Genomic DNA, 288,358 nt, shown 5'->3' on the forward strand with positions numbered 1-288,358 from the left:
AGCTATGGGACAGGCATGAGCATCAATTGCACATTCTGCAGTTAACACACTGGCCAAGCTATTCCACCATGGGAGGCATTGCACACCAGATCATGGCGACACACTGGCCAGGCTATTCCACCATGGGAGGCAGTGCACACAAGATCACGGCGACACACTGTACTTAGAGGCCGTCCTTTCTCTTGCAGGCCAAGCTGGCGAATAATCGCAAGAGCCGGACTGCGACCGGGGGAGGACGACCCCATATCCAGCCACTCACCGACCTGCAACATCACGTGGAGTGCCTCATGGGTGGCCGGGCGATTGGGCCCGTTGCATGTGGAGATGCCGACCCTGTTCTGGGCAGCAATGGTAAGGACATCACCTTTTGCACCTCTCTCGTCCCACTTGCGCATCAGATCTACATCCTTTGCCACTGTCCGACCAATGCGCTGAATGCCACCACTCATGCATCCCGCACTGACGCCCTCTCCTCACTCTAAAGCTACTCTTGTGCCTTCCTGCTTTCAGATGGTCAAGAGGAGGTCCCTCAACTTGCCAGTGACAGACCCTCCGAGGAGGAGCAGGAGGAGGAGCAAGAGGAAGGCGGCCCATCAGGGGAACCCTCAGCCACGGCCACCCAGGCCAATGTAGGGGACACGTCTTCCCTGGAGGGCAGCGTGGCGGAAGTGTCGAAGGGGAGGGGAGCTCCTGGGACCTGCGTGCTGCAGAAAGGCGGGAGGGGGGGTGGAAGCTCGGCGGCCTTCTCCCCAGAGGGGGGATGCGTCGGAGGGGGGTCCAATTGCTGGGCCCAGCGGCCTCCAGCAACGCAGGAAGGGTCGGCCAGCTCGGCGGCCTTCTCCCCAGAGGGAGAGTCCGGCCTCCAGTCAGGAGATGCTCTTCGCCGAGGAGATGGAACGCCTCGAAGACTTGTCCGCGGACTCGGAGCGCCGGCACACGGACCTCATGGCGGCAGTAGCACGGTTGCCTGAGTCCATCGATTCCCTCTCTCGGAGTGTGGCCGAGTTCGGGCCCTTAGAGGCCACCAGTCGGGCGGAATACCGGGCAGATCTGTCAGCGACTGGCCAGGTGATCAGTGGTGCCGTCCAGTCACTGGCTGCTCTGCTGCGGTCAGTGAACAGGTCAACACGGGCACTCACTGCTGCCACACTCGCTGTGTCAGCCAGGCATCACCAGGGCACCCGGCGCGCTGCAGCAGCACAGCGGTCTGTCCCTCGGCAGATTGGTGCGCATGCTGCAGTGCTGGCCCGGGCGAGTGCCAGTGTCTCAGGCGAACAGCGAGCACCTGCCATCTGCCAGCTTGCCGCCATTCCTCCAGCCGCCACTGCCACTCCCCCAGTGGAGCTGCCAGGAGCTGCTGCAGCGACTGATGCTGGCCAGCCACAGCTGCAGCAATCAACAGCCGCCCGCTCGATGGCCAGACCTCGACTAGGCCGACCCCCAAGGGCATCTGCCGTCACGACATGTGCCCCTCAGGAGCCTGCCCCCAGCCTTGCAGCAGCCAATGGCCTTACTTTGAGGCGGAGCAGCAGGGCGGGCAGGGGCCACCCAAAGATGGCCAAGGCATCGCCCTAGCGGGCCAAATAGTCGAATGTGTGGCCATTTGTCTTTGTTCCTTGAGGCCGAGAATTGGATGTTTGTTTTTTGAAGGCCGATGATGTGATGTTTGTTTTTGACGAAGGCCGAGAATGACGGCCATTTTAGTTGCCCTATTTTGTTAATCCTCTCCAGGTTGTGGGAGCGAGTAATGTGTTTGAGTGTTTTTTGGGGGTTTCGTCTGTTTTTGGTTTTCATGTGGGAAGGGCCCAGGGTTTGTACAATAAAGCATTTTATTTATTCACATTGTCCATGTTTGATCTTTGAAGTGTTTGTTGCCTTAACCGGCTGAGGGCTTGCGGAGCGGCTGCAATCATGTTCTATCATTGGCACAAGCCATTCCCTGACAGGGGGCCTAGAAGTGACGTTCAATAAGCCGCTGACGGGCGGCCCTTGGACCTTGTGTGTCCCTCCTGGGCTGGTACTCCTCGTCCTCGTCGTCCTCATGCTCCTCCTGCTCCTCCTCCTGAGGTGGTGGTCCAACGTGAGGTGGCAGTGCCTGAGTCCTGCGGATAGCCAGGTTGTGCAGCATGCAGCAAACGACGACGAATTGGGAGACTCGATCCTGCGAATACTGGAGGGCTCCCCCGGAGCGATCGAGACAGCGGAACCGTTGCTTGAGCACACCGATTGTTTGTTCTATGAGGTTCCTCGTTGCTTGATGGCTCTCGTTGTATGCCTCTTCAGCAGGGGTCATGGGCGCGCGGAGCGGGGTCATGAGCCAGGTACACAAAGGATAGCCTTTGTCCCCGATAAGCCATCCTCTTGGGGGAGGCTGTGCCTGGAACATGTCAGCCACAGTTGTCTGTCGCAGGATAAAGGCATCGTGGCTGCTGCCTGGAAAGCGGGCATTGACAGCTAGGATGCGCTGCCTGTGGTCACACACCAGCTGTACATTGAGGGAATGGTAGCCCTTCCGGTTGCGGTACTCCTCGGCATGCTCAAGAGGTGCCCGCAAAGCCACATCCGTGCAGTCAATGGCGCCCTGCACCATGGGGAAGCCCGCTATTCTTGCAAACCCCACTGCATGCTGCTGCTGCTTGTCCAGGGTCATGGGGAAGGAGATGAATTGATGTCTCCTTCTGAAAAGGGCTTTGGTCACCTGGCGGATGCAGCAATGCACGGCGAACTGGGAGATGTTAGCGATGTCCCCAGTAGCGGATTGGAAGGAGCCGGAGGCATAGAAGTTGAGAGCAACCGTCACCTTCACTGCCACCGACAGAGACGTCCTGCGCATCAGCTGTGGCTGCAGATCTCTCTGAAGCAGCCGGCAGATGTCTGCAACCACCTCCCTTCGGAATCGCAGCCTCCTAACACACATCGCGGCAGATATGGTCAGATAGGAGGTCTGCTGGCGGTATACCCTGCGTGGGTAAGGCCTCAGTTGGCGACGCCTGTTGCCCCCTCTGCGTCTAGCCAGGGCTGCCACTCTCTCACGGCGTCTGTAAGCCCTTCTGGCATAAGGCTGAAATTCTGCGTTGCCACCCAATGCAGCCCCCATTATATGCTGGCAAACACTGAGCTCTGAATGAAGGCAAAGATAATTGGTAAGCTCTGGCCTGAGCCAAAAATACCTGTCCAAGTGTTGGTCCAAACCAGTAAACTCTCCTCCTTGGTCTCTGTCCAAAAAACCGTTGCTCAAGAGTGAATGCTGCAAAATGGCTGGCCTTTATACTGCTGGGTAAGTGCCCTTTAATTTGCGCTCCCCGCGGCCCGGCTGGCCTGTGTACCGTTCCACTTCACAGTCGCTCGGGCCGCCCAGCGCACAATGGGCCGGCGCGAGTGAAGTTCCGGTTTGGGGCGCAGAAAGGGCGTTGCACTATTAAATGACGTCATGATCTGCGCGCGCAGCAGGGCGCGCGCTAAGACTTTGCGCCGGCACTAAATGTGTCCTGAAGTTGGGGAGAGGCGCAGATCGCGCTGCGCCCGGGCGATAAGCGCCTAGTGCTCGAGATCTACTCCCCCTAAGGCGCTAACGGCTGGCGCGCCCAACTGAATTTCTAGGCCGATGTATTTGCCTGGTGTGTAGATCAGTTCAAAGTCATATCTTTGCAGCTTCATCATGAGTCGTTGAATCCTTGGAGACATCGCATTCAGGTTTTTTTTTATGATGGCAACCAGAGGGCTGTGTTCTGTCTCAACTGTGAAGGTGGGAAGTCCATATATGTAGCCATGAAACTTTTCTAGTCCAACTACAAAGCCTAGACATTCCTTTTCAATCTGGGCGTATCGACACTCAGTATCAGTCATAGACCTGGAGGCATAGGCAACAGGCTTCCAATCTTCACCATCTGCTTGTAGCAAGACCACACCTAGGCCATCTTTTGATGCATCCGTTGACACTTTGATTCTTTTGGTTGGGTCAAAGAAGGTGAATACAGGTGTGGTTGTCAGCACTGTTTTGAGGTTTATCCACTCTTGTTCATGTCTTTCTGTCCATGTGAACTCATTTGTTTTATGTAGCAGGTCTCGCAGACAGGCTGTCTTGGCTGACAAGTTAGGAATGAACTTTCCAATGAAGTTTATCATCCCCATGATGCGTAGCACTCCTTTTTTGTCAGTGGGTCGGGGCATTTTGAGTATGGCGTTTACTTTTTCCATATCTGGCTCTATTCCTTTACCAGATAGATTATCTCCTAGGAAAGTGACTTCCTGGACGCCAAACTGACACTTGGCTTTGTTGAGCTTCAGTCCATTCCGGCGTATGCTCTGTAGCACTTTAGTCAGTCTCTCATTGTGTTCTTTCAGTGTGGAGCCCCAGATGATGATGTCATCAACACAGACCCAAACTCCTTCCAGACCTTCAATTATGTGTTCCATCGCTCTATGAAAGATTTCAGATGCAGATATTATCCCGAAAGGCATTCTGAGGAAACAATACCTGCCAAACGGTGTGTTGAAGGTACAGTATTTGGTGCTCTCTTCATCCAGTTTTAGTTGCCAAAATCCTTGTGAGGCATCGAGCTTTGTAAAGTATCTGGCACCTGACATTTCACTGGTGATTTCTTCTCGCTTGGGAATCTGGTAGTGTTCACGTTTTATGTTTGCATTTAAGTCCTTTGGATCCATGCATATTCTTAGATCATTGTTCTTTTTCTTTACACATACCATGGAGTGAACCCAGTCTGTTGGCTCTTCGACTTTCCTGATGACTCCCAGTGTGGTCATTCTGTCCAGTTCATTCTTGAGCCGGTCACGCAGGGGTGCTGGAACTCTTCGTGGAGCATGTACCACTGGCTGAGCATCCTGCTTTAGCTGGATCTTGTAAGTGAATGGTAGAACTCCAAATCCTTTGAACACATCATGGAAATTATTCACTACAGAATCCACCGAGTCATCTGGTCTGCTTATGGTACAGTTTATACGGTAGACTCTTTTGACCAGTTCTAAGTCCTCACAAGCTTTGTCACCCAGTAGTGAATCAAGTCTTTCAGCCACAACAGAAAACATGAGATGATGCACTTTGTCTTTGACTGTCACTTTGAGTCTGCATACACCTAAGCTATCTATTTTCTGTCCATTATAGTCCTTCAGTAGTACTGACTTTTTCTGTATTTTGGGCTTTTCTTTCATATTGTTAATGTCACTCATACTGATTAAGTTTGCTTTTGCCCCAGTGTCCAGTCTCAATGTAACTAATGCTCCATTTATCTGCAGTGGGATCATCCATTTGTCCTCTTTTACTGCATTCACTTTATGTTCAGCATTGTCTATTTCAGAGGGCTGCACATTTTCTGTATCCTTTTTGATATCGTCACATGACACCATTCCTACAAAAAATTTCTCACTTAAATCAGTGTCCTCAATCACATTAACTCGTTGCCCTTTCGTCGTTTTTACTTTTGAAAAGCATTGTTTGGCAAAGTGATTCTTTCCATTACACTTTGTGCACATTTTTCCAAACGCTGGGCATTGTCTTAACTGGTGTTTGTAACCACAGTGTTTACAATTAAAAACTTCATCCTCCGATTGCTTTTCATTTCTGTTCTGCCCACGTTTCTTCCCCTTGTAGGACACAGCACCGACAGCAGCATTATCACTCATTACATTCGCATCATTATTGATTTCACTGAAAGTCTTCGCGTGATTTCGAGCTAGCTCGCTGGCTTTGCATATTTTCACTGCATTTTCCAAATTTAGTTCGGTTTCTCTCAACAGACGTTCCCTGACTTTTTTATCATGAATACCAAACACAATCTGGTCATGAATCATGGATGCTTTGAGCTCAGAGAAATTACTTGTCTGTGCTTTCAGTTTCAGATCAGTTATAAAGCTAACAAAAGTCTCATTTTGTTGCTGTGTCCGAGAACGGAAGATGTATCTTTCATACGTCTCATTCTTTTTGGGAGAGCAATGTGCATCAAATTTTTTTAGCACATCTTCTAATTTTTCTCTGTTCTCTGCTGGATTAAATACAAATGTATTAAATACCTCTATCGCCTGTGGGCCTGCAACCGTAAGCAGCAATGCTATCTTCCTTGCGTCTGGCTTCGTACCAAATCCGATGGCTGCAATGTAGAGTTTGAATTGCTGTTTAAAAATCCGCCAATTGTAGTCGACATTTCCCTCGAGATTCAAACCTCCTGGTGGCTTCAAATTCTCCATGTCGCTTTTCACAATTTTCAGCAGATCTTCACCACCCTGGTACCATGTTATGTTCATTAATAACTAGACATTCTTATTATGAACACAGCTAGCTTCTAGCTAGTTATTTATTCAGTACACGTTCTCTAGGTACAGTATCTGTAGAGGCTTCCATGTGTGCTCCTGTGTGCAGGCTGCCATCTTGACTGTTGCCTTCTGGGTAGCCTAGTGCCTCATGGGTAATGTAGTCTTAAACATACAGCTCTACACAGCTCCACCTAGTGTCCACTATAGAATGACATGCTATTGATCACTACAGAAACCTGAGCAGGGGGACAGAGGAAAGGAAAACAAGGATAAAAACAAAAGGTAGGAAGGAGAAAAACAAAAGTGGCAGTCAGAGAAATCAACAGTTTAAATCAAACATGGCCACAGTAAATAATAATTCTAACAGGTCTAACAGCGTTAAAAAACAAGCCTGAAGGCTTTGGCCTAGAAATTGAGTGGGGTTAGCGACAATTTTGAGGCGCTAGAGGGCCTAGCGCCGCAAGTACAGCCGATTGAGAAATTCACTTGGGCGCTGCCATCAGCGTTAGCCGGTTGCGCTGCGCCGGCACCGATGACGTCATCGGTGTGCGCAGTGTCCCGGTTGCCGTGGCAACGCGCCCGAACGCCGAAATTGAGTTGCGGCCGCCTCGCCCGTGGCAGCCGCAACCAACGATTTTTCAAAAGTTCGCTACGGGTCTTAGCGCCGGCGCATTAAGGTCGCGCGGCGGCCGGCCGCTTTCCCGGCGGCCGCCTGCCCGCACCTCCCTCCCCGGACTCCTCCAACAACCCCCGCGGCACTGATGCGTGTGGGCCGCGAGCCCGGCACTTCTCCGAGGTGCCGGGCTCATTTTTCTCCACAGATCAACGGCCAGCGGTCGGGTGCAGGCAGCTCCTCCTTAACGGGAGGAGGAGGCCTGCACTTCCCCAGCCTGCCGCACCGCATCGGGTGCCGCAGCGGCGGATTAGCACCGCAATGCGGCAGTCAGCGCCCATTGCGAGGCGCTGACACCCTCCAGTACCGCCGGCAGCCGTCTGGGCGTGGCGCTACTGAATTTTTGGCGCGCGCAGGGGGACTTAGCGCCGGCGCTAAATTTCCGGCGCTAAAGCCCTGGCGTGGCGCCAACTCAATTTCTAGGCCTTTGTGTCTTAATGCGAGGAGCATTCGTAATAAGGTGGATGAATTAGTTGCGCAAATAGAGGTAAACGAATATGATTTGATTGGGATTATGGAAACGTGGCTCCAGGGTGGCCAAGGCTGGGAACTCAACATCCAGGGATATTCAATATTCAGGAAAGATAGGCAAAAGGGAAAGGGAGGTGGGGTAGCATTGCTGGTTAAAGAGGGGATTAACACAATTGTAAGGAAGGATATTAGCTCTGATGATGTGGAATCTGTATGGGTAGAACTGAGAAATACCAAGGGGCAGAAAACATTAGTGGGAGTGGTATATAGACCCCCAAACAGTAATGCGGAGGTTGGGGATGGCATTAAAAGGGAAATTAGAGAAGCATGCAATAAGGGCACAGCAGCCATCATGGGTGACTTTAATCTACATATAAATTGGGCTAACCAAATTAGTAACAATACTGTGGAGGAGGAATTCCTGGAGTGTCTACGGGATGGTTTCCTGGAATAATATGTCGAGGAACCAACCAGAGATCAGGCCATCTTAGACTGGGTATTATGTAACGAGAAAGGATTAATTAGCAATCTTGTTGTATGAGGCCCCTTGCGTCGGAGCGATCATAATATGATAGAATTCTTCATTAAGATGGAGAATGAAGTAGTTGACTCAGAGACTAGGGTCCTGAATTTAAATAAAGGAAACTACGATGGTCTGAGGCGCGAGTTGGGTAGGATTGATTGGGGAATGTCACTCAAAGGGTTGATGGTGGATAGGCAATGGTAAACATTCAAAGACTGCATGGATGAACTACAGAATTTGTTCATCCCAGTTTGGCATAAAAATAAAACAAAAAAGGTGACTCAACCGTGGCTAACAAGGGAAATTAGTGATAGCATAAGATCCAAGGAGAGGGCATATAAATTGGCCAGAAAAAGCAGTAAACCTGAGGATTGGGAGCAGTTTAGGATTCAACAAAGGAGGACAAAGGGATTAATTAAGAAGGGGAAAATAGAATATGAGAGTAAGCCTTCAGGGAACATAAAAACTGACTATAAAAGCTTTTATAGATATGTGAAGAGAAAAAGATTGGTGAAGTCAAGCGTAGGTCCCTTGCAGTCAGAATCAGGGGAATTTATAATGGGAAACAAAGAAATGGCAGACCAATTAAATACATATTTTGGTTCTGTCTTCACAAAGGAGGACACAAATAACCCCCGAGAGATGTCAGGGAACATAGGGACTGATGAAAGGGAGGAACTGAAAGAAATCAGTATTTGTAGGGAAATGGTGTTAGGGAAATTGATGGGATTGAAGGCCGATAAATCCCCAGGGCCTGAAAATCTACATAAGAACATAAGAAGTAGGAGCAGGAGTAGTTCATGCGGCCCCTCGGGCCTGCTCCGCCATTCAATAGGATCATGGCTGATCTGAACCTAGACTCACGTCCACTTCCCTGCCCGCTCCCCATAACCCTTAATTCCCTTATCAGCTAGGAAACTGTCTATCTCCGTTTTAAATTTATTTAATGTCACGATCCTAGAGTACTTAAGGAAGTGGCCCAAGAAATAGTAGAGGCATTGCTGATCATCTTCAAACATTCGATGGAATCTGGAACAGTACCCCTGGATTGGAGGGTAGCTAATGTTACGCCACTATACAAAAAAGGTGGTAGAGAGAAAACGGGGAATTACAGGCCGGTAAGCCTGACATCGGTAGTGGGGAAAATGCTCGAGTCCATTATAAAAGATGTAATAGCAGAGCACTTGGAAAACAGTGACAGGATCGGACAAAGTCAACAGGGATTTACAAAAGGTAAATCATGCTTGACTAATCTACTGGAATTTTTTGAGGATGTAACTGGTAAAATAGATAAGGGAGAACCAGTGGATGTGGTGTATTTGGACTTTCAGAAGTCTTTCGATAAGGTCCCGCATAAGAGATTAGCGTGTAATGTTAAGGCACATGGGATTGGGGGCAAGGTATTGACTTGGATAGAGAACTGGTTGGCAGACAGAAAGCAAAGAGTTGGAATAAATGGGTCTCTTTCCGAGTGGCAGGCAGTGACTGGTGGGGTACTGCAGGGATCGGACCTTGGACCCCAGCTATTCACAATATATATTAATGATCTAGACAAGGGAACTAGATGTAATATCTCCAAATTTGCAGATGACACAAAGCTGAGTGGGCGTGTGTGCTGTGAGGAGGATGCCAAGAAACTCCAGGATGATTTGGACAGGTTGGGTGATTGGGCAGAAGCATGGCAGATGCAATATAATGTGGATAAATGTGAGGTTATCCACTTTGGTGGCAAAAACAGGAAGGCAGATTATTATCTGAATGGCAATAGATTGGGAGAAGGGGAAGTGCAACGAGACCTGGGTGTCCTTGTGTACCAGTCGCTGAAGGTAAGCATGCAGGTGCAGCAGGCGGTTATGAAGGCAAATGGTATGTTGGCCTTCGTAGCGAGAGGGTTTGAGTACAGGAACAAGGATGTCTTGCTCCAGTTGTACAGGGCCTTGGTGAGACCACATCTTGACTATTGTGTGCAGTTTTGGTTGCCTTAACTGAGGAAGGATGGTCTTGCCATGGAAGGAGTTCAGCGAAGATTCACCAGGCTGATACCTGGGATGGCAGGAATGACGTATGAGGAGAGATTGGGTCGATTGGGCTTGTACTCACTGGAGTTTAGAAGAATGAGAGGGGATCTCATTGAAACTTATAAAATTCTGACAGGACTGGACAGACTAGATGCAGGAAGGGTGTTCCCGATGGTCAGGGAGTCCAGAACCAGGGGTCACAGTCTAAGGATAAGGGGTAGGCCATTTAGGACAGAAATGAGGAGGACTTTCTTCACCCAGAGAGTGGTGAACCTGTGGAATTCTCCACCACAGAAGGCAGTAGAGGCCAATTCATTAAATATATTCAAGAAGGAGTTGGATATATTTCTTAAGGCTAAAGGAATCTAGGGGTATGGGGAGAATGCAGGGACCGGGTACTGAATTTGGATGATCAGCCATGATCGCATTGAATGGCGGAGCAGGCTCGAGGGGCCGAATGGCCTACTCCTGCTCCTATCTTCTATGTTTCTATGTTTACGGACTGAATGGAGGTGTTCCACAAAGCGGTCACCCAATCTGCATTTGGTCTCCCCAATGTAGAGGAGACCGCATCATGAGCAGCGAATACAGTATAATAAATTGCAAGAAGTACAAGTAAATCACTGTTTCACCTGGAAGGGGTGTTTGGGGCCCTGGACAGTGGGAAGTGGGGAGGTATATGGGCATGTGTTGCATCTCCTGCATTTGCACGGGAAGATGCCATGGGAAGGGGAAGGGGTGTTGAGGGTGATAGAGGAGTGGACCAGGGTGTCGCGGAGGGAGCGGTCCCTTCAGAATGCTGAAAGGGGAGGTGAGGGGAAGATGTGTTTGGTGGTGGGATCACGCTGGAGCTGGCGGAAATGGCGGAGGATGATCCGTTGAATGTGGAGGCTGGTGGGGTGAAAGTTGAGGACAAGGGGAACTCTATCGTGGTTCAGGGAGGGAGGGGCAGGGGTGAGGGCAGAGGTGCGGGAGATAGAACGGACACGGTCAAGGGCCGTGTCAACCACGGTAGAGGGGAATCCTCGGTTGAGGAAAAAGGAAGACATGTCGGAAGCACTGGTGTGGAAGGTGGCATCGTCAGAGCAGATGCGGCGGAGACGGAGAAACTGGGAGAATGGAATAGAGTCCTTACAGGAAGCGGGGTGGGAGGAAGTGTAGTCCAGGTAGCTGTGGGCATCAGTGGGCTTGTAGTGAATGTTTGTCAATAACCTATCCGCAGAGATGGAGATGGAGAAATCGAGGAAGGGAAGGGAAGAGTCGGAGATGGACCATCTGAAGGTGGTGGAAGGGTGGGAATTAAAAGGAAGCAAAGTGAGATAGATTAAGGACATATCTAGTAGCCCATAACTGGACTTCCATGAGGCATGGTGGACCATCAGCAGCAGCAGAATTGTAACATTGGGCCATATTTTCCAATCGGAGGCCTCCTGCAAGCGGAGGCCTCCGATCTGGAAAAATCTACGAACTTACCTGAGGCTCCCGAGGTGCATATAGTTCCGATGCTGGGCCTCTCCAAACTCCAAGTCCGCAGGGCCCACGTATCCCAGAGCTGCAGGCAGTTCGCAGCATCTCTGGGATCACGTGGGCCATGGGGAGCCAATAGAAGAAGGGAATCTCCCTTTATACACTTGACAGATAGACCTGTCAAATATATGAATGGAGATCACCCCCAAAAACATAGTAAAACTTTAAATAAATTAAAGAAAAACCATCAACTTTTGAAAATTAGTCGAAATTACAATAAATTAAATATTTTAAACAAAAATTAAATTTAAAAAATAATTAATGTTTTTTACGGGGCTAAAAATAAACTTACCTTTTTTTAAAGTATTTTTAAATGATAAATGAGTGATTTTTAAAAAACTTTTTTTCAACTCTTATCCTGGTAAAAGCAGGCCTTATGCCTGCTTTTACCAGCCATAAGATTTGTAAGGGTTTTCTGCGGGCGGAGGGTCTCCAGAAAGCGGAACTATCTGCCCGCAGAGGCCCTTCTCCAGGGCAGGCGCCCGATCTGTCAAGAGCATTCTTGACAGATCAGAAATGGCGGTTTTCAGTGTGCATGCCTGAAACTGGCATTTCCAATGTCCCCGCGGGTGGGTACACAGCCCGTACACATCCGTAGGGATCGGAATATACGGCCCAATATGTAACCTCATGGTTCAGCACAGTCCTCCCTCATTGATCACTATCAAGCCAGGAGACGTACCCTGATTCTATGCGAAGTGTAGGAGGGCGTGACAGGAGAAGTACCAGGCATACCTTAGAATGAAGTACAAACCTAATGAAGCTACTACACAGGGCCACCTTCATGTTAAACACCAAAAGTAGCAGGCTATAGACAGAGCTAAGTGGTCCCACACCAATGATCAGAGCGAAGCTCTGTAACTTTACCACATCTAGTGGAGAGTGGTGGTGAACAACTAGGCAACTAACAGGATGAGGAGGCTTTTTGAACATCCCTATTCTGAACCATAGTGGAACCCAACATGTGAATGTAAGGATGAAGTGTTTGCAAGTATCTTCAGCTGAAAGTGCCCAGTGGATGATCCTATTCAACCTCCACCTGAGGACCCCACCATTATAGATACTAGTGTCCAATTTGGTTCACTCCACATGACATTAAGAAGCAGCTAAGTACACGGGACACAGCTAAGACTATTTGCCATGACAATATCCTGGTCGTGTTGAAGACTTGTGCACCAGAGCTAGCCATTCCCCTAGCCAAGCAATTCCAAAACAGCGATGACACTGGCATCTACCTGAAAATGTGAAAGATTTCTCAGGTGTGTCCTATCCACAAAAATAAAATAAATCTAATCTTGCCAATTACACCTTCGCAGCCTCCTCCCATTCATCGGTAAAATGTTGGAAAGAATCATCAGTAGTGCATTCACTACTCACTAATGACTTGCTCACCGGCATTCAGTTCAGGTTCTGCCAGAACTACTTGGCTTCAGTCTGAAGTCAATGGAAAAGAAAATTGGGCAGGGTGTCAAACAGGCTGCCACGTCACTATCGGTGAAGTCGCATTTCACCCACTTTAAGAAATGCTTTTTAAAAATTGCATTAGTTTCAAATCCTAAAACGCTTTTCTAAGCGCATCATGTTGAATGCTAATTACTCCAAATAGTTTGCATAAATTACAACAGCTTCATATGTAGCAAAAAAAAAGATTTGTGACTTAACTGTATAGAAAGCATTAAACCTTATTTCTAGGAATTAGTAGTTGAATTTAGTTAGTGAGCAATATTCCAACACAACTGGGTTTAATTCAAAAAGGGAATTGGCAGTACCTCCAAAGTTACCACAGGGGTGATATTGGCCTTGGGCAGCAGCCTGTTTTACAACCACCTGATCATCTCATCATTGACTTCATAATATGCTGGCAGAGAGACAAACTTGGAGCTGTTGTCTCTGTGCCAGGAATGAGAGTCTAAGATGCTGTAGTTTACACTCATAAATTTATGACAGGAATTGACACTCACAGACAACACACACAGATGCTAGATTGGTTATTGATTCTAGATTGATGCACTTTTGGCAGCTGTACTAACACATTCTTTTCCCAACACAGAGACTGTGTTTTTGAGTTGAGCTAGGAAACCCACTGGAGTGGGCTCGAGCTTACACGTTCTATATTTTTGTAACAGCGCATAAACAGAAATTGTATCCATTGCATCAAGCATCTCTATTGGTTTGTGTATTTTACCTACTGTGGATTCAAATCAAACTTCGCCCCAACCAGTGTCAACTCGGTCCATCCTCAGAAAGATTGAAGAAGTAACATGTTGAAAACCTAAAAATCCTGTCCAAATCATAAAAATGAAAGACTTGCATTTATATAGCACCTTTCATGACTACCGGACCTACCAAAGCACTTTACAGCCAATTAAATACTTTTTGAAGTGTAATCATAAGGCAGTTCCATTGTTATACTCCTGTGTCCTGCTACTGCACAAGTAGAAATAGGGCAGAGGGAGTCAACTCCCATAAAAAGTGGCTCAGGCAACTTAAAGGAGCAACTGCCATCACTAAAATCAAGAAGTCCTGAATTTTAAAACAATGGCCTGGATTTTCTGGGGCCTATGACCGTATATGCTGTGCATACGCGCTCGTGAGTGCCCCGCAAGTTCTGGGTTTCCGCATGCGTGACAACCCGGAACTTGCAATCTGTCACGTTTCAGCTTGAATCCGAAGGAAATGGACATTCGCTGGCGGAGAGTTGGGCTATTTGACCAGCTACCACCCAGTGAATACCCACAGAACTCTTACGCCTGGTAAAAGCAGGTGTAATGTCTTCTTTTACCAGTGTAAGGGTTTAAATAAATATTAAAATAACATTTTTTAAATCATTTAAACATTCAAAAACTTATAAAATTAGTTTAGGTTATTTTTGGCCTCTTTAAAAATGTTTAAATTTATTTTTCAAAAAAAATACATTTTTGTTTTAAATATTTAATTAAATTGTATTTGAATTAATTTCTAAACGTGGTGATTTATTTTACTTAGGTTGTGTGAAGATGTATTTTTATGTGATTCCTACTATGCTTATGGGGATTCCATACGTAAGTGGAAATCCCATAAGCACAACAGGAACCTCCCTTTGTGATTGGTTGGGTCAGCCCATGCGATCACAGGGACGCTTACGAACTGCAGGCGCCCCTGGGATATGTGGGTCTGTACGCAGGCGTATGCCTGCAGGCCCAGGAGTGCGAGTCTTCGTAGGTCTGGGGCCATCAGGTAAGTACGGAATTTACTTGCGGTTCGGAGGCATTCGCCCACGGGAAGCCTCCGGCCGCAATTTCAGGTCCAATATATTTTAAAGGGGTTAACATGTAGTGCCATTCTACATACAGAATAAAGCCAGCCTTTATTTTTAATGAGTTAGCAACTGTATCAAATTAAGTATTCTTATTCCAGTTTCTTAAATATGACAGTATGTTTTGGTAGAAGCACAGCAAATATATTACAGGCTTCACTAGGTGGAATTATTCCTTTTGCTCATTGGTATTCACTATCAGACCAGCCCAGCCTGTCATTTTAAAACTAAATTACAAAGAAAACCTGTTATATCTGTGGTAAGGTCCAATAACTGATATAAGTGAGACTTCAGAACCCAAAACTTAACTTTTTAATTACACAGTTTAGGAGAGAACAGAGCTCTTACAGCTACAGGCATGCACTTCTATTTCTTACTGCACGATGCAAAAATGGAGGATCCTCTGAGTCATTCCCATAATGCAATGTTACCTTAATACTAGTAAATATAATCCCTTAGCATTTGTCTCCCTCTGGTGGATAACTTAAGCATTGCATTCGAGATTACTATATCCCCCCCCCTCTTAAGTTACAATAATTCTTAACAACATTCTTAAAAAGTCCATAAGGAAACTCCTTTAACGATAGTCCATCCTGAACGAATCTAGCAGGTCGTGATCAATCTCTCTGGTGGCTTGTGAGACCTTGTTGAACGTCTTACAGTCAAGTCCCTGCTTGGTTGTGGTAGAGCCACCTGCTGCTCCTGAGCAGTACTCAGAGTATCTGACTCTGCTACGATGGTTTCCTCTTGATTAAGGGGTCCAGGTATAACTGTCTCTGTTCGTGGTGTTGGTACCACCAAGGCATTTGGATAACTGGGGACCAACTTGTCCTCCAACATTTCCTCTGGAACCTTCAGTTCGATTTCCCTTTGTCTGGTCAGTATCTTTGTCAGTTGACAACTTGCGAGCTCGTTTATCAGAACCCTGTTGTCCCAGAAATTTGACAGTTGGATTATTTTCAACTTCCCACAGTCCTTCGTTGAAACCCTTCCTTTTGTTGGGCTTCCCGTACTTCTCCTTGTTTTCTTCATATGGATAAATGTCTCGTGGACCCAAATAGGCGGTCTCATGAGTTCCAAAGAAGAAAATGGGATATTTATTTGTTGAAGATTTTACTGCTCCATCAGCAAAATCATCAATCCTGGCAGGCCAGTGAGGATAACCCTTCATCTTGGCGAAAATCAACTCCCCGGCTTTATACTCAGTCACATTTGTAGGATCTGGGGTCTCCTGCAGTGCTTTCACCTTCTCCTTGATTGGATGGAGCCCTGTGGCGTCCACTCTGTGTCCCAGGAACACGGCCTCATTCCCCAGGAAAGTACACTTAGTCCTCTTGAGCCGTAACCCAGCCTTATCCAATCTTTGAAGTACCTCTCTCAGAGTGCTCAGATGCTCCTGGTCGGTTCTTCCCGTCACCAGAATATCATCCAGATAGATTGAAACATGTGGAATCCCTTGCAGTACACCCTCGATAGTCCTCTGGAAGATAGCTGGACTAGACGAGACACCAAATGGTAAGCGGTTATGGGTAAACAAACCCTTGTGTGTATTTATGGTTACATACTTCTTGGATTCCTCATCTAGTGTAATCTGCAAGTAAGCATGACTCATATCTAGCTTCGTGAATTTCTTCCCTCCAGCCAGGTTTGCAAAAGGATCCTCAGTTTTAGGAATAGGATACTGTTCAAGTTTAGACACACTATTTACTGTCAATTTATAATCTCCACAGATTCTTACTGAATTGTCTGGTTTTAAAACAGGTACAATGGGAGCTGCCCATTCTGAACATTTCACGGGTTCCAGAATGTTCTCTCTCAAAAGAAGGTCAAGCTCAGCCTCTACCTTCGGTTTCATGGCATAAGGCACAGGTCGTTGTTTAAAAAATCTTGGCAGTGCCTCCTTGTCAACATAAATCTTAGCTGGGGGGCCATTAAATGTTCCAAGTTCTTCCTTGAACATGTTCTCATGTTCAATCAACCCTTCTTGCAAAGACAACTGTTTGCCTCCCTCTAATTGATTTACTGCTCCCCAATCTAATTTAAGTTCTCGTATCCAGCCCCGACCTAACAAGTTTGGTCCAGAACCCGATACTACAACTACAGGTAGCTGTTCCACGGTGTCCCTGTGTTTCAGTTACAATAGCTGTACCCAATGTTGCCACTCGTTCACCAGTATAGGTTTTAAGCTTCATAGAGCAAGACTTTAACTCTGGAACTTTTGTACGGTTCCACAATTTTGAATATTCCTCCCTGTTCATTATGGTTACGCCACATCCCGTATCCACCTCAAAGTTGACAGTAGCATCATTTACTATCAGTTGCAAAGTGATAGGATCCACTTTAGGAATGTCCTCTACCATACTATGCATTATGAACACGTCATCTTCTTTCTCAGCTTCTCCACTGATGTGATGTGCTCCCTGTTTTTTCACTTCTCTTACTAGGTTTTGCTTCTCTCCCCCTTTAGGTTTGTATACCTCCAGGGTAGCTTTTGCTCTACATGCATGTTTTATATGTCCTTTTTTCCCACACTTGTGGCGCTTTTCCTCCAGAAACCTGCATTCCCTTGCCAGGTGATCACCATTGCATCTATAACATGCCTTTAAATGTGCACGTTGTGGTTTCCTACACATATTTAACTTTTGCAACACCATCTGACCTGCAACTTGCTTCGTAGTAGACCAGCCTGAACCTTGTATTTCTTGTACATCACGGTTAGCTGTCTCTATTAATTGAGCAAGTTCCAACGCTTTTTCATACGTAAGCCCAGTCTCGGACAATAATCTCCTCTGCATTCGAGCCTCCATTATTCCGTAAACCAGCCTATCTCTCAGCATGTCTTTCAAACTGTTCCCGTAATTGCAATCATGTGCCAGTTTTCTCAACACCGCTACATAATCCAATACAGACTCTCCCGGTTTCCTGTTCCATGAATTAAATTTGAAACGCTGTACAATCTCACTCAGCCTGGGATTGAAATGATCCTTTAGCAAGGCCACTAAGTTAGCAAATGTTACGTCTCCAGGCTTTTCAGGACTGCATAAGTTTCTCAGTAAACTATACGTCTGACTTCCCACGGAAGTGAGCAAAATAGCTTTTTCCCACATCAACAATATCATTTGCCACAAAGAAATGCTCCAGCAACTTACAGTATTTGATCCATGTTTGTTTTTGAACATCAAAAGCAGAAATCTCTCCTACTCGAGTAGCCATGATTCAGATGCAGTGATCTTGTATTTTCCCTTCTTCAAGTTGAGATCTGTTAACCCTCATCGCCAAATGTGATATCCGAGTGGTAAGGTCCAATAACTGCTTTAAGCCAGACTTCAGGAACCCAAAACTTAACTTTTTAATTACACAGTTTAGGAGAGAACATAGCTCTTACAGCTACAGGCATGCACTTCTATTTCTTACTGCATGATGCAAAAATGGAGGATCCTCTGAGTCATTCCCATAATGCAATGTTACCTTAATACTAGTAAATATAATCCCTTAGCATTTGTCTCCCTCTGGTGGATAACTTAAGCATTGCATTCGAGATTACTATAAAACCTTTGCTGCATTCAACCAAGGTGTCAGCCTTCGGTCAATGGTACCACTCTTGTCTCTGAGTCAAAACGTTGTGGGTTCAAGCCCCACTCCAGAGACTTGGGACCATAATCCAGCCTGCACTGTTGGAGGTGCCTTCATTCAGATGAAAAGTTAAACCAGATGAGAGTCTGCCCTCTCAGGTGGATGTAAAAGATATCATGGCGGGTCATTTATTTAATTGCTGTTTGTTGGCTGCCATGTTTCCTACATTAAAACAGTGTCTACACTTCCAAAGTACTTCATTGGCTGTAAAGAGATTTAGGATGTCCTGATGTCATGAAAGGTGCTATATAAATGCCAGTTCTTTCTTTACTTGCTCTACATTGAAAGTTTTATGGTTAATTTCAATTTGCAAGATTGAGGAAGTTATAGAATCATAGAATCATAGAAATTTACAGCACAGAAGGAGGCCATTTGGCCCATTGTGACTGTGTCGGCCAAAAAAGAGCTATCCAGCCTAATCCCACTTTCCATTGCCCACAAGATCCTTGTAGGTTGCAGTGCTTCGTGTGCATATCCAAATACTTTTCAAATGCGATAAGGGTCTCTGCCTCTACCACCCTTTCAGGCAGTGAGTTCCAGACACCCAACACCCTCTGGGTGAAAAATGTTCTCCGCAACTCCCCTCTAATCCTTCTACCAATTACTTTAAATCTATGCCCCTGGTTATTGACTTCTCTGCTAAAAGAAATAGGTTCTTCCTATCCGCTCTATTTAGGTCCCTCATAATTTTATACACCTCAATTAAGTCTCCCCTCAGCCTCCTCTGTTCCAAAGAAAATAACCCCAGCCTATCCAATCTTCCCTCATAGCTAGAATTCACCAGTCCTGGCAACATCTCATAAATCTCCTCTGTATCTTCTCTAGTGCAATAACATCTTTCCTGTAATGTGGTGTCCAGAACTGTACACAGTACTCTATTTGTGGCCTAACTAGTGTTTTATACAGTTCAAGCTAACCTGCCTGCTCTTATATTCAGTGCCCCGGCTAATAAAGGAAAGTATCCCATATGCCTTCTTAACCACCTTATCTACCTGTCCTGCTACCTTCAGGGATCTGTGGACATGCACTCCAAAGTTCATCTGTTCCTCTGCACTTCTCAGTATCCTACCATTTATTGTGTTAGCCCTCCCCAAAATGCATTGGGGTAGACTTTCATAAAGCTGTCAGGAAGGAGGCGGGACTTCAAATTTTGGGTTTTAGTCCCGCCTACATCGACGTTCGGCCAATCCACACAATTTTCCCTTGATTGACCTTGTTAAGCCCGCCCAGCGGGCTCAGCAGGCCAATTAAGGGCCACTCAGCAACAGGTGACGTCACAGACTGAAATTTCATCTGTCAAGAGTTCTTGACAGATGAAATATCAGTGTTTCACAGCTGTTAGAAGCTGTCAAACACTGACAGTTTGACTTCTAACCTGAGTCCTTCTACACAGACTCAGTTAGAAGTCTCACTGGCAATGAAAGCTGAATGCTGTCACTTTTGACAGCTCGCAGCCATTTTGCTTTCAGTGCCGGCTGAGTGATGGACTCCCGAAACCTAGAGGAGGAAAGGCTGTTAAGGTAAGTACAGGTAATTTAAACTTCTTTACACACTTTAGACACACCAAACACACTTACCTTTGCACTCATGCACCCATCACTCACCTGAACACCGACAAGTCCTTCAACCCGATGGCCCGCCTGCTCTAACCGGGCGTAGTTTGGAGCTGTCGGGAATCCCACACAACACCCCTCAAAATAGGGATTAGGCTAAAAGCTGCCTGTTAACTACCTGTTAACAGGCAGTTAATTGGCACTAATCCCTTCCCGCCTCGGGTTGGCGGGTCCCAGTGCGGGGCGGGTACCCGCCTCCCCTGAAACTTACATGGAGGCAGGTTTTGGGCGGGATGGTGTTGGGACCCCCGAAATTGGGATTTTTTCCCCCCCCCCACATGCCTGAAACCCCGCCTGACGGCTCCAGGAAAATCAACCCCATTACCTCACACTTCTCTGGATTGAATTCCATTTGCCACTTTTCTGCCCACCTGACCAGTCCTTTGATATCATCCTGCAGTCTGCAGCTTTCTTTCTAACTATCAACCACACAGCCAAGTTTTTTTACCATCTGCAAACTTCTTAATCATACCCCCTACATTGAAGGCTAAGGGGCTGGATTTTAACTCAAGTACGGGATGGTGTGTTATCCGAATTTTGTGTTTCCCACATGAATCTAAATGGATGTGGGAGATTGATGCAATTTTAACTTAATTGGCCAATTGATTTCCAATGTGTGGGAAGCCTTTGCAAATGGGTTTTTCATGACTGAAAGTCCCCTCCGATGACATCATCATTGCTGCTGCATTTAAGGTCCACAGCAAGCCTTGCTTCTTCTGCAGACTGCCAAGCTTCTTGACTGTGCAGTGTGAGGGAGCTGCAGCAAATATGACAAGCGGGAGGGCCAGATCAGCTCCTCGCTTTGACGAGGTGGCACTGCAGGCATTAGTGGATGGGGCTAGGGCCAACAGGGAGGTGCTCTTCCCTTCATCAGGGAGGAAGAGGCCTCCCACTCAGACCAAGGCAGTGTGGATGCAGGTGGCTGAGGAGGTCAACTCCTTGGGAGTCACCCGCAGAACATGTGCAGGAAAAGATTTCATGACCTTCAGCGCACTGGAAAAGTGAGTATGAATTTCCCATCACCCTCAATCTGATCCCCATTGCCTTTCCTCACCAGCACTCAGCTTTAGCAATCTCTTCCTCCACATCCCACTTGACACTGACATCCATGCACCCTTACCCATTCCCTCGCTCTCTATGCTCACATTCACGTAACTATTTGACCATGCAGCCCTCACACTCCCTATCACTCTGATGCTTTGAACACAACTGACAACACACAGGGTCTTGGTCTTGCAATCTCACTCCATCTTTGTCTCCTTCTAAGTATCTATGCTATGCAATCTCTACACTCACTCCTTCATTCTCACTCAACCTCCAATTGTCTCCCTCATTGCAGGAAAAGAGAGCTCACAACAAAAGAGAGTGAGCCAGGACAGGAGGAGGGACAGCCTCAATAGCCCACCTGACCCCTGGGAGGAGGCCATCCTGGAAATTATGGGAATAGAGGATGATTCGCGCATGGGGGATGGACAGATGGGTGTAACACAGCAAGCTGGTGACAGAAAAGTTTCCCATCTCTCTCTTTGACATTGCATGAGTCGCTGATAATGATTGTGAAGCTGTAACAGATGGACTTATGAGCATCTGCAAAAAGCTCTGTGCATGTAGCCGTTGCATCACATCTCTGACTCTTTCCTTTACTCCCCCACAGGACCATCATAAGCATCCATCCCCCCTAGCCAGGAAGAAGAGGCTGAGCAGCCAGACTCCTCAGAGGAAGCTGCAACCTCTGAGGGCGCAGCGTCAGCAGAATTCAGCGCACCCAGCACCAGTGCAGACACTCACACCTCGGTGGGACTTTTGGGACATAGAGTAGTGTTGTTATCTGGTGTATCACAGCTCACAAGTGAGCATCAGCAGATTGTGGCGACAGGGACAGCAGTGGAGAGTCCTAGTTGGAGGGTGCAGGACTCTGCCAGCTCTGCTCAGCAGCATGTTGACCCTCTGCCTCTGGGTCCATCCAAAAGATCAGAGGTGATGGAACTCCAGGCACAGGTGCAGGAGTCTCTGGCAGGTTTTGTCTCTAGGGTCGCTGCGAGTGTGGAGCGAATGGAGGAGTCCATAGCGACCATGAGCAAAGCCTTTGTGGAGTCATTGGCATATGAACGCATCACCACAGAAAGGATGGCTGCCTCCGTGGAAAGGATTGCAACCTCCATGGTAAGGCTGGCTACCATAGAGGAGAGGATGGCTATGGTAGAGGAGAGGATGGCTAGGACCATGGAGGAGCTTAGTCGCCAGGGTATGGAAAATATGGTCATTGTTCAGAATAGAATGACATCTCTTGAGGAGCGATTGGCATCTATTGAACAGAGAAACTAGACCTTCATGGAAATCCTTCTGAGTAGGACTGCCATTGCAGATACAGGTCCCCATGGCCCCCCTGATGTGCAGCAAGGTGCTCTCCAGCCACTTGCAGATGCTGAGGGGGACCTGACCCATGAGAGGGAGGTTGGTGGCAGACCTCAAGGAAGTGGGGGCTCCTCTCCAAGCGCTCATATTTCCATGCCACTGCAGAACCCTCGGTCAGAGCCCCACCGGAGTCCACACCCAAGTGAGATAAACGTCTCAACCCCTGCACAGCCACAGGAGCAGCAGGCTGTTGATGAGCCCTCACCGGCTCGCAACCCCAGAGGATGCCCGCCAAAGGTGTCGAGACAGGAGCAGCAGGAAAGTGAGCAAGGGGCCTCCACATCTGCTGAAGCCACAGGGGAGGCACCACTTAAGAGCAAGCATAAGAGGAAAATTCTGCACAAATAGTCACAAGGGTAGTCACTTTGGTGCAATTTTGTGTTTATTGTAAAAATGCCATCACGTCGTTATTGAACATAAAAATTCTGATGGCAAATGTTGCAGTTGTGGCGTCTGTCATTTCGCTATTGGGACTTCCACATTGAGGCCTTAGGAATACTTGCAACTGTCAGTATGGTGGTCAGAGTGCTAGGAATCCTCTGGTTCTTGGCCATTGTCAAAGCTTTGGTAAGAAGCAGTGAGGCAAAAGTGTTTGATTGACTAGGCTAAGCAAATCTGGCCAGGATGAGTGCGTTCCTTGCATCCCGGGCAGCAATGTTTTCACGTAATGCTGCCGCTGGTTGGTGGGCCTCTGCAGGATGTTCGTTTTTGCACTCCTCCTCCTCCTCTTGCTCCTCCTCCTCATCTGAGGAGGATATGTGATATGCCAACTGGTCCTCAGGAATCTGCAAGCCATGACGCTGTGCCATGTTGTGAAGTGCACAGCAAACCACAATGATTCTGGAGACCCTGGCTGCTGAGTACTGCAGGGCTCCACCTGATCTATCCAGGCATCTCAAGCGCATCTTCAGCAAACCAATGGTTTGCTCCATAATAGATCTGGTGGAAATGTGGCTGGAGTTGTAGCACTCCTCTGCTTCGTTGGCTGGCCTCCTCAATGGCGTCATTAGCCACGTCCTCAGGGGATAGCCCTTGTCTCCAAGTAGCCATCCATTAAGTTGGTCTGGCGGACTGAATAGCGGAGGCACACTAGACTGGCGCAGTATGAAGGAGTCATGGCAACTGCCAGGGTACATGGCACAAACATGCAAAATTTCCTTCTTGTGGTCACACACCAGCTGAACGTTGAGGGAGTGGAAGCCCTTGTGGTTGACAAAAATACCTGGATTGCGATGGGGTGCCCTAAGGGCCACATGTGTGCAGTCAATGACGCCCTGCACCCTTGGAAAGCCTGCCAGATTAGCTAATCCAACCGCTCGTGCCGTGACACTTGCTCGATCCTTGGTGAAATGGATGTGATTGTGCGCGAGGGCAGAGGGCATCGGTTACCTGCGTGATGCAAGTGTGTGTGGCCGCCTGGGAGATGTCTGCTGCTTATCCCTGGAATGAGCCTGAGGCAAAAAAGTTGAGTGCGGTGGTGACTTTGATGGCCAGTGGTAATGCTTGTCCACCTGGTCCTCTGTGCAACAGGTCTTGCTGTAGCATTGCGCAGATGTCAGTCACTACCTCTTGCGAAGTCAGAGCCACCTTTGGCACTGCTGCTCAGACATGTTGAGGTAGCTGACCCAGCATCTGTAGACCCTGTTTAGGGGGTATCTTCTGCGCCGACGGGCTTCCAGGCGCTGGCCCCTTCTGGCCTGTGCAGCTTCAGGTGGGTGAGCAGCAGCCTGGCGCTCCTGCTGCTGTTGCTGGTGCTGCTGTTGTTCCTGGTTCTGCTGCTGCCGCGGCTGGTGCTCGAGCTCCGCTAATGCCCAGATGGGAAGGAAATAAATGGCTCCCATGCTTCTGGTATATATCTCCATTGAGGAAGTGCTGAGGGAAGGTGGCGAGAGGGGTTTCCCAGGAGGTCACACTGGAGATGAGTGTGAGGCTCCAACATTCCACAGGAGTGGTTAAGCCTTCTAAAAGTTGCCCCAGACCTGAGACCACTAAGTCCTGCCACCTGCAAATCCTGGCTGATCAAATCTCCTCTTTAATGGTTGACCTGCAGTAGATAGTCAGCAATCCAATAGTGCTCCTGCCAGGTTTCACATTCGTGTTTCCCACCAGGCGTGTTTCACGTGGGAAAAGGGTTAAATTCGCAAGGGCCTTTCAAAATAGGATTATAGAGGCCATTTAGTGGTTGTTAAGGGCCTTAACGGCCAGTCCCGCCTGTTGGATGCGGGACGGAGTCGGGACCATCAGACACGACTGAGTTAAAATTGCTCAGAGTCGGGAACCAGGCCGGGGGGGGGTCCCCACCCACCAGTTTTTTGCGATTTTAACCCCCCGCATGCCTCCAAGACCGCCTCCACGGCTCAATGAAAATTGAGGCCTAAGTCATTGATGTATACCACAAACAGCAAGGAAGTTGGTACTGAGCCCTGTGGAACCCCACTGGAAACAGCCTTCCAGTCACAAAAACATCCGTCGACCATTACCCTTTGCTTCCTGCCACTGAGCCAATTTTGGATCCAACTTGCCACTGTCCCTTGGATACCATGGGCTTTTACTTTTCTGACCAGTCTGCCATGTGGGACCTTGTCAAAAGCCTTGCTAAAATCCATGCAGACTACGTCAAATGTACTACCCTCATCAAGTTAGTCAGACACGACCTTCCCTTAACAAATCAATGCTGACTGTCCTTGATTAATCTATGCCTTTCTAAATGATGATTAATACTGTCCCTCAGAATTTTTTCCAACAATTTGCCCATCACCGAGATTAGGCTGACTGGCCTATAATTACTTGGTCTAAACCCTTTCTCCCTTTTAAAACAATGGTACAATGTTAGCAGTCCTCCAGCCCTCTGGCACCATACCTGTAGCCAGAGAGAATTGGAAAATGATGGTCAGAGCCTCCGCTATTTCCTCCCTTACTTCTCTTAGTAGCCTGGGATACATTTCTTTGGGCATGGCGATTTATCTATATTCAAAGATGCTAATCCCCATAATATTTCCTCTCTCACTATGTTTATCTCATCGAATATTTCACGATCCTCCTCCTTAACTACAAAGTCTGCATTGTCCCTCTCTTTTGTGAAAACAAATGCAAAGTATTCATTAAGAACCATGCCCACAACTTCTGCCTCCACACATAGGTTACCTTTTTGGTTTCTAATAGGCCCTACTCTTTCTTTAGTTATCCTCTTGCTCTTTATGTATTTATAAAACATCTTTGTGTTTTCCTTGATTTTACTTGCTAATATTTTTTCATGCCCTCTCTTTGCTTTCTTAATTTCTTTTTTAATTTCACCCATGCACTTTCTCTATTCCTCTAGGCTTTCTGCAGTATTTAGCTCTTGGTCTCTGACATAAGCTTCCCTTTTATGCCTTATCCTACTCTGTATTCCCTTTGACATCCACAGGGCTCTAAATTAGGGATTCCGACCCTTTTTTTTTGTGGGGACATATTTGCTCTGAACCTTCACTATACAACCCCTCACTATACACCCCTCCTTGAATGCCTTCTACTACTCTGACACTGATTTACCCTCAAGTAGCTTTTTCCAGTCCACTTTTGTGAAATCACATTTCAGCTTAGTAAAATTGGCCTTTTCCCAATTAAGAACATTTACTCCTGGTCTATCTTTGTCCTTTTCTATAACTACGCTAAATCTAACTGAATTATGATCACTACCACAAAAATGCTCTTCCACTGATACTCCTTCCACCTGCCCAGCTTCATTCCCTAAAACTAAGTCCAGAACCTTCCCCTCTCTTGTTGGGCTTGCTACATATTGGCTAAAAAAGTTCTCCTGAATGCATTTTAAGAATTCTGCGCCCTTTATACAGGAAACTCTTTATTATCCGGCACCAACAGGACCTGCGTGGTGCCGGTTTATCAAGAAGTCCGGATTACAGGGAGATATAGTTAAAAGGTTCGAGAGCTCCGTACACAGCAACAAATCCAGGCTTCCCTGTTGCTTAGCAACATGTGCAGGAACTCCGGCCACAGACCAAGCATCCCTGTTGTTTAGCAACAAGTGCATGAACCCCAGTTACACAGCCACAGATCCAGGAACTGCCACTAATATGAAGTAAAATTTACCTGAACTTACTCCTGAATTTTGCCGGTTAACAGAGATTTCCGGTTATTTAGGTGCCGGTAGTTCCCTGTTTTCTCTCGCCCTCCTTTTTTGAATAGCGGTGTTACATTTGTGACATTCCAATTTGCTGGGGCCGTTCTAGAATCGAGGGGATTTTGGAAGATCAAAACTAATGCATCCACTATCTCTTCAGCCACCTCTTTTAGAACCCTAGGATGTAGGCCGTCAGGTCCTGGGATTTGTCGGCTTTTAGTCCCATTAGTTTCTCTAGTTCTTTTTCTCTACTTATATTAATTACATTAAGTCCCTCACCCTCATTAGACCCTTGTTTCCCCACCATTTTTGGTATGATTTTTGTGTCTTCTGCCGTGAAGACAGATACAAAATATTTGTTTAACGTTTCTGCCATTTCCTTATTCCCGATAATAATTTCTCCTGTCTCAGCCTCTAAGGGACCAACGCTTACTTTTGCTACTCTCTTCCATTTTACATACTTGTCGAAGCTTTTAGAATCTGCTTTTATATTTCTTGCTTGTTTTCTCTCATATACTATTTTTTCCCCTTTTTTCAATTTTTTGGTCAACCTTTGCTGGTTTCTGAAGCTCTCCAAATCCTCAGACTTACTACTATTCTTTGCAACATTATAAGCTTCTTCTTTCACTCTAATGCTATCTTTAACTTCTTTAGTTAGCCACGGTTGGATCACTTTTCCCATGGAGCTTTTGTTTCTCAATGGAATGTATTTTTGTTGAGAATTATGAAGTATTTCTTTAAATGCTCGCCACTGCTTATCTGCCGCCATGCCTTTTAATCTATTTTTCCAATATACCTTGGCCAACTTGCCCCTCATACCTATGTAATTGCCTTTATTTAAGTTTAAGACTCTAGTTTTGGACTTAGGCAAGTCACTCTCAAATTGAATGTGAAATTCTACCATATTATAATCACTCTGCCCCAGAGGATCCTTTACTATGAGATTGCTAATTAACCCTGTCTCATTACAAGATCTAAAACAACCTGTTTCCTAGTTGATTCCATGATGTATTGTTCTAGGAAACTGTCCCGAATGCATTCCATGAACTCGTCCTCCAGACTAGCTTTGCCAACTTGACTTGTCCAGTCTATATGAAGATTAAAGTCCCCCATGATTATTGCAATACATTTGTTATAAGCTCCTACTATTTCTTGATTAATATTCTGTCCGTAGCTACTGTTAGGAGGCCTCTATACTACTCCCACCAATGTTTTCTGCCCCTTGTTATTCCTTATCTCCACACATACTGATTCTACTTCCTGATCTTCCGAGCCAAGATCCTTTCTCTCTACTGTCCTTTTGTCATCCTTTATTATCAGGGCTACTCCCCCTCCTTTTCCATTCTGCCTGTCTTTTTGAAATGTCAAGTACCCTGGAACATTTAGTTCCCAACCTTGGTCACCTTGCAACCATGTCTCCTTAATGGATATTAGATCAAACCCATTTATCTCTATTTGTGCCATTAGTTCATCTATCTTGTTACGAATGCTTCATGCATTTAGATAAAGAACCTTTAATTTAATTTTTTTTACCATTATTCCCTGTTTTGACTTTATTCTCTGCTGCACTGCTACCGTTAAACTCTCTGTCCTTTCTTGTCACAGTCTGCTTATTTTTACCCAAATTGCTACACTGCTCTATTGCCTTGACCTTTCTCTTTAGATTTCTAAATTTCGCCTCACCTGAACCCTTCCCCCCACTTTTTTAGTTTAAAGCCCTATCTACAATCCTAGTTATTCGATTCACTAGGACACTGGTCCCAGCCTGGTTTAAGTGGAGCCCATCCTGACGGAACAGCTCCCTCTTTTCCCAGTACCGGTGCCAGTGCCCCATGAATTGAAACCCCTTTGTCCTACACCATCTTTGAGCCATGCATTTAACTCTCTGATTTGCTTGACCCTATGCCAATTTGCACATGGCACAGGTAGTAATCCAGAAATTATTACCCTTTAGACCCTAGCTACTCAAACTCCCTCAGCAGAACCTCATTCTTAGTTCTACCTATGTCATTGGTTCCTACATGGATCACAACAACTGGATCCTCCCCCTCCCACTCCAAGTTCTTCTCCAGCTGCGAGAAGATATCCTTAACCCTGGCACCGGGCAGGCAACACAGCCTTTTGCGGCTGCAGAGAACAGTATCTATCCCCTTGACTATACTGTCCCCTACTACTACCACATTCCTTCCTTCTCCCCCCTCTTGGATGGCCCCATACATTTACTTCCCTCCTGCTCCATCTCTCCAGCCACGCATTCATCTGCTCTATCCTCCTATTCCTGTACTCACTCGCGCATGGCACTGGGAGTAATCTGAAGATTACTACCTTTGATGTCCTGCTTATTAATCTCTTTCTAGCTCCCTAAAGTCTGCCTGCATTCCTCTTTCTACCTATGTCATTGGTACCGATATGGACCACGACCTCTGGCTGTTCACCCTCCCCCCTCAGAATATCCTGCAGTCATTCAGTTGGCAACTAAATTCTTCCCAGAATTTTTCCCAGCTCCATTAGCAATTAAATATATCTCTCTCACTTTAAAGAGGGTTAATAACTATCATAAGTGGGAAAAAAGCATTAAGCAGTCTGGCACTGCTCAGCTGCTAAATTGAGACCCACCTCACAGATGTGGAACATTTGAACACGATGTTGGAACAGGGTGAGTCAATCTTTCTTCCCATACTCCTTGAAGAGTAGGGAGCAACAACATTTATATACATATATAAATCTTTTCCATTCACTCTGTCTTGTTAACTGTCTGTCTCTAATAATGCAGAGTACTGGTCAGTGTATGCCAACAAAAAAGCATTCTTCATATGTGTGTACAATACCACACAGCATAGATATGCTGTAATTCGTTTTTATTGCTTAGCCAACACCCAAGGGACCTGGTTACTGGAGGTGGTGACATCAATTGTACCCTCAGCCCTGGGCTAGATTGGTCGCCAGGGGATGGAATAGTGCGGCTGCACACAAAATCACACATCTGTGTCATTCAGTCTGTTTGATGTATGTCTGCCATGCACAGTACCCACAGGACAGGAATTAAACCCTTTTACCTCACCCTTACGAGCTTCATTTTTGGATTGATGGATTGGAAATAGTTTACTTCCTGACCACATGTTGGTGATCCCAATCAAAGCTATGACTGTCCTCCAGATCCAGAAAATGTAGACTGAATCAGAACAATTACCGTCTCACTACTACCCCATTTTTCAGCATGAATGGGGCGGTATTGAGATGAATATGTTTTTCAAAAACTTACTGCTCACATGCTGCCCAATGCTCACCTGATGCAGTTGTTGAGCAGACCTCAATTTGGGCAGCCAGCACACCTGCCCGAAACAGATGGGAGCTCAATTAAAATATTTAAATGCGTTTAGGACCCCATAAAATTTGGATCTTCCACTGGGCGGAGCTTGCAATGCACCTGCTCTACCCGGTGGAACTGAACGTAGAGCAGCCTAACCTGCAGTCTTTAAAGGGACTGCTGGAAGCATGAATGCTCCTCTGGGCCCCACAACAATCTCCCTCCCTACTGCTGGTTCCTCCAGGCCCCTACCCCGCTATCGCCTGTCTCCCTCCCTCCCCCCCCCGTCCAAAGTGTCCCTGTCAGCTTGGCTCCTTGGAGGAGTCGAGGCAGACAGTGGCTTACACATTTGTGAAGAAGGCTAATACAGCTAATAAGGTTGTATTTGAAAATAAAATACCTCACTGGTGCTAGAACACAACAGAATGACTAGAAAGGATCAGCTTGATGATTTTTCCTGGCCCTTTGGCAGGTTCGAGCTTTCTATTCTCCAATAGTAAGAGAATCTACCCTGTGAGATAAATGTTTTACAGCTACGGGAACAGCTTGAGCAACTCCTTCATTGGTATTCCAATAAAATGTCAGTGTTATTACCTGAATTAAAAACAAATGTCAGGAAGCAAAATTACAAACCAAAAGCAACTCAGAGTTTGCCTGTTTCTATAAACAAATAGATTACAAACAGGTAATAGTCAGATTATTCACAGGGTGTGCTAAAAAGTCAAATGCCCGAGGAAAGCCTATCTTACAGGATGATATTGCCTTTATAGCAAAAAATGGGAGAATTCATGTTTTTCTCCATAATTAGTGACTCACTCATAAAGTTGCATTCTCAGAATCAAATGTTTCAAAGCTGCACATTTCTGCATTATTTTAAATGGGTTACTTGGTAAGCATTTTTACATTTTTTGTTGTGAGGAACATTGGGCCCTGATTATATTCAAAGGATTGACAGAAAGAACTTGGATTCTCCAGTAAAAGTTATGTGGGTCATAGAAACATAGAAACAGAAGATAGGAGCCATTCGGCCCCTCGAGCCTGCTCCGCCATTTAATGAGATCATGGCTGATCATCCAAATTCAGTACCCTGTCCCTGCTTTCTCCCCATAGCCCTTGATCCCTTTAGCCTTAAGAAATATATCTAACTCCTTCTTGAATATATTTAATGAATTGGCCTCAACTGCCTTTTGTGGTAGAGAATTCCACAGGTTCACCACTCTCTGGGTGAAGAAATTCCTCCACATCTCAGTCCTAAATGGCTTACCCTTTATCTTTAGAATGTGACCAATGGTTCTGGACTCCCCTGCCATCGGGAACATCCTTCCTGCATCTAGTCTGTCTAGTCCTGTTAGAATTTTATAAGTTTCAATGAGATCCCCTCTCATTCTTCTAAACTCCAGTGAATATAAGCCCAATTGACCCATTCTCTCCTCATACGTCATTCCTGCCATCCCAGGTATCAGTCTGGTGAATCTTCGCTGCACTCCCTCCATGGCAACAACATCCTTCCTCAGATAAGGCGACCAAAACTGCACACAATCCTCAAGGTGTGGTCTCACCAAGGTCCTGTACAACTGCAGCAAGACATCCTTGCTCCTGTACTCGAATCCTCTCGCTATGAAGGCCAACATACCATTTGCCTTCTTAACCGCCTGCTGCACCTGCATGCTTACCTTCAGCGACTGGTGCACAAGGACACCCAGGTCTCGTTGCACTTCCCCTTCTCCCAATCTATTGCCATTCAGATAATAATCTGCCTTCCTGTTTTTGCCACCAAAGTGGATAACCTCACATTTATCCACATTATACTGCATTTGCCAGGCATCTGCCCAATCACCCAACCTGTCCAAATCACACTGGAGTTTCTCGGCATCCTCCTCACAGCACACACGCCCACCCAGCTCTGCAAACTTGGAGATATTACATCTACTTCCCTCATCTGGACCATTAATATAAATTGTGAATAGCTGGGGTCCTAGCACAATCCCTGTGGTACCCCACTCGTCACTGCCTGCCACTCAGAAAAAGATCCATTTATTCCAACTCTTTGCTTCCTGTCTGCCAACCAGTTCTCTATCCAAGTCAGTACCTTACCCCCAATCCCATGTGCTTTAACTTTACACGCTAATCTCTTATGCGGGACCTTATCGAAAGCCTTCTGAAAGTCCAAACACACCACTAGTTCTCCTTATCTATACTACCAGTTACATCCTGAAAAAATTCCAGTAGATTAGTCATGCACAATTTACCTTTTGTAAATCCATGTTGACTTTGTCCGATCCTGTCACTGTTTCCCAAGAGCTCTGCTATTACATCTTTTATAATGGACTCTAGCATTTTACCCACTACCGATGTCAGGCTTACCAGTCTATAATTCCCCATTTTCTCTCTACCACCTTTTTTAAATAGTGGGGTTACATTAGCTACCCTCCAATCCATAGGAACTGTGCCAGAGTCCATAGAATTTTGGAAGATGACCAGCAATGCATCTACTATTTCTAGGGCCACTTCCTTAAGTACCCTAGGATGTAGATTATCAGGCCCTGGGGATTTATCGGCCTTCAATCCCGTCAATTTCCCTAACACCATTTCCCTACAAATACTGATTTCATTCAATTCCTCCCTCTCATTAGACCCTATGTTCCCCGACATCTCTGGGAGGTTATTTGTGTCCTCCTTTGTGAAGACAGGTCATTACAGTTATTTAGGCCATGTTGATTAGTAAGGATCAGATGTCCAACAGTCTCCTATAGGTTCTACGTAAAAAGCTGATCAGTTTCTTTGCCACCACAACAGTCAACCTGCAGTATGTTATTGTTTGAATGCATCAATGTCATTACATTTCCCAAAATGTTTTGTCGGATTTATCATGTGAGGTAGTGGTAATAGTTTCCAATTTGGAAATGTACTACCCACCAGCTGATTTCTCTGCTGATGTGTTGCTTGAAGCAATATTGCCCAAGATTGCCAAAATGGCTAAACTGGCTTATGTATCTTTTGCAGATTACATACTTAAATAATTCAATAAACTTAAGGAAAAACATTACCTTTGACAACCTTGATGTATACTGATATTTCTAAGTACAAATTTTGCCTTGCATTAATAAAAAATAATATGCGCACACAGAAACTTCTTTCTTATTATTCCATTATAGTATTAGCAAAAAACTATTCTCTGAGTCATACAGATTAGTCATGCACATGTGCAAGTTTGATACATTCTTGATTAACAATATCTCGGAAGGAGGACTTAAGTAAAGTAGTGGCAGATAAAGAGAGGGAGGACATGTGAGAGATGATCCATTCAGTCTACGGTGTAAAAGAAATGCAGCTCAAAATTGTGAATTGTAGCTATTATCTCTTTGCAACAATTCATTACAATTTTATAGCTCTTTGTGGATTATATCTCATATTGTGCCTCCGCTTTCTTTGATAATCAATTGAATTATGTCATCAAGTTTCATCCATACTTACTCTATAGAATCCACCTCAAGCATTCAGGACTGACTTTTGCCCAGGAGACAGGCAGTTTAGTACAGCAAGCATGAATCAGAAGCCACCGTAGCAATTTATTGAGGCCAGTGATGGAACTACTTTATTTGCTTTGATTAAGTAGACTGTAAATATAAGTACAGTGTAATTTATATTCCACTGTCAATCTGCAGTACATTATTGCTTGAATGCATCAATGTCATTACAGCCTCCATAAAATGTTATTAAAAAATTCTCAAAACGTGACAGATTTGTTTAATATTGCAGAAGTTGCCTATTACACATTGCTTGATGCAGTCCATGAAGTGCAATAAATGTATTTTACAGCATGGACTGAAGGAACAGAATGTTGACAGAGCAGTCAGGAAGCTGTTTCATGCCTGTGGGTTCAACTGCTGCTAGAGGTTGATATTGTACCAGTGTGTGAATAAGGCAGTGCTCTCTCTTAAATAAATGATTGAAGTATTGTGAAAATTATTGCAGAAAGCCTGATAGTCGATTCTCACCCTTGTTCTAAACTGTCCTGCAGACAAAATCCTCAAAGTTCCATTGAATCAAAAGCCAGTTCTGCCTGCATCATACTGTATCTTACTTCACTGGCAACTCTGGTTAGATTGGTTGTGAAATGTACTGAAATCTGACCTTTGCCTCATCGTGGAAAACCTTTCAGCCAAATTTCATGCACTGAGCAATTGAACTAATTTTTGTATATCTCCAAGACCTCACTGCAGTTTGCTTCTTGGGATCAGTTTATAATATTACATAGGATTACATAGGATATACGGCACAGAAACAGGCCATTCGGCTCAACCAGTCCATGCCGGCGTTTATACTCCACTCGAGCCTCCTTCCATCTTTCCTTATCTAAATCTATCAGCATAACCCTCTATTCCCTTTTCCCTCATATGCTTGTCTAGTCTCCCCTTAAATGCATCTATACTATTCGCTTCAACCATTCCCTGTGGTAGTGAGTTCCATATTCTTACCACTCTTTGGGTAAAGACGTTTCTTCTGAATTCCCTATTGGATTTCTTGGTGACTATCTTATATTGATGGCCTCTAGTTATGCTCTTCCCCACAAGTGGAAATATTGGCCGCAATTTTGCCGGCGCTCAGAGTGCAGGTTTGGAGGCGCGTCAGCTGTTAACTTCGAAATGATTGACGGCGGGTTGGGAACCCACTGCAAACCCGCCTCCATGTAAGTTTCCAAAGTGTCGCGTCTGCGATTTCAGAACAGACCCGACACCAAGCGGCGGGTGAGGTATTTAAGATAGTTAAATGCTTGTTAAGTGCTTGTTCACTACTATTTTGCCAGACTTTTTCTATTTCCCCACATTTTTAACGGGGTTCCCAGTGTTCGGAGATCACGCCGGGTAAGTAGGTCGAATTCTCTATGTCTCCCCATTGCTGTGAATAGATGACAGCTGCAAAAGTGGTATGAAAGCTACCATTTCACAGCTGGTCACTGTCCAATGTCAGAAGCTTGAGACTTCAGGTCTTGGAAGACACTTTTGAGCTGAATGCAGTTTGGAAGTGTTTGGAGTAAACTCTCTATCCACTGTCACCTCCTTGGAGCAAGCTCTCTCACAATTGGCAGATTGCTTCTGTCATCTCAACTTCAGCTGCCATCTATTCCATCAACATCGGTGCCCTTGAAAAATCTCACCTTGGTGCTCTGAATCCCTCCATGATCAGCCGCAACATCAACATCACCAGGCACACCAACATCATCAACAACAACACCAACCTTCTCTGCAATCACCTGATGCTGCACAGGACACAGGGCATCAGCACCCGACAACATTGCTGCCAGGGAGGCCAGGGCTGGCATTACCATGGCCAGATTTACTTCACTTGACGCTGTACATCCTGATGCACCAGGTTAACACCACCCCACACCAGCACCATAAAGCATTCCTACAATGACCAAGCCATTCCTTTCACACTCATCACCATTGCGGGGGATACCGTTATGTCTCACCATTCACTGCAACTCGCTAAGACACTTCCAAAGGTCAGCACAGATCTGTACAATAAGGCAAAGTGTTGAAAATAAAGATTTCAATGTTTGACAACACATTAACAGAAAATTTACATGAACATTGCATAAGACACCCAAGTGCCTACCCTTATGTGTTGTTAGTTGGTATGATTTGACTAGGATGAGGGTGAGTGTGAGGTGTGGCTAGTGAGATAGGGAAGTGATAATGTAGATAGAGAGGGATTGGTGGAGGTGCAAGGTAAGTTGGTGTGAGTAAGGATGTGCAGGAGTAGGGTAGGGAAGGCAGAGTGATGGGGATGTGATGAGAGGCACAGCAGGATGAGGTTTGCAGTAACATTTCATGATCTACTGAGATCATTGAAAGGCTGGTCCCACTGCAGCCAGGAACCCCTGACAACATCCCTGCTTGTGTCCTCCTGTGCAATGTGCAACCAGGCTGCATTGATGTCCTGGGGAGGTCTCTTCCATGGGAAGGGAAGAGAACTTCCCTGCGTGCTGTCATGCAAGAGCCTGGGTGCAGCTGTTCACCTTTGTGCAGTGCTTGTCAGTATTTGCAGCACCTCAATGCTGCAGAACACTGACAGCAGAACTGTCAAAATGAATGTCGTCCCTTTAAGGAAACCGGCTGATGACGCATCATCAAATGACATCATCAGACCTGCTTCCTATTAATTGGCCGGGAATCCCGCAGGGCGGGCTTAACAAGCCCTATTAATGGAAAATCTTTTTGACAGAGTGGCTGCAGCCGGGAGCGGGACCGGAACCAAACAATCAGCTCTCCCGGCGTGATCTTGTCTCCGTTGGGAAAAGCCAGCCCATTCTCTCTGTATCCATGCTATCAAAATTTTTCAAAATTTTAAAGACCTCTATTAAGTCACCCCTCAGCCTTCTTTTTTCAAGAGAAAAGAAACCCAGCCTGTTCACCCTTTCCTGATATGTATACCCTCGCATTTCTGGCATCATCCTTGTAAATCTTCTCTGCACCCTCTCCAGTACCTCTATATCCTTTTTATAATATGGCGACTAGAACTGTACGCAGTGCTCTAAGTGTGGTCTAACCAAAGTTCGATACAGGTTTAGTATAACTTCCCTACTTTTCAGTTCTATACCTCTAGAAATAAACCCTAGTGCTTGGTTTGCTTTTTTTATGGCCTTGCTAACCTGTGTCGCAACTTTTAGTGATTTGTGTATTTGTACTCCAAGATCCCTTTGTTCCTCTACCCCATCTAGACTTGCACCCTCCAAGTAATAAGTGACCTCTCTATTCTTCCTACCAAAATGTAATACCTCACATTTATCTGTGTTGAACTTCATTTGCCAATTATATGCTCATTCTGCAAGTTTATTAATGTCCTCCTGTAATTTGTTGCAGTTCTCCTCAGTATTGACTATCCCCCCAATTTGGTGTCATCCACAAATTTAGAAATTGTGTTTTTGATTCCTAAGTCTAAATCGTTAATATAAATTGTGAACAGCAGTGGTCCCAGCACAGATCCTTGTGGAACACCACTACCCACCTTCTGCCACTGTGATTAGCTACCCTTTTCTCCTACTCTCTGCTTTCTGTCCTGAAGCCAGCCAGCAATGCATTCTGCTACTTGTCCCCTGACTCCTCATTCTCTGACCTTGTTCATCAGTCTATTATGGGGGTACCTTATCGAAGGCCTTTTGAAAATCCAGATAAATTACATCTACTGCATTACCATTGTCTACTCTCTCTGTTACCTCTTCAAAAAATTCAATGAGGATGGTCAAGCAAGACCTTTTGAAATCCATGCTGACTATTCATTATTATATTTTGGGTTTCTAGATGTTCTTCTATTTTCTCCTTTAGTAGGGATTGCATTATTTTTCCTACCACCGATGTTAAGCTAACTGGTCTATAATTCCCTGGAAATGTTCTATCCCCCTTCTTAAATATCGATATTATGTTAGCTATCTACCAGTCCTCTGGCACTTCACCTTTTTCGAATGAATTATTAAATATGCATAGTAATGCCTCTGCATATCTCTTCCCTCGATTCTTTTAAAATGCGTGGATACAATCCATCCAGACCAGGGGTTTTATCCTCTTTGAGTTTGATTAGTTTATTTAATATAGCCCCTTTTTTATTTTAGATGCATTATTTCCTTGGTAAATACTGAAGCAAAATAATTATTTAATCTATCGTTACCTGTGGTATTATACTGTCTATCCCTTGTGTATTATCCCCTGGGATATGCAAGCACTGCGCGCTGGCAGTTGGAGCAGACCCAGGATCGTAATTCCACGGGGGCCCACAGCTCAATGGCCGGCGCGCAAGCTAAGTGCAGGTCGGGGGCTTACACCCACGGGAAGCCTCCGACCCGAATTTCTGGGCCAATATATTGGTTTGCACTCAATCCTGTTTATGAGAAACGCGAATCTCTACAACATACAACAACAAATGTTACTTTTGAGAAACTGCACACCAATTTGCAACACCACTAACTTCATCACTAGAAATGATTCCACAATATAATAGTGTCATTATTTTCTAATCCAATTTCCCATTTAATCCTCTCCTACCTGCTTCTGCCTGTCTTTTAACTCTCCCTAGAGGTCTTCTTCTAGCTCCAAAGTCTTTCATACCCACATTGTTACTTTTCACCATGTTCCCATTTACAAACTGAAATCTAACTAAACAATGATGACTAAAAGTGTTTGCCCACTTCCAGCTAATTAATCAATTCAGACAGATTGCCAAACACTAATCTGATCACAAAAGACTGCTAAGGATTTCTCTAAAGCAGTAAATAACTACCCTGAGTAAGTGGAAAACATTCACTTTTAATAAAAAGAAAAAACAGCAAATCTGGAATAAAAACTGAAAATGCTGGAAATACGCAGCAGCTCAGCACTTCAAAAAACAAATCACAGGTAAATATAACAGCCAATAATGTTAAGCATTTGAATCATCCCAGTGGTTTAGGCGATGTGGCCTCATAGTAACTGGCACTGATGCTGCCTCAGTACCTAATGTGCACATCACCCCAAAATGCGACAGTCTAGGGCTTTGATCACGTTGAGCCTGCATACTCACTGTGCTCAAAGCTGATCACGCACCTGATTCTATTCAAATTAGGGATCATCATTCTTATAATTCAGCAAAAATGCTTCAGGAAGACCTCCTTGGTGGCCCTCTCCTTCCACTGGAGCCTCCCCTGGTTGCTGTCCCTACCTTTGTTTGGCCTGCAAAGCAAATTCTTGAAAGGGATCTTTGGTCCCCACAATATTCTCCTGGCCTAAAATAAAAGTGCAGCTGTCCTTTAATAGCTGCAGGTGCCTGATAATGAAGATCTCAAACTCCGCGGCACTCACAGCATATCATAAGCTAAGTAACAGGAGTGCCACAAAAATGTTTAATTAAACTGACCTTGTCTTATCAGGTAAGGTCAGCTGTACGGGGCACAGGTGCAAGCAACACCTGAGGTGCAACTGTCCCAGCCGCACTGCACTAGGACTGTACAATGAAACTTTACTTGTCTTTTTACATTTGCTTTTGTATTGGCATTTCCCATACAGATAAAATGATATTGGAGAAATATGCTGTGTACAAAATATGTTAAGTGGCTTTGGAGTTGGAGTTAGGAGTTCTGTTTTAAGTTTTTTTACATTTCTCCACAGTAAGCCACCTTAACTGGTAATCATTTTAAGGTATCAGCCTGCATTACTGGGTCAGAATTCATATGTGATGACTGCTGAAATTGTATTTTGCTGCTACCTATATATTATTTTCTGCCCTCTTTAATGCTTAACATATTACTCACGTTCCACATGAAAAATTGTGGTCTCAGTACTTTTATTGAAAGATAATTTATTACAAGTTGATTTTTGTTGCATGCTCATCCAACACTCTGCTGCCCCTATCCTAGCGTATACCAAATCCCACTCATCTATCACTCCTGTGCTCGCCAATCTACATTGGCTCCTGGTCCAGCAACCCTTCGATTTTAAAGTTATCAACCTTGCGTTCAAGTCCCTCCATGGCTTCACACCTCCCTATCTCTGTAACCTCCTCCAGCCCTATGACTCTCCAAGAACTCTACATTCCCACAATTTTGGCCTCTTCTATATCCCCGATTTCCTTCAACCCCATCATTGGCGGCTGTACCTTCAGTTGTTTAGGCCCTAATCTCTGGAATTCCCTCCATAAACCTCTCCACCTCTCCAAATCTCTCTCCTCCTTTAAGACGCTCCTTAAAACCGACCTCTTTGGCCAAGCTTTGGTCACCTGTCCTAATATCTCCTTATGTGGCTTGGTATTAAATTTTGTCTGATAATCGTTCCTGTGAAGCGCCTTTTGAAATGTTAAAGGTGCTAAATAAATGCTGGTTGTTGTTGTTGCATTGCATTGCATAGACTCTTCAGGGCAGCATTCCAGCAGGACAGGACTTCCATCGACTCCTGTCCCTGTGTCGAGGGTTATTATTGATGGATGGCGAGCTGCCAAAGAAATTCATGCCAGGAATTTTGAGCCCAGCCAATGCTTGGCTGCGACATCGTGCACAGTGCCACAATTAAAGGGGAAGAAGAGTCCTAAAGATCAGGGAATCAGCAGCTGTGTAAGCCTTTGCAGAGACTAAGGCCTACACAGGAAGGTAAGTGATGGGTGTGATCGTAGGGAAAGGCAGCTACTACTGTGATATATGTGGGTAGAACAAATGAAGGACTGAGACATGATGAGTTGCTAGTTCATGTGCTTACTTTATTAGGTCAGAGCGAACTGAGCATGCTCATACCAAACCATGTGATAAACCATGTGACAAACCATGTGATAATACATTACACTGCTTTCTCCCTTAAAAAAAATGTATGTATTCCCCTCTCAAATACAACAAAACTATGGTCCCAACTTTCCCAGCATTACATGTACCACATAACAACAACTCTTGGCTTTTTTACTTTTAAATGAACTACAATCCAGTTTAATAACAGGTTTGCGGAGCCTTCCTGATCTTACAGAAGGTGTTGGTGTTGAACCAATTTTTAGGCTCTTTTGTTTTGATTCAAAACTCAAAGATGATCCTGTTTCTATTTCAGACTTGTTTGAACCTGGTACTTCAGTTACTGAAGTCTGAACTGAGTCAAATTCATGTATGTGCTCATGATCAAGTGGTTCAAGATCACTGTCCAATCCAGGCCAGTAAACAAAGCTTCTTGCAATTGATTTCATACTGATGATTTCTGGATGTTCAGTATGAAGTTCGGCCAGAATTCTATCTCTCAAAGAAGTAGGTACCACCACTCTGTTTCCCCACTTGATACAACCTTGCTCACAAGACAGTTCAGTACGACGGTTATGAAATGGTTTCAATTCTGTGTCCATACACTGATCAGTCCATCCATTCAAGATGTTTCCATACACTCTCTTTAGTACTGAGTCCTTTTGAGTCTCATCTGCAAACTCAGTTGCATTCACAGGAAAGTCTTTGTCAACTGCACCGAGCGTGAAGATAGCACCTTCATTCTCAACATACGAGTCCTCATATGGCAACCTGGACAAGGCATCTGCCATTGCGTTTTGCTTTGAAGTGTGATATTCAATCGTGTAGTCATATTGCGACAATAACACTGCCCAACCAACGTTGATGCCCAACCATTCTTGATGTAGCCATTGCAGGGATGTCAGATTTGGGCCCCAATATTGCTAGGAGTGGTTTGTGATCGGTTATCAGGGTAACTTACTGCCAATCAGGAACTGTTGGAATTTCTTGATTCCAAACACTATGGCGAGTGCTTCCTTTTCAATTTGCGCATAGTTTCTTTTGCTCTTTGTTAAGTATGTGTATTGTATTGAACAATTAACACAAAGACTTAAACGTATAACTCAAACAGGTCTTTACTGGTTGGAGGTAGGGACTATTCGTAGGTCTTTACTTCATGCCCACAGGCGGGAACTGAGGGGAGATCAGTACCCACAGTACTATTTATACCCCTATGGCCAGGAGTGGTACTGCGTATCATTACGCCCTACAAGTAGTGCAGTCCTGTCCATAGGTTCAAAGTAGCACACATATTACATACACAACATTCCTCCCTTCCCAGCTTTACAGTCATCTCCCCATTTAACATAACGTAATAACATATATACATATATAACTTCAGGTTTACATAACAGAATAACATAGATACATAGATAACTTCATGTCAAAACAGATCACAGATTCAGTCTCTGCGGAAAACAGTTCACAGATTCAATCTCTGTGGTGTAGTCGGTTCACGTTGCTGGAGTGACTCATTCAATAGTCCTTCCATGGATTTAACAGTTTGAACTTCCGAACTGAATTGGCTCCGTTCGGAGGGACCACGTGTGTGATCTGGTAGAGGTAATAATGGTTCAGATGGGTCATCTTCTGTTTCGACTTTTCCTTTTCTGCTTCTTGGAGACTCTCTGGGCTCCACTGTCAGCTGCCAGCTGCATGCGCAGTTCCTCCTTCTCTTCCTCCTTTTTCCGTAGTAGAGCCACCTTCTCCCGATGTTCCGTAGACTTTCGGTGCTCCTCCATGATTTCTGTATGGTGGGAGTCGAAGTTACAAGTTGGGCAGGACAGGACATAGTAATATTCGGTGTCGTCCTGATCTAGGCCAGCGAGAGGGTCTTCTATTTCCTCCATACCCAGCTGGGCGTTAGCCAGCTTTTGTTCCAAGTCCAGACATCTTTCCTGAAGAGACTTCTTCATGCGTACCTCTTCATCCAGCTTTTTCTGGGCTTTCAGCAAGTCGTTTACTAATGACCTCATTTGAGATTTTACTACTTCAACTTCTTTTGGAGATTGATTGATCGGACTATCCAATCCCTCTACCGGAGCAGCTGTTTCAGCGGTCTGTTGTTCTACGTTGACGTGAGTCAGCGTACTTTTGGCATCCAAGGGCTGCTCTGTTGCAGTCATCTCAGTCTGTGTTGCCACCTCAGCTCTTCCAATAACCTTTGAGAGCTCCGAACCCCTCTCGTTTGAATATTGAAGTTCGTGTTCAAGTTTTTTCCATTTCAGAGTCCTGTCCTTCAGCATATGCAGGAGTTGGCTGACCGTTAACTCCTCTGACATCAGACGTTTTGTGTGCTCCTGCTCCATCAGCTGCTTCTGTTGTCTTTCCAGATTCTCCAACTCTATATCAAAGAACTCTTTCATTGCATTCAACTCTTGCTCAAAACGGCGAAGCATTTGTTCTAATTGCTGTTGTAGTTTGAAATGGAGTTGAGTTCGAGCCCGGTGTCCCTCAGAAATGGGCACATCAGTAGACTTGCCAGACTCAGAATCCACAGTTAAACTATGTTGTTGTTGCTCAGTGGAATTCTGTGCTGCAACGTTGTCTTTTGCACCTGAGTTGGGCTTACCATCATCCGTTCCAGAGTCTGGGCCGACTATCTTCACCGAGTTCTCACTCGTTATTGTTTGTAGGAAATGCCAGTCCATATTCATTTTCCTAATCCACTCCCGTCCTAGTAGTGGAGAACCTCCTTCAGATATCACATATAAGTCCATTATTTGACTGTCTTCGCCCTTGTGGACCACTGCAACCTCTATTTTCCCGATGGGGTACACTCTTTGCCCCGTGTATGTTTTCAATGTAATCCCCATATCCTGTAGGGGAATATGTTGGAATAACTTTCCGTAATCTTTCTTATTTATGACCGTCAATGCCGATCCAGTGTCCAATTCCAGTTTTACTTGGACTCCTTCTATCTGAAGAGTGACCCAAATTGTCTGGAGGTCTGCACCCTTACCAGCGTTGAGTACTCTTAAGCTAGCCAGTTCATTACAGCTTAAGCTAGCCAGTTCATTACTGCTAGCATCTGAATCGGACTCCTGTTCGGTCACCTTGTGTACCTTTGCGTATTTTCCTTGCGGTGACTTCTTGTTGCTGGTCTTCTTCCCTGACCTGCATACTCTAGCTATATGTCCAAGCCTACCACAAGTTCTACATTCTTGGTTTTTAAACCAACACTGGTTCTGATCATGCGTTGTCTTTCCACAACGATAACATTTGCCAGAACTCACACCCAATTTGTGTGCACTGAGCTCCGGTGACCGTAGCTGCATTACTGCCGTGCCTCTCGCTGCGGCTTCGTGTGCTGCTGCCATAGTGACCGCCTTCTCAAGCGTCAGCTCATTCTCCTCGAGCAGTCGCTTTTGTGTATCCTGTTTAAATAAACCACACACAAATTTGTCTCGTAGTGCATCTGTCAGTCCCGTTCCAAACTGGCAATATTTCGCTAATTTACGCAATTCCAGCAAATATTCAGCATTGCTTTCATGCTGTAGCTGCCTTCTGTCGTAAAATTTAAATCGTTCCGCTAGCATCAGCAGCGTGGGGTTTAGATGATCTTTCAGGACAGTAACAATCTCATCGAACGTCTTATCCGCCGGTTCATCTGGTGATAACAGGTGTTTCAATTGCCCGTATGTCTTCGCACCCATTAAATTTAATAATGTTAGAGCTTTATCTTGGTCACGAATTTTATTGGCCTTACAATAATTTTTTACTCTTTCAACATATATGGCCCAATCTTCGAGGTCACTATCAAAGGTGCTAATATTCCCGTGTTTAGGCATTGTAGATTTGCAATTTCTCAGATTTTATTTTGTTTACTTGTTATCAAAGATGGCGGCTTCCCGCTCTTGCCGTCGTCCTCCACCCACAAAATGGCGGTTTTCCCGCGCTTGGCGGTCTTCACCCGTCCCCCGACGCCGTCTCCCTTCAGCCCCCGAGTGCGGCCCTTATCTTCGCCGCGATCGATAGCCCGCGCTGTGCACCACGGCTCTCGCACCTTGAGCTTCTGCAGCCGCCGCGCCTTCCAGTCCGAGTGCGGCCCTTATCTTTGGTTCCGATCGCTGGCCCGCGCTGCGCCTCGCACTTGAAGCGGCTCCCGGACTCTGGCTCACCTGCTCGCGCGGCTCTTGCTCGCTCCCTCCCGGGCTCTGGCTTACCCGCTCGCGCGTTTCACCGCGGCTCTTATCAGGGATTGCGATCGACCTTATCTTCTCCAACTTCCCCAGCCCTGTCTTTGCAGCCAACGCTGCACGGCTTACCCCACCACCTAGGTTGAACAAGGAAACTGCAGAAAGACTTCTGTCAGTCGCTGGAAGCTGTCAGGATGGCTGCTGCATTCCAGTGCTCAGTCGCTGATGGAGGCTTCAGAGTCCTAAAGCCTGTCGCTTCTAGTGGGGTGGTGATGTTTGAAACCTCTCTTCAACTGCCGCAGGGTAAGAACCTGACTCGTCGCCAGTGTTAAGTATGTGTATTGTATTGAACAATTAACACAAAGACTTAAACGTATAACTCAAACAGGTCTTTACTGGTTGGAGGTAGGGACTATTCGTAGGTCTTTACTTCATGCCCACAGGCGGGAACTGAGGGGAGATCAGTACCCACAGTACTATTTATACCCCTATGGCCAGGAGTGGTACTGCGTATCACTACGCCCTACAAGTAGTGCAGTCCTGTCCATAGGTTCAAAGTAGCACACATATTACATACACAACACTCTTTGTGAGGGTTCGCGATGCAAACGCGATTGGTTTCTCTTGGCCGTCATCCATTACGTGGCTTATGACAGCTCCCACACTATAGCTGGAAGCATCACATGCTAACTTAAGCTCACGTTCTGTGTCGCAGTGCACAAGTAGAGCATCGCTAGAGAGACTTCTCTTACAAGCATCGTAAGCTTCCTGTTGCGCTTTCGTCCACCTCCACTGGACAGCCTTCTTGAGGAGCTCATGCAGTGGAGCGAACATGGTCGTTAACTCAGGTAAGAAACGTGTTTAGTACTGGAAAGATCTAAACTCAGACATGTTCTGTGGCTTTGGAGCATTGATGACAGAATCAACTTTTCCTTCACTGGTTGCAAGCCATTTGAACAACTTTCAGACCAAGGTACACAACCTCAGGCTGCACAAAAGCACATTTGCTCCTTTTCAATTTGACATGGTGGGCATTCAACCTTTGAAGCACTGTATCTAACACGTCTAGATTTTCTTCCTCGTTGTTTGTTGCGATCAGCACATCGTCTTGATTGCATAAGCAATTTGGAACTCCTTGCAAAATCTTATCCATCATAGCCTGGAAGATTTTGGGGGAGGATTTTATACCCATACGGCAGTTTGGTGTATGAGTACTGTCCCTTGCATGTGTTGACAATGACAGACTCTCTTTGTCAACATTCAGCTGAGCATAAACATGCGACAGGTCAAGCTTGGAGAAAACCTTTGACCCAGAGAGTGCTACATACAAATCTTGCGATGTAGGTAACGGGTACTGCTCATCGTCAACCGTTTGGTTGATAGTAACTTTGTAGTCACTGCACAAGTGCACAGTTTTGTCTGCTTTGGGCACTGCCACAATCTGGGTAGCCCATTCACTTTTGTCAGATTTTACTAACACTCCATTCTCTTTGAGCTTCGCTAGCTCTTCCTTCACCTGACTTTTCAACGATTGGGGGACCAGCCTTGCCTTACGATAGACAGGCTTTGCGTTGGACGCAGTGATGCCCTCATAACTGTCTGTGAACATGCTTTCGTACTTGTTCAGCATTGTGTCAAGTCGCTTCTTTGAAGCATCTACACTGAAGACATTTTTCCAGTCTAGTTTTAACTTTCTCAACCAGTCTTTGTCCATGAGGGTTGGCCTGTTGTTGTAGCTCACTACAATAATTGGCAACTTTACTGCCTGGCCATTGTGTTGAACTGTACATTCCATTTGTCCACAAATCTCTAGGATTTCTCTGGAGTAGGTTTTTATCTCTACGGTACTCTTTGTAAGTGGTACTTGATTAAACTTACTCTCATATGTGTCCTTCCATGAGCCCTAAAAATGGCTTTGGGATCCCATCCTCATCGCCAAAATGTAATATATGTGGGTAGAACAAATGAAGGTCAGAGACACGATGGGCAGGATTTTCATTGGGCCGTGGAGTCAGGATTGGAGGCGTGCGGGAGATTAAAAACCCGAAATCAGGGGTCCCAACCCCATCCCACACCCAAACCCGCCTCCATGCCAGTTTCAAAGGAGGCGGGTACCCGTCCCGCACTGGGACCCGCCTACCCAAGGCGGGAAGGTATTAGTACCAATTAACTGCCTGTTAACAGGTAGTTAACAGGCAGTTTTTAGCCTAATCCCTATTTTTAAGGTTGAAGTGTGGGATTCCCGACGGCTCCAAACCACGCCAGGTTAGAGGAGGTGGGCCGTCGGGTTGAAGGACTTGGAGGGGTCGAGATGTCGGTGTTCAGGTGAGTGATGGGTGCATGAGTGCAAAGGTAAGTGTGTGTGGTGTGTCTAAAGTGATTAAATAAGTTTTACATACCTTTTCTTACCTTTTCAGCCTTCCTTCCTTTAGGTCTCGGGCATCCCTCAACTCACCGGCACAGAAAGCAGTAAGACTGTCAGTGTTTGACAGCGTCAAACAGCTGTGAAACGCTGATATTTCATCTGTCAGAAGCTCTTGACAGATGAAATTTCAGTCTGTGACATCACCTGTTGCTGGGTGGCCCTTAATTGGCCTGCTGAGCCCGCTGGGCAGGCTCAACAAGCTCAATCAAGTTAAAATCGCGTGGATTGGCTGCATCTCGATGAAAGTTGTAGTCCCGCCTCCAACCCGACTCATGAATGAAAATCTTGCCCGATGAGTTGCTCGTCCATGTGCTTGCTTTATTAGGCCAGAGCGAACTGAGCATGCTCATACCAAACCATGTGATAATACATTACAACTACAAAGAGTCTCTTTGTCAAAGACCTCCCCTTTCATTGAATTACTTTTGAAATGCAGCCACTGCTGTTATGCAGGTAAATGTGGCAGCTAATTTGTACACAGCAAGGTCCTACACACAGCAAATTAATGTTTGGCCAAATAAGGTGCTGAGGAAGGAATATTGGTCAGGACACAGAGAGATCTCTCAGCTCATTTTCTGAGTGTCGTGTGACCCACCTGAGCACAGAAAGGCTGGGCAAAAGGCTACGATGTCTACATGGGGTGAGAAAGCTGGCTACGAAACAGCGATTGGTATGTGCCAATCATACAACCAATAACTTGAAGTCATACAGTGCTACAATATTTGTCTCTTTCCTGACATTTGTGACTTGTGTTCACAGCAAAACGGCAGTTCTGTGTGCTGCAAACAGGATAGCGTGCCACGGGACTAACAGTTGTTGTTTGATATTTGTTAAAATAAACCAGAGATCATGTGAGATTCTAACATGCTGTTCTGTCTAATCTAAAAGGCAGCAAGTATTACCCTGCCAGACCATTACCTTCAGGCTAAAACAAATAGTTAAAGTCATTTACAATGAAGATAATTTCAGAGAAAAAAACACAGCAGGGTGCTAGTGATACAATTATTTACAAATATTTACAAAACAATCAGGCTGAATCAGTCTACAAGTGTTTGAATATCTCTTATTTCTTACACAGACATTTGAAGGGCATGATGCTTGTAGAATTCCTGCTGTGACATTTGTATATAGGTGAGAACTCTTCATTGAGCAATCCCTGCCTATTGTACAGAGTTGGAGTGGCCATAGCAGAATATAAAATGGATTTAAAGGCCAAATTCTAAATTTGAACTGAGGATGAATAGTAATGGCAGTACAATTAATTGCTAAATACAAGTAAACACACTGATGAGAAAAATCATCCATGATAGACAACTCCTTTTGAAGTTGAACACTTAGAAGAGTTTTGTGCAATGGCTACACTTTTGATATAAGGTCAAAAGAACACTTTTAAGGATACAGATATCCAAAGACAATTTTTTAAATAAATTTCTATTAAAAATACCTTTGGCCTGCAGGCCAACCAAATCACTAATACAAAAGCAAAATATTTCGGATGCTGGAAATCTGAAATAAAAACAGAAAATGCTGGAAATACTCAGCAAGTCAGGCAGCATCTGTGGAGAGAGAAACAGAGTTAACGCTTCAGGCCAAGGTCATGACGAAAGGTTCTGATGAAAGGTCACTGACCTGAGATGTTAACTCTGTTTTTCTCTCCACAGATGCTGCCTGACCTGCTGAGTATTTCCAGCATTTTCTGTTTTTATTTCAACCAAATCACTATGTGCATAATGAAGGGATGGATCATGGAGCATGAACCAATCAGATCACTAGAAGTGATGACGTGAACAAATGAATAAGATGGCTAGATGACAACCCAAACTCAACATTTTTACTAATATATAAAACTAGAGAGTAATTAATAAAAGTATGAATGTGAAAAAAGTGATAATTAATTCAGCAGAAAGTGTTCACATTTATAATTCAAAAGGATGGCTTGCATTCCTCTTAATGTATACACTCTGGATTGCTGTATTTTTTCTAGTTTAAAAGGCTAAGGGCTAGATTTTCAGTATAGGCAGTTTTGGGGCGCTAACCTTAGCGCCCGCCCGAAGTTAGCGCCCGCCCCAAAGTAGCGCCCCGTTGCCGGGAATTCAGTGGCTTCGCCCTAAGAGGTTGGTGGAGCGCTAAAAGAGGCGTTCCACTACTCTCTTTAGGCGCTAAGCCGGCGGTCCAGAGGGATAGCGCCCAGGCGGGGCGCAGCACGGGTGCGGTCATTTTTGCACTGACAGCAGACCCTGTGGTGCCGACCAGCTCTTAAAGGGGGAAGGGACGAATTGGTCTGCTGCCACGCCCTGCACACTGCAGCCTTGCAAAGAGGCCTCAACACTACTGCTCAGCCCCAGGGAGTCATGGCAACGCCAGAGAAGGCCCGTCAGCGTGCCCTGCGCTTCTCAGAGGGTGATCCGGACATAATGGTCACAGCTCTGGAGGTGAGGCGCAAGATCTTGTTTCCAGACAGTGGGAGGAATCCAACCCACCACGACTACACCAAAGCCTGGAAGCAGATCGCCCAGAGGGTGACGTTCACCGGCGAGGCCCCCAGGACCCACACACAATGCCGTAAGAAATACAACGATCTGACCAGGATTGTGAGGGTGAGTAGCCTTTCCAGTCTCCTCCTCATTCTTGCATGAACACCTGACATGATGGGCAAAGGGACCTGAAAGTCCTTTTGGCCAGCCCTCAGCCAGCAGCATTGGGACAGTCATGAGCATCAAATGGCCATTCGGCACTCTACACTTTGGCCAAGCTATTCCACCATGGGAGGCAGTGGACAGTACATCAGGGCTTCACTCTGTCCAAGCTATTCCACCATGGGAGGCAGTGCACACTACATCAGGGCTTCACTCTGTCCAAGCTATTCCACCATGGGAGGCAGTGCACACTACATCAGGGCTTCACTCTGTCCAAGCTATTCCACCATGGGAGGCAGTGCACACTACATCAGGGCTTCACTCTGTCCAAGCTATTCCACCATGGGAGGCAGTGCACACTACATCAGGGCTTCACTGCGCACTTACAGCCCGTCCTTTCTCTTGCAGGCTAAAGTAGCGTTTAATCGCCAGGCCCGTGCCAGGGGTGGCCGCGCCAAGCTGCAGAAGCTCACTCGGCTGGAGGAGCGCGTGTGTGTGCTCATGGGAGCACGTGTGATTGTCCCCACAGCGTGCGGTGTATCCGACCCTCCACTGCCCGGCAATGGTAAGGACCTCGCCTTTTGGCCCTCTCGCATCGCACTGGCCCATCCGAGCTACCTCCTTTGCCACTGTCCCACCAATGCGCTGAATCCCACCAGTCCTAACTCCCTCGCTGACGCCGTCTCCTCACTCTGAAGCTACTCTTGTGCATTCCTGCTTTCAGCTGGTGACGACCAGGACCCTGAGGCTGCCAGTGACAGCACCTCCAACCAGGAGGAGGAGGAGGAGCAAGCCGGACCTTCGGGGGAACAGTCACGTCCCGCAGGAGAGGAGGAAATGCTCGACACCTCCTCACTGGACGAGTGCCTGGAGGAACTGTCGCAGGGCAATGCAGCTTCTGGGACCAGTGGCGTCCAGCCACCCAGCAGCCGTGCGCGTGGCCCGCGGCCTTCCCCCCAAAGGGGGGAAGGATCAGAGGGGAGTGCTGCTGCTCGGCACACTCGCCGTCACCAACGCGGCAAGGGTCCCCTAGTTCGGCCCCCTCCTCCCCAGTGGGAGAGTCGCGACTCCAGTCCGGACACCTTCACTTCGGAGGAGGTGCGGAAGCTCGATCAGATGGCCGACGACTCGGACCAGCGCCACACGGAGCTCATGAGCGTGGTGGGGCGCATGCCTGAGGCCATCGAGTCGCTGGCGACCAGTGTGCGCGAGTTCGGGGCAGCAACTGCCGCGACTGGCCGCATGCTAACTGATGCCGTCAAGACCCTGGCGGATGTGATGCGCGCGCACACCAGGACCACAGGGCCACTCACTGCTGCCACACGCGCTGTCTCAGGCAGGCATCGCCAGGGCAGGCGCCGCGCTGGACCATCCCAGCAAGCCGGCCGTCGGCTGATTGCTGCGGATCCTGCAGTGCGGGCCCGGCCGAGTGCCACCGCGCCACAGCACCAGCCAGCACATCCCAGATGCCAGCTGGCCCACATTGCGCCATCCGTCGCCGCCATTCCCCCTCTGGGGCGTCAAGGGCAAGCGGCTGCAGCTGATGGTGGCCAGGCTCAGGTGCGCCACTCAGGAGACGGCCCCTCGAGGCCCAAACGCCGTGTAGGCCGCCCCCCAGCGGCATCTGGCGGAAGGGCATCTGAGCCTCAGGCGCCTTCCCCCAGCCTCGCAGCAGCCACTGGGCAGAGCTTGCGAAGGAGCAGCAGGCAGGGCAGGGGAGGCAAAATGCTGGCCAAGGTCTCGCCCTCGCGGGCCACTCAGTAGAGGGTGTGGCCAGCTTTCCTTTAATATGGCGGTGGACATCTTTATTTTGCCCATGGTTGTGCTTTTGGAGGGCTTTTTTTTTGCGTTAGGCCGACGTTGAGGCCCGGTTTCAATAAAGGTGGAGTGGCTCCTCCCCAGTTTGTGGGAGTGAGTCGTTTGTTGGGCTTTTTGTGGGGCCCGTTTATTGTTTTTGGGGATTCATGTGGGAAGGGCTTTTCATTTTTGTTTAATAAAAAATTATCTTTATTCATGCAGTCTCCATGGTTGTTCTTCTTAGTGTTTGTTGGCTTCGCCGGCTGAGGGCTTGCGGAGCGGCTGCATTCATCTTCCCTCATGGCCCCTGGCCATTCCCTGACAGGGGGCTTAGAAGTACCGTGTAATAAGGTGGCGTCGTGCGGCCCTTGGCCCTGGTCGCTCCCTCCTGGGAACGTACTCCTGCTCCTCCTCCTCCTCCTCCTCCTCCTCCTCATGCTCCTCCTGCTCCTCCTCCTGAGGTGCTGGTCCAACGTCAGGTGGCAGTGCCTGAGTCCTGCGGATAGCCAGGTTGTGTAGCATGCAGCAAACCACCACAAATTGGGAGACCCGGTCCGGCGAATACTGGAGAGCTCCTCCGGAGCGATCAAGGCAGCGGAACCGCTGCTTGAGGACCCCAATAGTTAGCTCGATGATGTTGCGGGTGGTTTGATGGCTCTCGTTGTAGGCCTCTTCAGCAGCGGTCCTGGGCGCGCGGAGCGGGGTCATGAGCCAGGTGCACAAAGGATAGCCTTTGTCCCCGAGTAGCCATCCTCTTGGGGGAGGCTGTGCCTGGAACATGTCATGCACAGTACTCTGCCGCAGGATAAAGGCATCGTGGCTGCTGCCTGGGAAGCTGGCATTGACTGCCATGATGCGCTGCTTGTGGTCACAGACCAGCTGCACATTCAGAGAATGGTAGCCCTTCCTGTTGCGATACTGCTCGCCATGCTCCAGAGGGGCCCGCAAAGCCACATGCGTACAGTCAATGGCGCCCTGCACCAAGGGGAATTCCCCGAGTCTGGAAAATCCCAATGCGCGCTGATGCTGGCTCTCCAGGGCCATGGGGAAGGAGATGAATTGGCTTCTCCTTCTGAACAGTGCTTCGGTCACCTGGCGGATGCAGCGATGCGCGCCGTACTGGGAGATGTTTGCTATGTCCCCAGCAGCGTATTGGAAGGAGCCGGTGGCATAGAAGTTCAATGCCACCGTCACCTTCACTTCCACCGACAGAGACGTCCTGCACCTGAGCTTTGGCCGCAGATCTCGGCGAAGCAGGTGGCAGATCTCTGCAATCACCCCCTTTCGGAATCGGAGCCTTTTAACACATCGCGCGGCACTCATGTTTAGGTAGGAGCGCTGCTGGCGGTATAGCCTGACTGGGTAAGGCCTACGTGGCCGACGCCTGTAGCCCCCTCTGCCTCTAGCCAGGGCTGCCCCTCTCACAATGCGTCTGCGAGCCCTACGGACATGGAGCTGCAGCTCCGCGTTGGCACCCCATGCAACCCCCATCAAATCCTGGCAAACAGTCTAATTTCCAAATGGCCACTTGCAGCGCTATTGCCTGAGTCCAAAAATACCTGGCTCTTGCTGCTTGAAACCAGTTAGCTATCCTCCTTGTTGTGTCTCCAGAAATGCGTTGCACAAGACTGTTTTCTGAAAAAAGGATGGCCTTTATACTGGAGAGGACGTTCCCTTTAATTAGCGCCCCCCGGGGCCCGCGCTGGTTGTGTTGCGTTCCTTTTTCCAAACGCTCCGGCCGCCCGCCGCACAATGGGGCGGTCCGACTGAAGTTTGCAATCGGGGCGGCCAAAGGGCGTTGCACGAGGATGTGACGTCATTTTCTGCGCGCGCATCCGGGCGGGCGCTAAACTTTGCGCCGGCGCTAACGGGCAACTTAATTTGGGGCGGGGCGCAAACTGCGCTGCGCCCGGGCGCTACACGCATAGCGCCCGGAAATCACTTCTCTTAAGGCGCTAACTGCTGGCGCAAGCAACTGAAAATCTAGCCCTAAAGATATAAATGTGTCGCTTGCTACTAAACCATAAATCAAAGTTTTAAGATTGGAAGTTTAAAAATAATCCAAGTTCATTATTTGCATTGAAGAGCCAGAAATTCTGCAGAGTCTTGAGTGGTGGTCCTCTGAGAAAAACTTGTGCAAAATGATAATCATAAGAAGTAGATGAAAGTTGCACCAAAGCACCCCAGCACACCAGAGAGCTTGATGCCAGATGGTCTTTAATAAGGAAGTCTCAACGAAAGACCACTGCATTCAGTTCAGTAATTAGGCCAGAGAATGCTCCACTTTAAATTACCTGCATGCCAGTGTGCATGTGTTGTGTAGATTAATTTATCACAAGTTTGAAGTAACGCGAGCTTCAAGAGCAAAAGTAAAATGAATGCTGCTGTTTGCAAAGGCAAAAGAAAATTTGGTGCAGAAAATGTTGGCATTTGTGTATTAATGTTATACAGAGCTCCCTATTACTTTGCTTTTCAAAATATATAGGAGATTATCTATTTTCACACAAAAGTATTAGTAAAAAAATCAATCATTTTGGGACATCGCAAAAGTCATTGTGGATATTTTTGTGTGTCTCTTTCGAGCACTTTGAGTTGTTCAGTGGGGGATGTATGTGGATGATTGCTCTTCCAATGTACTATATTGTGGAATGGCAAATAAAATGAGGTAGCATTATACAGAAAGTATGACAGTGTTATGAGGTTAGATTTATTTAGTCTAATGCTGGGGTTTTTATTTATGTATATATTGTAGGAACGGAGGTTCCTATCAAAAAGACTGAGTTCGACTCAGGCAATTAAAACAATGAACTTTAATGAAACGAAACAAGTTTAAACTGGAAACTGCTAGAACACATCAATTACAGGTCTACTCTCCTTGAGGGCTCCATGAGGACTGATCCTCTGGTCCGAAGACTGACGTCATGACATCATCACGTTCTTCCCGCCACTGGGGCATCACGTGACTAACGGCATGACATCATCACGTTGAAACCACGCTGTAAAGGTAACTAGACATTGTACAGTCAAACAGTGTAATTAAAGGTACAGGCACAGACAGTAACTACATTGCTGTTAAAGGAATTATGTACAACCGCTCTGAGTCCTTTGGTGGCTCCGCCACATGCGCCCCCCCAGAATTGTCTTTAACAGAAAAAGTGAGGCGAGGAGGAGGCCTGACAAGCCTGTCCGATCGACTTCAATACCCTGGTAGAGGAAGTTGATGACCGGTGGTCGAGTTGGCAGTCAGTTGTGGTTGAGCAGGCGCGGCGAGCGCGGTCGAGTTGGCAGGCGGCTTTGGTTGACCTGGTGCGGCGGCTGCGGGCGGTCGGCCCCGTTTGGGTGGTTGGGCGACTACGACAGGGTGGTCCAGGTCCAGGTGAGCCGGCTTCAAGCGGTCCACCGAGATGTGATCCGGCTTCCCTCCGACGTCGACCGAAAAGGATTTGTCTCCTGGTTCGATGACGCGGAAAGGACCAGTGTAAGGGGGCTTGAGCGGATCCTGGTGAGCGTCGTGGCGGATGAATACATACTCCGCATTCTTCAGTCCCGGTGGCACGTAGGAGTTCTGCAAACCGTGATTGGACGTAGGTATCGGAGCGAAGCATCTGGCTGCTTCCTGGTGGCGAACGAGTTGCTGGGAGGCAGACCATGGCTCCATGGGAGAAGGGAGGAAATCCCCTGGTACACGGAGCGGCTGACCATAGATGAGTTCAGCTGAAGATGATTGTAGGTCATCTTTGGGCGCTGTACGAAGACCCAAAAGGACCCATGGAAGTCTGTCCACCCATCCTGCACCTTGAAGACTGGCCTGAAGAGAGGCTTTAAGCGACCTGTGGAATCGCTCGCAAAGGCTGTTCACCTGTGGATGATAGGCGGTGGTGCGATGAAGTTTGGTGCCGAGCCCCTGAGCCACAGCGTTCCAAAGTTCCGAAAAAAATTGCGGCCCGCGCTCAGAAGAGATGTCCGCTGGTACCCCGAAACGGGCAACCCAGCAGGAGATGAAAGCTCTAGCGACGTCTGCCAAAGTGGTGGAAACCAAAGGAATTGCCTCTGGCCACCTAGTGGTGCGGTCCACTATGGTGAGGAGATGAGTATAACCCTGAGAAGGCGGAAGCGGCCCCACGAGGTCCACATGCACATGGTCGAAACGACGCTCCGGAACAGTGAACGCAGCCACTGGAGCCTTGACATGACGCTGGACTTTGGCCTTCTGGCATACGACGCAGTCACGGACATCGATGTGCATACCTTTCCAGATGAACTTAGCCGACATAAGCCATTGCGAAGCCTTCATCCCAGGGTGCAACAACCCGTGTATGGCATCAAAAACCTTCTGGCACGATAGGTCGAAGAAATCCCATGGAGACGTCGCGAAGGAGCGTGGCGCCTGTGGCCTGGAAGATGACGTCGGTCGCTTGGAAGCTAGAGGGAACGGTTCTATATGATTGGACCTCCGAGTCCGAGGCCTGATCTGCAGCCATGAGGGCGTAGTCGATCCCCAGGTGCACCGCGTGGACCGTCGCACGGGAGAGGCAATCTGCCACCAGGTTGTCCTTACCAGACACATGCTGAATGTCCGTGGTAAATTCGGAAATGAACGTCAAGTGACGTTGTTGATGAGCGGACCACGGTTCGGCGGTCTTGGCCATGGCGAACGTAAGGGGTTTGTGGTCGACAAAAGCCATGAAGGGACGCCCCTCCAATAAAAACCGAAAATGGCGAATGGCAAGGAAAAGGGCCAGTAGCTCCCGATCGAAGGTGCTGTACTTTTTTTCATTCTTCCGTAGTTGACGGCTGAAAAACGCCAGCGGTTGCCACGTGCCGTTGACCCACTGTTCTTGCACTGCACCAATGACGTAGTCTGACGCGTCGGTGGTAAGGGCGATGGTAGCACCTGGAAGTGTGTGCGCCAGCATGGTTGCGTTGGCCAAAGCATTCTTGGTGTCGCCGAATGCCTGGACCATCTCGGCTGTCCAGCTGATTGGATCTTTACCGGACTTGCCCTTGAGGGCCCCAAACAAAGGTTGCATGAGTTGAGCCGCCTTGGGGACAAAACGGTGGTAGAAGTTGACCATCCCCAGGAACTCCTGCAAGGCCCTGACTGTCGACGGCCGCGGGAAAGAGGTAACCGCTTCAACCTTCGTCGACAAAGGGACGGTGCCGTCCGATGTTATGCGATGTCCCAGGAAATCGATCTGTTGCAGGCCGAACTGGCACTTGGCTGGGTTGATGATTAAACAGTGTTGGCTGAGGTGCGTAAAGAGGGAACGCAAATGGGAGATGTGTTCCTCCTTGCTGGCACTGGCGATGAGAATGTCGTCAAGGTAGACAAAGATGAAACGCAGGTCTCGAAGAACGGAGTCCATTAAACGCTGGAACGCCTGTGCTGCATTCTTTAAGCCAAACAGCATCCGCAGGAACTCAAAGAGGCCAAAAGGGGTGATGACTGCAGTTTTCGGGATGTCTTGTGGGTGCACTGGAACCTGGTGATATCCACGGATGAGGTCGACTTTAGAGAAGATAGAATTTCCTGCCAAATGTGCCAAGAAATCCTGGATATGCGGGATCGGGTACCGATCCGGGGTGGTGGTGTCGTTGAGGCGTCGGTAGTCACCGCATGGCCGCCAGCCGTCGCCTGGTTTCGGCACAATGTGGAGAGGCGAGGACCAGGGACTCTTGGATCGCCGAATGATCCCGAGCCACTCCATCGTGTCGTACTCTGCCTTCGCAGCTGCGAGCTTGCCGGGTTCGAGCCTTCTAGCCCGCGCATAAACCGGGGAGCCAGTAGTGGTGATGTGATGTTCAACACCATGTTTCATCACCAAAGAGGAGAAGGTGGGCCTTGTCAGCTCCGTAAACTCCCCGAGGAGCCGCGTGAAGTCATCCAGAGGAGGGAAAGCACAGGCAATGGAGCGCGACACGGAGGTACTGTGGTAGCACGGAATCGAGTGGAAGGTGGCCGCGTTGATCAGCCGGCGGTGCCGGACATCGACAAGTAGACTGTTGGCACACAGAAAATCTGCCCCTAGGATAGCCTGTGAGACTGTGGCCGTGACGAATTCCCAAAAGAAGCGCTGACCGCCGAAACAGACTTCGACCCGCCGCTTTCGGAACGTTCGAATTGCTGCGCCATTAGCCGCTACGAGGGAAAAATCGAGGTTCCCAGTCTGCATGTCGAGCTTCGACGCAGGTAGAATGTTACACTGCGCCCCGGTGTCGCAAAGAAAACGGCAGCCCGAGAGGGAATCGGTGATATAGAGGAGTTTCCCCATAGAACCGACGGCCATCGCCACCGCGGAACGCCCGTTAGACTTGGTCATCCATTGCCAGGGACGCCGCCTGCGCTTTCTTGTTTTTTTATTGGGTGAAAAACTGCAGGGGGAATGGCAGCATCGTGCTATCGCGCCAAAACGGGTGTGGTAGGAGCACCAGCCCGCTGTAGGAGAAGTTGGAACTGCGTCTGTGGGGGATGGGCGCCTCGTGGCCACGCAGCACTGCTGGGTAACCGTGAATATCTTATCGGCTTCGGCCGCAAGCTCAGCGCAGTCTGTAATGTCGGATCTGGCTAGAGCAGCCTGAACCTGTTCAGGCATTTGATAGAGGAAAAGCTCCCGGAAGAGGAAACATTCCGGTTCAGCACCCAAGAGCGTGAGCATTTGGCTCATGAGCTCGGACGGTTTGGAGTCCCCGAGGCCGGGCAGCGTGAAGAGCCGGCGAGCGCGCTCCGACTTTGAGAGCCCGAAAACCTGAAGCAACTGCGCCTTAATTGCATCATACTTGCTGTCAGTAGGAGGACTACCGAGGAGGCTGATGATCCGTGATGCGGTTGCGCTGTCGAGGGCGGAGACCACGTAATAATAACGGGTCTGATCCACGACGATGTTCCTAATGGCAAACTGGGCTTCAGCCTGGATAAACCAGGCGTCTGGTTGTTGCTCCCAGAACTGTGGCAGTTTCAGCGTGATGGCATTCGTGTCCATGTCGAATCTTCCACGAAAATCATTCGTAGAAGTCGGGGTCACCAATGTAGGAACGGAGTTTCCTATCAAAAAAACTGAGTTCGACTCAGGCAATTAAAACAATGAACTTTAATGAAACAAAACAAGTTTAAACTGGAAACTGCTAGAACACATCAATTACAGGTCTACTCTCCTTGAGGGCTCCATGAGGACTGATCCTCTGGTCCGAAGACTGACGTCATGACGTCATCACGTTCTTCCCGCCATTGGGACATCACGTGACTAACGGCATGACGTCATCACGTTGAAACTGCGCTGTAAAGGTAACTAGACATTGTACAGTCAAACAGTGTAATTAAAGGTACAGGCACAGACAGTAACTACATTGCTGTTAAAGGAATTATGTACAACCGCTCTGAGTCTTTTGGTGGCTCCGCCACAATATACTACTAATATCTTCCTTCGTCTCCTGTTGGAGTCTTGTCATCGTTAGCAGAGAAGCCCTAAGAGATTTGATATATCGGTATATGCTATACTAAAGCAAGCAGATAGCAGGAGTTTTAATTAAGCTGTGCAGTTAACTCTTTAGTGGTGTCGAGGGCATGCTTGCTACCATGTGCTAGTAAGTGCAATTCACAATTAGCACCTGCTGCACATTTTCAAACTATTTTCTTGATATGAATGCAGAGAAAGATTACAGAAAATAAACAACTATTGTGACTAGTAATTATACATGAGAATAATGTCACTGTTATTTAATATTGCTAATCATTCAGTCTTGTCCATTGATGCTTAAATGCACTTTGTAACTGTAAGCACTATTGCCTCAGGAGCCCATTACTGGGTGCTGTACTTATCACTTGCGACTGGAAGCCGGAAAAAGAAAAAACCGCAGATGTTCGAAATCAGAAACAGAAAACTCTGGAAATACACAGCAACTCAGTCAGCATCAGTGCAGAGAACTGATATGTTTACATTTCAGGTGCAGACCCTTCTTCAGACTGGAATCTAGGCCCCAAAAATCCAGGGTGTTCTGAAGTCGTCTGGAAGAATCCCCAGGAAAATTGCAGGGACCCAGTTGCTCCGCATCTCCACCAATTTCAGGAGATCTGGGCAGCCTTGTAAGGGGAAAAACCTTTCCCTACCCTTTACAAGGCAAATCACATTAAGAAGGCAGAGCTAGAAACAGAGACTCCCTATCCGTGAGTTCCCACCTCCCTGGCTCTGGTGGGACCTGTATTGATTTCTATGTGGGTTCAATGACGACACATTCATTGAAAGAGAATGTCTTTTAATCTAAAGTATGTTCAACTCTGTTAACAGCATTACAGGAGACACCATCTTAGAGATCCATCTAAAACGAAACTAAAACTAAACTGCTTGTCTCTCACACACCCTCTGCTGGTCAGGCATAAATAATCAATCAGGCAAATATGCTGGTAAGGCATAAATAATCAAACAGGCAAATACCATCACTATTTGCTGATATCATTACATCTCCCTTTCTTAAAACAAAAGTATTTTACTTTTATCTAACAACATGTTTTCTTTGTATTACTCTGCATTTTAACTGTAACACTTAATGAACTTACATTATCATTATCATGATCAAGGTTTTTTAACCTTGTTTTGTGTGTTCACATGAAATATGTAAATACACTAGAACTTGAAGACAGAATAAGGTAACATTGCTTCCTTCTATAACAAGAGTCCTTAAACTTGCTCAATGAGTCTCTCAGGAGGCTTCACGTGTCTTGAGGATTTTCTGATTGATTGTCCTTGAATCTGAGTTGTTGCCTCAGATGATGATTTCTCAGCTGTGTGATCAGGTTGTTCAACAGTATCAGTCTTTTGACCTGCTGTGTGATCAGGTTGTTCAACAGTATCAGTCTTTTGACTTGCTGTGGCTGGTCTCATGAGAAGATCCCGACGATTTCTTCGCAGAACAGCACCCTCATCTGTCTGAATGGTGTATGATCTTGGTTGAACTTCACTCAGGACAGTTCCCTTCTGAGTCCATATGTTTGTTTTGTCTTTGAACCTTACTTGGTCACCAGTGTGGAGTTCAGGTAGGTTTTGTGTTCCTCTGTCATAGTAGTACTTTTGCTTTTCTTTCTGTTGTTCTTTGAACTTCCTCACTTTCTCCCCCTCTTTTGTTTTCAGGAGGTTCTCCGGGATGGGTAGGTTTGACCTTAGCCGACGTCCCATAAGGAGTTGGGCTGGTGACATACCACACTCGAGCGGCGTTGTGCGGTATACAAGCAAGCTCTGGTAGAAGTCAGTTCCACTGTCTTTTGCCTTGTACATCAGTCTTTTCACTGTCTGGACCGATTTTTCCACTAGTCCATTGGACTGTGGAAAGTGAGGACTTGACGTTGTGTGGACAAAGTCCCACTCTTTGTCAAAGTGTCGGAAACTTGCATTGTAAAACTGGGGTCCGTTGTCTGTGAAGACCTCGCTTGCCACGCCATGTCTGGAGAATATGGCTTTCGTACATGTTATCACAGCATCTGCAGTGGTGGTGTACAGTCTACAAACCTCTGGATACAGGGAGTAATAGTCTGTGACTACAAGATAGTCCTTCCCTTGACATACGAATAGGTCAGCACCTACCTTCTGGTAAGGTCTGTCTGGCGCTGGGTGTGGCTTTAGTGGTTCTACCGGATTGCTTGCTCGATATTTCAGGCATATTGTGCAGTTTGACACCTCATTTGTCACATCTTGGTTGATTCGTGGCCAGTACATCACCTCTCGTGCTCTTTTCTTACACTTTTCGATTCCCAGATGTCCTCCATGGATCCTTTTTAGCATCTCTTTTCTCAGACTCTTTGGGATAACTATTTTACTTCCTTTGTAGATGATGTCTTCTACCACTGATAGTTCCGCCCTGCAGTTCCAGTACTCTGCCATGTCAGGTGAGCAGTCTTGCTTCATGTTGGGTCATCCATCCAAGATGCTTTTTCTCAGTCGTCTCATTGTTTCATCTTTGTTTGTCTCAGTCTTTATGAGCTCCATTTTTGCATCTGCTATGGGCAGTGCACTTGTGATCATGTCCACGTAGGCGTTCACTTTTTCATCCATTTTGGTGTTTGCGGGCTCACTTGGGTCTACAGCTCTGGACAACGTGTCTGCTGTATACATCAGCTTACCCGGTGTGTACGCAACATTCAGTGTATAGCGTTGCAGCCTGATCATCATTCTTTGTATTCTAAGCGGACAGCTATTTAGTGGCTTTTGGAACAATGCAATCAAGGGCTTATGGTCAGTCTCTACACTGATTGCTTGTCCTGCCACAAACTGGTGAAATCTTTCACAGGCGTATGTGATGCTGAGCAGCTCCTTTTCTATTTGAGCATATCGCGTCTCCGCGTCTGTCATCGAGCGCGATGCATATGCAATAGGTTGCCAGTAGTCATATTTTTGCAGAAGAACGGCACCGAGCCCACTCTGTGATGCATCTGATGATATCTTGATGGGTCTCGCTGGGTCATAAAACCTCAGAACTGGTTCCTCTGTGAACAGTTTCTTTAGATCGCTCCATGACTTCTCATGCTCATGATTCCATTCCCATTCTATGTTCTTTTCAGTTAGTTGTCTCAGTGGCGCCATCTTTTCTGAGAGGTTGGATATGAATTTACCCATGTAGTTGATCATTCCATTAAACCTCTGCACATCCTTTTTGCATTGTGGCTTTGGCATATTCTCAATGGCGGACACCTTTCTGGGATCTGGTCTGATGCCCTCACTGCTAAGGATATCTCCCACGAATGTCAGTTCTGTCACCCTGAGCTGGCATTTCTCTCTATTCAGCTTCAGGTTTGTTTTCCTTGTTGCTTCCAGCACTTTTTTCAGTCTCTCGTCATGCTCAGTTCTCGTGGTTCCCCATACTATGATGTCATCCATTGATGTATCAACTCCCTCCAGATGCTCATAGATCATATGGATAGTTTTGTGATACACTTCAGGAGCTGAGGCAATGCCAAATGGTAACCTTAGGAATCTGTATCTGCCAAATGGACTGTTGAACGTGCACAGTCTTGAACTTGCCTCGCCCAGTTTCATCTGCCAAAATCCTGATGATGCATCTAACTTGCTGAAATACTTTGCATTTGCAAACTGTGACATGATTTCCTCACGTGTAGGAAGCTTGAAGTGCTCTCTCTTTATTGCTCTGTTTAGATCTCTTGGATCCAGGCAAATTCTGAGCTTTCCATTCTTTTTGTCCACAACGACGAGGGAACTCACCCACTCTGTTGGCTCATCTATCTTCTGAATCACGTTCAGGCTTTCCATCCTGTCCATCTCTGCCTTCAGTTGCTTTTGAAGAGCAAACGGAACTTTTCTGCATGGATGTATGACCGTTGGCATACTTTTATCTACTCTGATCGTGTGTTCTCCTGGAAGGCAGCCTAGACCCTTAAATAGGTCGTTGTACTCTTTCATGAGTTCATCATAGACTGTCTCTCCTTTGCTTTCCACAACGAGGACTCTCTTTACTAGGTTCAGTCTCTCACAGGCTATTAAACCTAGTATGGCTTGCACATCCTTTAGCACCACGATTAATGCTAGCGTGTGCTCTCTGTCTTTGTGTGTCACTTTGACAATGTATCTTCCTTTCACTGGTATATTAGTACCTGAGTATCCTGTCACTTTCACTTTTATTCCATGTATCTTTGGTCTGGGTCTAATTTTCTTAAAATCAGTCTCTGATATCACATTAACTTGTGCTCCAGCATCCAATTTAAATGGAATGTGTATGTCATTCACTTTTAGTGTCAACATCCAGTCTCTTTTTTCTTTTTTGTTTTCAGACACAACATCTACATAGAACTCCTCTATCTCGCTTTCATCTACTGCATGGACCTTGCTTTGTTGCGCTTGGTTCTTGCAGCAACGGGCATAATGGTTGTTTTTGTTGCAACTATTGCATTTTTTACCATATGCTGGACACTTTTTTGGTGTATGCTGTGTACCGCATCGACTACATGACTTTTGATTGCCCCTTTCATTTTTGTTCGCTGGCCACGCCTCTTTTTTCACATTGGCGCTCTTTTTGTTAAACGGTTTGTGTCCGTTCTTTCTCACTGCATCCACGTTGCAGCTATTGTCACTGAACAGCTCCTTTGCCTGCGACTTCACAGTCTCTGTAGCCCTATACAGTGCTATGGCTTTTCCCAGGTCTAGATCTTGCTCTCTTAGCAGTCTTTCCCTTCGACCATTATCTGGAATACCACACACCAGTCTGTCTTTTATCAGCGAGTCTGTCAGTCCCCCAAATTCACATGTTTTGCTTCGGTTTCTCAGTTCAGTCACATACTGATCAATAGTCTCACCCGTTTTCTGTACACATGTGAAAAATCTGTGCCTCTCAAACGTCACATTATGTTTAGGTATGCAGTAGGCCTCAAACTGTTCCATTATTTTATCCAGCTTCATTTGTCTCCATCAGCAGCGAATGTGAAGTTATTATACACCTCCAGCGCTTCATCACCCACGACATGTAAGAACACTGATGCTTTCATTTTATCACTTTTCTCGTCAGCTCCGATTGCCGCTAAATACAACTCCAAACGTTGTTTGAATCTCCTCCAATTTTCAGCCACATTACCTGTCAACTGAAGCTTCGCCGGTGGGTGTAATCCTACCATTTTTTCACTTCGTTAGCTATTCTCCAACGGTAAGTAACAATGTTCTCTTTTGGCTTGCTAATATGTGGAGAGCTGATTTAACTTCAGATTTTTCCTCTTCATCTCTTTCAATCACTTCTGACACCATGTATTGATTTGTATGTGGGTTCAATGACGACACATTCATTGAAAGAGAATGGCCTAGAAATTCAGTAAGGCCCCGCCAGGTCTTTAGCGCCCGAAATTTCGCGCTCGCCCGGATTCCCGTAGCGCCCGCCTGAAATTCAGTTGCGACGGGCCAAGACGGAGGCGGGCGCTATTGCAAGGTTTGGCCGCCTCGCTTGGGGCGATGAAAGTCTATTTCAGGCGTCCAGCTGCCGCTGCGCCACCCGATGCGGTGCGGCAGGCTGGGGTACTGCAGGCCTCCTCCTTCTCTTAAGGAGGAGCTGCCTGCAGCCGTGAGATTGCCGCTGGATTCCCCCGGCAAATGAGCCCGGCACCACGGAGAAGTGCCGGGCTCGCGGGAGTCAGACAGCAATGCCGCGGGGGGGTGGTGCAGGAGTCCGGGGAGGGAGGTGCGGCCATGCGGCCGCCGGGAAAGCGGCCGGCCGCCCCTCCACCTTTATGCGCCGGCCTCTCGGAGCTGCAAGGCCCCGTTTTTCAAACGTTGTTTGCGGCCGCTGCGGGCGAGGCGGCCGCAACTGAATTTGGCCTTCGGCACGGAATCGCGTTGGAACCGGGGCGCTGCGCACACCGATGACATCATCGGTGCCGGCGCAGCGCTACCGGTTAATGCCGCTGTTAGGGACCAACTTAATTTCGGGCACTAAAAAACTTCCGGCGCAACCCACTCTTTCGCCCCTAAGTGGGCGCAAATGCGACTGAATTTCTAGGCCAATGTCTTTTAATCCAAAGTATGTTCAACTCTGTTAACAGCATTACAGGAGACACCATCTTAGAGATCCATCTAAAATGAAACTAAAACTAAACTGCTTGTCTCTCACATGCCCTCTGCTGGTCAGGCATAAATAATCAATCAGGCAAATATGCTGGTAAGGCATAAATAATCAAACAGGCAAATACCATCACTATTTGCTGATATCATTACAGGACCCAGCATTGGACTGGAGCCTGATACACCAAGTGAGATGAAGCACACTGGCCTCCAGGTAGGAAATGGCCTGGACACCCCAATTTTTTTTTTAATGTCAAATTGAGATTGCCCCCAGCCCCCAAACATGGCGAACACCAGACTTAGCTAATGGTACAGGTGCCACAGGCCCCATGCTAAATAGATGCCCCCTCACTGACTCCACAAATTCTGGTGGGGTCAGCGCTGGAGGGCAGCAGTAGGAGCTTTCCCAGTATAAGTGTCGGGATTGCATCCTGTGGATATTCTGAACCATGGTACATAATTGACCTTCTGATTACTGTCTCTACTGTTGAGTTGATCTCTGGCCTGGTTTATTGAGGCCTGCAGTGACATAAGGCACTTTCTGTTTGCGCTTGTGTAGTTGGTACTGATAACAATCTTAATGGTTTACCTACTTAGATCACATTTCAGAGAATACTGACTTTAAAACTATGAACTATTGTTTTAGTTGTTGACTTACTCTGATACATTTATAGGCTGGTATATCCGTGTATAATTGAGACACGGACCGCAGGAGTTGATTATAACAAGTCTTTACTGAATGGAGACAACCTGGAAACAGGAACTACAGAAGCCTGCTAGGGCCTTTTGTGGTAAACCACTGTTGTTGTTGTTGTTGTTGTTGTTACACACTGTTGTACCTATGCATGCCTCAACATGTCTCGGCTGGCTCCACCCACACAGGCCCAGGTATAAAGGTGATTGACCTGCAGCCCCCTGCCTTCTTGGAACCCAGTCAACCACGAGAGGCATGCTCTGTTCTTTGCTAATAAAAGCCTTTAGTTACTCTCTTAACTCTCAGTCTTTTATGAGTAATTGATAGCGCATCACCTTTTATAAAGGGGTGGTCACTGCCGGTACTGCAGTCTGAGACCAGTTATTCCCTTAAAGGTACATACACAACAATTCCTCCCCTTTTAGATAAACAGTACATAACATTCATTTAACAACTAAATAATAACGAATTACAATTACAATTACGGTTGCTAGATACATTGGTTGAAGTTAAGCAATTATAAGTTCAGTCTTTGAGGAGGCTTCCTGATTCTGTCTGGATAACGCCTCTTTGGGATATCAGGTTCTTCTGGCAAGGTTGAGTCAGGATCAATGTCGTTGTTTGGTTTGTCTGCTTCCAATATCACTGATTCTGCGGTAGATGCAATTGGTACTTTGGTTTCATCGCCAGGTGTATCAGATCGTGGTGTGGAGTTGACGTTTTCCAGCGACTCTAGAATCTGGTCAGCATGGCATTTTACAATGCTCTCTCCAACGTCCACGGTATACATTAGAGGTCCTTGCCGTGTACAGATCGTTCCTGGCTGCCATTTCTCTGTGCGGTAGTCCCGGGCCAAAACTGGTTGACCTATCTTAAAACTCCTGGTCGGCCTTTCATTCATATTCTGAAACTGCCTGTTCTCCACATCTCTTCGGACGTTTGGCTTAACCAAATCCAAGCGGCATCGTAGTCTTCGATTGAAGAACATCATGGCTGGAGTTTGGTTGGTAACCGCATGTGTCGCATTCCGGTAGGCAAACAAGAAGTTATCCACCTTGTGTTGTAGGGGTATATCTTCATTACATATTGCCTTGATAGCCTTCTTGAATGTTTGAACAAACCTCTCGGCCAATCCATTAGTGGCTGGATGATATGGGGCAGATGTGTAATGCTTAACACCATTGTTCTTTAAGAACCTCCGGAACTCTTCAGACACAAACTGTGGTCCATTGTCAGAGCAAATCTGTTCAGGCAGCCCATTCCTGGCGAATGTGGTTTGTAAGACTGTGATAGTTTTTTCTGTGGTGGTTGAGGACATTTTTATTACCTCTGGCCACTTTGAATGTGCATCCACCGCAATTAAAAACATCGAGTCCATAAAGGGACTCTTTGCCATGGAGATGAGGGCCACTCCCATGGATGTAGAGGGGCTTGTGGTGGGGCGTTTTGGACCTTCTGGCATCCAGTAGAGCTCTTGGTCATCTCTTCGATTTCTCTATCGATTCCCGGCCACCACACAAACGCTCTGGCTAAGTTCTTCATTTTTACCCCTCCCAGATGACCATCATGAAGCTCATTGAGCACTCTATCCTTCAATTTGGGTGGAATTACTACTCTGGATCCACACATCAAGGTTCCTCTGCACACTGACAGCTGTTCTCTTCTCGGCGAGAATGCTGGCAGCAGTGGTTCGCCATGTGCTGGCCATCCCTTCACCGTTAAATCATAGACCCAGGAGAGTGTCGGGTCATTTCGTGTTTCCTTTTCTATGTTTGCATTCGTCACAGCGAGACATTCGACTATAGTCGAGTGGAATAACTCCACTGGATCCACTGCCAGTTCCTCTTCCACCGTTGGCAACGGTAGGCGCGACAATCCATCAGCATTCCCATGCTGTTTAGTTCCTTTGTACTCGATGTCATATTGGTGTGCCCCTAGGAACAGGGACCACCTCTGTAGCCGTTGTGCCGTCATTATCGGTACGCCCTTCTGAGGGTTGAAAATGGAGATGAGAGGTTGATGATCAGTTAGTAGAGTAAATTTCTGACCGTGCAGGTAGTGATTGAACTTCTTCACCCCCCACACCAGGCTGAGGGCCTCTCTGTCAATCTGGGCGTAGTTACGCTCGGCTGAAGTTAACGAGCGTGACGCAAAAGCTATCGGCCTCTCTGAACCATCAAGGAATTTATGTGACAGTACCGCCCCAATGCCGTAGGGAGACGCATCACACGCCAGTCTTATCGGTAGTGATGGGTTGTAGTGAGCCAATACTTCTCTTGAAGTGATTAGGTCCTTACTCTTCTGAAAGGCCCGCTTACATTCATCGTTCCATTTCCATGCTACTCCCGTTCGTAGTAGGGCGTTCAGTGGATGCAGAATAGTGGACAAATTCGGCAAAAACTTATGGTAGTAATTAGCAATCCGAGGAATTACCTCAGTTGCGACACATTTTTAGGCGCTGGAGCCTTAACTACCGCTTCAATTTTGTCAGGGGACTTATGCAACCCCTCTTCATCAATCATGTGGCCACAATACGATATGTGTTTCTTAAAAAACTCGCACTTGGGGCGATTGGCTCGTAGCCCATGTTCACATAGTCTAGTGAGCACCTGCTCTAGGTTGGCAAGGTGTTCACTGTCATCTTCACCTGTCACTAGGATGTCGTCCAAGTAACACTGAGTCCTCGGATTCCCTTGCAGGACTTGTTCCATCGCTCTTTGCCATATCGCCGGAGCTGATGCTACTCCGAATACCAGTCGATTATACTGGTAAAGGCCTTTGTGAGTGTTTATCGTGAGATACTTCCGAGAGGATTCTTCAACCTCCATCTGCAAATATGCTTGTGCTAGGTCAATTTTTGTAAAACGCTTCCCTCCAGATAGTGAGGCGAAGATATCTTCTATCCTTGGAAGAGGATATTGTACTGTGTGAAGGACTGGGTTCACCGTCACCTTGAAGTCCCCACAGATGCGAACCTTCCTTGGCTCCTCAGACTTATTGTTTAACGTTTTCTTCATGACAGGAACGATGGGTGTCGCCCACTCGCTCCAGTCTACCTTAGATAACATGCCTGCATTCTTCAGATTCTCCAGCTCTGTCTCGACGGCCGGGCGAATTGCATATGGTACCGGTCTTGCTTTGAAAAACTTGGGAATTGCATTCTCCTCTATTTTTATCGAGGCGGTTACGCCTTTAAGAGTGCCCAGTTCTTGTTGAAATACCTCTTTGGCGTCAGCTAAGATTGTTGACAATCGTCCAGGAGTGACGTCGTCATCCTTTTTACCAGCCACCGTCAGTGCCTGAATGCAGTGCCAGTCTAAACTTATCTTTCTGATCCATTCACGTCCCAATAACGGTGGTCCACCATCTTGCAGAATGTAGACATACAATTTCCGTATTTTCTCGCCGTTGTATTCGACAGGCACCCTTATTTTTCCTCTGGGGTATACTTTTTGCCCCGTATACGTCCTCAAGACAATGGATGTCTCTCTCAAGGGTATGTGTGAGAATAGCCGCTCGTAGTCTCGTCGATTCATGATGGTTAGAGCTGATCCTGTATCCAATTCCATTTTGACTTGGAACCCTGCTATCGTGAGGGTGACCCAAATTGTTCGGTGATCCTCTTTTGCTATTACGTTGTGAAGTTTGAGACAGCTTAGTCTCTTGTTCCTGGATTCACTATCGCTCATCTGGTCTTCGGAACTACTGTCCGTCATCTTTTGTACTTTCCTGTACGGTTCCTTAGTAGCCTTTTTGTTGTCATTGGTCTTCTTCCCAGACCTGCAAACTCGTGCAATGTGTCCCATCTTTCCGCATTGCCTGCATATTTTGTCCTTGGACCAGCAGTCCTTCTGGTCATGGTTTGTTCTGCCGCAGCGATAACATTTTGCAAATCCCCGTGTCATTTCGTGGGTGCCGTATTCCTGTGGCTTTTGTTGTATTTCCACAGCTCCCCTTGCTGCTGCTTCATACGATACTGCCACGCTGAAAGCCTTATCTAGCGTCAGCTCTTTCTCTGAGAGTAACCTCTTCTGGGTTCCTTCACTCAGGAGTCCACAGACAAATTTGTCCCGTAAGGTATCTGCCAGTCCTGCTCCAAACTGGCAGTGCTTTGATAGCTTGCGTAGTTCCGTAAGGTAATCAGCATTGCTCTCATTTTTATGCTGACTTCTCCTGCGGAATTTAAATCTTTCTGCTATCAGCAGCGGTGTAGGATTTAGGTGTTCCTGTAGGATAGCAACAATTTCGTTAAAACTCTTCGCCTTCGGTTTGGCTGGAGTAATCAGGTCCCGCAATAGGCCGTACGTTCTTGCGCCCATTAAATTTAGCAATACCGATGCCTTTTTCTCATCGGCTATTTCGTTTGCCTCGCAATATTCCTCGACTCTTTCCACATACGTGGTCCAGTCTTCTATTGCATTATCAAAGGCAGTGATATCGCCAGTCTTTGGCATCTTGAAAATCTAAGATGGCACCTCCCGTGCTTTGCCTTCGTCCCTGATGGATCAAAATGGCGCCTCCTGCGCTTTTCCTTCTTCCCCGCCAAGTTAAGATGGCGCCTCCTGCGCTTTCCCGCCGCTGCCGCTGCTGCCAACGCTGTTGCTGGTGATTATATTTATTTTACTATCCTGTAATGGCGACGCCCTATGGTCTTCGCGCCTCCCCGATCGCTGCTGCCAACGCCGCTCTCCGCAGTATTTTTATTTTTCTATCGCGCTTCAATATTTGCTCCGTTAATTGAAGAACCGTTCCCGTCGTGGAGCGGACCCTCTGGGACACTTCCCTCCCTCTTCTTAGGTCCGAACGCTGCCCGGCTTTGAAGCACCGGCCGCGCCCTGTGTGCTCCACCCTCTCTCTCTCTCTTTGCTTCCCGACTCGCTGCCCAGCCCCATTGCAGAGCCACCCGATCGAGCTCTAGCCCGCCGCAGCCCAGGAAGGATCAGTGCACTACCTGCCACCAGCCCGATTAGCTGGGAAACCACAGACTGGAGAACAAAGCCTGGCTCTCGACAGTCTCTCCTGCACTTTTCAATTCGATGATTTGGAGGGCGGTTGCCCATGGTCGACGCCCGTTTCTCGAGTTTCTTTGGATTTTTTTTTTTCTTTCTTCTGGCTTCAACCTTCAATAGCGTCGTCTAAGGTGCTGCCAAGTTGCAGGTAAGTTCGTTTCTCACTCGTCGCCAGTATTATGTCCGTGTATAATTGAGACACGGACTGCAGGAGTTGATTATAACAAGTCTTTACTGAATGGAGACAACCTGGAAACTGAAACTACAGAAGCCTGCTAGGGCCTTTTATACAGGGGTGGTCACTGCCGGTACTGCAGTCTGAGACCAGTTATGCCCTTAAAGGTACATACACAACACTGGTCAACGATTTTCACCTCTTTCCTTCTCTAACAAATTAAATGAATGCTCTATCTAGAATGACGAATATTAGTGCTCATCAAGGTGAGGAATCAAGTGCCAGAAATGAAAATATTTTGAATTGTTGTATCCAGTGTTACAAGCAGGCTCCCCTAGCTTAGATATAGCACAGGATGGATTGCAAGGCAAAATTCCATCTATACTGTCCCAGTAATAGGATGACAATTCTTCATGTCAATAATTTTACCTAAGAAATTTTACATGAGCACCACACAGGAAATCTGATATCCTCATGTTGATTTTTTGGGTAAAATTATTGATGGAAGTAATTCCATCTCAAATGTCACTTAATCAGGAGCTCAGGTGGACTCCCTTCTGCTCCAGTATAATATTTCTATTACTCAAACTGCCCTCCCTGTGAGATTGTACTTACACCACTGGGTTGAGGTCCCAGTCATTTTATTTAGGACTCTTACAGCCACCAGACAGAGGAGACTTTAATACAATAGCAAAATACTGCGAATGCTGGAAATCTGAAATAACAACAGAAAGTGCTGGAAACACTCAGCAGGTCAGGCAGCATCGAGGAGAGGAGAAACATTCTCTTCTCGATACTGCCTGATCTGCTGAATGTTTCCAGCACTTTCTGTTGTTATTTGAAGAGACTTCTATCCTGTTAATCTAGATGGATACAAAATCAAGTCCAAGAGATGAGATGACTATGGCCTGATTTTATACTTTGTTTATGGCATGTAATGTGGTACTAGTACTGCATTGCCTTATTGCTACTGAAACAGTTATGTGAAGTTATAGCATTATACAAAATTTTGATCTCAAACAAGCGTGCTAAGCTTGAATAAAGGAGACTATGAAGGTATGAGAGCGGAATTGAGTAGAGTGGATTGGGAAAATAGATTAAAGGGTAAGACGATACATGATCAGTGGTGTACATTCAAGGAGTTACTTTACAACTTCCAAAAAAAATATATTCCACTGAGAAGAAAAGGGTGTAAAAGAAAAGACAGCCATCCGTGGCTAAGTAAAGAAATTAAGGATAGTATTCGACTAAAAACAAGGGCATATAAGGTAGCCAAATCTAGTGGGAGGATAGAGGATTGGGAAAACTTTAAAAGACAGCAAAAAATAACAAAAAGATTGATTAAGAAAGGGAAGATAGATTATGAAAGTAAATTAGCAAAAAATATAAAAACAGATAGTAAGAGTTTTTATAGTTATATAAAAAGAAAAAGGGCGGCTAAAGTAAATGTTGGTCCCTTAGAGGATGAGACCGGGAAATTAATGGTGGGAAATATGGAGATGGCAAAAACACTGAATGAATATTTTACATCAGTCTTTACAGTAGAAGACACTAAGAATATCCCAACACTGGACAAACAGGGGGCTAAAGGGGGGGAGGAGCTAAACATGATCAAAATCACTAAGGAAGTGGTACTCGGTAAAATAAAGGGACTCAAGGTGGATAAATCACCTGGACCTGATGGCTTACATCCTAGGGTCTTGAGGGAAGTGGCGGTAGGGATTGTGGATGCATTGGTAATAATTTTCCAAAACTCCCTGGACTCGGCAAAGGTCCCGGCAGACTGGAAAACTGCTAATGTAACACCCTTATTTAAAAAGGGCAGTAGACAGAAGGCTGGAAACTATAGACCAGTTAGCCTAACATCTGTGGTAGGTAAAATTTTGGAGTCCATTATTAAGGAGACAGTAACAGGACATTTGGATAATCATAATTTAATAGGGCAAAGTCAGCATGGTTTTATGAAGGGGAAGTCATGTTTGACAAATTTGCTGGAGTTCTTTGAGGAAGTAACATATAGGGTGGATAAAGGGGAACCAGTGGACGTAGTGTATTTAGACTTCCAAAAGGCATTTGACAAGGTGCCACACAAAAGATTATTGCTTAAGATAAAAAATCACGGGATTGGGGGTAATATTCTGGCATGGATAGAGGATTGGCTATCTAACAGAAGGCAGAGAGTTGGGATAAATGGTTCATTCTCAGACTGGCAATCAGTAACTAGTGGTGTTCCGCAGGGGTCAGTGCTGGGTCCCCAACTCTTTACAATCTATATTAACGATTTGGAGGAGGGGACCGAGTGTAACATATCAGAGTTTGCAGATGATACTAAGATGGGAGGGAAAGTAGTGAGTGAGGAGGACATAAAAAACCTGCAAGGGGACATCGACAGGCTAAGTAAGTGGGCAGAGATGTGGCAGATGGAATACAATACTGGAAAGTGTGAGGTTTTGCACTTTGGCAGGAAAAATCGTAGAGCATGTTATTATCTTAATGGCAAGAAACTGGAAAGTACTGAAGTACAAAGGGATCTGGGGGTCCTGGTGCACGAAACTCAAAAGGTTAGTATGCAGGTGCAGCAAGTGATTAAGAAGGCCAATGGAATGTTGGCTTTCATTGCTAGGGGGATAGAATATAAAAATAGGGAGGTATTGCTTCAGTTGTACAAGGTATTGGTGAGGCCGCACCTGGAATACTGCGTACAGTTTTGGTGTCCATACTTAAGAAAGGACATACTTGCTCTCGAGTCAGTACAAAGAAGGTTCACTTGGTTAATCCCGGGGATGAGGGGATGGACATATGAGGAGAGGTTGAGTAGATTGGGACTCTACTCATTGGAGTTCAGAAGAATGAGAGGCGATCTTATTGAAACATATAAGATTGTGAAGGGGTTGGATCGGGTGGATGCGGGGAAGATGTTCCCGATGATGGGTGAAACTAGAACTAGGGGGCATAGTCTTAGAATAAGGGGCTGCTCTTTCAAAACTGAGATGAGGAGGAACTACTTCACTCAGAGGGTGGTAGGTCCATGGAATATGCTGCCCCAAAAAGCTGTAGAAGCTACATCATTACATAAATTTAAAACAGAAATAGACAGTTTCCTAGAAGTAAAGGGAATTAAGGGTTACAGGGAACGGGCAGGAATTTGGACATGAGTCTAGGTTCGGATCGGTCATGGCCCTGTGGGTAGCGGAGCGGGCCCAGGGGCCGTGTAGCCTGATCCTGCTCCTATTTCGTGTGTCTAATTCTGTTAGATTCAGGAGATGGTTCTGTGATAGTGGATTGGCGGTTAGGATCAGATCAGCCATGATCTTATTGAATGGCGGAGCAGGCTCGAGGGGCCGATTGGCCTACTCCTGCTCCTATTTCTTATGTTCTTATGTTCTTATGAAAGCAGATACCTTGAAGGCAGCGTAATCATAAAAAGACTAATGTAGCTCTGAGCAATTACAATCACAAACTAATTTTGTACTTCTCTGACTGTCATCGTGACTTTGGTGTGACAGCAAAAATAGAGTAATTTCTGTCTGAATAATATAAAAACACATCGATGGGGGAGAAATTGGGTTGAGCCGCAAACGGGGCACCAAGCTTGCCTGGGCGGCAGATTTTGCGCTGCGATCGGAGCAGCAGCGATCGTCGGAAATTCAGCTTGAGCGCCCCAAGAGGGACACGGGGCGAGGCTCGAGGCGCTCCACGTCCCTCTTAGGGCGCTGAAACTGAATATCGCAGCGCAACGTGCCACAGCGCCACACGCTGCGGCACGGCGCGCTGCGGTACTGCAGGCCTTCCTCCCATTTGTAAGGGGGAGGGGCCTGCACCAGCGCGATGAGCGATCGCGAATGCTGGCAAAAGAGCCCGGCACCGAGGAGAAGTGCCGGGCTCTCTGAAAACATCCGGCAATGCCACGGGGGGAGAACAGGAGGCCGGGGACGTAGGTGCTGGCAGGCGGCCGCCGAAAAAAACGGCCGCCCCGCACCTCCACCTTAATTTGCGCCACTGCCGCCACAGGTAGGCCCCGTGAACTGGGCGCGATTAGCGAGCGGCGCTACAGTGGCGGTCGCTGCCAAATATCGCGATCGGGGCGGTAGGGGGGCACTGCGCACACCAATGACGTCATCGGTGGCGGCGCAGCGCAACAGGCTAACGCTGCCATTAGCGCCCCAGCTAAATATCGCGGGAGGCGTGGCCAGCGGCGCGAAAGCCACTGAGTGCCCTCTTTAGGCGCTAACTGGTGGCGCAGCCCACTGAATTTCTCCCCCATCCTCTTTTTGCTGCAGTTTTCCCCTCTGTATAGCCTGATGGCCAAATCATGACAAAACCATGGAGTAGAGGGTACACTATGCAACTACTCACAAATTTGTCATTTTGCTTGGTATGTCTTTGCATCCAAAAGCCATTGACAAATACACCAACAAATGGATTCAAATGTGGGTCATATTATAACAGCATGTAGCACATAGCTTTTGACATCTTAGAGCGGATGAAATAGATTATAAATTGAAGCCCATTTAGTGACATAGAAGACATAATAGAAGGGACTAAAAGCCAACAAATCTACTAGATCTGATGGTCTACATCCTAGGATTTTAAAAGAGGTGGCTACATAGATAGAGGATGCATTGGTTTTGATCTTTCAGAATTCCCTAGGTTCTAGAACGGTCCCCGTGGATTGGAAAGTAGCAAATGTAACCCCGCTATTCAAGAAAGGAGGGAGAGAGAAAACGGGGAACTACAGGTGAGTTAGCCTGACATCAGTAGTAGGGAAAATACTAGAATCTATTATTAGGGATGTGGTAACAGGGCACTTAGAAAACCATAATATGATTCGGCAGAGTCAACACTACTTTATCAGTGTTTTTTTGAGGGTGTAACTGACAGGCGGAACCAGTGGATGTGGTTTGTTTGGATTTTCAGAAGACATTCGATAAGGTGCCACACAAGAAGTTGTTACACAAGATTAAGATCATGGGATTAGGGGTAATATATTAGCATGGATTGAGGATTGGTTAATGGACAGAAAACAGAGAGAAGGAATGAACGGGTAATTTTGGGGTTGGCAGGCTGTAACTAGTGGGGTATCACAAGGATCAGTGCTTGGGCCTCAGCTATTTACAATCTATATCAATGACTTAGATGAGGAGACTGTTAAGTATGTGTATTGTATTGAACAATTAACACAAAGACTTAAACGTATAACTCAAACAGGTCTTTACTGGTTGGAGGTAGGGACTATACATAGGTCTTTACTTCATGCCCACAGGCGGGAACTGAGGGGGATCAGTACCCACAGTACTATTTATACCCCTATGGCCAGGAGTGGTACTGCGTATCACTACGCCCAACAAGTAGTGCAGTCCTGTCCATAGGTTCAAAGTAGCACACATATTACATACACAACATTCCTCCCTTCCTAGCTTTACAGTCATCTCCCCATTTAACATAACGTAATAACATATATACATATATAACTTCAGGTTTACATAACAGAATAACATAGATACATAGATAACTTCATGTCAAAACAGATCACAGATTCAGTCTCTGCGGAAAACAGTTCACAGATTCAATCTCTGTGGTGTAGTCGGTTCACGTTGCTGGAGTGACTCATTCAATAGTCCTTCCATGGATTTAACAGTTTGAACTTCCGAACTGAATTGGCTCCGTTCGGAGGGACCACGTGTGTGATCTGGTAGAGGTGATAATGGTTCAGATGGGTCATCTTCTGTTTTTACTTTTCCTTTTCTGCTTCTTGGAGACTCTCTGGGCTCCATTGTCAGCTGCCACAGCTGCCAGCTGCATGCGCAGTTCCTCCTTCTCTTCCTCCTTTTTCCGTAGTAGAGCCACCTTCTCCCGATGTTCCGTAGACTTTCGGTGCTCCTCCATGATTTCTGTATGGTGGGAGTCGAAGTTACAAGTTGGGCAGGACAGGACATAGTAATATTCGGTGTCGTCCTGATCTAGGCCAGCGAGAGGGTCTTCTATTTCCTCCATACCCAGCTGGGCGTTAGCCAGCTTTTGTTCCAAGTCCAGGCATCTTTCCTGAAGAGACTTCTTCATGCGTACCTCTTCATCCAGCTTTTTCTGGGCTTTCAGCAAGTCGTTTACTAATGACCTCATTTGAGATTTTACTACTTCAACTTCTTTTGGAGATTGATTGATCGGACTATTCAATCCCTCTACCGGAGCAGCTGTTTCAGCGGTCTGTTGTTCTACGTTGACGTGAGTCAGCGTACTTTTGGCATCCAAGGGCTGCTCTGTTGCAGTCATCTCAGTCTGTGTTGCCACCTCAGCTCTTCCAATAACCTTTGAGAGCTCTGAACCCCTTTCGTTTGAATATTGAAGTTCGTGTTCAAGTTTTTCCCATTTCAGAGTCCTGTCCTTCAGCATATGCAGGAGTTGGCTGACCGTTAACTCCTCTGACATCAGACGTTTTGTGTGCTCCTGCTCCATTTTCTCCATCAGCTGCTTCTGTTGTCTTTCCAGATTCTCCAACTCTATATCAAAGAACTCTTTCGTTGCATTCAACTCTTGCTCACAACGGCGAAGCATTTGTTCTAATTGCTGTTGTAGTTTGAAATGGAGTTGAGTTCGAGCCCGGTGTCCCTCAGAAATGGGCACATCAGTAGACTTGCCAGACTCAGAATCCACAGTTAAACTATGTTGTTGTTGCTCAGTGGAATTCTGTGCTGAAACTTTGTCTTTTGCACCTGAGTTGGGCTTACCATCATCCGTTCCAGAGTCTGGGCCGACTATCTTCACCGAGTTCTCACTCGTTATTGTTTGTAGGAAATGCCAGTCCATATTCATTTTCCTAATCCACTCCCGTCCTAGTAGTGGAGAACCTCCTTCAGATATCACATATAAGTCCATTATTTGGCTGTCTTCGCCCTTGTGGACCACTGCAACCTCTATTTTCCCAATGGGGTACACTCTTTGCCCCGTGTATGTTTTCAATATAATCCCCGTATCCTGTAGGGGAATATGTTGGAATAACTTTCCGTAATCTTTCTTATTTATGACCGTCAATGCCGATCCAGTGTCCAATTCCAGTTTTACTTGGACTCCTTCTATCTGAAGAGTGACCCAAATTGTCTGGAGGTCTGCACCCTTACCAGCGTTGAGTACTCTTAAGCTAGCCAGTTCATTACAGCTTAAGCTAGCCAGTTCATTACTGCTAGCGTCTGAATCGGACTCCTGTTCAGTCACCTTGTGTACCTTTGCGTATTTTCCTTGCGGTGACTTCTTGTTGCTGGTCTTCTTCCCTGACCTGCATACTCTAGCTATATGTCCAAGCCTACCACAAGTTCTACATTCTTGGTTTTTAAACCAACACTGGTTCTGATCATGCGTTGTCTTTCCACAACGATAACATTTGCCAGAACTCACACCCAATTTGTGTGCACTGAGCTCCGGTGACCGTAGCTGCATTACTGCCATGCCTCTCGCTGCGGCTTCGTGTGCTGCTGCCATAGTGACCGCCTTCTCAAGCGTCAGCTCATTCTCCTCGAGCAGTCGCTTTTGTGTATCCTGTTTAAATAAACCACACACAAATTTGTCTCGAAGTGCCTCTGTCAGTCCCGTTCCAAACTGGCAATATTTCGCTAATTTACGCAATTCCAGCAAATAATCAGCATTGCTTTCATGCTGTAGCTGCCTTCTGTCGTAAAATTTAAATCGTTCCGCTAGCATCAGCGGCGTGGGGTTTAGATGATCTTTCAGGACAGTAACAATCTCATCGAACGTCTTATCCGCCGGTTCATCTGGTGATAACAGGTGTTTCAATTGCCCGTATGTCTTCGCACCCATTAAATTTAATAATGTTAGTGCTTTATCAGCCTCACGAATTTTATTGGCCTTACAATAATTTTTTACTCTTTCAACATATATGGCCCAATCTTCGATGTCACTATCAAAGTTGCTAATATTCCCGTGTTTAGGCATTGTAGTACTTTATCAGATTTGCAATTTCTCAGATTTTTTTTTTTACTGTTATCCAAGATGGCGGCTTCCCGCTCTTGCCGTCGTCCTCCGCCCACAAAATGGCGGTTTTCCCGCTTCTGCCTTCTTCCCCAGCGGTTTTCCCGTGAAAAATGGCGGCTTTCCCGCGCTTCTCGCTCTCCCCGCCCACTTCAATGGCGGTTTTCCCGCGCTTCTCATCGCTGACTTTCAGCCCGACTGCGGCTCTTATCTCCTGTGCGATCGCTGGTGCGCCGCCCGCCCGAAACGGTTCTCAGCCCTTATCACCGGTGCGATCGCTGGCCCGCTAAGCGCCTCCCGCTTGAAGCGGCTCCCGGCCTCTGGCTCACCCGCTCGGCGGCTCTTGCTCGCTCCCTCCCGGGCTCTGGCTTACCCACTCGCGCCCTCCCAGGCTCTGGCTTACCCACGAGGTTATGGAGGCTTCAGGGTCCTAATGCCTGTCGCTTCCAGTCGCTGGAAGCTGTCAGGATTTCTGCTGCCCTTCAGTTTTCAGTGGGGTGTTGAGGATTGGAACCTCTCTTCAACGTCCTGTCTTTGGACGAAGCCGCTGTGGAATAACTGCCGCAGGGTTCGAACCGACTCGTCGCCAGTGTTAAGTATGTGTATTGTATTGAACAATTAACACAAAGACTTAAACGTATAACTCAAACAGGTCTTTACTGGTTGGAGGTAGGGACTATACATAGGTCTTTACTTCATGCCCACAGGCGGGAACTGAGGGGGATCAGTACCCACAGTACTATTTATACCCCTATGGCCAGGAGTGGTACTGCGTATCACTACGCCCAACAAGTAGTGCAGTCCTGTCCATAGGTTCAAAGTAGCACACATATTACATACACAACAGAGACCAAATGTAATATATCCAAGTTTGCTGACAATATAAAGTTAGGTGGGAAAGTAAGCTGTAAGGAGGATCCAAAGAAGCTGCAAAGGGAGATAGGTAGGGTAAATGAGTGGGCAAGAATGTGGTAGATGGAGTATAATGTGGGGAAGTGTGAAATTATCCACTTAAGTAGGAAGAATGGAAAAGCAGAATATTTTTTAAAAGGTGAGAGACTAGTAAATGTTGGTATTCAGCAGGATTTGGGGGTCCTTGTACACGACTCACAGAAAGTTAACATGCAGGTACAGCAAGCAATTAAGAAGACAAATGGTATGTTGGCCTTTATTGCAAGGGTTTGGAGTACAAAAGTAAGGAAGTCTTGCTACAATTGTACAGGGCTTTGGTGAGATCATACCTGGAGTATTGTGTACAGTTTTGGTCTCCTTAGCTAAGGAAGGATAAACTTGTCTTGTGGGGGGGGGGGCGGTGCAACGAAGGTTCACTAGATTGATTCCTGGTATGAGACGGTTGTCCTATGAGGAGAGATTGAATAGAATGGGCCTATACTCTCTGGAGTTCAGAAGAATGAGAGGTGATCTCATTGAAACATATAAAATTCTTAGGGGCTTGACAGGGTAGATGCTGAGAGGTTGTTTCCCCTAGCTGGAGTGTCTAGAACTAGGGCTCATAGTCTCAGAATAAGGGATCGGGCATTTAGGACTGAGATGAGGAGAAATTTCTTCACTCAGAGGGTTGCGAATCTTTGAAATTCTCTACCCCAGAGGGCTGTGGATGCTGAATGATTGAGTATATTTAAGAATGAGATCGATAGATATTTGAGTACGAAGGGAATCAAGGGATATGGGGATAGGACAAAAAGTGGATATGACATAGGAAGTCAGCCATGATCTTACTGAATGGTGGAGCAGGCTTGAGGGGCTGTATGGCCTACTCCTGCTCCTACTTCTTATGTTCTTATAATCCGACTCAATGGGGTCAATATTAATTCCCCCATGATGGGCAGGAGAGGGTCGGGGGTCGGGGGAGTGAAACATGAACCCAACCTGCCACATATCTGCCTGCCGCTAATTTTACAGCGGGTTATGTGGCCTGTCTATGTCCCATCTGGGACACTTCATTATAATATTTAAATCAGGTTCCCACAGTGCAGTTAGAAGTCTGATTTATGGTTCGGGAAACCCAGCAGCTAAATGGAGATGGGAGTAGCTGGCTGCAGAAGGTAAGTGCTTTTTAGAGCACAGCTTGTGAGCCAGAGACAAGAAAGGATCCCCCGGCCCCTCAAGCAAACTTTATGCTGATTACAGCTGATCCCGCCCCCCCACAATCTGATGAAGAGTGTTGGTGCGATGACACAGCCTTGCTTGACCCCGGTTCGTACGTGGATTGGGTCTGTGGTGGAACCGTTGGTCAGGATCACAGCTTGCATGTTGTCGTGAAGTAGACGGAGGATGGTGACAAACTTTTGAGGGCAGCCGAATTTGAGGAGGACACTCCATAATCCCTCACAGTTGACAGTGTCGAAGGCCTTTGTGAGATCAAAGAAGGCCATGTACAGCGGTTGGTGCTGTTCCCTGCATTTCTCTTGTAATTGACGTGCGGTGAAGACCATGTCCATTGTGCCCCTTAGTGGGCGGAATCCGCATTGCGACTCTGGGAGGAGCTCTTCAGCCACTGGGAGAAGGCGATTGAGGCGGATTCTTGCGATGACTTTCCTTGTGGCAGACAGCAGGGAAACTCCTCTGTAATTACCGCAATCGGACTTGTCACCTTTTTTGAAGATGGTCACAATTACGGCATCTCTGAGAGACATGGACTCAACCACCATCTGCCCCACCTGTGACAGAGACTGTAGGTCCCGCATTGGACTCATCAGTCACCTGAGAACCCATTTTTAATGTGGAAGCAAGTCATCCTCGGTTCCCGAGGGACTGCCTAAGACTGGAGAGACAATCTGATGATCCCCCCGCCCCGCCCCGCCCCGAGATGATGACCCCCCCATCCCACGATCTGACGCCTCACTGCCCCGCGATCTGACGACTTACCACTCCGCGATCTGACGCCTCACCGCCCCGCGATCTGACGCCTCGCCGCCCCGCGATCTGACGCCTCACCGCCCCGCGATCTGACACCTCACTGCCGCGCGATCTGACGCCTCACCGCCGCGCGATCTGACGCCTCACCGTCCTGCGATCTGATGCCTCACCGCCCCGTGATCTGATGCCTTACCACCCCGCGATCTGACGCCTCACCGCCCCGCGATCTGACGCCTCACTGCCGCGCGATCTGACGCCTCACCGCCGCGCGATCTGATGCCTCACCATCCCGCGATCTGACGCCTCACCGCCCCGCGATCTGACGCATTACCACCCCGCGATCTGACGCCTCACCACCCCGCGATCTGACGCCTCACCACCCCGCGATCTGACGCCTCGCCGCCCCGCGATCTGACGCATTACCACCCCGCGATCTGACGCCTCACCACCCCGCGATCTGACGCCTCACCACCCCGCGATCTGACGCCTCGCCGCCCCGCGATCTGACGCCTCACCGCCCCGCGATCTGATGCCTCGCTGCCGCGTGATCTGACGCCTCACCGCCGCGCGATCTGACGCCTCACCGTCCCGCGATCTGACGCCTCACCGCCCCGCGATCTAACGCCTCACTGTCCCGCGATCTGACGCCTCACCGCCCCGTGATCTGACGATAATTTGGCATAAATTGTGAATCACATACAGAGGAGACATAAAATGGCTGGTACTGGGTTTGCGGGGGTCCTCTGAGATTGGGATTAAAGGAGATTGTTGGGAAACTGTAGAGGGAACATTACTCTGTAATTGACTTTGCTATGCCTGACCTGGGAATGCTTAACGTCTCTGAGTGCCCCACACCTTAGCGAGCATAACAAATCACCAAAATAATGAAATGATCTATCTCTATGAGTGATCTAAAAATCATAAACTTACAGTCTTAACAAAATTTCTGTATAGATAAACTAATCCCATCATAAACTATTGCAAGAGGTTTAAGATAAGACTATGGAGTATAATGTGGGAAAATGCGAGGTTATCTACTTTGGTAGGAAAAATAAAAAAGCAAATTATTATTTAAATGGGGAGAGATTACAAAATGCTGAGGTACAGAGGGATCTGGGGGTCCTTGTACATGAATCACAAAAAGTTAGCATGCAGGTACAGCAAGTAATTAGAAAGATAAATGGAGTTGTAAGCATCAGCGCAGGCCCCAAGGATTTTTTTTTGTATTGGACATTTTGCATGATTGTTACTGCTGATTGACCAGCAGCCTGTTTGGAGAAGATGGGAGGGGCCCAGGTGTTCGTGATGGACAGGTGATTTTTTTTTTATTCACTGATGGGATGTGGGCGTCGCTGGCTAGGCCTGCATTTAGTGCCCATCCCTAATTGCCCTTGAGAAGATGGTGGTGAGCCGCCTTCTTGAACCGCTGCAGTCCATATGGTGTAGGTACACCCACAATGCTGTTAGGAAGGGAGTTCCAGGATTTTGGCCCAGCGACAGTGAAGGAACGGCGATACAGGTCCAAGTCAGGATGGTGTGTGGCTTGGAGGGGAACTTGTAGGTGGTGATGCTCCCATGCGTCTGCTGCCCTTGTCCTTCTAAGTGGTAGAGGTCGCGGGTTTGGAAGGTGCTGTTGAAGGAGCTTTGGCGAGTTGCTGCAGTGCATCTTGTAGATGGTACACACTGCAGCCAGTGCGCCGGTGGTGGAGGGAGTGAATGTTGAAGGTGGTGGATGGAGTGCCAATCAAGCGGGCTGCTTTATCCTGAATGGTGTCGAGCTTCTTGAGTGTTGTTGGAGCTGCACTCATCCAGGCAAGTGGAGAGTATTCCATCACACTCCTGACTTGTGCCTTGTAGATGGTGGAAAGCCTTTGGGGAGTCAGGAGGTAAGACACTCGCCGCAGAATTCCCAGCCTCTGGCCTGCTCTTGTAGCCACAGTATTTATATGGCTGGTCCAGTTCAGTTTCTGATCAATGGTAACCCCCAGGATGTTGATAGTGGGGGATTCAGCGATGGTAATGCCATTGAATGTCAAGGGGAGATGGTTAGAGTCTCGCTTGTTGGAGATGGTCATTGCCTGGCACTTGTGTGGTGCGAATGTTACTTGCCACTTGTCAGCCCAAGTCTGAATGTTGTCCAGGTCTTGCTGCATATGGAGACGGACTGCGTCAGTATCTGACGAGTCTCGAATGGTGCTGAACAGTGTGCAATCATCAGCAAACATCCCCACTTCTGACCTTATGATGGAGGGAAGGTCATTGATGAAACAGCTGAAGATGGTTGGGCCTAGGACACTGCCCTGAGGAACTCCTGCAGTGATGTCATGTGATTGAGATGAATGACCTCCAACAACCAAAGCCAACTTCCTTTGTGCTAGGTATGATTCCAACCAATGGAGAGTTTTCCCCTTGATTCCAGCCAGGCCGACAAACTGATTATGGGAGAATGTCTGAGCAGACAGAGTTCTCTGGGAAACAATGGGAAGAAGATGGAGGGCCATTGTAAATTAATGGGAAACCACTTAACCCAGGATCGGGTGAGAAGTGCGGCCCATCATCTGTCAATAACACCAGCACCGAGATGGGATAGCCCCGAAAGGCGGGAAACCAGACAAAGAAGGGTGATTAAAAAGACATCACTGCAATACACAGACCTTAATGAACTTTTAGGGTATAAGAGAGAGCAGCTTTGGCCATTCTCGCTCTCTCTCGCTTGCTCTTGCCTTCGTGTGCCCTTATCTCTGAACCAAGAACCGAGGCAAAGAGAAGAAACCACCATGAGTGACAAGAGCCTCGCCTTGCTCTTCGACTGTAGGAACGAACCTCGAAACTGGGACTTGGATACTGCATTGGCGATACGGAACCAGGAGACACGCTCTACACAGGGAAGCAGCGAGCAAGGAAATGGACAATCGGGGTGAGCATTGTCCAAGCCCACGCATCCTTAAGACCACTGGTACTGTGTGAGGGGGTGTTGTGTGTCCCAACCAATCCAGAGGGGCTTAGTGGGGCGGTTCTGTGTGTATATTATATAGTGTATGTCCCGGGGTTTGTGGGACAAGTCCATGTTATACTCTGTATAGAAACACAGTGTGATTTTAGGCATCTTAATATGAGACAGGGGCCTGTTCGATGGGCCAAGTTGTATTGTTGTACTGTTTGTTTTACGCCACCAGGCATTTTACGTACTGGAGGCGGGTGTGTACAGTTGAGTCCGAAAAGCTTGTCTGTGTTCCAATCCTGTTCAGCATAATTCCTGTTGTCTAGAACTAAGTAGGAGAGGTGATTCGAACCACCAAGGCAAACCACCTACAAGTGTTGGCCTTTATTGCAAAAGGAATGGATTATAAAAGTAGGGAAGTCCTGTTAGAAACTAGAAACATAGAAAAATAGGAGCAGGAGTAGGCCATTCAGCCCTTCAAGCCTGCTCCGCCATTCAATATGATCATGGCTGATCCTCTATCTCAATACCATATTCCTGCGCTCTCCCCATACCCCTTGATGCCTTTTGTGTTTAGAAATCTACCTATCTCCTTCTTAAATATATTCAGTGACTTGGCCTCCACAGCTGTCTGTGGTAGAGAATGCCACAGGTTCACCATCCTCTGAGTGAAGAAATTTCTCCTCATCTCAGTCCCAAATGTCTTACTCCATATCCTGAGACTGTGACCCCTCGTTCTAAACCCCCCAGCCAGGGGAAAAATCCTCCCTACATCCAGTCTGTCTAGCCCTGTCAGAGTTTTATACGTTTCCACGAGATCCCCTCTCATTCTTTTAAACTCTAGTGAATACAGGCCTAGTTGATCCAATCTCTCCTCATTCGACAGTCCTGCCATCCCAGGAATCAGTCTGGTGAACCTTCACTGCACTTCCTCTAAGACAAGTATATCCTTTCTTAGGTAAGGAAACCAAAACTGCACACAGTGCTCCAGGTGTGGTCTCACCAAGGCCCTGAACAACTGTAGCAAGACATCCTTACTCCTGTACTCAAATCCTTTTGCAATGAAGGCCAATCAGACATCAGTGTTTTGGGAGCCTGGTCAGCAGGCCAACATTTGCTGCCACAAATCAGAGTAGTTGGGCCCACTCTGTCCCACTCATCCTGAGCCTAGTGGCTATTGCACCAGACAGATCCTGCTCCATTCTGTGCACTTTCAGCACAATGGCTCAGATTGCCACCTTTGTATTGCGTAGGCCAAAACTTGTGTGAGAACAGAAGTTCTCATCTCCTGTATGCAGAGGTGCCAATCTGGGCCATTGGTGCTGGGAGCAAAGAGGAGTGGGAACTATCTGGTGGATTAGCCAATGGACTCAGCTAGATGCAGGATAGGAGTGGGAAATGGATACCAAGGGGATGTGAGAGGAGATAAGAGAATGCACGGGAAGGGAAGGGGAGGGTGGAGAATTCATATCAAAGGAGGCCAAGACATATGGCAAAGGTAGGGGAGGTGGCAAGATGCATGGAAGGGGAAGAGAATGGAAAGGAGTGGAAGGGAGAAGAATACCTCTCTTCCATTATCTAGCTTGGCTCTACTGTTACTTTTCTGGTCATAACCAGAGCATCTCTATCAATGATTTCTCTCCCCACCCCTGTACCATCACTTCAGGAGATCCCCAAGGATCTCCCTCATCTATATGCTGCCCTTGGTGACATCATCTGCAGACATGGGGTCAACTTCCACATGTACACCAATGATACTAAACTCTACCTCTCCGTCACCTCTTTAGACCCCTCTACTGCATCTGTGATGTTAGAATGGTTGTCCAACATCTAGTCTTGGATGAGCTGTAAGCTCCTCCAGCTAAACATTGGGAAGATCAAAGTTATTGTCTTTGGCCCCTGCCACAAATTCTGTACCCTTGTCACTGATTCCATCCCCCTCCCTGGTCACTGTCTCAAGCTGAACCAGACCGTTCACAACCTCCGTGCCCTAATTGACCCCGAACTGAGTTCCAACCCCCTATCCTCTTCATCACAAAGATTGTAACATTGCCCTCCTCCTGCCCTACCTCAGCCCATCTGCTGCTGAAACTTTGATTTAAGCCTTTGTCACCTCCAAGCTTGACTATTCCAATGCTCACCTATCTGGCCTCTTATCCTCCACTCTCCTTAAACTTCAGCTGATCCAATTTTTCTCCCTGTGTCCTATCTGGCACCATCCTGCTTGCCCAGCACCTACATCCTCACTGATCTACACTGGCTTCTGGTTCCCTAAAGTTTCAACTTTAAATTCTCATCTTCACGTTTAAATCTGTTCATGGCCTCATACCTCCCTATCTTTATGACCTTCTCCAGTGCTGCCCTGACCTCTTCATTTCTCTGACTCTGGCGTCTTATGCATTTGCTCATCCCTTCAGCTGCTTACTTTCCATTTTCTGGGATTCTCTTCTAACTCCACCTCCCTCATCTCCTTTAAGACTCTCTTTAAAATCCACTTTTCCAACCAAGCTTTTGTCACCCCTCCTAATATCTTTCCTTTTGGCTTGGTGCTCATTTTTTCCATTCTGCCTCTGTGAGGCACCCTGGATATTTTTCTATGTTAAAGGCACTATATTAATGCAAGTACTGTAGCTCCTATTGTTGTTGTTAAGGAGGCAGAGTGCATGGGCAGGGAAAGGGATTGGGAAGATTGCAAGGTGAGGGCAAGAGTCCAAATGCTTGGCAAGGGGATGGGGGGTTGAAGAATGCTTGGCAAGGGAAGGGCAAATACTGGCAAGGAGAGGTGGCAGCACGTATGGTGAAGGAAGGGTGCATAATGTATAGCAAGGGGGAACTGGATAGGGAGGGGAGTGGATTGCAGTGAACAGGGAAAAGTGGATGGAAATGGAGAGGGAAATTGATGACAATGAAGAGGGAGGTAAAAGGATGGCAATACAGAGAAGGAGGAAATGGTAGGTAATTAAGGGGAGAGTGCCAGCAGAAACTGAGAGAGATTGGAGAGGCTAAGTGCATGAACTGGATGGGAGATGAAGAGTGCCAAGAAGAACTCTGAGAAGGGAGTGAATAGTACTATCTCAAATGAAAGAGAGTGGAAGAAAAGTACTACCTTAATTAGGTTGGAGGGGGAGAAGAGTTCCAGATTCAAACATCAAGGGAGAAGGAGAAGAGTGTGTCTCTCTGAAAGGGTGAAGAGTTGGATGGGGTGTATGGTATTTATGAACTGGGTCATATGAAGGTAGAATGTCTTTGTGAACTGAGGAGGTATGGTGGGTTGGATATGGGAGAATTATTATTGAGTAAGATATTTTAGTTGGTCTACTGAAAATCCAAATGTCACATCTTTAAAAAATCTAAAATGCATCAATTGTGAGGTATTAAATTGATCAAAATCAACTAGAATGCATCATTTTTAATAGAAATATGTTTCTAGGGAGCATGCTCCCAGAACCTCTAAACATGCACCATCAATGTTGTGCCTCCAACATTTGGATTTCCACTTTCTCGATTCTGTTTATTTCCCCCTACTAGACAAGTGAAGGAATATTGGCTTTGAAAATTGACGAGGGGCGGGTTCTGGTGCACATAGCCATAGCTTGCACCACTGACCTGCTGGCGTTAGAGTTGGGGCAATGCAAATGATGGGCCTTCAATAACCACAAAACTAGAAGTTATAGACTTAAACAAGTTGGCTTTTAATCACTAAGATCAGAGCTAACATCTCAACACGCCGACTGGTTCACAGGAATGAGTCATACAGATCCTGGGATCTTTATGTAAGAGAAGTCAGGGGCAGAGCCAAGATCCAAGACCTGGAACCTCCCAGGTTAGTCGGGAAAGAGGAAGTGAAACTATACACAGTGGGGGAGGGTAATATACATGAGTGCAAAATGAATGCAGGATCAAGACAAACAGATTTCATTACATTCACCCCTTCTATAGATTTAGTCCATCGGGGTGATGTTTCTTAAAAGTTGGTATAAGTGAGTCTGTCAGGAGGTTTTGCAGTTCTCAGTGATCGGCGCAAAGCCAGTTGGGGTGCCTCTAGGGGAGTGGATTCTGGTTCCTCCGCTGTCCGGGCCTCCGCAGTGTCTTCCAGGTTATCTGCAGTGTCCTCCAGGTTAAAGTTGGGTATTGATACCTCTGGGCGTCCTGTCTCTTTGTAGTGTAGGTCTTCATCGGGTAGTCTCCCATCGTTCTCTCCGCTCCCCGAGGGAGCGAGGTCTTTTATGGAAACAGTGTCCTCTCGCCCGTCAGAGTATTCGATATAGGCGTACTGAGGGTTTGCATGGAGGAGCTGTACCTTTTCCACAAGGGGGTCCGTTTTATGGCCTCTCACGTGCTTCCGCAATAGTACTGTCCCCGGAGACGTCAGCCACACGGGTAGAGATATGCCTGAGGTGGATTTCCGGGGGAAAACTAACATCTTTTCGTGAGGGGTAGCGTTAGTGGCAGTACATAACAGAGACCTTATGGAGTGGAGCACGTCTGGGAGGACTTCCTGCCAGCGGGAGGTCGGAAGGCCTTTTGACTTTAAGGCTAACGTGACAGCCTTCCAAACAGTAGCATTCTCCCTTTCCACTTGCCCATTACCCCAGGGGTTGTAGCTAGTGGTTCTGCTAGTGGCTATCCCCTTCGAGAGCAAGAACTGGCGCAGCTCGTCACTCATGAATGACGTCCCCCTATCGCTGTGTATGTAGTTCGGCATGCCAAACATGCAGAATAGATTACAGAGACACTTGATGACCGTGGCACTGGTCATGTCTGGGCAGAGAATGGCAAAGGGGAAGCGGGAATATTCATCAATTATATTGAGGAAGTATACGTTACGGTCGGCAGAGGAAAGGGGTCCCTTGAAGTCCAGACTTAGGCGCTCGAATGGCCGTGTGGCTTTGATGAGGTGTGCATGGTCAGGCCTGTAGAAATGAGGCTTGCATTCCGCACAGATGCGGCAGGCTCTGGTCATTGCCCTGACCTCCTCGATGGAGTGGGGCAGATTGCGGGACTTTATAAAATGGTATAGTCGGGTGACCCCTGGGTGACAGAGGTCGTTGTGGAGACCCTGTAATTTGTCCGTATGAGTGCTGGCACACATTCCCCGCGATAGGGCGTCTGGGGGTTCATTAAGGGCTCCCGGCCTGTACATAATATCATAGTTGAACGTGGATAGTTCGATCCTCCACCTGAGTATTTTGTCATTCTTGATTTTCCCCCTTTGTTTGTTATTAAACATGAAAGCCATCGACCGCTGGGCGGTGAGCAGGGTGAAACGTTTGCCGGCTAGGTAGTGTCTCCAGTGCCGCACTGCCTCCACTATAGCCTGTGCCTCCTTCTCGACAGAAGAGTGCCTGATTTCAGGTCCCTGAAGGGTTCAGGAGAAGGCGGCCACAGGTCTCCCAGCCTGATTGAGGGTCGCAGCTAAGGCAAAGTCTGACGCATCGCTTTCGACTTGAAAGGGAAGGCATTCGTCCACTGCACACACTGCAGCCCTTTCAATGCCCTGTTTAATACTGGTGAAAGCCTCCCGAGCTTCAGCTGATAGTGGGAAGGACGTCGATTTAATGAGGGGTCGGGCCTTATCAGAGTAATTGGGCACCCATTGGGCATAATACGAAAAAAATCCCAGGCACCTTTTTAAAGCTTTGGGATTGTGTGGCAGGGGCAGTTCCTTTAGGGGGCGTAATCGGTCAGGGTCCGATCCAATTACCCCATCTTCCACCACACAGCCGAGGATACAGAGATGGGTTGTGTTGAAGACACATTTGTCTTCGTTGTAGGTTAGATTCAGCTTTAGGGCAGTTTTTAAAAATCTCGCAAGATTTAGATCGTGGTCTTGCTGGTTGTGCCCGCAGATAGTGACATTGTCCAGATAGGGGTAGGTAGCTTGTAGTTTATTTTCGTCAACCATGCGGTCCATCTCACATTGGAAGACCGAGACCCCATTTGTTACCCCGAAGGGCACTCTGAGAAAATGGTAGAGGCGCCCGTTCGCCTCGAAGGCGGTGTATGGGCGGTCCTCCGTTCTAATGGGGAGCTGGTGATACGCGGATTTGAGGTAGATAGTCGAGAAGACTCGGTATTGCGCAATCTGGTTGACCATTTCTGATATGCGGGGTAAAGGGTAGGCGTCCAGCTGGATATAAATATTAACAGTCTGGCTGTAGTCAATTACCATCCGTTTCTTTTCGCTATTTTTAACTATGACTACTTGGGCACGCCACGGGCTGGTACTGCATTCAATAATGCCTTCCCGCAGGAGTCTGTCCACTTCCGCCTTGATAAAGTGTCTGTCTTCCAGACTGTACCGTCTACTTTTGGTCGCTATGGGCCTACAGTTCGGAGCGAGATTAGCGAATAAAGAGGGCGGGCTGATTTTTAAGGTTGATAGGCCACAGACTGTGAGTGGCGGCTGGGACCCGCCATATGCTAGCGTGACACTTTCGTGGTGGCACTGGAAGTCCAGGCCCAAGATTACATTAACACAGAGTTCTGGCATCACGAGGAGTTTAAAATCCTTGTAGTCCGTGCCTTTTACAGTCAGTGTTACCACACAGTAGCCCAAAATGTCCGAAGTGTGGGGCTTAGCAGCCATAGCAATTCTGCTCCGTGTAGGGGTTACCGTTAATGAGTGCCGCCGTACCAGGCTAGGGTGGATAAAACTCTCGGTACTCCCACAGTCAATTAAACATTTCATTAAATTCCCGTTTACCTGTATGTCCATCATGGATTTTGTCAACGGGTGTGGCCTGGATTGATCCACCGTGATCGAAGCCACTGTTGGGCCCTGGGCGGCCGTTGAGTCGGGAAAAGATGGCGGGTCCCAAGATGGCGGCCCGCACAGCACGCACGAGGCGGTGACGGAGTTGGAAATCGGATTCCCCCTGCAGACTTTGCTAAAATGCCCCTTTTTCTTACATTTGAAGCATGTAGCGTCCTTCGCTGGGCATCGTTGTCTGGGGTGCTTGGCCTGGCCGCAGAAGTAGCATTTCGGGCCTCGAGACATTGCCGCTGTAGTTGGACTCCTGGGTGAACTTCTGTGTGGGGACTCCGGCGGCGTAGAGCTGGTCTGAGACCTGGATGGGGAAGATGGCTGATTCGAAGATGGCGGCCCCCTCGGCGCGCACGAGGCGGTGAGGGCCGCATGGCCGGAAGAATAAGAGTCAGAGTTTCTCTGGGCCACGTCCAGCGATCGCGCAGTGGCCACTGCCTTTTTTAAGTCCAGGACCTCCTTCTCCAGCAGTCTCTGCCGGATATAATTCAATTTGAGGCCCGTGATGAAGGAATCGCGGACCAATTCGTCAGAGTACGCATTGGCCATCACGGCCTTGCAGTTACAGTCCCGGACCAGGTCCTTTAGGCCCTGTAAGAAATCGTCCATTGATTCCTCTGGTCGCTGCCTGCGTGTAGCCAGCAGATGTCTGGCGTACACTTCGTTTACCAGCCTCTGGTATTGGGCCTTCAGGATAGTGATGGCCTCCGTGTAAGAGGTGGCATCCCGGATGAACGAATAAATCCGATGACTTACGCGAGTAGTCAGTCGACTCAGTTTATCTACCTCGCTAGCGGATGAGGCCCCCGCGAAGAGTTCGAAGCATTTGAGCCAGTGTCCAAATTGATTTGATGTTTCAGCAGAATGTGGATCCAAGTCCAGACGCTCTGGTTTTAGGAGTCGATCCATCCTAGTATTCTTTAGTGATTAAAATTGATGGGCCTTCAATAACCACAAAACTAGAAGTTATAGACTTAAACAAGTTGGCTTTTAATCACTAAGATCAGAGCTAACATCTCAACACGCTGACTGGTTCACAGGAATGAGTCATACAGATCCTGGGATCTTTATGTAAGAGAAGTCAGGGGCGGAGCCAAGAGCCAAGACCTGGAACCTCCCAGGTTAGTCGGGAAAGAGGAAGTGAAACTATACACAGTGGGGGAGGGTAATATACATGAGTGCAAAACGAATACAGGATCAAGACAAACAGATTTCATTACAGCAAAAATCTCACTTTGACAGTGTCACCCATATCCTGAAAACAAATAATAATTAAAAAATCTACTTACATTCTCCCCCCCCAAAAAAAATGATAGACACTCATTGATCACATGTGGGATGCATGGATTTCAACAACATCAACTTGCATTTATATAAAAGACTTGCATTTATATAGCACCTTTCACGACCACTGGACATCCCAAAGCACTTTATAGTCAATTAAGTACTTTTTGAAGTGTAGTCAGTGTTGTAATGTAGGAAATGTGGCAGCCAATTTGCACACAGCAAGCTCCCACAAAAAGCAATGTGATAATGACCAATGGTGTGGAGATGCCGGTGTTGGACTGGGGTGGACAAATGTAAGAAGTCACACACCAGGTTATAGTCCAACAGTTTTATTTGAAATCACAAGCTTTCGGAGCGCTGGTCCTTCGTCAGGTGAAGTGGAGCGATGCATAAAAACACAGCTTATATAGTCAGAGAATAATGCCAGATGATTACAGGTAATCTTTCTAACTGCCATTTATCACACCTCGGCAGAGAGATAATCACAGCAATCAAAGGTGTGAATGGTGTCCAAACAGGTTAGTCAGGAAAACATTACATCAAAGAACAATGAGGTGGGGTCACAAGGGGTCAAATGTTGCAGATGCTGGGGTCTGTATGAAAAACAAAACACAGACAAAAAAACATTTTTTTTGCTGGAAATCACAGCAGGTCCGGCCGCATCTGTGTAGAGAGAACAAGCCAACGACGACTCAAGTCTGGATGACCCTACATCAGGTGGGGTTACATGTACCGTGACATGAACCCAAGATCCCGGTTGAGGCCGTCCTCATGAGTGCGGAACTTGGCTATCAGTTTCTGCTCTACGATTTTGCGTTGTCGTGTGTCACGAAGGCCGCCTTGGAGAATGCTTACCCAAAGATCGGAGGCTGAATGTCCTTGACTGCTGAAGTGTTCCCCGACTGGGACGGAGCACTCCTGCCTGGCGATTGTTGCACAGTGTCCGTTCATCCGTTGTCGCAGTGTCTGCATGGTCTCGCCGATGTACCATGCTCCGGGGCATCCTTTCCTGCAATGTATGAGGTAGACAACGTTGGCCGAGTCACATGAGTATGTACCATGTACCTGGTGGGTGGTGTCCTCACGTGTGATGATGGTATCTGTGTTGATGATCTGGCGTGTCTTGCAGAGGTTGCCGTGTCAGGGTTGTGTGGTGTCGTGGTCGCTGTTCTCCTGAAAGCTGGGTAATTTGCTGCGAACGATGGTCTGTTTGAGGTTAGGCGGCTGTTTGAAGGCGAGTAGTGGAGGCGTGGGGACGTCCTTAGTGAGGTGTTCATCATCATCGATGACATGTTGAAGGCTGCGAAGAACATGGCGTAGTTTCTCCGCTCCGGGGAAGTACTGGACGACGAAGGGTACTCTGTTGGTTGTGTCCCGTGTTTGTCTTCTGAGGAGGTCTATGCGAATTTTTGCTGTGGCCCGTCAGAACTGTCGATCGACGAGTCGAGCATCATATCCTGTTCTTACAAGGGCGTCTTTCAGTGTCTGTAGGTGTCCATCGCGTTCCTCCTCGTCTGAGCAGATCCTGTGTATTCACAGGGCTTGTCCATAGGGGATGGCTTCTTTAACGTGGTTAGGGTGGAAGCTGGAGAAGTGGAGCATCCTGAGGTTGTCTGTGGGTTTGCGGTAGAGTGAAGTGCTGAGGTGTCCGTCTTTGATGGAGATTCGTGTGTCTAAGAATGAAACCGATTCTGAGGAATAGTCCATGGTGAGTTTGATGCTGGGATGGAACTTGTTGATGTCATCGTGTAGTCTTTTCAGTGATTCTTCGCCGTGGGTCCATAGGAAGAAAATGTCGTCGATGTATCTGGTGTATAGCATTGGTTGGAGGTCCTGTGCAGCGAAGAAGTCTTGCTTGAACTTGTGCATGAAGATGTTGGCGTATTGGGGTGCGAATTTGGTCCCCATGGCTGTTCCGTGTGTTTGGGTAAAGAACTGGTTGTCGAAGGTGAAGACATTGTGGTCAAGGATGAAGCGGATGAGTTGTAGGATGGTGTCTGGAGATTGGCTGTTGTTGGTGTTGAGTACTGAGGCTGTCGCAGCGATGCCGTCATTGTGGGGGATACTGGTGTAGTGTGCCGAAACGTCCATCGTGGCGAGGAGTGTTCCTGGTTCAACTGGTCCGTGGGTACTGGGTTTCTGTAAGAAGTCTGTAGTGTTGCGACAGAAGCTGGGGGTTCCCTGTACAATGGGTTTAAGGATGCCCTCGACGTATCCAGAGAGGTTCTCACACAGGGTTCCATTGCCTGATATGATAGGATGTCCAGGTGTGTTGGCTTTGTGTATCTTTGGGAGGCAGTAGAAGTCTCCCACACGGGGAGTACGTGGGATGAGAGCGCGTCGGATGCTTTGAAGGTCTGGATCGAAGGTCTTGATCAGTCTGTTGAGTTGGCAGGTGTGTTCTTTGGTCGGATCTATGGGTAACTGTCTGTAGTGTTCCTGGTTGTCCAGTTGTCGGTATGCTTCTTTGCAATAGTCCGTTCTGTTCTGTATGACGATGGCTCCTCCTTTGTCTGCTGGTTTGATGACGATGTTGCGGTTGGTCTTGAGAGCGTGGATGGCGTTGCGTTGTGCTCGGGTGACATTCTGGACTGTCTTGTGAGTGCGGTTGATGAATCTGACGTTGATGCATCTCCTGACAGCTTGAGCATACATGTCAAGCTTAGGGCAGCGACCCTCCAGAGGGGTCCAATTTGACTCTTTCTTCTTCGGTTGCTGCACTGCGGATCCCTCTGTCTGCTGTTCTGGATCATTGGTTGTCTCATTGGGTTCGCTGCTGACATCTTGGGATTTGGGGAAGAATTCCCGGAGCCTCATTCTCCTGATGAATTTCTCTGTGTCTGCTGCGAGACCGATGGGGTCCATTTTGGTGGTGGGGCAGAAATTGAGCCCTCGGCTGAGAACTTCAATTTTGTCTGGTTGAAGGGTGTGGTCGGACAAGTTGATGATGGACTTCCCTGTGGTTTCAACCATGGTACCGGGGGAGTCTTGGTTGCTGCTGGTGGTGATGCTGTGTTTCTCAAGCTTCCTGTTCTTGGTGTGCATGTAGGCAGTGTAGTTCCGTTGCCTCGTCTGTTTGGCGGTGTCTCGTAGCTGGTCTGCTGTGTCCTGAGCACAGGCTGAGAACATGGACTCTATCTCGGTTTTGAGGTTGCGGCGTCTGCTGAAGAGCTGGTGTACGAGATGGTTGAGGAGTGTGCGAGAGGTACGACGGCAGAGTCTCTCAGCATAGTCTGTGTTGTAGGTCAATTTGAGTGGTTCGTGATCTGTAGTCCTTTCGGGATCTTGTCTGCTTTCTTGCATCTCTGTAGAAACTTGATGTCTGTGTCGATATGCGCGATCTTCTTGGAGATCCTCTCTACTTTGAGCTGGCAGTTTGTGCTGTCGATAGTAGCCATGGTGTGGAGATGCCAGTGTTGGACTGGGGTGGACAAATGTAAGAAGTCACACAACACCAGGTTATAGTCCAACAGTTTTATTTGAATGTGGTGTCGATAGTAGCCATGGTGTGGAGATGCCAGTGTTGGACTGGGGTGGACAAATGTAAGAAGTCACACAACACCAGGTTATAGTCCAACAGTTTTATTTGAATGTGGTGTCGATAGTAGCCATGGTGTGGAGATGCCGGTGTTGGACTGGGGTGGACTCATGAGGACGGCCTCAACCGGGATCTTGGGTTCATGTCACGGTACATGTAACCCCACCTGATGTAGGGTCATCCAGACTTCAGTCGTCATTGGCTTGTTCTCTCTACACAGATGCGGCCGGACCTGCTGTGATTTCCAGCAAAAAAAATGTTTTTTTGTCTGTTTTTTGTTTTTCATACAGACCCCAGCATCTGCAACATTTGACCCCTTGTGACCCCACCTCATTGTTCTTTGATGTAATGTTTCCCTGACTGACCTGTTTGGACACCATTCACACCTTTGATTGCTGTGATTATCTCTCTGCCGAGGTGTGATCAATGGCAGTTAGAAAGATTACCTGTAATCATCTGGCATTATTCTCTGACTATATAAGTTGTGTCTTTATGCATCTCTCCACTTCACCTGACGAAGGACCAGCGCTCCGAAAGCTTGTGATTTCAAATAAAACTGTTGGACTATAACCTGGTGTTGTGTGACTTCTTACATAATGACCAATGTTTTAGTGATGTTGATTGAGGGATAAATGTTGATTGAGGGATAAATATTGACTAGGACACTGGGGATAACTCCCCTGCTCTTCTTCAAAGTAATGCCATCGGATATTTTTACATTCACCCGAGAGGGCAGATGGGGCCTTGTTTAAAGTCTCATCTGAAAGACGGCACCTCCAACAGGACAGCTTTCCCTCAGTACTGTACTGGAATATCAGCCTAGATTTTTTTTTGTGCTCAAGTCCCTGGAGTCAGACTTGAACCCACAACCTTCTGACTCAGAGGCGAGGGTGCTACCAACTGAGCCACAGCTGACACCTCACCTTTATAGCACCTTTAACGTAGTAAAATGTTCCAAGGTACTTCACAGGAGTGATTTTTCAAACAAAATTTGACACCAAGCCACATAAGGAGATATATGGGTAGACGACCAAAAGCTTGATCAAATATGTAGGTCTTAAGGAGCGTCTTAAAGAAGGAGAGAGAGGTAGAGAGACAGAGAGGTTTAGGGGCAGAATTCCAGAGCTTAGGACCTCGGTCGCTGAATGCACAGCCACCAATGGTGGAGTGATGAAATTGGGGATGCGTAAGAGGCCAGAATTGGAGGAGTGCAGAGATCTCGGAGGGCCCGAGGAGGTCACAGAGCTAGGGAGGAGTAAGGCCATGGAGGGATTTGAAAACTAGAATGAGAATATTAAAATCATGGCGTAGCCGGACCGGGAGCCAATGTAGGTCAGTGAGCACAGGGATGATGGGTGAATGGGACTTGATGTGAGTTACGATACTGGCAGCAGAGATTTGGATACGTTTAAGTTTATGGAGGCTGTAAGGTGGGAGACCGGCCAGGTGAGCATTGGAATAGTTGAGTCTATAGGTAACAAAGGTATGTATGAGGGTTTCAGCAGCAGATAAGCTGAGGCAGGCACAGAGATGGGTGATGTTGCGAAGGTGGAAGTAAGCAGTCTTGTTGATGGAGATTATATGGGGTCGGAAGCTCAACTCAGCGTCAAATAGGAGACCAAGGTTGCAAATGGTCTGGTTCAGCCTTAGACAGTGGCCAAGAAGAAGGGTAGAGTCGGTGGCTAGGGAATGGAGTTTGTGGTGGGGTTTGAAGACAATGGCTTCTATCTTCCCAATATTTAGTTGGAGGAAATTTCTGCTTATGTCGAACGAACAGAGTGACAAGTCAGAGGCCGTAGAGGGGGTCAAGAGAGGTGGTAGTGAGGTAGAGCTGGGTGCCATCAGCGTCCATGTGGAATCTGACATCGGATGATGTCACCAGTTGTCATTAGCTGGACATCAGGTACCAGGAGCTCCCTATTAGTGAGCAACACAACTCACCAAAAATATGTGAGTCCAGTGCCACCATCCTTCTGATCACAGAATGGACACATACAATACCTCATTGAATAGTGTTATCACCAGTTGGAGGTGTGGAGGTTCAGCAGCAAGTGCTTCTCTTATTGCTTTGCAATCCTCCCTAGGTACCAATATGAATCAACAACTGGAACAGCTGCCCTTTTTATCTCCCAATCAATATTTTGAGTTCCCCTCTAGGGCTCTGCAAGACCATAATACTGTACTGAGGGGAGCCTTCCACCACATTTCACTGGTTAGCCCATTGTTCAATATGGTGTGTATAGTGCACTAGATTCTCAGCTGAGTCCGTGAGTAACACAATACTATCTGTGGAATGGAGCATAACAATACTTTCAGAAATGCCTGGAACAGATACTCCATAGGTCTCCAGAGCTATTTGCTGCCCTCACAAGAGGCAACTCTAAGGTGAGTCAGCAGTTCCTGGCTCTGTTCTCCAAGATCAATGTCATTAGTCAATAGGATTTTGTTCAAGCCAGATACAGCCTTGGTACTCCAGAGTGCAGCTGTATTTTCTATCGACAAGAAGAGGATCCTAGTAAATTTGAAAACTGTTGAGAAATCTTGCTGCTATCAGTGGCTGTTAAGGTGGTTCTTTGGGCTGTTGTGCCATATGTATCAGATGTTCTGGAGGCCCATGGAGTATCTGTTCCAGGCATTTCTGAAAGTACTGTCTTCTCAAACTCTCCTACAGCTGCTTTTAGGAAATCAGCATGAATACCACCATCAGCTAGTAATTACTACGTACTCCCCTCTAACAGGTTCATTAAGACATTCCATCTGTGCAGCACACTACACCAGCTTTTCAGCCCTGCATGTGGATGGATGCTTACAACAGCCTGTTGGATCAGGCAGCAATTTAGTATAATGCTCTTTCCAGACCGAGGCTGCTTTCATGGAGAGCACCTGACTTGCTAGCTCAGATGAACTCTTTTGATAATGATAAACAGATGTCAACCGACAGAAAAAACAATTTAGGGTTATTTTCATGTTATTGTGCATCCTTGCGGATGTTCGCAACACTTTGACCCTGCTTAATTTCCTTAAGGGCACTCTGACCTCACAATGCACTGCACTGTAATATCTTGCAGCAGCCATTGATTGCATTGAAGAGTCTGCAAGTACTAGATTAAAGGTACTCAGCTTTTGCATAACAGCTTTCCTTCCCTTTATAGTTGCCTTAACTGAATGCTGTTAAGTGGATGAGCAGCTAGCAGGATTAATTTTAGTTTGCCTGAAATTTCAGCTGCAGAGGCATGGAAATTATTGACCACATCATTGCCGTCAAGTCCACCCTATTGGCACTCACACAGACCTTGCCCCAAGCTTTGTAGTTGGCAATAGAAAGTGAAAATCCACAGTGTAATCAGACTCATTAATTGCAATAGTGGAATATGAAATATTTGTTCAGTTAATAGTCTGACTGTGGCCACATGGACTGCGCAATCTAGTTATTTTATCCAGTGTGAATTTGTCCGATTTAACAAAGTCTTGTAGTCTTATGACCAGAGCTTCGGCAGATCTCGTGTGAAATTCCCAGTCGTTAGTCAGCTACATAGCTGGTGTTACCAAGCAGTAAAAATGTAAAATAAAAACAGAAAATGCTGGAAAATACTCAGCAGGTCAGGCAGCATCTCTGGAGAGAGAAACAAAGTTAACTTTTCAGGTTGATGACCTTTCATCAGAACTGTAAAAAGTTAGAGATGTAACAGGATTTAAGCAAGTGCAGAGGCAGGGAAAGGGGGGAGGGGAGGAAAGAACAAAAGGGAAGGTCTGTGATAGGGTGGAGAGCAGGCGAGATTAAATAACAAAAGGGTTGATGGTGCAAGGCAAAAGGGAGTGGTAATGGGACAAGTAAAGAAACAAAGGATGGGTCTAGAGGAGGTGTAAATGGCAATAGCAGAACATAAGAACTTAAGAAATAGGAGCAGGAGTAGGCCATTCAGTCCCTTGAGCCTGCTCCGCCATTCAATAAGATCATAGCTGAGCTTCGACCTCAACTCCACTTACCTGCACTATCCCCATATCCCTTGATTCCCTTAATATCCAAAAATCTATCGATCTCTGTCTTGAATATACTCAACGACTGAGCCTCCACAGCCCTCTGGGGTAGAGAATTCCAAAGATTCACCACCCTCTGAGTGAAGAAATTTCTCCTCATCTCAGTCCTAAATAGCTGACCCCTTATTCTTTTTTTTTATTCATTGATGGGATGTGGGCGTCGCTGGCTGGCTAAGCCTGCATTTAGTGCCCATCCCTAATTGCCCTTGAGAAGATAGTGATGAGCCGCCTTCTTGAACCGCTGCAGTCCATATGGTGTAGGTACACCCACAATGCTGTTAGGAAGGGAGTTCCAGGATTTTGGCCCAGCGACAGTGAAGGAACGGCGATACAGGTCCAAGTCAGGATGGTGTGTGGCTTGGAGGGGGAGCTTGTAGGTGGTGATGTTCCCATGTGTCTGCTGCCCTAGTCCTTCTAAGTGGTTGAGGTCGCGGGTTTGGAAGGTGCTGTTCAAGGAGCTTTGGCGAGTTGCTGCAGTGTTTCTTGTAGATGGTACACACTGCAGCCACAGTGCGCCGGTGGTGGAGGGAGTTGTTGTGTATGTACCTTTAAGGGAATAACTGGTCTCAGACTGCAGTACCGGCAGTGACCACCCCTGTATAAAAGGCCCTAGCAGGCTTCTGTAGTTTCAGTTTCCAGGTTGTCTCCATTCAGTAAAGACTTGTTATAATCAACTCCTGCAGTCCGTGTCTCAATTATACACGGACATAATACTGGCGACGAGTAAGAAACAAACTTACCTGCAACCCGGCAGCACCTCAGACGACGTTATTGAAGGTCAAAGCCAGAAGAAAAAAAATAAAATAAAATAATCCAAAGGAACTCGAGAAACGGGCGTCAACCGTGGGCAACCGCCCTCCAAATCATCGAATTGAAAAGTGCAGGAGAGACTGTCGAGAGCCAGGCTTTGTTCTCCAGTCTGTGGTTTCCCAGCTAATCGGGCTGGTGGCAGGTAGTGCACTGATCCTTCCTGGGCTGCGGTGAGCTAGAGCTCGATCGGGTGGCTCTGCAACGGGGCCGGGCAGCGAGTCAGGAAGCAAAGAGAGAGAGGGTGGAGCACACAGGGCGCGGCCGGTGCTTCGAAGCCGGGCAGTGTTCGGACCTAAGAAGAGGGAGGGAAGTGTCCCAGAGGTTCCGCTCCACGACGGGAATGGTTCTTCAATTAACGGAGCAAAAATTGAAGCGCGAGAGGAAAATAAAAATACCGCGGAGAGCGGCGTTGGTAGCAGCGATCGGGGAGGCGCGAAGACCATAGGGCTTTGCCATTACAGGATAGTAAAATAAATATAATCGCCAGCAACAGCGTTGGCAGCAGCGGCAGCGGCGGGAAAGCGCGGGAGGTGCCATCTTAACTCGGCGGGGAAGAAGGAAAAGCGCGGGAGGCACCATTTTGATCCATCGGGGACGAAGGCAAAGCACGGGAGGCGCCATCTTAGATTTTCAAGATGCCAAAGACTGGCGATATCACTGCCTTCGATAATGCAATAGAAGACTGGACCACGTATGTTGAAAGAGTCGAGGTATATTGCGAGGCAAACGAAATAGCCGATGAGAAAAAGGCATCGGTATTGCTAAATTTAATGGGCGCAAGAACGTATGGCCTATTGCGGGACCTGATTAATCCAGCCAAACTGAAGGCGAAGAGTTTTAACAAAATTGTTGCTATCCTACAGGAACACCTAAATCCTACACCGCTGCTGATAGCAGAAAGATTTAAATTCCACAGGAGAAATCAGCATAAAAATGAGAGCAATGCTGATTTCCTTACGGAACTACGCAAGCTATCAAAGCACTGCCAGTTCGGAGCAGGACTGGCAGATACCTTATGGGACAAATTTGTCTGTGGACTCCTGAGTGAAGGAACACAGAAGAGGTTACTCTCAGAGAAAGAGCTGACGCTAGATAAGGCTTTCAGCGTGGCAGTATCGTATGAAGCAGCAGCAAGGGGAGCTGCGGAAATACAACAAAAGCCACAGGAATACGGCACCCACGAAATGACACGGGGATTTGCAAAATGTTATCGCTGCGGCAGAACAGACCATGGCCAGAAGGACTGCTGGTCCAAGGACAAAATATGCAGGCAATGCGGAAAGATGGGACACATTGCACGAGTTTGCAGGTCTGAGAAGAAGACCAACGACAATAAAAAGGCTACTAAGGAACCGTACAGGAAAGTACAAAAGATGACGGACAGTAGTTCCGAAGACCAGATGAGCGATAGTGAATCCGGGAACAAGAGACTAAGCTGTCTCAAACTTCACAACGTAATCGCAAAAGAGGATCACCGAACCATTTGGGTCACCCTCACGATATCAGGGTCTCAAGTCAAAATGGAATTGGATACAGGATCAGCTGTAACCGTCATGAATCGACGAGACTACGAGCGGCTATTCTCACACATACCCTTGAGAGAGACATCCATTGTCTTGAGGACGTATACGGGGCAAAAAGTATACCCCAGAGGAAAAATAAGGGTGCCTGTTGAATACAACGGCAAGAAAATACGGAAATTGTATCTCTACATTCTGCAAGATGGTGGACCACCGTTATTGGGACGTGAATGGATCAGAAAGATAAGTTTAGACTGGCACTCCATTCAGGCACTGACGGTGGCTCGTAAAAAGGATGACGACGTCACTCCTGGACGATTGTCAACAATCTTAGCTGACGCCAAAGAGGTATTTCAACAGAACTGGGCACTCTTAAAGGCGTAACCGCCTCGATAAAAATAGAGGAGAATGCAATTCCCAAGTTTTTCGAAGCAAGACCAGATGCAATTCGCCCAGCCGTCGAGGCAGAGCTGGAGAATCTGGAGAATGCAGGCGTGTTATCTAAGGTAGACTGGAGCGAGTGGGCAACACCCATCATTCCTGTCATGAAGAAAACGTTAAACAATAAGTCTGAGGAGCCAAGGAAGGTTCGCATTTGTGGGGACTTCAAGGTGATGGTGAACCCAGTCCTTCACACAGTACAATATCCTCTTCCAAGGATAGAAGATATCTTCGCCTCACTGTCTGGAGGGAAGCGTTTTACAAAAATTGACCTAGCACAAGCATATTTGCAGATGGAGGTTGAAGAATCCTCTAGGAAGTATCTCACGATAAACACTCACAAAGCTCTTTACCAGTATAATCGACTGGTATTCGGAGTAGCATCAGCTCCGGTGATATGGCAAAGAGCGATGGAACAAGTCCTGCAAGGGAATCCGAGGACTCAGTGTTACTTGGACGACATCCTAGTGACAGGTGAAGATGACAGTGAACACCTTGCCAACCTAGAGCAGGTGCTCACTAGACTACGTGAACATGGGCTACGAGTCAATCGCCCCAAGTGCGAGTTTTTTAAGAAACAGATATCGTATTCACAGAATCACAGAAACCCCACAGTGCAGATAGAGGCCATTTCGGCCCATCGAGCCTGCACCGACACATATCCCACCCGATCCCTGTAACCCCTACACCAACACATATCCCACCCTATCCCCGTAACCCCACGTATTTAATCCCCCTAACACTAAGGGTCAATTTATCATAGCCAATCAACCTAACTCGCACATCTTTGGACTGTGGGAGGAAACCGGAGCACCCGGAGAAAACCCACGCAAACACGGGGAGAATGTGCAAACTCCACACAGACAGTCACCTGAGGCCGGATTCGAACCCGGGTCCCTGGCGCTGTGAGGCAACAGTGCTAACCACTATGCCACCGTGCTGCCCCACATGATTGATGAAGAGGGTTTGCATAAGACCCCTGACAAAATTGAAGCGGTAGTTAAGGCTCCAGCGCCTGAAAATGTGTCGCAACTGAGGTAATTCCTCGGATTGGTGAATTACTACCATAAATTTTTGCCGAATTTGTCCACAATTCTGCATCCACTGAACGCCCTACTATGAACGGGAGTAGCATGGAAATGGAGCGATGAATGTAAGCGGGCCTTTCAGAAGAGTAAGGACCTAATCACTTCAAGAGAAGTATTGGCTCACTACAACCCATCACTACCGATACGACTGGCATGTGATGCGTCTCCCTACGGCATTGGGGCGGTACTGTCACATAAATTCCTTGATGGTTCAGAGAGGCCGATAGCTTTTGCGTCACACTCATTAACTTCAGCCGAGCGTAACTACACCCAGATTGACAGAGAGGCCCTCAGCCTGGTGTGGGGGGTGAAGAAGTTCAATCACTACCTGCACGGTCAGAAATTTACTCTACTAACTGATCATCAACCTCTCGTCTCCATTTTTAACTCTCAGAAGGGCGTACCGATAATGACAGCACAACGGCTACAGAGGTGGTCCCTGTTCCTAGGGACACGCCAATATTACATCGAGTACAAAGGAACTAAACAGCATGGGAATGCTGATGGATTGTCGCGCCTACCGTTGCCGACGGTGGAAGAAGAACTGGCAGTGGATCCAGTGGAGTTATTCCACTCGACTATAGTCAAATGTCTCCCTGTGACGAATGCAAACATAGAAAAGGAAACACGAAATGACCCGACACTCTCCTGGGTCTATGGTTTAATGGTGAAGGGATGGCCAGCACATGGCGAACCACTGCTGCCAGCATTCTCGCTGAGAAGAGAACAGCTGTCAGTGTGCAGAGGAACCTTGATGTGTGGATCCAGAGTAGTAATTCCACCCAAATTGAAGGATAGAGTGCTCAATGAGCTTCATGAGGGTCATCTGGGAGGGGTAAAAATGAAGAACTTAGCCAGAGCATTTGTGTGGTGGCCGGGAATCGATAGAGAAATCGAAGAGATGACCAAGAGCTCTACTGGATGCCAGAAGGTCCAAAACACCCCACCACAAGCCCCTCTACATCCATGGGAGTGGCCCTCATCTCCATGGCAAAGGGTGCACATTGATTTTGCTGCTCCCTTTATGGACTCGATGTTTTTAATTGGGGTGGATGCACATTCAAAGTGGCCAGAGGTAATAAAAATGTCCTCAACCACCACAGAAAAAACTATCACAGTCTTACGAACCATATTCGCCAGGAATGGACTGCCTGAACAGATTTGCTCTGACAATGGACCACAGTTTGTGTCTGAAGAGTTCCGGAGGTTCTTAAAGAACAATGGTGTTAAGCATTACACATCCGCCCCATATCATCCAGCCACTAATGGATTGGCCGAGAGGTTTGTTCAAACATTCAAGAAGGCTATCAAGGCAATGTGTAATGAAGATATACCCCTACAACACAATGTGGATAACTTTTTGTTTGCCTACCGGAATGCGACACATGCGGTTACCAACCAAACTCCAGCCATGATGTTCTTCAATCGAAGACTACGATGCCGCTTGGATTTGGTTAAGCCAAACGTCAGAAGAGATGTGGAGAACAGGCAGTTTCAGAATATGAATGAAAGGCCGACCAGGAGTTTTAAGATAGGTGAACCAGTTTTGGCCCGGGACTACCGCACAGAGAAATGGCAGCCAGGAACGATCTGTACACGGCAACGACCTCTAATGTATACCGTGGACGTTGGAGAGAGCATTGTAAGATGCCATGCTGACCAGATTTTAGAGTCACTGGAAAACGTCAACTCCACACCACGATCTGATACACCTGGCGATGAAACCAAAGTACCAATTGCATCTACCGCAGAATGGGTGATATTGGAAGCAGACGAACCAAACAACGACATTGATCCCGACTCAACCTTGCCAGAAGAACCTGATATCCCAAAGAGGCGCTATCCAGACAGAATCAGGAAGCCTCCTCAAAGACTGAACTTATAATTGCTTAACTTCAACCAATGTATCTAGCAACTGTAATTGTAATTGTAATTAGTTATTATTTAGTTGTTAAATGAATGTTATGTGCTGTTTATCTAAAAGGGGAGGAATTGTTGTGTATGTACCTTTAAGGGAATAACTGGTCTCAGACTGCAGTACCGGCAGTGACCACCCCTGTATAAAAGGCCCTAGCAGGCTTCTGTAGTTTCAGTTTCCAGATTGTCTCCATTCAGTAAAGACTTGTTATAATCAACTCCTGCAGTCCGTGTCTCAATTATACACGGACATAATAGGAGTGAATATTAAAGGTGGTGGATGGAGTGCCAATCAAGCGGGCTGCTTTATCCTGAATGGTGTCGAGCTTCTTGAGTGTTGTTGGAGCTGAGACTTTGACCCCTGGTTTTAGACTCACCAGCCAGGAGAAACATCCTCCCTGCATCTACCCTGTCAATCCCTGTAAGAATGTTGCATGTTTCAATGAGATCACCTCTCATTCTTCTAAACTCGAGAGAATATAGGCCTAGTCTACTCAATCTCTCCTTATAGGTCAACCCCCCCATCCCAGGAATCAGTCTGGTGAACCTTTGTTGCACTCCCTCTATGGCAAGTATATCCTTCCTTAGGTATGGGAACCAAACTGTACACAATACTCCAGGTGTGGTCTCACCAGGGCCCTATATAATTGCAGTAAGATGTCTTTACTCTTATACTCAAATGCTCATGTAATAAAGGCCAACACACTATTTGCTTTCCTAATTGCTTGCTGTACCTGCATGTTAACTTTCAGTGATTTGTGTGCAAGGACACTCAGGTCCCTCTGAAAACCAACATTTCCCAATCTCTCACCATTTAAAAAATACTCTGCTTTTCTATTTTTCTTACCAAAGTGAATAACTTCACATTTCTCCACATTATATTCCATTTGCCACATTTTTGCCCACTCACTTAGCAGAATCATTATCAACAGCTGCTGTCCAAAAAAATGGGAGCGGTGGTCATGATCTGAAATTGTTGAATTCAATAGTGAGTCCGGAAGGCTGTAAAAACATAAACATGACTGAAAGTAGCTGCATCCGTCACATGGGTCGCAGAGGATGGCTATTCATGCTTTGAACTGATTTCATTGTTTTGTCTAGCTGTCATACACGCTGAGTCACTACCTTTCTTCAGTTATTGGGGTGACCAGATTCTCATGGTAACTATGGGAAGCACACACAGGCAATAGCAGGTTAGGAGCAGCATTCTGACAAGCATTTGATTACTCATATGCAGAGCTCTGCCTTACTGAACTCAGAACAATGGAAGCAAGCATTTAAAACATGGCTCTCATCTGCATCACAGTGAAAATTGAGTAGACACTGACTTCGGTGCAGTATAATACTGGCATTCATACATTCCTTATATATCTTTCTTTGCTTTCTGTTCCTTTTTTCTCTTTGCAGCCTTTCTGGCTGTGGGATTTGTAGCTATTTTTTCTTCCAGCTCTAATAAAACTATAGACTCAGTTAATTTAATAGAACTGTTTCATTGGTGCTATGGATGCTGGGATGGTCCACAACATTTCCTATTTCTCTCATTCTTCAGCAACACTGCAATCTCAATCATGCATAAAGGCACATTGATAAATGATAGCATTGTGATGGATGTGATATTAATTTGTTGAACACATTCGGTTTTCTGTACTGGTATTGGTAAAAGTGTGTTCAAATCTTAACCCACTCAAGCAGGAAATGGGTTCTGCCTTTTCTTACTTAATGTATTGTCAACACCTAAACATACAAGATTTCTAAATAGAATGGTGAGATCATACATCAAGGCATACTAGATCCTTGGCTTTATAAATAGAGTACAAAAGCAAGGAAGTTATGCTAAAGCTTTATAAAACACTGGTTAGGCTCCAGCTGGAGTATTGTGTCCAATTCTGGGCAGCAAACTTTAGGAAGGATGTCAAAGCCTTAGAGAGGATGCAGAGTCAATTTACTAGAATGGTACCCGGGATGAAAGACTTCAGTTATGTGGAGAGACTAGAGAAACTGGGGTTGTTCTCCTTAGAGCAGAGAAGGTTAAGGGGAGATTTGATAGAAGTGTTCAAAATCAAGAATGGTTTTGATAGAGTAAATAGGAGAAACTGTTTCCAGTGGCAGAAGGGTCGGTAACCGGAGGACACAGATTTAAGGTAATTGGCAAAAGAACCAGAGCCGACATGAGGAAAATGAATATGCAGTAAGTTGTTAGGATCTGGAATGTATTGCCTGAAAGGGTGGTGAAAGCAGATTTAATAATAACTTTCAAATGTGATTTGGATAAATAGTTGAAGTGGAAAAATTTGCAGGGCTATGGGGAAACAGCAGGGGAGTGGAATCCTCCCTTTAATTTTTTTTGGGTGCATGGCACCTTTAAGGGGCTGCACAGCCCATTCAAAATGCCGTGCATGCCTGGTTTTTCCTATTTAAAAGCCGTGAGCCGGCTGTGCGGGAGCTGCAGAGCACTGCATGGCCGCGCAGCTTAAAAGGAACACTGAGTGAGATTAATTGGATAGTTCTTACAAAGAGCCAGCACAGGCATGATAGGCCAAATGGCCTCCTTCTGTGCTGTACCATTCTGTGTTCATGTTATGCTTTGATATAATTTTATACTGCTGAATTTGGTAATCATCCACCTCTTCCCCCACACCCCCCCGCTCACCCCCACCAGACTCAAAATGATAGCAAAATACTGCGGATGCTGGAAATCCGAAATAACAACAGAAAACGCTGGAAAAACTCAGCAGGCCAGGCAACATCCATGGAGAGAGAAACAGAGTTAACATTTCAGGTCAAAGACCTTACGTCAGAACTGGAAAAAAACAGGAAAGGGGATAGATTTTAAAGCAAGTAGGGGCTGGGAAAAGGTGGAGGGAATGAAAGACCAAAAGGGAAGGTCAGCGACAGGATAGAAAGCAGGAAAAATGATATTGTTGTAATATCTATCCTCTGCATATAAAACAGAACCTTTGTGGGTTTGTACATGGATTTTCATTCCATAGGCTAGGTGTCCATTTTTTGTCTCACCAGAGGGATTTGTTTCTCTGTATCTACCCTATAAAATGCCTTTATTGTTTAAAAGACCTTTATTAGATTACCGCTTAATCTTCTAAACTTAAAGTAATACAAACTAACTTTATGCAACCTGCCCTCCTAATTTAAACCATTAAGCCCTGGTATCATTCTGGTGAATCTCCTCTATACCCACTCCAAGACAATATATCTTTCCTGTGGTTGGATGCCGAAAACTGAATGCAGTACTTCAGATCCAGGCTCTGTTCAACTGAAGCATCAGTTCCTCCCCTTTGTATTCCAACTCCCTTGAGATAAAGGCCAACATTTCATTATCCTTTTTAATTACTTTTTGTAACTGTACACTAGCTTTTAGTGATTTGTGTACATGGACATCTAAATCCCTTTGCTCCTTCACAGCTCCTAGTCTCTCACCATTAAGATAATATTCCAATTAGTCTTTCTCGGATGACCTCACTGTTTCCCACATTAAACTCCATAGCCTAGAAATTCGATTATCGGTAAGAACCTGCTGGTGCCACCGCGGGCTGGTGATAACGGCCGCCGAAAATGATGGCGCTGGCAGGACCGGTAAATTGGTGCTGGGGACTAATTAACATTAGCCCAGCGCTAAACTCACTGTGCAACGCCATTCTGCTGGCATTAGTCCTGGCAGGAGGCCCCAATGTAGCATGGTCATGTCGTCACTGCAGCAAGAACGGCCTTCGCTTAAAGCAAGGCTGTAATTTCAGAAAGCATTTCAGTCCCTTAAAAGGGAACTGCCTTCTGAAATGAAAAAAAAATCATATAAAAATAGGCAGTTTTTAGCCCTTACAGCTCAAATGCCTTCTGAAAAAAAAAATTAACATTAAAAAGAATTCCCAAATGGGAGTCTTCAGCTCTTTAAACTGAATTGCCTTGCGCACCTAAAAAAAATGCTAAAAGTGTTTCAGCACTAACACAAATGGCTCAGCAAGCCAGGGAAGGAGCACCCAGGGTCTTGCATGCAGCAGTTTTGTGCAGGGGTCAAATACTGGAAGAGAGATCCTCTACCCACAGGGGCCAGGAGGTCTTCAAGAAAGAACGATGTGGGACCAGATCACCGAGGCTGTCACGGTCAGCAGTGTTCCCCCCCCATGACCTGGCTCCACTGCCCAAAGCAGCTTCATGACCTTAGACAAGTGGCCAAGGTCAGAGAATGCATCTTCAAAAGCCGTCTCCTACCAACTGCACTGCACCACTAGCCTCACACACTTCTCAATGCATGACTCCACCCCATCCCCACCCACCCCCAGTCACTCACCTACCAACAATCTGTACCAAACAGGAGGCACACCTTCCATTCCTAGCTTCACCTCACACCCTTGGAGGAGACGGTGCTGGCCATTTTGGCAGGGGCATGGCTGAGCTCTTGTCCAGCGGTGGGGCTGAAAGGATACAAGATGCTGGTATCCTCATACGTTATCCCGCTTCTCGCATGCAGCTCTTGCTTTCCCGCCCTTCCCTCACCACAACTCCACCCTTGTGCCTTCCTCATTTCACACATCCAAGAAATGTAGCCTGCTCAGCCAGTGCTTGACCAAGAAGAGGGAGAGGAGCGTGAAGAAGAAGAAACACCATCACTCGATTCGACACTCCCAGCCAGCAGCTCAAGGTCGACCAGCAAGGCCATGTGCAGTGTCCTCCACTGAAAGTCAGCAGCCTTCCACCAATCATGCTGCAGCCACTGGGATAGCACTGCATGACATCAGTAGGCTAGGCAAAGGCACACACAAGACAATCACTAAGGGAATGCATAAGGGTGATTAGTTGATTTCTTGATGTCATATTGGATGGATAAATGTATAAAGTTGGATTGAAAAGATTGCTTTGTGTTGGCTTTTATTTCAGCATTGTGGCCAAGGGAATGCTGTGATGGTCAGTAACAGAAGGAAGGTAAGGTGTGGGACTAATGTAAAAGGGGAATTGGGGTTGTGGTCACTGGTACCGCAGACGGATGATTCCATCCCGGATATCCCGGCCAGAAAGGGGCTGCCTGGGTTGCATCCTTCCTTCTGCTTATTTCTCTTCTGCATCTTCCTCTTCCCTCTGTGAGTGGATGCTGTAAATCTGAAATAAAAGTAGAAAATGCTGGAAATACTCAGCAGGTCAAGCAGCATCTCGACCTGAGACGTGAACTTTGTTTCTCTCTCCATGGATGTTGCCTGACCTGCTGAGTATTTCCAGCATTTGCTGTCTTCTCAGAGGCCTTCCTTTACCACCTGAGGCCTTGCAAGCATGCTGCAGCACTCCCTGCACACTTAATAAAATTTTTAACATCTATCGCACCAAGCCACTACTTTAATACATTTTTAAAAAATCCAGTCCAAAAGCTTAAATGCAAAGTTAGCTGAAAGATGTGTGTGTCCCTTTCAGAAGTGCTAACAGGTGCTCTGTCAGTTTGCTGCATGCTCGCTTTTCAGATCGAGCTTAGGACCCAATGCTAAACTCAGCGCTAAGGTCGAAGTATGCAGAGCGTGACGTTAAGTTGGTGTGATGTCACGGTCTCCCCATTTGCATCTCCAGGGCCAGCGCTGCTATTGGCAGCGCTAAGGCACTTACCAAAATGGCGGCCGCTGAGCCCCACGCCAGAGAAGGGAGTTAGAGTGGCGGCCGCCATTTTTCGCCAGGATTCCAGTGCTCACGGGTGGTAGTAAGTAGCCCAATTTCTGGGTCCATATGTCATCGTTTTGCCTACTTAGTCTATGTCCCGTTGTGACTTCCTACTCCCATCCACACAACTTACTGAGCCTCGCAACTTAATATGATCTGCAAACTTGGATATACAACTCCCTATTCCTTCATCCAAGTCATTAATATATATGGTGAAAAGCTGAGGCTCCAGTACAGATCCCTGTGGAACACCACCTTGCCACATCCCGACAATCAGTGAATCACTGTCTCTTACCTCCCAACCAATTACCGACCCATGTCACAAGATTACCTCCAATTCCATGTGCTTTCATTTTTGCTAATAATCCCTTGTGCAAAACTTTATCAAAAGCTTCCAGAAGTCCATGTAGACAATGTCCATAGATACTCCCCATCCACCGTGCTGGTGACCTTATCAAAAAATTCAACTGGATTTGTCAGACATGATCAATCCTTCACAAATCCTTTCACCAGAAAAATACCCATGAAAACATCCAGATTGTTGTAAATACCCAACTAATGTCCTCAGGGAAGGAAACCTACCACTCCTACCTGGACTGGCCTACATGCGACTCCAGTCCCACACTATGTGGATGGTTCTTAATTTCCCCTGAAGTTGCCGAGCAACCCACTCTGTTATAAAGAAGGCAGCTCAAAACTGCCTTCTCAGGGAAACTATGGATGGGCAATAAATGCAAGATTGCCAATGTCATCTAAATTTTAACAAATAATAAATATGAAAAATTGTCTTTTCAAAAGCTTGGGGCTTTCACAAAACCTTCAGTAGAAACTCCAACAGACCAAGCTGACAGCTTGTTAGTGCATTTATCAGTGAACTTTACTGACCTTTTTTATGAATAACCTGGAGTCTGAACCATTTAGATTGCACTATTATAAAGATAGCTATGGTCACTTTACTTCATCTAGTAAGAAAAATGCAGTTTATTTCATTTGTCAGTTGTCATGATCCAAGAACTGATCTTGAGAGCGAGTGAACATTTCCCATCATGGCATCTAGAAAGGGCTAAAACAAATACATATTTGTGTTATAGTTGCACTGTTGAATCTTTTACTAAACAACTTGGGCTGGATTTTACTCAGCGAGACACGTTGGGGGTGGGACTACTGCCTTCCGGGTTCTAGTCCCGCCCCCAGCAACATCTGATGCACAGATGCTATTTTCCCCCGATTGGCCTTGTTAAGCCCACCCTGCAGGCTTGCTGGCCAATTAAGTTGATGACGCTTCATCTGCCGGTTTTCTTAAAGGCACATGAACCATAAATTTTTGACATATGATTTGACAGCGTTTGACAGCATTGAGGTGCTGTCAAACACTGACAATCACTGTACACAGGTGAGCCCTTGCATCCAGGCTCTCCAGTGACTCTCTCCTTAGGATGAAACAGATGGCAGCTGCAGGTGAGGGTACAGAAGTGATCTGTCACTTCTCCCATTGAGGTGAGGCCACACAAACACTTCAAAGCTTGTCACCTACAGAAAAATCTAAACACATTAAAAATGACTTTCCCAACATTTCCTTACCTCTGATACTCACCAGTGTCCCATTGTATCCTTCACACCACTTCTGCAGCTGTCATCTATACACCAACAAAACAACAGACCCACAGCACGCCTCACTTACCCTGGCGGTGTTCCCCAACATCAGGAAGCCCGCAGCAGAAGTCTAAAGATTGGAAAAAGCCTCTTAACTGCCTGTTAACTACCTGTTAATAGGCAGTTATGTGGCTATAATCCACTTCCCGCTGCTAGGCGTCGGGTCCCTGCGCAAATCGGGGACTCGACTCCCCGGAAGATTGGTTGGAGGCGGGTTGGGAGCGGGTTCAGGACCCACTCCCATTCTTTTTGACTTTCCCAGCAGTTCTGCCTCCAAACCTGCCTCCTCGGGGCTGGTAAAATCCAGCCCCTTATCTCTGCAAGAACAAAACAGAGTTTAACACTTATTTTTACACAATCATCAAAGAGATGGGGTAGATCTTGACTTTGTCGAGTTGGCAGCCCATTTTACATCTCCTGATTTTTATTTCTATTCGCACCAAATCCCGCTCACTCATTATCCCCCTTGTCCTCGCTGATCTACATTGGTTCCTGGTCCCCTAATGGCTTAAATTTAAAATTCTCATCCTTGTGTTGAAATTCCTTCAAGGTCTCACTCTTCCCTATCTCTGTATCTTTATCCAGCCTTATAACCCCCGCCCAAACTCTCTGTTCTGCTGACTCTGACTTTTTGTACAATGCCCATCCCGTCATCCCACCACTAGTAGCTGTGCCTTCAGCTGCCTAGGCTCCATGCTCTGGAATTCCCTCCCTAAACCCCTCCACGTCTATCTTTAAGATCCTCCTGAAATCAACTTCTTGCACCAAACGTGGTCATTCCTCCTAATATCTGCTTCTTTGGCTTGGTGTACAATTTTTGATTGCGCCTCTCTGAACCACTTTGGAGTGTTTTTTATGTTAAAGATGCTATATGAATACAAGTTGTTGGTTAATTTGCCACTGACATTTCAGGGATTCAATTATCAAAAAGAGAACATGTTTTGTTCTACCTGCTATTCATTACTTCAAAATCCATCAATTCATTTTTGCTCATTGGCTAATGCTGCCTTTTTCCCCCATTAAGGCCTGAATTTGCCTCTTTAATATGGACCTTCTTTTTTAAGGTGGTACCGAAGGGAAAATGAAGCGGACAAAACTTCACTTCTGAAAATGGCTGTCAGAACTTTCCTATGCCACCTCCTCCTCTTGTAGGTGAAGCTTGCTGCTCACCTTGCTGCATGGAAATGTTGCTCAGTGGGTGGGGCTTAGGTCTCCATGGCATTTCCCTCCCTTTCCTCTGAAGTTCCACCTCCTGGGAGGACCAACTGTATTCAAGAGGCACTTAGTCTTTTGGTGGTGGGAGTCGAGCATTAGGAAAGTTGAAGGCACTTAAGATGTTCTTTTTGGCTGGGGTCTTCTACTTCCAGCCTCCGCCCATCACGATTTTTTGTAGCATCAGAGCAGACTACTTAATTTTCTCTAGCTGTTGGCCTGTCCCTTACAGCAGCTATAGGGAATGAAACATTGCAGCAGCACTTGACTTCCCTTCCACTCAGAGATGGACTCTCAATAAAAAGCACCATTAACATTGGGAGGCTGCCCTGAAAGCATAATTAGCTTCACTCCAGTAAAATGGATGGGATCACTATGGATTTGGACCAGTGGCTGGAAGTCCCATTCTGCCCCATTTTTAGCAGGAACCTTAAGGATAAGGAAAATCCAGGCTTGAATGGCTCCATAAAGGAGTAGAATAGTATGTATTTTGTTAAAAAATGGCCTAAACAAGATTATTCAGAGAAATTATTGGACAAATGGCAATAATCTCACAAAAGTGTTCACATGATATTTTTTCAGTCAATTGAATTTAGAGGACATTACTACCATTTGTTTTGTTCTTGGGAATTGTGAAGATGCTACGGCCAGTTTTATTTATTGGTGTGCTTTTTCTGGTGTCAAAGTGTCACGGTGAACATTATCAGAATGTTCTATAAAGTTGAAGTAGAATGATGATTGTGTTGAATGATTAATAAATCTGACAATCACTGCAAATTTATTATTTAGTTAATTACTGGGAAACAAGAAGTAAACAGTGTGTAATTAATGTGTTTTTACTATCAGTTTTATTTTTCTTTAGGGGTGAGTTACAATTCACAAGCAACAGTTGTTCTGTCAGACATTAAGTAAGCCACTGTAATATTTATAATGTACTGATTTTAGATGAATTTTTACAAAATGCTTTTTGATCAATGCTTTTACTGTGAATCTCCTACTTACATCCACATGCTATTCTCCTCCAGTCAGATGGACAGGACAGCCTGGGCAGTAGGATTCTCCACAACTGTTACCTTTACCATTCCATAATGGTTTTATAAATATGCTTTTAGTGGGTGAAAGGACCTTCCCCTTTTTCTCATAATGAAATGCCCTGCATTGAAAGTATTCCATCTAGGGGTACAGATTATGAGAGTTAGCAGTACTCACAAATGGTAGTGACCCATCTTTAAGTGATAGTATGGACTAACTCAGCCCAAGTTCAGACTGACTCAGCCCAATTTCTTAAGTAGTTTTTCTTTTTTTTTAAATTGATCTTCAAGGTATCATAAACTTCCATACTTCTTGAGCTATGGTGTCCTAGGCAGAATTTTGCTTGAATTATTTTTTTTAAATCAAATCGTAATTTGGTAAAATTATCTAATTTACAATTTCATAATAAAGGGCAATGCAATGTTCAAGGTAAAACATCTCCAGTATTTCCTGTTTTTATGAAAGATCAAATACTAAATCTGTGACCATGTTTTTCTTCTGTACCTATGGGAGTTTTGACTTTAAGCTACAAGTACTATAATTATATTACAAATATAATAATAAGCATTATAATCACTACTCATCAACACTTACAATTATGCAAACATCAAATTCATGTTTCACTAAGCTTAGGTCATTTTTTCATCCATGTTTGTACTTATAATTGTGACAGAACTTGGTACTTAACATTTTAATTTATGTTTAAATGTAACCTTTATTGCATGAAGAGGTTTAATGACAAATGAGAGCTTGAATATTATGATTAATGATGTACAATTGAAATTCTAGACAATTTAGGATTAGACTAGCATGGAACAGTAAATTCTCTTCCTGAAGGATATGATTAAAAAAAGTAAAACATATCTACTTGAAACATTCATTTTTTCTACTTAAAATGGCTATGATCTTATTACTGCTCAAAAGTCTGGTGTCATGTTGGACCATTTCCCAATCAATGAGAATCATTACTGGAAGCACTGCATACCAACAGGTGTAAGGTGGCTGAACTAAGTGGGGTCGGGTTTCCATTTGTAATACAGGGTATAAGCGCAAATTGGGTAGAATCGGCCTAACCAGCGCAAAAGATCTGGGAATTTAAAATGTTGGTGAGTCACGCTCAAAACCACTTAGGCTCGCGTTTTCCGCAATCTTTTATCTTGGTTCAAGATTCAATTCGCCCAAATCAGGCCCCGCCCAGAAAAATGGCCATGGTCACAGGTCAAAATTGCGAGATTCTGCTGATCACGCTAGTTCAGGAAGACTCTTCAAATTGCACTTATTTTCTTAGACACACAAGCACTAGTAGGCACGTTTTTGAAGTTTTTTCACAGCAAAAATATTTAATTTATTAAGAAGCTGACTAGTATATACCAATTAAACTACTAAATGATTCAGTATAGTTTTAAAAAAGTCATTTTAAATCAGGTTACTCACAGGTGGAGGACTGGACACCCTTATTAAAAATGCTTATTTTTGCTGATAACTGCAGGATTACATAGGATATATGGCAAAGAAACAGGCCATTCAGCCCAGTCCATGCCGGCTTTTATGCTCCACACAAGCCTCCTCCCATCTTTCATCTAAATCGATCAGCATAACACTCTATTCCCTTTTCCCTCATATGCTTGTCTAGCCTCCCCTTAAATGTATCTATACTATTCGCTTCAACCACTCCCTGTGGTAGCGAGTTCCACATTCTCACCACTCTTTGGGTAAAGAAGTTTCTTCTGAATTCTCTATTGGATTTCTTGGTGATTATCTTGTATTGATGTCCTCTAGTTATGCTCTTCCCCACAAGTGGAAACATTCTCTCTGTATCCACTCCATCAAAATTTTTCATAAAATAAAACTGCACCAGGTTACCATTCTTACATACATCAAGGAATACCTTTTAATGGAAAAAAAACCTATTACATTCTATTACGCTGCCTGATTGCGCTGATTCATGGAAGATTTTCCATTTGTGCTTATGCAAATGAATTTTAGCAGCACCTTGAACAGTAACCTAACCAGCACAATTTCAAGTGCATCTGAAAGTGGAAACTCTACTCCAGTATATTTTAGCAGCTAGTGTTCAACTTTAAACAGTAGTTATTTTTCAAATTATTGTTGATTTGAATTTAATTTACACACCACAAAAAACAAGATATAAAACTTTAGAAGCTTGAATTCTGAAGTAAAGGCAAAAGTGCAAAAGAACCCAACTCAAAACAATAACCTATCTTTTTCTTTCAGATGTTGACTTTACTGCTACACATTGGCATTTCCTGTTTTTGCAACAGAATGAATGGTTACCCATAATGACTGCAATTGAATTACTTCAATGACAGTAATTTTCCAGTAGTCAACTATAGATTATCACTTTATAAGCTAGCAGTGATTATGTCACAATCATTCATGCCTCAAGGTATTTTCAACAGTTGATGTAGCATCTGCAAAATCAGGGCATACTTGATTTTTAAATAGAGGTACAAGAGATATTAATTTAGCATAGTAGCATTTGTATACCAAAGCCAGACAACAAATGTTCATAAATTTTTGATTTATTAACCAAAAATGTTCAGTTTAGTCTATTTCTCCAAATAGGCTATATACAGCATTAACAATTTGCAGAAACAATAGTTTTGTAGATAGCACAAAACAAAAACTAAATGCATTTTTAATGCTGCGAGAGAAGTTCTTTACCGAGATCACTGGTGCAACAATCTATTGACAGTGTTAAAATTCATGGTAACATAAAGATGGGTAACCGTTACATCAGGTTGGTAATGTAAGAATTGAAGTAATGTTAATCTACTGCTAACATTTTCATTCGTTAATTGTATTCTTACAGCAGTAATAATGAAAAATATATGTTGTCATTGTTTTAATTGAGAAAATAAACCCTCTGCTTCATGTGAATGATGCTGGGGCAAAGTTCAACCTATTTTTAACAATCAGCTGAATAAAAGAAAAACTATGAATCCAATAGATTTGTTGTAATTCTTTCAAGATGAATCGAATTCCTACCTTCATGTTCAACTAGGATAAGCCCAGGCTATAAATTGGAAGAATATATTTGTGCATCTGTGAAACCATATTATGGTGCTCATTTTGTCACTTCCAGTGCTTTATGAAAGGCGGGCCCTTCCTTGGTATTCTAATTCCCAAAAGTACAGCAGTGAACATGGTAAAATGTTTAAACAGTACTAACAATAAACCAAACATTTAGGACTTGGGCATCTTCATGATGCACTGAAGAGGTCTTCTATGCGAAAGATAAATTACCAGCCTTGTATAGCTATGCTTTGTTTTTCAAACGGATAGAATCAATTTCCTATCGCTGAGCTTATTAAATAACAGGAGTGGGGACCCTTCAGGCAACTCCTAACACCTTTATTAAGAATGCATTTATAAAGGAGAAGGCATTCTAAATAAGTGAAATTTAAACAACACTTACTAACTCTATTAGGATTGCTCCATGTGATAGTCTCGCTTGGCTGAAACCAAAGATCAAAGAAAGCATTCTAGACAGACCAAGAGTAAAGACTGCTCCATCATAGTGGTGCAGTAGAACGTGGTGAGCACAGGTTTAGTCTCCCCCATATCTCAGCCAAATCACTGTGGGTAGGAGAGAAGAGTCAGAAGATGAGTCGTCCCAAGCCAGTGTATAGGTTAGTAGCAAGTTGATGCAGGTTCTAGCGCTAGATCTAAACTATTTATTTGAAGATCGCACGGCCCCAGTAGAATGAGGATACTTGTGGAAATATACTGTACCAGTGGATTTATTTTGAGTTTCTCTGAACTTGTACCAAGTGGTTAGGCTGGCTTTCACTTTTAAGCAGCCGCCTTTCCAAGCTCTTGGTCCATAGACATAACAAATTTCACATGCGGCTATATCATGCGTCCAAAAGAAGCAGGATTAGAACTGGTCTTGAAGCTGGAAAATCTCTCATTTAAGAGAAAGTGAAGACAAGTTTTTAAAAAATTAAAATAAATTCAAACACAACTCATATTAGTAACCTGGACTTGTCCTAATGGAATGTGGAGGTTGTAAATAAAAGCCACCCCCTTCATTTTACAAAGAGTCAAAGTATGTGTTAGCATTCTATTAAAAATTAGCAGTAGTACAAACATAATAATGCTCCATCTTATTTTACTCAGACATTTTTTGAAATAGTGCTATTACTCAAATATAATTTTAATTTAGCTTAAAGGCCAGTCATTTGCCAAAAAAATCTTAAGCAAATTATTACAGAAATGTAATTGAAAGGCATTGATCAACATTAGATAAACATTCTTTCAAAGTTCTCAAATTCCTATTCTGCTTTTCAAAATAGGAAAAAATATTCAAACAGATCATCACAGGAATCTCTCAGTTTGTAAACACTTCTAGTTTCTTCACATCAGTGTATATTCTGTACAAAATGTCTGAAAATGTTGAATCTTTATACAATGCACTGACATGCAATACAATATCAACACTGCAGTAAAATCTTTTTAAACAGATTTCTGTAAAATATCAAGAATTCGTTTTACAAGCTACAGTAATGATTAATATTGCTCTGGAGATGTTAAAGTCTTACTACCGGTTGGGTCCTACATTAGTCACCAATTTTTTTTTTTTAATTTCTGTTACTGGACCATTGTTATTCTAGGACTCTGATTCTAACTTTAAAAAGGGGCCAAAGTTTGACTCAGAAAATACAGATCTCTGATTTTTTAAGCAGAAATTCTAACTCCCATATTGTTTCAGTCCAGACTTAGATTAAATGTTTAGATGTACAAAAGAACTGGGAAAATTTCATCTTGCTTTTTCACAGACTTAAAAAAGACTATATAATTCTCAGTATTAACAGAAAGAATAAAAAAAAATTCTCCATTTTCATTTACACCTATAATCAGAAACATATTTACCTTATTAAAATAGTGCATTTTTAATTAAGATAGTAGAGCTACAAAACTACTGTACAGTAACTTACAGTACATACAGCTATACACAATACAGATTTAGAGTTCATTCTGGTATAGCAAGATGCAAGTAGTTTCTTGATATTGCTGTGTAGTTTTGGTTTTCTTGCAGGATATACTAAGATTCGCTGCATCTACCTGTAATTTAATAAAAAAAGGTAATTTTTTTGCCTCATTGTTTTAAGTGCAGATGTGAATGAGCACTTTATTATGTAAATAATGTGATGTGCTTATATAAATAGGTAAGGACCTACAGACCAGTTGCCAATGAAGGAATACTTGATTCTGACACTGGGTACTGAAAGTAGAAAACCCCAATGAAAGCAGAAATTAGAAAGTAAATTTAAGACAGTCATAAAACGGCAACCATATTTGCCAGTTGAAGATTGCAGTATCACATCTGTATCAAGATTATATATATATATTTTAAATCATTGTTAAGATAATTCCAAGAAAATGTGTACATTTTTCTAATTCTATAGAGTAACGAGCAGGTATTGTCGAAATAAAAAACCCATTTGGAAAACTGATGAGATCTGCCAAAGAACATCTACAACATTTGTGTTGATTTCCATTTTTTGTTGTTGAATTACTGTAAGGAAACTGGTAATTCTTTATATTAACTTGTTTTTAAGCGAGTTCCTATTAGCAATGTTCGGTTAGCAAAAGGGATTCCAGTCAGACAGTGTTTTAGCTGCTAAGGAGAGGCCACAGAACTATCTCTGTTAACTCTAGCCTTGAAAAGGTACCTGCCACTGATCTGGAAAATTTGGGAGTGAGTCAAGTTATGGGGATTTATTCTGGTTAAGACTGCAGTCCGGCTAATAGGATGAGGTAATACTTTAAACATGCGGGTCCTCACGTAGCTAAATTGAAAGAAAGGTATAAAAAGAGTGGTGTTAGAATAGATACTTCAGAACTCAACAAGTTTTGGCCAGCCAGTCCCCTCGAACTCAAAACTAGTGATGCTGTGTATTATCTGGTACATGGTACCATAAGTGTTTCAAGCCATTCTTATCTATCTAATCGTAACCAGAGAATGACCTGCAATGGCTTCTCTTCCCGCTCCCGCATCGTTACCTCTGGTGTCCCCCAAGGATCTATCCTTGGCCCCCTATTTCTCGGCTATATGTTGCCCCTTGGCGACATCATCCGAAAACACAGCGTCAGTTTCCACATGTATGGTGATGACACCCAGCTCTACCTCACTACTTCTTCTCGCAACCCCTCCACGGTATCTAAATTGTCAGACTGCTTGTCCGACGTAATTCTGGATGAGCAAAAATTTTCTCCAATTAAATATTGGGAAAACAGAAGCCATTGTTTTCCGTCCCCGCCACAAACTCCGTTCCCTAGCCAATGACTCTATCCCTCTCCCTAACATCTGTCTGAGGCTGAACCACAATGTTCGCAACCTTGGTGTCATATTTGACCCTGAAATGAGCTTCCAACCAGCAGCATAACAAAGACTGCCTCCACCCAACTCTAACATCGCCCGTGCCTCAGCTTATCCGCTGCTGAAACCTTCATCCATGCCTTTGTTACCGCTAGACTTGACTATTCCAATGCACTCCTACCTGGCATCCCACATTCCACTGTACGTAAACTTCAGGTCATCCAAAACTTGACTGCCCGTGTCCTAACTCGCACCAAGTCCCGTTCGCCCATCTCCCCTGTACTCGCTGACTGGCATTGGCTCCGGGTTAAGCAGCGCCTCAATTTCAAATCCCTCCATGGCCTCACCCCTTCCTATCTCTGTAGTCTCCTTCAGCCCCACAACCCCACCCAGAGATATCTGCGCTCCTCTAATTCTGCCCTCTTGAGCATCCCAGATTATAATCACGCAACCTTTGGTGGCCGTGCCTTCTGTTGCCTAGGCCCTAAGCCTTGGACTTCCCTGCCTAAACCGCTCCGCCTCGCTACCTCTCTTTCCTCCTTTAAGATGCTCCTTAAAACCTACCGCTTTGACCAAGCTTTTGGTCACCTGCCCTAATTTATCCTTATGTGGCTCGGTGTCAAATTTTTTGTCTTAAAATACTTCTGTGCAACGCCTTGGGACGTTTTACTACGTTAAAGGCGCTATATAAATACAAGTTGTTGTATATGTGTAATTATTAGTAGTACAGGTTGACTATCCCTTATCCGAAAACCTTGGGACCAGCTGTGTTTCGGTTTTCGGATTTCAGAAGGTATTATTTCAGACTGGGAAACTCCTAGCATTCTTTTCACAGGCAGGCTCCGGAAAGCGTCTCTGTAGCTTAGCAACAGCTTCAGAGACGCTTCCAAGCCACGGGCCAAGTGTTTACAAGCTGTTGCTGAGCAAGTGTTTGTTGTCAGATACGGAGATGAAAACCTTCGTATCTGACAACATTAGCGCTGGTCGATCCGGAAGTTTGGATAGAACGGCAGCATATCGGACGGGCCGCTGCAGCTATCGGACGGGCCGCTGTATTGTTGGGTTCACTCTCCCGGTACCTCCTTCACACTGCCCGGCTCGGCCTGCAATCTCCTACCCAGGAGGGAACTCTGTGACCCTCTGCCCTGCTCACAGGGAAAGGCAGAGCTCCCTCAGTCACACTTGACATCGAGAGCGAAGGCCGGCGTGTTGACAATCTGCAGGAATTCTTGTTCTGGGCCCCGGAGGACCACTCCTGTCATGTTTTGTGCCACTCGGGTCATGTCGTGCGCATGACTTACGCTGAACGAAAAAACTTTCGGTTTTCAGAGGTTTTCGGAAGTTCGGATAAAGGATAGTCTACCTGTAATGGTTATCATTGTATGTGTAATTGTTGGTAATGATGGCTATCACTGTATGCTTATAATTCCTATAAAAGCCAAAAAATGCCTTTGAACCCTATTATCTTGTGGAATATTTATAAGAATTTCCACTGCCAATATTATTGTAAATAGGCAGGCAGAGGATGCAGTTCATCAAAGTAAAATGTGAATGAATACATTTTGAAAATAATGGCCCAGAAATTTGGGTCTCCACGGGGTACTCACCCGTAGGCCCAATGGAAGTGCCGGTTTTGTGCATGCACTGCGCATGCGTGGGAAACCGGCACTTCCGTTCCCCTGAAAGAAGGGGTTCAGAGGTGGAACGCGTGCGCCGGAGAGGCAGTGCGTGCGCATTGAACTTACGTTTTTTTTTCCAGGTTTTCCCGGGAGGGTAAGTCTCCAGGAGTTACACACATAAAAAGCAGGCGCAAGGCCTGCTTTTAACAAGGTAAGTGGTGAATTAATTAAAATTAAAACATTTTTTTTTCCCCACAGGTTTATTATTTTTAAATACTTTAAAGAAAGGTAAGTTTATTTTTCGCCCCATTAGAAAATGTAATTAATTTTTTCAAAAATTTAATTTAAAATAGTTATTTTAAATAATTTATAGTTATTTTAAAAATGTGGTTTAAAAAAAAATGTTTAAGTTTGGTGATTTTTGGGGCTTATAGTATTTATGGTTTTGACAGTTCTTCCTGTCAATTTTATGAATGGGCATTCCCTGCTACCATTGGCTCTCCATGGCCCACATGATCCCAGGGGATGCATCGAACTAACTGCGCCCCGGGATACGCAAGCACTGCGCGCTGGCAGTTGGAGCAGGCCCAGGATCGGAATCCCATGCGGGCCCACAGCTCAACGGCCGGCGCGCAAGGTAAGTGCAGGTCAGGGGCTTGCACCCGCGGGAAGCCCCCGACCCGAATTTCTGGGGCAATAGGAAAAAGAGATGCATCTTAAATAGAGTAGACATGTAAAGGGATCTTGGTGTACAAATACACAAATCATAGGTACCAATCCATGTAAATAAAACCACAAAAAAGGAAAATGGAATTCTTGGTATTATATCTAGAGTCACAGCATACAAAACACAAGGAGATAATATTGTACTTTTACAAAACATTGCTTAGGTCACGACTGGAATACTGTGCAAGTTTGGGCACCTTGTTATAGGAAGGATATATAGGCAATGCAAGAACTACAACATAGATTCACTTTTATTTATACCAGGGATGAGGGGGGTTACAGTTATGAAGTGAGACTGAAGAAGTTGGATTTCTTTTCATTGGAGTTGACAAGGTTAAGGGGTAATCTGAAAGAGGTAAAGATTATGAAGGGTTATGAAAGATTATGAAGGAAACTGTGATAGGCTACTTCCATTGGTAAGTAAGACATTAACAAGAGGGCACAAATTTAAGAATGGCAAAAAGAATTAAAGTGGAAGTTAGAGATCTGTTGCTGAAGCCTTAAGTTTTTTAGTGTGGAATTTGATAGTTACATTAAACAGATGAGTATTAAAGGCTACGCGGAGCAAACAGGAGAGTAAGATTAGACTAGGAGGCTCATGGAGAAAAACAGAGTGGAGAGGAGATGGGCCAAATAGTCAGTTTCCCTGTTGTAGCACTCTAATAGCTGTTATTCTTCTGGTCCTGTTGAATACAGAAACCATGTGAATTGGCAGCACATGAATAAAAATTCAAAACACAGCTGTTCAGAAGCAACCTGGAAGTTTGGATAAGGATATCTGGTATCCGGCTACTTATTAAAGTCAAACAAGGACAAAGTGGATGCTAGGCCCAATTGCTGACTATCCCTACAAAATGCTGATGGTTAGCATGTACACCCTTGTGGAACTATACCCCAACTTGATTCACTGATTTTCGCTAAACTTTAGGATACAAAACATGTAAAAACTTGCTGTAAATGTTATTTCATATTTTAAAATGTGCGGTTACCATTTTATAGATGAATAATTTCTACATCTAATAACTTGCTGAACCCATCATATTCACATTTTGAAATCAAGACATTTCTCTACTTTAAAAGGCAATAATACAAGGTAGGAATTTATACACAATAGTTGAAGCAATGGCACAGATGAATGCACTTTCTGCAAGCGCCAGTAGCAGGGCTCCTAACTCATCAATCTTTTTCTACCCGTGTCAAAGTTAGTTGTCATGAGGATATCTCACTCAACAATCTCAGTTGTGATCACAACAGGGACCCGATACTTGCTACATAAATCATTCTTTGTGATAGAAACACACCAAAGGGAGTGGAGAAAAAATAATTCCAACATGCAGCAACATTATAGGCTTCAGAAACGCCAGTTGTAAGGGTGTGCAGACATTGTTGCTCTCACATTTATGGCCACAGAGAAAAACCGATTGTATTGGACCAGTTTAGTGACATGACTGCAACTCTCATCAAATCAATATCTAATTAATATATAAAGATGAAGCTTCTACCCAAGCTTTTCAGTTACAAATCTAATTAACTTATTCTGAAAATAATCTATGTTCTGATACTTTTGACTTCCTTAACGCCTCCAGAAGATGGTTCTGGTTCAGTTATGATAACTTTATTTGGAAACTCATCAAATTTAATAAGATGCATTTATAAATTACATGGGCTATTCGATAGTTTATATAAATCATTGAGGAAATTGGATTACTTTTTTCAGTCAAACTAAATGGATTTATACCAGTTAGTTGAACAAAGAATGTTTTATTTACTACAATACCTAACATTGACAAAATATCAAAAGTTTTGACAATAAAATAACATTTCTCTACCACCATGAGATTGTTGTTAGAGATGCAGTGCGTATTTATTAAAATTATTACATAGTTTAAATATTTTATAGGGCATTTGTTTTAATTTACAGTTAGAAAAGTGACTGCATAAATTTTATTGCCTGGGCGACTAGCTCCAGAAAGGGATCTGTGCTTGCATTTTCTTCTTTTACAGCTGAAGTTGCTCAGCGTGTAGCACAAGTTTTAAAAAAAACAGCTGAAAAGAAAGTAATTCTTGGGATAATATTTTCCTCAGGGGAGTAGTCTTCAATTTTATTTACTAAAATATTCTTAGAAAACAAATATAAATTTGCTTAGCTGCGGAGAGGCACATGATTTTGGGCATCCCTCCCTTGCTAGGTTGCTCAGTGACAATATTTACAATGAGTGTGTCTGCATTTTGGAACATCTTCACAGAAAACTGGGGCCATCTGGCTCCCGACCTCAGACAGAGCGCCAATCCGGAACAGTAGGACCCGCATGGTAGAGTTGCAGAGTACCCATCACGGTTTTATGGAACAATGGAATACTTTCAAATAAGGCTCCAATTTACTTATTTCAATTTCTTGAAGATGTTAAATTGTGAGTAAAGAAGATAATGACACACATGTCCAAGTATTTTTACAACACCAAGGGATCTCAGGGTGCAGATTCATAAATTAAGAATAGCAACGCAGGTTAACAAAGCCATAAAAAGCATATACAAAACACTGGGGTTCATTTCTAGAGGAATAGAATTCAAAAAACAGAGAAGTTATGTTAAACTTGTACAAAACCTTGGTTAGACCACACAGAGCACTGTGCATAGTTCTGGTTTCCATATTACAAAAGGATAGAGAAGCACTGGAGAAAGTGCAAAAAAGATTTACAAGAATGATAGCAGAACTGAGAGGTACAACTATCAGGAAAGACTGAGCAGGCTGGACTCTTTTCTATGGAAAAGAGAAGACTGAGAGGTGACCTGAAAGAGGTCTTTAAAATTATGAAGGGGTTTGATAGGGTAGATATAGAGATAGAGAAGATGTTTCCACTTGTGAGGGGGGGGGGGGGGGGGGGGGAAGTCCATAAAGCTGGTCACTAATAAAACCAATGAGGAATTCAGGAGAAACTTCTTTACACAGAGACAAATGAGAATTTGGAATTCGCTACTACAAGGAGCAGTTGAGGCGAATAGCATAGATGCATTTAAGGAGAGGCTAGATAAGTGCATAAGGGAGAAAGGAATAGAAGGATATGTTGATAGGGTGAGATGAAGTAGAGAGTGGGAGGAGGCATGTGTGGAGCATAAACACAGAATGGCCTGTTTCTGTGCTGTAAAATTCTATGCAATTTTTGTACAGTATACTTGTATTAGACGAATACTATACTGTAACAAAATGTTCTTCTGGTTCAACTTGTGTTTGTAGTGTTTGGCTTTTTGAAATAAAATACGGAAAAAAGGGAGAAGCTTTAAAAATCATGGAATTTGCTACTTTGTACTTTCACTGAATGGGGAAAATCCAGTTAATGTAATAAATATGAAGGCTATTAAGTCTCATCATGCGCCACCGTGTTGATTGCTCCCAGCAGCAGAAGTGAACTTTCACATTCTTCTAAAAGAGTTTGTGGGAAATGCAAACTACACAACTATATGCTAATTAATGTTGTGTAAGAGTATTATCACCATCACAGTGAATATGCAACCACTTAATTTGCATGTTTTTGCAGAAATTAAAAAGTTAGAATAGAATAGTACAGCACAGGAGGCGACAATTCGGCCCATTGACTCTGCGCCGGCTCTTTCGAAGACCAAACCAGTTAGTCCCACTTCCCCGCTCTTTCCCCATATCCCTGCAATTTTTTCTCCTTCAAGCATTTATCCAATTCCCTTTTGAAGGCTACTATAGAATCTGTATCCACCACCCTCATCAGGCAGGGCACTCCAAATCCTAACCACTCGTTGCGTAAAAATGTTTTTCCTCATGTCGCCTCTGGTTCTTTTGCCAATCACCTTAAATCTGTGCCCTCTCGTTATCGACCCTTTAGCCATTGGAAACAGTTTCTCTATTTAAACCCTTCATGATTTTAAACACCTCTATCAAATCTCCTCTTAGCCTTCTCTGCTCCAAGAACAGCCCCAACTTCTCCAGTCCATCCACGTAACTGTAATCCCTCATCCCTGGAACCATTCTAGTAAATCTCTTCTGTACCCTCTCCAAAGCCTTCATGTCCTTCCTAAAGTGTGGTGCCCAGAATTGGACACAATACTCCAGCTGGGGCTGAACTAGTGTGTTATACAGGTTTAGCATAACTTCTTGGCTTTTGTACTCTATGCCTCTATTTATAAAGCCCAGGATCCCATATGCTTTATTAACTGTTTTGTTAATCTGTCCTGTCACCTTCAAAGGTTTGTAGATTTGTGCACAAGCACCCCCAGGTCTCTCTGTTCTTGCGCCCCCATTTAGTGTGTATGGTCTCCCCTCATTCTTCCTACCAAAATGTATCATCTCGCACTTCTCTGCGTTGAATTTCATCTGTCATGTGTCCACCCATTCCACCAGACTGTCTGTTTTCTTGAAGTCTAGCACTATCTTCCTCACTGTTTACTACACTTCTAAGTTGTTATCTTTGTAACAACACCTAATGCTTTAATGTTAAAGTATTACTAATTGAACACATTTTAAACACTGGTACTATTGTGTATGTTGATTTAATTCACTAGTTTTGCGTCATTCAGGCCAGTAGCAGGGCTCTCAGCTTCTGATTATTTTTCCAACATGTTCCTGCAGCGTCATATTGCGTACAGCTAAAAACTAAACAACCTAAAATGTGCAGTGACATTATAACTGTGGTGCTATTTTATTAAACACATTTCACAGGTAGTTAATTCACAATATATACTGAACAAACAACATTATTATAGGCATAGGCAACCTGTTATTCCAGAGTATGAGTTGGAGTGATCTGCTCCGCTGAGAGTGAAGCAGCTTTTTTTTTTGTTCCAAGGATATGGGGACAGTTTAGCCCCAATGTAGAACAAATAATAACCAAGGTGTTTGAAACATTTAAATTTTGTTTGGATATAGGTACTACATTTAATAAATGTTGTTGCATCATTTTCAAGCCCATAAATTGAGTACTAGTTAGATGGCGTTGATAGTTTATTGGTTTTCAGCATTACTTGTGGCAATTTGGCTCAGCTGCTAGCACTCTCAGCCGAGTCAGGAGTTTCTGAGCTCAAGCCTCATTATGGACTTGCAAAGATGCAACCCCTGTCCTAACTTGCACCAAGTTCCACTCACCCATAACCCCTGTGCACACTGACCTACATTGGCTCCAGGTCCACCAATTTAAAAATACTTATCCTTGTGTTCAAATCCCTCCATGGCCTCATTCGTCCATATCTCTAACCTCCTCAAACCCTCGGAGCTCTGCGTTCCTCCAACTCTGGTCTATTATGCATCCCACTCCCTTCGCCCCACCATTGGCAGTCATGCCTTCAGTCGTTTAGGCCCCAAGCTCTGGAATTACCTCTCTGCCTCTCCATGACCCTCCTTAAAACCTCTCTCTTTGACCAAGCTGTTAGTCACCCCTCCGAATATATCCTTCTTTAGCTCGATGTCAATATTACACTCCTGTGAAGCAGCTTGGGACATTTTCATACGTTTAAAGGGTGCTCTATAAATGTAAGTTGTTGTTAACTATTAAAAAACAGGCAGAATTCTAAGTGTGCCCAAGAAAGATGATATAGAAAAATGTTAAACCATTTAAACAAAAACCTTTGCTTGTAGAACCACTTCCACTTGGGTTTATTTTGCTGAAACCACAGATCTCTACATGTGTCCTTTATGCAACTAATGAATCCCTTTTAAGGGCCTTCTCCCACCTGGTAAACAGCTACCCTATAATGATGACGTACTGAAAATGGTGGAACCAGCTGATTCAACATCCGGAACTGAAGCATGTGCAGGGCAGGCTAGATGTTTTTTTAGTTCCACATTTTTAATCGGTTTTTTTTCTTCTAACAACACAGTAGGTGTCACAATGCAGCAAGAGTTTATGTTGAATTAGAGATTGATTTTCAATACTTGGAATACATTGACGAAGAAATGGTTGGGTAGAAAAGTGAATATAGGCAACAATATTGGTATTCAACTTTACAAATCAGCATTTTCAGAATAAAATATTGCGCAGATATCTTTTCAACTTATTGCCTGCTTAGAATACTGCAATTAGCATTAAACAGTCAGATCCACTTTACACAAACTTGATGAGAACTCCTGGAAAACATCCAGAGCAGAAGTAAACCCTTTCCAAGTTCAATTCATTCCTGAGTTAGTTAGTCAATAATAGAGTATCGTGCATGGCAGATTATACCATTATATGAATTATGTTTATAACAGTGATTTATCTTTGTTGGGATGGAACTTGAAATCAATTGCAGAAATTATTCTGCAAGGTTACTGGCCACATCACAGCCTTCTCCTGGCCGCTAACTCTTAAAGTTACTTAATTCTCGTGTATCTATGTTCATTTCTGTATTTCAGCACTCTCTCTGCTCCATTTTTCTTTTATATTGAGTGATGATGCTCACTATTCCTGCCATCTGCCTAGCAAGGGCTTAAAACTGCACTGGTCAGTTGTCTAATGACTATTCTCCTATATACTTTCAGCTTTGTTCTGAGCTTGATCCATGCTGGTTCCAGGCATGCTTTTAGAGCAGCGAGCACATAAGGATCATAAGTGATCCTACATTGTACTTGTTACACAGTGTCAATTAAAAGTAATCCCATGAAAGGACCATAATCATGGCCCAAAAGATATTCTTTACAGATACAAAGTAAGAAATATAGGCTCGAATTTTGCGGTCAGCAGTGAAGGAACGGCGCTTGCCATTCACCTCACTGACAGCTGCTCACAAAGATTTGACCGGCTTTACAGCAGAGACCAAGGGCTCGATTTTATAGCTGCGAGGAGGCGGGTCAGCTACGAAAATCGGAAAAAATGGCTTCAGACACCCAACCCGCCCCCACGCAATTTTCGTGAGTGTTGGGTCAGCCGCTCCCAAACTGACCTGACTCCAACCGGTGGGGCAGGTGGTGAAGGCAGTTACGAGCCTGTTAACTGCCTTGATAATCCTATTTTGATAGAGGTTTCCCATTTCCGGGCCTCTGGCTCCTGTTTCCCATCTTGTCAGAAACAGTCCAGCTGCAAGGAGACGAGTTGGTGAAGGACATGATCTGTAGTCATTATTGGTGCAGAACTTTAAAAGCACTCCTGTAACATGGCTGGCATTCAAATGCAACAACTTTGTTGTTGGAGGTTTGGGATAAGATTTTGCAAATCTACTGACCTTGTGACTGGTCAAGCTGACACACATCTGCTGTTTGAACTGATTGGAATAATTTCAGGCCACTTTGAGTGTGCGCTTGCAAGCTTCTTGCCTCAACTGAAATCTATAACAATGGGATGGGAACCATTTACATCCTCTCATCCTGGTCGTCAGGTTCGGAGGAAGAGCAGCGCGGCTTAGTGCTGCCGGATTAACAAGTGGCTCAGCACACTGCCTCCTTGGAGGAAGATGAAGAGGACGAGGAGGAGGACGGGGAGTGATGCCTTGTGGGGCTGGATGTGCCCAATCCAGTAGCAGGCGACCACATTGATGGCCGTTAGGCAAGTGATGCACTCATCCATGCCAGAGTCGTGTAAGCTAACGCTTCAACCACAGGTGGCTCGCACATGGAGATGAATATAAGTCCGACAGTCTCAAACCCCAGGCATCATCTGTCCAATAAATGGTGGTTTGCGCTCAGTGTCACCACCATCATTCTACATGGAAATCGCCCTGAGCCCTCACTCTAACTTCCATGTCCTAGAACACAGGGGCATTTCCCAGACACTTTAGGTGATCTCAACAGATCATTAAACCTTTTTTGACACTAACCCATGTGCGTCTGCACACAGACATCGAGTTCAGCTCCTCAGCAATTTGTAGCCAAGCTGCCTTGGTTTGCTGAGGAGGCCTCCTCCTTCCATTTCCAGGGAAAAGGAGCTCCTGACATCCTCTAACTCCCTCAACAAGTACATGGAGAGAGCCCTCATTGAACCTGGGTGCAGTCTTAGTTTCTGGGGCTGCCGTTCCTGCAGCTCCCAGCACCTTTAAGAGAAAAAAGCATTAATATTACTAAGCCAATGATTGGAAAAAATCTGGCATCTTTTTCATTTCATAGTCAGATAAATAATATCAAAAAATCATGAATCTCTTTCTAGAATATGACCAGCAATATCATTCATTAAATTTTGCTCAGAACAGACGCTGTCAACTCCCCTTTCAAAATAATACAGCACCAAGCCATCCCAATGACATTTGTACGCAAAGAGGACATGGCTCCTTTAAATTTTCAAACAAACAACACGTCACCAGACGCGAGAAACTGATATTCTGCAAGCAATTGCCTGGTGGGACCTGCATGTCGGCCGTAGCAAAGCCAATGAAGCCAAAATCGGAAGTGCTGGGAGGCGGCAGCACACTGCCAAGCAGCGGGCCTGCCCTCAACCCGCATCCGTTATTAAAATCGAGCCCTTACTGTCACTGGACGTCAGTTTCAGCGTGGCGCCCTCTACAGGGGATCTGTGGCACCTGTGAGCAGGTAAAGAAACTAAGGGCTAAAAATTGGATTTCCCCCAAAAACAGGCGGGGGATCACGATGCACGATCACCCTGCACCCGCTGAAAGGAAAGCAAGCAGCATGTGACCTTCCTGCTGTCTGCTAGTTATAATTATTGTAGCGTTCAGCCCAGTGCTGAACGTGCTGCCGAGTGGCTGAATGCTCAGTAGGGGGCCCAAGTTTGTGTGAGGCTAGCACCAATGAAAGCTAGCCTCTACTTCTTAAAGACAACCTGCAGCTCTTAAAGGGGAGGTGCATTCTGCCTGCTGCAGCTCATTCAACTGGCTGGGGGAAGATAGTGCAAAACAACTTTTTTTAAAATTCATTGATGGGATGTGGGCGTCGCTGGCTGGCTAGGCCTGCATTTAGTGCCCATCCCTAATTGCCCTCGAGAAGATGGTGGTGAGCCGCCTTCTTGAACTGCTGCAGTCCATATGGTGTAGGTACACCCACAATGCTGTTAGGAAGGGAGTTCCAAGATTTTGGCCCAACGACAGTGAAGGAACGGCGATACAGGTCCAAGTCAGGATGGTGTGTGGCTTGGAGGGGAACTTGTAGGTGGTGTTGTTCCCATGTATCTGCTGCCCTTGTCCTTCTAAGTGGTAGAGGTCGCGGGTTTGGAAGGTGCTGTTGAAGGAGCTTTGGCGAGTTGCTGCAGTGCATCTTGCAGATGGTACACACTGCAGCCACAGTGCACCGGTGGTGGAGGGAGTGAATGTTGAAGGTGGTGGATGGAGTGCCAATCAAGCGGGCTGCTTTATCCTGAATGGTGTCGAGCTTCTTGTGTTGTTGGAGCTGCACTCATCCAGGCAAGTGGAGAGTATTCCATCACACTCCTGACTTGTGCCTTGTAGATGGTGGAAAGGCTTTGGGGAGTCAGGAGGTGAGACACTCGCCGCAGAATTCCCAGCCTCTGGCCTGCTCTTGTAGCCACAGTATTTATATGGCTGGTCCAGTTCAGTTTCTGATCAATGGTAACCCCCAGGATGTTGATAGTGGGGGATTCAGCGATGGTAATGCCATTGAATGTCAAGGGGAGATGGTTAGAGCCTTGCTTGTTGGAGATGGTCATTGCCTGGCACTTGTGTGGTGCGAATGTTACTTGCCACTTGTCAGCCCAAGTCTGAATGTTGTCCAGGTCTTGCTGCATATGGAGACGGACTGCGTCAGTATCTGACGAGTCTCGAATGGTGCTGAACAGTGTGCAATCATCAGCAAACATCCCCACTTCTGACCTTATGCTGGAGGGAAGGTCATTGATGAAACAGCTGAAGATGGTTGGGCCTAGGACACTGCCCTGAGGAACTCCTGCAGTGATGTCATGTGATTGAGATGAATGACCTCTAACAACCACAGCCAACTTCCTTTGTGCTAGGTATGATTCCAACCAATGGAGAGTTTCCCCCTTGATTCCCATTGACTTCAGTTTTGCTAGGGCTCCTTGATGCCACACTCGGTCAAATGTTGCCTTGATGTCAAGGGCAGTCACTCTCACCTCACGAGTTCAGCTCTTTTGTCCATGTTGTCACAACAGGGGAGAGTGTGAACCAAGGTTCTCTGATGTAGCACTGAAGGCCTTGGTGCAGGAGGTGGAAAGGAGGAGAGAGGTCCTATTTCTACAGGGGGCCAGGAGGTCCTCCAGGCAAAATCAAAAACGCCAATGGCAGCAGCTAGCCATAGCTGTCAATGCCAGCAGTGTCGCCCAAGAACCTGGCTGTAGTGCAGGAAGAAGTTGAATGATATAACACAAGTGGTCAAGGTCAGTGAATGCATCTTCTAATGCCATATCCCACCATCTGCACCACTAGCCTCACACTGCTCATGGCACCACACCCCCATCACCCACTTACCGACAATCTCTACCAAACACGACTCATATCTCACATTCATGGCTTCACCTCAACTTCACACACTTACCCCTGCTACAAGACTCACACCCACATTTCAGTTTGCACACACTGCCAGCTATTCACCAATGACAGGCACATCACCCAAACACTGACACTTCTCACTCTTGCAGAACAAAGTGGCTCACAATCAGAGCCAGCAGGGGCAACCCAACGAGGCACAGGCACACCTGCATAATCTCACCCCCTGGAGGAGACAGTGCTGGCCATTCTTGGAAGGGCAGTCGCTGAGCCCGTGGCCAGCAACGGGGCTGAAGCAATCCAAGATGTTGGTATCCTCATACCTAATTCTCCTTCTCATTCCACGTCTCCTCATCCCACTATCTCTTCTGACTTACAAGGTGCAGATGGTGTAAACATGCACCTCTAACCCCCCCCCCCCCACCTCCCTTCACCACAACCTTACCCTTGTGTCTTTCTCCTTTCAGATAACCAAGAACTGCCACCTGTTGGCACTGGTGGAGGAGCAGGAAGACAATGATCACGAAGATACAGCGTCACTTGGTTTCATACTCCCAGCCACCAGCTCAGATACTGACATTCCACGTACTTTAGAGGATAGGCAAGATGCGGGATTTGTACGTGGTGAGACACCGGGCACGAGTGGCTTATGGCCAGGGCAGAGGAAACTGTAGTGCAGGTGCCAGCTCCCCGGAGGTTGAGGTTGAATATGAGTTCTGCTGCAGAGGACTCAGATTGGGGGGGGGGGGGGGCCTACAGAAGATGGCTGATGGGTATGCACAATGAAATGCTTGGTGCATTGGCAAGCCTGCCAGAAAGCTTGAGTGTAATGTCAAGGACTACGGAGGAGTCCAGCACCAACACGGAAGACAGTCACTAAGGGATTGCACAAGGGTGATTAGTTGACTTTTTTATGCAACATTGGATGGATTGATGTCAAAATTTGAATTGGAATATTTGTTTTGTGGTGACTTTCATTTCAGCATTGTGGCCAAGAAGACATTGTGATGTTCTGTGTCAGAGGGATGGGAAGGTGTGGGACTATTGATGAATGTGGAATTGGGGCTGCGTTCACTGGCACCGCAGTCGATGAGTCGATCACGGACAGCAGAAAGGGGCTGTCTATTTTGCCTCCTCCTTTCTGCTTCCTCCTCCTCAGTTGGTCGCCGTATGTCTGGTGGCAAGGGCTGTGCCCTCATGATGGCGAGGTTGTGGAGCATGCAGCCGACCATGACGGATCTTGAGACGCACTCTGGTGAGTACTGCAGGGCTCCTCTAGAGCGGTTCAGGCAGCGGAACTGTTGCTTCAGCGCCCCAATGGTCTGCTCTATGATTTTTCGTGTGGCTGTATGGCTCTCATTGTACGCATGCTGGACAAGTGTGGTTGGGATGCGGAGCAGAGTCATGAGCCAGGTGGTCAAGGGACAGCCCTAGTCGCCCAGTAGCCAGCTTCCGGTTTGGGGTGGTGGCTCAAAGACGGAGGGAACAGTGGACTGGTGCAGAATGAAAGCATCATGATTGCTGCCAGGATACCGAGCATTCACCATCATGATATGCTGAGGTTGGTGGCACACCAACTGCACATTCAACGAGTGAAAACCTTTGCGGCTGCGGTACATCTCAGCATTTTGTGGTGCCCGCAAACCCACGTGCCTGCAGTTGATGGAGCCCTGCACCATGGGGAATCCTGCTATTCTGGCAAAGCCACGTGCACGCTTCACCTGCTTCTCTCTGTTCAGAGAGAAGATAATAAAGTACAGGAAACTCTTTGGTATCCAGCACCTACAGGACCGGGATGGTGCCGGTTGATTAAAAATTCCGGATTAACGGAGGGGTATACCTACCAAGGTACGAGAGCCTCGTTACACAGCACACTGGTTACACGGCCACAGATTCAGGAGTCTCTGTTACACGACCACAGGTGCAGGAACCCCGGTTACATGGCCACAGATCCAGGAGTCCCTGTTACACAGCCACATGTGCAGGAACCCCGGTTACACAGCTACTAATATACAGTAAAACTTACCTGAACCTACTCCTGAATGTTGCCGGTTAATAGAGATTTCCGGATATTTAGGTGCCGTTTAAACGAGAGTTTCCTGTACCCATCTCCTGGCATAAAGAGCATCTGTCACCTCTCTTATTCAGCAGTGGACGGCGAACTGCGAGATGTCACAGATGTCGCCTGCTCCAGCCTGAAGGATCCCGACGTGAAGAAATTCAGGGCCACAGTCACCTTCACAGTCACTGGCAGCGCTGTCCTTGCCCTGTTGTGAGGCCGCAGGTCTGGTCGCAAGAGGTGGCAGAGTTCTGTGAGCACCTCCTTCGTAAAGCGCAGGCGCCGGACACTGCTCCTGGCTCAAGTTGAAGTAAGAGAATTGCTCTCGGAAGACCCTAGGTTGGTAAGGTCTCCTGTGGAAATCCCTTATCCTCCTCCTCCCTCAGAGCAGCTTGTCCTCCTCTTTGCTGCCTCTGCTCCATCTCCCTGTCATGCTGCAGGCCAAGGGAGTTGACAACTAGAGCACTCATGTTAGGGAGCAAGTGGTCTGACCAGAACCCTTGAAGTCAGAAGCAAGGCCTTCTCCACTTGCAGCACCACTCCCAGTCACCTCACCATTAATTAACTCTAAAAAGCTCCAGTTTCACAAACTTACGCAGAGCCAGTAGAAATCATTCAGCAACATAGTTTCGAGTGGTTGCTGAGCCCATTAAATTACACTGGTGGGGGTTCCTTGCTCATGCTGAATGCATATTCAGCTGTGCAAGGTTAAGACAGGGCATCAGAACATAACATAAGAAATAGGAGCAGGAGTCGGCCATTTGGCCCTTCGAGCCTGCTCCAACATTTAATAAGATCATGGCTGATCTTCGACCTCATCTCCACTTTCCTGCACTATGCCCATATCCCTTGATTCCCTTAATATTCAAAAATCTATCGATCTCTATCTTGAATATACTCAATGACTGAGCCTCCACCCTCTGGGGTAGAGAATTCCAAAGATTCACCACCCTCTGAGTGAAGAGATCTCCCCTCATCTCAGTCCCAAATGGCCGACCCCTTATTCTGAGACTGTGACCCCTGGTTCTAGACTGTCCAGCCAGGGGAAAACATCCTCCCTACATCTACCCTGTCAAGCCCTGTATGAATTTTGTATGTTTCAATGAGATCACCTCTCATTCTTCTAAACTCGAGAGAATATAGGCCGAGTCTACTCAATCTCTCCTCATAGGACAATCACCCCATCCCAGGAACCAGTCTGGTGAACCTACGTTGCACTCCCTCTATGGCAAGTATATCCTTCCTTAGGTAAGGAGACCAAAACTGTACACAATACTCCAGGTGTGGTCTCACCAGGGCCCTATATAATTGCAGTAAGACGTCTTTACTCTTATACTTAAATCTTCTTGTAATAAAGACCAACATACCATTTGCTTTCCTAATTGCTTGCTGTACCTGCATGTTAACTTTCAGTGATTCGTGTACAAGGACACCCAGGTCCCTCTGAACACCAACATTTCCCAATCTCTCACCATTTAAAAAATATTCTGCTTTTCTATTTTTCCTACCAAAGTGGATAACTTCACATTTCTCCACATTATATTCCATTTACCATGTCCTTGTCCACTTATTTAGCCTGTCTATATCCCCTTGAAGCTTCCTTGCATCCTCCTCACAACTTACATTCCCACCTAGCTTTATATCATCAGCAAACTTGGATATATTACATTTGGTCCCCTCATCTAAATCATTGATGTAGATTGTGAATAGCTGATGCCCAAGAACTGATCCTTGCAGTACCCCACTAGTTACAGCCTGCCAACCCAAAAATTACCCATTTATTCCTACTCTGTTTTTTGTCCATTGACCAATCCTCAATATTACCCCCAATCCCTTGAGCCCTAATTTTGTTTAATAACCTCTTGTGTGGCACCTTATCGAATGCCTTCTAAAAATCCAAATACACCACATCCACTGGTTCCCCCTTATCTAGTCTGCTAGTTACAAACTCAAAAAACTAAGATTCGTCAAACACAATTTCCCTTTCATAAATCCACGTTGACTCTGCCCAATCCTATTATTACTTTCTAAGTGCCCTGTTACCACGTCCTTAATAATAGATTCTAACATTTTCCCTACTGCTGATGTCAGCCTAACTGGTCTGTAGTTCCCAGTTTTCTCTCTCCCTCCTTTCTTAAATAGTGGGGTTACATTTGCTACCTTCCAATCCACGGGAACCGTTCTAGAATCTATGGAATTTTGGAAAATGACAACCAATGCATCCACTATCTCTATAGCCAACTCTTTCAAAACCCTAGGATGTAGGCCATCAGGTCCAGGCGATTTATCGGCTTTCAGTCCCATTAATTTCTCTAGTACTACCTTTTTACTAATACTAATTTCTCAGTTCCTCATTCTCGCTAGACCCTTGTGTTTCGCCACTATTTCCGGGAAGTTTTTTGAGTCTTCTTCCGTGGAGACAGACACAACGTATTTGTTTAATTTCTCTGCCATTTCCTTATTCCCCATTATAATTTCTCCTGTCTCAGCCTGTAAGGGACCCATATTTACTTTTGCTAATCTTTTCCTTTTTACATACCTACAGAAGCTTTTACAGTCTCTTTTTATGTCTCTCGCTAGTTTACTCTCATTCTATTTTCCCTTTCTTTATCAATTTCTTGGTCCTCCTTTGCTGAATTCTAAAATTTTCCCAATCGTCAGGCTTACTATTCTTTTTGGCAGCATAAGCCTTTTCCTTTGATCTAATACTACCTTTAACTTCTCGTTAGCCACGGTTGAACCACCTTTCCTGTGGGGGTTTTTGTGCCTTAAAGGAATGTATATTTGTTGTAAATTATGTACTAATTCTTTAAATGCTAGCCATTGCTCGTCCACTGTCATACCTTTTAACGTAGCTTCCCAATCTACCATAGCCAACTCGCCCCTCATACCTACGTGGTTTGCTTTGTTTAGATTTAAGGCCCTAGTTTTGGATTTAACAAAGTCACTTTCAAACTCAATATAAAATTCTATCATATTATGGTCACTCTTCCCTAAAGGCCCCTTTACTACAAGGTTATTAATGAACCCTTTCTCGTTGCACAATACTAGATCTAAATTAACTCCAGCATTGACGAAGAAAATGGCACGCTGACTGATGTCACAAACTGCGCACTCTGTATATTTCCAGGGCACGCACCTAATGCCAGCCCTAACCAAGATGGCATCTGGCGTGGCATGCACTATGGAGCTGAATTTTTCGCCCAGAGTCCAAACCAGGAAGTATAAAGCAGGAAATACAAGTTAAATTTAAATGATGTACAGAAAGCAAAATATAGATTGGGAAATACAGATGGGATTATGGGTGATATCCAGAATCAGACAGAAAAAGTAATTAAAAAAATAATTTAAAAAAAAATCTGAAACACTAATTTTCTTCTGAGGGAATGAGACTTCACACTTGTAAAATTTAATTTTCAGAGCCAGAGAGGGTTGTTCAGCAGTAATTATCAGTTATCACGCCGTTTAAAATCTCACTTACTCCTGACTGCACCAGCCCCAACTTTTTCAGCCATCTTTAGTGGGGAACTAGTGGGCAAGTACACACCATTGGTCATTTCAGGCCAAGTCTATCGGAAAGGACTGCAATGGCGCACCTCTTGGGAGGAGCAGGGTATCTCTGACAGCAACTTCTGGATTTCCGCGTTTAACTGCCAATGTGCGGACGCCGGAAATTGCTGTCTATTAACCTCATAATAACGGCACGAGACGATAGCCTCACCATTATCACAGCAAAATCCAGGCCATTATTTTCTTCAAGTTTGAAAGGGTATTTAAAATCCAAAAGTGTTTGGTTCAGCAAAGAAAAAACAACTTTTTTTTGCAATCCTAATATCCCTTTTAAAACATGCTTTTAAATGGATATTCATTATCTTATCACAACACCTAGACAGAAGCAAAATTAAACTATGGTCAGAAAAAATGCTGCATCGTCAACGCTAAAAAGACCAAGTTAGCAACTCTTGAGAAAGACTGATCCAACTCTACTCTATAAGGTTGTAATCTCTATTCAGAACCTTGCCTTGGGGGATATTTAAAAAAAACTTAACTCACCAGACAGGAAACTCATGAAATCAGGTGGAATGCCAGGTTTACACCCACCCCCCCCGAAATATCGCTCTCTGTTGGCTTCAATGAGGAAAATCAGGTGGGGTGTAAAACCAGAGTCACGCCCAATCCAGTCAGCTCCCCGACGGGCAGGTTAGGTTAAAATTACTCAGTTGGTATTCACATCTGATCTAAGCTGATGTCAACAAATGACAAAAGGTGCCTGTAACAGTTGGCAAGACACTGGGAATTCTCAAGGAAATTCAGCTCTACTTGTCACCATCAGCAAGTTCAACATTCTACAGAATCTCTTATTAACCATCTGATGGAATATCGTAGCCTGTTGGCAGGCTATGGAGAAGATCTTGCTCTTGCCCTTGGATGTAATACAATGCAATCAAGTTCAAAACTATACAGACCAGTGGATTTGATGAAGGGGATTCACTGCATTCAAGAGTCTACCCTCTACCTACCAGAATGCAATGAATTCCCTCTGCAACTAGGATCTACCCTTCAATTCCACAGGACACTACCTTATCTTGTAACCGATTGTGAGGTACCTTGTGAAAAGCTTTTTGAAAGTCCATATAGACAATGTCTACCTGACTACTGATATGCCTATCAATTAGTCCAATAAAAGGCGACGAGTTAAGAACGTAACTGAAGGTTTTTATTGGCTAAATAACAGAGCCCACCCTCGTGGGTGATCCGATCCAACAGGGAGGAATACTAGCCAGTCAGCTACCTTTATACCTGGGCAGGTAATGGGCGGAGTCGGAGGTGGTCAGCCCAGGTATAACAGTGCGACAAGAGGCGACCTCGTGTAGTGATGTGACAGTGAGAACAGTGAGAACAATATACAGTGATAACTATAACAGTGGTTTACCACATTCACCCCTTGTTTAGATTAGAGTCCGGCGGGGTGAAGTGTATTACCAGCTCTGGTATGTCAGTCTGTCCGGAGGCTTCGTTAGCCTCTCCGATCGTCGCAGCGGCGGTGTTACATTATCCGGTGTTAAAGCTGGTGTCTGCGTAGTCGGCAAAGGCTCGTGGGGTTCCGGCATGCCGTCTACCTCGGCTGGACTCGGGGGGTTGGGAGGGGGGGGTGAGGGTGCGAGGTCTCGTAAGGAGACAGTGTCCTCCCGTCCGTCTGGGTAAGCCACATAGGCGTACTGGGGGTTGGCGTGCAGGAGGTTCACCTTCTCGACCAGGGGGTCCGTTTTATGGGCCCTCACGTGCTTTCGCAGCAAGACGGGTCCCGGAGAGGTCAGCCAGGTTGGTAGGGTGGTTCCCGTAGTCGACTTCCTGGGGAAGACAAACATTCGGGCATGGGGGGTGGTGTTAATGGCAGTGCAAAGTAGTGACCGGATGGAGTGCAGCGCAATCGGGAGGACCTCTTGCCAGCGGGAGGTTGGGAGGCCCTTAGACTTTAAGGCTAAGAGGGTGGCCTTCCATACCGTCACGTTCTCTCTTTCCACCTGGCCGTTCCCTCGGGGGTTGTAGCTGGTGGTCCTGCTTGCTGCAATACCCCTCTCCAATAGGAACTGATGGAGTTCCTCGCTCATGAAGGAGGCGCCCCGGTCACTATGTATATAGTTCGGGAACCCGAACAAGGCGAAGAGTTTGTTCAGGCATTTAATGACCGTGTTACTGGTCATGTCTGGGCAGGGGAAGGCAAAGGGGAAACGGGAGTACTCATCAACGATGTTGAGGAAGTACACATTACGGTCGGATGACGGTAGGGGCCCCTTGAAGTCGATGCTCAGACGCTCGAAGGGGCGGGTGGCCTTGATCAGGCTTGCTCTGTCCGGCTTATAGAAGTGCGGTTTGCACTCAGCACAGATCTGGCAGTTCCTGGTCATGGTCCTGACCTCCTCGATGGAGTATGGCAGGTTGCGGGCCTTAATGAAATGGTAGAGTCTGGTGACTCCGGGGTGGCAGAGGTCATTGTGGAGGGTCTGAAGTCTATCACTTTGCGCGCTGGCGCATGTAATGCGTGAAAGAGCATCAGGGGGGTCGTTCAGTTTACCGGGCCGGTACAAGATCTCATAATCATAGGTGGAAAGCTCGATTCTCCACCTCAAGATTTTGTCGTTCTTGATCTTGCCCCTCAGCTTGTTATTAAACATGAAGGCAACCGAGCGTTGGTCGGTGAGGAGGGTAAATCGTTTGCCTGCCAAGTAGTGCCTCCAGCGCCGTACTGCCTCCACAATTGCCTGGGCTTCCTTCTCGACCGACGAGTGTCGGGTCTCGGGGCCCTGTAGGGTCCTTGAGAAGAAGGCTACCGGCCTACCCTCCTGGTTAAGGGTAGCGGCTAGGGCGAAGTCGGATGCATCGCTCTCCACTTGGAAGGGGATTGACTCATCCACTGCGTGCATTGTGGCCTTGGCTATGTCTCCCTTAATGAGGGAGAAGGCCGCGCACGCCTCTTCCGTGAGGGGGAAGGATGTGGTTTTCAGGAGGGGTCTGGCTTTGTCCGCATAATTGGGTACCCATTGGGCATAGTAGGCGAAAAGCCCCAGGGTTCTCCTAAGTGCTTTTGGACAGTGGGGGAGGGGTAGCTCCATGAGGGGGCGCATTCTTTCGGGGTCGGGGCCGATGACTCCGTTCTCTACTACACAGCCAAGGATGGCAAGGCGCGCTGTGTTAAACACGCATTTCTCCTTATTGTAGGTGAGGTTCAGCCGTTGGGCCGTACGGAGGAATTTCTCCAGATTCACGTCATGGTCCTGCCGGTTGCGGCCGCAGATGGTGACGTTATCGAGATAGGGGAAAGTGGCCTGTAGTCCGTTCTGGTCAACCATCCGGTCCATCTCCCGTTGGAAAACCGAGACCCCGTTGGTGACACCAAAGGGGACCCTAAGGAATTGGTAGAGGCGGCCATTCGCCTCGAAGGCGGTGTACTGGCTGTCCTCCGGGCTGATGGGGAGTTGGTGGTAGGCCGACTTGAGGTCGATGGTCGAGAATACGCGGTATTGTGCAATCTCATTGACCATGTCCGATATGCGGGGGAGGGGGTATGCGTCCAGCTGGGTGTATCTGTTTATGGTCTGGCTGTAGTCGATAACCAGGCGATTTTTGTCGCCGGTCTTGACTACCACCACCTGGGCACGCCAGGGGCTGCTGCTCCCCTCAATAATGCCCTCTTTCAGGAGTCGCTGCACCTCAGAGCTAATGAAGGCTCTGTCCCCAGCGCTGTACCGCCTGCTCTTAGTAGCGACAGGTTTGCAGTCGGGGGTGAGGTTAGCGAACAGGGAAGGTGGCGGTACCTTGAGGGTGGATAGGCTGCAGGTGTTACGCGGTGGGCGGTTTAACTTTCGCTGGTTGTCGACTGTGAGTGGGGGGAGGGGTCCACCGTATGCTAGGGTTACACTTTGGAGGTGGGATTGGAAGTCCAGCCCTAGTATGACGGCAGCGCACAGCTGGGGGAGTACGAGGAGTTTAAAATTTTTATACTCTGTCCCTTTAACCGACAATGTCACGACACAGTAGCCGCTGATGTCTGTGGCGTGCGACCTCGATGCCATCGAGATGCGGCTGCGCGTTGGCAGGACGGGGAGGGAGTAGTGGCTCACCGTGTCTGGGTGGATGAAGCTCTCCGTGCTTCCGCTGTCGAACAGGCAGGTCGTGGCGTGGCCGTTGACTTTGATGTCCATCATTGAGCTGGCCAGGTGGTGCGGGCGGGCTTGATCCAGGGTCACGGAAGCTAGGGTGTAGATGAGCGCGTCGTTGTCATGACAAGATGGCGGCGAAGATGGCGGCCCCCGTAGTTCACATGAGGCTCTGTTTAAATCGTTTGCCCCGCACAAAGATGGCCGCCCCTGCTGTTCCCATGAGGCTCTGCAGGCTTCGGCTGCCCCGCACAAAGATGGCCGCCCCTGGTTTTCCCATGAGGCTCTGCAGGCTTCGGCTGCCCCGCACAAAGATGGCCGCCCCCAGGGTTCGCATGAGGCACTGCTGGCTTCTGAGGATTTGCTTCTGCAGGCCTTGGAGAAGTGGCCTTTCTTGAGGCAGGTTTTGCAGGTCGAGTTTTTGGCTGGGCAGCGCGACCTCGGATGCTTCTCCTGGCCGCAAAAGAAGCAGCCAGCGGCCCGATCGGGGTTGCCTGATGTCGGGGCCGGTACCGGGGCTAGCGGGCCCGGTCGGATCCGTGATGCAGACGCTGAGGTAGGTCCCGGGGGCAGCGCTGTGAAGGGTGGTGGGGTGGGGGTCGGGCCCGAGTCCCAGGGTCGCGAATAGTACCTGGCAAACGCTTCCTGGTCTTGCTGGGTGGCCTCTAGGGTGAGGGCGAGGGCGAGGGCTTCGGCCTTGTCCAGGTCTATGTCCTTAGCTTCAAGCAGTCTTTGCCGTGTGTAGTCGGAACGTAGGCCTCTCACCAAGGCGTCGCGGACATTGTCTTCCATGTTCGCAGTAGCCGTCACCGCTTTAAAGTCACAGTTCCTGCCGAGTTGTCTCAGCGCTCGTGAAAATTCAGCTATCGATTCTCCTGGCTGTTGCTGGCGAGATCTTAAGAGATGCCTAGTGTACATGTAGTTTACCGGGCTCCGGTACTGCTGTTTCAGTAGGTTGATGGCGTCGTCGTACGTAGTCATGTCCTGGATGAGTGTATATACTCTCGGGCTCGCTTGGGCTTTCAGGACTCTTAGTTTGGATCTCTGAGGGACGACGGCTTCCTCCAGGTACGATTCGAAGCAGTCCAGCCAGTGTTTGAAGTCGTTGGCTGAGTTTGGTGCCTGTGGGTTTAGATCCAGGTATGGTGGTTTCAAGGCTTGCAGCCAAGCCGGCTGGTGTGGCCCGTTGTCTGGAGGCTGCTGTTGCTGTGCTGCTGGGTGAGCTCCTTGCTGTTGCTGTTCATTATCAGACATCTTTAAAATTTAGTCAATAAAATTGATATGCCTATCAATTAGTCCAATAAAAGGCGACGAGTTAAGAACGTAACTGAAGGTTTTTATTGGCTAAATAACAGAGCCCACCCTCGTGGGTGATCCGATCCAACAGGGAGGAATACTAGCCAGTCAGCTACCTTTATACCTGGGCAGGTAATGGGCGGAGTCGGAGGTGGTCAGCCCAGGTATAACAGTGCGACAAGAGGCGACCTCGTGTAGTGATGTGACAGTGAGAACAGTGAGAACAATATACAGTGATAACTATAACAGTGGTTTACCACAACTACCATTATCCATCAACCTTGTAACTTATTTTCCAGAGAAGCTATGTTGCATTCCCCGAATAACTACTTTTCTGTCAAGGTGGTCATACAGAGCAGCCAAATGATCCCTGCTACCAACTTTTCTACAACGGACGTCAAGCTAATGGCTCAATAATTTCCTAGTTCCAACTTGTGTTTTTTGAATATTGGTACGACATTAGTCTCTCTCCAGTCATCTGGATGATCCCAGACTTCAGCTATCTATTGAATTTATGAGCAAGGGGCTCACTTAGCACAGCTCCTCCTTTTTTTAATTTTTTTAAAAGCAACCTTGGGTATACGACATCTGGACAAGCAGCGCGATCTGACTGGACACCATTTATTCTCTCCAGGATTAGTTCTACACCTATTTTAACATTTACAGTATTAGCGTTAATTACACAATAATGGTAACTGAACACAGTCTACAGGAGTAAAGACGGTTGCAAAGTAGCCATTTAAAATGTCTGCCATGTCCTGGAGTCCACCTAAATCTGCCCTTAGGAATCCTTTAACAGGCCTATGGAACCTTTTATCATCTTCAGTCTCTAAACACAACTAAAAAAGATTTGACTATTGCTACCATAATTATCCACAATATTCTTTGCCACTTTTTGGCTGCTCCGATAGTAGCTTTTGTCACCATAAACGGAGCATGATATCTATCCCTATTCTCCAGAGAGTTATTTTCCTTTAATTTCAAAGCATTTCTGCTCAAGTCTGATTAGTCCTTGCACATGACAACTTCAAACAATGTGGTCAGATTGTCAATCTGCTACACGTTTGAGGCGAGAACAGTACCCCAATAGCTGGTAGGATGCAAGTCAACACTAATGCCAAGAACACATTAGCTGCTTCAGAATATTTAGCTACAACGATGTACGTTTATATAGTGACTTTAACGGGAAAAAAAGTCCGAAGGCACTTCACAGAAGTGCAGACAAAAATGGATGCCGAGCCAAAGAGATAATGCAGCAAATCTTCATACGTTGCTTCTCCTGTCTGCGGAGTTATCTTCAAAACAGCATCTAAAGGGTCCCTTGTATAGGAGAAATTCAACTGAAGATAAATTTATTTGCTGAATCAAAGATGCTTGGCAGGGATAATTAGTTATGGGATGTCTGTCACTTGCCTGTTGATAACCCAATAGAGTTTCTTGAAGTCTTGACGTTCGCAACCACTACCAAGGTCAAATCTATGAGACATCAGTCCTCTTTAAATTTGTGCCTGGCTCACTCCATTGTTATGCAATTTAATGTACTTCACAAAATAAAACACCGAATAACAAATGGAAGACATGAGATATTCATTTGAAAATTCCTAAATTTAGCTCAATTTGAAGCCTCAATTTTAATTTTGCACTTTAAACATATATCTTCAACTTTATCGGTGGTGATGTCCATCACTGTCAGCTTTGAACCTTCAACTTGTTTTTTCTAATAAAAGATAAACTGAAAATGGTTTATATGGACTTTTTTGTTGACATTCAACAAGCTGAAGAATACTAATGCTGGCATATTTTCCCAATTTAAGTATGCAGTGTTAAACACTTCCAGATCAGGTATATCATGCGTATAAGCATGGGCAAGATGTAGAGTAACTCTGCCGCAACAATGAGCTTTACTTCATTTCCCTATTGCACCAGCGTGACATTTCCTTTGCCTATACCTCAATCTATGTGGCCTCTCAGTAAGATCGTCAATTTAGTGCCGATCAATGGCATGTTATGAGCAGTTCTGTGCTGAGGGCACATGCCACTAGCCATTGGGTTGAGGCTGATCAAACCCATTTTACATGAGACTAATACAGCCAGCAAACTTACCAGTCTGTACTGGCTCAAACCCACATTCCAGGAGGTGAAAGGACAGTGTGCTAACACAGTTCCCCTAGTGGTGGATTATTTTTGAAAAAGCACTTATTCTACCCACTGAAAATAGCAGGATGCAGCTGCGCGCACACATAAAAACCATCAACCTTTTAAAATGTTCTTCCCTTTTGCCATTTTCCAGTAATTAACGGATCTATTTTACAATGTAAATTTCGTGACTATTCAGCTTAAAAAGTCTGCATTTCTGCTAACCCTACCATCCTACTGAACTCATCAACTGTTGTGATTAATTACATGAGCAGTTATCTGTATCATACGACTTGCAGCAGTTTTCCACAATCATAATTCCTATATATAAAAATAAAGTCATTAAAGGAGAAAAAAGTAATATGAATTCAAATACTCAAGTGTGAAATCTAAAGAAGTTACATAAAGACCCAGTTATATGGAAAAAAAACAAATAAATCAGCACTGTATTATTTGCTCACCTTTCAGGCTACCTAATTATAGCCCAATATCACACGATAGTTTGTTTTCCAGTGAGCTGGAATGTTTCCACTAGTGGTGAGTCCAAAACTAGAGGTCATAAATAGAAGATTGTAAATCCAATAGGGAATTCAGGAGAAACTTATTTACCCAAAGAGTGGTAAGATTGTGGAACGCGCTACCACAAGGAGTAGTTGAGGCAAATAGCATAGATACATTTAAGGGGAAGCTAGATAAGCACATGAAGGGAGAAAGGAATAGAACAATATGCTGATAGGCTTAGATGAAAAGGGATGGGAGGAGGCTCGTGTGGAGCATAAACACAGGCATAGACCAATTGGGCCGAATGAACTGCTTCTGTGCTCTAGACTCAATGTACAGGAAACTTTCGATCAACCGACCCCTAAATAACCGGAACGCTCTATCCACCGGCAAAATTCAGGAGTCGGTTCAGGTAACTTTTTTTTGCTTTTAGTTACTTTTAAAAAGAAAATTGATTTGTTGCTGTGCAAGGGTGTAGCTGAAGCTGTTGCTAAGCTACAGAGACGCTTGCAACTTGTGCCGATTGTTTTGAAGCTGTTACAGGGTTTGTTGCTTTATACGGAGCTCTGAGCTCCGTATCTTTTACTATAGCGTTCGGTTATCCGGAACTGTTGATGAACCGGCAACACGTCGGTCCCGTCCGTGCCGGATACCAGAAAGTTTCCTGTACATGTTCAACTCTTTCAATGATTACTTTGTTCTGTACAACCTTTTAAAGAAAGTCACTGTATATATCCATAATGTGAGCAGTAGATATGCAATCTGCTCTCCCAGATGTTGCAATAACAATTAGATAAAGTAAAAAGCCCTGTACATTTTAAGAAACATAAGACATTTTTTGTGATTCACTTTCAAAATTATTACATCAGCAAATGTGGGACCTAAAGCACAATTTAGTAACAAAGGGTTCTACAATAGTAATGCTTCTGGGACAGAAAGATAAACCACACAGCCATCAACTACATAATTTGACTGATCTACACAACAGTAGAATACGAATGAATTAGATTATCTGTATTTCACTTTTCTGCAGACAGATATATTGCTTCTGGTGAGCTTTTTTTCCCCCAGTGAAAATCCTTAGAGTTTCTACAGCTGGAACTGTGGACTGGTTTTCTCATCTGCACTAGATAATTACAGTCTCATCCTGTTAAGTCAAAATCACTTAATTCAAATTACTGAATAATTCAAATTTTTTCAGCACTAAAGATTTCCTGTGCTGTATTATTTCAATTGCTTAATTCTAATGATTGGATAATTTGGCTTTTTTTTTAAAAAAAAAGCACAAAAAAACTTTAAATTAACAGGGGTAGACTGTAGATACAAAACAAGTGTAGTTAATGGAATTAAACGTATAAAATACATGTAGCCTCTAAAGTCCGAAAACAGTACAAAGCTCAAATCACGAACTCTACTTCAGAGCTAATTTTGTAATTTAAAACATACTTGTATCAATATCTAGTGGCGCCCTTGTTACTCTAGGTACAAATGTTGATGTCCTGTTGCATCTCTTTTCTTACTAATCAGCAAACATTTCAGGAAAGAAAAAAGAACTTTGAACCCAATTTTTCCCCAGATTAAGATACATTAACAATGCACAAATCTCTTGATTGAGGGGAAATATGAAGGCCTCCTGCATCGCATAATCATCTTCTCGCTTAATGCTAGAAAGGGAAGTACTGCTGTATCTTCAATTAAAATTAATTTTTAAAACCATCACACGACTTGCAATTTTAAAAATCATTTTAGCATAACAAAAATGTAAATTGCACTTATTTACAAACCTCAACTTCGGTTTGGGATTTTTCACTGAATCACACCTCAGTATTTTATTTAATAATTAACTGTGCAAAGTCCTTGCAAATCCATGGACCAGAGGGACCCTGTGCAATTTATCAATGCCCCCATAATGTGTTCTGTAGATTTATAATATTCATTTCAGGGGATTTGCCCAACTTCAGCAACTCTGCTTAAAAAAGCAGACTATAGAAATTTACAGGACAGGAGGTAGTCATTCGGTCCATTGTGTCAGTACCAACTCTGTCAGAGCAATCTAAAACTAATCTCAGCGCTCCATTAACTTCCCATAGCTCTGGTACCTTTCTCTATTTCAAATATTTATGTACTTTCCCATTAAAAGATGCAATTGTCTCTGCTTCAATACTTTTTTTTGGCACAACAATCCATGTTCTGAAGAAGTTTCTCCTAGCTGTCACTGTCAATTTAGGTAGGTCCCAGATTCAAATCCTGGTATGTTCTCAGTTGACCAGTGGCAGGTGAGGACAATGATGGTGGAGAAAGGAAGAAGAACTATAGACAATATCCAAACATCCTTTCTGTAAGTGTCTCTCTGTGGACATTGACAAGTTAGAGCAGATAAAAGCACATACAGTTCAATAAAGATAAATGTGAAATTCTGGGTTTTATATGTAGAAACAGTGAGCACAAAAGCAAGAGATGAAAAAAAGAATCTGTACAAGACTTGAGCACATAATCTAGGCTGACACTAGTGCAGTACAGGAAACTTTGGTTTATCCGGAGGTTGTATGTCCAGAATACTCGATCTAACGGCAAAAATCAGGAGCCGTTTTCTATAAGTTTTTTTAGTTCTCGTTCTTTTTTTTCCCCCCAGTCAGGCACTGCAAGGTCTGTAGCTATAGCAACAGCTTCAGCTAGAGACGCTTGCAGCTGCAGCCGACTCTTTCGAAGCTGTTGCTAAGCAACAGTGTTTGTTGTCAGATACGGAGATGAAAACCTCCGTATGCTTCAACATTAACTTTGTATGTCCGGCAGTTTTGATAGATCGGCAACACGCCGGTCCTATCGGTGCCGGATATCACAAAGTTTCCTGTACTGAGGGAATGCTACACTGTTGGCGGTGCGCCTTTTGGATGAAATGTTAAACCAAGGCCCCACCAGCTCTCTTAGATGGGTGTAAAAGATCCCATGGCAATTTTCAAAGAAGAGCAGCGGAGTGCTCCTGGTGTCCTTGCCAATATTTATTGCTCAACCAACATTGCTAAAAACAGATTATCCAGTCATTCATCTCAATACCATAGTCACATTCTCCCTCCCACCCTGGAACTGTAGATCACTTGAACCGTGAGCGCACAAGAACATTCTTGATCACTGGACTGTGTGCACATAGGACTCTTATACCACAACATTAACTTCTAACTTATATAACTTATAACTCATTTGTACATTGCACACTGCATTTTAACTTACACTTATAAATATATATATTATACTTATACTACCATATACTTATATCATATTACATTACTATTACTTCCAGTGGTAACAGAGGCTTTTTGCACTATTCATCATATCCTACAACTTGGACTGTCATTATACAGGTAGACTACCCTTTATCCGGACTTCCGAAAACCGAAACCCTCTAAAAACCGAAGGTTTTTTCGGTCAGCATAAGTCCAGCGTAAGTCGTGCGCACGACCCCCCGCCGGCCCCCCCGCGGACCCCGACCCCCGCCGACTTACGCTGAGCGTCAGCGTAAGTCGTGCGCACGGCCCCCCGCCCACCCCGACCGTAAGTCGGCGGGTGTCGGGGCCGGCGGGGGTCCGCGTGGGGGGGGGGGGGGGGGGGGGCGGTCAGCGTCGTCGGGGGGTCGTGCGCACGACCCCCCCGCCGACCCCCCTTCCAAAATCCGAAACACGGCTGGTCCCGAGGTTTTCGGATAAAGGATAGTCTACCTGTACTTATTTGCTTATTGTTTTTATACTTATATTGTGGGAGTGAGTGGGGAGTAAGCATTCCATTGTACCAGTTACATATGGCAATAAAATAATCTTGAATCTTTCAAAGCGCAAATTGGTGGCAACTTTTACTGCAATGCAACAGTAACTACACTTCAAAAGTACTTAAAAGGAATGGAGTATAAAAGTAGGGAAGTCCTGTTACAACTGTACAGGGCGTTGGTGAGGCCACACCTGGAGCGCTGCGTACAGTTTTGGTCTCCTTATTTAAGGAAGGATATACTTGCATTGGAGGCAGTTCAGAGAAGGTTCACAAGGTTGATTCCGGAGATGAAGAGGTTGTCTTATGAAGAAAAGGTTGAGCAGGTTGGGCCAATACTCATTGGAGTTCAGAAGAATGAGAGGGGATCTTATCGAAACATAGAAGATTCTGAAGGGGCTTGACAAAGTAGATGCAGAGAGGATGTTTCTCCTCGTGGGGGAATCTAGAACTAGGGGGCATAATTTCAGAATAAGGGGGCACCATTTTAAATCGGAAATGAGGAGGAATTTCTTCTTTCAAAGGGTCGTGAATCTTTGGAATTCTCTTCCGCAGAGAGCTGTGGAGGCTGGGTCATTTAAGGTGGAGATAGACAGATTTTTGAAAGGTAAGGGAATCAAGCGTTATGGGGAGCGGGCAGGGAAGTGGAGTTGAGGCCAAGATCAGATCAGCCATGATCTTATTAAATGGCGGAGCAAGCTCGAGGGGCCAAATGACATACACCAGCTCCTACGTCTTATGTTCTTAATTGGCTGTAAAGTACCTTGGGATGTCTTGAGGTTGTGAAAGGCACAATACAACTGCAAGTTCTGTCTTTATTTGGACCATTGTCAGAGTACTTCAACATTGAATCAGTAATATGGTAACATACATTTAGAATTAGAGCTAGAAGTACAAGTTGGAAATTCTTAGAATTTTTTCAAAGGGTTATTAGCATATGGGAGTCTCGTATCGGGCATGTGGACGATGTGGCCTGTCCATCGGAGCTAATCGAGCGTGGTCAAAGCTTCGATGCTGGGGATGTTGTCCTGAGCAAGAACACAGACGTTGGTGCGCCTATCCTGCCAATGGATTTGCAGGATCTTGCGGAGGCTGCGTTGGTGGTACCTCTCCAGTGCTTTGAGGTGCCTGCTGTACGTGGTCCATGTCTCTGAAGCATACAGGAGGGCGGGAATCACTACTGCTCTGTAGGCTCCTGAGGTATGGAAAGTGCAAAGTGGTCCACATTGTCCAAGGCCTCATCGTGGATTTTGATAATCGGGGGGGCAGTAGTGTGTGGCGGGGGCAGGTTGGTAGAGGACCTTTGTCTTACGGATGTTTAGCATAAGGCCTATGCTCTCATATGCTTCGGTGAAGGTGTTGATGATAGTTTGGAGTTCGACCTCAGTGTGCGCAGACGCAAGCGTCATCTGCATACTGTAATTTGATGACAGAGGGTGGACGACCTTGGATCTGGACTGGAGGCGTTGGAGGTTGACCAGTTTCCCAATTGTTCTGTAGATTAGCTCCACTCCAGCGGGGAGCTTACTGAGGGTGAGATGGAGCATTGCAGCAAGGAAGATCGAGAAGAGCGTACGGTGCGATGACACAGCCTTGCTCGACTCCGGTCCGTACGTGAATTGGGTCTGTGGTGGATCCATTGGTCAGGATCACGGCTTGCATGTCATCATGAAGCAGGCAGAAGATGGCGACAAACTTTTGAGGGCAGCCGAATTGCAGGAGGACACTCCATAATCCCTCACGGTTGACAGCGTCAAGGCCTTTGAGGTCAAAGGCGGCCATGTACAGCAGTTGGTGCTGTTCCCTGCATTTCTCTTGTATGGGCAGGGGAAGGCCAGCTCAAGGAGCAAGGCAGTGGTTACACCTTCTTCTGGAAAGACAAACTTGAAGAACGCCGCCTCCATGGGGTAGGCTTCGCCATAAAAAATGAACTGGTTGGGCGTCTCAGAGACCCCCCTAGCAGTATAAACGAGTGCCTGATGACTCTTCGGCTCACCCTAGCCCGGAACCAGTGCGCACGCCCCAACATTGGAAGCCACAGACGAGACCAACGAGGAATTCTACTCCAGCCTCAAACAATCCCTGTCCAGAGTCCCAACGGGCGACAAGCTGATCCTCCTTGGCGACTTTAACGTCAGAGTTGGAAAGGACACAGACCTCTGGGGAGGTGTGATCGGCAGAGAGGGGGTAGGGAAAGCCAACTCCAACGGTACCCTCCTCCTGTCGAAGTGCTTAGAACATGGCCTTGTCATAACCAACCCTGTTCCATCAGAGACAAGTACAAGGCTTCATGGCAGCACCCTCGCTCCAAGCACTGGCATCTGCTGGACGTCATTGTCCGAGCGAGGGACCGCAAGGACGTCCACATCACCCGCGCCATGACAGGAGCTGATGACTGCTTAACAGACCACCGCCTAATCCGCCCCGTCGTCTCCACCAACGTAGCCCCAAAACAGCGGCGGCAACAGAAACAATGCCGCAGGAAAATTAACGCTGGAGCACTCAAAGACCCCGCTAAGAAAGCCCTATTCAGCCTGCACCTCACAAACAACCTGACGACTCCCAGTGATGCAGAGACAGAGTGCCCACAGCGTCTGGTCTGCACTCAAGGCCTCCATAATCAGCACCTGTGAAGAGACGCTCGGTCACTAGACCAGGAAACACCAAGACTAGTTCGACAAGAATGACCAGGAGATCCAGGAGCTAATAAGCCGCAAGCGCAAGGTATTCCTGATCTGGAAACAGCAACAGAACTCGAGAGCAAGAAAGCAGCTCTACAGAAGCCTGAAAGCCGAGGTCCAACAAAAAACTCGCGACCTAAAGAACAGATGGTGGGTGGAGAAAGTGCAGGAGATCCAGCAGCTAGCCGACAACCACGACGTGCGTGGATTCTTCAGTGCAGTCAAGACCGCCTACGGCCCAAGCACCCAAGGCCCTAACCCACTGCGGGCCAAGAACGGAGAGGTACTCATCAAGGACAGAGAGGCAGTCAGTGCCCGCTGGAAGGAGCACTTCGAAGATCTCAACCACGACTCTGTCTTTGACAGAGTGTCCTCAACTCCATCCCACAGCATGCTACCCGCCACCATCTCAGCACAACCCCAGATTGAAAAGGCCATCCGACAACTGAAGAACAACAAGGGCTCAGATGATGGAATCACTGACGAGGCACTAAAGCATGGCGGAGAAGCATTACTGGTGCGAATTCATGAACTCATTTCTCTTATTTGGAAGGAGAGCATGCCAGGGGATCTCAGACGCCGTAATTGTGACCATCTTCTAGGAAGGTGACAAGTCCGATTGCGGTAATTACAGAGGAGTTTCCCTGCTGTCTGCCACAGGGAAAGTCATTGCAAGAATCCTCCTCAATCGCCTTCTCCCAGTGGCCGAAGAGCTCCTCCCAGAGTCGCAATGCGGATTCCGCCCACTAAGGGGCGCAATGGACATGGTCTTCACCGCACGTCAATTACAAGAGAAATGCAGGGAACAGCACCAACCGCTGTACATGGCTTTCTTTGATCTCACAAAAGGCCTTCGACACTGTCAACCGTGAGGGATTATGGAGTGTCCTCCTCAAATTCGGCTGCCTTCAAAGGTTTGTCACCATCCTTCGCCTGCTTCACGACGACATGCAAGCCGTGATCTTGATCAACGGTTCCACCACAGACCCAATTCACGTACGAACTGGGGTCAAGCAAGGCTGTCATATCGCACCAATGCTCTTCTCGATCTTCCTTGCTGCAATGCTCCATCTCACCCTCAGTAAGCTCCCCGCTGGAGTGGAGCTAATTTACAGAACAAATGGGAAACTGTTCAACCTCCGTCGCCTCCAGTCCAGATCCAAGGTCATCCCATCCTCTGTCGTCGAATCACAGTATGCAGACGACGCTTGCGTCTGCGCTCACTCGGAGGTCGAACTGCAAACCAGCGTCAATACCTTCACCGAAGCGTACGAGAGCATGGGCCTTACACTAAACATCCGTAAGACAAAGGTCCTCTACCAACCTGACCCCGCCACAAAGTACTGCCCATCGATTATCAAAATCCACGACAAGGCCTTGGACAACGTAGACCACTTTCCATACCTCGGGAGCCTACTGTCAACAAGGGCAGACGTCGACGACGAAGTCCAACACCGCCTTCAGTGTGCCAGTGCAGCCTTCGGTCGCCTGAGGAAGAGTGTTTGAAGACCAGGACCTCAAACCCGGCACCAAGCTCATGGTCTACAGAGCAGCAGTGATACCCGCCCTGCTGCATGCCTCAGACATGGACCATGTATAGCAGGCACCTCAAAGCACTGGAGAGGTACCACCAACGCTACCTCCGCAAGATCCTGCAAATCCATTGGCAGGATAGGCGCACCGACGTCAGTGTTCTTGCTCAGGTCAACATCCCCAGCATCGAAGCTTTGACCACGCTCAATCAGCTCCGATGGACGGGTCATATTGCCTGCATGCCCGATACGAGACTCCCAAAACAAGCGCTCTACTCGGAACTCCGACATGGCAAGAGAGCCCCAGGTGGGCAGAGGAAACGCTTCAAGGACACCCTCAAAGCCACCTTGAAAAAGTGTAACATCCCCACCGACACCTCCTTCGCCCAAGACCACACAAAGTGGAGGGGAAGCATCCGGGAAGGCGCCGAACACCTCGAGTCTCTTCGCCGGGAGCAAGCAGAAGCCAAGCGCAGGCAGCGCACGTCAACCCAAGCACCCCACCAACGCGCCCCTTCAACCACCGTCTGCCCCACCTGTGACAGAGACTGTAGGTCCCGCATTAGACTCATCAGTCACCTGCAAACTCATTTTTAATGTGGAAGCAAGTCATCCTCGGTTCCGAGGGACTGCCTAAGAAGAAGAAGAAGAAGGATAGAGTGCCAATCAAGCGGATTGCTTTGTCCTGGATGGTGTTGAGCTTCTGGAGTGCTGTTGGAGCTGCACTCATCCAGACAAGTGGAGAGCATTCCATCACACTCCTGACTTGTGCCTTGTAGATGGTGGAAAGGCTTTGTGGAGTCAGGAGGTGAGACACTCGCCGTAGAATACTCAGCCTCTGACCTGCTCTTGTAGCCATAGTATTTATGCGGCTGGTCCAGTTAAGTTTCTGGTCAATGGTGACCCCCAGGATGTTGATGGTGGGGGATACGGCGATGCCGTTCAATATCAAGGGGCCATAGACTCTATAATGTTGGAGATAGTAATTGCCTGGCACTTCTGTGGTGTAAATGTTCCTTGCTACTTAACAGCCCAGGTCTGAATGTCGTCCAGGTCTTGCTGCATGCGGGCAGATTGCTTCATTATCTGAGGAGTTGCGAATAGAACTGAACACTGCAATCATCAGCGAACATCCCCACTTCTGACCCCATGATGGAGGGAAGGTCATTGATGAAGCAGCTGAAGATGGTTGGGCCGAAGACACTGCCCTGAGGAACTCCTGCAGCGATGTCCTGGGGCTGAGATGATTGGCCTCCAATAACCACAACCATCTTCCTTTGTGCTCGGTCTGACTCCAGCCAGTGGAGAATCCCCGCCGCCCCCCCCCACCGATTCCTATTGACTTCAATTTTACTAGGGCTCCTTGATGCCACACTCGGTCAAATGCTGCCTTGATGTCGAAGGCAGTCACTCACCTCACCTCTGGAACTCCGCTCTTTTGTCCATGTTTGGACCAAGGCTGTAATGAGGTCTGGAGCTGAGTGGTCCTGGCAGAACCCAAACTGAGCAGTGAGCCAGTTATTGGTGAGTAAGTGGTGCTTTATAGCACTGTCAACAACACCTTCTATCACTTTGCTGATTGTGGAGAGTAGACTGATGGGCGGTAATTGGCCAGATTGGATTCGTCCTGCTTTTTGTGGACAGGACATACCTGGGCGATTTTCCACATTGCCAGAAAGGTGCCAAATGTTGTGCTGGAACAGCTTGGCTAGAGGCGCAGCTAGTTCTGGAGCACGACAGCCAAGATGTTGTCGGGGCCCATAGCCTTTGCTGTATTCAGTGCGGTCAACCGTTTGGTATCTCGGAGTGAATCAAATTGGCTGAAGACTGGCTTCTGTGATGCTGGGGACCTCAGGAGGAGGTCGAGATGGATCATCCACTCGGCACTTCTGGCTGAAGATGGTTGCAAACGCTTCAGCCTCATCTTTTGCACTCACGTATGCGACTCCACCATCATGGAGGATGAGGATGTTCATGGAGCCTCCTCCTCCCGTTAGTTGTTTAATTGTCCACCACCATTAACAACTGGATGTGGCAGGACTGCAGATCTTTGATCTGATCCATTGGTTGTGGGAATCACTTAACTCTGTCTATAGCATGCTTCTTCTGCTGATTAGCATGCATATAGTCCTGTGTTGTAACTTCACCAGGTTGGGACCTCATTTTTAGAGACACCTGGTGCTGCTCCTGGCATGCTCTTCTACACTCCTCATTGAATCAGGGTTGATCCCCTGGCTTGACGGTAATGGTAGAGTGAGGGATATGCTGGACCATGAGGTTGCAGAATGTGGCATACAATTCTGCTGCTGCTGATGGCCCATAGCGCCCCTTGGATACCCAGTTTTGCACTGCTACATCTGTTCTGAACCTGTCCCATTTAGCACAGTGGTAGTTAAACAGGTTTTTCCCCTCGTGTTGGTTCTCTCAGTCTGGCAGCTATGTCCTTCAGGACTTGGTCAGTAGTGGTGCTACCGAACCGCTCTTGGTAATGAACATTGAAGTTCCCCACCCAGAGTACGTTCTGTGCCCTTGCTACCCTCAGTGCTTCTGAAGTGGTGTTCAACATGGAAGAGTACTGCTTCATCAGCTGAAGGAGGGAGGGAGATGGTAATCAGCAGGAGGTTTTGTTGCCCATGTTTGACCTGATTCCATTATTCTGCAAACTTATTTTTAAGAAGATATTATGCAAAGTATTGTAGTCAGAGCACCATCACTAAATTAACTGGGTTTAGTTTGATTTGCTTATAGATTAGTATCAGGCATAAGGAGATTGATGTGGTTTAAAAAGGTCATTGCTAGCACAAGTTGTACAGCATTTAACAGGTTGAAGGTAATCATATTGGTTGCAGCAGAGTCTGCACACATTTTAAGTGAACAGAAATAACATTTTATGGAAACTACCAAATGAAGAAAAAAAACAAGGTCTCCAGTATACTTCAGGGGTTGCAGTAGAAATTGTAGTGCAAACTGTACTTTTTTGAAAACTACAAGGAGCATTCTACTTATATAAATATGAATGGATTGCACACCCTGCAGAAATTATCTATTAGTAAGAAAGATGAACATTTCCAAAGAAGTTCGCATACTCAACTAAGTACATTCAGAGGATTGATCGCTAGAGAAAGGAGGAAATGACCTTTTAATACAAGTACTATCTTATGCAGATTAGACTGAAGAAATAATTTTAAAAATCCATTTCCTGAAAAATATTGCTGTTTTAAAAAGTGTTCGTTTTACAGCCTGTGGAGACTGTTCATTTAAAGTTCCCCAATCACCAGGGAGTTCCTCTCTTCACTTCAGCAGATATCTCCATGAGCCTTCGACCACCCCATCCCCAATCATGGCTCCGATCTTGCTGGCTAACCCCGCCCCCACCCACTGCAGCCCCAACCTTGCTGACTCCCTCCCACCAGCCCCCCGATCATGATGAAGAGCTTGCTGCCCCCCCACCACTCCCGATCACGGTCCAGAGCCTTCCTCCACTACTGACTTCCGGGAACTGTCCCCATGCGTCCCTGGCTGCAGCCTCCAACAGATAATATCTGCTCCCGCCCACTGGCAGGGCCTCCATGTTCTTAATTTTTTTTTTAAGAGACATAAAAAAGGAAGTACTTGGCAGTTCCACAATGCTAGAGTGCCAGAATTGAGTTTTCTACTGAATAGATGTTAGTATTGGCACTTGATTACGCCATATATTACATATATGCGCTGAAGCATTTTTTAATTAGTTAAAGTACAATTTTATGTACACCTATTGAATTAGAAAAACAATGATAAGTGACCAGTTTGTTTCTTTTTTCATTAAATAACATCTTTCATATTTATCATGATTTTCAACACTCTAAACTAAGAGATCTAACTCAGTTACTAACTTCATAGGGTGGGATATGTGTCGGTGCAGGCTCGATGGGCCGAAATGGCCTCTATCTGCACTGTGGGGATTCTGTGATTCTGCGATTTAGATTTTTTAAATTAAAAAGAGCATCTACTAGTTTAGGTACTCACCTCCTTGAATGATGCACATCAAATAATGTATCATCCTCATCATCATCTTCCTGATCTAAAGGTCTCATTTCCATATTTTCTAGATTTGTATTCAGTATACCATACTTTCGATTTTTTCTGTTAATTCTCCTCATCCTAGATTGAAATCAGAAGTTATTATAACATCTCATACAGATCACAAAATAGCAGCATTCATCTGCATTCACTTGTATCTACACTCTGCTAGCTTCAAATGGATGTCACAATACAGGATATTCACCAGTAATAATTAAGAAATTATAGAAATAGATTTTAGTGGGTAAATAACTCAAAACCTAACACAAATACAATTTGAAAGTCACAGAATGGTAACTCTCATCAAAACCGTAGTCTCCTTCTAGCCATAAAAATCAATAGCTCAAGAAAGGTCATGATCACAAAAGCACAAATTGAACAAGCAGGTGTAAAGGGCTACACAGTCTTTTCCTACTCCATACTTCAGGTTCTAACTAAAAGCATTGACCACAGTGGACTACAAAAGTCAAACTACCATTAAAATATGATCTGGTTGCTAATCAGTTAGAGGAAGCCAGATCTTTTAACTCTGCACAACATTTTGGATATTTGACCACCCTATGACATCGCCAACATCTTGGCAGAAAGGGCACAGAATGTACTCTAGGTGGGAGAGTTCAAAGTCCATCACCAAGAGTGGCCCGGTAGCACCACTACTGACCGACCCTCGAAGGACACAGCTGCCAGACTGGGCCTGCGGCAGGTGATGCGAGAACCAACATGAGGGAAAAATCTGCTCGACCTCATCCTCACCAATCTACCCGTCACAGATGCCTCTAGCCATGGCAGTATTGGTAGGAATGGCCACCACACAGTGGAGATGAAGTCCCGACTTTACACTGACAACACCCTCCATCGAGTTGTATGGCTCGACCAGCGTGCTAAATGGGATAGATTCAGAACAGATCTAGCAGCTCAAAACTGGGCATCCATGAGGCGCTATGGGCCATCAGCAGCAGCAGAATTATATACCACCACATTCAGTAACCTCATGGCCCAGCATATCCCTCACTCCACTATTACTATCAAGCCAGGGGACCAAGCCTGGTTCAATGAGGAATGCAGAAGAACATGCAGGAGTAGCACCAGGTGTACCTAAAAATGAGGTGCCCACTTGGTGAAGCTACAACACATGACTACATGCATGCTAAACAGCAAAAGCAGCATGCTATAGACAGAGCCAAGTGATCCCACACCCAATGGATCAGATCAAAGATCTGCAGGCCTGCCACATCCAGTTGTGAATTACCGCCCCATCAGCCTACTCTCAATCATCAAAGTGGTGCAAGGGGTCACCGACAGTGCTATCAATTACCAATACACTCACCAATGCTCAGTTTGGGTTCTGCCAGGACCACTCGGCTCATTACAGCCTAAGTCCAAACATGGACAAAAGAGCTGAATTCCAGAGGTGACGCAAGAGTGACTGCCCTTGACATCAAGGCAGTATTTGACCGACTGTGGCATCAAGGAGCCCTAGTAAAATTGAAGTCAATGGGAATCAGGGGAAAAGTCCATTGATTGGGTTCATACCTAGCACAAAAGGAAGATGGTTGTGGTTGTTGGAGGCCAATCATCTCAGCCCCAGGGCAGCGCTGCAGGAGTTCCTCAGGACAGTGTCCTAGGTCCAACCATTTCAGCTGCTTCATCAATGTTAATGAAGATAATGAAGCAGTCTGTGCTCGCATGTAGCAAGACTTGGATAAAATTCAGGAGTGGACTGATAAGTGGCAAGTAACATTCGAGCCACACAAATGCCAGGCAATGACCATCTCCAACAAGGGAATCCAACCGCCTCCCTTTGACATTCAATGGCATTACCATCGTTGAATCCCCTACCGTCAACATCCTGGAGGTCATCATTGACCAGAAACTTAATTGGACCAGCCACATATATACTGTAGAGGTCAGAGGCTGGGTATTCTGTGGCAAATGACTTACCTCATGACTCCCCAAAGCCTTTCCACCATCTACAAGGCATAAGTCAGGAGTGTGATGGAATACCCGCCACTTGCCTGGATGAGTGTAGCTCCAACAACACAAGAAGCTCGACACCATCCAGGACAAAGCAGCCCACTTGATTGGCACCCCATCCACCACCGTAAACATTCACTTTCTCCACCACCGGTGCACCGTGGCTGCATCGTGTACCGTCTACAAGATACACTGCAGCAACTCACCAAGGCTTCTTAGACAGCACCTCCCATACCCGCGACCTCTACCACCTAGGACAAGGGCAGCAGGCACATAGGACACCACCGCCTCCAAGCTCCCCGCCAAATCACACACCATCCTGACTTAGAAATATATCACCGTTCCTTCATCGTAGCAGGGTCAAAATCCTGGAACTCCCTACTAAACAGCACTGCAGCAGTATGTTCATCTCACGGACTGCAGTGGTTCAAGAAGGCAGCTCACCACCACCACCACCTTGTCAAGTGCAATTAGGGATGGGCAATAAATGCTAGCCTTGCCACCAATGCCCACATCCCATGAATGAATTAAAAAAAACCAAGGTCTAATGGCCAGAGGAGAGCGAGAAGACTTTCCAGAAGAAACAGTGTGCTAATCATTTAAGGGTCAACTTACATAGCAGTCAGTTTTTCCACAGTACAGGTTCCAGCCAGGCAGAACCCTGTTGATATTGCTTGGCTCACACCAGGCTGGAACTGGAACTGTCCTGTTTAGGAGACAGCTCTGTGCATGCTTGGAGATATATATATATTTGAACTCTCTTCCAATAGATGTATTTTAGAAACATTAGCGAGGGTAGAATCCTCACTCACTAAACATTTAAACAGAAGGTAGGAAGTGATCACTTTGCAAACCAGATTTGAAATGTCACTGGATTTACACTCTATACAAAGTCAAATCAAATCAGTGAGACTACTGCTTCCAGACAATCTTACTCCACTTTACTCCAGTCAGGTTGGGCCCAGACTCAGGATTAACATTCCAAGTTTAGTTCCAGTATGGAACTTAAATTGCTTTACAACAATGTTAAAGCTCTAGTTACGAACGTATGCCAAAATTTGCTGGAAAAATAATTAGAATATGCCACAGCAAACATAGCGTCGAAAAGGAAGCAGCGAAGCTCATGGTCAATTTGAATAAGAACATAAGAAATAGGAGCAGGAGTAGGCCAATCGGCCCCTCGAGCCTGCTCCGCCATTCAATAAGATCATGGCTGATCTGATCCTAACCGCCAATCCACTATCACAGAACCATCTCCTGAATCTAACAGAATTAGACACACGAAATAGGAGCAGGATCAGGCTACACGGCCCCTGGGCCCGCTCCGCTACCCACAGGGCCATGACCGATCCGAACCTAGACGCATGTCCAAATTCCTGCCCGCTCCCTGTAACCCTTAATTCCCTTTACTTCTAGGAAACTGTCTATTTCTGTTTTAAATTTATGTAATGATGTAGCTTCTACAGCTTTTTGGGGCAGCATATTCCATGGACCTACCACCCTCTGAGTGGAGTAGTTCCTCCTCATCTCAGTTTTGAAAGAGCAGCCCCTTATTCTAAGACTATGCCCCCTAGTTCTAGTTTCACCCATCATCGGGAACATCTTCCCCGCATCCACCCGATCCGGCCCCTTCACAATCTTATATGTTTCAATAAGATCGCCTCTCATTCTTCTGAACTCCAATGAGTAGAGCCCCAATCTACTCAACCTCTCCTCATATGTCCATCCCCTCATCCCCGGGGTTAACCGAGTGAACCTTCTTTGTACTGACTCGAGAGCAAGTATGTCCTTTCCCAAGTATGGACACCAAAACTGTACGCAGTATTCCAGGTGCGGTCTTACCAATACCTTGTACAACTGAAGCAATACCTCCCTATTTTTATATTCTATCCCCCTAGCAATGAAAGCCAACATTCCATTGGCCTTCTTAATCACTTGCTGTACCTGCATACTAACCTTTTGAGTTTCGTGCACCAGGACCCCCAGATCCCTTTGTACTTCAATACTTTCCAGTTTTTTGCCATTAAGATAATAACTTGCTCTACGATTTTTCCTGCCAAAGTGCATAACCTCACACTTTCCAGTATTGTATTCCATCTGCCAAATCTCAGCCCACTTACTTAGCCTGTCTATGTCCCCTTGCAGGTTTTTTATGTCCTCCTCACTCACAACTTTCCCTCCCGTCTTAGTATCATCTGCAAACTTTGATATGTTACACTTGGTTCCCTCCTCCAAATCGTTAACATAGATTGTAAAGAGTTGGGGACCCAGCACTGACCCCTGCGGAACACCACTAGTTACTGATTGCCAGTCTGAGAATGAACCATTTATCCCAACTCTCTGCCTTCTGTTAGATAGCCAATCCTCTATCCATGCCAGAATATTACCCCCAATCCTGTGATTTTTTTTATCTTAAGCAATAATCTTTTGTGTGGCACCTTGTCAAATGCCTTTTGGAAGTCTAAATACACTACGTCCACTGGTTCCCCTTTATCCACCCTATACGTTACTTCCTCAAAGAACTGAAGCAAATTTGTCAAACATGACTTCCCCTTCATAAAACCATGCTGACTTTGTCCTATTAAATTATGATTATCCAAATGTCCTGTTACTGTCTCCTTAATAATGGACTCCAAAATTTTACCTACCACAGATGTTAGGCTAACCGGTCTATAGTTTCCAGCCTTCTGTCTACTGCCCTTTTTAAATAAGGGTGTTACATTTGCAGTTTTCCAGTCTGCCGGGACCTTTGCCGAGTCTAGGGAGTTTTGGAAAATTATTACCAATGCATCCACAATCCCTACCGCCACTTCCCTCAAGGCCCTAGGATGTAAGTCATCAGGTCCAGGTGATTTATCCGCCTTGAGTCCCATTATTTTACCGAGTATCACTTCCTTAGTGATTTTGATCGTGTTTAGCTCCTCCCCCCCTTTAGCCCCCTGTTTGTCCAGTGTTGGGATATTCTTAGTGTCTTCTACTGTAAAGACTGATGTAAAATATTCAGTGTTTTTGCCATCTCCATATATCCCACCATTAATTTCCCGGTCTCATCCTCTAAGGGACCAACATTTACTTTAGCCACCCTTTTTCTTTTTATATAACTATAAAAGCTCTTACTATCTGTTTTTATATTTTTTGCTAATTTACTTTCATAATCTATCTTCCCTTTCTTAATCAATCTTTTTGTTATTTTTTGCTGTCTTCTAAAGTTTTCCCAATCCTCTATCCTCCCACTAGATTTGGCTACCTTATATGCCCTTGTTTTTAGTCGAATACTATCCTTAATTTCTTTACTTAGCCACGGATGGCTGTCTTTTCTTTTACACCCTTTTCTTCTCAGTGGAATATATATTTTTTGGAAGTTGTAAAATAACTCCTTAAATGTACACCACTGATCATGTATCGTCTTACCCTTTAATCTATTTTCCCAATCCACTCTACTCCATTCCACTCTCGTACCTTCATAGTCTCCTTTATTCAAGCTTAGCACGCTTGTTTGAGATCCAACCTTCTCACCCTCTAATTGAATATGGAATTCAACCAGGTTATGATCACTCATTCCAAGGGGATCCTTTACTAGGGCATTTTTAATTAATCCCGTCTCGTTACACAGGACCAGATCTAAGGTTGCTTGCCCCCTGATCGGTTCAGTTACATACTGCTCAAGAAACCCATCCCTAATACACTCAATGAACTCATCCTCAAGGCAGCCCTGCCCAATTTGATTTGTCCAATTAATATGATAGTTAAAATCCCCCATAATTATACAGGTTCCCTTATTACAAGCCTCAACTATTTCCTGATTGATACTCAATCCAACAGAGTTGCCACTGTTCGGAGGCCTATAGACTACGCCCACTAGTGTTTTTTTCCCCTTATTATTCCTTACCTCCACCCAAACTGTTTCATTATCCAGATCTTTTGACCCAATATCATTTCTCTGTATTACAGTGATTCCTTCCTTTATTAACATAGCCAACCCACCTCCCCTTCCTTCCTGCCTGTCCTTCCTGATCGTTAAATAACCTGGTATGTTTAATTCCCAGGCATTGTCACCCTGCAGCCATGTTTCTGTAATGGCCACAAGGTCATACCCATATGTAGTTATTTGTGCCATTAACTCGTCTATTTTGTTACGAATGCTACGTGCATTCAGATAGAGAACTTTCAAAGATGTTTTGTGACACTTAGTTCCTGCTTTTGCCCTTTTTATTACTTTACCTTTTACTCCATACCTTCTGCCCCTTCCTGACATGCTCTGGTTTTTAATTTCCCCACTGCTACCTAAGTCTATGACCTTCTCTGTTGTCATTTTTATTATTTGCTCTCTAGGAACCTTCCCCCCACTAGTTAGTTTAAAGCCCTCTCTACAGCCCTAGTTATATGATCCGCCAGGACTCTAGTCCCAGCACTGGCCAAGTGAAGCCCGTCCCGACGGAACAGCTCCCTCCTGCCATATTACTCCCAGAAGTGCGGAGGGCATTTGTACTGCAGATTTTCTCCCTCCCCAATGTTCCAACTTAGATTTTAAATTGTCCATTAAAATTTACGATCCTTTCAATAGATTGCATAAGGGTGAATTCCTTATCGCTGAGTACTTGCATGCAGCAGATATAACTTAAGTGCCATGTTGCCCTGACCCCAGCCCAATGCATCTGCCTGTTTCCCGGCACATCAATGTCTCTCAATTATTCTTCTGATCTTTAATCCGTAACAAAGTGGATAACCTCATCTCTATTAAAATTAAGATTCTGCCCAAATGTTCAGCTCGCTTGCAGGACCCAGGCTTAGAGACAGGACCAAGTCGGCGATGTAGTCCAACAAATAGCAAAAAAAAAGCGATCTAGAACAGCAGCATTTAAAAAAATTATCCTGACCCTACCTAGAAACAAATCATTACCCTCATATTGTAAACAAATCATTCCTTTCGCGAATTTTTTTTTATTGCCTTGTAAACCATTGCACTTTCATTGTTGGTCAGTTATGATGTGTGTCTCTTTCATTATTTTTAACAAGATCATTGAGATAGTGTTACAGGTCTGCCCAGTTACAAGTAGTCTTTGTTTGTTTACATTTATAACAACATACCCAAGATACTTTCACTGCAACTTACAGACAATTTAGAGAGGTACGTGTAAATTGATCTGATGAACCCTTTAAATCCATAAATCACACCATGGTCAGGTCACCAGTGCCATTATTCTTGAGTCTCAGTGGCAGCAGTGTGAAAACTGGCCCCTCAACCAACATCACTAAAAATTATCTGGTCATTATCAGATTGCTTTTTGTAGGACCTTGCTGTGAGCAAATTGGCTGCCATGTTTCCTACAACAGCAACTACACTTCCAAAGTATTTCACTGACTAAAATGCTTTGGGATGTCCTAAGGTCATGAAAGGCGCTATATAAATGTCTAGATAAGAAATGCTTGAGGCTGAGGAAGCTAGCTGAAGAGTTATTTGGATGCTAGTATTAGAACATATATCAAGGGTTTGGTACTTACCATAACTGGATTGTAGAAAGGCAAGCAGCTGCTGCTGAATCTCTGTATCTCTAACTGTGGAACCATCACTTAAGTGAGTATAGTGTGTCCCCATGTTGTGGTCAGGATGGCAGCAACACATTCATACATTTTATGTAAGTGATGTTGCTCACCGTGCTGCTTCAGGGAGTCTGCTAGTCTGCTGTCCACTTAACAAAAGCTCAAACTCATCAGTTACCTAATGGCCAATTAGTGGCTATCCTTCTCTTTGGCAGACTCGATGATCAGATATCAGAGACAGGTAGGCCCAAATACTCCAGGGCACGTTTATTGATTGACCACCCAGCTGCTTTAGTAGAACAAGAATGGCTAGGCCTAAAATTGGGGGCTAGGATTTCTTCTCCTCGACTCTAGATAATGCTACAAGTTAAATAAAGGCTTGTATTTATACAGCGCCTTTCATGAATTCAGGGGCATATGGGCAGCACGGTGGCATAGTGGTTAGCACTGTTGCCTCACAGCGCCAGGGACCCGGGTTCAAATCCGGCCTCGGGTGACTGTCTGTGTGGAGTTTGCACATTCTCCCCGTGTTTGCGTGGGTTTCCTCCGGGTGCTCCGGTTTCCTCCCACAGTCCAAAGATGTGCGGGTTAGGTTGATTGGCCATGATAAAAAATAAAAAAAATTGACCCTTAGTGTTAGGGGGGATTAAATACGTGGGGTTACAGGGTTAGGGCTTGGGTGGGATGGCTGTCGGTGTAGGGACCGGGTGCTAGGGTTTGGATGATCAGCCATGATCTCGTTGAATGGCGGAGCAGGCTCGAATGGCCTACTCCTGCTCCTATCTTCTATGTTTAGGACATCCCAAAGCGCTTTACAGCCAGTGTAGTCACTGTTGTAATGTAGCATAGGCGGCAGCCAATTTGTGCAGAACGAAGTCCCACAAACAGCAATGTGATAATGACCAAATAATCTGTTTTTTATTAATGTTGATTGAGGGATAAATATTAGTCATGACACCAGGGATAACTCTCCTGCTCTTCTTCAAAATAGTGCCCTGGGATCTTATGTCCACCAGAGAGAACAGATGGGGCCTTGGTTTAACATCTCATCTGAAAGACGGCGCCTCTGACAGTGTAGCACTCCCTCAGTACTGCACTGGCGTGTCAGCCTGGATTTTTGTGCTCAAGTCTCTGGAGTCAGACTTGAACCCACACCCCATGGGTCTTAATTGGTAAAGTGGTACAAGCTGAATAAGCAGGAGGCTTTCCAGTGTTTTGGTCTAATAAGAGCACTATTTCTGTACACACTTGGGGTGTCCCAAAACACTGACTTTTGCAAACCTGCACCTAAGCTCTCTTAGGCTTAGGTAAGAAAGGTATGTCCCTAAGGGGTGAGTGTGTGCAAACAGAAACTCTTGTATAGATTTCTCAAAAGCTTGGTTTGGAGATTCTCAAGCATGGTAATAGGTTGCAGTGTTCATCCAGTTGACTAAAAGTTATAGCTATGGGAGGTTCCCAGATATGAGCTTCTATCCATAAGGCAATGCAAACTCTTCAGTTGCTTAGGTGAGTATGTGGCAATTACATTAAAACAAAATTGTCTTTGGTTGCATTTTGCCTGCCTTTGTTTTAAAAACTGTCCCAATTCTTGTTCATTTCTTCCCTAGATCTTGAAAGTGAAGTGGGACAGAACTGAATCAATAAACAGAAAGAGAAATAATAGTGAAGTAAAAATGTAGACTGATGGAGAAAAAAAGACTTGCATTTTCATGACCACCGGATGTCCCAAAGTGCTTTACAGCCAATTAAGTACTTTTTGAAGTGTAGTCACTGTTGTAATGTAGGAAAAAAACATTTGTGCTTTAAATAGTGTGAATATTGACATTCTTCAAGTCTTTGCAGGGTTTGCAATTGACTTTAATTAAATCACTTGGTATTTCCATTACAATGTTGTGTATACATGTTACGGTTCAGGCTGGTGAGGGCAAATTAGTTACTTTTTCATTAAGGAAACCAAGACTGAAGAAATTAAAGGTGAAATGTGCAATCTCTCAATCAAGACAGGCACAAAAGCAAGAAGTGTAGACAAACACATTACTATATAGAAAAAGCAATGTAAAAATGTAACTAAATTTGACTTTAAAAAAAAATACTTTTAGGCAATTTGATAGCCCTGTGAATGCATTGTCCACAGTATCTCAACCATCTAAACATTAGTACATTTATTTACAAGATTGTGGCCCAGAATTTGCAGTCAGCTGCGAAGCAAAGGCGTTCGCCGCTGCCCCCGAAGAAAGCTGCCCACAAAGATCTTGCGATCTCTGTAGAGAGAAGTGAGAAGTTTGCCTTTTTCGACACGCAAGTGATTCCAGTGTAATATAATGGGGACTCTCTAGAGCGCTCTGCTGTGACATCAACAAGCCGTCTAAGCAGCCAATCACAATGCAGAATTCAGAGAGCCAGTGAAGCAAGAAATGAAAAGCTGCTTTTATCCCAACTTTAAAATGTTAGAGAAAGCTAAACAAAGATTGGGGCTCTCACATGGAGACAAGGTAAACCTGAAATAACTAAAAAAAAACATTTTTTTAAAAAGTTTGTTCAAAGTTTCTTAAAATTTATTAATTTTTATAATGGAGAAATTTACACCCCACAAAATAAAAAATTTTCACGCCCATAACATTTGTTTAGCAGTCAATATGCTGTTAAAACCCCAGTTACACCTAATCCAATAAGGCCCAACATTTAATGGGGCATTTAACAGCGATATTACCACCAAAAAGCCCAAGTTTTCATCAGTTTCACGGATTGCCAGCTATTAGGAGGGGAGGGGCGGGGTGGGTGCACAGTGCAGCCAGTGTCGGAGCAGTGAATGACTAACCCTAACTTCAGGATTTCTGTGTTTGAATGTGCATGCACTACATCCTGAAGTTGTGGTCAGTTTCGCAGGGGCAATAACGGCGAATGCTATTAGTTCGCCGTTATTACTCACTGCAAATTCCGGCCCTTAGGGATTTGAAATATTTAAGCACAATGTGGTTTTCGTGACTTAAACTTAAGATGTTTTCAGATTTTTGTTGGCCATTTTTAGAAGAAATAAAGAGGGCATATTGAGGCAATATTGAAACTTCACTTAATGATGTACAATGTATCATAGCTTTACAAAGATAAAAACAGTGTCATTAGACAACTAAAACACAGTGCATTAAAGCATGTACTGCTGGTACAAGGGATCTGATTTTTTAATCTGTGTACGTAGACTTCAAATTACTGACCTACCAGAAAAGTTATAAATCTAGCCTCTCACACATCTACCATTGTGTGGAGATGCCGGTGTTGGACTGGGGTGGACAAATGTAAGAAGTCACACAACACCAGGTTATAGTCCAACAGCTTTATCTGAAATCACAAGCTTTCGGAGCGCTGCTCCTTCGTCAGGTGAAGTGGAGAGATGCATAAAAACACAGCTTATATAGTCAGAGAATAATGTCAGATGTTTACAGGTAATCTTTCTAACTGCCATTTATCACACCTCGGCAGAGAGATAATCACAGCAATCAAAGGTGTAAATGGTGTCCAAACAGGTTAGTCAGGAAAACATTACATCAAAGAACAATGAGGTGGGGTCAAAAGGGGTCAAAAGTTGCAGATGCTGGGGTCTGTATGAAAAACAAAAAAAGACCAAAAACATTTTTTTTGCTGGAAATCACAGCAGGTCCGGCCGCATCTGTGTGGAGAGAACAAGCCAACGACGACTCGAGTCTGGATGACCCTACGTCAGGTGGGGTTACATGTAGCGTGACATGAACCCAAGATCCCGGTTCAGGCCGTCCTCATGGGTGTATTAGTGTAAAATGCTATCCCTGATGTTTGTGTAGCTTTGTTGATCTTGATACTGTTTTTCCCCAGCATGTCCATGCACAAAGTGAAACTTACAAAACCAATCAACCCAATGACCAGGGCTTTCCCTGAATCTGCTAGCAGTTTAAAGGTTAAATTGTCACATTTTACTTGCTGAGGCATATATTAATTTTGTTATATAATGGGGGCGTAGGAGAAATTAAAAGGCAGTAACCTCATCAAGGTATTGAAATGACGTACAACATGAGAGCAAAGCTTAAACACCTATAACTTCACTGAATCCCTTTCATGCATAAGTGACGTCAATCTAATTTTGATAAATCACAATTACTGTGTTTCTTGTGGAGAGAAAGGATGTTGAACATGTTGTTTAGCACGGAGACCAAAAACATGGTATATTTGCATTCAGGATTAACTTCAATTTGGTATGGATACCATGCTCAACAGAGTGAGTGGTTGTATTTTATTTGTAGAATTGAACTGTTTCTTTGTGCAACATTTTTTGTCTATTTAATTTTTTTTGTGTTTGTGCTTTCATTTCTTCCCAAATCTTGGTATGGTATAGGAATAGGAGGATAGAACAGATGAATGCGTGGCTAAAGGGATGGTGCAGGAGGGAGGGCTTTAGTTTCCTGGATCACTGGGTCTGCTTCTGGGACAGGTGGGACTTGTACAAGTCGGACGGTTTACACCTGAACCAGAGGGGAACCAATATCCTTGCGGGGAGGTTTGCTAGCACTGCTGGGGGGGGTTTAAACTAATTCGGCAGGGGGATGGGATACAGAGTGGAGCTATAGTAGGGGGTGATGTACAGCCAAATAAGGAGGAAAAAACAAGTCAGCAGGGAAGGCAGAGCAAAGATGTGAAGGCAAAAGGGAATATGGCAGGGCTGGAAGGCATTTATTTTAATGCAAGGAGTCTTGCAAATAAGGTGGATGAACTGAAGTTGTTGTTGAACACATGGGAGTATGATATTGTTGCTATCACGGAGACATGGTTGAGGGAGGGTCAGGACTGGCAGCTAAATATTCCGGGGTATAGAATCTTCAGGCGAGACAGAGGGGGGTGTAAAAGGGGAGGGGGTGTTGCAATATTAATTAAGGAGTCTATTACTGCTGTAAGGAGGGATGATATATTAGCGGGTTCCTCTAATGAGGCCATATGGGTAGAACTTAAAAACAAAAAGGGGTCAAGCACCTTGCTGGGAGTGTACTATAGGCCCCCAAACAGTCAGGGGGAGATAGAGGAACAGATATGCAGGCAGATATCAGAAAAGTGTGAAAATAATAGGGTAGTAATAGTGGGGGATTTCAACTTCCCCAATATAAATTGGGATAGTCAGAGTGTGAAAGGCTTGGAGGGAGCAGAATTCTTAAAGTGCATCCAGGAAAGCTTTTTGAGCCAACATGTAGAAAGTCCTACAAGAGAGGGGGCGGTACTGGACCTAATTCTAGGGAATGTAGCCGGGCAGGTGGTGGAAGTGTCTGTAGGAGAGCATTTTGGCGATAGTGACCACAATTCGGTGAGATTTAAGGTGGTCATGGAAAAAGACAAAGACGGCCCGGAAATCAGGGTTCTAAATTGGGGGAAGGCCGATTTTAATAAGATACATAGATACATAGAAGATAGGAGCAGGAGTAGGCCATTCGGCCCTTCGTGCCTGCTCCGCCATTCGATGAGATCATGGCTGATCCTTTAATTCAGTATCCCGTCCCCGCCTTCTCTCCGTAACCCTTAACCCCTTTTGCCCGTAGAAATATATCTAATTCCCTCTTAAATATATTTAATGAGCTGGCGTACACTGCCCTCTGTGGCAATGAGTTCCACAGGTTCACCACTCTCTGAGTGAAGAAATTCCCCCTCATCTCTGTCCTAAATGGTTTAGCCCTTATCCTTAAATTATGTCCTCTAGTTCTGTTCTCACCCGCCAAGGGAAACATTCCTTCTGCATCCAGTCTGTCTAGACCTGTCAGAATTTTATACACTTCTATGAGGTCCCCTCTCAATCTTCTAAACTCCAGTGTGTACATCCCTAAACTACATAGTCTCTCCTCATAGGTCATTCCCGCCATTCCTGGTATCAGCCTGGTGAATCGCCGCTGCACCCCCTCCATGGCAAGAACATCCTTCCTCAGATGAGGCGACCAAAACTGTACACAGTACTCGAGGTGTGGTCTCACCAGTGCCCTGTACAGCTGCAGCAAGGTATCCCTGTTCCTGTATTCTAACCCTTTTGCTATGAAGGCCAGCATACCGTTTGCCTTCTTGACCGCCTGTTGCACCTGCATGCTCGCCTTCAGTGACTGGTGTACAAGAACACCCAGGTCTCTCTGTACTTCCCCCTCTCCCAATCTATTGCCATTTAAATAATAATTTGCCCTCCCGTTCCTGCACCCAAGGTGGATAACTTCGCACTTGTCCACATTATAGTGCATCTGCCATTTATCCGCCCAATCGCCCAGTCTGTCCAAATCGCTCTGGAGCTTCCTGGTCTCTTCCTCTGAGCCCACCCCCCCTCCTAGTTTAGTGTCGTCTGCAAATTTGGAAATGCTGCATCCGACTCCCTGATCCAGGTCATTAATGTAAATTGTGAACAGCTGGGGGCCCAGGACAGATCCCTGTGGTACCCCACAGATAAGACAGGATCTGGCAAAAGTGGACTGGGAGCAGCTACTTATAGGAAAATCCACATCAAAACAGTGGGAGGCTTTCAGAAGGGAAATAGAGAGAGTACAACACCAACATGTTCCTGTAAAGGTCAAGGGTGGGACCAACAAGCAAAGGGAACCTTGGATGACAAAGGATATACAAAAATGCATTAGGAAAAAAAGGGGGGCTTTTGGCAGTTACAAAAGACAAAAGACGGTGGAAGCCCTAGAGGAGTATAAGAGGTGCAGGGGCATACTTAAAAAGGAAATTAGGAGGGCGAGGAGGGACCATGAAATAACACTGGCGAGCAAAATAAAGGAAAATCCTAAGATGTTTTATAAGTATATTAAGGGCAAGAGGATAACCAGGGAAAGGGTAGGGCCCATTAGGGACCAAAGTGGCAAGCTGTGTGTAGAGCCAGATGAAGTAGGTGGGGTTTTAAATGAATTTTTTGCCTCAGTGTTCACTATGGAGAAAGACGATGTAGACATAGAAGTCGGGCAAGGGGACTGTGACATACTTGAACATATTAGCATCGAGAGGGAGGAGGTACTAGCGGTTTTAGCAGGCCAAAAAGTGGATAAATCCTCAGGCCCGGACGAGATGTATCCCAGGCTGTTGTGTGAGGCAAAGGAGGAGATTGCAGGGGCTCTGACACAAATTTTTAGAACCTCTCTGGCCACAGGGGATGTACCAGAGGACTGGAGAACAGCTAACGTAGTACCATTATTCAAGAAGGGTAGCAGGGATAAACCAGGGAATTACAGGCCAGTGAGCCTAACACCTGTGGTAGGGAAATTATTGGAAAAAATTCTGAGGGACAAAATTAGTCTCCACTTGGAGAGGCAAGGATTAATCGGGGATAGTCAGCATGGCTTTGTCAAGGGTAAATCATGTCTGACCAATCTGATTGAATTTTTCGAGGGGGTGACTAGGTGTGTGGATGAGGGAAATGCTGTGGATGTGGTTTACATGGACTTCAGTAAAGCTTTTGACAAGGTCCCGCATAGGAGACTGGTCAAGAAGGTAAGAGCCCATGGGATCCAGGGGGCCTTGGCGCGTTGGATCCTAAACTGGCTGAGTGGCAGGAGGCAGAGGGTGATGGTCGAAGGTTGCTTTTGTGACTGGAAGCCTGTGTCCAGTGGGGTACCTCAGGGATCGGTGCTGGGTCCCTTGCTGTTTGTGATCTACATTAATGATTTGGATGAGAATGTAAAGGGTATGATCAGTAAGTTCGCGGATGACACGAAAATTGGTGGGGTGGTAAATTGCGAGGAGGAAAGCCTCAGGCTACAGGACGATATTAACGGGTTGGTCAGATGGGCGGAAAAGTGGCAAATGGAATTTAACCCGGAAAAGTGCGAGGTGATGCATTTTGGACGGACAAATAAGGCAAGGGAATACACAATGAGTGGTAGGACCCTAGGAAGTACAGAGGGTCAGAGGGACCTTGGTGTACATGTACATAGATCCCTGAAGGCAGCGGAACAGGTAGATAAGGTGGTTAAAAAGGCTTATGGGATACTTGCCTTCATTAGCAGAGGCATAGAATATAAGAGCAGGGAGGTTATGATGGAGCTGTACAAAACGCTGGTGAGGCCACAGCTGGAGTACTGTGTGCAGTTCTGGTCGCCTCACTATAGGAAGGATGTGATTGCTTTGGAGAGGGTGCAGAGAAGATTCACCAGGATGTTACCTGGGATGGAGCGCCTCAGCTATGAAGAAAGACTCAACAGGCTGGGGTTGTTTTCCTTGGAGCAAAGGAGGCCGAGGGGGGACCTGATTGAGGTGTACAAAATGATGAGGGGCATAGATAGGGTAGATAAAGGGGAACTTTTCCCCTTAGTAGGGGGGTCAATAACAAGGGGGCACAGATTCAGGGTAAGGGGCAGGAGATTTAGGGGGGATTTGAGGAGGAACTTTTTCACGCAGAGGGTGGTTGGAACCTGGAACTCACTGCCTGAAAGGGTGGTGGAGGCAGGAACCCTCACAACATTCAAGAAGCATTTGGATGAGCACTTGAAATGCCATTGCATACAAGGCTATGGACCAAATGCTGGAAAATGGGATTAGACTGGACAGGGAGGGATGGGCGGCGCAGACACGATGGGCCGAAGGGCCTCTTTCTGTGCTGTAAAACTCTGACTCTATCACATCTCCAGTAATGATGTAACACACCTCTGCCTTGCTCCTCTTCATGCTTGATGGCCTAAGTGTGGTTTGTTGTATGAGTCAACGGTCTGCTCTGCCTCACTTGCCCATTTGGGGGAATCCCTGTCGAATGTTGTGGTTGCTTCTTTACTTCTGTAATGCTCATAGAGGTTGAATTCTCTAATCTGATCATATCAAGAAATTCCATGCCTGGATATGGGATCATAATGTGGCCTTATTAGGAACAGTAAGCTGGTATCTGTAATGCTGGGAAGGGACTTGCCCACCTGGGAAAAATTCTTTACTTGGGGAATGGAGGAAGTTCCTAACTTGGGGGACAAGTGATGGGGGTTTTGTAGATTACACTGGGGGAAGAGTGTGATAAAGTGAGGTGCTGAAAGAGGGGGGCAGGGGTGGGGGTGGCTTTGGTCATGCAAGAATCTTGGAGATGTAGCCAGGATCCAAACAAACTTGAAGATAACAGGAGTGCATAGAACATTTGATTTTTGAGATGGTGCCTCGTTTCAGCTGCCTCTCGTCTCCTGGTGCCAGTTGGCTCCTCACGCCTGTTGCCTCATTGCAGTTTGTGTGCAGATGACAGGCACTGAATGGATACGTCATGTGAGATTTGCACTACTATAGGTTATCTTTCAGTTGGCCTCAGCCTGAATTTCATTGTTGTATATCTGTCGATCCAGGTGGATCCTGCTTGTGTTCGTTGTGGTAGGCTGCTTTCCGTTGACAAAATGGTGTCTTGCCACTGGGATTGTTAAAACCAGGGGTTTGTTATAAGCAGGGTTTGTTATCGTGAAGCTACACTGCACTCTGTTTATCTGCTTCCAGTTGTGTGGAGCTCAGCAATTCCATCATGACTAGTGCCAGAGCCCCACAAATTTCCTCCCTGGCCCTTTTCTGCACTTCAGAAAAATTTATAAATAAGAAGCATTAAATTCAGTTTTTATTTCAGATTTTAAAAATCTGTTTCCCCCCCACCCCATTTTTATGCTTAGCCTAAAATTGAAAGAAAATTGTGTCGGGGTGGGGGGCGATTTGAAGCCCAAAACCCCAGCATAAAGTGAGAGAAAATCAGTAAATATCTTTTTTTTGGAACATCAGTGAAGCTCAAGAAAGTAAGCAAGGGACTAAGAAAGACACAGTTAAACTAAATGGCAACCCCCAATTATTTACATAGTTTATGGACAACAATTCTATGGACCTCAATGCCAGTTGCAAAGGTTATATGTTTGCAGTAGTTGCATTATACTCTTTGGAAAAATAGACACAAAATATTAACTTTATCAACCTTTTGAGGCCTTCCTGACAAAAGTTATTTACATAGGTAAAGATATTACATAGGTATGATGTTTAGTGTAATATTGCTAATAAAAGAACAAAGCACCAGACATTGAGATTGAGCCCAAACTGAGATGAGTTACGTGTGTGAATTGGCCAGTGGAGCCAAATTGAGATTGTATAAATCACGGTGTCTGTATCTGAATACATTGAGAACACTGCCCTGGCACATTATGTAGTGCAGAGTTGTATCTTACCTGTCCCTAAAGCTAATGGCAAGAATTCAGTGTGATAGCTATTATGTTTGCTGATATTTTTTTTTACGTTATTCTGATTTAGTTACACAAGTATATGCTAGTGTATTAGCAATCCAAAGGTCTGCAGTCCAAATCCCAGAATGGCAACTTATAGAATCAAATTCAATAAATCTGGTAAATTGTGAACTGCCACCAGGAAAAAAAGTGACCACTTTGCCAGATTGCTGTAAAAACCCAACTGGTTCACTAATAACAATCAGGAAAAGATTTGGACTACATGTGATTTGATTCCTTTGATGGTTGACTCTTCATGCTCTCAGGGCAGCTGTGAATAGGCAATAAATGCTGCTTTGCCTGTTTCACCCAGCCAAGTAAAAAAAGCATGTACCCCTGTGCAACGTTCCTGCGAAGCTGCGCCACGCAGCAGTCTGGAGGTCCCGCGGTGTCCGCTCACCGGCTTTTAAATGAAAGAAACTGCACATGTGCGAAAATTTGAATGGGCCGTGCAGCCAGTTAAAGGGACAGTGCACAAAAAAAAATTAGAGGGAACATTGTTCCTGTGGCTTTTTTCTTGAGCATAAATTACTTGCACTTGCAAGGTGCCTGATGATATCACTAATGTGATGCACATGCATCTTGGGACCCATAAGGACCAGAGAAAGTTCAACGTATTTAAGGTCAGAATTAGGTGGAAATAATTTTTACCAATCTACCAACCCAGATGAGATCACTACCACTAAGTCAAACTGACACTTTGAACAGAAAGTACTAATTGAAGTATTCCTTCACTTTGAAAATCCTGCCCTAAGGTTTTTTTTTATTCAGGAGTCGGGTTGGAGGCGGGACTACAACTTTTGGGGTTGTAGTCCCGCCTCCATCAAGATGCAGCCAATCCATGCGATTTTAACTTGATTGACTTTGTTGAGCCCACCCAGCGGGCTCAGCAGGCCAATTAAGGGTCACCCGGCAACAGGTGACGTCACAGACTGAAATTTCATCTGTCAAGAGGTTTTGACAGATGAAATATCAGCGTTTCACAGCTGTTTGAAGCTGTCAAACACTGACAGTCTTACTTCTAACCTGAGTCCTTCTGCACAGACTCAGTTAGAAATCTCTCCTGCACAGAAAGCTGCAGGCTGTCACTTTTGACAGTTCGCAGCCATTCTGCTTTCTGTGCCGGTGAGATGAGGGACTCCCAAGACCTAAAGGAAGGAAGGCTGAAAAGGTAAGAAAATGTATGTAAAACTTATTTAATCACTTTAGACACACCAAACACACTTACCTTTGCACTCATGCACCCATCACTCACCTGAACACCGACATTTCGACCCCTCCAAGTCCTTCAACCCGACGGCCCGCCTCCTCTAACTTGGCGTGGTTTGGAGCCATCGGGAATCCCACACTTCAACCTTAAAAAATAGGGACTAGGCTAAAAACTGCCTGTTAACTACCTGTTAACAGGCAGTTAAATGGCACTAATCCCTTCCCGCCTCGGTTACACCTAATCCAATAAGGCCCAACATTTAATGGGGCATTTAACAGCGATAGTACCACCAAAAAACCCAAGTTTTCATCAGTTTCACGGATTGCCAGCTATTAGGAGGGGAGGGGCGGGGTGGGTGCACAGTGCAGCCAGTGTCGCAGCAGTGAATGACTAACCCTAACTTCAGGATTTCTGTGTTTGAATGTGCATGCACGACATCCTGAAGTTGTGGTCAGTTTCGCAGGGGCAATAACGGCGAATGCTATTAGTTCGCCGTTATTACTCACTGCAAATTCCGGCCCTTAGGGATTTGAAATATTTAAGCACAATGTGGTTTTCGTGACTTAAACTTAAGATGTTTTCAGATTTTTGGTGGCCATTTTTAGAAGAAATAAAGAAATGGGGCATATTGAGGCAATATTGAAACTTCACTTAATGATGTACAATGTATCATAGCTTTACAAAGATAAAAACAGTGTCATTAGACAACTAAAACACAGTGCATTAAAGCATGTACTGCTGGTACAAGGGATCTGATTTTTTAATCTGTGTACGTAGACTTCAAATTACTGACCTACCAGAAAAGTTATAAATCTAGCCTCTCACACATCTACCATTGTGTGGAGATGCCGGTGTTGGACTGGGGTGGACAAATGTAAGAAGTCACACAACACCAGGTTATAGTCCAACAGCTTTATCTGAAATCACAAGCTTTTGGAGCGCTGCTCCTTTGTCAGGTGAAGTGGAGAGATGCATAAAAACACAGCTTATATAGTCAGAGAATAATGTCAGATGTTTACAGGTAATCTTTCTAACTGCCATTTATCACACCTCGGCAGAGAGATAATCACAGCAATCAAAGGTGTAAATGGTGTCCAAACAGGTTAGTCAGGAAAACATTACATCAAAGAACAATGAGGTGGGGTCACAAGGGGTCAAATGTTGCAGATGCTGGAAATCACAGCAGGTCCGGCCGCATCTATGTGGAGAGAGCAAGCCAACGACGACTCGAGTCTGGATGACCCTACGTCAGGTGGGGTTACATGTAGCGTGACATGAACCCAAGATCCTGGTGCAGGCCGTCCTCTACACCAGTATACCCCACGATGACGGCATCGCTGCAACAGCCTCATTACTCAACACCAACAACAGCCAATCTCCAGACGCCATCCTACAACTCATCCGCTTCATCCTTGACCACAATGTCTTCACCTTCGACAACCAGTTCTTTACCCAAACACACGTCGTTGTTCTTTGATGTAATGTTTTCCTGACTAACCTGTTTTGACACCATTTACACCCTTGATTGCTGTGATTATCTCTCTGCCAAGGTGTGATAAATGGCAGTTAGAAAGATTACCTGTAAACATCTGACATTATTCTCTGACTATATAAGCTGTGTTTTTATGCATCTCTCCACTTCACCTGACAAAGGAGCAGCGCTCCAAAAACTTGTGATTTCAAATAAAGCTGTTGGACTATAACCTGGTGTTGTGTGACTTCTTACATTTGTCCACCCCAGTCCAACACCGGCATCTCCACACAATGGTAGATGTGTGAGAGGCTAGATTTATAACTTTTCTGGTAGGTCAGTAATTTGAAGTCTACGTACACAGATTAAAAAATCAGATCCCTTGTACCAGCAGTACATGCTTTAATGCACTGTGTTTTAGTTGTCTAATGACACTGTTTTTATCTTTGTAAAGCTATGATACATTGTACATCATTAAGTGAAGTTTCAATATTGCCTCAATATGCCCCATTTCTTTATTTCTTCTAAAAATGGCCACCAAAAATCTGAAAACATCTTAAGTTTAAGTCACGAAAACCACATTGTGCTTAAATATTTCAAATCCCTAAGGGCCGGAATTTGCAGTGAGTAATAACGGCGAACTAACAGCATTCGCCGTTATTGCCCCTGCGAAACTGACCACAACTTCAGGATGTCGTGCATGCACATTCAAACACAGAAATCCTGAAGTTAGGGTTAGTCATTCACTGCTGCGACACTGGCTGCACTGTGCACCCACCCCGCCCCTCCCCTCCTAATAGCTGGCAATCCGTGAAACTGATGAAAACTTGGGTTTTTTGGTGGTACTATCGCTGTTAAATGCCCCATTAAATGTTGGGCCTTATTGGATTAGGTGTAACCGAGGCGGGAAGGGATTAGTGCCATTTAACTGCCTGTTAACAGGTAGTTAACAGGCAGTTTTTAGCCTAGTCCCTATTTTTTAAGGTTGAAGTGTGGGATTCCCGATGGCTCCAAACCACGCCAAGTTAGAGGAGGCGGGCCGTCGGGTTGAAGGACTTGGAGGGGTCGAAATGTCGGTGTTCAGGTGAGTGATGGGTGCATGAGTGCAAAGGTAAGTGTGTTTGGTGTGTCTAAAGTGATTAAATAAGTTTTACATACATTTTCTTACCTTTTCAGCCTTCCTTCCTTTAGGTCTTGGGAGTCCCTCATCTCACCGGCACAGAAAGCAGAATGGCTGCGAACTGTCAAAAGTGACAGCCTGCAGCTTTCTGTGCAGGAGAGATTTCTAACTGAGTCTGTGGAGAAGGACTCAGGTTAGAAGTAAGACTGTCAGTGTTTGACAGCTTCAAACAGCTGTGAAACGCTGATATTTCATCTGTCAAAACCTCTTGACAGATGAAATTTCAGTCTGTGACGTCACCTGTTGCCGGGTGACCCTTAATTGGCCTGCTGAGCCCGCTGGGTGGGCTCAACAAAGTCAATCAAGTTAAAATCGCATGGATTGGCTGCATCTTGATGGAGGCGGGACTACAACCCCAAAAGTTGTAGTCCCGCCTCCAACCCGACTCCTGAATAAAAAAAAAAACCTTAGGGCAGGATTTTCAAAGTGAAGGAATACTTCAATTAGTACTTTCTGTTCAAAGTGTCAGTTTGACTTAGTGGTAGTGATCTCATCTGGGTTGGTAGATTGGTAAAAATTATTTCCACCTAATTCTGACCTTAAATACGTTGAACTTTCTCTGGTCCTTATGGGTCCCAAGATGCATGTGCATCACATTAGTGATATCATCAGGCACCTTGCAAGTGCAAGTAATTTATGCTCAAGAAAAAAGCCACAGGAACAATGTTCCCTCTAATTTTTTTTTGTGCACTGTCCCTTTAACTGGCTGCACGGCCCATTCAAATTTTCGCACATGTGCAGTTTCTTTCATTTAAAAGCCGGTGAGCGGACACCGCGGGACCTCCAGACTGCTGCGTGGCGCAGCTTCGCAGGAACGTTGCACAGGGGTACATGCTTTTTTTACTTGGCTGGGTGAAACAGGCAAAGCAGCATTTATTGCCTATTCACAGCTGCCCTGAGAGCATGAAGAGTCAACCATCAAAGGAATCAAATCACATGTAGTCCAAATCTTTTCCTGATTGTTATTAGTGAACCAGTTGGGTTTTTACAGCAATCTGGCAAAGTGGTCACTTTTTTTCCTGGTGGCAGTTCACAATTTACCAGATTTATTGAATTTGATTCTATAAGTTGCCATTCTGGGATTTGGACTGCAGACCTTTGGATTGCTAATACACTAGCATATACTTGTGTAACTAAATCAGAATAACTTAAAAAAAAATATCAGCAAACATAATAGCTATCACACTGAATTCTTGCCATTAGCTTTAGGGACAGGTAAGATACAACTCTGCACTACATAATGTGCCAGGGCAGTGTTCTCACTGTATTCAGATACAGACACCGTGATTTATACAATCTCAATTTGGCTCCACTGGCCAATTCACACACGTAACTCATCTCAGTTTGGGCTCAATCTCAATGTCTGGTGCTTTGTTCTTTTATTAGCAATATTACACTAAACATCATACCTATGTAATATCTTTACCTATGTAAATAACTTTTGTCAGGAAGGCCTCAAAAGGTTGATAAAGTTAATATTTTGTGTCTATTTTTCAAAGAGTATAATGCAACTACTGCAAACATATAACCTTTGCAACTGGCATTGAGGTCCATAGAATTGTTGTCCATAAACTATGTAAATAATTGGGGGTTGCCATTTAGTTTAACTGTGTCTTTCTTAGTCCCTTGCTTACTTTCTTGAGCTTCACTGATGTTCCAAAAAAAAGATATTTACTGATTTTTCTCTCACTTTATGCTGGGGTTTTGGGCTTCAAATCGCCCCCCCCCCCCTGCCTCGACACAATTTTCTTTCAATTTTAGGCCAAGCATAAAAATGGGGTGGGGGGGAAACAGATTTTTAAAATCTGAAATAAAAACTGAATTTAATGCTTATTTATAAATTTTTCTGAAGTGCAGAAAAGGGCCAGGGAGGAAATTTGTGGGGCTCTGGCACTAGTCATGATGGAATTGCTGAGCTCCACACAACTGGAAGCAGATAAACAGAGTGCAGTGTAGCTTCACGATAACAAACCCTGCTTATAACAAACCCCTGGTTTTAACAATCCCAGCGGTAAGACACGATTTTGTCAACGGAAAGCAGCCTACCACAACGAACACAAGCAGGATCCACCTGGATCGACAGATATACAACAATGAAATTCAGGCTGAGGCCAACTGAAAGATAACCTATAGTAGTGCAAATCTCACATGACGTATCCATTCAGTGCCTGTCATCTGCACACAAACTGCAATGAGGCAACGGGCGTGAGGAGCCAACTGGCACCAGGAGACGAGAGGCAGCTGAAACGAGGCACCATCTCAAAAATCAAATGTTCTATGCACTCCTGTTATCTTCAAGTTTGTTTGGATCCTGGCTACATCTCCAAGATTCTTGCATGACCAAAGCCACCCCCACCCCTGCCCCCCTCTTTCAGCACCTCACTTTATCACACTCTTCCCCCAGTGTAATCTACAAAACCCCCATCACTTGTCCCCCAAGTTAGGAACTTCCTCCATTCCCCAAGTAAAGAATTTTTCCCAGGTGGGCAAGTCCCTTCCCAGCATTACAGATACCAGCTTACTGTTCCTAATAAGGCCACATTATGATCCCATATCCAGGCATGGAATTTCTTGATATGATCAGATTAGAGAATTCAACCTCTATGAGCATTACAGAAGTAAAGAAGCAACCACAACATTCAACAGGGATTCCCCCAAATGGGCAAGTGAGGCAGAGCAGACCGTTGACTCATACAACAAACCACACTTAGGCCATCAAGCATGAAGAGGAGCAAGGCAGAGATGTGTTACATCATTACTGGAGATGTCATAGAGTCATAGAGTTTTACAGCACAGAAAGAGGCCCTTCGGCCCATCGTGTCTGCGCCGCCCATCCCTCCCTGTCCAGTCTAATCCCATTTTCCAGCATTTGGTCCATAGCCTTGTATGCAATGGCATTTCAAGTGCTCATCCAAATGCTTCTTGAATGTTGTGAGGGTTCCTGCCTCTACCACCCTTTCAGGCAGTGAGTTCCAGCTTCCAACCACCCTCTGCGTGAAAAAGTTCCTCCTCAAATCCCCCCTAAATCTCCTGCCCCTTACCCTGAATCTGTGCCCCCTTGTTATTGACCCCCCTACTAAGGGGAAAAGTTCCTCTTTATCTACCCTATCTATGCCCCTCATCATTTTGTACACCTCAATCAGGTCCCCCCTCAGCCTCCTTTGCTCCAAGGAAAACAACCCCAGCCTGTTGAGTCTTTCTTCATAGCTGAGGCGCTCCATCCCAGGTAACATCCTGGTGAATCTTCTCTGCACCCTCTCCAAAGCAATCACATCCTTCCTATAGTGAGGCGACCAGAACTGCACACAGTACTCCAGCTGTGGCCTCACCAGCGTTTTGTACAGCTCCATCATAACCTCCCTGCTCTTATATTCTATGCCTCTGCTAATGAAGGCAAGTATCCCATAAGCCTTTTTAACCACCTTATCTACCTGTTCCGCTGCCTTCAGGGATCTATGTACATGTACACCAAGGTCCCTCTGACCCTCTGTACTTCCTAGGGTCCTACCACTCATTGTGTATTCCCTTGCCTTATTTGTCCGTCCAAAATGCATCACCTCGCACTTTTCCGGGTTAAATTCCATTTGCCACTTTTCCGCCCATCTGACCAACCCGTTAATATCGTCCTGTAGCCTGAGGCTTTCCTCCTCGCAATTTACCACCCCACCAATTTTCGTGTCATCCGCGAACTTACTGATCATACCCTTTACATTCTCATCCAAATCATTAATGTAGATCACAAACAGCAAGGGGCCCAGCACCGATCCCTGAGGTGCCCCACTGGACACAGGCTTCCAGTCACAAAAGCAACCTTCGACCATCACCCTCTGCCTCCTGCCACTCAGCCAGTTTAGGATCCAACGCGCCAAGGCCCCCTGGATCCCATGGGCTCTTACCTTCTTGACCAGTCTCCTATGCGGGACCTTGTCAAAAGCTTTACTGAAGTCCATGTAAACCACATCCACAGCATTTCCCTCATCCACACACCTAGTCACCCCCTCGAAAAATTCAATCAGATTGGTCAGACATGATTTACCCTTGACAAAGCCATGCTGACTATCCCCGATTAATCCTTGCCTCTCCAAGTGGAGACTAATTTTGTCCCTCAGAATTTTTTCCAATAATTTCCCTACCACAGGTGTTAGGCTCACTGGCCTGTAATTCCCTGGTTTATCCCTGCTACCCTTCTTGAATAATGGTACTACGTTAGCTGTTCTCCAGTCCTCTGGTACATCCCCTGTGGCCAGAGAGGTTCTAAAAATTTGTGTCAGAGCCCCTGCAATCTCCTCCTTTGCCTCACACAACAGCCTGGGATACATCTCGTCCGGGCCTGGGGATTTATCCACTTTTTGGCCTGCTAAAACCGCTAGTACCTCCTCCCTCTCGATGCTAATATGTTCAAATATGTCACAGTCCCCTTGCCCGACTTCTATGTCTACATTGTCTTTCTCCATAGTGAACACTGAGGCAAAAAATTCATTTAAAACCCCACCTACTTCATCTGGCTCTACACACAGCTTGCCACTTTGGTCCCTAATGGGCCCTACCCTTTCCCTGGTTATCCTCTTGCCCTTAATATACTTATAAAACATCTTAGGATTTTCCTTTATTTTGCTCGCCAGTGTTATTTCATGGCCCCTCCTTGCCCTCCTAATTTCCTTTTTAATTATGCCCCTGCACCTCTTATACTCCTCTAGGGCTTCCACCGTCTTTTGTCTTTTGTAACTGCCAAAAGCCCCCCTTTTTTTCCTAATGCATTTTTGTATATCCTTTGTCATCCAAGGTTCCCTTTGCTTGTTGGTCCCACCCTTGACCTTTACAGGAACATGTTGGTGTTGTACTCTCTCTATTTCCCTTCTGAAAGCCTCCCACTGTTTTGATGTGGATTTTCCTATAAGTAGCTGCTCCCAGTCAACTTTTGCCAGATCCTGTCTTATCTTATTAAAATCGGCCTTCCCCCAATTTAGAACCCCGATTTCCAGGCCGTCTTTGTCTTTTTCCATGACCACCTTAAATCTCACCGAATTGTGGTCACTATCGCCAAAATGCTCTCCTACAGACACTTCCACCACCTGCCCGGCTACATTCCCTAGAATTAGGTCCAGTACCGCCCTCTCTCTTGTAGGACTTTCTACATGTTGGCTCAAAAAGCTTTCCTGGATGCACTTTAAGAATTCTGCTCCCTCCAAGCCTTTCACACTCTGACTATCCCAATTTATATTGGGGAAGTTGAAATCCCCCACTATTACTACCCTATTATTTTCACACTTTTCTGATATCTGCCTGCATATCTGTTCCTCTATCTCCCCCTGACTGTTTGGGGGCCTATAGTACACTCCCAGCAAGGTGCTTGACCCCTTTTTGTTTTTAAGTTCTACCCATATGGCCTCATTAGAGGAACCCGCTAATATATCATCCCTCCTTACAGCAGTAATAGACTCCTTAATTAATATTGCAACACCCCCTCCCCTTTTACACCCCCCTCTGTCTCGCCTGAAGATTCTATACCCCGGAATATTTAGCTGCCAGTCCTGACCCTCCCTCAACCATGTCTCCGTGATAGCAACAATATCATACTCCCATGTGTTCAACAACAACTTCAGTTCATCCACCTTATTTGCAAGACTCCTTGCATTAAAATAAATGCCTTCCAGCCCTGCCATATTCCCTTTTGCCTTCACATCTTTGCTCTGCCTTCCCTGCGGACTTGTTTTTTCCTCCTTATTTGGCTGTACATCACCCCCTACTATAGCTCCACTCTGTATCCCATCCCCCTGCCGAATTAGTTTAAACCCCCCCCAGCAGTGCTAGCAAACCTCCCCGCAAGGGTATTGGTTCCCCTCTGGTTCAGGTGTAAACCGTCCGACTTGTACAAGTCCCACCTGTCCCAGAAGCAGACCCAGTGATCCAGGAAACTAAAGCCCTCCCTCCTGCACCATCCCTTTAGCCACGCATTCATCTGTTCTATCCTCCTATTCCTATACCATACCAAGATTTGGGAAGAAATGAAAGCACAAACACAAAAAAAATTAAATAGACAAAAAATGTTGCACAAAGAAACAGTTCAATTCTACAAATAAAATACAACCACTCACTCTGTTGAGCATGGTATCCATACCAAATTGAAGTTAATCCTGAATGCAAATATACCATGTTTTTGGTCTCCGTGCTAAACAACATGTTCAACATCCTTTCTCTCCACAAGAAACACAGTAATTGTGATTTATCAAAATTAGATTGACGTCACTTATGCATGAAAGGGATTCAGTGAAGTTATAGGTGTTTAAGCTTTGCTCTCATGTTGTACGTCATTTCAATACCTTGATGAGGTTACTGCCTTTTAATTTCTCCTACGCCCCCATTATATAACAAAATTAATATATGCCTCAGCAAGTAAAATGTGACAATTTAACCTTTAAACTGCTAGCAGATTCAGGGAAAGCCCTGGTCATTGGGTTGATTGGTTTTGTAAGTTTCACTTTGTGCATGGACATGCTGGGGAAAAACAGTATCAAGATCAACAAAGCTACACAAACATCAGGGATAGCATTTTACAGTAATACACTCAAAATATAAATAGTAAAAACAATGGCCCAGATTTTGCTGGAGCGGGCATCTCAGTGTGCCATCAGTTAAACGTAGGTTTTCAAAAATTTTGCCCACAAAGTTGAAGTGCGAGCCGATAACGGCACAGCGAGGGCAACAGGGCATCTGGGACCTTGATGAACAATGGGACAAACAATGGGCTGGAAATTGCGGTCGGAGGCTTCCCGCGGGCGAATGCCTCCAAACCGCAAGAAAAGTACGTACCTACCTGGTGCCCCCGTATCTTCGAAGACTCGCACTCCTGGGCCTGCGTAAAGGCCCACATATCCCAGGGGCGCATGTGGTTTGCAAGTGTCCCTGGGATCACATGGGCCGGCCCAACCAACCACAAAGGGGGATTTCCCATTGTGCTTATGGGGATTCCATTTACGTCCAGAATCCCCATAAGCATTCATTAGGAATTCCCTAGAGAATACATTTCAGAGCACTTAAATAAAAATAAATCATCACAGGTTCAAAATTAAATTAAAATACAATTTAATTAAACATTTAAAACAAAAATTAAATTTTTTGAAAAATAAATGTAAACATTTTTCAAGGGGCCAAAAATAACCTATTTTTAAAATGGTGTTTGTATGGTTAAATCATTTAAAAACATTTATTTTAATATTTATTTAAACCCTTACGCTGGTAAAAAGGCCTTACGCCTGCTTTTACCAGCCGCCTCAAGCTGAAACCTAACAGATCGCAAGTTCCGGGTTATCGCGCATGCGCATCGCAAGCAGAAACCTGGAACTTGCGGGGCACTTACGACCGTGTATGCTGTGCGTATGCGGTCATAGGCCCTTGAAAATCCGAGCCATTGTATCACCTTAACCAATGTGATTAAAGGATTGTGAATAAACAAGAGAAGGACTGAGAAGGAGGGTGAATTAGAGTAGGTGAATTCAACGTCAAATCAGACGCAAATTGGCTGCTGCGTTTCCTACAACAGTGGCTGCACTTCAAAAAGTACTTCATTGGCTGTAAAGCGCTGCGGGACATTAGGTGATTGTGAAAGGGGCTATATAAATGCAAGTCTTTTTTTCTTTCTTTCGGTGAAGTCCTCAGAATTTCCAGAATAAATGTTGATAGAGTGTTGGTGAAGTCTTGACAAAGTGTCCCAGAAAGTGTGTCTATATATATATATCCCTTAACGGCCATTCCTTGCGCACACTTCAACTCCTTTACCAAGATGACGTCTTGTACTAAACGCTGGCTTTTCAGCTCAAGATCCCAGCTTGGCCACCTCGGAGGCTCTTAGTGCCTGAAGGAGCCGTCAAAAATCGCCCCCTGTAGTTTCAAACTCCACTCCATGGAAGAGTACATATCTAGGCTGACACTTCACTGCACCACCCGTCAGGTGAGATGTTAAACTGAGGTCTTACCTCACCTGCCTGGTTTAGATGGGTATTAAACATTCCCATGGGAGTATAGGGAATTCTGCTGGTGCCTCAGCTAACATTCTTTCCTCAATCAACATCACAAAAATAATTATTCATTCATTGCCATTTGTAGGACTTTGGCTGTGAATAAAATGGCTACCGCGTTTGCCTAAATAAGTCACTTTCACTGCATTTCAAGTAACTTACTGTATATAAAGCTTTTCACAGATGTTTATGAAGTTACAAGATTTTTCTCTACTTATCATTTTACTTGTGCTAACTTTTGTTATATTAACTTTTTTTAAATAATTGCATCCTATTCTAGCCTTCTCCACAGTTTTAACTGTTTTGCCCCCTTCTGCCTACCTGTATTAACTTTTAACCTTAAAAATGATTGTTTTAATAAATGGGAAACTGACTTCAAAAGATCATATTTTTCCACTTCATAGACACAAGCCCAAGCTTTGACCTGTTATCCAGCGGACCTGGGCAGAACCGGAGAAGCAGCGGGAGCAGAATAAAAAACGCAGCGAGAGGAGGCCTGAGAGCAGAGCCAGTGGCGGAGGAGCAGCGAGGCTCCAATTCAGTAACAAAAAAATCAAAGTGTGACATCACAGGTAAGCAGGTAGGTGATTGGTGGTGAGTATTTATTTTCTCCTAGGACTGAGGGCTAGGTTACAGTAAAGACCTATAGCATATAACTAAACTTATTTTAATAAATTAAATAAATTAAACAAGGCTATTACAGGAAACTTTGGTTTATCCGGAGGTTAACTGTCCGGAATGCTCGATCCACCAGGTTTTTTTTCTTCTCGTTGCTTTTTTTTTCCACCAGTCAGGCTCTGCAAGGTCTCGCTGAAGCTGTTGCTAAGCTACAGAGACGCTTGCAAGGTACGGCCGACTGTTTAGAAGCTGTTGGGGGTTTGTTGCCAGATACGGAGTATGTTTCAACATTAGCGCTGGTTTGTCCGGCAGTTTTGATGGGACGGCAACAGCTCGGTCCCGTCGGTGCCGGATATCACAAAGTTTCCTGTAACTAGTTTACCTACATTAAAAATTATAAATAGACAATTGATTGATATTTACGTAATTAATTAAATAAAATACAATGGAGATGACAGGGCAGGTGATGTGTTGCAGCTGTAGCATGTGGGAGCTGGTGGACACCAGTGTGATCCAGGGTGACCACATCTGCAGTAAGTGCCTGCAGCTCAAGGAACTTCGGCTCAGAGTTGATGGGCTGGAGTCCAAGCTGCAGACATTGCGATACATCAGGGAGGGAGGAAGTTACCTGGACACTTTGTTCCAGGAGGCAGTCACACCACTTAAGTTAAAAACTTCAGATTTGGCCCGCGGTCAGGGACAGGAGTGTGTGACTGCGAGTAACAGTTACGAGGTTCTTGCAACCTGTGTGGACGAGAGCAGGGACTGCAGGGAGGATGAGCAAACTGACCACGATACCCCTGGTACAGGGGGCCATTCAAGTGGGGGGTGAAAAAAGGAATGTCGTAGTGGTAGGAGACAGTATAGTTAGGGGGATAGATACTGTTCTCTGCAGCCGAGTGTGAGAGTCCCGAAGGCTGTGTTGCCTGCCAGGGTTAAGGACATCTCCTCGGGGCTGGAAGGGATCTTGGATTGGGAGGGGAAGGATCCAGTTGTTGTGGTCCACGTAGGAACCAATGACATAGGTAAGACTAAGAAAGAGGTTCTGATGAGGGAGTATGAGTAGCTTGGGTCTAAATTAAAAAGCAGAACCACAAAGGTAATAATCTCTGGATTACTACTTGAGCCACGAGCAAATTGGCACAGAGTCAATAAGATCAGAGAGTTGAATGCGTGGCTCAAGGATTGGTGTGGGAGAAATGGGTTTCGATTCATGGGGCACTGGCACCAGTACCGAGGAAAGAGGGAGCTGTTCTGTTGGGACGGCTTCACTTGAACCATGCTGGGACCAGTGTCTTGGCAAATCAAATAACTAGAGCTGTAGATAGAGCTTTAAACTAAATAGTGGGGGGGCGGAAGGGTTCAAGCGAGGGGAAATTTAGAAAGTTAAAGCGAAAGGACGGGGCAATAGTGCAGGGTAGCGATATGGGCAATGAAAACCAGAGTGTGGCAGGAATGGACAGAGCGTACAAACGTAACAGTGCACCAGCAAATAAGGTCAGAGTGGGGAAAATGATAGAGACAAAATTAAAGGCTCTTTATCTGAATGCATGCAGCATTCGTAACTAGATAGATGAATTGACGGCACAAATAGAAATAAATGGGTATGATCTAATAGCCATCAGAGAGACGTAGTTGCAATGTGACCAAGGCTGGGAACTGAATATTCAGGGGTATTTGACATTTCGGAAGGATAGACAGAATGGAAAAGGAGGTGGGATAGCTCTGTTAATAAAGGATGAGGTCAGTACAATAGTGAGAAATGATCTTGGCTCGGAAGTTCCAGATGTAGAATCAATTTGGGTGGAGGTAAGAAATAGTAAGGGAAAGAAGGCACTGGTGGGAGTAGTCCACAGGTCCCCTACTGTAGCTACACTATAGGACATACTATAAATCAAGAAATAATGGGGGCTTGTAAAAAAAGGTACTGCAATAATCGTGGGTGATTTTAATCTTCATATAGATTGGACAAATCAAATTGGCAAAAGCAGCCTTGAGGACGAGTTCATAGAGTGTATTCGGGACAGTTTCTTGGAACAATACATTGTGGAACTGACCAGGGAACAGGCTATTTTAGATCTGCTAATGTGTAATGAAACAGGATTAATTAATGATCTCATAGTAAAGGATCCTCTAGGGAAGAATGATCATAACATGATGAATTCTACATTCAGTTTGAAGATCAGAAACTTGGGTCTGAAACAAAGGTATAAGAGAGTTGGCTAAAGTGGACTGGGAAAATAGATTAGAAGGTAAGACAGTAGAAAAGCAGTGGCAGACATTTAAAGAGATATTTCATGACTCTCAACAAAGATATATTTCGGTGAGAAAGAAAGACTCGAAGAGAAGGATGAACCAACCATGGCTAGCCAAAGTAGTTAAGGATGGTATCAAATTGAAATTAAAGGCATACAATGTTGCAAAGATTAGTGGTAGGCCAGAAGAATGGGAACATTTTAGAAACCAGCAAAGGATGACTTAAGCGGGAGAAAATAGATTATGAAAGTAAACTGGCAAAAAATATAAAAACAGACTGTAAGAGCTTCTACAAGTATATAAAAAGGAAGAGAGTAGCTAAAATAAATGTTGGTCCCTTAGAGGACGAGACTGGGGAAATAATAATGGGAAACAAGGAAGTGGCAGAGGCATTGAACAAATATTTTGGGGTCGATTTTGTCGAACTTGCCGGGAAGAAGGCGGGACTTCCCCTTTCGGGCTTCTGACCCGCCTACTTCGACGTCCGGCCAATCCGCGCAATTTCCCCTTGATTAACCTTGTTGAGCCCGCCCAGCGGGCTCAGCAGGCCAATTAAGGGCCACCCGGCAACAGGTGAAGTCACAGACTGAAATTTCATCTGTCAAGATTTCTGACAGATGAAATATCAGTGTTTTACAGCTGTTTGAAGCTGTCAAACACTGACAGTCTGATTTCTAAGATGAGTCCTTCTGCGCAGACTCATTTAGAAATCTCAGCAGCATTCAAAGCTGAAGGCTGTCACTTTTGACAGATCACAGCCGTTCAGCTTTCAGTTCCGGCTGAGTGCTGCACTCCCGACGGCTACAGGAAGAAAGGCTGTTAAAGTAAGTAAAAGTTCTTTACACACTTTAGACACACCAAACACACTTACCTTTACACTCATGCACCCATCACTCACCTGAGCACCGACATCGCGACCCCTCCAACTCATTCAACCCGCTGCTCTAACCTGGCGTGGTTTGGAGCCGTCGGGAAACCCACACGAAACCCCTCAAAATGGGGATTAGGCTAAAAACTAACTGTTACCAGGCAGTTAATTGGCACTAATCCCTTCCCGCCTGGTTTCGGCGGGTCCCAGTGCGGGGCAGGTACCCGCCGCCCCTGAAACTTACGGGGTTTTGGGCGGGATGGTGTCTGGACCCCCAAAGTCGGGATTTCCCCCCACACACACCTGAAACCCCGCCTGACGGCTCCCCGAAAATCTAGCCCTTTGTATCTGTCTTCACAGTAGAGGACACTAAAAACATCCCAGTAATAATAGAAAATCAAGGGGCAAAAGGGAGGGAGAAACTTAAAACAATCACCATCACTGGAGAAAAAGTGCTAGGCAAACTTATGGGTCTAAAGGCTGACAAGTCCCCTGGACCGGATGACCTACATCCTAGAGTCTTAAAGGAAGTGGCTACAGAGATAGTGGATGCATTGATTGTAATCTTCCAAAATTCCCTCGACTCTGGAAAAAGTCCCTGCAGATTGGAAAACTGCAAATGGAGCACCCTTATTCAAAAATGGAGAGAGACAGAAAGCAAGAAACTGTAGGCCAGTTAGCCTAACATCTGTCATTGGCAAAATGCTCGAATCCATTATTAAGGAAGTCAAGATGGTTTTATGAAGGGAAATTGTGTTTGACAAATCTATTAGCGTTCTTTGAGGAGGTAATGAGCTGGGTGCATAAAGGGGAATCAGTAGATGTGGTGTATTTGGATTTCCAAAAGACATTCGACAAGGTGTCACATAAAAGGTTACTGCATAAGATAAGAGCTCATGGTGTAGGGGGTAATATATTAGATTGGATAGAGGATTGGCTAACTAACAGAAAACAGGGAGTCGGGATAAATGGGTCATTTTCAGGGTGGCAATCTGTAACTAGTGGGGTGCCACAGGGATCAGTGCAGGGGCCTCAACTATTTTCAATCTATATTAATGACTTGGATGAAGGAAGCAAGTGTATTGTAGCCAAATTTGTAGACGATACAAAAAGATAGGTGGGAAAGCAAGTTGTGAGGAGGACATAGAGAGTCTGTTAAGGGATATAAATAGGTTAAGTGAGTGGGCAAGAATTTGGCAGATGGAGTATAATGTGGGAAAATGTGAAGTTATCCACTTTGGTAGGAAGAATAGAAAAGAAAAATATTTAAATGGAGAAAGACTAGAGAATGGGTTGGTACAGAGGGATTTGGCTGTCCTCGTACATGAAACACAAAAAGTTAACATGCAGGTGCAGCAAGTAATTAGGAAGGCAAATGGAACATTGGCCTTTATTTCAAGGGGGATAGAGTATAAAAGTAAGTAAGTCTTGCTACAACTGTATAGGGCGCTGGTGATACCACGCCTAGAGTACTGCGTAGTTTTGGTCCCCTTATTTAAGGAGGGATATACTTGCATTGGAGACAGTTCAGAGAAGGTTCACTAGGTTGATTTCTGGGATGGAAGGGTTGTCTTATGAAGAAAGGTTGAGCCTATACTCATTGGGGTTTAGAAGAATGAGCAGTGATCTTATTGAAACATACAAGATTCTGAGGGGGTCAGACAGGATAGATGCTAAGAGGATGTTTCCCCTCGTCAGGGAATCTAGAACAAGGGGGCATAATCTCAGAATAAGGGGACGCCCATTTAAGACAGATGAGGAATTTCTTCTCTCAAGAGGGTCATGAATCTTTGGAATTCTTTACCCCAGGGAGCTGAGATAGCTGAGTCATTGAATATATTCAAGGCTGAGATAGATAGATTTTTGAGCAACAGGTGAGTCAAGGGTTAGGGGAATGGCAGGAAAGTGGAGTCGAGGCCAAAATCGGATCAGCCATGATCTCATTAAAAGGCAGAGCAGGCTCGAGGGGCTGAATGGCCTGCTCCTATTTCTTATGTTCTTATGATATTTTGCAAACAGGAAGAGTATGCTATTGTCAGAGTACAATTGTCAGTCATCCCAGAAAAAGGAGCCCAGATCCATTCTTTTGATTAAATTTAACCCGTTTAGCCTCAATATAATTCTGGTGAATCTGCACTGCCCACCCTCCAATGCCAATATATCCTTCCTGAAGTGCAGTGCCCAGAACTGAATGCAGTTCTCTCAATGGGGTCTAACCAGAACTTTATACAACTAACATAACTTCCACCCTTTTATATTCCAGCCCCTTGAGATAAAGGCCAACATTCCAGTAGCCTTTTTAATTATTTTTTGTAACTGTGCACTAGCTGTTAGTGATTTCTGTACTTGAACCCCAAAATCTCTGATCCTCCCCATTTTCTACCTTCTCACCATTTAGAACATACTTTGATCTATCTTTTTAGGTCCAAAATGTTATGTTCATAAATAAATAGACGTTTTCATTATGAACAGCTAGCTTGAGCTAGTCATTTACTCAGCCATGTGGACTAGTGTACAGGCATCCATCTTAACTACTGCCTTGTGGGTAGCCCACTACTAAACATACAGCTCCACCTAGTGTACCATTCTAGAATGACATGTTACTGATCATTACATCCCCCTTCCTTAGAGGTTAAACAAAATCAATATCAATCAATCATAACGACATAAACATCTTCACAGTCAACACATTTTCAAAGCTTTACTTTATGAACTCTAAGCTTTTCATTCTTTTATTATAGTTTTCTTTGTACTCAAAGATTAAGTTTATCAGGCTTTTTTACTTCACGTGTGGATCTTCTCAGCACAGGTAAGTCTGATGTGTTTGCATGAGAGCCTGTATGTGTGTTTGTGTTAGATTGTTCTGGTGGTGAATGACAAGTTTCAGTTGTGTCATCGATTTGCTCTTGGATAGTTTCTTGTGTTTTCAGGAGGGAACGGCGGTTCCTCCTGAGAATCTGTCCTTCCTCAGTTCTAACAGTGTATGACCTTGGTCCTACTTCCTCAAGAACTGTAGCTTTCCTGTTCCATGCATCTGGATCCTCAATCCTGACAACATCGTCCCTTGTCAATGGTTTCAGAGTTTTGGATGACTTGTCATAGTGTGATTTCTGTTTCAGCTTTAACAGTTGAAGTCTCTGTCTCAGTTCCTTACTCTGCTTTTCTTTTGCACAGCAGGGTAGCATGGTGCGCAACTTGCGACCCATTAGGAGTTCAGCAGGTGAAGAACCACAGTCTAAAGGGGAGGCTCGGTAGCTCAGCAGGGCGAGATAAGGATCAGACTTGCTTTCTGTTGCTTTCTTCAGTAGCTGTTTGAGAACTTGAACACCTTTCTCTGCCTTACCATTCGACTGAGCATAGAGGGGACTGGATGTGATGTGTTGAAAGTCATAATGTGCTGCAAACTGTTGCCACTCCTTACTGTTGAAGCACGGACCATTGTCGCTAACGGTAATCCTGGGAATTCCATGTCTGGCAAAGATGGATTTAACATGCATTATGACACTGCTTGCTGATGTGCTTGAGAGCAGCACCATCTCAGGATAGTTAGAATAGTAGTCAATCACTATTAGATAGTCTTTACCATTCAAATGAAAGGTCCATTCCAACCTTTTGCCATGGTGCTGTTGGTAAGTCAGCTACTATCATTGGTTCCTTTGCTTGTTTGTTTTGGTGTTTCTGACATGTCTCACATATGACTATCATGTTCTCAATGTCCTTATTTATGCCAGGCCAATAAACAGTGTCTTTTGCTCTCCTTTTGCATTTTTCAATTCCGAGGTGTCCCTCATGAATCCTTTTGAGCATGTCTTGACGTAGATCCTGTGGAATGACTATTCTGTTCTGTTTTAATAATAGTCCACTTGTGACACTCAATTCTGACCTTGTGATAGTACTTTGGACAGGAACCTTTTGGCCAACCATGATGAATGTTCTCTATTACTGTTTGTAACACTGTATCTTTTACTGTTTCTTCTGCTATTTGCTTTGATTTTGTGTCTGACACAGGCAGCGCAGCAGTGACCATACTCACATTAACATCCACGTCTTCCTCAGTAGAGCTCACATGACTCATTGTGGGTGCTCGGGATAGTGCATCTGCTAACACTATGTGTTTGCCTGGTGTGTAGATCAGTTCAGTCATATCTTTGCAGCTTCATCATGAGTCGTTGAATCCTTGGAGACATCTCATTCAGATTTTTTTTTAATGATGGCAACCAGTGGGCAGTGGTCTGTCAACTGTGAAGGTGGGAAGTCCATATATGTAGCCATGGAACTTCTCTAGTCCAACTACCAAGCCTAGACATTCCTTTTCAATCTGGGCGTATCGACACTCAGAATCAGTCATAGACCTGGAGGCATAGGCAACAGGCTTCCAATCTTCACCCTCTGCTTGTAGCAAGACCGCGCCTAGGCCATCTTTTGATGCATCCGTTGACACTTTGATTCTCTTTGTTGGGTCAAAGAAGGTGAGTACAGGTGTGGTTGTCAGCACTGTTTTGAGGTTCATGTCTTTCTGTCCATGTGAACTCATTTGTTTTATGTAGCAGATCTCGCAGACAGGCTGTCTTGGCTGACAAGTTAGGAATGAACTTTCCAATGAAGTTTATCATCCCCATGATGTGTAGCACTCCTTTTTTGTCAGTGGGTCGGGGCATGTTGAGTATGGCGTTTACTTTTTCCATATCTGGCTCTATTCCTTTACCAGATAGATTATCTCCTAGGAAAGTGACTTCCTGGACGCCAAACTGACACTTGGCTTTGTTGAGCTTCAGTCCATTCCGGCGTATGCTCTGTAGCACTTTAGTCAGTCTCTCATTGTGTTCTTTCAGTGTGGAGCCCCAGATGATGATGTCATCAACACAGACCCAAACTCCTTCCAGACCTTCAATTATGTGTTCCATCGCTCGATGAAAGATTTCAGATGCAGATATTATCCCGAAAGGCATTCTGAGGAAACAATACCTACCAAATGGTGTGTTGAAGGTACAGTATTGTATTTGGTGCTCTCTTCATCCAGTTTTAGTTGCCAAAATCCTTGAGGCATCGAGCTTTGTGAAGTATCTGGCACCTGACATTTCACTGGTGATTTCTTCTCGCTTGGGAATCTGGTAGTGTTCACGTTTTATGTTTGCATTTAAGTCCTTTGGATCCATGCATATTCTTAGATCATTGTTCTTTTTCTTTACACATATCATGGAGTTAACCCAGTCTGTTGGCTCTTCGACTTTCCTGATGACTCCTAGTGTGGTCATTCTGTCCAGTTCTTTCTTGAGCCGGTCACGCAGGGGTGCTGGAACTCTCCGTGGAGCATGTACCACTGGCTGAGCATCCTCATTTAGCTGGATCTTGTAAGTGAATGGTAGAACTCCAAATCCTTTGAACACATCCTGGAAATTACTCACTACACAATCCACTGAGTCATCTGGTCTGCTTATGGCACAGTTTATACGGTAGACTCTCTTGACCAGTTCCAAGTCCTCACAAGCTTTGTCACCTAGTAGTGAATCAAGTCCTTCAGCCACAACAGAAAACATGAGATGATGCACTTTGTCTTTGACTGTCACTTTAAGTGTGCATACACCTAAGCTATCTATTTTCTGTCCATTATAGTTCTTCAGTAGTACTGACTTTTCCTGTATTTTGGGCTTTTCTTTCATATTTTTAATGTCAGTATGAGTGACTGTACTGATCTATGGTTGTATGTGCAAAAAATAATTAAAAAGCTAATGGAATGTTAGCCTTTATCTCAAGGGGGTTGGAATACAAAGGGGTGGAAGTGATGCTACAGTTGTATGAAGCTCTGGTTAGACTGTGTCCCCAGGGCCTGATAATCTGCATCCCAGAGTACTAAAAGAGGTAGCCCCGTACACCGCCCCCGCCCCCCTCACCCAAGTCCAAGTCATTAATGTATATCAAAAAAACAGCAGTGGTCCTAGTACTGAACCTTGGGGAACACCACTGTATAGCTCCCTCTAGTCCGAAAAACAGCCATTCACCACAACTCTGTTTTCTATCCCTTAGCCAATTTTGTATCCATGCTGTTACTGCTCCGTTTATCCCACGGGTTTCAATTTTGTTAATAAGCCTAGTATGTGGTACTTGATCAAACGCCTTTTGAAAGTCCGTATACACAACATCGACTGCACGGCCCTCATCCACCCTCTCTGTTACCACATCAAAAACTTAATTAAGTTAGTCAAACACAATTTGCCTTTAACAAATCGATGCTGGCTCTCCTTTATTAGTCCATGCTTGTACAAGTGGCTGTTAATTTTCTCCCAGATTATTGTTTCTAAAAGATTCCCCACCACCGACATTGAACTGACTGGCTTGTAATTGCCAGGTTTATCCTTCTCCCCTTTTTTGAAAAAGGGCGATTTGCAATCCTCCAGTCCTTTGGCACCATCCCTGTATCCAAGGAGGATTGGAACATTGTGGCCAGCACCTCTGCAATTTCTACCCTTACTTCCTAGGATGCATCCCATGTGGAACAGGTGACTTATCCACTTTAATTACCGCCAGCCTTTCTAGTACCTCTATCTTATCCAATTAGGGATGGGCACTAAATGCAGGCCTAGCCAGCCAGCGATGCCCACATCCCATCAATGAATAAAAAAGTATCCTAGCCACCTCCTTGTTTACCATAGCTTTGGCAAAGCCCACTTCCTTGGTAAACACCGATGCAAAGTACACATATAGTACCTCAACCATGCGTTCTGCCTCCACCAATAGTTCTCCATTTTGGTCCCTAATCGTCCCCACCGCTCCTCTGATAACCCTTTTACTGTTAATATGCCTATAGAAGACCTTTGGATTCCTTTTTATGTTAGCCTCCAATCTAGTCTCATACTATCTCTTTGCCCCTCATTTCCTTTTTCACTTCTCCTCTGTACTTTTTAAATTCAGCCTGATTCTCCCTTGTATTATCAAGTGGACGTTTGTCATACACCCGCTTTTTGTTCTTCATCCTACTCTCTAACTTCTTAGTCATCCAGGGAGCTCTGGCTTTGGTTGCCCTCTCCCACTTGTAGAAATGTAACTAGACTGTACCCCAATCATCTCTTTAAAGGCCACCCATTGCATTTCTGTCTGCCAGTCTTTGACTCCAATTTGCCCAGGCCAGATCCCTCCTCAATTTGCTGAAATTAGCCCTCCTCCATTTAAAGTATTTTTATTCTAGATTGCTCCTTGTCCTTCTCCATAACTAATCTAAACCATACAATACTATGATCACTATTCTCAAGATGCTTTCTAACTGTGACATTCTCCACTTGACCCACTTCATTCCCCAGGACTAGATCCAGCAATGCCGCCTTCCTCGTTGGGCAGGAAACATACTGATCAAGAAAATTCTCCTGAACACACTTCAGAATTTCCTCCCCTTCCCTGCCCTGAACACAATCACTGGCCTTTTCAATATTAGGGTAGTTAAAGTCTCCCATTATCACTACGCTATAGTTCTTGCACCTTTCAGTAATTTATTTGCAAATCTGCTCCCCAATCTCCTTCCCACTATTTGCTGACCTTTCAAATACACCCAAGTAGCGTAATAGCTCCTTTATTGTTTCTCAACTCCAACCAAATAGATTCTTTGATCCCTCAAGGACATTCTCACTTTCGAGCACTGTAACATTTTCCTTAATCAAACCTGCTACCTCACCTTTTGTTTTCCTTCCCTAACTTTCCTGAATACCTGTCCACTAGCTTTTAGTGATTGTTGTATATTGACCCCAACTCGCTCTGCTCCTCCAGTTCCTAGCTTCATTTGGGAAATACCCTGATCCATCTTTCTTGGGTCCCAAGTGGATGACCTCACACTTCACCACATCGAGCTCCATCTGCTATAGCTTTACCCACTCACTTAATCTATCAATGTCTCTTTGCAACTTTCTGCTCCCATCTACACTATTTACTGTGCCACCTAATTTGGTGTTGTCAACAAATTTGGATATATGGCTCTCGACTCCTTCATTTAAGTCGTTTATAAAACATACTGAATATCTGAGACCCCAGTACAGAGCCCTGGGGGTCACAACAACAAACTGCCTTTAATGTAGTAAAATATCCCAAGGTGCTTCACAGGAGCGTTAGCAAACAAAATTTAACAACAAGCCACAGAAGGAGATATTAGGACAGATGACCAAAAGCTTGGTCAAAGAGTTAGGCTTTAAGGAGCACCTTAAAGGAGAGGAATAAGGAGCACCTTAAAGGAGAGGTAGAGGTGTTTAGGAAGGGAAATCCAGAGATTAAGGCCTAAGCAGCTGAAGGCATAGCCGCCAATGGTGGAGCGATTAAAATCAAGAGGCCAGAATTGGCAGAACATTGAGATCCGAGAGTTGTAGGGCTGGAGGAGATTACAGAGATAGCGAGGGCAAGGCCATGGAGGGATTTGAAAACAAGGATGTGAATTTTAACACTGAGGCGTTGCCAGACCAGGAGCCAATGTAGATCAGTGAGCACAGGGGTGATGGGTGAACAGGATTCAGTGCGAGTTAGGATACTGACAGCAGAGTCTTGGATGAGCTCAAGTTTACGGAGGGTAGAAGATGGGAGGCCAACCAGGAGTGCATTGGAATAGTCCAGTCTAGAGGTAACAAAGGCATGGAGGAGGGTTTCAGCATCAGATGAGCGGAGGCGGGGGTGGAGTCAGGCGATGTTACTGAGGTGGAAGTAGGGGGTGTTGGTGATTAAACGCATGTGGTCAGAGGCTCATTTTGGGGTCAAATACTAAACAGTCTAGTTCAGCCTCAAACAGTTGCCAAGGAGAGGGGTGGAGTCGATGCTAGGGAACGGAGTTTGTGGTGGAGACCAAAGACAATGGCTTTGATCTTCCCAATATTTAGTTGGAGGAAATTTCTGGTCATCCAGTACTGGATGTCAGATAAGTAGTGACACAAATCAAAGACAGTGCAGGGGTCGAGTGAGGTGGCGGTAAGGTAGAGTTGGGTGTCGTCAGCATACATGTGAAACTGGAAGAGTTTTCGGATATGTCGCCAAGGGGCAGTATGTAGATGAGAAATAGGAGAGGCCAAGAATAGATCCTTGGGGGACTCTAGTGGTAACGGTGCATGAGCAGGAAGAGAAGCCATTGCAGGTGATTCTCTGGCTATGACTGAATAGAGAAGAATGGAACCAGACGAGGGCAGACCCACCCAGCTGGACAACGGAGGAGAGGCGTTGGAGTAGGATGGTCTGGTCAACCATATCAAAGGCTGCAGATAGGTCGAGGGATGAGGAGGGACAGTTTATCACGGTCAGAGTCACATAGGATGTCAATTGTGACCTTGAAAAAGGCCGTTTTCAGTACTGTGGCGGGGTGGAAACCTGATTGGAGGGATTCAAACATGATTGGAGGGATTCAAACATGGAGTTGGGGGAAAGATGGGCATGTATTTGAAAGGCGGCAACCCGTTCAGGGAATTGAAAGGATCTGGAGGTTGGAGATAGGGTGGTAGTATGCAAGGAGAGGGGTCAAAGGTGGTTCTTTTGAGGAGGGGGTGATGACAGCATATTTGAAGGGGAGGGGAGGGGAGGGAACCATGAATATCAGTTAACATGGGGCCAGGAAGGAAAGTTGGGTGGCCAGCAGTTTTGTGGGAATAGGGTTGAGGGAACAGGAGTCAGGGCTCATGGACAATTGAGCTCAGAGAGGGGAGATCGGAGAGAAACTAGAAAAAGATGTGAGTTCAGAGCTAGGGTGGGGGAACCTTAAGAGAAAATTTGGCCTGGTGGACTAGGGGAAGGGAGGGAAGTGCCAGAGGCAGCTGAACGGATGGTCTCAATCTTAGTGACAATGAAGTCCACAAGCTCCTCGCACTTATACAATAACAAAATACTGCGGATGCTGGAAATCCGAAATAACAACAGAAAATGCTGGAAAAACTCAGCAGGCCGGGCAATATCTGTGGAGAGAGAAACAGAGTCAACGTTTCGGATCGAAACCCTTCTACAGAACTGAGAGAAAAGGCAGGAAATGAAACAAAAGGCAGTTTGGGGGGGGCTGGGAAATGGGGGAGGAGATGAAAGAGACATTAAGAGATATTCAAGGTGAGACGAGATAGTAATAATAGGACAGGTAAAGAAACAGACAATGGCTCTAGATGAAGCGTGAAATGCGCTGGCAGAGTGAGAGACAGCTGCCGTGTGGGAGAGAGAGAAAAAGGAAAAGGCACAAACCAAAAGTGTGGATAAAAAATATAAAAATATAATAGGGGCCGAGGTGATGATCTGAAGTTGTTGAACTCGATATCGAGTCCAGAAGGCTGTAAAGTGCCTAATCGGAAGATGAGGTGCTGTTCCTCGAGTTTACGGTGAGCTTCCATGGAACAATGCAAGAGGCCAAGGACGGTGAGGTCTGAGTGGGAATGGAGCAGTGAATTAAAATGACAGGCGACCGGAAGCTCGGGGTCACCCTTACGGACTGAACGGAGGTTTTCCACAAAGCGGTCACCCAATCTGCGTTTGGTCTCCCCAATGTAGAGACCACATTGTGAGCAGCAAATACAGTATACTAGATTGCAAGAAGTACAAGTAAATCGCTGTTTCACCTGGAAGGGGTGTTTGGGGCCCTGGACAGTGGGAAGGCAGGCGGGGGGGTGGGTATATGGGCAGGTGTTGCATCTCCTGCGCTTGCACGGGAAGGTGCCGGGCGAAGGGGTGCTGGGGGGGTGATAGAGGAGTGGACTAGGGTGTCTCGGAGGGAGTGGTCCCTACGGAATGCTGAAAGGGGAGGGGAGGGGGAAGATGTGTTTGGTGGTGGGATCATGTTGGAGGTGGCGGAAAATGATCCGTTGAATGTGGAGGTTGATGGGGTGAATGGTGAGGACAAGGGGAACCCTATCGTGGTTCCGGGAGGGAGGGGCAGGGGTGAGGGCAGAAGTGCGGGAGATAGAACAGACACTGTCGAGGGCCGTGTCAACCACGATAGAGGGGAATCCTCGGTTGAGGAAAAAGGAAGACATGTCGGAAGCACTGGTGTGGAAGATGGCATCATCGGAGCAGATGCGCCAGAGACGGAGAAACTGGGAGAATGGAATAGAGTCCTTACAGGAGGCGGGGTGGGAGGAAGTGTAGTCCAGGTAGCTGTGGGAATCAGTGGGCTTGTAGTGAATGTTGGTCAATAACCTATCCCCAGAGATGGAGTCGGAGAAGTCGATGAAGGGAAGGGAAGAGTCGGAGATGGGCCATGTGAAGGTGAGGGAAGGGTGGAAATTGGAGGCAAAGTGAATGAAATTGTCTAGTTCAGGGCGAGAGCAGGAAACAGCACCAATACAGTCATCAATGTACCGGAAAAAGAGGAGAGGGAGGGGATCCGAGTAGGACTGGAACAAAGAGTGTTCCACATATCCCACGAAAAGGCAGGCATAGCTAGGACCCATGCGGGTACCCATAGCGACACCTTTGATTTGGAGGAAATGAGTGGAGTCAAAGGAGAAGTTGTTCAATGTGAGAACAAGTTCAGCCAGGCGGAGGAGGGTGGTGGTGGATGGGGACTGGTCGGGCCAAGTTCAAGGAAGAAGCGGAGCGCCCTCAGGCCATCCTGGTGGGGGATGGAGGTGTAGAGGGATTGTACGTCCATGGTGAGGAGGAGGCAGTTGGGGCCAGGAAACTGGAAACTGTTAAAGTGGCGGAGGGCGTCAGAAGAGTCACGGATGTAGCTGGGAAGAGACTGGATAAGGGGAGCAAAGATAAGAGTCGAGCTAGGAAGAGATAAGTTCCGTGGGGCAAGAACAGGCTGAAACGATGGGTTTACCAGGGTCTTAGCTAGGCCTGCCTTTTCGTGGGATATGTGGAACACTCTTTGTTCCAGTCCTACTCGGGTCCCCTCCCTCACCTCTTTTGACTGTATCGGTGCCGTTTCCTGCTCTCACCCTGAACGAGACAATTTCATTCACTTTGCCTCCAATTTCCACCCTTCTCTCACCTTCACATGGTCCATCTCCGACTCTTCCCTTCCCTTCCTCAACTTCTCCATCTCTGGGGATACGTTATTGACCAACATTCACTACAAGCCACAGCAACCTGGACTACACTTCCTCCCACCCCGCCTCCTGTAAGGACTCTATTCCATTCTCCCAGTTCCTCCGTCTCCGCCGCATCTGCTCTGACGATGCCACCTTCCACACCAGTGCTTCTGACATGTCTTCCTTTTTCCTCAACCGAGGATTCCCCTCTACCGTGGTTGATATGGCCCTTCCCCGGGTCCGTTCTATCTCCCGCACTTCAGCCCTCACCCCTGCCCCTCCCTCCCGGAACCACGATAGGGCTCCCCTTGTCCTCACCATTCACCCCACCAGCCTCCACATTCAACGGATCATCCTCCACCATTTCCGCCACCTCCAAAGTGATCCCACCACCAAACGCATCTTCCCCTCCCCTTTCAGCATGCTGTAGGGACCGCTCCCTCCGAGACACCTCTATCACCCCCAGCACCCCTTCCCCTAGCACCTTCCCGTGCAAGCGCAGGAGATGCAACACCTGCCCATATACCTCCCCCCTGCCCACTGTCCAGGGCCCCAAACACCCCTTCCAGGTGAAACAGTGATTTACTTGTACTTCTTGCAATCTAGTATACTGTATTCGCTGCTCACAATGTGGTCTCCTCTACATTGGGGAGACCAACCGCAGATTGGGTGACCGCTTTGCGGAACACCTCCATTCAGTCCGTAAGGGGGACCCCGAGCTTCTGGTCGCCTGTCACTTTAATTCACCGCTCCATTCCCACTCAGACCTCACCGTCCGCGGCCTCTTGTATTGATCCACGGAAGCTCACCGTAAACTCGAGGAACAGCACCTCATCTTCCGATTAGGCACTTTACAGCCTTCCGGACTCAACATCGAGTTCAACAACTTCAGATCATAACCTCAGCCCCTATTACATTTTTATATTTTTTCCTCGGCCCCGATTATATTTTTAATATTTTTTATCCACACTTTTGGTTTGTGACTTTTTCTCTCTCTCCCACACGGCAGCTGTCTCTCACTCTGCCAGCGCATTTCACACTTCTAGAGCCATTGTCTGTTTCTTTACCTGTCCTATTACTATCTCGTCTCACCTTGAATATCTTTTAATGTCTCTTCTTTCATCCCCTCCCCCATTTCCCAGCCCCCCAAACTGCCTTTTGTTTCATTTCCTGCCTTTTCTCTCAGTTTCGACCCAAAACGTTGACTCTATTTCTCTCTCCACGGATGTTGCCTGGCCTGCTGAGTTTTTCCAGCATTTTCTGTTGTTAGCTCCTCGCACTTGTTGTTGGAGACCAGTCACATCACGCCAATTGGAACACATACCCATTATCCCTACTCTCCGACGTCTACCTCCTAACCGATTCCCTGCCTATGTCAATAGGTTGCCTCCAATTTCATGCGCTTTCATGTTTGCTAACAGTCTCTTGTATGGAACCTTATTGAATGCCTCTTAGAGTCCACATAAATAACACCCATAGACAAAGTGTTTAAAATGTTAAAAGGATTTGATCGGGTAGATACAGAGAAATTATTTCCCTGGAGGGAAATAAAGAATATGAGGACGTAATCACAACATTGGAGCTAAGCTATTCAGGAGTGAAATCAGGAAGCACTTTTTCCACAGAGAGTAGCAGAAATCTAGAACACTCACTGCCAAAAGGCTGTGGATTCTGGGACAATTATTGCTTTCAAGACTGAGAGATAGATTTTTGTTAGGTAAGGGTATCAAGGAATATGGATTAAAAGCAGGCAAATTGAGTTGAGGTACAGATCAGTCATGATCTAATTGAATAGCTCGAGGGGCTAAATGGCCTACTCCTTATGTTGCTAATCACTCAGGGCTGCAATATCAGGATAGCATATTCTGTTTCGGAGTGACTGCTGACAGCACAGCTGACCTACCTCTTTGATGACAGCACAATGACTATCAACGTCACAATGACTATTGACACCGCAGCTGGCCTGGAATCGCCCTACTGACCATGCGATTTAGCTTCAGAGTTTCAGGTCCGGCGTTAGGGCTTCAGAGCTTCGGGTCCGGCGTTAGGGCTTCAGAGCTTAGGGTCCGGCGTTAGGGCTTCAGAGCTTAGGGTCCGGCGTTAGGGCTTCAGAGCTTAGGGTCCGGCGTTAGGGCTTCAGAGCTTAGGGTCCGGCGTTAGGGCTTCAGAGCTAAGGGTAGATGGTTGGGCTTCAGAGCTTAGGGTAGATGGTTGGGCTTCAGAGTTTAGGATAGATGGTTGGGGCTTGAGTTTAGAAACATAGAAGATAGGAGGAGTAGGCCATTCAGCCCCTCGAGCCTGCTCCGCCATTCAATGAGATCATGGCTGATCATCCAATTTCAGTACCCTGTCCCTGCCTTCTCCCCATATCCCTTGATCCCTTTAGCCTTAAGAAATATATCTAACTCCTTCTTGAATATATTTAATGAGTTGGCCTCCACTGCCTTCTGTGGTAGAGAATTCCACAGGTTCACCACTCTCTGGGTGAAGAAATTCCTCCTCATAAGAACATAAGAAATAGGAGCAGGAGTAGGCCAATCGGCCCCTCGAGCCTGCTCCGCCATTCAATAAGATCATGGCTGGTCTGATCCTAACCGCCAATCTACTATCACAGAACCATCTCCTGAATCTAACAGAATTAGACACACGAAATAGGAGCAGGATCAGGCTACACGACCCCTGGGCCCGCTCCGCTACCCACAGGGCTATGTCCGATCCGAACCTAGACTCATGTCCAAATTCCTGCCCGCTCCCCGTAACCCTTAATTCCCTTTACTTCTAGGAAACCGTCTATTTCTGTTTTAAATTTATGTAACGATGTAGCTCCTACAGCTTTATGGGGCAGCATATTCCATGGATCTACCACCCTCTGAGTGAAGTAGTTCCTCCTCATCTCAGTTTTGAAAGAGCAGCCCCTTATTCTAAGACTATGCCCCCTAGTTCTAGTTTCACCCATCATCGGGAACATCCTCCCCGCATCCACCCGATCCAACCACTTCACAATCTTATATGTTTCAATAAGATCGCCTCTCATTCTTCTGAACTCCAATGAGTAGAGACCCAATCTACTCAACCTCTCCTCATATGTCCATCCCCTCATCCCTGGGATTAACCGAGTGAACCTTCTTTGTACTGACTCGAGAGCAAGTATGTATTTTCTTAAGTATGGACACCAAAACTGTACGCAGTATTCCAGGTGCGGTCTCACCAATACCTTGTACAACTGAAGCAATACCTCCCTATTTTTATATTCTACCCCCCTAGCAATAAAAGCCAACATTCCATTGGCCTTCTTAAATCACCTGCTGCACCTGCATACTAACATTTTGAGTTTCGTACACCAGGGCCCCCAGATCCCTTTGTACTACAGTACTTTCCAGTTTCTTGCCATTAAGATAATAACTTGCTCTATGATTTTTCCTGCCAAAGTGCATAACCTCACACTTTCCAGTATTGTATTCCATCTGCCAAATCTCTGCCCACTTACTTAGCCTGTCTATGTCCCCTTGCAGGTTTTTTATGTCCTCCTCACTCACTACTTTCCCTCCCATCTTAGTATCATCTGCAAACTTTGATATGTTACACTCGGTCCCCTCCTCCAAATCGTTAATATAGATTGTAAAGAGTTGGGGACCCAGCACTGACCCCTGCGGAACACCACTAGTTACTGATTGCCAGTCTGACAATGAACCATTTATCCCAACTCTCTGCCTTCTGTTAGATAGCCAATCCTCTATCCATGCCAGAATATTACCCCCAATCCTGTGATTTTTTATCTTAAGCAATAATCTTTTGTGTGGCACCTTGTCAAATGCCTTTTGGAAGTCTAAATACACTACGTCCACTGGTTCCCCTTTATCCACCCTATATGTTACTTCCTCAAAGAACTCCAGCAAATTTGTCAAACATGACTTCCCCTTCATAAAACCATGCTGACTTTGTCCTATTAAATTATGATTATCCAAATGTCCTGTTACTGTCTCCTTAATAATGGACTCCAAAATTTTACTGACCACAGATGTTAGGCTAACCGGTCTATAGTTTCCAGCCTTCTGTCTACTGCCCTTTTTAAATAAGGGTGTTACATTAGCAGTTTTCCAGTCTGCCGGGACCTTTGCTGAGTCCAGGGAGTTTTGGAAAATTACCAATGCATCCACAATCCCTACCGCCACTTCCCTCAAGACCCTAGGATGTAAGCCATCAGGTCCAGGTGATTTATCCGCCTTGAGTCCCATTATTTTACCGAGTACCACTTCCTTAGTGATTTTGATCGTGTTTAGTTCCTCCCCCCCTATAGCCCCCTGTTTGTCCAGTGTTGGGATATTCTTAGTGTCCTCTACTGTAAAGACTGATACAAAATATTCATTCAGTGTTTTTGCCATCTCCATATTTCCCACCATTAATTTCCCGGTCTCATCCTCTAAGGGGGCAACATTTACTTTAGCCACCCTTTTTCTTTTTATATAACTATAAAAACTCTTACTATCTGTTTTTATATTTTTTGCTAATTTACTTTCATAATCTATCTTCCCTTTCTTAATCAATCTTTTTGTTATTTTTTGCTGTCTTCTAAAGTTTTCCCAATCCTCTATCCTCCCACTAGATTTGGCTACCTTATATGCCCTTGTTTTTAGTCGAATACTATCCTTAATTTCTTTACTTAGCCACGGATGGCTGTCTTTTCTTTTACACCCTTTTCTTCTCAGTGGAATATATATTTTTTGGATGTTGTAAAATAATTCCTTAAATGTACACGACTGATCATGTATCGTCTTACCCTTTAATCTATTTTCCCAATCCACTCTACTCAATTCCACTCTCGTACCTTCATAGTCTCCTTTATTCAAGCTTAGCACACTTGTATGAGATCCAACCTTCTCACCCTCTAATTGAATATGGAATTCAACCATGTTATGGTCACTCATTCCAAGGGGATCCTTTACTAGGACATTTTTAATTAATCCTGTCTCATTACACAGGACCAGATCTAAGGTTGCTTGCCCCCTGGTCGGTTCAGTTACATACTGCTCAAGAAACCCATCCCTAATACACTCAATGAACTCATCCTCAAGGCAGCCCTGCCCAATTTGATTTGTCCAATTAATATGATAGTTAAAATCCCCCATAATTATAGATGCTCCCTTATTACAAGCCTCAACTATTTCCTGATTGATACTCCGTCCAACAGAGTTGCAACTGTTCGGAGGCCTGTAGACTACGCCCACTAGTGTTTTTTTCCCCTTATTATTACTTACCTGCACCCAAACTGTTTCATTATCCTGATCTTTTGACCCAATATCATTTCTCTGTATTACAGTGATTCCTTCCTTTATTAACATAGCCAACCCACCTCCCCTTCCTTCCTGCCTGTCCTTCCTGATCGTTAAATAACCTGGTATGTTTAATTCCCAGGCATTGTCACCCTGCAGCCATGTTTCTGTAATGGCCACAAGATCATACCCATATGTAATTATTTGTGCCATTAACTCGTCTATTTTGTTACGAATGCTACGTGCATTCAGATAGAGAACTTTCAAAGATGTTTTGTGACACTTAGTTCCTGCTTTTGCCCTTTTTATTACTTTACCTTTTACTCCATACCTTCTGCCCCTTCCTGACACGCTCTGGTTTTTAATTTCCCCACTGCTACCTAAGTCTATGACCTTCTCTGTTGTCATTTTTATTATTTGCTCTCTAGGAACCTCCCCCCGACTAGTTAGTTTAAAGCCCTCTCTACAGCCCTAGTTATATGATCCGCCAGGACTCTAGTCCCAGCACTGGCCAAGTGAAGCCGGTCCCAACGGAACAGCTCCCTCCTGCCCCAGTACTGGTGCCAGTGTCCCAGGAAGCAAAACCCATTTCTCCCACACCAGTCTTTGAGCCACGCATTTAACTCTCTAATTTTATTTGTCCTAGCCAAATTCGCTCGTGGCTCCTTGAGGTTCTGTTTTTTTAATTTGACCCCTAGCTGCTCATACTCCTTTAACAGAACCGGCTTCCTAGTCCTATCTACGTCGTTTGTACCAACATGGACCACGACAACTGGATCCACCCCCTCCCACTGCAAGTTTCTTTCCAGCCCAGAGGAGATGTCCTTAACCCTGGCACCGGGTAGGCAACACAGCCTTCGGGACACTCGCTCTCGGCTGCAGAGAACTCTATCTATCCCCCTAATAATACTATCCCCTACCACTACAACATTTCTATTTACTCCCCCCTCTTGAATGGCCCCCCGTTCCACGGTGCTGTGGCCAAGTTGCTCATCCTCCCTGCAGTCCCTGCTCCTTTCCCCACAGGGAGTAAAAACCTCGAACCTGTTGGACAAGAGCAAGGGCTGCGGCTCCTCCAACTCTACCTCCTGGATCCCCATACCTGCCTCACTCGTAGTCACACCGTCCTGTCCCTGACCATGGGCTACATCTGAATTAATTAACTTCATAGGTGTGACCACCTCCTGATACACAGAGTCCAGGTACTTCTCCCCCTCCCTGATGTGTCGCAGTGTCTGAAGCTCAGACTCCAGCTCATCAACACGGAGCTGGAGTTCCTGTAGCAGCAGACACTTGTCACAGACGTAATCACCGTGAGCCTCAATGGGGTTCACCGGCTCCCACATCTCGCAACAGTAACACATCACCTGCTCCATTCTATGTAATTAATTACGTTTTTTATTGTTAGTTATGGACACCCTCTGCCCGATTTTAGATGCTAGTATCCCCTTTAATTAATTGGATTTAAATTAAATCAATCCCTCTAGTTACACCAGTTAAATGGTTTACCAACAGTCACTCTGCACCCAAAAGGCCTTATTAACTACAACCCAGAGTTAAAGTTTGAAAAGAGCACCTAACACCCCACTTACCCGAACTCACACTTACCCAAACTCAGAGCACTCTTTGATGACTCGCACTCAGTGCTTGCTCACACTTGGACTCATATCTGTCCTAAATGGCTTACCCCTTATCCTTAGACTATAACCCCTGGTTCTGGACTCCCCAGCCATCGGGAACATCTTCCCTGCATCTAGTCTGTCTAGTCCTGTTAGAATTTAATAAGTTTCAATGAGATCCCCTCTCATTCTTCTAAACTCCAGCGAGTATAAGCCCAATCGACCCAATCTCTCCTCATACGTCATTCCTGCCATCCCAGGTATCAGCCTGGTGAATCTTCGTTGCAATCCCTCCATGGCAAGAACAGCCTTCCTCAGATAAGGCGACCAAAACTGCACACAATACTCAAGATGTGGTCTCACCAAGGCCCTGTACAACTGCAGCAAGACATCCTTGCTCCTGTACTCGAACCCTCTCGCTACGAAGGCCAACATACCATTTGCCTTCTTAACCGCCTGCTGCACCTGCATGCTTACCTTCAGCGACTGGTGCACAAGGACACCCAGGTCTCGTTGTACTTCCCCTTTTCCCAATCTATTGCCATTCAGACAATAATCGGCCTTCCTGTTTTTGCCACCAAAGTGGATAACCTCGCATTTATCCACATTATACTGCATCTGCCATGCTTCTGCCCAATCACCCAACCTGTCCAAATCATACTGGAGTTTCTCGGCATCCTCCTCACAGCACACATGCCCACCCAGCTTTGTGTCGTCTGCAAACTTGGAGATAATACATCTAGTTCCCTCGTCTAGATCATTTATATATATTGTGAATAGCTGGGGTCCTAGGACCGATCACTGCCTGCCACTCGGAAAAAAGACCCGTTTATTCCAACTCTTTGCTTCCTGTCTGCCAACCAGTTCTCTATCCAAGTCAGTACCTTGCCCCCAATCCCATGTGCCTTCACTTTACATGCTAATCTCTTATGCGGGACCTTATAGAAAGCCTTCTGAAAGTACAAATACACCACATCCACTGGTTCTCCCTTATCTATTCTACCAGTTACATCCTCAAAAAATTCCAGTAGATTAGTCAAGCACGAGTTACCTTTTGTAAATCCATGTTGACTTTGTCCGATCCTGTCACTGTTTTCCAAGTGCTCTGCTATTACATGTTTTATAATGCATTCTAGCATTTTCCCCACTACCAATGTCAGGGTTGATGTTTGGGCTTCAGAGTTTAGGGTTGATGTTTGGGCATCAGGGTTTAGGGTAGATGTTTAGGGCTTCAGAGTTTAGGGTTGATGATAATCTACATCCTAGGGTATTTAAGGTAGTGGCCCTAGAAATAGTAGATGCATTGCTGGTCATCTTCCAAAATTCTATAGACTCTGGAACAGTTCCCATGGATTGGAGGGTAGCTAATGTTCCCCCACTATTCAAAAAAGGTGGTAGAGAGAAAACAGGGAATTACAGACCGATAAGCCTGACATCGGTAGTGGGGAAAATGCTAGAGTCCATTTTCAAAGATGCAATAGCAGAGCACTTGGAAAACAGTGACAGGATCGGACAAAGTCAACATGGATTTACAAAAGGTAAATCGTGCTTGACTAATCTACTAGAATTTTTTGAGGATGTAACTGGTAGAATAGATAAGGGAGAACCAGTGGATGTGGTGTATTTGGACTTTCAGAAGGCTTTTGATAAGGTCCCGCATAAGAGATTTGCGTGTAACGTTAAGGCACATGAGATTGGGGGCAAGGTACTGACTTGGATAAAGAACTGGTTGGCAGACAGGAAGCAAAGAGTTGGAAAAAACGGGTCTTTTTCCGAGTGGCAGGCAGTGACTAGTGGGGTACCGCAGGGATCGGTCCTAGGACCCCAGCTATTCACAATATATATATAAATGATCTAGATGAGGGAACTAGATGTAATATCTCCAAGTTTGCAGATGACACAAAGCTGGGTGGGCGTGTGTGCTGTGAGGAGGATGCCGAGAAACTCCAGTATGATTTGGACAGGTTGGGTGATTGGGCAGAAGCATGGCAGACGCAGTATAATGTGGATAAATGCGAGGTTATCCACTTTGGTGGCAAAAACAGGAAGGCAGATTATTATCTGAACGGCAATAGATTGGGAGAGGGGGAAGTGCAACGGGACCTGGGTGTCCTTGTGCACCAGTCGCTGAAGGTAAGCATGCAGGTGCAGCAGGCAGTTAAGAAGGCAAATGGTATGTTGGCCTTCATAGCGAGAGGGTTTGAGTACAGGAACAAGGATGTCTTGCTGCAGTTGTACAGGGCCTTGGTGAGACCACATCTTGAGTATTGTGTGCAGTTTTGGTCGCATTATCTGAGGAAGGATGTTCTTGCCATGGAGGGAGTGCAGCGAAGATTCACCAGACTGATACCTGGGAAGACAGGAATGACTTATGAGGAGAGATTGGGTCAATTGGGCTTATACTCACTGGAGTTTAGAAGAATGAGAGGGGCTCTCATTGAAACTTATAAAATTCTAACAGGACTGGACAGACTGGATGCAGGAAGGATGTTCCCGATGGCCAGGGAGTCCAGAACCAGGGGTCACAGTCTAAGGATAAGGAGTAAGCCATTTAGGACAGAGATGAGGAGGAATTTCTTCACCCAGGGAGTGGTGAACCTGTGGAATTCTCTACCACAGAAGGCAGTGGAGGCCAATTCATTAAATTTATGCAAGAAGGAGTTGGATATATTTCTTAAGGCTAAAGGGATCAAGGGGTATGGGGAGAAGGCAGGGACAGGGTACTGAATTTGGATGATCAGCCATGATCTCATTGAATGGCGGAGCAGGCTCGAGGGGCCAAATGGCCTACTCCTGCTCCTATCTTCTATGTTTCTATATGTTTATGTTTCAGAGTTTAGGGCTGATGTTTGGGCATTAGGACTAGAAACAGTTTATTTTTATTACTGCCGACGCTTTGTCAACAGCAGAAGCCACTACTGATGGGCCATCCTTGTGGTCTGTATATTCTTGGCTTTATTGAAGAAAGATCTCGAGTGCGCGATGCCTAATGCTGGCAGCTCCCAATAAAACAACAAATGATTCCACCTGCAGGGTGACTGTAAATAACTGGGGTTTGGCGTCTTCCCACAGCCATCATGAGGTTCTGAGTAAAGCTCTGGATCCCAAACCTCAGCTCAAAGCCTGTTTCTTTGCCAGCTGTTGGTGTGTTTCCGCCATTTGCTCTGATTGTTCCGGACTTGCAGTCCCAACACACACCCACCCCCCTCCTCCACTCCGGGCTATCGAGGTGCGAGCACCCGGCATTACTTTATCTGACAGCCCCGCCCCCTCACCTGATGGTCCTCACCACGAAGTAGATGACGACGAGGGCGGTGACAGCGACCAGCACGTAGAGGGCCCGCTGGATCATCATGGTCTGCTCCTTACCGGGCGCGTTGCTGTACTCGCCATTCTTCTTGGCCTTGCCTCCCGCTCCCAGCGCCGTGCTACTGCTGGTGGTACGGACAGCCGTGCCGGGGCCGGTGGTGTTGTCGCGGCGCTCAGTGTGCGCCTGCAAGCCCGGCACTGCGTCCACAGCCCACATCAGCAGCCAGAAACAGAGCAGCCGAGGACGGCACAGCCTCACCGACATCGCTTGCGCGCTCTCTCTCTCTTTCTCTCTCCCACAGCCGCGGGTGGTGGTTGGGTTGAGGCCGGGCACGCTCCACCGGCCCCGCGCTCGCAGCCGTTAATAGCCCAGTGCGGCGTCACCAGGAGCGCGAGGCCACTGACGTCAGCGGAAGCGGCGCCGATTGTTGTTTGTTTCCCCTGTGGAACCGCCACGTGGAGGGAGCAGAGAGGAGGGGCTGTCGTGGGATACATTTCTGCCCAGGAGAGGAGGGGCTGCTGTCGTGGGATACAATTCACAATTCAAATCGCTTTATTGGCATGATAAGGTACATCTTATGTTGCCAAAGCATCAAAATACATTTATGGTTGAACACATAAACGCGGTTCTATTCATACAGTGTATAAACAGGTATATCCCTGAGTTTATAAATATACATTCGCCTTGTTTATATATACTCTTGTCTTAGTTTACTGGTTGTCCCTCTGTTCATGGCCAGCTGTAACGTAGTGTGCCGCCAGTGTTACACAGCTTCTCTCCTCCCCCAGTAGGAATGGGAGTTTTTGGTTGTCATTCAGATTTCTGAATTCAGGGCATATTTGTGAGAATTTTTGGTAGAAATTCTCCCTGATGCCCTGATATTTTCCACAGGCTGCGAGGAAGTGCATCTCTGTCTCAACTACTCCCTGACTGCAATGAGAGCATATCCTGTCTTCTCTTGGCAGCCTGGTTTGCCTGTGTCTGCCTTTTTCGATCGCTAGGCTATGTTCGCTAAGTCTGTACCTTGTCAAGGTTCTTCTCAGTTTGTTATCCTTTACCATGGTCAGGTAATCAGCTATGTTGTATTGTCTGTTTAGGGCCAAGTAGCAATTGAGTTTGCTTTGGGTTTTTGTTGTTTCTGCCCAATATGTCAGATATTTTTCCTTTTGCTTAGCGACGATTGTGTTGGGTCGAATACTTTGTGTTACCCTGTCACTGTCCTGGGACTGGTTATTGTTAGTATTGTTAGTAGTTACTTCACTGAGTCCCAGGACTAGTTGACTGAGGGTATTCTTCTTTATGGTCAGCTCTTGGCATTTCAGGGCGTCGTAGTGATAGCATTGGGGGTTGCTCATTTGTAGGTGATTCCAAAATTTGGTGGCTCTTTTTTGGATAGTGATTATTAATGGATATTGGCCTAGTTCCACCCTGCATGCATTGTTTACTGTTTTCCTTTGAGTCCGGAGGATACTTTTACAGAATTCTGCATGTAGGATCTCAATAGGGTGTTTGTCCCATTTTGCAAATTCTTGTTGTGTTTCTGCCATGGGGAGAGGGGCTGCTGCAGTGGGATACATTTCTGCCATGGGGAGAGGGGCTGCTGTAGTGGGATACATTTCTGCCCAGGGGAGAGGGGCTGCTGTAGTGGGATACATTTCTGCCCAGGAGAGGAGGGGCTGTCGTGGGATACATTTCTGCCCAGGAGAGGAGAGGAGGGGCTGTCGTGGGATACATTTCTGCCCAGGAGAGGAGGGGCTACTGTAGTGCGATACATTTCTGCCCAGGGGGGAGGGGCTGTAGTGGGATACATTTCTGCCCAGGAGAGGAGGGGCTGCTGTAGCGCGATACATTTCTGCCCAGGGGAGGAGGGGCTGCTGTAGCGCGATACATTTCTGCCCAGGGGAGGAGGGGCTGCTGTATCTTAAGCTGATGTACATAACATTCCTTCACTTGTATTAGCAGGAAAACACAAAAATGTGAAAACTTGAAGTGAGAAAATCAAACGGTGGAGGGACAAAATTTGTTTTTCATTTTTAACAGTCACTTTCCTAAATCACCCCTCACCTAGTTGGTAGGTGAGTGATGGGGGCTGTGGTGCATTGAGCAGTGTGTGAGGCTTGTGGTGCAGATGGTGGGATATGGCATTTGCTGAAGCCTTCACTCACCTTGACTACCTGTGTGAGATTATTAAACCTTTTGCAGCACTGGATCCAGGTCCTTGGGATAACACTGGTGGCCGTGACGGATTGTGCAATTTCTTCCCATAATCTGCAAATGACCTTGGATGGCCTCTTATCTCCCTGCGGGTAAAGGACAGCCTCCAGTGCAGCATCTGAAAATCGTCTAGCTCCTTCTCTAGGCGCTATTGTTTCTCCAGACAATGAGGTGCTTCTACAACAAAGCACCACCCCTTTAAGTAGTGCAGAGGGCTTAAGCCAAAGTTTATTGGCCAGTAGACTGCACCCGATATTGGTCCCCCCCCATGGAGCCCTAAGCCAATCAGCAGCACATTTAGTGTGGAGATCAGTGCTCCAATCATATTAATGAACAGGCAACACAAAGTTTGTGTGCTGCCTGCACCACTTAGAAGAGGCGCAGGCAAATAGCACCTCAGAAGGTTGTGAATTTTTGGCATTTTCTACCCCAGGGCTGTGAATGCTGAGTCGTTGAATATATTCAAAGTTGAGATCGATAGATTTTTGACTTTAAGGGAATCAAGGGATATGGGGATTGGGCGGGAAAACGGAGTTGAGGTCGAAGATCAGCCATGATCTTATTGAATGGCAGAGCAGGCTCGAGGGGCTGTATGGCCTACTCCTGCTTCTATTTCTTATGACTTAAAAATTTTTTCTAACTGCTCTCCTGCATCATTACCTTCTGACTCTGGGTGAAAGCCTACCCTAGCAGCTTTCTGTATAAAAATCTGTGTTTCTGGCCCTATTCATATCTCCCTGTGTTCAGAATTAGAGACGAGGGCCTGTGTCCGACAGCTCTGCCAAGTGCCTGGAACCAAGGATATCAGGTGTTTATAAAAATTACCAAGACATACTCGTGAATTGCTTATTGTCTTTGGTCTTTCGGGAAGCAACTTCAATGCCTGGCTAATTCACATTTAACCACCATTTATCTCTGTATTTTTAAACTTGTGTGAATATGCTTAGTCTAAAAAACCCTATGTTTAAATGTAACTATTTTCCAAATTTTTTCTAAAGATCCAAAATTCCAAAACCTGACACCCACGTCGCAACAATGTAATTCATTCTACGCGTGAAGAGCTTTGAGATTTTTCTGAGAGATGTGATAAGGTACTACATAAATGCATGCTTTGTTCATTAATGGATGAGAAGAGACCAGAACAGGAGGCGGTCTCGGGCAATTTTAAGTCATTAGCAACTTTTGAGAAGTCAATCTGAAAATAATTGTCCAGGAGACTATCATTAGTGTGGGTATACTGAAGTCTGAGGCATGAGCTTATAGCTCGTACACTAATGTTCATATCATGTAATGTCTTTAAAATTATGAAGGAGCTTGATAGGGTAGACATAAATAAGATGTTTCCACTTGTGGGGGAGACCAAAACTAGGGGCCATAAATATAAGATTGTCAATAATAAATCCAATAAAGAATTCAGGAGAAACCTCTTTACCCAGAGAGTGGTTAGAATGTGAAACTTGCTACCACATGGAATAGTTGAGGTGCCGTAGATGCCGTTAAGGGGAAGCTAGATAAATACATGAGGGAGAAAGGAATAGAAGGATATGCAGATAGGGTAAGATGAAGTAGGGTGGGAGAAGGCTCATGTGAAGCATAAACACCAGCACAGACCAGTTGGGCTGAATTGTGAAGGAATAAGCCATTTAGAAAAAATGTTGACCCTGAATAAATAACCTTATTGAAACAGAAGGTGCATGGCTCCAACAGGCTGACTTTTGGGAACAAAAACAATGGTCCACCCTGGATAAGATATTTTAATTTAAACTTTGTAAAGATGGCATATAAGATAAGGAACATCTGCCCTCGTAAAGATGACATAAAATAAGGGACACCTGCCCTTCACACCATTTTATATGGTAAACCCAGAACACCTAGAGATGCGACAAGATTCTGGAATATTACAAGCTGATGTGGCAGTGGAGAATTGCAGAGGCCGGCAGAAAGACAAATAGGGATAATTAACTTGCATCAGCAGAAAACCTTAAAGGAAATATAACTGGAAAAGGGTATAAATATTGAAGTCTCAAATGAGATAGCAGAGTCGCTTTAATCGGGCAAGGCGATTCTCGGCTACGGAGGCAGCTCTGTGGTCTACAACTCTTTGTACCTTGGGGATCAAAGGTATTTGATATTGATGGATATCCTGTATAGGAAACTTTAAGAACTGTAATACTGTAGCGAAGTTAAGATTTAAAAGTAAGATTCTCTGTTAAAAAGGTCGTTTTTTTTCTCTTTTTGTAAATTGCACGTCGGTTCTTTAATAAATCTCTATATATTTTTAGAATTGTCTCACATAAGTCTTCTGTATCAATAACTCGCAAACTCAATCTCTGTACACTCTTTGGTGAAGAGTTACATAATTCTGAAGGAGTTCTCCGGACCCTCATAATATCCAGGACGTTACGGTCTAGCTAAACTAATTAAAAGCGCTATCTGGAGGACGGTAACAATCTCGGGTTGTTCCTTTCCTTTAGGGAGAGATAACTTGGACCTTTAGACCCAATTAAGCATCTTTAGGATTCGGCTACCTCAAAATTTAGTTAAAAGTGAACGTCTGAGAAATATGCCTGATCCGGGTAGGACGAGTAAATATCCCTTCAGTATGGCCTGTATCTGTGCTGTAAATTCCATGTAATTCTATGTATTACTGAAAAACTGTTACATAGGCACAGATTCTATTGTAGTGGAAGTATATTGCAGTGAAAGATACTTAAAGGTGATTATGGATGGTTGTATTTTGATATTTTGTTCTCTTGTGTTTTTGTAGAAATGGAAGCACAGACTGATATCACAGCCTGTGTCTCTGACAAGCTAGTACTTTAAAGCACCATGAGATGCTTACATAACTTTTGCCAACCACCAGTACAGTTACACTCCCTGGAAGATGTGGATATCAAGGTTGGAGAGCAAGTACCAGTGAGTCACAGTGTATAGATGAGGAGGAGCAAGAAGTGGTGGCTACTTATGGCTAGACACCTGCCCAGCTAGGTTCTTGCTTCTGCTGCAGTACCCAAGCACTCAGACAAGACCTGCTTACAATCTGTAGATTGCTGACTGACAGGATTGCTACTTGTGTCCATTACAAAATACATTGGAGCATAGAAGAGTCCACCAACCAAATCTGCACAGTTATGGATGAACATTTGTCTGAACTTCAGTCTGCCATAGAGCTCGTGGCAACTTCTGTGACATCTGAAGCAGAGCCCTTAGTGGTACAGGTGACAGACACTGTAAAGCATCTTACATGAATCCTCAAATTTTAAAAATGTCCTCTGGATTTGTTTCAGCACACAGAAAATTGCATATAGACAACCATGAGGGAGGAATCCACAGATCTTATAGCTGCCCAAAGTTCTGCTGTCAGACAAATCAGTGTGTTGAGGGAGTGCCCAGCCGCACCGGCATGCATTGATTAGTCATTAATGAGGCACCTGCCTGTTAAACCAATGCCACATCCACAGCATCAAGCATTCCTGTGCAAGCGACAGTCGAGATACCAGAAAGCAGGCAGGACCAGGTAGCCACCACAGTACTGAATGTGGCTGACAAAAATGCAGGGTCTTCATAATGCACAGCACAAAATGGTCTAGGGCTACTAGAACCTCTACAAATGATCAGTGAAACCCAGCAAATGGCCAGCACCCTTCTAATGCCTGAAATATCTGGTCTGCAACAAATGAGGAGCACTGATCTCTGTGCCCAGTTCCCTAATCTGCACCCCCATAAAGCAAGACACTGCACATAATTTTGGTGCCAATATTTGAGGAGCTGCACAAAAGTGTAGGAGAAGCTAATTTGGGGACAGTTACTTTGTAGTTGTGGCTTTCAGTTTTAAGAAATGGTGTTGCCGTGGCTCTCATTGGAAGGCATCCTCAATTAATGTCTGGGGCACTAGTCTTCCTTGCTGCATTGCCAATTGTAATTTTCACCCTCTTGCCCTGCTATGCTTTCACCATCCTGTTGTTCCACCATCATGGTGAGGCTTCTTTGTAGGACAAATTTATTCAGTGTGAACCAGAGGCCAATTATTTATGTGACCCTGGGGACAGGTTGTATTGTAAGGCATTCCCAATCAAGGCATCTGAAATGCTGTTTTAAGATCCCAGTGGTATGCTCGATAATCATTCTAGTTGTAGCATGAGTTTCATTGTACCATTTGTTGTACCTTCATTGTACCTTCTGCCATTTATTGGTGAAAAAGTGTCATGAGCCACGTCTACAAGGGTAGCTTTGGCTTCCATAGAGGCTTACACTACAGAAGAAGGGCATTCAGCCCATCGTGTCTATGTTGGCTCTTTGCTAGAGCAAGCCATAACATATCCCACAGCCCTGCTCTATCCATTCTTGGCATTATCCCGGTGTATCTACACTATACACTCTCTATGCCTTTAATCTGCTTTCTAGAATAGGGCACCCAAAACTACACAGAGTACTCTAACTGTAGCCTAATCAATATTTTGTATAAATGTATCATTACTTCTTTACTCTTATATTCTGTGCACCTATTTATAGAATCAAAAAAGCTTTTGTCTTTTTCTACAGCTTTATCCACCTTATTCACACTTTCAGAGAATCATGTATTTGAACCCCTAGGTCTCTCTGTTCATCCACATCCTTCAGTGTCTTTTTTCGAATGTATACTCCTGTTCCTTGTTTTTCCTGGCAAGTTGCAGCTGTCAATTCTTCTGCTCTTTCAAAAAGGGTGACACAGATTGCCTTAAAATGAAGGCACAATAAGAGATCCCAAGGCAACAGGCAAGGCATCTGCATGATTGTGTGCTGGAGGACTCATACCAGCTGGAATAAAATCCCTTCTGATTCATACAGGACACAGCATTGTGCACAGGGTTTAGCATAGTAACATTGGTGCAGCCACTGGCTCTCTGTACTCTAGGAAAGCTACCAGGTCTGTAGAATTGCTTTACTCTATCATGTTGCTACTGTTGATCAGTGGCAAAACTGATAAATATGTTGGATCAGCTGAATAATGCAACTGTGAACTCCTTGATCTGACATCAAGTTGTGAAAAAATTAAAATTCTTGGAGCTCATTATTGTGAGACAAAGCTATCCTGTTGGCCCTTTGTAAGAATATCTGTGCCCAGCTCCTGATCCCATCTCCCTTCAAGGTGCACAACCTTGATACACTGCGTAACTCTGAGCTGAGCTTCAAACCCACATACAGTCTGCCAGTGCATTGCCAAGACTGCCTACTCCAACCTCCAACACATCAGCCATCGCCACCCTTATCTCATGCCAGCACACTGAAACCCACATTCATGCCATTGCTGCTTCAGGACTCAACTTTTCAAACACCTTCCTCACCGGCCTTCTGAGGTCTATTTTACATAAACTCCAATTCATTCAAAATTCCACTGCCCAATTCCTATCCTGCACAAAACCCTACTAACCCTAATTCCCAATTGTTGCTGACGTCCACTGGCTCCCCGACTTAGCACAATCATTTTAGAATCCCCGTCTGGACTTCAATTCCCTCATGGCCTCACCCCATCCTATCTCTGCAGCATCCTCCAGCCCTACTTCCTCGCTTGCATGATCCACTCTTCTAAGTCTTGTCTACTGCGCATTTCCTTGATGCACTGCAGCAACTCGCCAAGGCTTCTTCTGCAGAACCTCCCAAATCTCTTCCACCTAGAAGGACAAGGGTAACAGGCACATGGGAACACCACCACCTCCAAGTTCCCCTCCAAGTCACACACCATCCTTAGAAGTATATCGGCGATCCTTCATCGTCGCTGGGTCAAAATCCTGGAACTCCCTACCTAACAGCACTGTGGAAGTAACTTCACCACACGAACTGCAGTGGTTCAAGAAGGTGGCTCACCACTACCTTCTCGAGGGCAATTAGGGATGGGCAATAAATGCTGGCCTTGCCAGCGACGACCACATCCCATAAGTGAATTAAAAAAACTATCCGCGTCAGAGCCTTTAACCAGCTTACCCCGACACTTTGGAATTCCCTCCCTAACTCAGTCTTGCTATATCTTTCTCCACCTTCAAAAGTGTAGTGTCCGCGCATCAATAACACACGGACTGCAGAGAACGGTAATAGAGGTGTTTACTGAACAGAGGGTATGCTGGAACTGAAAGTACAGAAGCCTGCTACTGCTTTATATACAGGTGTGGTCACTACCGGTACTACAGTATAAAAACAGTTCTCTCTTAAAGGTACATACACAACAAAAAGCCTCTTTAAAACTTACCTCTTTGGATACATCATTGGTCACTTCACCACTCCTCCTACTACTTAATGAGTCTGATGCCCAGCTGTGAAGCCTTGAGATGCTTGACTACATTAAAAGTGCTATACAAATATTAGTTGTTGATACACCTTTGGACAGCAAACGGGCTTACACTGTTAGCCTGGATGGAGCCAGATGCATAAAAATTGAGTGCTAAGGTGACTGGCAGTGTTGTACAGGTGTTAGCCTTCTTCATGTGTGTTCTTGAAGGGGATGGCACAGTTCTTTCACAACCTCTCTCCTAAGCTTAAGCCTCTTTAGGCAAATCTCTTCTATAATTCACAAGTAGCTGTGCCTGATCTGGCAGACACATGTTACATACTAGCACAACCTGAAAGTATACCTTGAGTGCCACCTGACATTATGGGCAGTGCTTCCCTACTTTTGTTAGTGATTCTCTGCCAATTACAGTGCTGATGAATTCAATATTCATAGTATCGAACAGTGGGTAGGCTTCAGTAATAGACTGCAACCACGCCAGTTGCTCTAAGGAATCATAACGTGATGCATTAGCATTGGAATATGATGTAGTTCCCAAATACGCATCTATTATGCCAACAATTTCCTTAATATTATACTGTGCAGAAACTACTTTTCCTGAACAACAATTTGGCAGCAAGCATTTCAAAAACAGATGGAAAGTGCACTCTACATAGCAATCTCAAAATTACTGTACAGCGATCTTCAAAAGTGCAGGCACTGAGGCTAGCGCCAACAGTAATTTATAGGTTCATACGGTTAAATAGGTTTGTGATATATATCATTTTTTAATCATAAGTTTCACTCCTAATAATTCCCTGATCTTGAGAGTTCTAAGGTCACCTATACATTGGCACCTGTACAAGTGATTCCCACCTGCACATTTGGCAGGGTTTTTTCCAAGCTGCCAGTTTCTTGGCAAGAGGTATCGGAGACTTGCTGTGTTCAGTTGTGGAGAATGGACCTTGGAGAACAGGAATTACTATAGTGAATATACATTTTTTTCAGATTAGGTTCTCCATTTACATACAGACGATTGACTATCAAAAATATCTAAAATGGGTAGTTATGTGAAAATCAGAATCAAATGTTTAAAAACAGTCAAATCAGTGACAACAATAAAATATGAGGAATTAAATCATTTGTCAAATAGAAATAATAAAAGAAAGGGCTGTCCAGCAATGAGTCACCTGTATCTTGCCTATACTAAAAAATTGCATTACAGATTTCTTCAGGAAGAAGGTAAAGCCAATAAAGTAGGCTATTCTTCTGGTAGAATGATTTTTGAGTTGTCTAGGACAAGGACAACCATCTGATTAGTGGCATGTATAGAGGTATTTGTTTTGAAATAGCTTATTCTAGTTCTACTTCCCCACTCGCATTGTCCATTCTTTTAACTCTTTTCTGTTGTCCCTCTGCACTACCATGAGTGGCCTTCAACTATCTTTGGATTTCTCTCCCTAACCCCTTTTTACTATATCTCTACTCACCTTCAAAAGCCCCCTTAAAATATACCTCTTTGAATATTCCTATTGCCACTTTTAACAGTTGTACAGATGTTAGCCTTCTTCATGTGTGTTCTTGAAGGAGATGGCACAATTCTTTTACAACCTCTCTCCTAACAATTAACCTCCTTAGGCACCTCTCATCAATTATTCTCAGCGAGCTATATAGGACAGAAAGAGGGGTCCAGTTGGCTGTATGGGGTGAAGTTTCCTCAGGGTTCAATGGCACAATGTACAATGATGAGACTCTGCCTCCTTTGCATTCCCCAGGATTTCTGAGGTTTCCTTCAGGGAAGGCAGTCACTTGCTTGCACATCTAGCATGCACAAGCAAGGGATTGTTATGCCGATAAAGTAGGAGGGTCCTAAGAGGTTGGCGTTAGGGCATTCACCCAGCCCTGCTCAGGTTTACTTATTCTTTTCAATAGGAAGGATACTAGGGTTGACTATTTACATTGCTGCTATTATTTTTATATAATAAGTGTCCAGTTAACATGGAATTGTGACAGAAATGGCTATTCTAAACTATTGAAATAATTACTCTACGTCTAAAATTTCTTCTCACTTTTCTTGACAAAGAAGCACTGCCAATCTTGTATATGTAAGTTTTAAAATCCAAATTGTCATCTGCATTAGCAGTACTGCCTATGTCAAGGACTGTCAACAAGTTTAAAGGTGTTATTTTCATAATTAAGCTGTAACAACTTTGGAAGTTGATGATTAAACTTCTACCCATTTCTATTTGCAAAATTATTTCAAACCAAAGTGTGATCCATAACAACAACAGTGGGAACAACATGAAGGGCTTAATAAGCTATGGAGAACAGGCTGCAAAGTTTGTTGAAGCTTGGCCCTTGAAACTGTTAATGGCCCAGAAATTCGGGTCTCCATGGGTGAGTACGCACGGGGTACTCACCCGTAGGCCCAATGGAAGTGCCGGTTGCCTGCATGCACTGCGCATGAAACCGGCACTTCCGTTCCCCTGAAAGCAGGGGTTCAGAGGTCGAACGCGTGCGCGGGAGAGGCTGTGTGTGCGCATCGAACTTTGTTTTTCTTTACAGGTTTTCCCGGGAAGGTAAGTCTGCAGAATTTAGAAATGTAAAAAGCAGGCGTAAGGCCTGCTTTTTACAAGGTAAGTGGTGAATTAATTAAAATTAAAACATTTTTTCCACAGGTTTATTATTTTTAAATACTTTAAAGCAAGGTAAGTTTATTTTTAGCCCCGTTAGAAAATAAAATTATTTTTTTCAAAAATTTAAATTATTGTTTAAAATAGTTATTTCATTTAATTTATAGTTTATTTAAAAAATGTGATTTAAAAAAAATTTATTTGAAGATTTAATGATGTTTTGTAAGAAGAAGTATTTCTAAGTTTGACAGCACTTCCTGTCAGACTTATGAATGGAGCATTCCCTGCTGTGATTGGCTCCCCATGGCCTACGTGATCCCAGGGGACGCTTCGAACTAACTGCGCCCCTGGGATATGCAAGCACTGCGCGCCGGCAGCTGGACCAGGCCCCGGATCGGAATTCCACAGGGGCCCACAGCTCAACGGCCGGCGCGCAAGGTAAGTGCAGGTCGGGGGCTTGCACCCACGGGAAGCCCCCGACCCGAATTTCTGGGCCAATATATCTAATTTCTACAGTTAGTCTTATAGCATAAACAGCATTCATTCAAAATTTAATCAATCTAACTTAAAGTGTTCTCAGTCATCATGTTCAGATGTAGAGGCTGACATCTCATTGATGCTACTTTGCATTGCCGTACACAGCTGCTACTGGCAGATAATAAAAGATGGCTTGTCATTCCCAAATATAAGAAAAATAAATGGGAAGAACTAGAAATTGGGGGGTTTATTGCCACCCGTTATAGCCAGATTCAGGCAAAAAAATGGAGGCTGCTCTTCAGCCAGCTGCCGGCGGGTCCCTCGGTGGCCGCCATTTTTGATGGCCGGCAGCGCTGCCGATATCCGTGATCGCTAAAATCATTTAGATGATGCAGATTGTGATGTCAGTGAGTGTGCAATGCTCACTTGATGCCCGATCTGCGAGTTTGGAGTTAGTCGTTCAACTTCCCGGCATTTTTCACGTGAGATGAGCTAAGCAAGTGTTGACACACAGGAAGGAGGCTCTGACAGTGGTATTTAAAGGGATCATCAGCAACTACTTGCAGCTGACATGTTTGTTTAGTTTGACTGGCTCTGTGCAACTTTCTGCAGCTCTAGCAGCTTTATAAACTTCTTTCAAGGTTCTAAGGTAACAGGGAGTGTTGTTGCAAGTGGAGAACACCTTCATTCTTATTTAAAAGCTTCTGCTCACAACACTTGCTCACAATACTGGCAGTCCCCCTCGCGCTCGAGTATCTTAGGGAGAAGTAGCAGGGGCAGAGAAGAAGACGAGAAGATGCGCGCAAAGGGAGGAGGAGGAGGGCTCTCAACAGGAGGCCTTACTCACCTAGGGTCTTCTGAGAGCACTTCACTTATATCCAATTATTAAGCAAGGTGCAGTACATTAGGAGGCTCCGCTTCACCAAGGAGGTGGTCACAGAACTCTGCCACCTCCTGCAACCTGAGAACAGGGCGAACACAGCTCTTCCAGTGGCAGCTAAGGTCACCGTGACCCAAGGGTGGCTGCTTGGAGACAAGGAGCTGAATTTTCCGTGGTAGTAACGGGCGCGATCGGTGGCAGGTCGGGTGGGAAAGTTGTTTTTTTGACAGTGGGTCAGGAACTCGCCTTTCCCAGAGGTGCATCTGTCAGCGTGGAGCTGACTTGACCTGCAGCGGCAGGGGACCCAACTGAAATCATTATAAGGTACTTTACAGGCACTTAGAGCCTTTTTTGCCTCACTTTTTAAATTTCCCTGCATGGCCACGGGATTCACACAGCTCGGGAACCATGTCTGTCAACCTGAGTTCCATGGCCATTGCTCCAGCTGATTATTTGACAGCATGGAAAACAAACCAAAATAAAAACATGTTGATTACATCAGCTAACAGATTGATGGAGATTCTGTATGATACGCTTATCAATTACTCCATAAAAGACGATGAATCAGGAAGGAGATGAAAAGGCTTTTATTAACTAGAGAACAGAACATGCCTCTCGTGGGTGGCTGGTTCCAAGAAGGAAGTGAGTCGGCGAAACCCCCACCTTTACACCTGGTCATGTGGGCGGAGTCAGCTGAGGCATGCCTTGGTACACAGCGCCACCCAGAGGTAACAATATACAATAACAGTGGTTTACCACATTCACCCCTTGTTTAAAATTAAGTCCGGCGGGGTGAAGGGTACTACAAGTTCGTGTAGTTAAGTCTATCAGGAGGCCTTGTCTGACGTCCTGATCGTCATGGCGGCGGCGGTGTTGCAGCATCCAACGTCGGATCTGGTGTCTGGGTGGTCAACGAAGGGTCCTGGGGCTCCGGCATGTCGTCTACAGGGGTTGGATTGGGAGGGGTGGTGGGGGATAACGGTGGTAGTTCAGAGGTACCCGAGGGTGCGAGATCTCGTATGGAGACCGTGTCCTCCCGCCCGTCTGGGTATGTCACCCAGGCATACTGGGGGTTGGCGTGTAGGAGGTGCACCCTCTCGACCAGGGAGTCCGTTTTATGGGTCCTTACGTGCCTCCGCAGTAGGACGGGCCCAGGAGAAGTCAGCCATGCCGGTAGCGAGGTTCCTGATGTGGACTTCCTGGGGAAAACGAACATTTGCTCATGAGGGGTGGCATTAGTGGCAGTACAAAGCAGTGACCGGATGGAGTGGAGCGCCGCAGGGAGGACCTCCTGCCAGCGAGAGGTCGGAAGGCCCTTAGATTTTAAGGCTAAGAGGACGGCCTTCCAAACCGTCGCGTTCTCTCTTTCCACCTGGCCGTTCCCCCGGGGGTTGTAGCTGGTGGTTCTGCTCGTAGCAATACCTCTCGCTAGCAGGTACTGCCGAAGTTCGTCGCTCATGAAAGATGAGCCCCTGTCGCTATGTATATAGCTAGGGAACCCGAACAAGGCGAAGAGGTCATTCAGACATTTGATGACCGTGGTACTGGTCATGTCTGGGCAGGGGATGGGAAACGGGAGTACTCATCAATTATGTTGAGGAAGTACACATTGCGGTCAGAGGAGGGGAGGGGCCCTTTAAAATCGACGCTCAGGCGCTCGAAGGGGCGAGTGGCCTTGATCAGGCTTGCTCTGTCCGGCCTATAAAAGTGCGGTTTGCACTCGGCACAGATTTGGCAGTTCCTGGTCATGGTCCTGACCTCCTCGATGGAGTAGGGCAGGTTACGGGATTTGATGAAATGGAAGAACCTGGTGACCCCCGGGTGGCAGAGGTCATTGTGGAGGGTCTGCAGTCTATCAACCTGCGCGTTGGCGCATGTACCACGTGATAGGGCGTCTGGGGGCTCATTTAGTTTCCCGGGCCGGTACAAGATATCATAATTGTAGGTGGAGAGTTCGATTCTCCACCTCAAGATCTTGTCGTTCTTGATTTTGCCCCTCTACTTATTATTAAACATAAAAGCTACTGAACGCTGGTCAGTGAGCAGGGTAAACCGTTTTCCGGCCAGGTAATGCCTCCAGTGACGCACCGCTTCCACAATAGCCTGGGCCTCCTTTTCGACAGAGGAGTGTCGGGTCTCGGGGCCCTGGAGGGTCCTTGAGAAAAAGGCCACGGGTCTGCCCGCCTGGTTAAGGGTTGCAGCTAGGGCGAAGTCGGATGCATCGCTCTCCACTTGGAAGGGGATCGACTCATCCACTGCGTGCATTGTGGCCTTCGCGATATCGCTCTTGATAAGAGTGAAGGCTGCACATGCTTCTGGTGTCAGGGGGAAGGAGGTGGATTTGATGAGGGGTCTAGCTTTGTCTGCATAGTGGGGCACCCACTGGGCATAGTAGGAGAAAAACCCCAGGCATCTCTTCAGTGCTTTTTGGCAGTGGGGGAGGGGTAGCTCCATTAGGGGGCGCATTCTGTCGGGGTCGGGCCCGATGACTCCGTTCTCCACCACGCAGCCGAGAATGGCGAGGCGTTTGGTGCGAAACATACATTTCTCTTTATTGTACGTTAGGTTCAGCCGTTGGGCCGTACGGAGGAATTTTTCTAGATTAACGTCATGGTCCTGCTGGTCGTGGCCACAGATGGTGACGTTATCCAGATAGGGAAAGGTGGCCTGCAGCGCGTTCTCGTCAACCATCCGGTCCATCTCCCTTTGGAAGACCGAAACCCCGTTGGTGACGCCGAAGGGAACCCTAAGGAAGTGGTAGAGGCGGCCGTTCGCCTCGAAGGCAGTATACTGGCGGTCCTCATGGCGGATGGGGAGCTGGTGGTATGCTGACTTAAGGTCAATGGTGGAGAATACTTTGTATTGCGCAATCTGGTTGACCATATCAGATATGCGAGGAAGGGGGTATGCGTCCAGCTGAGTGTACCGGTTTATTGTTTGGCTGTAGTCAATGACCAGGCGGCGTTTATCAGTGGTTTTAACGACTACAACCTGGGCTCGCCAGGGGCTAGTGCTCCCTTCGATAATGCCCTCCTTCAAGAGCCGCTCCACCTCGGAGCTAATGAAAGCTCTGTCCCCGGCGCTGTACCGCCTGCTCTTGGTAGCGATGGGTTTACAGTCGGTGAGGTTAGCGAACAAGGGAGGGGGGGGGACTTTGTGTGGAAAGGCTGCAGGTGGTTTGCGGCGGGCGATTTAAAAGGTGTTGGTTGCAGACTGTGAGTGGGGGGAGGGGTCCACCGTATGCTAATGTGACACTTTTAAGGTGGCACTGAAAATCCAACCCTAGCAGCACGGCAGCGCAGAGACGGGGCAGGACTAGAAGTTTAAAATTTTTATATTCTGTGCCCCCAACCGAAAGGGTCACCACACAGTAGCCGCCGACGTCCATTGAATGGGACTTGGACGCCATAGAAATCCGATGGCGCGTCGGCAGGACCGTGAGGGAGTGGCTACGTACCGTGTCTGGGTGAATAAAACTCTCTGTGCTCCCGCTGTCGATTAGGCAAGTGGTGGCGCGGCCGTTTACCGTGATATCCATCATGGAGCTGGATAGATGATGAGGGAGGGCTTGATCCAGCGTAACGGAGGCCAGTGTATGGCTTAGTGAGTCGGTATGGTCGTCCGACGAGACGGTGGTCGAGTCCGGAGACGAAGTGGCGGTTGAGTGCGGCGGATAAAATGGCGGCGGCCATGCGGCCGGAGGTGCACAAAATGGCGGATAAGATGGCTGCCCCCATGGTTCGCACGCGGCGCTGCTGGCGTTCGCTGGTTTCCCCCTGCAGGCATTGGCGTAATGGCCTTTCTTCCCGCAGCCCGAGCAGGTAGCAGTCTTAGCCGGGCAGTGCGCTCTAGGGTGTTTTAACTGGCCACAGAAATAGCATTTTTGGGCCTGGTTACGGGGCATCGCTGCGGTTCTTACCGGGGGCGGCTGTCCCAGTTGATTTCGGGACATCGCTGCAGCAGTTGGTGCCGGGGGCGGCGGTCCCATGTCCCACGGTCGCGATGGCCATGGCGCGGCGCCGTTACGTGAGTATGCTTCGAGGTTTCGGTGGGCCGCATCTAGCGAGAGCGCAAGGGCTACGGCCGTCTTCAGGTCGAGCTCCTTGCTTTCGAGCAGTCTCTGCCGGGAGTAGTCGGACTGGAGGCCCCTGACGAAGGCATCACAAGTAAGTCCCTCCGCGTGCCCCGCAGCCGTTACCTCCTTACAGTCGCAGTCTCTGCAGAGTGTCTGTAACGCCCGTAAAAGTGCCTCTACCGATTCCCCCAGTTGCTGCCTGCGGGATCCCAAGAGGTGTCTGGCGTAAATCGTGTTCACTCGGTGCGTGTATTGCCCTTTTAGTAGTTCGAGGGCCGCCGTGTACGTAGTAGCGTCCCGGATGAGCGTATATACTTGAGGGCTCACCTGGGCGGTCAAAACTTTTAGTTTGTTCTCCTCCGATGTCACGGCGGAGGCTCCTAGGAAGGATTCAAAGCAGCTCAGCCAGTGTTCAAAATTGGTTGATGAACCCGCTGCTTGAGGGTCGAGGTCCAGGCATGCCGGTCTGAGGGCTCGCAGCAACGCCTGCTGTTGTTGCTGTTCAGGTGTCGCCATTTTACTTCTAGTTAATAAAATTGATACGCTTATCAATTACTCCATAAAAGACGATGAATCAGGAAGGAGATGAAAAGGCTTTTATTAACTGGAGAACAGAGCATGCCTCTCGTGGGTGGCTGGTTCCAAGAAGGAAGTGAGTCGGCGAAACCCCCACCTTTATACCTGGTCATGTGGGCGGAGTCAGCTGAGGCATGCCTTGGTACACAGCGCCACCCAGAGGTAACAATATACAATAACAGTGGTTTACCACACTGTACTACTTGAAAAGCTATTGGTAAATGTTAATTTTTCACTGGCCATTCTTGCCAGTTGCCTTCCAACTGAACAGCAATTGCAGTGAATTGATCTGCACTATAAAAAATTACATATGCCTTTTAAATAAATTTTTGTGTTGTTTCTGGTAAAGTTTTTCTCACAGTATACTATCAAGTCATCAACCATAACAATTTCATTCTCAACACTCATTCCACTAGTTCAATTTGCTTTCAGTCCCTGAATATGAGTAATTTAATTTTAGTCTGAGACTTTAGGGTGAATTTCTGCAGAGGTTCTCTCACTTGTCTGTTGTTAACTTCAATGGAAGAGTTGCAGAAATCCCAGAAAGACATTGTAAGCCCCACTTGCACTGTTTGTCAGGGATTCCACAGCTCTTCTGCTGAATTTGCATAAGATTGTAAATCCACCCCTTTACAATTACATTTAAAATCTGCTTAATTTTATGTATTACCTATACATCTTTTATTTGTACCATTTACTGATACAAAAGTCTATAGATTGTGACTAAAGCACCAATAACTTCACCAATAATGTACTTTTAAAATTATGTTCTTGGTCGTATTTGTAGATGCAGTCATATTACTTAAAGATAATTTTATTTAAATATTTCTTTGTCACTCATATATAACTTTTATTATATGATTGTACAGTAAAGAGTCAACACCCACTATGTTAGATTTAACTTAAAATTTAATGTGGCCTGAGTCCTTTTATGGATCCCGGCTTTAAACATGGCATGAATGAGGTCACCAGATCCGCTCCATCTCATTGGGCTGGGTAACGCGCTGGGCGGGCTTAATAGGCCCCATTAAGGTAAGTTCATTTTGTACAGCGAGGTCGGGACCCGCCTCGGACACCGGCCGCACCAGACCCGCCAAATTAAGGAAAATTCCGGCCAACGGCTATCTGCTCTGCACCTTTTTAAAAAATTCATTCATGGGATGTGGGCATCGCTTGCAAGGCCAGCATTTATTTCCCTTGAGAAGATAGTGGTGAGCCGTCGCCTTGAACTGCTGCAGTCCATGTGGTGAAGGTACTCCCACAGTGCTGTTAGGGAGGGAGTTCCAGGATTTTGATCCAGTGACAATGAAGGAATGGCGATATACTTCCAAGTCAGGATGGTGTGTGACTAGGAGGGGAACTTGGAGGTGGTGGGGTTCCCATGCACCTGCTGCCCTTGTCCTTCTAGGTGGAAGAGGTTGCGGGTTTGGGAGGTGCTGCCGAAGAAGCCTTGGCGAGTTGCTACAGTGCATCTTGTAGATGGCACATACTGCAGCCACGGTACACAGGTGGTGGAGGGAGTGAATGTTTAAGGTTATGGATGGGGTGCCAATCAAGTGGGCTACTTTGTCCTGGATGGTGTCGAGCTTCTTGAGTGTTGGAGCTGCATTCATCCAGGCAAGTGGAGAGTATTCCATCACACTCCTGACTTGTGCTTTGTAGATGGTTGCAAGACTTTGGGGAGTCAGGAGGTGAGACACTCGCCGCAGAATACCAAGCCTCTGACCTGCTCTTGTTGCCACGGTATTTATGTGGCTGGTCCAGTTAAGTTTCTGGTCAATGGTGACCCCCCAGGATGTTGATGGTGGGGGATTCGGCGATGGTAATGCCATTGAATGTCAAGGGGTGGTGGTTAGACTCTGACTTATTAGAGATAGTCATTGTCTGACACTTGTTTGTTGCGAATGTTACCTGCCACTTATCAACCCAAGCCTGAACGTCGTCCAGGTCTTGTTGCATGCGGGCATGGACTGCTTCATTATCTGAGGAGTTGTGAATGGTACTGAACACTGTGCAGTCATCAGCGAACATCCCCATTTCTGACCTTATGTTGGAGGGAAGGTCATTGATGAAGCAGCTGAAGATGGTTGGGCCTAGGACACTGCAGTGATGTCCTGGGGTTGTGATGATTGGCCTCCAACCGCCACAACCATCTTCCTTTGTGTTAGGTAGGACTCCAGCCAGTGGAGAGTTTTCCACCCGATTCACTTTGACTTTAGTTTTACTAAGGCTCCTTGATGCCACACTCGGTCAAATGCTGCCTTGATGTTAAGGGCAGTCACTCTCACCTCACCTCTGGAATTCAGCTCCTTTGTTCATGTTTGGACCAAGGCTGTAATGAGGTCGGGAGCCGAGTGGTCTTGGCGGAACCCAAACTGGGCATCAGTGAGCAGGTTATTGGTGAGTAAGTGCCACCTGATAGCACTGTTGATGACACCTTCCATCACTTTGCTGATGATTTAGAGTAGATTGATGGGGCGGTAATTGGCCAGATTGGATTTGTCCTGCTTTTTGTGGACAGGACATACTTGGGCAGTTTTCCACATTGTCAGATAAATACCAGTGTTGTAGCTGTACTGGAATAGCTTGGCTAGAGGCGTGGCTAGTTCTGGAGTACAAGTCTTCAGCACGACAGCCGAGATGTCGTCAGGGCCCATAGTCTTTGCTGCATCCAGTGCGCTCAGCCGCTTCTTGATATCACATGGAGTGAATCGAATTGGCTGGAGACTAGCTTCTGTGATGGTGGGGACCTCAGGAGTAGGTCGATATGGACCATCCACTCGGCACTTCTGGCTGAAGATGTTTGCAAACGCTTCTGCATTGTCTTTTGCACTCAAGTGCTGGGCTCCGCCATCATTGAGGATGGGGATATTCATGGAGCCTCCTCCTCCAGTTAGTTGTTTAATGGTCCACCACCATTCACGACTGGATGTGGCAGAACTGCAGAGCTTTGATCTGATCCGTTGATTGTGGGATCGCTTAGCCCTGTCTATAGCATGCTGCTTCCACATTTTAGCATGCATATATTCCTGTGTTGCAGCTTTACCCGGTTGGCACCTAATTTTTAGGTACGCCTGGTGCTGCTCCTGGCTCATAACTCCCCTCCACAACCCCTCCACTTGTGCTCAACACTCATATCATGAGAGCCATGCTTCCACCAGGAAAATCATCAATCAGACCATCGGGCTACTGAAGCAACGGTTCTGCTGCCTTGACCGCTCGGGAGGAGCTCACCAGTATTTGGCTGAGCAGATGTCCCATTTTGTGGTGGTCTGCTGCATGCTTCACAACTTGGCCATCATGAGGGCGCAGCCCTTGCCTCCTGGGATTGCGGGACCACCACAGGAGGAGGACGAGGGAGAGGAGGAGGAAGAGGTAGAAGAAGATGATGAAGACAAGGAGGCAGGCATCCAATCCGCCTTCCGGACGGGCTGTCTGTGAATGTCTCATTAGACTCGGATCCCAATGAATGAAACCCCAGATCCCTGTTGCTCACCACATCCCCATCATACCATCCCTCTGTCACAGAATATCACAGCGTCCCCGTGAACACAAAGCTGAAATGAGAGCCACCACAAAAGATCCTGCTCCACTGACCCACTGCCACTTCCCCGGGGCGGTGCCTCAGCATTCCTAGCAATCTGTTGGAGCACAGATTACTGGGCTGCTTCAACACCCTGCAAGCCCCAGTCGACACTGGTAAACCCAGCAAGATATGCATGCATACAGCATCAGCAGCTTGAAAGTGAGAAGAGATTGTGGGATGAGGGGGAAGTGGGATGTGAGAAGAGGGATTAGGAATGAGCATACTGTTATCCCCAAGGGGTTCAGCCTCGCCAGTTGCCATGGCCTCTATGATCTGCCACCCAATGATGTCTAGCACTCTCTCCTCCAGCCCCCCACCTGGCTGCCACTGCTCCCTCCGATTATGCATGACCTTGGCCTGCAAGAGAAAGGGAAGTGTGTGAGTGAACGTGGTGCAATGTGTTTGGGTGATGTGCCTGCCGTAGTTGAATAGCTGCCACTGTGCAAGGCATGAGTGTGAGTGTTGCAGCAGTGGTAAGGTGAGGGTGAAGTGAAGCTATGATTGTGAGGTCTGCGTGGTGAAAGGTAGAGATGCTTGGTAGGTGAGTGATGAGGTTGTGGTGCATTGAGCAGTGTGTGAGGCTTGTGGTGCAGATGGTGGGATATGGCATTTGCTGAAGCCTTCACTCACCTTAAACTGCCAAGTGAGGTAATTAAAACTCTTCCGGCACTGGATGGCCAACCTTGGGACCGCAGTGCTGGCCATGACATGAGCAGCTATCTCCTGCCAGAACCTTTAAGAAGTGTGTGGCGAGGGCTTCTTGCCAATCTGTGGGAAGAGGACAGCCTGCCTCCTCTCCACCGCCATGACCAGTGCCTCAAAAGCCGCATCAGAGAATCTGCAGGCTCTCTCCCTCTGCTGATGCTCCGCCATGGGTTTGCATTATCTTCTTCTTGCAGCTGCAGTTCTGAGTGGCTTGACAATGAGGTGCTGTAGCATCAGTGCATCTCCCCTTTAAGTACTAAATAAAGCCCGTGCCACACATGACTGGGAATTAGACTAGCTCTGACATTGGCCCACTTGTGCGTTAAGCCAATGAGCAGCACTTTAGCACTGAAATCAATACTATAATCATGTTAAATGAGGAGTGAGCATGAATTTTGCGTGCTACCTGGGTCATTGTGAGGTGGCGCAGCTTAACATTGTTGGGCCTTAACACTGCCCGTTTCATGGCCATATCTAATTTCTAGGCCCTAGAATCATAATACAGACTTATTATTTAATTGTTCTCAGCAAATCTTCCCATCACTAAAATGTTTTGACATCAGAATTTGTAGACTATCAATAGAAGCATTGTTTGGATAAATGCAATATTAGGAAACAGAACTTCAAAATAAACATCCTATGCCTGTTCTAAATGTTCCCAGTCAAAATCCCTCAAATTGTCTTTACTGAATTCGATAAATGGATCAGAATCAGTATCAGAAAACTCTATGACCTAGAAATTCGATTAGGCCGGAAACCTGCTGGTGCTACCACAGGCCGAAGTTGATGGCCGCCCGCAAAAGGAACGCAGGCAGCACTGGTATTTTAGCCTACAATAGAATGGAGGGGCTGGAAACCTAAGGGAGCCCAGCATCGGAAGCCCTGGATAAGCTCAAAGTAGACATAGTAGACTGTGACTCCATGGTTTCCATGCAGGTGCTGAACCTGTATCTGCAGGTTGGTATCTCATTCTTCCATCTTTTTCTTCAAAGAATTAGTCCTTCACTCATGCAAACTACCAATAGGTACTTTAGCTGTCCTCACTATGCTATATTATAGCATATGGGGGCTACTGAAAAGTGTTACGGAGAGTATCTTGCAGATTCCAACTGATGCTTTCTTCAGTTGTTTTTCCATAGCCATGGCCAGCTTGAGGCCACCCTCAACTGCTGAGTTCTAGGACTGGTGCTATGCGGGACATACCTGTAAAAGAAGGCTGCTGGAGGGCTAGAAAGAGAGCAGGTCCAGGCAGCCACTGCAATAGCAAAAGTAGTGCCAAATTATTTGAAGGCTTCGTTGCTAATAAGTTGCAAAGAAACATTATGCCCTTATCATGGCAGGACTTGGATCTCCTTCCCAGATGGTTATACCATATGGGCAACACTGCAGACAGCCATCCAGGGATATGGAAGTGGCAGCCTTCATCTATTCATGCCCACAGGGGAGCCCAGGTTAGCAGTTGTTGGAAGACAGAAGATGGATTTCTTTGGATCCAGTAATTTCGGGGAGGTGTGTGATAGTAGTTAGCAGCATTCTCATTCTATTGCTACCCAAGAGTGATCTGCCAGGGCATTAGTTGATGACATTATTGGTGCCCAATAATTGTAGTGGCAGTTTGGGGAGGTCCTGCTGTATCTTTGAATAGATAGACCTAGAAATTGCTTGCCTTAATGCCGGCCGTTTTCTTGATGAAATGGCGGCCGCCTCACTTCCGGCCACTTCTGGCACGGGACACGACGGCTGCCATTTTGGTAAGTGCCATAGCACTGCCATTGACAGCGCTGGCCTCTGAAATGTAAATTAGCAGATCATGACTGTTAAGTCTGTGTGTTCCAGTTGTATTAAGATTAATTACTGACACAGACTACAAGAATAAAGTTTCAACAGGTGTTTACTAGTTGGAGGTCAGGACTATACTAAATACAATATCACTACACAGTACTTATATACCGGTGGTCACCACCGGTATTACGTATACAGCAGCCAGAGAAAGTAATACATCTCTTAAGGTGGAACAGGCTTAAGTTCTCTTAAGGTGGAACAGGTTACATACACCACAATCCTCCCTTTTTAGCTTAACAGTCATATCCCCATTTAACATAACATAATAACATATATACATATATAACTTCAGGTATAAACAGTTCAAAGGTTCAGTCTCTCAGGAGGCCTTCTGATTCGGTTTGGATAACGCCTTTCAGTGGTCTCTGATTCTTGTTGCTGAGGTGACTCTTCTTGTTGGTTTCCTATGTATTGGACGTCATCATCAGGTACAGTCCCTGCCGAGGTAGATGCTTCAGGTTAATTAACGTCTTCCACAGTTGTCTCTGTCGCAACCATGGGTTCGACCCTTGCTCTTGATTCTACCAGTTGATCCGCATGACGCCTTATCACATTGTTACCAATATCTACTGTGTACATCAGAGGTCCTTGTCTGGCCCGGATTGTTCCAGACTGCCATTTTTTGTTTCCATAGCCCCTTGCCAACACTGGTTGTCCTACGTCGAAACTTCGAGTGGACTTGTTATTAATATGCCGGAACTGTTTGTTTTCCACTTCCCTCCGCACATTTGGTTTTAACAAGTCCAACCTGGACCGCAACCTCCTGTTATAAAACATCATGGCAGGACTTTGGTTAGTCACTGCATGAACGGCGTTTCGATATGCCATTAGGAAATTGTCCACCTTGTGTTGTAACGGAATCTGATCATCATTCATGGCCTTTATTGCCTTTTTGAATGTTTGGACAAATCTCTCGGCCAACCCGTTTGTCGCCGGATGATATGGGGCAGAGGTATAATGTTTCACCCCATTCTTCTTTAAGAATTTTTGGAATTCTTCCGACACGAACTGTGGTCCGTTGTCCGAACATATCTGTTCTGGCAATCCGTTCCTTGCGAATATTGTTCTTAACACCGCAATTGTCTTTTCTGAAGTAGTGGTATTCATCTTGATCACTTCTGGCCATTTGGAATGTGCGTCCACCGCAATTAGGAACATGGAGTCCATGAATGGACCAGCAAAGTCAATATGTACGCGTTGCCATGGGGCTGAAGGCCATTCCCATGGGTGTAGCGGTGCGATCGGAGGTGCATTTTGCACTTTTTGGCACCCAGCGCAGCTTTTTGTCAACTCCTCTATCTGTTGGTCAACGCCCGGCCACCATACATAAGCCCTAGCAAGACTTTTCATCTTAACTCCCCCCCCAGATCACCTTCATGCAGTTCCTTTAGAACTCTTTCCCTTAACTTGGGAGGAATAATCACTCTTGTCCCGTACATCAAAGTACCATGGCAGACGGACAGCTGGTCTCGCCTTGCCGAGAATGCCGGTAACAGAGGATCACCATGTGTTGGCCATCCCTTCACTGTCACCTCGTAAACTCGGGACAGTGTCGGGTCGTTCCTGGTTTCTCTTTCAATACTTGCATTGGTGACTGGTAAACACTCGATGATGGTCGAATGAAATAACTCAACAGGGTCAACTTTTGTTGTCTCTTCCGCTTCAGGTAGTGGCAGGCGCGACAGCCCATCAGCATTGCCATGCTGCTTTGTACCTTTGAATTCTATTTGATATTGATGTGCCCCTAGGAAAAGGAACCATCTCTGGAGTCGCTGTGCTGTCATCACCGAAACACCCTTCTTAGGGTTAAAAATGGGTACCAACGGCTGATGGTCTGTCAGAAGTGTGAATTTTTGGCCCTGCAGGTAATGATTAAACTTCTTCACTCCCCATACAAGGCTGAGAGCCTCCCTATCGATCTGCGCATAGTTGCGCTCAGCGGAGGTCAATGATCTGGATGCAAACGCGACTGGCCTTTCCGTGCCATTTGGCAACTTGTGTGAGAGTACTGCCCCAATACCATATGGAGAAGCATCACAAGCCAACCGAATAGGCAGTGTCGGGTTGAAGTGAGCCAACACTTCCTCTGAGGTGATCAATTCTTTGCTTTTGCGAAATGCCTTCTTACAATTTTCGCTCCATTCCCATGGTACCCCCTTCTGTAAAAGAGCGTTCAGCGGGTGCAGTACCGTGGATAGATTCGGTAGAAACTTATGGCAATAGTTAATCAATCCCAGAAATGACCTCAACTGAGAGACATTATCCGGAGCGGGAGCCTTTACAACTGCCTCTATCTTGTCAGGAGACTTATGAAGCCCCTCCCGGTCAATGACATGACCACAGTACGAGATCCGCTTCTGAAAGAACTCACATTTCTGCCGATTAACTCTAAGTCCATACTCTTTCAGTCTGTTGAGCACCAGTTCCAAGTTTGCGAGGTGTTCTTCATCACCATCACCTGTAATCAGAATATCGTCCAGGTAACATTGTGTGCCTGGAATTCCCTGTAATACCTGCTCCATGGCCCTCTGCCAAATTGCCGGAGCCGATGCCACTCCAAAAACCAGCCTATTATACCGGTACAAACCTCTATGCGTGTTGATCGTGAGGTACTGGCGTGACTCTTCTTCAACCTCCATCTGCAAGTACGCCTGCGCCAGGTCTATCTTGGTGAAGTGTTTCCCGCCAGACAACGAAGCAAAAATATCCTCAATCCGCGGAAGCGGACACTGCACCGTGTGAAGCACCGGATTAACGGTGATCTTGAAATCTCCACAGATGCGAACCTTCCCTGGTTCTCCTGGCTTGTTGCTCGAAGGACGTTTCATAACGGGAACAATGGGCGTAGCCCACTCACTCCAATCTACCTTAGACAGTACACCTGAACATTCTAGCGCTTCCAGTTCCGCTTCTACAGTAGGTCGTATTGCATAGGGTACTGGTCTGGCTTTGAAAAATTTTGGTTGTGCATGTTCATCGATCTTGATGTTTGCCATAATTCCTTTCAGTGTTCCCAGTCCTTGCTGGAACACCTCTTTAGCATCATCCAATATTTTGGACAATCGTTTAGGTTTGATATCTGTTTCCCCGGAATCTACCGTTAGTGCTTTTAAGGAGTGCCAGTCCATATTCATTTTCCTAATCCACTCCCGTCCCAGTAGTGGTGGACCTCCTTCAGGTAGCACATATAAGTCCATTACTTGGCTTTCTTCGCCCTTGTGGACCACTTTTACCTCTATCTTTCCGATGGGGTACACTCTTTGCCCCGTGTATGTTTTCAATATAATCTCCGTATCCCGTAGGGGAATATGTTGGAATAACCTTTTGTAATCTTTCTTATTCATGACCGTCAATGCCGATCCAGTGTCCAATTCCATCTTTACTTGGACTCCTGCTATCTGAAGAGTGACCCAAATTGTCTGGAGATCTGCATCCTTACCAACGTTGTGTACTCTTAAGCTACCCAGTTCATTACTGCTAGCGTCTGAATCTGACTTCTGTTCGTTCGAACTGGTCTTTGTCACCTTGTGCACCTTTATGTATTTTCCTTGCGGTGACTTTTTGTTGCTGGTCTTCTTTCCTGACCGGCATACTTTAGCTATGTGGCCAAGCCTGCCACACGTTCTGCATTCTTGGTTTTTAAACCAACACTGGTTCTGATCGTGTGTTGTCTTTCCACAATGATAACATTTTACAGTACTCAAACCCAATTTATTTGTACTGAGTTCCGGTGACCGTAGCTGCATTACTGCCGTGCCTCTCGCTGCGGCCTCGTGTGCTGCTGCCATAGTGACCGCTTTCTCAAGCGTCAGCTCATTCTCCTCGAGCAGTCGCTTTTGTTTATCTTCTTTTAATAATCCACACACAAATTTATCCCTTAGCGCGTCTGTCAGTCCCGTTCCAAACGGACAGTACCTCGCCAGCTTACGCAATTCCATTAAATATTCAGCATTGCTTTCATCCTTCAGCTGCCTTCTGCTGTAAAATTTAAATCGTTCCGCCAGCATCAGCGGCGTGGGGTTTAGATGATTTTTCAGGACAGTAACAATCTCCTCGAACGTCTTATCCGCCGGTTCATCTGGTGATAAAAGGTGTTTCAATTGCCCGTATGTCTTAGCACCCATTAAGTTCAATAAAGTTAGTGCTTTCTCTGCATCTGGGATTTTATTTGCTTTACAATAATTTTGTATGCGTTCTATATACATGGCCCAATCTTCGATGTCGCTATCAAAGGTATTAATGTTCCCATGTTTAGGCATCGTTGCAATTTTTTTAAATTTTTTTTTATCCCAAGATGGCGGCTTCCCGCTCTTGTCTTTGTCCTCCGCCTACAAAATGGCGGTTTTCCCGTGCTTGGCAGTCTTCACCCACTGGCTGCAATGGCGTTTGGCGTGCCGCTGCTGCTCCCCTTTCCCAGCGGTTAGTAACTCCCCCGACGCTGTCTCCGCTTCACCGCGGCTCCCTCGGGCATTCGCGCTTCCCCGATGTCGCGCCTCGCAGCCCTTCTTGCAGCCCGGTTATTAGCACCGGCTGCGTTCGCCTTCACCGCGGCTCTCGCGCCTTCAGTCGCCCCAGACGCTGCGCCTTTTTGGCCCGAAAGCGGCCCGGCCCTTATCACCAGCTGCGATCGATGTCCCCACGCTGCGCCTTTCGGCCCGAATGCGGCCCGGCCCTTATCTCCGGTCGCGATCGATCTCACCGCCCTTATTCCTCCGTCTTCCTCCCCCCCCGTCTGTACAGCCAACGCGGCCGACTTTCTGCTCGCGTCGCTGACCGGCTTACCCACCACTGAGGTAGAAAGAAGATAGCTGACTGCCGCTGATGGAGGCTTCGAGTTCAGGATGTCTTCTGCACCCCGTGTTCTCGATGCCTGCCGCGCGACGTGTCTTCCAGCAGGGTGATGAGGGTGGATGCCTCTCTTCGACGCCCGTTCTGTGGATGAAGCCGCCGTGGATATAAACTGCCGCAGGGTAAGAATCGGACTCGTCGCCACTGTTAAGTCTGTGTGTTCCAGTTGTATTAAGATTAATTACTGACACAGACTACAAGAATAAAGTTCAACAGGTCTTTACTAGTTGGAGGTCAGGACTATACTAAATACAATATCACTACACAGTACTTATATACCGGTGGTCACCACCGGTATTACGTATACAGCAGCCAGAGAAAGTAGTACATCTCTTAAGGTGGAACAGGCTTAAGTCCTCTTAAGGTGGAACAGGTTACATACACCACAATGACGTCAATCGGCTAACTTGGACATTTTCGCTCATCATTACGCTGGGTCCTAAGCATGCACAGAGAAGCGTGCGTGAAGCAGCCCTGGAGAGATGCTGTCAGCATTTCTTAAAGGGACACACACATCTTTCAGGTAAGTTTGGATTTAAGCTTTTGGACTTTAAAAAAATATTTTATTGAAGTAGTGGCTTGGTGCAATAAATGTTAATTTTTTTTAAAGTGTGCAGGGAGTGCTGCTGGATGCTTGAAAGACTTCAGATGGTAAAGGAAGACCTCTGAGAAGACAGAAAATGCTGGAAATGCTCAGTAGGTCAGGCAGCATCCCTGGAGAGAGAAACAGAGTTAACAGGCTCGATTTTAATAGCCCTAAGGAGGTGGATTTGGAGGCTGGGCTGTAGCAAAAATCTGAAAAAATGGCTTCAGACACCCAACCTGCCGCCATCCCACCCCCACCCGATCAGACACCCAACCTGCCGCCATCCCACCCCCACCCGATTTTTGTGAGTGTCTGTTCAGCCGCTCCCAAACTGACCTGACTGGAACCAGTGGGAAAGGTAGTTAAGGCAGTTAACAGCCTGTTAACTGCCTTGCTAATCTTATTTTCACAGTGGTTTCCCATTTTCGGGCTTCTGGCCCCTGTTTCCCAACTTGTCAGAAACAGGCCAGGTTCAAGGAGATGAGTTTTTGGAGGACATGATTTGTATGCATTGGTGGAGCACTTTAAAAGCACCCCTGAAACATGGCTGACATTCAAATGCAACAACTTTGCGGTTGTAGGTATGGGATAAGATTTTGCACGTCTACTTACCTTCTGACTGTTCAAGCTGACAGCCATCTGCAGTGTGACATGAATGGAATAATTTCAGGCCACTTCAACTGTGCGCTTGCAAGCTTGTTGCTTCAAATGAAATCTATAGCAAGAGGATGGGAAAGATTTATGTCCTCTCATTCTGGTCCTCATAATCGGGGGAGTAGCAGCTGCGTGGCTCAGTGCAGATCTTCCTGGGAAGAGGAGTAAGAGGAGGACGAGGAGCACCTTGCATGCCCTGTTGTGACCAATGCAGCATCCCTCCAGTTCACTGCTGCCCATCAAGCAAGATATGCACACTGCCATGCCACATTAGCATAAGCTTACTCTTCAACCATAGGTGGCTACCATATGGCTCTGTAATTGTAGGCGACACTTGTCCAACATCATACATCATCTCTGCTATACCCTGTTATTTCCTATCACTTTTACCATCAGCATTACAAAAGCCCTGAGCCCTCAATGCGCTTTTGCCATTTCCCATAACACATATGCCACGCAATCAACTGTTTGACATAATTTTTCTTTTAAACATCACAAAAGGATAATAAACCAGCAACAGTCAGAAAAACAAGATAAATCACCCAAGAGACTCCCCTTGTGACTATAGGTGCTTAATCTTTCTCTTACGCATGCTTCTACGTGGTGCTTCCCCTGTGGCTTCAGCAGATGTAGAGGCACCTTGCTGACTAAGATGCTGCGGCTGCTTAGACGCCTTTGGCTGGTGTCCTCTGGGTTTGGGAGCCTGAGAGGGCTCTTCAACAGTCTGCTCTTCCTGAGGCTGTGCAGGGGCTGAAACGGCCATCTCAGTTGTCTCCGCAAAGTGGGTCTCTGACCGAGGGCTCCGCAGTGGCATGGTCGTGCGAGCGCTTTGAGAGGAGCCCACACTTCCTTCTGTCCTGCCAACAACATCCCTCTCGTGTCAGCCGCACCTCAGTGCTGGCAAGTGGCTGGAGAGCACCTTGCTGCACTTCAGGGGGGCCATGACGACCCCTACCTGCACTGGCAGTCATCATCAAAAGGATGTCCATGAAGCTCTGGTCTCTCTGCTCAATAGCTGCCCATCGCTCCTCCAGAGATGTCATTTTACTCTGAACAGTCACCATGTATTCCTGATTCTGGCGACTTATTTCCTCCATGGCCATAGCCATCTTTTCCACTGAGGTAGCCATCGTTTCCATGGAGGTTGCCATCCTATCCATGGTGGTGCGTTCATGCGCCATTGCCTCCACCACGGTAGTGCTGATGTTACAGATGGGCTCCTCCATTCTCTCCACAGTCGCACTAACCCTGGAGGCAAACCCTTCCAGAGACACCTGCACTTGTTCCTGTATTTCCTGAGCTGCTCTTTTTCTGTATGGCCCCAGAGGCACAGCATCTGCATGCAGCTCAGCAGAGCTAGGAGAGTCCTGCGACCTCCGCCGAGGACTCTCCACTGCTGTCGCTGTCTCCACCATCTGCTGATGCTCACTTGTGCGCTGTGATAGACTAGGTGGCAACACTACTCTAACTCGCGATGGCCCCACCAAGGTTCCTCTGAGGAGTTGTCTGGCTCTTCGTCCTGGCTCATGGGGAAGGGGGCGCTCGATGGTCCTGTGGGAGAGTAAAGGCATGATTTAGACATCTGATATTGATGTAGCCAACAAATCCTTTTGAGCAGATGATACAACGTGATTGTCTATGAACATCATATGCTATTGCATTCTGAGAGGGATGAAACTCTATTATGTCACCAGCTTCCTCTAGTGTGCCCGTCTCTCCATCGCCCACTTCCAGGTCCTCGCCACCGCCAACAATCTCGTTTGCAGCCTACTCAGCGGTGGTCAATGTGGCTAGGGTAGGTGTTCCTCCTCCAGTCATTGCTCTCTCCCTTTTATTGTGGGCTATCATTTCCTGCAAGGAGGGACACAAGTGGTGTTTCAGCCACAGTGATGGAGTGAGGGTCAATAATCCCTACCATAGAAGCTTTGAGGGAGACGAAGATGGGGTAAGGTGCCAAGGGGAAGTTAGCTCTCTGTGCGTTGTTAGTTGTCACTGCATGACCGTGAGAGCGAGTCTAAGGGGTGCATAGGCAGGATGCTGAAGTGATTCAGTGCAGAGACAGATGGATAGGAAAGGGTGCAAGGGAAGTAAGAGTAAGGTGGGATGTGAAGGAGGAAGCTTACAACGCAGAGTGCTGGTGATGAGAAGAGAAGGGAAGCACTTTTGATGTTAGCACAAAATCATTAAACCTTTTGCGGCACTGGATCCATGAGCATGCATATATGGACCTTGCGCTCACCTCCTGAGCAATGCGCAGCCAGGCTGCCTTGGTCTGCTGAGGAGGCTTCCTTCAGCTATCAGGAGGGAAGAAAAAATGGAGAGACTCAGAATTAAAACGAGGAGCTGCCTTGCCTCTAGAAGAAGTCATCATCATTGCATATAAATCAAGTCCAGGAATCCACAAGAGAAAGGCTTAGGCTGAATGGCAGCTTTAAAAGCAGCTGCTATTATGACATCATCAGAGACTGCCAGCCGACCCGATCCCACTGATTGGACCGATCAGCGCGCCTCCTTGAAATTAACAAGCTCATTGAATCAAAATCGGACATCAGCAGCTGATCCCACTGGAAGTGGCTCTGGAACCCGCCCACCACGCAACCCGACTCCAACCCGCCTCGGGAATTAAAATCCAGCCCAACGTCTCAGGTTGAGATGCTGCCTGACCTGCTGAGTATTTCCAGCATTTTATACTTTTATTTCAGATTTCCAGCATCTGCTCGCAGAGGGAAGAGGAAGGTGTAGAAGAAGAGAAAGTAGAAGAGGAGGAAGCAGAAGGAAGGATGCAACCCAGACAACCCCTTTCTGGCCAGGATATCCAGAATCAAATCATTCGCCTGCGGTACCAGTGACCACAGCCCCAATTCCCCTTTCAACATTTGTCCCACTCCCTACCTTCCCTCTTGTGGCCAAGAGGATGCATACAGCATCCTCTTGGCCACAATGCTGAAATAAAAGCCACCACAAAGGAAACTTTCCAATCCAATTTTATACATCTATCCATCCAATATGATGTCAAGAAATTAACTAATCACCCTTGTGCATTGCCTTAGTGACTGTCTTGTGTGTGCTTTTGCCTATCCTTCTGATTTCATGCAGTGCTACCCCAGTGGCTGCAGCATGGCTGGTGGAAGGCTGTTGACTTTCAGTGGGGGACACTGCAGATGGCCTTGCAGGACAACCTCAAAGAGCTGGTGGCTGGGAGTGTGAAATCGAGGTGCATGCCAGAAGGATGATAACGTATGAGGATACCAGCATCTTGTATCCTTTAGCCCCACCACTGGGCAAGGGCTCAGCCATGCCCCTGCCAAGAATGGCCTGCACCGTCACCTTCAAGGGGGTGAGGTGAGGCTAAGAATGAGGATGTGTCTCGTGATTGGTGCATATTGTAGGTAGGTGAGTGATTGGGGGTGGAGGTCATGCATTGAGGAGTGTGTGAGGCTAGTGGTGCAGTTGGTAGGAGATGGCTTTTGAAGATGCATTCACTGACCTTGACCAGTGGCCTGAGATCACGAAGCTTCTTTGGGCACTGGAACCAGGTGGTGGGGGTGACACTGCTGACAGTGACGGCCTTGGTGATGTACTCCCACATACTTCTTTGTGGAGGGCCTCCAGGCCCCTGTGGGTAGAGGGCCAGTCTTGCAGTGTTGACCCCCTGCACAAAGCTGGATTGCTGCATGTGAGATCCTAGGTAGCCCTTCCCTGGCTTGCTGAACCATTTCTGTTAGTGCTGAGGCATTTTTCCAATTTTGGAAAGGGAATTCAGCTTTAAGAGCTGAATATTCACATTTGGGACTTTTAATATTAAATATTTTTTTAAAAGGCAGAAGGGGCTGAAAACTACATTGTCTCACTTCATTTTAATTTGTATTGCTTCAGAGTGCATGGCCCCTTTAATTTGCAGACCTCTTCATTACCCACAATTCCTTGCGAGCTCCACAGCCTCGCTTCTAGAGGTAGTGGGAAGCTGCAATGCCGCACCTGCACAGGAACTTCATCTTGGATGATTCCAGCAATGCCACCAGGACGGCATTGCAAGGTGTTTTACGGCAAGTAAGCGCTGCACCAACAATCTCCTGCCCCCCAGACGAACTTTGCCCCATTAGCGCTGCAGCCATTTTCAGTGGCCGTTATCTCCAGTTGCCGTGGTGAACACAAATTTTTCCCCCAAGGAAGCTTCGCAGGTGAGTATGCAGATTTTGTGTGTGTATCAGGCATGCCATCGCAAAGCATTGTGAAGAGAAAAGAACTACATGGTTGCTTACCATGGCAAACATCTCTGAGATAGTGAATTTCTTCCTTATAGGAACATAGAAACATAGAAAAATAGGAGCAGGAGTAGGCCATTCGGCCCTTCGAGCCTGCTCCACCATTCAATATGATCATGTGTAGGGGTCTCAAAATTCCCACATTCCCCAAAAGTTATGGATAAAGGGACCCTGTATGGACAAGTTATTAAAAAGGGTACCCAAAATGGCTTCTGCAACCTCGTGACCAAAAGTACAGGAGACGAGAGGAGACGAAGAAAACGGTAAACCGGTAAAGGCAGAGAAGGGCAGCGGAAAGACGCGTTGGGGGACAAACGGCCTAGTTATAAGCTGGCGTTTGATGAATAAACTGGCGTTCAAAGCATGGGTAGTAAAAGCATATTGACAATATAAACCGCCAACCGAGCCCCAACCGCAATAAAAACCATCGGCGACCAAACCGCCAGAGGAAGAAGAAGAAGACCCATCGCGAATCAACAAAGACGTTATCGGAGGGAAAGGAGGGTGCTTCGCACAAACAACTCCATCGCCGCGCCCTGTGACCACGTGGCAACAACACGCCCCAAAGGACAGCAAGAGTGGACCCCAAAACTCACAACCAGTTAAAAAGTCAACAGGTTTCGAATTGGTGAGCATGAATCCCTGGCCCCTCATAGCTTAACCTAGTTAGGTATTAGGGGTGAGATAAGGATAAGGGGATTTTAATGTGTTTGTTCCATCGATGTGTTCCCCATTCCCAAATAAGTGTATTGGTTTTTATATGCCTGTAATTATCCTAGTAATTCTCAGTATTGTGATTTTGTTTTGCCTTTAATAAAAATTACGGTTTTCTCACACCGAACCAGCTGTCTACTCGATTTTCTGTATCGCCGCCTGTACATAAGTCTGGTGTCTAGAACCCATGGATGTGGGAGCGATTCGAACTGCTCAGGGACAGACAGGGGCAGAGCTGACCTGGCACACGCCACCCCCCTACAGAAATGGTGACCGCGGCAGAACACCGGCAACAGGGGTGCGATACAGTAGACAGTGGTTCGGAAGAGCAAACCATGATGGAGGAAAGGATTTCTGATTATGTGTTTAGTAAGGTGAATATCACAAAGAAGTGGATCACCACTCTGTTAAAGGCTGGGCGTCCGATAGATGCCGCAGATAAGTGGACAGAAGGAAAGGAGCACAAGAAGTCCCTAGAGAAAGCAGTCTGGCTGATGTGCTTCAAAAAGCAGTTCCAGCTTTTGGACAGGCTCGTTGCAGCATAGGCAGCCAAGATTAAGGAGTCAGCCCTGGAGATCCAGGACAAGGCTCTAGCAGGGGTGAAGTTACTGGTAGCATTGCAGGCCCTGAATCAGGAAAGGGTTCAGTTAATGGGAGAACATAAGGCCAGGTTGGAACACCTACAGTGCCAAGTCACCGAAGCCAAGGGTAACGAGTTGAGGTTACGGGAAAAGAACGCCCGCCTAGCGAGACAAGTAAGGGAGCAGGAGGAGAAAGTAAAGGAAGTAAAAGCAGATTATAAGTTAGCGAGCGAACAGGGGTTTGAAAATGCAGATCATGGCCCCTGCAAGGAACAGATAGAAAATCGGAGCCTGGCCCTAAGGAAGGCAAAGGGCATGGTGTGCCTCATAAGCCTGAAGGCAGGCCAGGCGGATTTCACAGGGAATGAGGGGAGAACGGTTCAAACACCACAGGTAGTGCAAAGGGGCGACCCGGTTGAGGAACAGGAGGTCCCGCGACCACCACCCATAGTGCCAGGTTTTAGCGAGGTCTGGCAGCAAGGAGGGGCACAGTCAGGGGCCAAAGCGGAGGTGGAACAACCCCTGTGGGAGAGGCTAGAACCAGGACCGATGTGCCCAGCCTGGCATCGGAGGTTCGGCCCACCCGTAGATGGCGAGGAAGAGGGACCCCTCCAAAACCAGTTCGTATTACCCTATAGCACCCAACAGCTTAGGGCTATGGTGAGCCATATCCCAAGGCTCACCGAGAAAGGAGACACCTCGGTCCACTTCAGGGAAGTGGAACAGACAGCCAGCATCAACGAATGCGATGGTGCCGAGCAGGCTAAAATGCTGCTGTTCTCTTTGGAGAGTAAGCTCCTCCAATCCCTCTCTGATGAGTGTAAGAGGGGGCAAGGCGGGTATGAGGTGCTCAGGGATGAAGTTCTGGAGGCCATGGGGATGAATGAGGGAAGTCCTTTTTCCCATGTGGAGAAGACAGTGCAGCTCGCAGGGGAAACCCCGCAAGCTTTCGCGGACAGGTTATGGCCGGTGTACCGGAGTGCCTGTCCGGGGACACCTAACCGGGCATTCCTGAATGGGGATCAACTGGCCCACTGGCTCCGTTGCCTGGTGGCAAACAGCTTGCCACAGGTCCGGGCCAAGGCGGAAGCCTGGCTCGACCCCAAGAATCCCCTGACCACTGAACTTACGGTGATCAGACAGTTGACCCTAGCCTACAAGAACGGTAGGGGAACCGATGTACACCCACCAAAGGGAAGGTGCATGAGGTAAAACCCGGACAGGGTAGGAAGGAGTGGCATCAGGAAGGGAATAACCCTTCGAGCAATAAGCTCAATTGTTACGGGTGCGGGAAGGATGGCCACTGGAGGAAGGAGTGCAAAAACTCTTGGAAAGATAGCAAGGGAAAGAACTCCACAGCCCCAGCCCAAAAGGCAGAGGCAGGAATCCCTCCCGCCGCGGTCGAGTCATTTTTGGACACCATGAGGTCCTTAATGACTGGCCAGGGGAGAGTAGCCGCCGCTACCGGTACTCTGACCCCTTCAGCCCCATCCAACCCACAGCCATGACTAGAGCCAGCGCAGCCTGTTTACCTGTGTTCCCTGCGGTACGACGTATGGAAGAGACCCCTCATGGAGATGGAGATAGAAAAGGTGAAGGGGACCTATCTGTTGGATATGGGGGGCATCATGCACCATGGTCCACTCAGCTAACCCCACCACCTCGCCTCTATCTAGCGGGGTCCCATACAGTCTGGCAGGATTCACAGGCAGAGAACAGGCCGGCTCATTTTCCATCCCGCTTTCCATTTGTTTGGGTACACTCCGCTCTAAGTGGACCTGTATCCTAATGAAGTGGGAACAGGAGGGTGGAAAGGGGATCCTGGGAGCTGACTTTATTGTGGGCCACGGGATCCTGGTGGATTTAAGAAACCACTGCCTATGGGGGGCAAGTACAGGAAAGGATGGCGAGGTAGTAGTCATCCCAGGGAAAGAAGGGAAGGGGACCCTGTGCACCCTGAAGCCCAAAGAGGGTTATAACCTCGAGCTCATGGTCAGCAATACCCCAAAAGAGTTCCAGGCATTTGTGCACGCCCACTTAGCCACATTTGCCACGCACAAACACGACTGCGGGAGGGTCAACGGGTTTGAGGTCAGCGTAGACGGGGACCCCATGGCCCGACCACAGAAACAGTATAACTTCCCCAGGGAAGCGGAGCCAGACACGGAAGCAGTCATTTCCTACTTAGTGCAACAGGGAGTCCCGAGACCGATAGCCACCCACGTAAACTCTCCACTGTGGCCGGTTAGAAAGCCGGACAATTCCTGGAGGGCCACGGTGGACTATGGGGTGCTCAACAGCAACATCCCAGCCTGTGCACCCACGGTAGCAGCAGTTGCCAACCTGATAGGAAGTATCCCAGCATCTGCGACCACGGTCACGGTACTGGATATTTCCAACGGGTTTTGGTCCATCCCTTTAAGGAGGGAGGATCAGTACAAGTTTGCCTTTATGTTTAAAGGGCAACAGTACACCTGGAACTGTTTGCCTCAGGGCTTCCACAACAGCCCCAGCATTTTCCACCAGTGCATGGCGAATAGTTTAAAGGGTTTCAGCCAGCCCAGACAGTTGGTGCAGTACGTGGATGACCTGCTCCTCTTCACCGATTCGAGAGAGGAGCATGGCCCGTTACTGGCTGAACTGCTGGAGCTGCTCAGGCAGGAGGGCTTTTATGTAAACCCGAAGAAAGCGCAGATTGGCCAGCAGGAGGTGAAATTCCTGGGCCTGACGTAACGCGCTGGGGAAAGGGCCATAGATAAGGCTAGGAGGGAGGCGGTACAGGAGTTACCCGTCCCCAATACAATCACGGGTGTGAGGTCACTTTTAGGGCTAACCGGGTACTGCAGAGACTTCACTGAAGACTATGCAGCCACAGCAGCTCCTCTGCTCCGACTCCTACACAAGGGAGTGGAGTGGGTTTGGGATGAGGGTTGCCAGGCAGCATTTGTCAGGCTCAAGGAGGCTCTGCAGACCGCACCAGCCCTAGGGGCCAGAGATTGGGGGAAAGAGTTCTTCCTGGAGGTAGCAGCCAGCGGGGATAGCCTGAGTGCTGTGCTGCTCCAAGAGTGGCATGGCCGGCTGAGGCCAGTGGTCTACTCCTCCAGGATACTCACGGAGGTGGAGAGGAGCTACTCCAATTGTGAGCGGCACCTCTTGGCCACACATTGGGCTGTGAAAAGATCGCTAATCTTCACAGGCACCTCTCCCATCACCCTCCTCACCCACCACACACCCACCCAGATGCTCCTGGATGGGAGGATCAAGGATGGGACGGTGAGCAGTGCCCGCATTGCTCGCTGGACCCTGCTCCTCTCACAGATGGACCTTAAGGTGAAAGGTCTCTGCGAGCCAAATCTCGCAGCCAACCTGATATATCCTAGGACAGCCCACCGGTGTTCCATAGAAGGGGTTTGGGAAGTGAACATAGGTTTACGGGCCGGGATACATCCCACGGGCCGCGAGATCTATGTGGATGGCTCCAGCACGGTATCTGCTAGTGAGCGACACACAGGGTGTGGAGTTTATGACCCAGCGGCAAACATTGCCCTGGCAATTAAGCTCCCCAGCACCATGAGTGTCCAGCAGGCTGAACTGTCCACGGTAGTGTACGTCGTTACACACCCCGAAATCTTCCCCACCCCGTACACGATTTGCTTGGACAGCATGTTTACAAATGGGAAAGCAGCATCGGAGCAACCGATTGCTGTTAGAGCCCCGAAACTACCACGAGTGGGAAGTAGGAGATCAGGTCATGGTGAGGAACTATGCTCGGGTAGGAAGTCTAGAACCGCTATACATGGGGCCCTTCAGCATTGTAGACAAGGCCAGCCCCATGGTATACGCCATTAAGATGCCTCGGTGCACCAAATGGTTCCATATTAATCAGTGTAAACTGTTTAAACCCGAGAAGAGAGAACAGTCAGTTGGGGTAAGGTCTGAGGACAGAAATCCTCAGCCTGCAGCGGGAACAAGTTCACAGACTGCACAGGCAGGCGCTGTGGCTTGTTTAAGGGGAGGGGCCATCCCGCCCACCGATTGGGATACTCCCCCACTCTTCTGGGATCCAGATGAGGCGGGACCCGAGGGCGAAGACCCCGCCCCTGACCCAGGTTTAGCTGAGGAGGGACCTGAGGGCGAAGACCCCGCCCCTGACCCAGGTTTAGATGAGGAGGGACCCGAGGGTGAAGACCCCGCCCCCGACCCAGATTTGGGACCTGAGGCCGGAGACCCTCAGCCTGCAGCACCAGGCTGCGAAGAGTTACCTGCTCCTAGCCCAGGTTCAGGAGAGGTAAAGCCTGAGGAAGAAGATCGCTGGCCAGCGGCAGTGATAAGTCCACAAACCACACCGGAGGGGGCAGTGGCTCAGGTTAAAGGCCCACCAGCCAGAAAACCCCCACCCGCCAAAGTCCCTAGAAGGTCCCGACGGACTGTGGCCAAGGAAACTGTGGTCACCGGCTCCCCATTTAAAAAGGGCCGCCTCTCGAGTGAGGGATCGGTCCGAAGGCAGAGGTCCCCAGCCAGCAGCCACAGGCTGGGAAGGACCGAAAGTACAGGACGGTGCGGCCACACTGAAGGGAGCGGTCTGCCGCAGCCCAAACAGGAATTAGGCTGGCCGCCCGGAGACGGACGGCGGATGGATATAATTTAGGTAATTTAATTTTAGGTATTATGAAGTTTGGGTGTTTGGTTTAAGTTAAACGAGGTGATGGGTCGTTTTAAATAAGTAGTAATTTGTTAAGAGTGTTTATATTGAGTCGAGGTCGCAAGACCCGACTATGCTTCACCCAAGCCAGAGAATATCCTTGGGATCTGGCTATATGTTCTTGTATCTCTTTGCAGAAAGGCTTTCAGGATGAAGGGGGGCGTAATCCTACTCACCCTGATAGGGCTGAGCATTGGAAAGCGAGGTGACGTGGAGGAATCCCACATCTATGGGTGCTCAGGAGATAGAGCACCTACAGTAACTGATGGAAGTGGCAAACGGGACGTGGAGGAGCTCGCTGTCTACTTCCACGAGGGAAGGTGGCCAGGGTGGCTGGGGTCCAATTCGTCTCAGTACTCCAGCCAGACCGGGTTCACGTACGGGGAGGCCTCCCTCCTGTGCCCCAGGGTACAGGTCGTTACCACAAGGGTTAGCGTCACCGTAGGGAAACGTGTATGTTTAACATGCAAGGGACAGATTCCTTTGGATAGATGATGGTGGCTCAGAAAACTGAGCAAGTATATGAGAAACCCCGCAGTAAGGTGGGAACGATTGGGGAACAATACCCATCGGACGATTACAGGGACTCACGGGGGATTGAGTGTGTGCTGGGACAAGTGGTGGGAACCAGATCAAGGGATTTATGTCTGTATGTGGGGGTCAGAGAAGGTCTGCCCCACAGGCATATCCATCATTTTCCACCGGCAGTGGCAAGACGCCGGAGAGGGGATGAAGTGGGATTCCAGCCTGAAGGCATGCACGGTCCCATACTCCCCGATCCCAGTTAATGCCACTGAGCTTGTGACCCACCCTCGAAAGCCCCTGCCCACGACCCAGGCAGCAAGGACACACAGGGAGGGGTGCCCCGCCACCACCAAGGGACCAGGGAATGGGCTGGTACTAGTGCCTATGGATCAGGTGCTGTGCCAGGGGGTATACTACACGGTAGCCTCTGTGATTTTAAATCTCACCGAGGTGCACTTACCAGAGTGGTGCCCCAAAGAGACAGAACAGCTATACCAGACCCTGTTAAAGGAGATGTTTAGGAAATTTTACGAGTTAGATTTTGCCAATGTCGACAAAACCGAACTGTACACCACACACCATGGCCCCGATTTTCCCGGAGCCGTCGGGCGGGGTTTCAGGCGGACGGGGGATGAAAATCACAGAAATAGGGGGTCGTGATTCCCCCCCCGCCCGATTCCCCGCCCCGCCCAACTTTCGGCCCGGTGTTTCAGCGCGACCCGAATCAGTCCCGTCCGCAGCCGATGGGACTGGTCGTCGGGAGCCTAATGATCAATAATTGGCAGCTGTAATCCAATTTTAAGGGGCCCTTGCAATTTTCAGCCGTTCCCCACGTAAACCACGCCTGGTGGGAACACCGCTGATGAAACCTGGCGTGAACAATGTTGGCTTGCTTACTTTCAGCTGCAGGTCAATCAGGAATTAAGAGATTTAATCAGACAGCATTGGTAGGCTGCAGGACCTTATTGCTCCAGGCTTGGGGCAACTTGTTGAAGGCTTAGGAATAGCTGTGGAAGGTTGGAGCTCCTGGGAAGCCCCTCTCACCACCCTCACTCAGTGCTTTCTCAACGGAGGCATCTGCCAGAAGCATGGGAGGCCTTTTGTTCCTTCCCTTCTTGGCATTAGAGGATCTCCAACAGCAGAGGAGGCTGGAGCAGATCCAACAACAACAGCAGCACCAGCAACAGCAGCACCAGCAACAGCAGCACCAGCAGGAGTGAAAGGCTGCGGCTCAGCCACCTGAGGCAGCACAGGCCAGAAGGAGCCAGCGCATGGAAGGCCATCGGCGCAGGAGATACCCCCCAAACAGGGTCTACAGACACAGGGTGAGCTACCTCAACATGACTGAGCAGCAGTGCCAAAGGCGGCTCCAACTTTCGCGAGAGGTAGTGACTGACATCTGCGCAATGCTCCAGCAAGACCTGGAGCCAAGAGCACCAGGTTGACACTCCTTACCAGTGGCCATCAAAGTCACCACCGCACTCAACTTTTATGCCTCAGGCTCCTTCCAGGGATCAGCAGCAGACATCAGCGGCATCTCCCAGGTGGCCGCACACACTTGCATCAAACAGGTCACCGATGCCCTCTTAGCCCTCGCACACAATCACATCCATTTCACCAGGGATCACACAAGTGTGAGGGCGCGAGCGCTTGGATTAGCTCAGCTGGCAGACTTTCCAAGGGTGCAGGGCATCATTGACTGCACACATGTGGCCCTTAGGGCACCCCACCGCAATCCAAGAGTTTTTGTCAACCGCAAGGGCTTCCACTCCCTTAACGTTCAGCTGGTGTGTGACCACAAGAAGGTGATTTTGCATGTTTGTGCCAAGTACCCTGGCAGCTGCCATGACTCCTTCATACTACGCCAGTCTACTGTGCCTCCGCTATTCAGTCCGCCAAACGAACTTCAGGGATGGCTACTTGGAGACAAGGGATATCCCCTGCGGTCTTGGCTAATGACGCTGTTGAGGAGACTAGCCAACGAAGCTGAGGAGCGCTACAACTCCAGCCACATTTCCACCAGATGCATTATCGAGCAAGCCATCGGATTGCTAAAGATGCGCTTCAGATGCCTCGATAGGTCAGGTGGAGCCCTACAGTACTCATCAGCCAGGGTCTCCAAAATCGTCGTGGTATGCTGTGTGCTTCACAACATGGCACTGCGTCGTGGGCTTGCCGATTCCTGAGGACCAAGAGGTTCCTCACAGAGCCGCCTCGGATGAGGATGATGCTGAGGAGGAGGAGGAGGAGGAGGAGGAGGGAAACGAGCATCCTGCAGAGGCCCGTCAACCAGCGGCACCAGTGCGCGAGAACATTGGGGGCGGAATGCAAGGAACGCACTCATCCTGGGCAGATTTGCATAGCCTGGTACATCTTACACTGTAGCCTCGCTGCTTCTTAACTGACCGTGGACAGTGGCCCATGCCTGCGCATTTCTACCTATTTGACCAGCTTGCTGACATCTGCAAGTAATCCTAAGGCCTCAATGTGATATCCCCATTCGCCAAATGACAGACGCCATAACTGCAGCAGTTGCCACCAGATTTTTTATGTACAGGAAACTGATGGCATTAAAACTATATACAAGACTTTTCACCCAAGTGACTACCCTTGTGATTAGTGGTGCTTTATTTTCCTCTTACGCGTGCTCCTACGTAGTGGTACCCCTGATGCTTCAGCAGATGTGGAGGCCTCTTGCTCACTTTCCTGCTGCTCCTGTCTCGACACCTTTGGCGGGCGTCCTCTGGGGTGGCGAGCCTGTGAGGGCTCACCAGCAGTCTGCTGCTCCTGCGGCTGTGCAGGGCTTGAGACTCCTATCTCACTAGGGTGTGGACTCTGGCGGGGCTCTGACCGAGGGCACTGAAGTGGGATGGAAGTGTGAGTGTGTGGAGAGGAGCCCCCACTTCCTTGAGGTGTGCCAACAACCTCCCTCTCATGGGTCAGCTCCCCCTCAGTGCCTGCAAGTGGCTGGAGAGCACCTTGCTGCACATCAGGGGGGTCATGGGGACCCGTCTCTGCACTGGAAGTCCTGCTCAGAGGGACTTCCATGAAAGTCTGGTTTCAGTGCTCAATAGATGCCCATCGCTCCTCAAGAGATGTCATTCTATTCTGAGCACTCACCATGTTTTCGATACCCTGGCGACTAAGCTCCTCCATGGCCGTAGCCCTCCTCTCCTCGGCAGCAGCCCTCCTCTCCTCGGCCGCAGCCCTCCACTCCTCGGCTGCAGCCCTCCTCTCCTCGGCGGTAGCCAGCCTTACCACAGAGGTAGCCATCCTTTCCGTGGTGATGCTTTCATGCGCCAATGATTCCAATAAGACTGTGCTCATGCTCGCCATGGACTCCTCCATTCGCTCCACACTCGCAGCGACCCTGGAGACAAAACCTGCCAGAGACTCCAGCATCTGTGCATGGAGAGCCATCACCTCCTCTCTTGCGGATGGACCCAGAGGCATAGGGTCGACATGCAGCTGAGTATGTCTGTGTGTACCAAGTGGTGCAGGGGGGTATTGGACCCCTCCATGCTTGGATGTGTGTAAACGCCTGTAATCTGTCTATGTATGCTTATGTACACTACATTTTTACAGAATGGAAATGCATGTTTCGTGGGATCATAGATAGGTAATTACAGGGGAAGATTGACGATGGAGGATCGGGAATTTTGCTCATCTTGTCAGGATGATACTTAAAGCGAGTTTAGTATCAACAGGGGGGAGTGTAGGGTTCTCAAAATTCCCACATTCCCCAAAAGTTATGGATAAAGGGACCGTGTATGGACAAGTTATTAAAAAGGGTACCCAAAATGGCTTCTGCAACCTCGTGACCAAAAGTACAGGATTTTAAAAGCAAGGCCCTGCAAAAAGGCAGGCACTTTCAAAACCTGAAACGAAACCTAACATGCATGAATCTGTGAAAGACTTTGTGAAGCCAGACAGCTAGGTAAACACAGAATATGCATTCTTCACCTTGGAACAGATCAAGTCAGAATGGGCCTAATCGAGGCCATTAAGTATCTGCATACGTAATCGGTAACAGCTCACAGTAGCCATCAAGCCAGGATAAGGACAATTAAATTTCATAAATAACAAACAGCCAGGATATCGGAGCCATTAAACCAGGAGACAACCGCCCCAAAAGCCGTTAAAGTAGATGACCGTAATCACTTTGGGCGAGCCCACCAAAAGTTAGACAAAGGACTGACCTGATTTGGCGCGCAGATAAGGGATGGAGAACCGGGTATAAATGTAGGCCAACCGGTAGCCAATCTCTCTCTCTCTTGCCTCTTGACTCCCTCTCTTGCCGCTCGTGCTCTTCGCTCTTGCCCTGGCCTCGTGGCGGGCTCTCTTCTCGCTCCCCGCGCCGCTCAACATCAAGGACGCCCATTACTACACTGAGGGCCGAACACGGGAGGAGAACGAGACCCGATTCAAACAAGCACAGGACATACGGGGCCACAAACAGGCAGATGAGACGAGACGAGAGGAGACGAAGAAAACGGTAAACCGGTAAAGGCAGAGAAGGGCAGCGGAAAGACGCGTTGGGGGACAAACAGCCAAGTTATAAGCTGGTGTTTGATGAATAAACTGGCTTTCGAAGAATGGGTAGTAAAAGCATATTGACAATATAAACCGCCAACTGAGCCCCAACCGCAATAAAAACCATCGGCGACCAAACCGCCAGAGGAAGAAGAAGAAGACCCATCGCGAATCAACGAAGACATTAACGGAGGGAAAGGAGGGTGCTTCGCACAAACAACTCCATCGCCGCGCCCTGTGATCACGTGACAACAACACGCCCCAAAGGACAGCAAGAGTGGACCCCAAAACTCACAACCAGTTAAAAAATCAACAGGTTTCGAATTGGTGAGCATGAATCCCTGGCCCCTCATAGCTTAACCTAGTTAGGTATTGGGCGTGGGATAAGGATAAGGGGATTTTAATGTGTTTGTTCCCTCGATGTGCCGTGTGTTCCCCATTCCCAAATAAGTGTATTGGTTTTTATATGCCTGTAATTATCCTAGTAATTCTCAGTATTGTGATTTTGTTTTGCCTTTAATAAAAATTACAGTTTTCTTGCATCGAACCAGCTGTCTACTCGTTTTTCTGTATCGCCGCCTGTACCTAAGTCCGGTGTCTAGAACCCAGGTGTGTGTGAGCGATTCGAACCACTCGGGGACAGTCAGGGGCAGAGCTGACTGGGCACACGCCACCCCCCTACACATGGCTGATCCTCTATCTCAATACCATATTCCCGCTCTCCCCATACTCCTTGATGCCATTTGTGTCTAGAAATCTATCTATCTCCTTCTTAAATATATTCAGTGACTTGGCCTCCACAGCCTTCTGTGGTAGAGAATTCCACAGGTTCACCACCCTCTGAGTGAAGAAATTTCTCCTCATCTCAGTCATAAAATGTCCTACCCTGTATCCTCAGACTGTGACCCCTCATTCTAGACCCCCCAGCCAGGGGAAACATCCTCCCTGCATCCAGTCTGTCTAGCCCTATCAGAATTTTATACATTTCAATGAGATCCCCTCTCATTCTTCTAAACTCTAGTGAATACAGGCCTAGTCGACCCAATCTCTCCTCATATGACAGTCATGCCATCCCAGGAATCAGTCTGGTGAACTTTCACTGCATTCCGTCTATGGCAGGTATATCCTTTCTTAGGTAAGGAGACCAAAACTGCACACAGTACTCCAGGTGTGGTCTCACCAAGGCCCTGTATAACTGTAGTAAGACATCCTTGCTCCTGTACTCAAATCCTCTTGCAATGAAGGCCAGCATATAATTTGCCTTCCTAACTACTTGCTGCACCTGCCTGTTTGCTTTCAGTGACTGGTGTACAAGGACACCCAGGTCCCTTTGTAAATCAACATTTCCCAATCTATCACCATTTAAATAATACTCTGCCTTTCTGTTTTTCCTACCGAAGTGGATAACTTCACATTTATCCACGTTATACTGCATCTGCCATGTATTTGCCCACTCACTCAACTTGTCTAAATTGCCTTGAAGCCTCTTTGCATCCTCCTCACAACTCACAATCCCACCTAGTTTCGTGTCGCCAGCAAACTTGGAAATATTACATTTGGTTCCCTCATCCAAATCATTGATATATATTGTGAATAGTTGGGGCCCAAGCACTGATCCCTGCGGTACCCCACTAGTCACCACCTGCCACCCCAAAAAAGACACATTTATTCCTACTCTCTGTTTCCTGTCTGTTAACCAATTTTCAATCCATGCCAGTATATTACCCCCAATCCCATGTGCTTTAATTTTGCACACTAACCTCTTCTGTGGGACTTTATCAAAGGCCTTCTGAAAATCCAAATACACCACATCCACTGGTTCTCCCTTACCTATGCTACCAGTTACGTCCTCAAAAAACTCCAGTAGGTTTGTCAAACACGATTTTCCTTTCATAAATCCATGTTGACTTTGTCTAATCCCGTTGATATTTTCTAAGTGTCCTGTTATCATATCCTTTATAATAGACTTTAGCATTTTCCCTACTACTGATGTTAGGCTAACCAGTCTGTAGTTCCCTGTTTTCTCTCTCCCTCCTTTTTTAAATAGTGGGGTTACATTTGCCACCCTCCAATCTGCAGGAACTGTTCCATAATCTATAGAATTTTGGAAGATGACAACCAATGCATCCACTATTTCCATGGCTACCTCTTTTAGTACGCTGGGATGCAGATTATCAGGCCCTGGGGATTTATTGGCTTTCAGTCCCATTAATTTCTCCAGCATTATTTTTGTACTAATACTAATTTCCTTTAATTCCTCCTTCTCACTAGACCCATGGCTCTCTAGCTTTTCTGGGAAGTTATTTGTGTCCTCTTCCGTGAAGACAGAACCAAAGTATTTGTTTAATTGCTCGACCATTTCCTTGCTCCCCATTAAATTCTCCCGTTTCTGACTGTAAGGGACCTACATTTGACTTCACTAATCTTTTTCTTTTTACATACTTGTAGAAGCTTTTACAGTCTGCTTTTATGTTCCTTGCAAATTTACTCTCTTTCCCCTCTTAATCAATCTCTTGGTCCTTTTTTGCTGAACTCTAAACTGCTCCCAATCCCCATGCTTGCTACTTTCTCTGGCAACTTTATATGACTCCTCTTTGGATCTAATACTATCCTTAATTTCTTTTGTTAGCCATGGTTGGGCCGCTTTTCCTTTTGTGTTTTTGCACCAGAAAGGAATGTATAACTTGCAATTCATACATTCGTTCTTTAAATGTTAGCCATTGCCTATCCACTGTCATGCCTTTTAATGAAGCTCCCCAATATATCATAGCTAACTCACTCCTCATATCTTCGTAGTTTCCTTTGTTTAGATTTAGGACCCTATTTTCAGATTGGACTTCTTCACTTTCCATCTTAATGAAGAATTCTATCATGTTATGGTCACTCTTCCCTGAAGGACCCCGCACAACAAGATTCTTAATTAACCCCTTCTCATTGCACAATACCCAATCTAGGATAGCCTGTTCCCTAGTTGGCTCTTCAACGTACTGGTCTAAAAAAACATCTCGTACACACTCCAGGAATTCATCCTCCACAGTATTATTGCTAATTTGGTTTGGCCAGTCTAAATATAGATTAAAGTCACCCATGATTACTATAGTACCCTTGCTATCTGGGAGAATAAGCATTGCAGAAGCTGTATTTGGTTGCTTTGCAATCTCTTCCCAGACAGCCCTGACTCTGTTTTCTGAGAAGGGTGCCTGTTACAGCCAAAAAAGTGCAATCCTTCTTGCCACCTCCTCCCTCAGCATGACCTCCAGGGTTTCTCAGAATATTGAGCTGCCCTCTTTATCTCTGGGAATGATCAGACCCCTGTCTGATCTCGCAACTTACTCAGCAGAAGAAGCAGAATGAAGCAATTTCCAGCAAACAGTAAGTGCAGCTGTCACTTTAAGGAGTAGCATTTGCACATTTCTGTGCTAACACAACAATAGCTTCCATTTATATCGTGCCTTTAATGTAAAAATCACACCAAAGAGCTCCACAGACTACGCGTATGGAAAACAGATATAGAGCCAAAAAATGAGAGATAACGGGGTGACCAAAGAGTTTTGTAAAAATAGTGGTTTTGAGGATTTTTTTTTAAAGTGGAGAGGGAGGTGGAAAGGTGGAAGGAATTTTAAAAAGTAGGACCCAGGCAACAACAACAACAACAGCAGCTTGTATTTATATAGCGCCTTTAACATAGTAAAACATCCCAAGGTGCAGCACAGGAGTATTTTAAGACAAGAAAAAAAAATTTGACACCGATCCACATAAGGATAAATTAGGGCAGATGACCAAAAGCTTGGACAAAGAGGTAGGTTTAAAGTAGCACCTTAAAGGAGGAAGGAGAGGTAGCGAGGCGGAGAGGTTTAGGCAGGGAATTCCAGAGCTTAGGGCCCAGGCAACAGAAGGCACGGCCACCAATGGTTGAGCGATTATAATCAGGAATGCTCAAAAGGGCAGAATTAGAGGAGCACAGATATCTCGGGGGTTTGTGAGGCTGAAGGAGATTACAGAGATAGGAAGCGGCAAGGCCATGGAGGGATTTGAAAACAAGGATGAGAATTTTGAAATCGAGGCACTGCTTAACTGGGAGCTAATGTAGGTCAGCGAGAACAGGGGTAATGGAACTTGATGTGAGTTAGGACACGGGCAGCCAAGTTTTGGATGACCTCAAGTTTACGTAGGGTGGAATGTGGGAGGCCAGCCAGGAGTACATTGGAATAGTCAAGTCTAGAGGTAACAAAGGCATGGATGGGGTTTTCAGCAGTGGATGAGCTGAGGCAAAGGTGGAGATGGGCGATGTTATGGAGGTGGAAGTAGACAGTCTTTGTTATGCTGTGGATATGTGGTCGGAAGCTCAATTCAGCGTCAAATATGACACCAAGGCAGCTGAAGGCCTTGCCGCAAAAGGTGAGACAAAGGAAGTGGGATGTACAAGAGGCCAGTATTAGACAGTATTAGAGGAACAGAGTGTTTGGTGGGAGGGGGGGTGGGGGTGTGTATAGGTATAGGCCTTGATGTAGAGATAGCATAGGCAAGGCCATGGAAAGATATAAAAATGAGAATAAGAATTTTAAATTTAAGGTATGGGGGACGAGGAACCAATGCAGCTCAGTGAGGACAGGTTGATGGGTGAACAGGACTTTGTGTGGGACAGGATATGGACAGCAGAATTTTGGACAAGTCGGAGTTTAAGGAAAATGGATGATGGAAGGCTAGCAAGGTGAATTTTGGAATAGTTGAGTGTAAAGTGGCAAAGGCATGTATGAGGGTTTCACTGATAAGATGGCTGAGGTAGGGGCAGAGTCAGCAGTATTGAGGAAGCAGACTTAGAAGGGAGAAGATTTGAGATCTAATAATTAGCTCAGGGCTGAACAGGATGGTAAGACTGGTTCAGCCTGAAACAGTGGCCGGGAGAGGGATGGAATCGGCGGCAATGGAATGGAGTTTGTAGTGGGGGCTGAAAATAGTGACTTAAGTCTTTCCATTTTGAGCTGGAGGAACTTGCGACTCATCCAGGACTGGATGTGTACAAGCAATTTGAAAAAACAGAGGCTATCAGGAGATTGAGGGAGGTGGTGGAAATATAGGGCTGGGTGTCATCTGCATCCATGTGGAAGCTAATCCCATGTCTATGGATGATCATGCCAAGTGGCAGCATGGTGCTGAGGAAGGTGTTAAGGGTAGATCTATGGGACAATGGAGGCGACGGTGTGCTGTAGGAAGAGAAGCTGTTGTTGAGGTGCACTGGCTGCATTCAGAAAGGTAGGAATGGAATTTATTGCAACCCCACTGAACTGGACAAAGGAGGAGAGGCATTGGAGGAGGGTAGTGTCGTTGAATTTCTAAAATGCAGTGGAAGCCGAGAAGGACAAGGAGGGATAATGCACTAAAGTCACATGTCGTTGATGACTTTGGTTGGGGTCTTTTCAGTGCTATGAGAAGAGTGAAATCCAGACTGGAGGGATTCAAATAGGGTTATGTGAGGGATATGCACAGAGTTGAGAAGCAATGACAAGGTGGGTCTTATGGATGAGATTAGCTGGGAGAGGGCAAGAGGGACATAAGGGAGAAAGTAACTCCTTTTAAAAGGAGCTTGATAATGGATATGGGGCTTCAAGGCTGTAGTAGGTAGAGGGCTGAGGGAATGGGTAGCAAGAAGGAGGGATACAGCAGAGGCAGCTGCACCAATGACCTTGATTTGGGAAACAAAATCTACAAACGCCTCACAATTGGTATTAGAGGTGATGGAGGAGGGTGTATGGGAAAGGGGTTTAAGGAGGTGGTTGGTCATAGAAAATAGGAACCTGGAATTATTCTTGTCTTCTAGGATGATCCTGAAATAGTGTGCACTTTTAGCAGGAGAGCAAAGCACATTAGTACTTGAAGTAAGTCAGTGTTCATGAATGTTTGCCCCTTAGGGAGCAAAGATGGGACTGTACGAGGGAATGACAGACGTGGGCAACAGTGATCAATTTGCTGAGGACAAGGGCATTGAAGATAGAGGTGAGAGAACAGTTAAGCAAATTTATAGCTGCAGAGGTATCATGACAAGCAGTGCTCCTGCCACGCTCCCCCTCCCCCGAACCTCCACGCTCCCAGAACATGATGCACACTGCTGGGACTGCATCAGTAGTATGCAAATGAGGGGACCTCTGGAAACTTGGGGCAGTCCCCTCTCCATTTCTGAAACATGGAATGTGTTACTGAAAAAATGCTTGTGCTGCCACTGTAGAGTTTCAGCTCTAATATATTTATAGAATTAAGGGAGGGTGATTTTGGCTGAATACTTTAGGTGCTAAAGAGCCTCTGACGTTGCCAAGATGGGATCTTAAGCTGCTATGCCAGTTTAGCTCACACTTAGCGCAATGCACCACCTTGGTAAAGGAGTTGAAGTGTGCGCTAGGAACAGCTGCCCAGAAGATCGTTAAGGGGCTGATTGACAGTTAAATTGCCTGCTAGCGTTCATTAAAGAGGCTGCACGGCATTTTGGTGGGTAATGCTTCATTTAATGACCTCTCCTAACAGCGACTAGCTGAACAGGATTAAACAAGTTGTTGCTGAGGATTTTGAGCGCTACTTAAATCCATGCTTAGCTTTCACTGTTCACTTGCTGATTGAGATCGACTATGACTACATTGCGTTGGAAGAAGACTCTTGAGACGCATTGGGAAACTTTCTGGGACACTTTGTCAAGACTTCACCAACACTCTGTCAACATTTTACCTGGATATTCTCTCAGTACTTCACCTAAAAAGAGTGAGTGCTGTGCTACTGTATTTTATTAGACACTTTATAGGAGTCACCAGGAGAAAGGGACTGCTTAGTCATGGACAATTTGCTAGGGGTCCACCTTGATCTGGATGAGGAATTGGAGGAGGAAATGAGGCCAGGCAGAGCAGCACCAGCTGCTGCAGGAGAGAGGGACAGGAGGCCTCTCAGCAGGAGGCCCTTTCCACCCAGGGTCTTCAGACAGCACTACTCCTACATTCACATGACCCAAGGCCAGTGCATGAGGAGGCTGCGCTTTACCAAGGAGGTCATTACAGGGAGATCTGTGGCCTCGTGGAACGAAGACACAAGACATCGCAGCACAGCCAGGGCTACATTGCCTGTGACAGTCAAGGTCACAGTAGGACTTAATTTTTATGCCACTGGAATCTTCCAGGCTGTCACAGGTGATATAAGTCACATCTCACAATCCTCTGTGCACTTCTGCATAAGGGAGGTTTCTGCGGCTCTATATGCTCTGAGGAATGACTATATTCCTTATTGCCGAGTAGACCAGAGGCAGAGAGCTTTAGGATTTGACAGGATTGTGGAATTCCCCATGGCCCAGGGTGCCATTGATTGTACACATGTGATCATGCGAGCCCCTCATTTAAACTCAGAGGTGTTCAGGAACAGGAAGGGATTTAATTCCCTTAATGTACAGCTTGTCTGTGACCACCGGCAGCGTATCATGAAGGTGAATTCCTGCTATCCAGGGAGCTGCCATGATGCATCTATAATGAGACAATCATCCATCCTGCAGATCTTTGAGCCCCAATGCAATGTACATGACTGGCTAGTAGGTGACAAGGGATTCCGTCTGATTCCATGGCTCATGACTCCCCTGAGAAACCCTCAGACACCAGATGAGCACTCACATAATGAGCGCCACTCAGCCACCAGGAATATCATTGAGCAGACCACTGGGGTCCTCAAGCAGAGGTTTAGATGCCTTGGCCAGTCAGGAGGTGCTCTGCAGTACTCGGCCAAGAAGATGTCCAGATCCGTGGTGATTTTCTCCATGCTCCACAATCTGGCGATCATGAGAAATCAGTCATTACCACCAGCAATTGTGCCAAAGGGTCAAGCTGAGGAGGCACAAGAGCAGAAGGAGGAGTACCAGGGGGAGCACCAGAGACTTCCAGATAGACGGCCCGCACCTGGGAGGGACGCTCGCCGCCATCTAATTGAAGAGCACTTTTGAGAGATGTGCTCCACCATCAGACTCCAGAGCACTGTTGCCACATGATGCACCTTCCTCGACTTATGATGCATCAGGCAGTCTATCGTCAGCACTCAATCCTTTCAACCCCTTCTCCATGAAGATCACAATAAAAAAGACAACCAATTCCACCACTACACAAGTACCATCATCACTCTTTATATACATTAAAAACAAACAAGGGAAACACTACACAACCAACAGCACTTACAAATATTGAACTATTCACCCTGGTGCTTATCCTTAGTGGTTATCTATAAGTGCTCTTGCGTAAACTAGTGCTTCTACGAAGTGCAACCTCAGTGGCAGCAGCAGCCGAGGTGAGAGAACAGTTAAGCAAATTGCGCCCTATGGGATAGAATTTTATTTTTACCACGTGGGCATTAAGCATCACCTAGGTGGAGTGCAAAGAGGAAAATTGAGCAGGGAGGATTGCACATCTGTTAAGAAATCCACACACATTTCCTTCCATTAACTTAAATGAAAGAAAATCAGGTGGATTCCACGATGGGCGTGTAATCCCCTTTTGCTCCCCATCTAGATGATGATTAATGCCCTTGCAGTAAAATAAAAAATCTACCCCTATGAGTCTTTGTTCATAATTTTGTATTAAATTTGAATCCCAAGATTATGTTGGTCATTCTTCTCTGAACCTGTTGCGATATCTCAATATCCCTTTGGAGATGAGGTACCACAACTGGACACAATGTCGGAAGATTTCCTCTGTGTCCTATGTGTAATGAAATTGTAGACCTGTTCACAAAGAACAGGTTTACGATTTTGTTACAATGGCTCATGTTGAATATTTTCCCTCCATATTCTAATTTTCCCACTATTATAAAGGGTTAAACTAATCTGCTTTTACTTGCTATCAGATGTCCTTGAGGTGCATCCTAGTATTTCATTAATCTTGTTGATTGAATGGATACTTTCAGTGAATTCTTTGTGATCACATTTTGCCAATGGGCTCCAGTCTTTGTTGTGTAGACAGTTCAGCACTCTGGGAGAGTTCTGTTATGTGGGAAGCACTATATTAAGGCAATTTCATTTCAGGTTGTTTCACATTTTCCTTACATTGAGTCACATTAAAATCCAATTTATTCAGATATAAAATTATCATGGATTAGTTGTTTTTTAGAATACTTTCTTTACTATCTTATAATCATCAGTGTCTTATATTCATCAGTAATGGATTTAATGGCCCAGAAATTCAGGTTGGGGGCTTCCCGCGGGTGCAAGCCCCCGACCTGCACTTACCTAGTGCGCCGGCAGTTGAGCTGTAGGGCCCCGTGGAATTCCACTCCGGGGCCTGGCCCAGCTGCCAGCGCGCTGTGCTTGCATGTCCCAGGGGCGTAGTTAGTGCGATGCGTCCCCTGGGATCACGTGAGCCATGGGCAGCCAATCGGAGGAGGGAAAAGTCCATTCATAAGATTGACAGGTAGACCTGTCAAAACGTATAAATACTATGGGCCCAAAATAGCAGTAAACTTTCAAATAATTTTTTTTTAAAAATCACACTTTTTAAATAAACTATAAATTACATTAAATAACTATTTTAAACAATAATTTAAATTTTTGAAAAAAATAATTTTATATTATAACAGGGCTAAAAATAAACTTACCTTGCTTTAAAGTATTTAAAAATAATAAACCTGTGGAAAAAATGTTTTAATTTTAATTAATTGACCACTTACCTTGTAAAAAGCAGGCCTTACGCCTGCTTTTTAAATGTGTAAATCCTGCAGGCTTACCATCCCGGGAAAACCTGCAAAAAAACCCTAAGTTCAAAGCGCACGCGCAGCCTCCCCTGCGCGCGCGTTCGACCTCTGCACCTCTTCGTTCAGAGGATCGGAAGTGCCGGTTTCCGCGCATGCGCAGTGCATGCAGGAAACCGGCAATTCCATTCGGTCTACGGGTGAGTACCCCGTGCGTACTCACCCGTGGAGACCCAAATTTCTGGGCCATAATCATGTGTAAGAATTAAATATAAAAGTCTGTAATCATCAACTGTATGCAATGATAACCTGAATTATATATAACATGTAACTCTTTTTCTTATGCTTAAACGTCCATGAGTAAGCTGTAACCAGACAACCTGGGGTGAGAAAGAGGATAGCTATAGTCGAATAGTGAGGCTGTGGGTGAAAGTTGGATATTAGCCAACAGTAAGGACGCGACACAGAGTACAGCTAGCCTGGGAACCAAGGTTAGCTGCAGTTAACATTGTGCTGGAATGTTATAACATCCGCAGTGAATTATAAAAACAAAGGCCAACAGCAGGGGCCGTGTCTCAACCTTCGGAGACATATTCCTTTTGTATTGCCATAATTACCCCAGATATGAGTCTTGGTCAAAAACAGATGATCTAAGAGTGTTATTAGATCAAAAACCTGCATATGCTAGGGTGCTATGAACGTGGCATCTTTATGATTGTATTTTGGGTTTGGGTGTCAGCCAGTGATTGGTTCAGGAGGACTCCATAGGTTTTGAATGAGAGTGAGGGTATAAGAAGGGGGTCTTAACAGCAACAAATTATAGAAGATTTCAGGAGTAAAAGATTTCAGGACGAATCAAGGAGACACCCGGGAGACGAGGAGAGATGAGAGACAAGAGACACAGGGTGCAGCTTACACAAGGTTGTGGCTTCTACCCAGAGTATAAGTGGTAATATAAGTCTCAATTATACTCTGTAAACTGCTGCTCGAATACTGTAATGTATTAAGTCTTGTTTGTGCTGAATAAAGTTAGGTCATTGTCCCCAGTATGGGTCAACATCGAATCATTTGGAACCAGGGTCCCTCTGGGATCTTATACAGATCTCTTTGAATGCTATGATCTTCACTTACACCAGTTACCTGACCCAATTCATTTTTAAAATAGAGTATAAACCTTTTTTGCCAAATATGGAAATAAAATTCATATTTTCACAGTTGCCACCTCTTCAGTCAATTTGCAGTTGAATAACTAAAGCTTTTAACATGGTGTCTCGTGTAGCTATCATATAGCTGGAAGCTATGAGAGCACATGGCAAAATCTTAGATTTGATCCAGGATGTTATTGTGTTCCAAGACCTTTTTAAGGGTAGATGAGAGAATCACTAAATTTATATCTCTGAAAAGAAGCAAGATTACCCATTCTCATCCATGCTTTTCAATGTCTTCATCAATGATGTGTTGGATCGCATCATGGGCTGGATTTTCTTCCACTATCCGTGATAACGGTGGAAAGGGGGGGAAATCAGGCAGTAAGACCAACCCATGATGCCACACTGAGTTGCATTTCCCTTTTACTGCCCTGCTCGGACTGCTGTTGGCCACCCCTTCCCAGCCACTGTATGAAAATGCTGTTGAGTGCATCAGTCTGGGCTTCCTGGCTGATTCTGCTGCTGTTCCTCCCTTTTACTGCTGCTCCCTGGGTGACTGCCTGGAGTAAGGTGGTGGTGGGCACAGAGTAGCAGCGATAAAGCCCAGAATTTGGTCCTCACCTTTGTAGGGCTTGGCCTTGCTCTAGGCTTACAATCTGGTAGGTTTCTTCATCTTTGGGGCTCTTTTAGTGCTGTAGTGGCAGACCTGCTGCAACACGACTGTGTTCTCTTCTTCTGCAATGGTGGGCTGTTTCTTGGCAGTGAGAATCCTACCAAGAGCCTGCTCTGCATATCACGTGACCCCTGACCCATGAAACTGGGTGGTGGTGATGATAGGATTGGAGGGATGGTGAAAAGCCCTGCCAAGAGTGCCTGTTCTGGCCACTTCTGAAACTGCTGCCGCACATCTTTTCACAAATAATATTTTATTGCTGGCAGGCTTATCTGTGGATCTGGTGCATCTTGAACTGCAAGTTAATGACGGATAAGGTGGTGAACACCCCAAATGTGATAGTATGGCTTTGCACAGATCCAGAGGGAATTTTGAGGGTATTGGAAGATTCAAGGGCATCTATTGACTAATATTGATGGATGCCAACTCCAGCCTGAATACAGTCCTTCAGGAATGTGCTGAGAAGGGACAAAGGGGAATTTAATCTTTCTTTGCTGACAACAAAGTCCCAATTCAGGTTAAACTTGTGCACCAGTGAAATGCACCACAGGAAAGTGCACAGTGGAGCATCATGGATACCCATGAAAAAGTGCAAGAAAGTGAAGGAATGCATGTATTGTAGGTAAGCGATCATGCTAGCAGTAACTGGTTCAGAGCATAAATAAGAGAATTCAGTGGGCACCTTTTACCATGCTCTTCTGCCCATAGCCTAGGAAACTATATAGCCATGGTGGAAAAATAGTACTTCCCTCCTTTGCTGCACTTCCTACAGTAAGATCCCTTTGCTGCTATCACCAACAAAATCAATATCATCAGCAGCAGCAAAATACTGCAGATGCTGAAAATCTGAAATATGAACAGAAAATGCTGGAAATATTCAGCAGGTCAGGCAGCATCTGTGGAGAGAGAAACAGAATTAACGTTTCAGTTGATGACCTTTGTTGTTTGGCGAACCGACTTCAACCTTGCGGAAGCTGAACAGCAACTCTCTTGACACCTTCTCCTACCTCCCCTGGACCATGACCCCACTACCGAACATCAAGCTATCATTTCCTAGATTGTGACTGACCTCACCTCCACTGGAGATCTTCCCTTCATGGCTTCCAACCTCAGAGTCCCCCAACCCTGCACTGCCTGCTTCTACCTCCTTCCCAAGATCCACAAACAGGACTGTCCTGGTAGACCCATCCTTTCAGCCTGTTCTTGGCCAGCGGAACTTATTTCTTCCTATCTTGATTCTATTTTTTCTCCCCTGTTCTGTCTCTTCCCATCTACATCCGTGATTCTTCTGATGCCCTCCGCCAACTTAACAGTTTCCAGTTTCCTGGCTCTAACTGTCTCCTTTTCACCATGGACATACAATCCCTCTACACCTCCATCCCCCACCAGGATGGCCTGAAGGCTCTCCACTTCTTCCTTGAACAGAGGCCCAACCAGTCCCCATTCAACACCACCCTCCTCCGCCTGGCTGAACTTGTTCTCACGTTGAACAACTTCTCTTTTGACTCCACTCACATCCTCCCCGTAAAATGTGTTGCTATGGGAACCCACATGGGTCCTAGCTATGCCTGCCTTTTAGTGGGATATAGAGAACGTTCTTTGTTCCAGTAGTACTTAGGCCCCCTCCCTCACCTCTTTTTCTGGTACATTGATGACTGTATTGGTACCGTTTCCTGCTTTTGCCCTGAATTGGAAAATTTCATCAACTTTGCTTCCAATTTCCACCTCTCTCTCACCTTCACATGGTCCATCTCCAACTCTTTCCTTCCCTTCCACGACTTCTCTGTCTCCATTTCTGGGAATAAGCTATCGATCAATATTCACTATAAGCCCACTGACTACCACAGCAACCTTGACTACACTTCCTCCCACCCTGCTTCCTGTAAGGACTTTAATCCATTCTCCCAGTTTCTCCATCTCCGTCGCATCTGTTCTGATGATGCCACCTTCCCTACCAGTGCTTCCGATATGTCTTCCTTTTTTGTCAATCAAGGATTCCCCATCACCGTGGTTGACATGGCCCTCGACTGTGTCTGTTCCATTTTCTGCAGTTCTGCTCTCACCCCTTCCCCTCCCTCCCAGAACCATGATAGAGTTCCCCCTGTCCTCACCTTCCACCCCACCAGCCTCCACATTCAATAGATCATCTCCACATTTCCGCCACCTCCAGCGTGATCCCATCACCAAACACATCTTCCCTTCCTCTCACCTCCCCATCCCTTTCAGCATTCCGAAAGGACCATTCCCTCCAGGACACCCTGGTCCACTCCTGAATCACCCTCAACAGCCACCCCCCTTCCCACGGCACCTTCCGTGCAAACACAGGATATGTAACATCTGTCCTTTTACCTCTTCCCTTCCCACCATCCAGGGCCCCAATCATCCCTTCCAGGTGAAAAGTGATTTACTTGTAGTATTTTAATTTAATATACTGTATTCGCTGCTCACGATGCGGTCTCCTCTACAATGGGGAGGCCAAATGCAGATTGGGTGACCGTTTTGCGGAACACCTCCATTCAGTTCGCAAGTGTGACCCCGAGCTTCCGTTTGCCTGTCACTTTAATTCACCGCTCCACTCCCACTCTGACCTCTCTATCCTCGGCCTCCTACTCTGTTCCAATGAAGCTCAATATAAGCTCGAGGAACAGCATCTCATCTTTCGGTTAGGCACTTTACAGCCTTCCGGACTCAACATTGAGTTCAGCAATTTCAGATCATAACCTCTGCCCCCATTTGTTCAGACGGCAGCTGTTGATGATTATGCTTTTCCCATTTACACCTCTTCTAGACCCATCTTTTGTTTCTTTACTTGGATCATTACCATCTCCTTTTGCCTTGCACCATCATCCCTTTTGTCATTTAATTTTTCCTGGGTCTTCCACCCTATCCCAGACCTTCCCTTTTGTTCTTTGCTCCCCTCTCCCATTTCCCTGCCCCTACACTTGCTTAAAACCTGTTATATCTTTAACTTTTTCCAGTTCTGACGAAAGGTCATCAACCTGAAACGTTAACTCTGTTTCTCTTTCCACACCTGCTGAGTGTTTCCAGCATTTTCTGTTTTTAATTGATTATCAGTTGCAGTGGACACGACTGCAGTGCAGTTTTTGTAAAGACCTCAGCAGGAGGGGCAGGCTGGACAGGGCCAATATTCCCTCTTATTTATGCTCTGAGCCAATTAGTACTAGCCGGACATGAATTACAACTTCCACAGGAATAAATCTACACCAAATGCAAATGGCCAGAAAAAAAGGACTTACCAATTTAACCTGCCACAATAGAGACAAAAAGGGCTTATAAAAGCAGTCTGCCACATTGTTCACAAAGTCACAGCATTTTTAAGCTGCTGCTTTTAAGGCTCACAGCAGCAAAACAACTTACTCTCCAATAATGAGAGTGGGTCCAATGACAGGGCGCTAGGCTTGCTCACCGCACACCCACTATATATAAATCATCAAATGAAGGCAGGGTTCAGGTGTGTTTGGTAAGAGTGCACTTCTGGTGTGTTCCACATCAATTGCAGAGGGGCGAGAGGAAAATTGACTCCCAAATGCCCATAGTAGGCACAACAATGGAGTGAGGGACTTATGCTCAACATTCCGCCACTGCTGAAATTTGGCAGCAACAGTGGCGCCACCAACATGGTCCTCAGTTGTATAGGCTGCTTAGCTCTTAAAGCTGCTGTCGGCATCAAATCCCTACAGCAGCTGCTAATTCCTGCTCCTCCACCGCAGTGGCAGGTTTCCAAGGACATGTGGGAATGCTGTCAGGAGACATTAGAAATATTTAATTGAGGCTGAACTTAGGAAATATGCATTGGGCCAATGCTGGACAATTAGAAATCTCACCCACTACACATCTGTTGGCAAAGCCACTAGAGAGGCAAATCCTGCAAACACATCTAAAGTCACATTAATGGTGTTGTTTTCTATTTTTATTGTACAGTATACTTGTTTTTAAATGAAATATCAGTGAAGATCCAAATATGTTTGAAACTTGTAGCTCTTGGTATACAATTTGTTTTTCTGGCTCTTGACCTATGAGATAAACCATTCTCACTTAAGGAAGCAACAACAACAACTTGTATTTATATAGTGCCTTTAATGCAGTAAAACATCCCAAGGCACTTCACAGGAGCGTTATCAAACAAAATTTGACACTGAGCCACATAAGGAGCTATTAGGACAGATGAACAAAAGCTTGGTCAAAGAGGTAGGTTTCAACGAGCATCTCAAAGGAGGAGCGAGAGGTCGAGAGGCAGAGAGGTTTAGGGAGGGAATTTCAGATCTTAGGGCCCAGGCAACTGAAGGCATGGCCACCAATGGTGGAGCGATTAAAATCAGGGATGCTCAAGAAGCCAGAATTGGAGGAATGCAAAGATCTCTGTGGGTCTGGAGGAGATTACAGAGATAGGGAGGGGTGAGGCCATGGAGGGATGTGAAAACAAGAATGTGAATTTTAAAACAGAGACGTTGCTGGACCGGGAGTCAATGTAGGTTAGCAAGCACAGGGGTGATGGGTGAATGGGACATGATACGAGTTAGGAAATGGGCAGCAAAGTTTTGGATGAGTTCAAGTTTATGTAGGATGAAAGATGGGATAAAGCATAAAGAATACTCGGTATATTTAATAAATAAAGCTGTATACTAAGATTAACATTTTGGCGTGCTCCATCAGGAGTTCAGTTACTGTGTTGTTCAGTAGATGATTTATGAGCACCTACAAATAACTCTTGCTATTAACAAGTAATGTACGTTTGTTCCCTGCTGCCAATTAACCACTACTGATTATGTGGTTAGGTGCAAAGTGAATCTTTTGAATATATGGCAACATCCATTATTATTAAACAGAAAATGTAATTAGGCACTGCAGTACATCAATAAGCACACTGTACACATTTTAAGGTATTTGAAGTACTTCACCATAAATATCCAAAGTATTTTGTTAAATGTGCCAATGACTAAGTAAACAAGTGAATAAGTAGATTAATTTCACACTAAAACCTATTTCTACTTCTATTAAAGCTGAAAAGCATTCTTTGTTACCTATATTCTAGGCATAAAAAACAGAATGTCCAATGATTATTTTTTTCTGTACTAGTACTGTTCATAAACGGTATCTTTAACTTTAAAAATACAGTACCACTTCACTATAAATTTCTAATATATTTTAAACTGATAAAACACAAATTGGAAAACACTGTAAGACATCTCTTGTAACATGCTGCATAACAGGCTTTCTGTCAAGCTCCCAAAGACAGCTATCTAAAAGGTCTAATGTATTTATTTGATCTTGAAACGGTTTTTCCCAGGGCTATTTTTTTCCATTTAACTCCACATGCAACCACTGAAGGGAAAAGCACAAAGTTGAATCAATCTTTTATCCTTTCATCATTTCAACTAGGCACAATTTGTGATTTCTATCTTTTTTTGTTACATTTAGGTATAGTGTCTGAAATTGTTTTGTTGCCTCAAGAGCTCAGAAAAGAAGCATATTCAATACCAATATAAAGGTTGAAAGGTATTTGTCACCATATTGGCAATGTTTTGAATTGGTTCATTTTGGAATAGGCAAGTATTGCTCTGTTAGCTGCTGAAGCTTGTTTAGGCTGCTGTGAATGATATGTTGGTCATAGTGTGATCTTTCATAGTGAGGCTTTTGGGAGTTTTACATTTTCTAGTCTCACTATATTTTAGATAAATGGTTAAAACAGGTTTTCCTCCCACTTGTCTACATAGTTTATGGACTTTTTACTGTAAATTGTATCGGCACCGGCACATTTGTAATTACCTGAGATATCTGTAGGTGGTACTCAAATAGGGTTTCCCCATTTACAGCACCCAGCCCTTTGTCATGCTTTTCAATCTCAAAAGCTCGTGACTATTAAAAAGTTTTCAATCTGTCTGTAGTTCCATGCTTTGACCACTAGGTAGCTCTGCAGCAGTCGATGACAAAGCCCAACACCACCTTCAGTGTGCCAGTGCAGCCTTCGGTCGCCTGAGGAAGAGAGTGTTTGAAGACCAGGACCTCAAACCCGGCACCAAGCTCATGGTCTACAGAGCAGTAATAATACCCGCCCTCCTGTATGCCTCAGAGACATGGACCATGTACAGCAGGCACCTCAAAGCACTGGAGAGGTACCATCAACACTGCCTCCGCAAGATCCTGCAAATCCATTGGCAGGATAGGTGCACCAACGCCAGTGTTCTCGCTCAAGCCAACATCCCCAGCATCGAAGCTTTGACCACACTCGATCAGCTCCGGTGGACGGGTCACATTGTCCGCATGCCCGATACGAGACTCCCAAAGCAAGCGCTCTACTCGGAGTTCCGGCACGGCAAGAGAGCCCCAGGTGGGCAGAGGAAATGCTTCAAGGACACCCTCAAAGCATCCTTGAAAAAGTGCAACTTCCCCACCAACACCTGGGAATCCCTGGCCCAAGACCACACAAAGTGGAGGAGAAGCATCCGGGAAGGCACCGAACACCTCAAGTCTCTTCGCCGGGAGCAAGCAGAAGCCAAGCGCAGGCAGCGCAAGGAGCTCACGTCAACCCAAGCACCCCACCCACCCGCCCCATCAACCACCGTCTGCCCCACCTGTGACAGAGACTGTAGGACCCGCATTGGACTCATCAGTCACCTGAGAACTCATTTTTAATGTGGAAGCAAGACATCCTCTGTTCCAAGGGACTGCCTAAGAAGAAGAAGAGTTCTGCAGCAGTCTGCTCTCTCAAATGCATATTTATCAGCTATCTTGGTAAAGGTAAATTTTTGACTTTGTTTAAAAGTTTACTTATTTTATAGTATTGTAGGAATGGCTAGATTCCTAACTAAAGGACTGAGGTCAAGTCAGTCTATCAAACAAATGATGTTTAATACTAATCAACAGAGTTTAAAACGAAAACACAGGAGAACTACATTACAGGTCTGTACTCTTTGCTGGCTCCACGAGGACTGGCTAGGGCGGCTCCCCAGCCTGACGTCATGACGTCATCACATTTTCCCGCCGCTGGAGGATCACATAATCAACGTGATGACGTCATCGCATTTGGTCTCATTCTTAAAGGGACCGCGCTATGTACATGCAATGATATGAACAAAGATACAGATTCATTCTGTAGCTAATAATTTGTTAAAGATAATTATGTACATTAGATCAGAGTCCCCCTGGTGGCTCCGCCACATGCGCCCCCCCAGAATTGTCTTTAACAGTAAAAGTCAATCAACTAGGAGGTCTGACAAGCCTGTCAGAGCGACTCCTGTATTCTTGGAGTGGACGTTGTTGAGCAGCGGGCGGGCTGGCAGATGGAAGCCTTCAGTCTGGCGTGGATGCAGCGGGAGGTAGACCACGTCGTGGTGGCTGTGCAGTCGCTACTGGCTGGTCGATGTCCAGGTGTGCCGGTTTGAGATGGTCAATGGATATGTGGTCGGGTTTACCACCGATGTCTACAGAGAAACTCTTGCCGCCTGTCTCCAGTACGCGAAAAGGGCCTGTGTAAGTGGCCTTGAGCGGATCCCTATGGGCATCATGACGAATGAATACAAATTCAGCATTCTTTAGCTCCGCTGGTACGTGTGAAGATGGAAGGCCGTGATGCGAAGTTGGGATAGGCGCAAAAGCCCTGGCTGTTTCCCGGTGGCTGCTGAGTTGTTCGGCTGCGGACCACGGCTCAGTTGGAAGTGGCAGGAAATCTTCCGGTACGCGGAGTGGCTGGCCGTACATGAGCTCCACGGCGGACGATTGCAGGTCCTCTTTGGGTGCCGTGCGGAGACCCAACATGACCCACGGAAGCTTATCCACCCATCCGGCGCCTTGGAGGCTGGCCCTCAGCGATGCCTTTAACGATCTGTGGAAAGGTTCACACAAACTGTTTGCTTGCGGGTGATAGGCTGTGGTGCGGTGAAGCTTGGTGCCGAGTCCCTGGGCCACAGCGTTCCAGAGCTCGGAAGAGAACTGTGGACCGCGGTCTGAAGAAATGTCCGCCGGAACGCCGAAACGTGCGACCCACGAGGAGAGGAATGCTCTGGCGACATCAGCGGACATAGTAGATGCCAGAGGAACTGCCTCTGGCCATCTAGTAGTACGATCGACCATGGTGAGGATGTGTGTGAACCCCTGCGACGGTGGAAGCGGCCCGACGAGGTCCACGTTGACATGGTCGAATCGATGTTCTGGTACTGCGAACGTGGCCAATGGGACCTTAACGTGACGTTGCACCTTAGACGTTTGACAGATGATGCAGGTGTTAGCCCAGTCGCGGATATCCTTATGCATTCCTCTCCAGACGAACTTAGCTGACATTAATATTTGAGATGCCTTCACGCCAGGATGCGAAAGCCCACGTATGGCGTCGAAAACTTTGCGGTGCCAGGCGACTGGAACGATCGGGCGGGGATCTCCCATGGAGACATCACAGAATAACGAGGTGCCTGCAGCGTGGAATTGCACATCGGTCGGTTGGAGGCCTGAGGTGTCGGTGCGATACGCCTGTGTTTCAGGGTCGGATGCCTGATCGGTAGCCATGAGGGCATAATCGATGCCCAGCTGGACCGCCCGTACGGTCGCGCGAGAAAGGCAATCAGCTACCAAGTTTTCCTTGCCAGCTACATGTTGGACGTCTGTCGTGAATTCTGAAATGAAAGTTAGCTGTCGCTGCTGTCGAGCTGACCACGGTTCGGCGGTCTTGGCCATGGCGAAGGTCAGTGGTTTGTGATCTACAAACGCAGTGAAGGGACATCCTTCCAACAAAAAACAGAAATGGTGGATAGCCAGGAACAGCGCCAGCAACTCCCGGTCGAAAGTGCTGTATTTGCGTTCGTTGCGCCGGAGTTGGTGGCTGAAAAATGCCAGTGGTTGCCACGTCCCGTTGACCCACTGTTCCTGCACAGTGCCTATGGCATAGTCGGAAGCGTCGGTGGTAAGGGCGATGGTGGCACCTGGCAGAGGGTGCGCCAACATAGTTGCATTGGCTAGAGCAGTTTTTGTGTTGGCGAAAGCATTGTCCATTTCGACCGTCCAGGCTATTGTATCCTTTCCGGCCTTGCCTTTGAGGACCTCGTAGAGGGGCTGCATGAGTCGTGCTGCCTTGGGCACAAAGCGGTGGTAGAAATTCACCATGCCCAGGAATTCTTGAAGAGCCTTGGTGGACTGCGGCCTTGGGAATGCTGTAATTGCTTCGACCTTTGACTGCAGTGGAATTGCGCCCTCTGAAGTAATGCGGTGGCCCAAGAAGTCAATCTGTTATAGGTCGAACTGACACTTGGCCGGGTTGATTATGAGGCCTTGTTGGCTGAGGCGCCGAAAGAGGGTGCGGAGATGGCAGACGTGTTCCTCTTTGGTAGAGCTGGCTATCAGGATGTCGTCAAGGTAGACAAATAAAAAGGGAAGATCCCGCAGGACTCAAAACTGAGCATCCATGAGGCGCTGTGGGCCATCAGCAGCAGCAGAATTGTATTCAACCACAATCTGTAACCTCATGGCCCGGCATATCCCTCACTCTACCATTACCATCAAGCCGGGAGATCAACCCTGGTTTAACGAAGAGTGCAGGAGAGCATGCCGGGAACAGCACCAGGCATAGCGAAAAATAAGGTGTCAACCTGGTGAGGCTACTTGCATGCCAAACAACGGAAGCAACATGCGATAGACAGAGCTAAGTGATCTCACAACCATCAGATCAAATCAAAGCTCTGCAGTCCTGCCACATCCAGTCGTGAGTGGTGGTGGACAATTAAACAGTTAACAGGAGGAGGAGGCTCCAAAAATATCCCCATCCTCCATGATGGTGGAGCCCAGCACATGAGTGCAAAAGACAAGGCTGAAGCATTTGCAACTATCTTCAGCCAGAAGTGCCGAGTGGATGATCCATCTCGGCCTCCTCCTGAGGTCCCCAGCATCACAGATGCTAGTCTTCAGCCCATTCAATTCACTCCACGTGATGTCAAGAAATGGCTGAAGACACTGGATACTGCAAAGGCTATGGGTCCTGACAACATTCCGGCAATAGTACTGAAGACTTGTGCTCCAGAACTAGCTGCGCCCCTAGCCAAGCTGTTCCAGTACAGCTACAACACTGGCATCTACCCGGCAATGGGGAAAATTGCCCAAGTATGTCCTGTCTACAAAAAGCAGGACAAATCCGACCCGGCCAATTACTGTCCCATCAGTCTACTCTCAATCATCAGCAAAATGATGGAAGGTGTCATCGACAGTGCTATCAAGCGGCACTTACTCAGCAATAACCTGCTAACTGACGCCCAGTTTGGGTTCCGCCAGGGCCACTCAGCTCCTGAACTCATTACAGCCTTGGTCCAAACATGGACAAAAGAGCTGAACTCAAGAGGTGAGGTGAGAGTGACTGCCCTTGACATCAAGGCAGCATTTGATCGAGTGTGGCATCAAGGAGCCCTAGCAAAACTGAAGTCAATGGGAAACAAGGGGAAAACTCTCCATTGGTTGGAATCATACCTAGCACAAAGGAAGTTGGCTGTGGTTGTTGGAGGTCAGTCATCTCAATCACATGACATCACTGCAGGAGTTCCTCAGGGCAGTGTCCTAGGCCCAACCATCTTCAGCTGTTTCATCAATGACCTTCCCTCCATCATAAGGTCAGAAGTGGGGATGTTCGCTGATGATTGCACACTGTTCAGCACCATTCGAGACTCGTCAGATACTGACGCAGTCCGTGTCCATATGCAGCAAGACCTGGACAACATTCAGACTTGGGCTGACAAGTGGCAAGTAACATTCGCACCACACAAGTGCCAGGCAATGACCATCTCCAACAAGCGAGACTCTAACCATCTCCCCTTGACATTCAATGGCATTACCATCGCTGAATCCCCCACTATCAACATCCTGGGGGTTACCATTGATCAGAAACTGAACTGGACCAGCCATATAAATACTGTGGCTACAAGAGCAGGCCAGAGGCTGGGAATCCTGCGGTGAGTGTCTCACCTCCTGACTCCCCAAAGCCTTTCCACCATCTACAAGGCACAAGTCAGGAGTGTGATGGAATACTCTCCACTTGCCTGGATGAGTGCAGCTCCAAAAACACTCAAGAAGCTCGACACCATTCAGGATAAAGCAGCCCGCTTGATTGGCAATCCATCCACCGCCTTCAACATTCACTCCCTCCACCACCGGCGCACTGTGGCTGCAGTGTGTACCATCTACAAGATGCACTGCAGCAACTCGCCAAAGCTACTTCAACAGCACCTTCCAAACCCGCGACCTCTACCACTTAGAAGGACAAGGGCAGCAGACGCATGGGAACATCACCACCTACAAGTTCCCCTCCAAGCCACACACAATCCTGACTTGGACCTGTATCGCCATTCCTTCACTGTCGCTGGGCCAAAATCCTGGAACTCCCTTCCTAACAGCATTGTGGGTGTACCTACACCATATGGACTGCAGCGGTTCAAGAAGGCGGCTCACCACCATCTTCTCAAGGGCAATTAGGGATGGGCACTAAATGCAGGCCTAGCCAGCCAGCGACGCCCACATCCCATCAATGAATTAAAAAAAAAGGACCGAGTCCATCAGTCGTTGAAAAGCCTGTGCGGCGTTCTTGAGCCCAAATGGCATCCGTAGAAACTCGAACAGTCCAAAGGGAGTGATTACAGCCGTTTTCTGGACGTCCTGCGGGTGTACAGGAACTTGGTGGTAGCCACGGACGAGGTCGACCTTGGAGAAGATTGAGTTTCCCACCAAATGGATGGAGAAATCCTGTATATGCGGGATCGGGTACCGATCGGGAGTAGTGGGGTCATTAAGGCATCGGTAGTCCCCGCATGGCCGCCATCCACCGCCGGGCTTCAGGGCGATGTGGAGAGGCGAGGACCAGGGATTATTCGACCGGCAAATAATCCCCAGCCGTTCCATCGTGGCAAACTCTGCCTTCGCAGCCGCGAGCTTGCCGGGTTCCAGGCGCCGAGCTCGTGCGTAAACTGGAGAGCCAGTCATAGTAATGTGGTGTTCGACACCATGCTTAGTGGCCGAGGAGGAGAAAGTGGGCTTGGTCAGCTCCGGGAATTCACCTAATAGGCGAGTGAACTCGTCCGGTGAGGGCAACGCGCAGGAGACAGTGTGCGACGTTGCGGAACTGCGGAAGCAAGGGATGGAGTGGAAGGTGGCTGCGTTGACCAATCGACGATTTCTTACATCCACCAAGAAGCTGTTGGCGCATAAGAAATCCGCGCCGAGGATGGCTTGCGAAACCTTGGCTGTAATAAATTCCCATTGAAACTGTTGCCCGCCGAAGCACACCTGGACCTGCCGTTTGCCAAAGGAACGAATGGCCCCGCCATTAGCTGCCACGAGGGAGGGGCCATGCATCCCAAACTGAATATCGAGTGCTGAGGCAGGAAGGATGTTACACTGCACCTCTGGTTACCGACCCTTCTACCACTGGAAACAGTTTCTCCTTATTTACTCTATCGAAAGAGAATAACTGGTCTCAGACTGCAGTACCTGCAGTGACCACCCCTGTATAAAAGGCGCTAGAGAGCCTCTGTTGTTTAGTTTTGTTTATGCCTTTCACCAGTAAAGTTCTGTTTGTTTTCTCTCCTGCTAGTCCGTGTCTCAATCATTCACGGACTTAACACTGGCGACAAGTTAGAAACGAACTTACCTGCAACTCAGCAGCAGCTCCGACGACGTTGTTGAAGGTCGGAGCCAGAAGAAAGAAGAAAAAAAAAAATAAGCCATTGAAACTCGAGAAACGGGCGTCGACCGTCAATCATCGAGTTCAAAACTTGCAGGGGAGACTGTCCAGAGTCAGGCTGGGTTCCTCGGTCCGTGGTTTCCCAGCTAATCGGGCTGGTGGCAGGTAGTGCTCTGATCCTTCCTGGGCTGCGGCGGGCTGAAGCTCGATCGGGTGGCCTTTCAACGGGGCCGGGCAGCGAGTCGGGAAGCAAGGAGAGAGAGAGAGGGTGGAGCACACAGGGCGCGGCCGGTGTTTCAAAGCTGGGCAGCGTTTGGACCTCAGAAGAGGGAGGGAAGTGTCCCAGAGGGTCTGCTCCACGACGGGAAGATAATAAAAGAAAACAAATTAATATTTAACGCGCAGGAAACCATGGAAAGCAGCGCTAACAACAGCGGGGAAGAAGACAAAGCGCGGGAGGAGCCATTTTGTTAAATCGGGGAAGAAGGCAAAGCGCGGGAGATGCCATTTTAGATTTGCAAGATGCCGAAGACTGGCTGTATCACTGCTTTTGATAATACATTAGAGGACTGGACCACGTATGTGGAAAGAGTCGAGGTATATTTCGAGGCAAATGAAATAGCGAAGCAAGGCTGTGGAGCTCGCAAGGAATTGTGGGCAATGAAGAGGCCTGAGAATTAAAGGGGCCATGCACTCTGAATTAATAAAATTAAAATGAAGTGAAACAATGCAGGTTTCAGCCTTTTCTGCCTTTTAAAAAAAATATTTAAAATTGAAAAGTACCAAATGTGAATATTCAGCTCTTAAAGCTGAATTCTCTCCCTAACCTCAAAAAATGGAAAAAAGCCTCAGCAGCAACACAAGTGGCTCAGCAAGCCAGGGACGGGGCACCCAGGGTCTTGCACAGCTTTGTGCAGGGGGTCAACAGTGCAAGACAGACCCTCTACCCACAGGAGCCAGGAGGTTGAATTTAGTTGAATTCAGCGCTAGGGTCAAAGTTCATGCTTGCGATGTTAAGCCGGCATTGTATGCCGATTTACATCACAATGCCTCCATTTTGTTCGGGGTGGCACTGCCAGTTACCGGTAGCACAAAGGTAAGGATGAAAATGGCCGGTGCCGCGGGACCCGCCAGCGGCTGCCGAAAGAGTAGTGGCTGCCGTTTTAGCGCGAAGGCCACAAATTTCTAGCCTAAGGATTCCATATGCTTTTTTAACAGCATTCTCAACTTGTCCTGCCACCTTAAAAACTTTTGCACGTACAGTCTATATCAATGACAATGACTTAGATGAGGGGACCAAATGTAATATATCTAAGTTTGCTGATGATACAAAGCTAGGTGGGAAAGTAAGTTGTGAGGAGGATGCAAAGAGGCTGCAATGGGATATAGACAGGTTAAGCGAGTGGGCAAGAACATGGCAGATGGAATATAATGTGGAGAAATGTGAAGTTATCTACTTTGGTAGGAAAAATAGGAAAGCAGAATATTTTTTAAATGGTGAGAGATTGGGAAATGTTGGTATTCAGACAGACCTGGGTGTCCTTGTACATGAATCACTGCAAGTTAACATGCAGGTACAGCAAGCAATTAGAAAAGCAAATGGTATGTTAGCCTTTATTACAAAGTGATTGGAGTATAAGAGTGAAGAAGTGTTACTCTCATTATATAGGGCTCTGCCTTATGGAATTTATGTGCAGCCAACTGCGAGACCCTCGCTATATCTCCAGTAGCACCCTGGAAAGAACGGAGGCAAAGAAACTGTGGCGGTTGTGACTTTCACAGCCACTGGTAATGTGTGGCTACCTGGTCCAGCAAGTAGAAGGTCTTCTTCTAGGAGGCTACAGATGTCTGCGACCACCTGTCATGACAATCTCATCCTTCGGAAGCACTGCTCCTCCGACAGGTCAAGGAAGCTGAGCCTCTGTCTGTAGACCCTGTTAGGTGGGTAGTGCCTCCTGCAAGCTCGGCCCATATGTTTCTCCCTGCTCTGCTGGCCACCTGCAGCTCCCTCCACAGCACACCCTTGCTGCTGTCAATCCTCATTCTCCTCTTTAGAAAATAATATCAAAAGCAGCCATGGCACCACCCATTAAGAGCTTCTTTATCTGAACAACTTAAAACTCTCCAAATAACTCTCTCACATCAGGTACTTTCACCAAACCATGTCCCAGAGCGAACTGAGAAAGCAGCTGTGAGCACTGAACCTTTAAACAGATCAGGCCTCCTGACCTTTAACCACCCAGATAAAGTGCAGCTCAATCTCGCCTCCATTTCACTGTTGAATTTCCCGACCCACGGGAAATCCACGCAGCTATTAATTTCAAATCGGTCTCCCAATTGCATTATAGGAGCCCAATTTACATATGTTAATGACTGCCCCGCCTCTCCACGACGGGATGCTCGGACGCCCCAATATCCACCGCCTTCACATGTGCGGCGAGTTGTGGTCGCGTTGCTCATATTTCACTTTATAACCCTCTCCCACCCATCATTATTTCAGTGAGCGAGTGGTAAATCTATGTAACAACTCCTTAGGGAGACGGTGGAAGCAGAAAATGTTGATTCATTCAAATGATAATTAGATTTCTTTCAGAAAATAATGGGCCAGATTTTGCTTTGGCAGGCCATTTAATGGTGTCTGCTGTTAGTTAGACTTGCCCCTGCACCCTTCAGCTCAAAACAAAATTTGCCCACTAAGTTACTGAAAGTGTCAACTGATAACTGGATATTTTCTCAAAGCTCTCTCTTTGACTATGTCTCTGGTGATTCTCAATCCTCACCCTTTTTATCTTTTATTCTACTGCTTGGCTTCCTCTGTTTTCTCCTTGAGATTGAGAGTACAATGCACACGAAGAATGCGATAGAAATACATATTGTTTTCTGTTGGCGTTGCATGAGACAAAGCCAATGATGCATTTAGAATGTCAATTCAGGGCGCTTTTCAATAATCTTTAACAGGCATTTGTGTATTTTCTGTGTTTCTCATATCTGTAATCACTAGCTTAAAAAAGAGCAAAGTATTGAACCTGAAGAATTAAAAATATAATTTGGCAGTAGCCAATAGACATTGGAGAGAATTGTCCTCAATACCGACACATTCTTGTTAGTCAGCAGTGTTCTTTTCACAACTTGAACTGAATCCTTGAACTATAATAATGAGAACAATTCAATAACACTAAGTGGAACAATGTGATTTAGATTTGTTGATTGCCTTGCCTCTTGTGCATGTGATTTATAATCGCTCTACATTTTAATTTTGTATGTCAGTTACAAGGGTTTTATATAATACTAGCTGGAGTGCCCGGCGGTGCCGAGGCTTTTTCGAGGGCATGTTGTTGTTGGAAGAGAGAGAGCGACTGGGGGGGAAGAGAGAGAGCGACTGGGGAAGAGAGAGCGCGACTGGGGGGAAGAGAGAGAGCGACTGGGGGGGAAGAGAGAGAGCGACTGGGGGGGAAGAGAGAGAGCGACTGGGGGGGAAGAGAGAGAGCGACTGGGGGAAGAGAGAGAGCGACTGGGGGAAGAGAGAGAGCGACTGGGGGGAAGAGAGAGAGCGACTGGGGGGAAGAGAGAGAGCGACTGGGGGGGAAGAGAGAGAGCGACTGGGGGGGAAGAGAGAGAGCGACTGGGGGGGAAGAGAGAGAGCGACTGGGGGGAAGAGAGAGAGCGACTGGGGGAAGAGAGAGAGCGACTGGGGGGAAGAGAGAGAGCAACTGGGGGGAAGAGAGAAAGCGACTGGGGGGAAGAGAGAGAGCGACTGGGGGGAAGAGAGAGAGCGACTGGGGGGAAGAGAGAGAGCGACTGGGGGGAAGAGAGAGAGCGACTGGGGGGAAGAGAGAGAGCGACTGGGGGGAAGAGAGAGAGCGACTGGGTGGGAAGAGAGAGAGCGACTGGGGGGGAAGAGAGAGAGCGACTGGGGGGGAAGAGAGAGAGCGACTGGGGGGGAAGAGAGAGAGCGACTGGGGGGGAAGAGAGAGTGCGACTGGGGGGGAAGAGAGAGTGCGACTGGGGGGAA

At 46.3% G+C, this 288,358-nt stretch overlaps 1 protein-coding gene and 1 long non-coding RNA gene across 4 annotated transcripts; one reads left to right on the forward strand and one right to left on the reverse strand.

Moving 5' to 3' along the window:
* Positions 1–112,394: 112,394 nt before the first annotated feature.
* Positions 112,395–215,913, reverse strand: LOC147124493 (membrane protein FAM174A-like). Of its 3 annotated transcripts, none has more exons than XM_085987846.1 (3): positions 215,491–215,913; positions 159,972–160,106; positions 112,395–112,478 (listed from the first exon to the last, which is right to left on the reverse strand). In XM_085987846.1, exons 1-3 carry the CDS (start codon positions 215,787–215,789, stop codon positions 112,469–112,471), a joined length of 444 nt encoding a protein of 147 aa, XP_085843972.1. In that variant the 5' UTR covers positions 215,790–215,913; the 3' UTR covers positions 112,395–112,468. The 3 variants fall into 3 exon arrangements, with proteins under 3 accessions (XP_085843972.1, XP_085843980.1, XP_085843989.1); XM_085987854.1 differs by lacking the exon at positions 112,395–112,478 and adding an exon at positions 117,838–120,400; XM_085987863.1 differs by lacking the exon at positions 112,395–112,478 and having other exon boundaries at positions 159,968–160,106.
* Positions 215,914–215,958: 45 nt separating this feature from the next.
* On the forward strand, positions 215,959–222,808 carry LOC147124494 (uncharacterized). The gene is made up of 3 exons (XR_015078379.1): positions 215,959–216,093; positions 218,738–218,830; positions 220,507–222,808. It is a non-coding gene; the product is annotated as an uncharacterized LOC147124494 (long non-coding RNA).
* Positions 222,809–288,358: the final 65,550 nt, after the last annotated feature.

The sequence above is a fragment of the Somniosus microcephalus genome, chromosome 1, assembly GCF_052327205.1.
Source record: "Somniosus microcephalus isolate GS21.2 chromosome 1, FLI_Smic_1.0, whole genome shotgun sequence".
NCBI lineage: Eukaryota > Metazoa > Chordata > Chondrichthyes > Squaliformes > Somniosidae > Somniosus > Somniosus microcephalus.

Coding starts and splice junctions, on each gene's coding strand:
- LOC147124493 (XM_085987846.1), bottom strand. CDS start 215,789: ATGTCGGTGAGGCTGTGCCGTCCTCGGCTGCTCTGTTTCTGGCTGCTG. Junction 160,107..215,490: donor TTCGTGGTGAGGACCATCAG/GTGAGGGGGCGG, acceptor ATTTCAATCTAG/GATGAGGAGAATTAACAGAA.